Here is a 280,817-nt window from a genome sequence, read left to right on the forward strand (position 1 = left end):
GAACATACCATGTCTCCACTGCAAAAGGAGGTTTGGGGATTTTTACTCAGAATTGGGGCAGGAGAAGTCTTGGCATATAGCCCAGTCAGGGTCTTGGTTGAATATTTAACAGCCCTTTTCTCATTTCTCCCTTGGCGATTTCTCACTTGACCAACCCTCCTTCTCTATGGCAGGGTCCTTCCCTCCTTAGAGTTGTCCTTATCCAGCTATCACTGAAACCTCATGATTTCCTAATTGCTTCTCTGCAGTGATTGCTGCTGTTTCTGCCTTATTAGCCCACTAGGCCCTGCCCCGAGGCTTGCTTTCCATATCTAGACTGGCCCATCAAAAGTGTTTGCTAGATAGACAAAGTTCTCCTCTAAAAGAAATTGTGTATTCAGCTCTACAAACGGAATTATTCAGGTTTGTGCACCCCCACCCCAGATGTCCCTGTCCCAGTCATGAGAACTTAGGAGTATTAGGACACAAAACAAAAAGGAGTTGAGGGTAGCGGATGGAATTACAGTTGCCAGTCAGGTAACCTTAAAATAAGATTATCCTGGATTGTCTGATTGGGCCCAGTTTAATCATAACAGGTCCTTAACTATAGAAGAGGGAGGCAGAAATGTGGAAGAGACTTGTAAGAACAACTCAACAAGTGGTGCCTGGGTGGCTCAGTGGGTTTAGCCTCTTACTTTGGCTCAGATCATGATCTCAGGGTCCTGGGATTGAGTCCCGTGTCAGGCTCTCGGTAGGGAGCCTGCTTCCTCCTCCCTCTCTCTCTCTCACTCTCGCTCTCTGCCTGCCTCTCTGCCTACTTGTGATCTCTCTGTGTCAAATAAATAAATAAAATATTAAAAAAAAACAAGCTGTTGCTGGTTTTAAGATAGAGGAAGGGGCCACATGCCCTCTAGAAGCTAGAAAAGTCAAGAAAACATTCTTCCGCAGAGCCTCCAGAAGGAACAAAGCCCTGCCCACACCTTCGCTTTGAGGGAAAGTCCCCTAAGACCTGTTGGAGTCAGAACAAATAGATCTGCAAGGTGAAAGAATTGTATTGTTGTAAGCCACTAAGTTTGTGGTAATTTGTTAAAGCAGCAATAGAAAAGTTGTATAGGTCTCACGCAGAACTTTTCATTTTTTTTTACCTTATTTCCTAAAATTCTTTGAATTTTTATTGTTCTGTTGTCCTTTGTAATAACAGTAGACTTCATCCCCTGTAGGCTGTGATTTTCAGAGACTGGCTAATTGATTCAATAATGGGCTGAGGAAAACCACGAAAGATCATAGAAAATCTGAGCCTTTGCCTGGGCCTGGGCCTGGGCCTGGGCCTGGTGACAGATGGTTCTGAAGCGCCTTTGGAGTAATGAATATTCAACCTAATACGAAAGTCCAAATTCATGTCAATTTAAGAACATTACGTTACTCAGGCTTGGGAATGAACACTGTCCGGTAAGAACAACCTCAGAGTAGAAAAAAGGACTTAAAGCAGATTATTTGTGAATTTGCCAATTGTGTTTCATTTAAACGGTATCGTATAGTTAACAGTGATATATGAAATAATTTTAACGGAAACAGTTTTGTGAAATAAAAGTCATTTGGTAATATTTGAGCAAAACCACCATGTTTTCTGAATTTCTGTATGTTTTGTCCAGTAAAGGGGAGCAAAAGGGTTATTCTTCAGTATCCACTGTTCTTTAATGTTGGCTCTTTTCTCAGGCTGGGGCCCAGGGGGTGGGGTAATTCACAGTTCAGATGGCCAAGAAATCCGTAGCATATTCTTTGGTCCTAAACTGTTCAGTAAAAATAGGAGTTTAATATAAATTTATTTTTTAAATTATTTTAGCCACTTTTACAGAGATTGTGTGAACTATGATCCTATATTTCACAGGGTAGAGAGGATATGTAATTTATGTCCATTTTATACCTTTCAAATCCACAACTTGGATTAAATGGGTGCATTTTCCTGAGCGCAGGCTTCCAGGCTGTGAATCACCACCAATCAATATTAATGCTTTTACTGATTGAAAATAAAATGTCAGTGGAAGCTCATCAGCAGTAATACAAGAATCAGATTCCAGATTCCAAAAATCTGGTGGTAGAAAAAAAAAAATAGAATCACTTGCAGTTTAGAATTATGGCTGCAGAGCGAACAGAACAGTTTAGACAAGTTCTCTTCTGGATGAAGAGAGAAGTAATTAAACGAACAGTCATGAACATAAACATTCCTTTGGGAGGTTTATTCAGTTGTAGAATACTTTCCACTGAAGCCAACAGAGGGAATTGCAGATTTGACCTCACTTTCTCTAATCCCACAATTGTGTTTTTTAAAATTTATTTTTAATAGTATTTGGCATACACATTATTAGTTTTATGTGTACAACATAGTCATTTGATGTTTTATATGCATTAAAAAATGCCTACCACAGAAAGTATAATTACCATCTTTCACTGTACAGTTATTAAAATATTACTGATTGTATTTCCTCTGCTTACTTATATCCCTGTGATTTACTTACTTTATAACTGGAAGTTTGTATCTCTTAATCCCCTTTGCCTATTTCCCTCTTCTTCCCACCTCCCTGCCCTCTGGCAACCACCAGTATCTTCTCTGATTTTTGAGTCTGTTTCTGTTTTTGTTTGTTCATTTGTTTCTTTACAATCAAATTATATGAAATTAAATGGTATTTGTCTTTTTCCAACTTATTTCACTTACCATAAGCTTGTAGTGTATCCATGTAGTTGGAAAAGGCAAGATTTTTTCTTTTTTATGGCTGAGTAATATTCCTGTGTGTGCGTGTGTGTGCGTGTGTGCGTGTGCGTGTGTGCGCCCATGCCATATTATCAATGGACATGTAGAATGTATCTGTATCTTGGCTATCATTGTAAATAATGCTGGGATAAACATAACGTTGTATATATATTTTTTGAATCCGTGTTTTTGGTTTATTTTGGGTAAACACCCAGAAGTGGATCGTATGGTATTTCTATTTTTAATTTCTCGAGGAACCTCTGTACTGTTTTCTACAGTGGCTGCACCAGTTTACATTCCCACCAACAATGCATGGAGCTCCCCTTTTCTCCACACCCTCCACAACACTTGTTATTTCTGGTCTTCTTGATTATAGTCAATCTGGCAGGTGTGAGGTGATGTCTCACTGTAATTATCATTTGCATCTCCCTGGTGATGAGTGATGTCGAGCATCTTCATCTTTTGGGCATCGATATGTCTTCTTTGGAAAAAATGCCTGCTCAGGCCCTCTGCCCATTTTCAGTTGAATTATTTGAGGGGTTTTGGTGTTTAGTTGTATGAGGTTTTTTTTTTTTTTTTTTTTTTTAATATGTTGTGGGTATTAACTCCTTATCAAATATTTACACATACCTTCTCCCATTTTAGTAGTTTGCCTTTTTGTTTCATTGATAATTTCCTTTGCTGTGCAAAAGCTTTTTAATAGTCCAGTTATTTAGTTTTGCTCATGTTGCCCTTGCCTGAGGAGACAGATCCAGAAAACTATATTAAGGCCATTGTCTAAGTGTTTACTGCCTAGGTTTTCTTCCAGGAGATTTTTATGGTTTCAGGTCTTACATTTAAGCCTTGAATCCATTTTGAATTTTTTTTTTTTTTTTTTAAGATTTATTTTACTTTTGGGATGCCTGGGTGGCTCAGTCGGTTAAGCCACTGCCTTCGGCTCAGGTCATGATTCCAGTGTGCTGGGATCGAGTCCTGCATTGGGCTCCTTGCTCAGCGGGGAGCTTGCTTCTCTCTCTGCCTCTGCCTGCCACTCTGCCTGCTTGTGTGCTCACTCTCTGACAAATAAATAAATAAATAAATAAAATCTTTAAAGATTTATTTTATTGGAGAGAGAGAGGGCATGAGAGCGGAGAGGTCAGAGGGAGAAGCAGACTCCCCACTGAGCAGGGAACCCAGTGTGGGACTTGATCCAGGGACTCCAGGATCATGACCTGAGCTGAAGGCAGTTGCTTAACCAACTGAGCCACCCAGGTGCCCTAAATATATTTTTGTATGTGATGTAAGAAAGTGGTACAGTTTCATTCTTTTGATGTACCTGTCCATTTTCCCTAGCACCATTTATTGAGGAGACTGTCTTTCTCCCCATTGTTAGATCCTTGGATCTGTTGTCATAGGGTAATTGACCATTTAAGTGTGGGTTTATTTCTGGGCTCTCTGTTCTCTTCTGTTGATCTATGTGTCTTTGTGCCAGTACTGTTCTGTTTTGATTACTATTGCTTTGTAGTGTAGTTTGAAATCTGGAATTGTGCAACCTCCAGCTTTGTTTTTCCTGTCCCAGGATTGCTTTGGTATTCAGGGCCTTTCGTGGTTCCATACAAATTTTAGGATTGTTTGTCCAGTTTTGTGGAAAATGTCATAGGTATTTTGATGGGGATTGCACGGAACCTGTAGATTGTTTCTGGTAGTATGGATATTTTAACAGTACTCTTCCAATCCATGAGCATGGTATATCTTTCCATTTATTTATGTGACCTTCAGTTTCTTTCATCAGTGTCTTACAATTTTCAGTATAGTTCTTTCACCGCCTTGGTTAAATTTATTCTTAGGTATCTGTGTATTCCACTGTAGTTAACATGCAGTGTAATATTAGTTCAGGTGCATAATACAGTGATTAAGTAATTCTTTACATTACTGACTGCTCATCATAATAAGCAGTCTTCATCTATTTTTACCCACCCCTTACCCACCCTAGCCACCTGCCCTCTGGTAACCATCAGTTCTCTTAGTTAAGACTCTGTTTTTTGGTTTGTCTTTTTTCTTTGTTCATTTGTTTTTAAATTCCACATCATATGGTATTTGTCTTTCTCTGACTTTTTTCACTTACACTCTCTAGATCCGTGTTGCAAATGGCAAGATTTTCTTTTTATGGCTGAGTAATATTCAAGTGTGTACGTGTCACATATTCTTTATCCATTCATCTATTGATGGACAGTTGGGCTGCTTATATTCAAAGTAATTATTGATATGTATGTATTGCCATTTTGTTGCTTGTTTTATGGTTGTTAAGTAGTTCTGTTCCTTTTCCTCTCTTTTCTCACTGTTTGCTGGCTTTCTTTAGTGGTGTACTTGAACTCCTTTCTCTTTCTTTTTGCATATCTATTACTGATTTGATTTGTGGTTACCATTAGGTTTGTAAATAACATGTATACATCAGTCTATATTAAGTTGATGGTCTCTTAAATCTGAATCTGTTCTTTACTCCTCCCCCTCCATTTAAAGTATATGGTGTCATCCTTTCCATCCTTTTATTTTTTGAAACCCTTGACTGATTTTTATAGATATACTTAATTTTCCTACTTTTGTGCTTTCTGCTTTTCTTCCTCCTCTTTATAGTCTTTCCTTTCTACTCAGAGAGTCCCCTTTAACATTCTTGTACAGCTGGTTTAGTGGTCATGAATTTAATTTTTATTTGTCTGGGAAACACTTTCTCTCTTACTCTGAATGATACCCTTGCTGGATAGAGTATTCTTGGTGGCAGGTTTTTTTCCTTTCAGCACTTTGAATATATCGTGCCACTCCCTTCTGGCCTGCAAACATTTCTGCAGAAAAATCACCTGATTGCCTTACAGGGTTTCACTAGTATGTAACTAACTGTTTTCCCCTGTAGCTTTTAAAATTCTCTATTACTGCTGTTTGCCATTTTAATTACTAAGAATGTGTCTTGGTGTGGACCTCCTTGGGTTGATTTTGATGGGGGCTCTCTGTGCCTCAGATCTGGATTTCTGTTTCCTTAGCCAGATTTGGGGACTTCTATTATTTTTCAAACTTTCTGCCCCCTTTTCTCTTTCTTCTCCTTCTGGGATCCCTATAATGCAAGTTGTTGTTATGCTGATAGTATTGCTGAGTTCCCTAAGTCTGTTTTCATTGTTTTTTTCTCTTTCCTGTTTAGTTTGATTGCTTTCTATTACTCTGTCCTCTAGTCATTGATCATTCTTCTGCTTCCTCTAGTCTACTATTTATTCCATCTAGTATAGTATGAATTTCATTTATTGAGTTATCTCTGATTGGTTCTTATGTTTTCTCTTTGTTAAAGGGTCTGAGGTCCTCCACTCTTTTCTGCAGTCTAGTGGGTATCTTTATGACTATTATTTTAAATTTTTTATCAGGCATATATATTATGTCTCTATTTTGTTTAGCTCTCTTGTTTCGATTTTGTCTTGTTCTTTCATTTGTGATGTTCCTTTATCTCCTCATTTTGTCTGTGTGTGTCTGTTTCTATATGTTAGGAAGTTCAGCTGCCTTCCCCTATTCGTGAAAGTGGTGGCTTACGAAGAGGTCCTGTAGTGCCATGCAATATCCTGTTTGCCAGAACCTGGTGTTTCAGGGGTGTTTACTGTGTGTCTTGTGAGTGCCCTGTTACTGTGGCTGAACTGCTTTTGCCTTAAGCTGTCTGCAGTGGCCCTTTGCCTGTTGTGGGCACGGTTTGGTCCCTGTGTTAGTGGGTCAATCTGTGGCCACCTCGGGCTTGAGTTTAGTCACACCAAGTGTTTGCCCCAGATGCAGTAGCACTCAACTACCAGGCACTTTCCTTGTGTTGACGCCTGAGCTTTTGGGCTCTGGCCAAGGATGCATTGGAGGGAGCAAGTCCATAGAATCCGGGGGCGCCTAGTTATAGCAGGGTTTGTGCTGTAGGCTGCTATTGGAGGGGACCTGCAGCCACCTACAGCTCCTGCCAACACTGCTGGGTTGGATTGGGCAGATCCACAGAAGTGCGAGTTGGGGTGCGCAGTGCCATCAAGCTAGCTGGAAAGTGTGCTCTGCTGGTTCCTGTAGGTGTCTGTCTTGGCACAGGGGAGGGAAATGGCACTCACCAGCTCCTTTGTCCTTGGAGAAGTGTCCCAAGGAGCCTTGCTCCTGCAGAACATGCTCTAATATTAGTACACCAATCTCACCCTTGTATACCCCAGGCTTTTTCAAACTGCTGCTTCTATGTTTTAGCTCCATGGGGCTGTTTCTTGTACAGTCTGCTTAAGGATAGAATCAAGTTTCCTATTGTCCTGGCTCTCCCAGAGCTGAGCCCTCTGATTTTTAAAGTTCCAGATGTCAAGCTGCATTGATTGTAAGAACTAGTGAAATTATGCCCCTCTGCTTTTCAAAGCTAAATGTTATGGGGATTCATCTTTCCTGGGTGGGCTCCTCATGCCTGGGGTGCCTGGGGTGAGGGTCTGTTTCTTTACCCTGTCCATGCCAGTGGCAGCCCTCCCTCACGTGGATAGTCCTGTAATCATTTTACCTCCCAGCTGGGTCTCAACTTTTCCTACCCTCTTCAGTGTGGCCTCTTCTCTACGTTTAGCTGTGGAGAGTCTGCTTTGTCCTGTTTTACCCTTTTTAATGTGGTTGTAAACAGTGTTTTTAAAAGTTCTTCCTCCTGCTAGTTTATTATTGGTGTATAAAAATGAAGCAGATGTATTAATTTTGTATCCTACAACTTCTACTGAATTCATTTATTATGGTGAGTTTTGGGATTTGGGGGGTTTTTGTTTTTGGTCTTTAGGGTTTTCTATATAGCAAGATTTCTGCAGGTCTGCTGTGGGAGGGGACCTGTAACCATCTAAAACTGCCAAGCAGACTTGCACAAATCATGTCATCTGCAAATAGTGACTGTTTTACTACTTTACCAGTTTGGATGCCTTTTCTTTTTCTTACATGATTGTTATGGCTCAGACCCCTGTGCTATGTGAAGAAACATGGGAGAGCAAACATTCTTGTCCCATGTCTGATCTTAGAGGAAAAGCCTTCAGCTTTTTGATATTGGGTATGATGTTAGCTGTGGGTTTGGGCTTTTATTATGATGAAGTATGTTTCCTCCATGCCCCCTGAGAGTTGAGAGTTGTTACCACAAATAGGTGAATTTTGTCAGAATTTTTTTTTTTTTGATCTCCTGAGATGATCATGATTTTTAATCCTTCATTTTGTTAATGTAGTGTATCACATTGGTTGATTTGCAGATACTGAACTATCCTTGCATCCCTGGAATAATTCCCATTTGATTTTGGTGAGTAATCCTTTAAATGTTTTATCTGGCTTGCTAATATTTTGTTGAGGATTTTTGCACTGGTGTTCATCAGGGATATCATTGGCTTATAATTAGCATTTTCCCCCCTGTAGTGTGTATCTTTATCCGGTTTTGGTTTCAGAGTAATGCTGGCCTCATAGAATTTAGAAGCATTCTTTCCTCTTCAGTTTTTTGCAGTAATGGAAAAGGATAGGTGTTTAACTCTTTAACTCTTTAAATGTTTGGCTTTACCTGTGAAGCTATCAGGCCCTGGACTTTTGTTTGTTGGGAGGTTTTGGGTTACTCATTCAATCTCATTACTAGTAACCATTCTGTCCAGATTTTCTGTCCTTGATTCAGTTTTGTAAGATTATATGTGCCTAGCAATTTGTCCATTTCTTCTAGATTGTCCAGTTTGTTGGCATATAGTTTTTTTGTAGTAGTCTCTTATAATTCTTTGTACTTCTGTAGTGTCAGTTGTAATTTCTCCTTCGTGTCTGATTTTATCTATTTGAGTCCTCTTTTTTCTTTAGTGCAGCTAAAGGTTTATCAATTTTTTTCAAGAACCACTTCTTGGATTCATTGGTCTTTTGTTGTTGTTGGTTTCGTGTTTTTTGTTTTTGGCCTCTATTTCATTTATTTCCACTCTGATCTTCATTATTTCATTCCTTCTGCTAACTTTGGGCTTGTTTGTTCTTTTTCTAGTTCCTTTAGTTGTAAGGTTAGATTGTGTTATTTTTCTTGTTTCTTGAGGTACACCTGTATCGCTATAAATTTCCATCTTAGAATTGCTTTTTCTGTGTCCCAAAGATTTTGAAACATTGTATTGCCATTATTCTTTGTCTCGGTGTTTTTTAAATTTCCTTTTTGGTTTCTTCATTTACCCATTGGTTGTTTAGTACCATGTTGTTCAGCGTCTATGTGTTTGTGGTTTTTCTAATTTTTTCTTTTGATTGCTAGATCTTATGGCCTGAAGTGAGTCTCTTGTAGGCATCATATGGATGTCTTTTTATTTCTTTATCATTCTTTCAGTAACCCTATGTCTTTGGATTGGAGCATTTAGTCCATTTACATTTAAAATAAGTATTGATAGGAATATACATTTGCCCTTGAATAAGGTGGTGGTTAGGGACACTGACTGACCTCCCTGCAGTTGAAAATCCATATGTAACTTTTGAGAGCCCCAAAACTTAACTATTAAGTCAGGAGCCTTGCTTGGTAGCATGAACAGTTGACTGACACATAGTTTGTATGTTAGATGTACTATATACTATATGCTTAAAGTAAGAAAATCATAAGGAATAGAAAAGACACTTACAGTATTGTATTTATTTAAAAAAAAACATGTATAGTTCAGACCTTTGCTGTTCAAGGGTTAGCTATATTTGCATTTTAATTGTTTTCTGGTTGTTTTGTTCTTTTCTGTTCTCTTACTCTCTTTCATTAGTGACTTTTAGTCTTATGCTTGGGTTCTTTGATATTTTGTGTCTATTAAAGGTTTTTGGTTACCATGAGGTTCATTTATAACAATGTATAGCAATCTATTTTAATTTATTTAACAACATGGTACTAAACAACCAATGGGTAAATGAAGAAACCAAAAAGTAAATTTAAAAAATGTAAAATTTAAAAAATACCGAGACAAAGAATAATGGCAATACAATGTTTCAAAATCTTTGGGACACAGAAAAAGCAATTCTAAGATGGAAATTTATAGCGATACAGGTGTACCTCAAGAAACAAGTTTGAACATATTCTAAAAGCACTGCATTTTTACTGCCCTCCCCTTCCACATTTTATGTATTTGGTGTCATACTTTACATCTTTTTATCTTGTGTATCCATTAACTAATTATGGTAGATAAAATTGATACTTTTGTCTTTCATACTATTATAAATGATTGATTTACTAACTTGTTTATCAGTGAAGTTTTTTCTTCCATTAATTTTCATCTAGGTATGTCCTTTTACACTTAAAGGAGTCCTTTTATCATTTCTTGTAAGGCTGGTTTAGTGGTGGTGAACTTTAACTTTTATTTGGGACACTTTATTTCTCTAGCAATTCTGAATGATACTCTTGACAGGTATTCTTGGCTGTAGGGTTTTTGTTGTGTCGTCGTCCCTCCCCCCCCCGGCCCCTCCTGCCCAGCACTTGGAATAGATGACACTATGCCTTTCTGGCCCACATAGTTTTTGCTGAAAAATCAGTTGATAGCCTTGTGGGTATGTTATTAGTTGCTTTCTCCTACTGCTTTTAAGGTTTTCATTAATTTTTGACATTCTAACTACAGTTGACCCCTGAACAATGCAGGGTTTAGAGGCACCGATCCCCCTGTACAGTTGAAAATCAACATAACTTTTGACTCTCCCCAGATTTACTAATAGCCTGCTGTTGACCAGAAATCTTAAATAGCTGTTGGGCACATATTTTTTGTTATATGTATTATATACTTTAGTCTTAAAGTTGGAGAAAATAAGAAATCAGAAGAGAAACTATAGTACTGTACTGTATAAAAGAAATATTCACATGTAAATGTTTTTGTGTTGTTCAAGGGCCAACTTTATCGTGTGTCTTGGTGTGGACCTCTTTGGATTCATCTTGTTTGGGACTCTGTGCTTCCTGGTACTATCATGTCTACTTCCTTTTCTAGATTGTAGAATTTATCAGCTATTATTCAATTAAGTTTTCTGGTTTTTTTCTCTCTCCTCTGCTTGATTTCTAAAACCCTGTGTTCCAGATTGTGGATTCATTTTTCTGCACCCTCTAATTTGATGTTGATACACTAGATGGTATTTTTCATTTGTTACTGTATTTGGCTCTGACTGGTTCTTTTTTATATTTTCTATCTGTTAAAGTTCTCATTGAATTCAAGCTAGCATCTTTATGACTGTTACTTTGAATTCTTTATCAGGTAGATTGCTTATCTCTGGCTCATTTTTGAGATTTTGTTTTGGTTCTTTTATTTGGAACGTATTCCATTTTGTCTACTCTGTATTTAGTAGGTCAGCTACATCTGGTCTTGAAGGTAGTGGCCTTCTATAGAAGGCATCCTGTGGGACCAAAAGCTCTGTCTCCTTCGGCCACCAGAACCAGATGCTCCAGGCATGTCCCTGTGTGGGCTGTGTGAGCAGCAGTGAGATTTGGCCACAACCACTATGAGCATTGTGGTAAGCATAAGTTGTGCCTTTTGAGAAGGTGGGTCCAAAGAGGAATGCCTAGTCAGTGCCAGTGGTTCTAGCAAGGTAGATAGGAAGTGTCAGAATTGGTACCTGCCAGCATTGGACGAGGTGGGCTAAACGAGGGCAAGGCAGTGGTACCTGCTAACTTTTCCCTTCCCAGAGAAAATTCCTACAGACTTTCCCATCCCAGCACATGCCTTAAAAGTAGTAAATGTCCTTCATGTATAACCCAGCACTTTCCAAACTGCTGCCTTGGTGCTGGGTCTCAGAGTGATTAAGAGTACACCCTCAGGGGCTACTGGGTGGCTCAGTGGGTTAGAGCCTCTGCCTTCAGCTCTGGTCATGATCTCAGGGTCCTGGGATCAAGCCCCACATCAGGCTCTCTGCTCAGCAGGGAGCCTGCTTCCCACTCTCCCACTACCCCTGCTTGTGTTCCCTCTCTTGGTGTGTCTCTCTCTGTCAAACAAATGAATAAAATCTTTAAAAAAAAAAAAAAAAAGTACACCCTCAGTTTTCTATAGCCTTTGGCTCTCCCCAAGTTAAGCCCTCCAGATTTCCAGAGTTCAACATGGGAGCTCATCTTCCTGGTGCGACATAACCGACTCAGGGGCTTGACCCTCGCCACTTATGGGTGATAGCCCTCCCACTTTATGGCTCACTGTGCCAGAAATGGGGTTCTTGACCTCATCTCTGCCCGTCCTACCCCTCACTGCAGCTTTTTGTCCCCAACTGTGTAAGAGCCATTGCACTGTCTTCAGATCGTTCTGAGTGAGTTGCATGTTGTGTAGCTGCATCATTGGCATGTCCGTGGGAAAGGTGAGTTCAGCACCTCCTTACTCTGCCATCTTCCCAGGGGTTCCAGAGGGTGCAGTGGGGCTGCCTGCCAGTGGTGCTTGTGTTTGCCCCGGAGCTGTGGCTGGGCACCACATATGCCTGAGCCGCTGCCCCTGGTCTTGTGTGTTGCCGAGGGCTAGGTGTACACCAGTAGATTCCAAGTCCTATCAAGAACTGCTTCTGATAGGAAAGTTGATGGCACCATCTACCTTTTGTTAGTCTTCTATGGGGGTTTAGACAACATTCAATTCCAGACTTGAGGCCTTCAAATTAGGTAACAGTGGCTCTTTAAAAGTAGACACATTTCAAGGTTCTTTTTCTAGTTTAAAAAAAACAAAACAACATACACACATGACAGACATTACTTGCATTCTTTCGTTTCTTGATAAAGGCCGATCTCAAGGCCATTGTGCAAAGACACTGCTACTTTTGTGAACAAGATTGGATTTTAATGCTCTGACTTCACTGTCAAAATGATCTGAGTAGAGGTCAAAGCTTAAACCAATTCGTATATGTAAAAATAAAACAAAAAAAAAAGTAAAGCAGGTCTTTCTGGACTTAGCTTCACAGCCCCAGTCAGGTCCTTGTTTGCAGAGGGAGCCTGAGGGCCAGTTCAGTCAGATGACCCATATCTGGTTGTTTGCTTCGCTTCTTGATGTATTCCAGAGTTTTCACCTAGGAGGAAAAAGAATGATCAGCATCCTTTCTGGTTCACCAGTGAGCCAACAAATCAACCATATTGTGAGCTCAAGCTTTCTTACAGGTAAAGTCTTAAAGGATAAAGGAGGAGAAGAAAGCAACAAAGTCTTTAAAGTATGGGGTGCCTGAGGGGCTTAGTCAAGGGTCTGCCTTCAGCTCAAGTCATGATCTCAGGGTCCTGGGATTGAGCCCCCTCAGGTGGGAGCTTGCTTCTCCCTCTCCCTTTGCCACTCCCCCAGCTTGTGCTGGTTTGCTCTAATTTTTTTTTTAAAGATTTTACTTATTTATTTGACAGAGAGCACAAGTAGGCAGAGCAGCAGACAAAGGAAGAAAGAGAAGCAGGCTCCCTGCTAAGCAGAGAGCCCAGTGTAGGGCTCCATCCCAGGACTCTAAGATCATGACCTGAGCCGAAGGCAAACACTTAACTGACTGAGCCACCCATGGGACTGAGTGCCCCATTAATAAGTAAAATTCTTTTTAAAAAAATGAAAGAAAGCAAAGTCTCTAAGTACAACTTACTAGATTATAATTTGCTTATAAAGTCAGATTGTGGTGTGACCAGGAATAGTGGATATTTTTATACCAGTGGGCATAAAAAGAAGGGAGACTAGGATTTGTTGAGGCCAGTTGTGCTCTAGCCAGTGGGTTTATGTTGTTCACCAGGACCCCCATGCCTTCCCAGTGCCTCACCATGGTCCTGGTATCTGCACAGCCGTGCCTCTGTGCCAGGTGCCACAGGTTGACAGAGAGCTGATTGAGTCTGTTGTTGCGCAGGTCCCCATGGGCCAAGATGCTATTAAAGAAGGAAAGGCCCAGCGAGCTTTGGCGCTTCAGAGCCTGAAATAGAAAAGAGAGATTACCCTCCGGCAGTGGGGCTCAGGCTGGGTGCAGCATTGATGCCGGCTCTACCATGGATCGTCTGGAGGGCAAGCTGCTTAACCTCCCAAGTCCCACCTTCATCTGTAGGAGAGTAAGGCAATGCCAGCTCCTAGGGTAGGTGAGGAATGAGATGAAGCATTAAAGGCCCTTCATTCTGTGCCTCCTACATGGGTATTACTTATGAAATGGAAGCAGAAGCAAGTGATAGGCCTTCTTTCAAGTACAAACGAGAACTGAAAGGCTACAATCAAATGTCCTTCAGATGTATCCTCTAGCTACCCAGAGTTATGGTCACTATCCAGGGCAGAAATAAAGACCAATGACAGCTCCCCCTAAATGGCCCAGGCCCAGCTTTCATAAGAACTATTCTATAATAATGAAATCTTGCCACTGATTAGAGGTACCCAAACAAGGAAAGCCTAACCAGAAAAGACCAAACCTGAATTCAGCAACAGGCCTTGGAGAAAGGAAGCAAGGTCTGAGAAGTAAACAGGCACGTGGGAAGGGCCAAGTGAACAGGTGGGCCTAACCAGCAAGCCAGATTCTGTCGCATGTCCATGAGGACCCTGGACAGCTGACCTGCGTGCCTGCTAGATGCCCTTGGCTCACAACGCAGAACATCGGTGAGTCCAGCAAAGCAGATGAGAGAGGAGCCCTTAAAATGGGCCAGGTATTCTGCTCTGTGCTTTACACAGCTCATCTAATTTAATCTACACAGCAAATCTTCGTGGGAAGCACATCTCTTACCAGCTAGGCGCATGTAGCCACTGCATCCCAAGGATCCCAACCCCTCCTTATTCAAGCATTACACTGGGTGCTGAGGTGAGGGGACTACGAGATGTAACCTGTTACGGACCGTAGAGAATCCTGGATTATCTGGGTGGGCCCAGTTCTAATCCTGTGAGCCCTAAAAGGCAGAGAAATTTCTGAAAGACCTATAGCAGAAGAGGAGGCAGAAGGGGTGAGATCAGAGAGATTTGAAGCATGAGGATATGAACCACCATTGGTGGCTTTCAAATGGAGGAAGGGGCCCAAAAGCCAGGAACCGCAGCCAACTTCTCGAAGCTGAGAACAACCTCTAGCCAACAGCAGGGAAATGGGACCTTAGTCCTACAACTGCATACAACTCAAATTTGCCAACACCCCAAAGAAGCCAGTCAACGCCTTGATTTTGACCTTGTGAAACTTTGCCAGTGCCAACCCCCCAAACTGCTATAATAAATCAATGTTTTAAGCTGTTGAGTTTGTGGCTTTTTTTTTTTTTTTTTTTCCTTCTTAAGGCTGCAAGAGGAATTCCCATTTTGCAGATACACTCAAAGCTCAGAAAGCTTTGGGGGACTTGCTCACGGACCACAACTAGTAAGTATAAAGCACAGTTAAGTACAAAGCAGGGATTTGAACTCCAGTCATCCTACTCCAAAGCCTGCACCCACACCCCCCCATGTCCCACTCCAGCTTCATAAATATTCCCACAGACCCAGTGTTAGCATCACATTAGGAATCCACATTCTGAAGAGACAAAGCGTTGCTTTTTCAACTACTTAAGGTAGATAAAACCAACCTTCTAACCATCAATCTGTCCATCCATCATTCCACAAACCGTCACGGAAGCCAGACTCTGCTAACTGCTGAACCAACTTAATCCCTGCTGCCATCCTTAGCCAAGTGAGAATTTAAAGTCTCTTTGTGGAGGAAAAAAACCTGTCGAGGCGCAGCTTTAAGCACAGTTGGGCAAGGGGCTGAGTGGCAATAAGAGACCTCCACTGGAGGACCAGGTGAGCCTTGGCCTAGTGACAGTCCCAGAAGAAGCAGAACTGACTGAAAATGACCATCAAGGAGTGGGGTCATGCTGTGCACTGCCCAAGCCTGCGGGCCACTGGAGAAAAGCAGCATGTTCCAGGCACAGACTCACTAAGTGGCTGCGGACTGCCTGCTTGGGGTCCTTGGTCTGATCAGACAATGCAATTCTACCCAACCAGGAACTGGGCCGAGACCAGCATTCTGTGGGTTCCAGTCCAGCCTGCTGCCTACCTTTTAAGCCGGCCGCCATCTGATGGCTAGGACAACAGGAGGTTACGTTTTCTGCTTCTATCTACAGGACAAAACTAAAACAAATTCTATTTCAAATGCAACTAAAAGAGTCTCCCCCTGAGAGAGGTCCTTTAACTACATTTCATTGAAGTAGGAGAGATTTTTTAAAAGACAAGGGAGACAATATCTAACAACTAGCTATTTCTCTATTCTGTATCTTCTCAGTACGCATTTTACCCCCAAAACCACAATCCACATGTGTTTCAAATGCACAGCCCATTAAAAGTGAAACCATTAGCGACAGATCTGAGGGATGAGAAGTCATGCAAGCTGACATGCAAAGACCCCCAAACCATGAACACATGAAAACTAAATCAGGGCCTTGAGCCCCCTCCTCCTCTTCTCCAGAGGTTTTAAATAAAAATGAGCTTTTCATTCTTTTCCTATGAGAATTGTCATTTCCAGGAAGCTCCATGGGTCTGGCGTAATTCCCAGCTTCACCCCACCTAAACAAACAACTTCATCAAGCTCACGAGTAAACTGGCAAGCCCCTTCTTATAGATTTGGAGAAAATTTTGGAAGCAGGGTTGCTTCCAGCACTAAGAAATGACCTACTCCAGACGGGCATCAGCACTCGGGGGTTTTCAACAGCACGAAGCTTTGCTCTCCACCTGGTAGAGAAATCTGACCCCTGCCTCCCAGGTCCCAGACTTGATCCTGTCTGCAGGGCCCCTGCCGTGACCTGCTTGCCTATGCTGACTTTCACACCGCACTGTTAAAATGAAGGATGGTATGTTCCGTTTTAGCTCGGTCCACCCATATTTTTCTAATAAATGTGCATATATGGAAGGACATTTTCACTGAATGTCCCCGGTATTTATGGGAGTTGAAATGTTCTCTGGAAGAATTCCAACTTTGCTGGGTTATTTTTCAGAATCCTGTTTCAGAGTCATTATTACAATCAATACCCCCTCCTCCAAGAGAAAGAGAGACATAAATGTTAAATACATCCCAGCACTGCCCCCCCCAAATGCAAAAATACGTTCCAAGACCCCCAGTAAACACCTGAAACCACAGACAGTTCTGAACCTTATATGGTACTGTTTTTTCCTATATACATACCTCTGACAGTTTATAGATTAGGCACAGTAAGAAATTAACAAAAGGGAATTACATACTGTAATCAAAGTTATGGTAATGTGGTTTCTCAAAATACTGTACTGTACTCATTCTTATAATAACTGCTCCATGAGATAAGGTGAATGACACAGGCACCTGTGACGTCGTGTTAGGCTGCTCTTGACCTGATTAGACGTCAGGAGGGGGGAGAATCTGCTTTTGGACAGCAGTTGGCCCCAGTAACTGAAACTGCATGGCAGCAGGGTAAGGGGAGACTGTGTCCCAGTAGTGGGACAAAACTATATATAGTTCTCAGCTTGATTTTTATTGTGAGCTTGGGGGTTGTTCTAGGTCATGGTCCTTTATGCTGTAGGTGGCCACCTCTGATTAAACCTAGCCTTCTGCATCAGGTCAGGGTGAAGAAATGTATTTTCAAGCCATGTGCCAAATTTTTCTTGGGTGTTACCTGTTAAACAGTACCGCTCTACGAGGTCCCTGGGCTAGAAATTGGTGCCAGAACCATGGTTTTAAAAAATCAGGAAAAGGTGCCTAAGAAGAACTTTTCAGGGCAGAGGAGCTGAAGGTAAAGGACCCCATTTCTACCTGAGGGGCAGAAAGAGCTCACCCCTGAAAACTACCAATACTCAGAGACCCCCCCCCCAAAAAAAAAGCTGGGTTTTTAGCCCTAAGAGTTTGCTCATGTTTGAAAAAGGCCCTTTAGTTGGGGGAGAATTGCCTCTTCTGATAGTTACTGGTTTGATAAACCAGTTTCCCCGGAGAAATTGGGGTTCTGATTCTGCCCCTTCCCCTGACAGCCAAATGTCCTCCATGTGTTAATTTCCCCGGAGTTCTGCAGCCCTGCATCCAGAAAGGTCCCTAGACTGGTGGGACACACCAACACACACTCCCCTCAGAGAGTGCACTATGACGCACATGGGACCTTTGCTAACCATAAGGCTGGCCCTGAACTTGGCAGGGGCCACTGGAGGATGGAGTCTAGAAAAAATACAACTCGCTCCAGCACCTGCTTGACTATCCTAGGGATAATGGGAATCCAGAGCACACATGTACGTCATACATTTGTATGCCCACAGCTATACAATATTCTTGTGGTTTTCTGCTGGGGAAAGACTAAGGACAGTGGTGGCATTTCATATAGCCCCAGAAATGAGTATGAATTAAACTTAAAATCCAGTGTGATCTTATTTTGTCTTCAAAGGGTTTGATGGAGGGGGATATAAGAGCAAAAACCTAGGAAGAACCTTGGGAAGGGGAAGGCTGGAAAGCTACTGGGAAATAGGCAGTCCAAAATCTGCCTCAGGTTGGGGAAAGGGAATTGAGGAGCAGGACAGCAGGAGAGAACGGGGCCTGCCAGGGTGAAATCTGGACTGAGCTATCAGTTGTCTCTTGCCAAGTGGGAATAATCAAAGTGCTCGGAGCTTCAAGCAGACGGCCTGGAGTAGTGAAGACCAAGACCCAGGGGAGCACACGGAGGCAGAAACAAATTTAAGCATCAGGTGACCCACAGAAAGAATGCAGAGAAAGAAGTCAGGCACCCGCTTTGACTCCTAAGGCACTGCCAACCTCCACCCCCTTCCCACAGGCCCCGACTCCACAACAGCAATCAGCCTGAACACACTTTCAGAGAAGAGCCTAGGTCTGAACAACTAAGTGTCTTGGCCAAGCCTGAGACCGGGCCTCTGGGATCCATCTGTCACCCACATGTTTGTGTTGCAGCTGCAAAAAAAGGAAGCCACGGTTGGCATAAGCGGGGAAGAGAACCAGGTAGGTATACAGACTGCACTACATGGAAATGAAAATCAGCTATCATCTAACTACATGGAGAATATGGAAAAACTCCTCTGAAAACATACAAGATGCAACATCTGGCATATCCGTATAATTCATGGCTAACACGGGTTCTAGAAGACTGCCTCAGCCATATTTCACAGCTACCACTGTAGGACAGTGTAAAGGGACAGCTGTTCCCACCTCACTGGTCTGTTGGGAGACTTAAGTGAAATGATAAATGCAGAGTCCTCAACTCTACACTCACATAACGAAGGCTGGAGAAACAACCTCCACTGTGGTGGGATAGGAACCATACGCCACTTCTCACAAGGTAAGCAGAAAGGCCTTGGTTGAGGAGGGCAAAGCAGTGGTTCCAAGTTCAGCCTGCGGGATCGGGGTGGCTACCCCGTTCTATCACCAGAGGAAACCCAGGGCTGTGGAGGAGCCTCTCGGAGCCTCAGTTTCCTTTTCTGTCCAATAAGAATAGACACAGTACTTGCACGTCAGACTGGTCGCTGAAGTGTGCAAAGCACAGGCCATTTATTCGGCATGTACTGATGAAGCCCTTGCTGTACGCCAGCCTCTGCTCAAGGTGGGGGGATGCTGGGGTGAGGGTACATGGGCCCCAGAGACAGGGAGGCCCCTGAGACTCATGTTGCAAGATCCTAGCCCCCCACGGAACTTACATTCTGCTGGGAGAGGCAAGCAACGGAACTACACAGAGCATTTCAGAGCGTGACCACACAGTACAGGGAAAGCCGTGGACGGAGCGCTCAGCGATCGGTCCGCACAGAAACACGACGCGCACGTGAACCAGTTTCCTGTCCAGAACGGACCTACGTCCAACCCCCCCCTGGAAACGCATGCGATCAGAGCGAGCGGCAGTAGAGGGCAGGCCAAGGGCACCTACCTCATCTTTGGCCAAGGTTTTCAGATGCTCCAGGATCTGAGCCATCACCGTCTCACACAGCTTGTTGTTTTCGGCCAGAAACTTGGAGTCTCCCCCATACAGGCTGTCGTTGGAGTCAACTGATGAACAGACCAGAGCAGTGAGCAAAATACGGTCTAGCCATACAGAGGAATATCATGCAATCATAAAAAGGAATTCCGTGGGGCACCTGGATGGCTCTGTTGGTTAAGTAATTGACTGCCTTTGGCTTGGGTTGTGTTCCCAGGGTCCTGGGATCGGGCCCCACTGCTGTCTCCTTGCTCAGTGGGGAGCCTGCTTCTCCCTTTCCATCTGCCTGCTACTCTGCCTGCTTGTGCTCTCTCTCAAATAAATAAACATTATTTAAAAAAAAAAAAAGGAATGAAATTCTGATATGTGTTAAAACGTGAATGAATCTTGAAAGCTTTATGTAGGTGAAATATGCCGGGCACAAAAGGACAAATACTGCATGATTCCTTTTCTACAGGGCCCTAGAAGAGGCAGATTTGTAGGAGGCAGAGTGGAGTCACCGCAGGCTGGGGGAAGGGGGAGGGAATGGGAAGTTACTGTCTACTGGGTACAGTTTGTTGGGATGAGGAAAAAAATTTTGGAAATGGGTAGTTGTGATGGCTGCCCAACACTGTGAATATACTTGAAGCTGAATGAACTTTTTAAAAATAGTTAAAATGGTAAACTTTATTACTATGTGTATGTTACAAATCTTTAAAAAATGTAAAAAAAAAAAAAAAAAGCCTTAGTACAAAAAGTCTGTATTTTGACTTGGGGAAAGAACTCTAAGCTATTTATTTTAAGAAAATAATCCAACAGGAACGCCTGGCGGGTGGCTCGGTAAAGTGTCCAACTCTTAGTTTTGGCTCAGATTGTGATCTGAGGGTTGTGAGATCGAGCCCTGCACCGGGCTCTGTGCTCAGCAGGGAGTCTAATTGAGGATTTCTCTCCCTTTGCCCCTCCCCTCACATGCGCGGTCTCTCTCAATTAAGTCTTTAAAAAATCAAAATCAGAAAAATAAATGCTCTGTTACAGTATTAAATACTTAAGAGAATAATAAAAGTATATGATCTATAGTTCTTAATTCCCACATATATACAATACCATTGTCATAACATACTATTAATAATTAATTTTTAAAAAGTGACATAAGTATCCACAGTAGAGCCCAGACACGTGTACATATCTCTATTCCCTACTTTACAGCTGCTTAAGAACCAATTTTTTTTAATTAAAAAAATTAAATTTCATGATTTCCTGTCATCAGCCCCGAACCTTCCAGAGAATGGGACTGGTCTAAGCACACAGCAGTTAACTAATTGATAAAGTAATTTCAGATATGCCTTCTGTACATTTCTAGTTGCTATTTCAAGAACAACAACTATTCTTGCTTTTTATTTTGAAGGCTGCCGGAAGGTCGGGAAAGCAGTACACCGAACACGTAGCTGTGCGCTCCACGACACACGTACAGACACACAGACACGCGGTGTTCTCTGGAGAAGCGGCTGTAAGCGGACTGCAGACGCGTTGCCGACAGATAAGAACCGCTCCCCAGCAGTCTCCTTGCTCCCAGTGTCTCTGTCCAAAGGTGATCTCCAACCCAATTCTGAACCGCCCATGCACGGAACCGTGTCTCACCATTCAGAGGATGGCAGCTGTTCTCTTAGAAGAACGTAAGAGACTGTGATTCTGGTGAAGCCCGGGGTTTGGCCGTTCACCATCACCTGAGTCTGCAGGGCGCAGAGCTGCGGTGGTGGAGGAATTTCTCACGTCCACCGCTGACGGCCGGGCTAGGTCCTGGCCTGAATTCTCAGGCTGACTCCGGGTTGGAATCTACTGTTTCTGATGAGCTCAGCACCGGAGAAGAGGGAAGGAAGGTCTAAGACCGCCCGAGGCCGACACACCCCAGGGCTTCCTCCCCAGAGGGGCCGGGGTGTGTTCAGGGCAGGCTGCTCACTTCCTCACGCACACGTGCGTGCACAATTGTGCACACACACACTGCACCTCCTGCATGAGGGCCTGCTCTGCACCAGCTTCCAGAGTAGGAGCTGGGGACCCAGTAGGGGGGCAAGGCTGATTCGGTCCCCACCTCACAGAGCTCACGGACCACGAGGACAGGCACACTGGCAAAGAGGCAGTCATAACAGGACGTACCGAGTGTCAGAAGGGGGCGGTACAAGGGGTTATGGGACCCTAAAATCTAGGCCTGGGATGGAACTCAGGAATTAGCAAGATCAGGCTAAGCTCTACAGGTTAAATTCACTAGACGAAATGGAAAAGGGAAATGGTGCAGATGAGTTTTCCATGCTAACACTTGGTGGTGATGGAGGGAGGAAAGGGGAACCTTGAGAATTTGAATCTCGGAAGGTGGTCAGACCAGTGTGTACTGTGGCCCCAAGAGACCAGGTGCAGCTCTTACGAGGGCGATAAATGACATCCCTGGTAAGTGGCCACTATGAATAGAGCCCAGAGTCCCTGCATCTGTCTGGCCCTGGGACCATGACCCTCAGTGTCTCAAGGGCCTGGCAGGTGGTGTGGAGCAGCCAAGGGGCTACAGTGGATTCACGGGGGCATCCCGTGATCCAACCAGATCGACGCTGTGTGCATGTGAAGTAAACATTCGGCACGCAGGCTTCCTTCCCTTCCACATCAAACACGCCCATACTCCTGCAGGCTTGCGAGGGAAGCACTGGGGTCTTGCTCTAGGTGGTTTCACAATGCCGTCTTATTGATCAAGAAACAAAGTAGCAAAGGCATCCTTTGTATGTGCAAAAAAGTTGTGACCCTAGTTCTTCGAAGTTCTAACCTGTGTCAACATTAAGAGGCTACCTAGAATAAGAAAGGGATGGGGAAGCAAAGGCTCTTTTGGGCCCCCTGGGCCTCTCTCCTACTAAGACAACTGTCAGGTCACAATTACGCAGAGTAAACACAGCTGGGCCAAGAAAAAAGGGGAAAAAAACCCAACCATCCCTCCGTTTTCTTCTCTAAAAGCTAGAAATCTAAAAGCTAGGCTCCTATCAAACCTAGCCACGCTCCCTTCGCTAGCACTCTCGCCCCCAGTCTGGCTGTACAGTTGAGAGGGTTAAACAGATCTGCTCCAGAAGAAGAGGGAAGAGAAGGCAGGAGACAGGAGAGGGCTTGCTTGCCCGTTTAAGTGAGCCTGAAGTTTCCAGACGCACTTCCCCATCAGTGCCTGGTCCTCAAAAGTCGCTCTACAGTTGCAAGTCCTCCATGGGCACTTGGCAAAAAAAGAGGAAATAAAAATGCCAACAAATAAAGGAAAAGGTGCTAAATCTCATTAGCCATCAAAGAAATGCAAATTACACTCATCCGAAGAGCCAAAATGAAAAAAGACTGACTGCACAAGAGGGAACCAAGGGGGACCCTCACTCATGCCTGGTGAGGATGTCATTTGGTACAACCATTTCGGAAGACCGTGAGACGCTACCTGCCAAAGCTGAACACAAGCAAGTCCTAAGAACAGCAGATCCCCCTGCAGGCACAGAGCCAGCAGAAACGTAACCTGTCCAAGAATATTCACAGCTAGAACCAGAACTGATGGAAACATGCAAATGTTCATCAGGGAATGGATGAATTCTGGTGCGGTCACGTGATGGAATATGATACAGCAATGCAAAAGGAAGAACTTCAGCTACACGTGACACAGACAAAGCTCACAGAAGAGTGGGAAGGAGCCAGACCCAAAGAATGCATGCTCAACCATTTCATTTACCTAAGTGCAAGGCTAGAAGTCGGGAAAGTGGTGAACCGTGAGGGAGCTCACTGGAAGGGGGCACGATCTGGGTGGGCGTTACTGGATGTTCTAATTCAATTAAACATTGTTATTTTTTAATCGAGGAGGCAGCAGGAGGCATGCCCCACAGTTCTGGTTGTTAAGTTCCACTTCCGTCACTAACTGGCCGCAGGACCTTGAGTAAACTCAGCAGGGTCTGAGTCTCCCCTTATTGGAATGGAAAGTGGGGGCACAGATGCCTGTCTTACATTCTGCGATGCTGTGAGCACAGAAGGTGGCTCTGTGGAGTCTGGTGCAGTCCCCAGCATGCAGCAGGAGCTCAAGTCGTGGGAGCTGTCATCCCCCACGTCGACCAGCCTCCCTAAGTTACATCTTAACTATTAGCCCCCTAGTCCCAGCTAGAGGAAGCCTTTGAGAGTCGTAGGGGAAGGCCCTCCCATGAATTTGCTGCCTGAAATTTCCAAGTGTAGAGAGACAGTTGCTTAAACCCCCAAGTATGTCATGACTGGGCAAAGCACTTTTAACAATAGGACCATTTTTCTGGGAAACCAGTCACTGGAACTGAGGGTCTGATAAGCAGGTAGATGCTTGGGCTCCACAGGCAGACGTCTGGAACTGGGACTGTCCTGTGTGTCCAGGATGAGAAGCCCGCTTCAAACTCCTAACAGCAACTTAAAAATGGCTGGTAGCATGTGGGGGAGCAAGGCCACCTCCCTCCTTCTGAGCATCTGAACTAGGGGTTCACGGAGTCTCAGCATCACTTGGGGACTGAGTGAAGTCCCACCTGAGGCTGAGGTCAGGGCCAGGCCGGCGAGGAAGCTCAGGCATGTGATATTTAACCACATTTCAAGGTGATTTATAGTGGACCAGAGAGAGCACAGATCCAAAAGAGTGCTTCTCTGAACTTGACTGGCTGTCGAAATGATTCTGGATGTTTCTTCTACACAAAATTCTCAGGCCTCTTGTTGGGGATCCTAATTAAGAAGGGGTGGGATGGGGCTCAAGAATCTGCTCAGGGAATTCTTATTTCGGCACATGTAGGAAGAAGGTCCCAGGCTAGAAGTTCCTGGTGGGTAAAAAACTAGGTGATGAAGTGAAAGAAAACAAAACAAAACAAACTTCACTGGACTTTCGTGAACGTCAAGCTCGGGGCAGTCTGGGAGGAGGGCACCTCGTACCTTTGTCTATATGGTAGAGGTAGGTCTCCTGGCTCATGGCGGAGAGGAGGTGCAGGACGCAGGTGTAGATGCGGATTTTATCGTCACTGCTGTCCTCCCAGGTGTAGTCCTGGATCACGTTGAGAAGCTCTCGAACAAGAAACAGGACCCCATGTTCGGGATGATCCTAGTGGAAAGCCAAATAAAGGATAAATACTCCTAGATATGAATCAGGAGGGGAGAAAACCCCCAAAACCATGAAGACCGAAGCCCGGGTCCCTCCCGTCCGCAGCTGTGGAGGAATTACAGTGGCAGCCACCTCGCAGAGGCGAGCCGCTCACGGGCCTGGCTCACGCGAACACCGAGAAAACGGACAGACCGTTGTTAACGCCACCAATCAGCGCGGTTTGCGGAGACGAGCCTTGAGAGCCTCCCTGAGTGCAAGGAAGGAGGAGGCAAAGTCACCTGTCAGCTTAATGGCCTGTTTCCAAAATTACAGTCTTGTTCTCCCATGTGCGTAGCAGTACAAAGGCCTGCTCCTCCGACTACAAAAGCAAGATTGCGGGTCTCGCAGCAGATGGAACAGTGGAAGCCACCTACTTTGGGTTAAGTTCCCCACCCCCCAAATGATCACTGTCACCACCAAAGGCACCAGCTTTAAATATAGCATTGCTCTTTAGGGCGTTCAGTGACATGAACAGCTAAATCGTGGACGCTCTCTTGGGAGAGGAAAAACCCAAGAGACGCTCGGAGTTGAGAGAATGGTGTTTCTAAGATGCTGAAATGAACCGAAAGAGGGTCGTGGATGCCACAAAGCTGGCAGCTGGCTTCCCTTCCGACAGGCTACCTATGATTCTAGGTTTCTCCCCCTTCATACACCCCCAGACCTCCACGGCCAGGGGTGAGGGCCCAGGCCCTGCCACCATCGCCACACTGACCTGGTAGCCACACATTATGGCTCCTGGAACCAGTGGGACACCCTCCCAGTCCTGCCAAGCCACTGCCAAACCATGGCCCAGTGAGCGTGAGGGGATAAACACCCCAAACTTGTTCCACTCCTGCCTTCCAGTCTGCAGTCGGTCCCTGCCATTGGCTGAACCGGTTGGAGAGTGGAAGGAAGCAAGCCCAGGGGACGCGGTCCCCAGGGGTCAGTCTCCCACACGGATCTCGACAGAAGCGCAGGGGACGCTACGGCAGCTCATGCGCCAAGGTTTGGACTCCTGGCCCTGCTGTTCCTTCGGACTGAAATCCACCTGCAAGGCCTGGCCCAACCCGTTCCTCCGAGAGATCCATCTTACCTGCAGGCTCCAGAGCCCTCGCCCAGGCTCTGTCACAAATCATCGTTACATTTCTAAGAGCAATTTTGAAGGGACTTCTTTATGCCTTCGGGGAACGGCCTGATTGGTTTCTGTCTCTCTCCCTTTCGTCCCAGCCTATAACCCCCCGGGAGGACCGGTACTTTCATGGGTCGGAGCTGCCAGCTCACAGCCAGGGCTGCCCGAACGGCGCTGAATGCATTTTGGCCGGTGCACCCTCTCCGCGCCAGGCGCTTACGTGGCGACAGAGACGAATAACGATCGCGAACTTTCATGGTCACTATGGTAGCTTTTCTGCATTCCAGAAAGACACTATGAGGACCAGCTCCCGATTTCACAGAGGGCAGGTGAGCCACGGAGAGGTTAGCCCGCCCCGTGTCACACCGCTGGTCCACTGAGGAACCAGGGCTCGAGCTCTGCAGTCTGGCTCCTGGGCATCAACCCCGCACCGAGAACGTTCACACTGCCCCTCTCGGACCGGACGGAGCCGGCCCGCTGTGGGGAAGCCACACGCGTGAGCAACCATTCTGAATTCGGTGCGGAGTATGAGAAACACTGGAACCGAGATGGGTGGGAAATCACCACCTCCGAATCCCACGGCGGTAGATACAGCAGCAACACTTCCAACAGTGACAAGGACAGTGGCGGGGTGAGAGAGACTGGGTACAGCTGTTAACATCTACAGGAACTGCTGCTTGGATATCCCCAAGAGAGAGGATGCATCATGCCCTGAAGTCCGAAGGCCCCAGGCTAGAGTGATGGAGACCCCCGGGCCGGGGTCTGCCTTCCATTTATAGTCAGTCGCTCTCAGCCGGCAGCTCACTACCGCCGTTCTTTGCTAACAGCTGTTTCTAACTGGGCTATTTTCTCCTGCTATGTGGATGTTCAAAAATATTTTTTATTTAAGGATCTGCCTTGGAAAGAAACAATAATCTGAACATTGCTGTAAGCATTTCAACACGCCTGTCGTAACTGTAGTTACACCTTCCCTGGGGTGGGGAAGAAGGGGTCGCCGAGACATAAAGGTTTGTAGTAAGCTATTTCCATGAGCTTTTCGCTCGTAACTGAGGACAAGGCATTACTTCCAACCTTCTGTACCAGGAAAAATTTTCCCTTAAGATATCCATGCTTCAGTGGTTGTAACATTTTTTTTTTTTAATTGTACTTTGATGCTTCAGTGCCAACAACTGAAGCAGGGCAAACATAGGTCTAAAATAAATACATACATACATACATACATACATACATACATAAATAAAATAAAAGGGGTGCCTGGGTGGCTCAGTTAAGCGGCCCGCTCTTGATTTCAGCTCAGGTCATGATCTTGGGGTCCTGGGATGGAGCCCTGTGTCCGGCCCTGCACTCGGCAGGAAGTCTGATTCAGGATTTTCTCTTCCTCTGCCCCTCCCCCACCCCCTAAAATAAATAAATCTTTTTTAAAAAATTAGAAGAACAAAAGGTCCTGGATTCAACTGGCAATGTGAGCAGGGGAAGGGCCCCCCAGGGGGGGGCCCTGCCTAGGCTGCCTCCCTGACAGAGCAAACCCGCACTTATGAGGCAGCTCCCAAGGGACACCTGGGAGGGACTCAACCCTCTCTCTCAGCTGGACAGACAGGGGACCCGGCTTCCACTGTTCGCAATATCCCTTTGGGTCCCTGGTTCTGGTCTGCAGATCATCTGTCCCCTGCCCAGATATCACTCCATTAAATGTCATTCCTTAATGGGGTGCCTGGGTGGCTCAGTGGGTTTACCCTCTGCCTTCGGCTCGGGTCCTGATCTCAGGGTCTTGGGATTGAGCCGTGCATCGGAGCCGTGCATCGGGCTCTCTGCTCAGCAGGGAGCCTGCTTCCTCCTCTCTCCTCTCTCTCTGCCTGCCTCTCTGCCTACTTGTGATCTCTGTCTGTCAAATAAATAAATAAAATCTTTTAAAAAACTGTCATTCCTTGGCAGAGGAAGGCATACCCTAGAATTTTCTAGGGTAATTTTGACTAATTTTCCAGGAGTGCTAAGATGAGAGGCAGCAAAGACACACTGAGCACAGACATCCTGGCTTTAACTTTAGTCTTGGCCGATGACTAGCTGGTGACCCTGGGTAAGTCACTTGCCCTCTCTCTGCCAGGGTCTGCTTCTGTGAAATGAGGATAGTAACAGGCTCGTTCGGAGTATTTGTGAACTGCTGGCTGGCTCACTGTCAGGGGTATGTTAAGTGTTGATGATAAACAGTAAAAGCCCTTTAGAAAAGGAGCCAGAACATGGGATGGGATGGGATGGGGCGTGGCACTGGGAGGAGGAGCAGGACAGGAAAGGGGGGTGGGGATGAAGCAGGAGGGCAGGGGACAGAGGAGCATGGGTCGGGAGGCTGTCAGGAACCAGCTGTCTGTGGAATTACACGACTCCGGCAGGAGCCAACCCTGTCATGTGTCACCAGCTCACACCCCTGGTGTGCCCTCAGCACTGCCATACACACGAGTCACCGAGGCTCTCTTCTGGTCCCTCCAATGCAGGGTGCCTTCCCACTCAAAGCCCTTTACCCATGCTACCCCTCTGCCCAGAATGCCTTCTCCTGACCCCCACGGCCCTCCATGACCAGTCTTCCTGAGGCTCTCAACTCTAGCGAGACTTTCTTGGGACACTTCCCTGACTCACTTCCCTTCCAACCTGGGCTCTCAGAAGTCCTGTATTTCTCTGCGGGACTTTATACTATTGGAGTTCCAAGTGTTTGTTTGCTTAGCGTCTGTCTTCCTGAGTGGAGGACGCACTTCTCTGGTTCACTCCTGAATTCCCAGATCAGCAAGTCTTTATGGAACGATGGGACAAACGCAGCTCAGCACTGGGACACCATGTCATGCTTATGGTGGGACACTTCACAACGATGAGGACTAGAAAAAGACACTACCCTGCTGTGTCCCAGATGATCCGTGCCAGGACACGGATGCCAGTAACATATCCACTGCCTGTGTCAACTGAATCAAAATTAGGCCTGTGAGCTGTTATGCTGAACCTGTTCAATGAAGTCCATGGGTCCTACCAAATGTAAGAGAAATGCATCAGCTCAGTTACACAGACGATTCTGCAGCCCAGCAAGAGGCTGACCATGGCAAACACCAAAGCAGACCGCCTCCGAACGCTCCCAAACTGGCACTGTTGGCTGGAGAGAGGGCTGGCCTGGGGAAATGTTTACTTCTGCATTGACAAGTACCAATAAAGGGGGCCAGGTAACTTATTTAGTCTGTTTAGTCTAAACTGACTTCAATTTTCTTTTTTCTAAACAAATAAAATGAATCAAGGCCTTTTAAAAGGCTCATACACTGTTGGTAGGGCTGTCGACTGATGCAGCCACTGGGGAAAATAATATGGAGGTTCCTCAGAAAATGAAAAATAGAGCTGCCCTCGGATCCAGCAATGTCACCTCCGGGTATTTATTCCAGAGAGATGAAATCAGGATCTCAAAGAGACACCAGCATTCTCATGCTCACTGCAGCACTCTTCCTAGTAGCCAAGATGTGGAAAGAACCTAAATGCCCATCGATGGATAGATGAAGAAAATGTGATATGCACATCAAGACAGCATGGTACCAGCACAAAAACAGACACACAGATCAATGGGACAGAACAGAGAGCCCAGAAATAGACACTCAACTCTATGGTCAACTAATCTTCGACAAAGCAGGAAAGAATGTCCAATGGAAAAAAGACAGTCTCTTCAATAAATGGTGTTGGGAAAATTGGACAGCCACATGCAGAAGAATGAAACTGGACCATTTCCTTGCACCATACAGAAAAATAGACTCAAAATGGATGAAAGACCTCAATGTGAGATAGGAATCCATCAAAATCCTTGAGGAGAACACAGGCAACAGGTTCTTCGACATCAGATGCAGCAACTTCTTCCTAGAAACATCGCCAAAGGCAAGGGAAGCAAGGGCAAAAATGAACTATTGGGACCTCATCAAGATCAAAAGCTTTTGCACAGCGAAGGAAATAGTCAACAAAACCAGAAGACAACTCACAGAATGGGAGAAGATTTCACAAATAACATATCAGATAAAGGGCTAGTGTCCAAAATCTATAAAGAACTTATCAAACTCAACACCCCAAGAACAAATAACCCAATCAAGAAATGGGCAGAAGACATGAACAGACATTTCTGCAAAGAAGACATCCAGATGGCCAACAGACACATGAAAAAGTGCTCCACATCACTAGGCATCAGGGAAATACAAATCAAAACCACAGTGAGATACCACCTCACACCAGTCAGAATGGCTACAATTAACCAGTCAGGAAACAACAGATGCTGGCAAGGATGCGGAGAAAGGGGAACCCTCCTACACTGTTGCTGGGAATGCAAGTTGGTGCAGCCACTCTGGAAAACAGCATGGAGGTTACTCAAAAAGTTGAAAATAGAGCTACCCTAGGACCCAGGAATCGCACTACTGGGTATTTACCCTAAAGATACAAATGTGGGGATCCGAAGGGGCACGTGCACCCGAATGTTTATAGCAGCAGTGTCTACAATAGCGAAACTATGGAAAGAACCTAGATGTCCATCAACAGATAAATGGATAAAGAAGATGTGGTATCTATATACAATGGAAGACTATGCAGCCATCAAAAGAAACAAAATCTTGGGGCACCTGGGTGGCTCAGCGGCTTGAGGCCTCTGCCTTCGGCTCGGGTCATGGTCCCAGGGTCCTGGGATCAAGCCCCACATCGGGCTCTCTGCTCAGCAGGGAGCCTGCTTCTCTCCCTCTCACTCTCTGCCTACTTGTGATCTCTGTCAAATAAATGAATAAAATCTTTAAAAAAAATTTTTTTTTTAATTTTAAAAAAAGAAACAAAATCTTGCCATTTGCAATGGCATGGATGGAACTAGAGCGTATCATGCTGAGCAAAATAAGTCAATCAGAGAAAGACAATTATCATATGATCTCCCTGATATGAGGAATGTGAGAGGCAGGGCAGGGGGTTGGGGGGTAGGGAAGGAAAAAATGAAACAAGATGGGATCGGGAGGGAGACAAACCATAAGAGACTCTTAATCTCACGAAACAAACGAAGAGTTGCTAGGGGGCAGGGAGAGGGTGGTTGGGTTCTAGACACGGGGGAGGGTGTGTGCTATGGTGAGTGCTGTGAAGTGTGTAAGCCTGATGATTCACAGACCTGTACACCTGGGGCAAATAATACATTATATGTTAATAAAAATAATTAAAAAAAAAGAAAATGTGATATATGAGGGATTGATGTTCAGCCTTTAAAAAGAAGGAAATGTTGTAAAATTATGCCAAGATGGATGAACCTCAGAGGCTCTCAGGCCAAGTGAAATGAGCCAACCACAGAAAGACAAATACTCATGATTCTGCTTATATAAGGCCACCCACAACAGTGATAGGACCAAAGGGTGGGATGGTAGCTGCTGGAGGTCTGGGGAGGAGGAAAGGGGGAGTTACTCATCAATGGGCTTCATGGTTCAATTAAGCAGGACGAATGTTCTAGAGATCTCTGTACAATACTAAGCCTGTAGTCAGTAAGACGGTATCATACACTTAAATATGTGCTCAGAGGGTAGGTGGATCTCAGTTTAAATGTCTTTACAACAATAAAATTAAATGCAAAAAACTAAACACTGAAAGCTGCGACATGAAAGGATATGCTGTGAACCAGGTCTAAGTGGGATACAGGGGTTGTCTCCACGCTAAACTGCCTCACAACACATGTGCCTCAGGGGCGGCCCATCCTCGGGCCCGGGAGCCCACGCAGCACTCAACCTCAGCTTTTCAGCCTGAACATCGGGCCCCTCCAAGCCCGCCCGCAGTTAGCTGTGTCCCAGGGGAGGGATGGACAGCTGCTAAGCCTCAACCTCGAGCAGATCAAGTGCACTGTAAATGTTTCAGGCTCAAGAGGGTGCAGGACGGGCTCGGCAGTGGCACAGACCTGGGTTCAAATCCCAACTCTGCTGCTCACCAGCTGTGCGGCCTCGGGCAAGCTGCACGGGCTCCCCAGCTCTGGGGTGCCCTACATGGGAAAGGCACAGGGAGTCCCCCCTTGCAGATATTACACTGGGTGAGCAGGCACACTGGGGCTAGTCTTCATCTCATTATCTTTACTAAACCCCAGCAAAAGCCTGCCCGCTGATACCGGGAACAAGAAAATCCGCTGAGACCCGGGGTGCATTTCCACGAATGCCTACAGGGCCAGGGAAGCAACAGAAATGGGTTCAGTGGATCCAGAGGTACCCATGGGAACTGCAGGGAGGGCACATGCCTCCCGCCCTGTCCCCCAAAATGGAGAGGCTTCTCCCAAGCTGAGTGGGAGGTCGGAGAATGTGGGCCCCCCATTGCAGGATCTGATTTTTCAAGAGGAGCCGAAAATCTGGGGTTTTCTGTGATCTACCAATTTTTAAATGTGGGTAATTCACTCCAAATGTTTTCCATCATTATGTGGCCGAAAAAGCCTGTCTGTGGGCTGGCTTCCATCCGCTGGTCATCAGTGCGTGACCCCAGGGACAGAGCTTCTGGGTCCCAAAGTGCTTTCAGATCAGTTGTTTCATTCAACCTCCCAGCAGCCCTGCCAGGTGGGCATCCCGAGGACATTTCAGACAGGTGATGAGTGAGGCTCTGACGAGTCAGACAACTTTCCCAGAGCCACTCAGAGCTGCTGAGTCACTGGGTCAAACTGTCCTCAAGTTTCCGACTCCAAGCACAGGCTTTTGTCCAGGCTCCAGTGATTTTGAAGAAAACGCCACGTGCAGATGGAAAATGCAGCCCAATTAACCGGTGAACGGTGACATCCATCAGCTGAACTCGGACCGTTGTCGGTCCCCTCACTTGACACCTGGACTATCCAAAAATGAGAACGTGATTCCACAGAGGACTAAGAAAGTGATCTGGAAACAGTGGAGTCAAGCATCGAGCTCTGCCTCCTGACCATACCATGCTTTCTCTGGAGCACTTGGGACCTCGGCTGGGACACTTGGAAACGGAGCCATCTTTTTGTCTCCTCAGCTCCTCCGAGAGACCATTCGAACGCCGGACAGTTCAGCCCCTCAAAATGCACATAGCAGTGGTGGTGAGCATATTCACAGAGACGTGCAACTGTCACCATGATCAATTTTAGAACATTTGCGTCACCCCAAAAAGGTAGCCTGTACTCCTGAGAGCAGAGTTACTTCCTGTCAAAGTGGTCCTAGGACCGTCCAGCCCTGACTTACTCAGGGGCTTTCAGAAATGCTGACTCAGGCTGTGAAGTGTGTAAACCTAGCGATTCACAGGCCTGTACCGCTGGGGCTAATAATACATTATGTGTTAATAAAAAAACAAAAAATTATATTTAAAAAAATCCTGACTCTGGGGCCAATCCCAACCTCTTGAGTGAGCCTTTCTGGAATGGGGCTCCCAAGAATCTCTATTTTAACAAGGATTCCGGATTCCTACATACATGTGGCTCTACCAGGAGCCAATCTGTTTCGTGCCTGGCCCTGTCGCAGCCTGGTGAAGGCCATGGGCTCCTCAGAATACAGGTTTTTAATGCAGAAAATAAAACATGTAAGACTACAAAGGAAACCAATTATGCTAAAATATACTTGTCAAAATATTCTTTCAATGTATTTGTCATATCGTGTTCTATTACTTCTTGGTAAATACATTTAATTAGCCATCGTCTGAAATGGGCCACACCTGAAATGTGATATGAACATGTGGCTGATTCCTCTGGTGACAAAGTCCCAGCTATGTCACTACTACTGTGGCTTGCTGCCTCCATAACTCACAGCGGAGCAAATGGCTAAGTTTATTCACGGAGATTTGTAAAAATGAGGACTTTTTTCTTCTCATCTAAATTCATGGTCGCCCCTGCCAGACCCTCAGGGAGTTCACAGACCCCGAGTAAGAACCCCTGCCAGAGTGCGGGTCCTGGCGCTGCGTCTGGAGAGGGGCCTTGACTCCTGCCAGCCCAAGACTCACTGCTTGCCAGTACGTCCCACGAGAAACCCCAGCACGCTTCCAACAACGTCCCCTTGGACCTCGGTGACCTTGTTTTGGTTTCTAGTACTTGCCATCAAAAGAGTGTCACCATCACCTTTTACGGGGCTGAGTGTGTGCCCGCTGTTCTCATCACGTAGGCAGACTTACTCCCTTAATCCTCCCAACAACCTGGAGATAGAGACACTATCACTATTCCCATTTCCTAGATGAGAAGACCGCAGCCCCGTCATGTGACACAATCACCAGAGCCTGCAGAGCTGGAAGGTGGGGGAGCCGAGATTCTAACCTCGGCATCTCAGTCCCCAGACCTGAGCCCTTAACCAGGAAGTGGCGCCCCGAGACCGCCTGGAGAACCACAACTAATATACCCAGGACACAAAATGAACGGAAAATACACCAAGTAATTGGGGGGCACCTGGCTGGCTTGGTCAACAGAGCAAGTGGGATCTCGGGATCATGAGTTCAAGCCCTGTTTTGGGGGAAGAGGTAGAAAGCCGATCAAAGAAGGACATCACCTATAGCTCTTCTGGCGAAACGTACCGGAACTATTAGTAACGTAGAAAAGAAATTGCAGAGGAATTCCAGAAGGAATGATTCCGACGGTCGCATCTTCCCATCAATGTTAATCATCTTTGGAACTTCTGGAATGAGGCTTATGGCGGCTTTGAAAAAGGCATCAGCTGCAAGACAGAAGAGAAGTCCATGTATGAGAACTCTGAAAAATTCAGGTTCTGTATTTTTTCTTCTCCTGGCCTGCAGGCCCATCCTGAGAGTTCTGTGGAAGTCAGGCCACGCTGAGGGCCCCACACAGCGGGCAGGTCCTACAAGAGGGTTTCTGCAACCTTAACTGACTTGTCGAACATTCAGCTGAGAGGGCACTGCTGTCCCCTTCCATGTCCCCCTCTCTCCTTCCTTCCCTCACTGAGCAGCTCAGCTCAAAGAACCACAAACGGGCTTTAATAACGAAGTGAAATAAGCAAGTGACAAATTTTTACAGAAGCCAAGAAGTCACAGCTGCAGGGACTGAGGGCTCAATCTGGACTGGTTCCCAGAACCCTCCTGTGCCCCGCGTGCGAAAGTACAGCCACGGGGCCCAATTCCCAGATGGGAAGCGAGGTGTGGAAGGACAAGTGCCCGGTCCTATATCAGTGTCCTGGGTACACCGAGGTTCCCATCCTGGAGGCAGAGCGGGGTGCCGACTCCGGTTTGTGTCTATGCTAGCACGCCCTGGATTTGTTAAAGAAATAACTGAGACATCTGAAGGAATCCACACACGCACACACACACACACAGGCACGCGCAATCAGCTTTAGAGATTTCTGACAAGGTAAATCATTCCAGAGGATCACTTGGGAGATGAAGTTATTTTATTTTTTTTTTAAAGATTTTATTTATCCATTTGACAGGCAGAGATCACAAGTAGGCAGAGAGGCAGGCAGAGAGAGAGGGGGAAGCAGGCTCCCTGCTGAGCAGAGCCCGATGCGGGGCTCGATCCCAGGACCCTGGGATCATGACCCAAGCTGAAGGCAGAGGCTTTAACCCACTGAGCCACCCAGGCGCCCCACGGAGATGAAGATATTTTTAAAAATATTTAGCATACCGTAAAACAAGACCTCAAAGGATGAGAGAAAGCAAGGCAAGGAGAGAGGAAGAGGAGAGGGGGGTGGAAAGAGGAGGAGCCGGGAGGAAGGCAGGAACAGGAGGGCAGAAAGAGGAAGGACTGGATGGGGAGAGGAGGAAGGACTGGAGGTGGGGGCTGAGGGAGGCAGAAAGAGTTCTTTCTAGAACTGCCAAAGCATTCACCATGAGAAAAAGCCTCAAGGACAAAACAGACCGAACACCGACCTGACAAGAGAAATCTTAAACTACCCAACAAGATCAAACGTTTGCATGGTCCAAATAAATACACTTCTACGGCGAAACGACTTCCAGCGATGCGGAGAGGACACGGCGCTGGCACACAGCATCCTGAACTCCCACCGGAACCCCACCCAGCACCCCAGAGCGGCACATGCGGCAACAAACGCCTCCCTCCTGGCACCAAGACCTGTGCTTAATGAGAAGAGTCTGCGTCTATAGCTAGGGGCGGGGGGCGGGGGTCACCTTCTCTTCCTTCTTCAAAGCAAAAAAAAAAAATAAAAGACAACAACAAAAGCCATGTTAAGCAAAGGCAGCTCTCTCAGAGCTTTCCAGAAACTTCCTTCCCAAGCTGTCTCTCCCAAATGGAACTCACACCCCTACCACATTCACCAAGCGGTGAACAGGCACCGTGAGCACAGAGAAAAGGGGGGACAGTCAACGTCAGTGTGCGAGGGACGTGATTATGGTACTTAACACCTACTTACTCAGAGCCTGTTGTGTCCTTTGGTCTTGGTGGCGGGGAGACACGAAGCAGCCAACATCGATCTTGCTGGACAGAAAGAGATTAGATAAAGGACCTCTGGGATAAGACACCTGACACCGACTCCGGCAGACAGACGCAGAGGCTGCAGGGTCTCCTGTCGAAGGCTACGGGCAGGAGTAAAAGGCAGCACTTGAGGGAACAATGGAGACTCCTAGGCCCTGTCATCAAGTAGTCTGTATTCTTAGTCCTCAACCGTCCTAGGGGGAAGGCGCAATGATTTCCATGTCCACATCCCACATGAGGAAACAGGCTCAGAAAGTGAGTGGCCAGGTTCAAGTAGCCCAGGGTTGGTCAAGTCCACCATCCACACTAAGCAATACAATCAAATCGGCATATATATATATATAGCCTGCAAATCATCGATCTGATGGGGGGTTTATATCTAGAAAACATGAAGACATTCTCCAGCAACAGCAGAAGAGGTAACCTGATTAACAATGGGCAAAGGACCCGAACAGACATTTCTCCAAAGACCTCAAGTAGGTCAACAAGCAGGTGAACGGATGCCCAACATCAATGATTGTTAGAAACATGCGAATCAAAACCACAGTGAGATTTCATCCCTGGGAGACAACATCAGGACGGGCACCGTGGAAACTCAGGGACTAACGAGCGCTGGCGGAGATGTGGAGAAACTGGAACGCTGGCGCCCCCCTGGTGGGAGTGTGAAACGGCGCAGCCGCTGTAGGAAATGGTTCGGAGGCTCCTTAGTAAGTGGAACACAGACTTAGCACCTGCCCCCACAGTTCCACGTCCAAGGGGTACCTTCCAAAGAAACAAAAGCAGGGACTCAAACAGGCATGTGTACAAGAGCGCTCACGGAAGCACTAGTCACAAGAGCCAAAGGGCGGCAACAACCCTAATGTCCACCAGTGGATGGACAGAGAAGCAAGCAACGGAACAGCGTTCAGCCTGAAAAGGAAGGAAATTCTAACACGGGCTCCAACATTCACGCACCTGAAAACATCATGCTGAATGAAATAGGTCAGACAAGGGGACACACACATAGGACTGCGCTTTTGGGAGGCAGAGTCGAAATCGTAGAGCAGAAAGCAGAACGGGGAGAGGGAAATAGTCACTGTTTCATGGATGTGCTTTTCATTCGGTTTGGGATGATGAAAACATTCTGGAAATGGATAGGGGTGAGGGCTGCCCAGCATTGTCAATGTACCTAAAGCCAGTGAACTGCACGTTGAAAACTGCTTACCGTGATACACTTCACGACACTGAGATGTAACCTCACGACACGAAAAAGAAACAGAGCTGAATCCACCACAGATGCCATCCCCTTTAAGCTCAGGCAGGCCTGGACCCCACCGGGTCTGGCTGTCTTCCTTGTGCGGGAAAAGCTCTCTGTCCCCATGGCTCTATAGGAATTGCTTTCTGGTGAAAACATTAAGTCCATAATGAACGAGGTAAGAGCCTCTCTCAGCGGAAACGAAAATTCTGCTCAGAACAACTTGAAAGGCCGTTTATTTATTCTATTTATGTGTTTGTTACCAAGTGGCCCCGAGAAAAGTGCCTATTATTATGCCTCATTAAAGGGAGAGCAGCTTTGTGCCCGGCGCTCTGTTCCTCACGAATGCCCCCACTCGGTTCCCATTGCAAAGGAGAGGGCTAAAATAAACAGTTATTTAGGGGCTGGGGCAGGCAATGTTCCAGACTATTCCAAAGCAGATTTTTGTTTCTATCCTCAGAAGACTTACTCCACATATAAAATCTTATCTAGGAGACTTCTCAATTCTGACTTAGTAATTAGGGCTCCAATCCTACTGTATATGAAAACAGTTTTTCCTCCCAGAGTTCAGAATAACCTCATCAATACTGTAGAACACTTTTGTGGCTATTAAAAGCCCTGGAAGACAATCCAAGATAAAATGGGCTAGATATGCTTTTCTTCTTTTTTTTTTTTTAAAGATTTATCTATTTATTTTAGAGAGAGAGTACACGCAAGCAGGGGGGAGGGGCAGCGGGGGGGTGGTGCAGAAGGAAGGAAAGAAGGAGGGGGAGAGAGAGAGAGAGAGCATGCACGTGCATTCAGCAGACCCCCAGCTAAGTGCAGAGCCAGACACAGGGCTTGATCTCAGGACCTAAGCCAAAATCCAGAGTAGGATGCTTAACTGACTGAGCCACCCAGGCGCCCTAGTTTTGTTTTCAAGACCTACACAAAAAGGAGAAATCAGATTCCCATCCACAAAGACTTATTCATTCCTGTTTCACTGGGGAAAGGAAAAAGCAGGTACATGGACCAGCTTCTCTACGCTGTATCTTTTTCTACCTGAATCTTCTGAGGTTTCATGAACAACAACCAGGCTTCTTTTCCACAATCCACTTACCAAAAAAAAAAAAGAAAAGATGCCACCGAGACCTGGCTGGCCCCACCTGAGCACTGGTTCTGTTGGAGACCCCTCTTGGGGTGCTGACCCCTCTGCAGAACGGCGTTCTGCTGTTTGCTGCGCAGGGATCGATGTGTCCTCCAGCGCCGTGGGCTACTGGCTGAGGGCAGACCCAGCCACCATCCGGGCTCACAGGAAGAGGGACTGCGCTCCTCTCAGAGCCAGTTTCCCAAAACTCCTTTGTTATAAGAATCATCAGACGCCTTGCAAAAAATACAGGTTCCCAGGCTCACTATCGCCAATGGGATGGTTTCACGGTACAGTCACTTTGCAGGATGCGGCAGCTCCTCCCACTATGCGTGGCTGCTACCTACACGCATGTACAGGCTCTGGTAGGACGAACCTCGAAACTGGGATGCGAAGTGAAAGGGGTCGATCATAAAAAGACCTGTATTGTACGACTGCATTTTTATGAAATAGTAAGCAGAGGCAAATCCAGAAACACAAAGTAGACTGGAACCTGCCTGGACTTGGAAGAGGGGGAACATGGAGTGACTACTTAAGGGACCTAGGGTTTCCTTTTGGGGTGGTGAAAATGTTCTGGAATTAGTGGCAACTGCTGCACAACTCTGGGAATGCCCTAAAGCTGGATGAATTGTACACTTAGTAGAAGGATGGATTTTATAATACATGAATCAATCAGTTCTCACTAAGCGGTCATTTATATGAATTTATATGAATCCCCAGGTGCCACCTTGCATGTATTAAACTACGCCATCCAAGATAGAAATTTGGAAATCAGGGGGCACCTGGGGTGGCTCATTGGGTTAAAGCCTCTGCTTTTGGCTCAGGTCACGATCCCAGGGTCCTGGAATCGAGCCCCGCATCAGGCTCTCTGCTCTGCAGGGAGCCTGCCTCCCCCGCCCCTCTCCGACTGCCTCTCTGCCTACTGTGATCTCTGTATGTCAAATAAATAAATAAAAATCTTAAAAAAAAAAAAAAAAAAGAAGGGAGGAAACAGATTACTGGTGACTTTTATTTTGAGGCTTTTTACATTAAGTTGTACCTTCCTTTGTGGGAATTTTTTCAAATGAGCACAAGGTAACATTTTTTTTAAATAAAAATCATTAAGAAATAAAAATAACGTCCAGGTCGTCTGTTTTTCAATGATTAACAGGATAGCACCCCAGTCACCCTCCGTTCGAGAGGACATAAACTCAGACTGGAACTGTCACGTCTGAGACTAAGGTCATCCTTGTATCCCTGGTGTTGTCAGCGTAAAACTGGACTCAGTACATGAATCGTAAGAGACAGTCAAGAAGCGATAACCCACCTTCAGAGGTCGTGTTTGGTTTTTTCAAGAACCCATTAGCTCAGGGCTAACGGAAATCTTTACTATTCTTCGGAGTCATAAACTCCCAGGGTTAAACGAGAGCTCAGAAACAATTTGCTGCACTCCCAAAGAGACCTCAGAGAAATCACATGCCTTCCTGGACAACGGAGACGGAGAGCTCCGAGGCCAGGGAACTCTAGGAAAGGCATCATCATAATGTCTTAGGACAAGACGTCACAAGGGGGTGAACGAGTCCCCTCTCATCCCTTGAATCTACTGGATTAAACTGAGATTCTCGCTCTACTCTCCCGAGTTCTATCAGCCCTACTGCTGCAATGTGGGACATGGCCCACGACACCTCAAACTTTGTATTTTGGATTTAATGTTAATGTCACCCCTAAATTCATCTGCTGAAATCCTACCTGCTCCTCAAAATGGTATTAGAAGATGGGGACTTTGTAGTGATGAGATCATGGGGGTGGAGCCCTCATGAACGGGATTAGTGCCCTTTTAAGAAAGACCCCTTCCACATGCAAGCACACAGTGAGAAGATGGAGGTCTATGAACCAACAAGTCCTCACCAGACACTGAATCTGCTCTGGCTTCATCTTGGAATTCCAGCCTCCTGAACTGTGAGCAACAGATGTCCATCACTGAAGCTACGCTGTCTACGGGGTTTCCGTTACGGTGGGCTGAACCCAGTCTGTCATCAGGATCCACCATCACCAAGGGGGGTGGGGGGAGTGCCTTCCGGTAAAGCCTCGTGGTCCAAATGGCTGAGTTCCTATCCACAGAGATTTAACACTGTTTCTTACTAAACTGTGTTTCTGAAATGGACTGTTATTACAGCAGTTAAATTGGAGGATTTAAGGGGCCGTTATTTTTCTAATATATACACAGGGTAAGATTTAAAAAAATAAGAGTGCCTAGAAACAAGTACATACTTCATCCACGAAGGCTTACTGGTTATCAGTGACGGCTGAATCTAACCCTGGTCCCGTCCTCTGGTTTATGCAGAATGCCCCCTTCAATTCACGGAGTATCAACGCATTGTGAGAAGTCCACTGTGGTCCCAGAAATGACTTCTCAGTTCCCATGAGCCGTCCACGTACCTGACTCCTATCTTTGGGGTAATGCACGGTCGACACACTTTTCTCAAATCCCTGCGGTGGCTCACAGGAGACTGTGAAGGTGTCTCTGTGGAGATTAGGTCCGGATTTCCCTGAGCAGAAAGGAGAAGTCTCTCTCTCATCTTACTCCTGGTTCTGTTTTCTACATAAGCTTATCGGACGTTCAGTCTCTAATAATTGGCCTCCGGCAACCACAGGCACCCAGGGCCAGAAATCACACTTTGTATCATGGTTGACAGGAGCTAATGTAACCTCGGGGAAGCCCGTGGCTAGAAAGAGCACGGGAAGTCCCATGGGGCCACTTATGAGCTGGACCCTCCTGGGCCAGCCCTGTGGCACTCTGGAACCTTAGCCTCATCCTCTGTAAAACGAACACAAATCACCTAGCAAAAACCATGTGCTGAGTGGGACTAGACGGCTTTGCCAAGGGTTCGGGTTTCTCGTCAGGCCCCAAACTATCCTCCTAACTTCATCTCCTGTTCGTTCCATTGAAGAGTCTAGGCTCTTCAATGACACCTTTTATGAAGTTTTTTCTTTTCTTTCTTTCTTTTCTTTTTTTTTTTTTTTTCCTCTTCCAAGCCAAGTGTCCTCTCTCTCTCTCTAAAATTCTCTTGCACGTTTTAGGAACATCTTGCACGACATCTATCAGGAGCTGCCTTGTATGTGTAAACTGACGTGCCCTCCCATACGAGCATGCTGTCTCTTTAAGTGCCTTCCTGTTCCGTCGCAAGGCTGGGCACGGTGGCTTGTGCATTAAAAAATGGCCAAGAAATGCTGGCAGGAGGAGGCAAATCGGAGACATTTACTAATATAAAGAGCTGAGCGCACTTAAGGGGAGAGTCTCCCCTGCCCCTTTTCTGTGGGTTCTGTCCATCCCAGGCCCTAATACTCCCTAAGGGAGATGGACCATGCATGTTGGGACCACACATGTGGGTGACAAGCTTCATACCCCCTGCCCACCGGTGAACTCTGCTTTGTCTCTGATCACCAGAGAGGCCGCAAGGTCTAAGAAAACAGTCACACCGGATGTATCCTTCCGAGGACGGTCTGCCAATGGAACTGGTAAATACAACCTTGAGCATGGACCCCAGAGACTTGGTAAGTGGACGGAGGCCATTTTTCTTCATCGCAAGCCACTTGTTACTCTCCAGGAGGAGGATAAAATATTCCTTCCTCCTCCACACTACTGTCCCAGCCTCCTCTGCTAGCAGTGATGGTCCGTGGTGGCCGGTGGCTGTCACCACACTCGGCAGGCCACGGCCTCCCCTCTCTTCTGTGCTGCTTCAAGGTCCTCAAGGATCGAACCAGCACAACAGCTTCTTTCAACAGGTCTATGCATGTCAGCCTCTGTTCGAATCTCACCTGCTTTCTTTTATCTAAAACTATGAAAATAAAGTATTTATTTTTACTTTTCTTAAAGATGTTATCCATTTGAGAGAGAGAGAGACAGCAAGAGAGAGAACACAACAAAGGGGAGAGGGAGAGGGAGAAGCAGGCTTCCTGCCAAGAAGGAAGCCCGACGGGGGGGCTTGATCCCAGGACCCCGGGATCATGACCTAAGCTGAAGGCAGACGCTTAACCGACTTAGCCACCCAGGTGCCCCAAGTATTTAAAACCTACTACAGGACTTGCTTCCGAACAGCAGGTTTCCTTAGGAATTATGTCCATAAAATGAGAGCCTTCGTACCATTTTATATATATGTATGGATACTATTAAGAATTATCAACCATTATTATCGTGTGATTACCATTCATTCATTCAATATTTCCTGAGCATCTACACAGTAGGCATCGTGCCAGGGTCACAATGTCGGACAAGATAGGTAAGACTTCATGGAGCAGATAGTCTTGCAGTAGAGGAAAGCAGACGATCATTCACATATTTACTTGTTAAGTAACAACAGGGGTTAAATCTAATGAGGACAAAGTGCCAGGTGTCAGGATAACACATCTTATAAAATAACCCGACTTAACTCAGTTTGGGGGTTGACAGGCCGAGGATGGTGTCCTTTAAAAAGGGGCTTATGAGCTAAGCTCTGAAGGATGAAACTGCAAAAAACAAATAAAAGAAAGGAAAATTCAAAGGGAGGGGAGAGAGAATTCTGGAAAGCACTATTATTAATGAAAAGACTAAAACTACTCTGCTTGAATTGTGTTCTCTCTCATTCTGTCTTTGGAGGAACCACAGTTCTCATTTGTTTGTTTGCTTTCCAGGATAAGTCGGCAGGGTTCATCTTTAAAAGAACAATCAGCTTTCCTGTGATTTCTCAAGGTTTTGCAGATGAGAAGTTTGCTCTCAGAATCCCGAAACCACAGAGCTGTCATTGTATGCAGGGTGCCACGGCGTACTTCTGTCTTCTGAGAGACAATTAGATGAGGTCGATATTTACTGAGCAGCTACTGTGTGCCAGGTGAGCCAAGCTCTCGAAGTACATCCTCCCGTGCAATCTGTGACAGACAGTTGCCACGGCTGAGATCTCTACTTGACAGATGAGGAAACTGAGGCACACAAGGGTCAACTTGTCTGAGCTTGTAAGTTGCAGAGTCAGGACTGGGGGACCTGAAAGTCACCATCAGTGAGGGACGCATCCCAACATCCTGCCGTTGGCCAAACACACCATGGGCTTTCACACCTCCTGTGCCTTTACTCAAGCTCTTTACCCCACTTGGAATGCCAGTGGGTCCTGCTCCCCTCCCCGCTCCTCCTGATTAAGGTGCGCTCCCCTTCGACGACCAGCTCCAACAACACCTCCGCTATAAAACACCCTCCTTTCTCAGATTAGAAATCAGAAAGATAAAGGAACAAAGCCAAAAATAAAGGGCCAAAGAATCTGTTCTTGCTCTGACCTGGTAATAATCTTCTAGAAAGAACCACTCGCAAACAAGAGCAAGAACTTATCCAGTGACCCGGCTGAAAGAAAAGGTCCACGGGCATCTCTAGGTGAGAAGCACGAGTCTTCTGTTTCTCCCTACTACTGGGGGCACTAGCTGGCTTTGGAACAACCCTGGCCCACCGGCAATCCACTCCACGGGCTACACCGGTATGACCAAAGGACCAGAACTGGGCCTCCCTTATAAAAGCCTTCGTCAGCATCCTACACGGGGCTCACTGAGAGTTCAGCGGGAGTTTAACGTGAGGCTGGACCCAGTCCCCGCAAAGCCACGGCCCGATACAGAAGATACAACTGAGGCTGAATCGGGGAGACCAGAAAATGATTTGTGGGGGGGAGAGAGGACTGGTTTATTACTATTTTTTAAGATTTTATTTATCTGATAGAGTGAGAGAGAGAACACGATGGGGAGCAGCAGAGGGAGAGGGAGAAGCAGGCTCCCCACTGAGCACGAGAGCCCGATGCAGGGGCTCGATCCCAGGACGCTGGGATCATGACCTGAGCAGAAGCCAGATGCATAACTGACTAAGCCACCCAGGCGCCAGGAGAGGACTGTTTTATAACCAGGGGTGTATGGGGGGAAGAGAACAAAAGTGGCCCATTTCCACAAGCTTCATTTAATTTCTATGCAGCCTTCCCCCGCTCACTAATTGAATGTATAATTTATTTTGGCTAGCAACTGCTGCGTGTGGCTTTCAGACCAACACTAATAGGCTTCTAAGGTTCAGTGCCATAGCATTTAGAGAGTGGAATAAAAGTCAGCAGATAAATTATTAAACGGGAAGTGGACGCCACATTCCTGCCCCTCCTGCAGGGGCCTGAAGTATGGGGCGAGGCAGACAGGGAGTCCCGGGCACAGACACCGAGAGCACTAACCCCCCACACAGAGTGTACCAGGCCGTTCGGACACTGCTTATCTCCCGGTGTGGACCGAGGCCATCACGGGGCAGCACCACAGGGCAAAAGTCACCCAGGGCTCTTGTCAAATATTCTTTGAGCAGCAGATCTTTGATGACAGGGGAGCCTTTATTTAGCTTAAGAAATTAAAAAAAAAATGTTTAATTTAAATATTAAAAAAAATTTTAACCCCATCTCGGGTCCAGTCATAATAAGCTTGCCTGGGATCTACAGTATTTTAGAACATGGTCCTGAGTTTCTAAGTTGGAAGAAGAAAGATCAAGGCTTCTAGAGCCTCTGTTCACAGTCTATAGCTCTGATAGCAGCAGCTCATAAGCCGTTCCAAATGGTTCAAGTTATGCAGAGCTCCAGAGATCCCCCGTGAAGGCTACCATTCCTGAACTTTTTAAAAGGGATCCAGTTTATAGTAAGATTTTAAGTTTCTTACATCAATCTAAGCTAATCATCTGATCTAGTCTTCATTTTGCATAGCATCAGGGTTTTGGGGGTGGCTGTTTATTTTTGTCTCACCTTGTTTCTTGCTAACCCATCATGCTTACCAAAGCAGGCACCAGGAGAAAGTTCCACGTTCACCAACACACACCAAGGGCAGGTGGGGAGAGTAGATAAGCAACGCTCACGGTAAGAAAACACACAGACCCAAAGCACGATGGCGATCACGAAGAGAATGGTGCCGAGCAGGACAGACTGGGAAGGCCATCCTTCCCAGAGTGGAGCTTTTAGCAAGAGTGGGCAGCAAAAGCCACCCTAACCAGGGGAGGCTTCTCATCGCCTGCTTGAGAATTAAAAAAACCAAACCAAACCAAACCCAAGTATCGGGGGAAAGATTATTTTAGAAAGAGGGAATGGCAGGTACAAAGACTCTGAGTTAGAATGCAGCTTTGCATGTTCAGAGAACAGAAGAAAGCCACTGTGGCTTAAGGAGGTGCCAGATGAGGACAAGGGGCAGGCAGGCCCCAGATGGTCTGAAGACTCCCAGGGAAGGTGTTTGGTGTCATTCCAGATGTGGCAGGAAGCCACTGGAGTTCCCAGGAGTCAAAAGCAAAGCTTCACCCCTCAGAAGGGGCATGGGTAGCAATCACGTGTGAAGGCCTCGGTGCCCAGAGCCACCCCAGGTGAATGAAGATAAAACATTCTAGAGCTGCCGTGGAAAGTCGGCTCTCCAACCAACCCGGAGAATCCACCCAGAGCAACGGCAGCAAGTGGGGGATGGCCAACCCTGGCGTTATCAACTGGGAGCTCACAGAGGAGATGGGAGCGGAGGGCAGAGCATCACTGAAAACACTGGCCCCCTTTGTACGCGGCGGCCACACAAACCTCCCAGGCAGTCACTCAAGCTTCCCCAATGCTGGCCCTACAGATGCTCTACCACAGCAGCGAGCAGCACGGCCTGGAGTCAGAGCAGGCGCGGACTGCCCTCTCCTGAGCCCTTCCCTGCCTCGGCTCTGCCCCTGGCAAAGGTGGCACCGACCACAGGACCGCAGCCCATGGCTGTTGGGAGGACGAAATTAGACAGTATGTGAAGGGCTCGAGACACACACACACGCTCTAGCAGTGGCATCTGGATCTCTGGCAGGCCATGGTATGGCTCTGTGCGTGTGTCCTTGATGCACACCGTCCCAGGAGGTGACAAGCACATCCTGTAGCAAATACCTGATTGAGGGCTTTCTCTCAGCTCAAGTGTGGAATAGGCGAGGGAGCCAGGGAGGTGATGATCTAGAAACAGCCCTCATGCAACAACAGATGAGCAGATCAAGAATCCACATCCCCTGCCCCTCAGGTGGGGCAGCGCCAAGGCCATCCGACACCCACTCCCCGTGGTCCCCGGTGAGAACAGACCTCAGCTGCCCACAGTGGTTATCTGCCCAACAGTGTATCTTTTGTTGGCTTCCTTCCCTTCCCCGTCTCAGCCCCCCATCACCTGACTGACACTCTTGGGGACTGCTGCTCAAGTAAACCGTCTGGCTCCTGAACCTTGTACAGAAATGGGTCTGGGGCAGAATTTTTTTTTTTTTTGAAATAAACACTGTATCCTTTAATGATAAAAACAGAACTCCTCGTTGGTAACAAGCCAGAAGAAAATCAACATCACACAGCAAAGGTTGGAGCAGAATTTTTATCACTAACAGCAAGCCAGACAGAGTACTCTTTCTGTACTTATTAGCTTCCAGTTGTAGGTCTCTGGGGTTTCAAACAAACAAACAGCAACAAAAAATAAACAGCCATGTCCTGGGGTAAAGCAGTCCTAACTTGTAAAATTCTCTAGGCACACTTCTCCTGGGGTGTCGAGCTGCCCACCAGGCCTATGTGAGACAGGGTTCAGAAGGGCCTTGCAGGAAGGTAGCTTCACACTGTCATCTGTCTGACGCTATAAATGTGGGCACGGCCAGTGCGCTTCCTGCTACAAAAACAGATTTAGAATTCGTTTCTCCATTAGTTCTTTCTTTCCTTTCTTCTTGGAGGAAGCTCTCTCTATACACACACACACACACACACACACAGCTGAGTCGGCTTTCCTAAACAGCCAGGGAACACACAAGAGGAGAGAACGATGGGCTTACCTTGGGAGAGGCACTGGTTGGCCAGGGCAACCTGACCGGAATGCAGGTAGAGATTGAGGCGCGTGAAGATGCCCACCAGCGAGGGAATGGTGATGAAGCAGTAGGCAACACAGGCCTAGAAGGACGGGAAGAAACATGGCAGGTGACGTAAGCAACACCCCCACTGCAGCCTGGTCCTCCTGCTTCCATCCATCACATATTTTCAATTAAAAAACACTGACAAGGGGTGCCTGGGTGGCTCAGTGGGTTAAGCCTCTGCCTTCAGCTCAGGTCATGATCTCAGGGTCCTGGGATCGAGCCCCATGTTGGGCTCTCTGCTTGGCGGGGAGCCTGCTTCCCCCTCTCTCTCTGCCTGCCTCTCTGCCTACTTGTGATCTCTGTCAAATAAATAAATAAAATCTTAAAAAATAATAATAAAATAGGGGCGCCTGGGTGGCTCAGTGGGTTAAAGCCTTTGCCTTCGGCTCAGGTCATGATCCCAGGGTCCTGGGATCGGGCCCTGCATCGGGCTCTCTGCTTGGCAGGGAGCCTGCTTCCTCCTCTCTCTCTGCCTGCCTCTCTGCCTACTTGTGATCTCTGTCTGTCAAATAAATAAATAACATCTTAAAAAAATAAATAAAATAAAATAAAAAATAAAAAACACTGACAATAACGAAATCTCCTCCTTCTGAGCCCCAATTTTCTCTTCTCGCCTCTGCAGCATACTCCAGATGCCTCTTTGGGAGGAGGGGGGGCCAAGCAAATAAGGAGCATAAGGGGATAAGGAAAATAAACCCTCATCTGTCATAGCAGGAAGTAAAGAGGTTGACACCTACTAGTGACTAAGCAGCAGACTTTTAAACCAATTACTTAAAAATATGGCAGTAATTGGAAGAAATTGCTCGAAAAGGTTTTGAGGTGGTTGGCTCTTGAGAAAAGAGGTATAAAGTTAGGGCAGGGATAGTATGCTTATTTTTCACTGTCCTCTTTTTGGTCCAATTCCATTTTTTTTTTTTTTAAAAACACAGATATGGATTGCTTTGATAAAAAGACTTTCCAGATATAGACACGAGCCAGAAGTAATTCAGCTGGCAAAAAATGCGATCCACCTCTCAACGCGGCCCACCCCACCCCTGCCCTTAACACGTGTCCAAATGAAGACTTCTCTGATCATTTGTCTTGAAAAATTCCAAGAAAAGTAGTTTATCCATAGATACTTGAGAAGGAAAAATTAACCTGGAAAATCGATACTTAACCACCCCTTAGGACACACTTGTTTTTTTCTGGGAAGAGCAACTTAGAAACTTGCAAATGAAACAACTGGAGGTTCAAAGTCAGGGAGTCTTATATCTAGAACATACCCGGACAAAGGCAGCCGTCTTTCTGGAATGATTTCCTTTCATTACTTTCCTCGTTTCCATTGCCAACCGGTTTACACTCTGGATTTATTAATTAAAAAAAAAAAAAAAAAAGGAAGACTTATGAGATGATGACTGACTCCGATTAACATCTTCCTAGAGATCCGGATGTTAACTGCATACAAGTCAACAAGAATGAGCTACGTGGGGCCCAGACGGGTTAGCTCTGAACCCCGACATGCCAGAGGGGTCATCCCGCCTGCCTCAGTCTCAGCCTTGAGCAAACATCTCCAACAGGGTAAGAACAAAAGGCCCTCACTGAGTTAGTCATGCCTATCAACTGGCATTGTAAATGACCATTTTCTGGTTTAATGAATAGCCAGGGTTCACTTCATTTCCAGAAATCCCACACACTAAGCTTGATATCTTAGCGATCCTGAGAGAAACCTTCAAACCCAAGAGGCAGCACGCAATTCAGCGATGCAATGCAGACGTGAACTGTAAGGCCAGAAACAGCCGCTTCCACATCACGCTCACGGCCTACGGGTGTGTTCTAAGAGCTGTGCGTTGCTCAGCTTCCTTCACCGCCACAACCCTACAGTGAGCTTCCCCGACCCCGATGTACAGAAGAGGTCTCTACCGTTAGGCCTTAAATTCAGGAACGCCACATAACCGGCTAAGCAGCAAACAAATCTATAAAAAGGCTGCTCTCCTTGAATTTACACGAAGCGATTAAAGCCTTGGGGAATCTTTCCACAAGCGTGGTAAGTTTGGACCCATGGTTCCCAGACTGTGTACCATGGCATCCTTGAGGGCTGGAGCAAACTCGCAGGGGCACCCACAATTTTTTAGGGAAACGGAGCAATGTCCCATTGTCGAGCGCTGTGGAAAGCACCGGCCTTAGGAAGCTCATGGATTCAACACCGGACCGTGCCCTGTCCCTCACGCCGATGTCCTAGCTTGGGTGAAAATGGGTTCTCAACAGCTACTCTGATGACAAGTACTGTGCAAAAACCAGTGTGGGGAAAGAAAAATCAACATGGAACAGAGAACGAGGGTAGCGATGCCAATCCGAGGGCAAGGTCTGAGAAGTGGTGCAGTGCCCAACGAGTTACTAGTCACTGGGATTATTTAAGAATAAAGATATAGGGACGCCTGGGTGGCTCAGTGGGACGCCTGGGTGGCTCAGTTGGTTGGACGACTGCCTTCGGCTCAGGTCATGATCCCGGAGTCCTGGGATCGAGTCCCACATCGGGCTCCCAGCTCCATGGGGAGTCCGCTTCTCCCTCTGACCTTCTCCTCGCTCATGCTCTCTCTCACTGCCTCTCTCTCAAATAAATAAATAAATAAAAAATATTAAAAAAAAAAAAAAATAAAAAATAAAAAAAATAAAAAAAGAATAAAGATATATATTTTTTTCTTTCAATTCACATATATTGCTATTTCTAAAAGCTACCCAGTTGTTAGGGCATAAACACTTAAGTTCTTTGAGTCTAACTTCTTAATCAACAGAACTGCTATTTCTTTCTTTGCCGTGGGGACACCACACAGAGCTACCAAGAACCAGCCAGCCTGGGACTCCGGTTAAACTCTTAGAACCATACGTTAATATTTCCGTAACTCATCAGTGCAACCCACTTTGCTGCTGGCATATGGGACTGAGAATATGCTCATTTCAGAGAAAAAGAAGTTAAAAAAAAAAAAAAGCATGTAAAGACTTAAGCAAAAATTGCAGATTTGATTAATCTTTGAGAAACCGGCTTTTGTGCCCTGAAGAACAGAAGTGTTCCGGGGCCACAAGACTCCTGGATTAAACTCCATGCTTGGCAGATAGTTAATACTTATTGAGAAAACAAATGAATAAATGAAAATCCTTACGTGAATCAACTGCACAAGAACAGGTTCCAGGTTGCAAAACATTGACCGAGCCTCAACGTAAAAACTGAGCTGCTGTTCAAAATCACGGCCAAAGGAAACCTAGAAGCAAGGGAAAAGGTGCTGAGAATGTTACCCCCAGGCACCTGGGAGCACACACCATTGAGAAGAGTTTCCCTGAGCTTCGACAGGTAGGGAAAGTCTGTGATGACAAGTCACCAAAAATATGAAGGGGTGGAAATGTCCTGGGTATACAAGGGCGCGGGTGCGCGCGCGCACACACACACACACACGAATTTACACTTGCCTCTGCAGCGTACTCCAGATGGCTCTTTGGGAGGAGGGGTACAGGCAAATAAGGAGCATAAGGGGGTAAGAAAAATAAACTCTCATCTGTCGTAGCAGGAAGTAAATAGGTTAACACCTATTAGACTTTACGTGACTCTGCCCAGCATATAACTGGAATATTACTATTACCACCTCCTCTTCATGACATGAGCACTGGAGTAGAACATAAAAAGACCAAAGGGTAGTACAGAACAGTATCTCAGAATGTAAATCGGATTTCCCAGGCTAGAAGGAAACGCCTGGAAAGGAAATAATGGAATTTTGTTTGTCAGCTGTGGCCTTTTCACAGAACATAAATTTGGTTATTGGGAGCCATTGGTCAGAGGGATTTCCCTAATAAGAGCCACACCTTTTTGCTTACTGATGGGGAGTCCAAACTCGGCAACTTATGGGTGGCCGGGGAAGCCAGAAGTGGAAATTTCTCCATCAATAAAAAATTTATTTCTTCAAATTTATGAACAGTGGTTAGGAGGACAAACTTGACTGTTACAGCAATCATTTTTGCCCAGAGGAGGTTTAACATTGCTATTTCCATTAAAGCTATCAGGTTTCCCAACCTATTTCCACATATTCTTTTCCATTCTAACCGGGTGGCTCTCAGACAAACCCATAAAGGGATAAAATACCACCTGGTCATCGTATAAATGAAGGACAAGGAGAGTCCCGTGGTAAAAGGTGCATTTCCCAACACAGCAGTTGAAAAGTTAATTCTGATTCTGCATGAAAATGGATTATTTTACCTACAGACGAAGCTGACCCCTCCTGTTGAACAAGTCAGATTTTCAGGTCCTTTTCAAAGTAATCTAGTTATTTATCTCTTGGTCAGCTTTGTCTTGACATTTATATTAAAATAAGGCACCCGCAGAGGTTGCTACTTAAGCTTTGTGCACAAAGAAGGAAAACAACGGTGGTTCTGGCTAGGAGGGACTGGGGTAAGTTGTTCCCAAAGAAGGCTGTAAGAACCCCTCCCACTCTGCCTGGCCTCTTGCAGCCTCCCTGTGGACCCGCACACCCCCCCCATCTTGGGGGTGGAGTCTACTTTCCCATCTCTCCAAGGGGACAGCCCTGGTGACTGCTTTGACCAACAGAATGCAGCAGGATGAGACAGCAGTCACTGAGTGATCGCAGGACTTTGGTCTTAAAAGGCCCCACAGCTTCTGTCCATGCCTGCACCATACAGAACAGCTTGGCTGAGAAGGCTAGATGGTGGCAGAATGGCAGAAAGAGGCCACGCCGGTGAGAAATGAGGCCCCAAAAGCCAGCACCAAGAGCCTAAACATGGGAGCGAGGCTGTCCTGGATCCTCCGTGGCCCCGATCCTGGTACACGGAGCAACCTGGCTCCAGTCAACCCCTAGGATTGTTAAGAATTAATAAAACAGGGGCACCTGGGTGGCTCAGGTCATGATCTCAGGGTCCTGGGATCGAGCCCCACGTCAGGCTCTCTACTCAGCAGGGAGCCTGCTTCCCCCTCTCTCTCTGCCTGCCTCTCTGCCTATCTGTGATCTCTGTCAAATAAAAAAATAAAATCTTAAAAAAAAATTAATAAGACACGGTAACTGAAAGCTGCAAAGTCTTGTGAGTTGTTACGCACAATTTTGCCCCTCCCCCCAGCATCCGTCCGCCATCACTCAATGAGCCGCACATCACATCGGGTGCCTTTGGGAGCCCCTACTCCCGACTCCCAGGATCCATGCAATTCACGGTTGCACAGGCGTGCGAAGGTCTCCCAGGCCTGGCCAGTGTGTTCCTTCCCCCTCACTGCACCAACTCATGCAGGGAGAAGCCGGTGACCTTTAGTCTAGTTAGTCTAGAGACTCAATCCCAGGACTTCCCCTGGAGCCCTTTCTGCTGGGCCGCAGCACTGGCAGGCTTGGGGACCCGGGGCTCTGCAGGGGAGTGAGCCTGCCAGGGAGGACACTACGGGAGGGAGCAGAACCTGGAGCCGCAGACCTACAGAGGGCAGGTCCTGATGACACCACGGAGACCCCTACGGCCAGCTGCTCCTTCAGAGAGCTCCATTCCTGGACTTGGCATCCCCCATCCAAACCTCTCCCTCCCCCTTTTTTTATTCCTTAGGCCAGTTTGGTCTTGGCTCTCTCTGCCCCCAGGGGAGTGCTGGCTAATGTAAGATGTTTTCTAATTTCATCTTATCATAATAAAAATGAAAAGCACCAGGGAACATAATGTTAACTGCTTTCACCGGAGTTAAGGACAAACAATTACATCACATTTCCAAGTGCCCTGAACCTTCTTCCCCAATACTTACCATTTTTATAAATCCATTAATCAAATATGCCAGCATTCTTTTCTCATCCTCCAGAGTGAGTGCACTAAAATCAATAATGGTACATAATTAACACTGAGGTAACAAACGAAAGTTTCTAAGGAATATATAAGAAGTAAGCGATTTAACAGGTAAGAAAATTTTGCATTTTCTAGATTTTGAAAACCCCCAACAGGCTGCATGTGTTTCTTTTGATGAAAATATATCATCTAAATGAACATAACTTAAATGTGTTTCTCATCTCTCTCAAAGATGACGTTTTCATAACATATTTATTAATAGCAAAGGAGAAGGAAACTTTCCCTTGGAATTTGGACAGCAAAGTCCAACTGCAAATTTTGCATTCCGGAGAAGTTGTGTTCAACATTTTGGAATAAAAAATTTCAAATAAGCAGTTAAGTCGAATGAATTCCACAACAAACATCCATATATCTACCACCAGGATCCCACCATTATCATTTTACTGTATTTGCTTTATCACGAAACTATCCACTTCCCTCTCCATCCATCAAATCCAGCTCATTCTGGGGAAGCATCTTCAAGTAAAATTACAGATTGCGATTGCCTCTATCTAACGGCAGTATTAATACAAATATATTTAAGACAGTGTCACGTCCTTAAGCTTCAACTACACATGTGAAAGCCTAGTAACAGTTCCCCAAAATTATTTTTTTAAAAAAACTTAAGAGCTTAGAGAAAACAGGAGCCAAGTCTTTTGTGTGTTGGTTTGTCCTGGGGGAGAGTAAGTACTGGCAAAAACTGCACTCCATCCGCTAACAAAGCAATGTCCGTTTCGTTCTTTGAGACTCCATTGCCCAGCCCCCTCTGCAGCTGGGTATAACCAGAGGACAGTTCTAGCCAAGGGGATGTGAGCACAAGCGAGGGTGAGCCATCCAAATTTCTCCCAGAAAGAAAACTGCTGTCCTCCAATGCCCGCAGGCTGTACATGGACATGGTCATGGTAAGCCAGCTTCAGCCCCAGGAAAGAACGGCAGAGGGATGGCCAAGCAACAAGGTAGAAGGAGCCTGGGGCGCCTGCGTGGCTCAGTGGGTTAAAGCCTCTGCCTTCCGCTCAGGTCATGATCTCAGGGTCCTGGGATCGAGCCCCGCATGGGACTCTCTGCACAGCAGGGAGCCTGCTTCCTCCTCTCTCGCTCTGCCTGCCTTTCTGCCTACCTGTGATCTCTGTCAAATAAATAACATAAATAAATAAAAATCTTAAAAAAAAAAAAAAGACAGAAGGAGCCTGGATAGCACTCTACGGTACAGTGACCCTACCCCAACATTCTGATCTCACACCTTTAGCAAGACAGAAATAAACCTTCTATTTTGCTAAAGCTAAAAACCCGGTATCCTAGTAAGATGGGTGCTTTTCTGATGTGTTTTGTGCCTTTATTTCTATTTCTGTCCAAATAAAAAGCCTATCGGTTCCATGTATTATGAAAAGTCTTGATATTTTGATTTTGATAACTATTCATGAGGTTGACAATGCAAGATCATGAAGATAAGGATTCCAAAGTTCAGAAGAAAAAAAAAAAAAGTAAAATTCATCTTGCTGACGATTAAGTTCCAAAAACGTTTTCTCCATTCTTGTAACATTTTCCAGTGACTCAATCTGCTGTACTTAAAAATTCTTTGGGGACTAAAATTTCAGCTACAAATACGCAGGACTGCTTCAAACACAATCACATGGAAGCACGTAAGAGAAAAAAAAACTAGAAAGAAAAGGAGTGACAGTTTGGCCTCTGACCCAAGAGGTAAGGCCAACGCGTAGGACTGAGTCTCAAGTCTACTGAACACCTCCAGCCCTTCATGTAAGGGACAGAAGTCATTTCATCTGAATTTCAAATAACTGGCTAATAATGAGAAAAAATGTACAGCTATGTTACTGAATGAGTGAACTCATTATTATCCTATCTGGTGCTCTCAAATCTCCAGGAGACGTGGAGTTTGAGTTCACTTGGATGAAACCAGCGTTTTCCTGTCAACAGAAATCCCTTTGTAAAAACATCTGCCATCTTGGGGAGCCTTGCTGGCACACTCCGTTGACTGTCTCTTGGTTTAGGCAGAGGCCATGACCTCAGGGTTGTGGGACTGAGCCCCACCTCAGGGTCCATGCTCAGCAGGGAATCTGCCCTGGATTCTCTCCCTCTGCCCCTCCCCCAACTAGTTCTTGCTCTCTCTCCCTCTCAAATCAATCTTCAAGAACAACAACAACAAACCTGCCATTTCATTTTCTCAGGAAGGTTCATCTCAGCCTCTCTCTTCTCCTGTACTGGAATGCCCTCATTAGCAAGAATTTTAATAGACCCCATAAAATGATATTACCCATAGTGGCAGCTTAATGCAGTAATTCCCCAATGTACTATTATGTGATATTAAGACCCAATCCCTGTTATGTCTCAGCCTCGAGCGTGGCTTACTTCACAGAATCATGCATGGTCTTGCAGACGTGCAAAAGGGCATTCAGAATGACAGGGTCCTTTGTGGGTTCTTGCTGATGCCTATAAGACATTTAAAGATGACAGTAAAAGTTATGTCCACTCACAGCAATGAAGGCATGAGCTGAGTTTCTCCTTTGTTGCGTATATTTGAGATAAAGCAAATTACTCAGTTGGCATTGGCAATGGTTGGTTTTAATTCTTCTTCCAGTAACAATAACAAGCTTGCTTTTCTGCACATATTATAACTTCTCCTAAAATTACCGTAAATCCTACAAAATCACGGGAAAGCTGCTGCATTTCTTAAGCCAAGCAATGGGCAAATCTGATTTTTTTTTTTAAACTACATTTCTTCCTAAAGCTGTCTACAATCTATTACTGTGTTAAGTGCCAGACAAAACTGTAATTTGGCTTTTCAAATAATATAGAAGGACGAGGTCTTATAACAAATCTTTACCCAAGTAAAGGAGGTATATTTGTTCTAAGCATATGGAATTAACCTTTTAGGAAAACAACCCAAGGAAAGCTTAAAACATACATTATTCAAGCAACATCTAACTCAGTTTTCCCAACTGGGGTTATTTAAGTTCCATCTTAACACACCTTATTTTACCCTATCTATATATTTAATATTTTAAGCAACTTTAACTTTTTAAATTTAACTGTCTTAGAAAAAATACATGAAAACAATTAAACTAGCTATATAATATATATTATCAAATATACTTAAATACACAACTTTTAAAATCAAAATCAAAATCTCTCCTCCCCGTGCCACCTAGAATTATTTCCTGTAACACCAACAGTAGGCTGTTTGGGGAAACACAGATGTAGTCAAAAGGAAAGCAACGAAATTTAAAAACCGCTCACAAATCTAAGCACGGAAGACGGAAAGCTTTCTAGCTCTGCGACCTTGACAAGTATGACTTTATTTTTATCTTTTAGAATGTTACTCCCTAAGTAGTTCATTAACAGACGGCTCCTTCCAAAAACACATCGGAATACAATGTAGGTGACAGCCAGGTTCCGGCTACTCCTTATGACTTTGTCTGCTTAGGCACTGATTACAAACTTTTATCACGACTGCTCCTTTTAATGTGGTTTTCCTCTCCATGTTATTTCAGAGGTTAAATGCATACAGATCATTAGGCCTCCAAGGACACAGAGTGACTCCTACCCACACGCATCACAGGGGCACCGGCAATCCAAACTTCTGGTTATGCCGTGTTATACTTACTTGATAAAAACTTCCATGATGCATTTGCAAACCTCCACCCGCACACTCTCTTTTTGGAACATGTCCAGAAACGGCAAAAATTTTTCCTAAAAACAAACAAATAAATAAAAGCACTCTCCATGCCATTGACACAAGTTGCTGGAAGGGATTTGGGGGTCCCTTTTCTCTTGAAGCTCAGAGCAGAGAAAGAGTTGTTCATCTCTCTAAGGCGGGTCAGATGAGGACCCACGTGAAAGCAGGTTTGTGAAAGCTAGGAGGGTTAAAACCACTCACATGCGCCAGGGGTCAGGGCTGGGGCCAGTGAACATTTGGGGAACAATCTGGGCAAGCTGCAGATGATCATGTGCTTCTCCAGATAACAACACACAAGGTGGGCTTCTGACTTTTTTAGAATTGTATTGACCAGAGAAAGAAGAGCCAGTCGTTCAGAGTGGCCCCCATATCCTGGCTCTACATTTAGTAACTGCGCCACCTGACTCAAAGTTACTCCATACTTCCTCCAGCACCAGTCTTCCCATCTGTAAAGTGGGAATCATAACTGCTCCTAAGTCCTAGAGGTCTTGTGAAAACGGTATGAGGCAACGCATGCAAAGATCTTAGCAGGTGCTTGGAGTACGGCAAAGCTCCAAAAAATATTTTTAACATAAACAATAAACAAACACAGTTCATAAATGGAAACCAGAAGACACAGGGGCAGCAGGGAAGAGAATCCCCTAGATTTGTACTTGCCCAGGGGCATCATGGGATATTTTTAAATATGAGGGACGCATAAAAAAATGTCAACTGTCAGAGACTGAGACAATGATGAGTTCAACCTATTTCAGAGTCTCAACGAGGCTGCATGTGTGATAAAAAGCAAGTGTCATATGAAAATCAGTGTGGAAGAGGAAACGAGGAAGAAGATGTCCAGTCTGACTCTGAGGTTTGAGAAGCTGTATGGTGTTCAAGAGGGGCACACATTCCATGAGTGAGGCACGAAAGAAATGAAGATAATCTTTTTCTCTCACAGTCTGAGTACTCATTTTTCAAGCACTCACTAAATTGTTATGCCATAAATACTGAAGTTGTTTATACCAACTGCTTCCTAAAGGGAAATGTTAAGTATTTCTTTTGGCCTGGGGCATCATGAAAACAGGACTGAGACACTAAGTGAACCTCTCACTCAGACACAAATTTCCAAAGGTAATTAAGGAACGCTACTTACCACTGAGAAAAGAACGGAGAAATCATGGAAGTGGGCAATCACCTTCTTAATTATTGACTGAAGCTGCAAAACCAAAGAGAAAACACATCTTATTTAATAAAACTTGGATATATTTTTTCAAGATTTTATTTCTAGGTATTCTCTACACCCAATGTGGGGCTTGAACTCACAACGCCAAGATCAAGAGTCACACGTCTCCCCGACTGAGCCAGCTAGGCACTCCAAAAGTTGGATATTTCTAAAAGGCGACGATTTTCTTTCATATTTTGAAATTACAATTACAATAAAGGAGAGCAGGATGTCTCAGGAACGGGAGATTACTGGGGGTAGGTTAGGCCCTGTCTCAGTCTTGAGTTTGCCCATCTTACTCTGCAGTTTTTGGGAAGCCACTTCTCACCCTCATCTTCCTCTTCCATAAAATGGAGAGTAAAGCAGTATCTTGTTCACTGTGAGGGTTAAATGGGATAGTTCATGTGATGTGCTTAGAGCAGTACAGTGTCTTTACTTGGAAAGCTGTCTATTAAAATCAGCTACGAATATTTGGGGCGGGGGAGGGGTAATAATTCATCAAAGGGCCACAGAGCCATCACAACTACTCAACGTAGTTATTGCAGGTCCAAAGCAGCCAGAGGGAGTTATGTGAACAAATGGGCATGGCTGGTTCCAATAAACCTTTATTCACAATAACAGATGGTGAGCTACATTACATATGGTCTATGGGGCATACTTTGCAGACCCCTTGTTCTAGCCCATGATGGCCCTGTGTTTCTTGATGACTTCCGTGGAGAGGCAATGAATGGAGTTTACTGGCAGAGTCAAATGTCACATCATTACCCGAGGATGGTGGCGCAGTCTCTAAGCTTGGCCCCAGAGACCCAGGCGCTGATGTCCACCACCCCTCACCCTGAGATGCACAAGGCCCTGTTGACTGAGAAAACCACAGAGGTGCTTCTTCTACGGAAAATATAAACCCCTGCCCCTGGTTACTGTTAAGAAGAGAAAATTTACTGACAGGTACTTTTGTTTATATTAAAAATGCTGCTGTTAAAATCATTTAACAAGGAAAATGCTCATGGTCTAAAAATAAAGTATTAAGCGGTAGGAGCCCCACTTCATAATTAAGTAGCTTACTAGGTCGGTCAAGCAAAAGACTAATAAAGATGGCAAAACTGTGCCACACAGGCTGCGAGGCAGAGCAGTGTGAGGTACTGGTGAGAACCATTTTGGGAACCCTATCTACTGCAAATAATCCCAGGAAAACATGACATTGTTTTAATATTTAAGTCACACATAATACATCTCTCCCAAATTAGATGTTTTCCCCTTCACTACGAAAATGCTGAAAACCAAGAAAATTCAAAGAGCATGTGACCAACAGCCATTTACTTGCCCCTCAGATTCTACAGTGACTAACATTTTACGACAATGTGCTTTACCTCCTCGCCTATCCACCCAACTCATGGCAAAATTTGTAAACACGCAATCCACACACATTTTAAATTTTCATTTTGAAATCACTTCAAACTTGCAGCACAGTTGAAAGAAGAGTACACACCCGTGTTCTCTTTACCCAAATTCACCGATTTTTAATATGTTGCTAAATCGGCCTTACCGTTCTACGTAAGACATCTACTCTCCCCCCCGCCCCCCGAACCATGACGAGCAGACTGCATGTTTCAGGTCTATCACCCCTCAATACTTCATTTGAGTTTCCTAATCATCATATTCCCTGACACTTCTACGGAGCTGTATCAAATTCATGGAAGTTAACACTGACAGATGCAAACACTTCTCTAACTCAATCATTCATGGTCCCTGCTGTCAACTGTCTCAGTATGTTCTCTATGGAATTATTTTTCCCTCTCTGCAGCATTGGGCCCAGTCCAGGATCACGCATTGCTTTCCATTTTTGTGGCTCTTTAGCCTCTGTTAATACAGAACAGCGCCTTAGCCTGTGTCCTTAATGACAACGGTATTTTGGAAGAATACAGGCGGATTACTTCATAGAATGTTCCTCAACTGGGGCACGACGGCTGTTTCCTCATGACTTAATTCAATCACACTTTCTCAATGTCAAGGCTACAGACAGGATGCTGTTTCTTCCTCAGGGTGCCCCACCTGCCACCACACGTATTCACTTGCTCCTCACGGGTGACAGGACATGTGATCAGAGAGTCAATGCCTGTCTGAGGTCTCCACTGTATGGTCACTATTTTTCCCCTTGCAGCTAAAACTCATTCTAGAAAGACCCAGGGGGATATGAAAATATCGCACTCCTCCTCATACTTGCCCCGCCTAGACTGACTGAGCATCGACTGAGGATTCTTGCCTGAAAATCGAGGTTTCTTATCTTTACTGTCTGTGATGGCTGCAAACAGAGACCTTTGAGCTCTCATTTCTTCCCCGACTCAGTCGGCACCCCGTGCCTGCCTTTCCCCTCATCAATCTATTCCCCCTAAGTTTGGACTCCTGGATTCCTACTTTAGGAATGGATCCATTACTGGCCTTATATCTTCCAGTGCTCAAACTGGGGGCCTGTGAGAGCCCCTTCCAAGCTGCTCCTGTGTCCTCTTCATGCGCCCCACCCCCATCAGTTTTCTCGGAGTACTTCTTCACCCTGTGACACAAGAAAATGCTCCAGTTCCCTGTGTCCCTTCCCTAACCCAGACCTAGAGTAAGCTAACCCCCCACAGACCCCAGGCTGTTTCTTTTTTCTTGATACAGCATGGCTGGTTCCAATAAAATGTTATTCCTGGGGAGCCTAGGTGTGCAGTCAGTTAAGCATCTGACTCTCGGTTTGCTCTGGGTCATCGTGATGTCAGAGTTGTGAGATCGAGCCCAGCATCAGGCTCGACGCTTAGAGTGTGCTTGGGATTCTCTCTCCTTTTCCTTGCTCCTCTCCTCTCCTTGCTCCCTGTCTCTCCCTCTCTCCCTAAAAAAAATTTTTTTTTAATTTTTTTTAAGATTTTATTTATTTATTTGACAGACAGAGATCTCAAGTAGGCAGAGAGGCAGGCAAGAGAAAGGAGGAAGCAGGCTCCCTGCCGAGCAGTGAGTCCCATGCGGGGCTCGATCCCAGGACCCTGGGATCATGACCTGAGCTGAAGGCAGAGGCTTTAACCCACTGAGCCACCCAGGCGCCCCTCCCTAAAAAAATTTTTTTTAAGTAACTTTATTCACAATAACATTCGGTGGGCTACATTACATATGGTCTAGGGGATGTACTTTGCAGACCCCTGTTCTAGCCCATGATGGCCCTGTGTTTCTTGACGACTTCCATGGAGAGGCAATGAACAGAGTTTACTGGCAGAGTCAAACAACACATCATTACCCGAGGATGGTGGCACAGTCTCTAACCTTGGCCCCAGAGACCCAGGCGCTGATGTCCACCACCCCTCTCCCTGAGATGTTCACTGTTGACAGAACCACAGAGGTGCATCTTCTAAGGAAATTATAAACCTCTTGTCCTGGTTACTGTCAAGAAGAGAAAATTTACTGACAGGTACTTTTGTTTATACTGAAAACACTGCTGTTGAGATCATTTTAATGTAATACAAGGGGCTCACAACTCACACGGGAGGTTCTCCAGAATGCAGGCTGACCCCTAGGGTACCTTTTATAAATTGCTTCTAGATATGACAGAATTGTATAATGTAACTATTCCTCTCTCTCTTAGGAATGGACTGCAACAGATTGAAATTATTATGTTACAGTCTTCAATTAAATGGGTCCCTAGGAGTCAAGGTCTTACTAAATATTCCTCAACAAAAATTCTAATGCATCTCAGTCTTCACATGTGCCCAAGATCTTGACGACCCACAAGGGTATGACCCATCTCTCTACATGCTTCATTCACTCAGTGATGCTTACCAAGAGCCTGGTGTACGAGACTATACAATGTTTTCATCACCCCTAGAAAAATGTCAGATACTCAGTGCCTCCTCAATAAATACTTTTTTTTTTTTTTAATTTGACAGAGATCACAAGTAGGCAGAGAGGCAGGCAGAGAGAGAGGAGGAAGCAGGCTCCCTGGTGAGCAGAGAGCCTGATGTGGGGCTCGATCCCAGAACCCTGGGATCATGACCTGAGCCGAAGGCAGAGGCTTTAACCCACTGAGCCACCCAGGTGCCCCCCTCCTCAATAAATTCTGAAGATGAACTATTTTAATTAGCAAATGGGGAAAACACCCTTACCAAAATGTTAGAATTTTAACCTTCTTACAAGAACATGTAATTATAATTCATTTTCTTCTGCTAAGTGAAGCTAGAAATTGATCCCAGGTAGTAAGTGCCAGAACATCATGTTATTAAATAAAAAACAAAATTTCAATTAGGTTGAAAGTTACCTGACAGTAAATGAACCTTGGCCAGACTCCGTCTTGGAGGGGGAAAAACCTGCTATCAAGGACATTACTGAGTCCACTGACAAAGCTGTAATATGGACCGTGGAGGAGACAGTATGAATATATTAATGTTAAACTCTCTGGAGTCGAAAACCGAACTGTGGTTATATGGAGAATGCCCTTGTTCATAGGAAATATTCACTGACTTCTTCAGACGCAAAGTAGCATCACATATGCAACTTATCCTCAAAGAAGCCAGGAAAAAATTCACACATGTATTATGCATGTGTGTGTGTGTGTGTGTGTGTGTACACATGATAATGATAAAGCAAACATGGAAAATGTTCACAGTTGGTGAATCTGACTAAAAAAATAATGGGCGTTCTCTGAGCTATTTTTTCAATTTTCCAATAAGCTTGACTCTATTTTCAAATAAAAAGTTAGTTGAACTGGAAAACATAGGCCCCTTCCTTACTGGTGCCAAGCAGCTGAACAGGGGCAGCCCATATCACACCTCACGCAATCCTCACAGCCACTCTGAGTGTAGGACTACTAGCCCATTTTACAGGCGAGAAAACTGAGGCACAATAATGTTCAATAACAGAGTAAAGGGCAGATGGTGATGATACGGCAGAGCCAAGATCTGAATCCAGGATCATCTGACTTTACAGCCCGACCCATGCAACATGACTGTGTGATTCAAAAGAATAAAATTCCTAACAGTGTGGAAATGACAAAGGCACAGCTGTTACCTGAGGGTAGGAGTCTTCAAATGCACGATCTGGAGTCATGTGCTTGATGACATCAGCCAGAACGGTATTCACCTCTCGTTTCTGAGGGGAGCGGAGAAAAAGCCTGTGTTAGACACTGAAAGGCAGTCACTGGCCACTTCTCTGGGGCAAGGACTAACATCTTCAGAACATATCCCATACTCTCCAGGGAATAGTTTCCAATCTTCTGCTGGAAATAATATTAAGAGAGAAATCCCACCCCCTTATCATCGCCCTGAAGGTAACTACTTCTGGACCAGGTCAGGCCTAAAACATTGTCCTCGAAGTTTCTGGGATGATACATTGTCCTAGTCACCATCCCTGAGTGCTGGTAAGATCGGCCGTGCCGCTGTCTCTCTGCCCGTCCCAGGCCGCTCCCTGGCGCTGGCAGAGGGCACAGCAAGGCATGGCGGGAAGTGCACAGACTCAGCCTGGACAAGCTGGACGCCCACCAGCTTTTGTCATCTCTATCGGGGTCGACCAACCATGGCCCAAATCCAGCCCCATGCCCGTTTTTACATGGCCCGATGCCAAAAATGCTTTTTATGTTCAAACCAAAAGAATGATGCGTCATGACAAAAGTTACAGGAGATTCAAATTTCAGTGTGCATCAACTTTACTGGAACACACAGCTGTACCCACTCACAGATTGTCTGTGGCTGCTTGTTCGCTACAATGACAGCTGGATACTTGGGACAGAGATCCTGCGGTCCACAATGCATCAAACGCTTCCTATCCGGCTCTCCACAGAAAAGGTCTGCTGACCCCCAGTCCTTTTCACAGGAGTAGGGAAGCCTCCTGGCAAGGTCTGAGGCTGCACAGCTCACAGAAAAGGCGTCTGGTATTTGTTATTTAACATATTTGTATCACAAATATTTGTTATCTCAATAGTTGCCATTATGTTTACTCTCCTGCCTAATCCTTACTGAACTCCCCGGCATGGACATGTTTATCCCCATTTTACCAATAAGAAAGTGGAGGCTCAGAAACATTTAGTGACTTAGCTAGAGTCACACAGCTAGAAGGGGAAAAAAAAAAATCTGACAATGGCCCTAAAAGGAACCAGAGTTCCTTGGAGAAATACCTGAGGCTGAATCTGGGATTAGAAATATGCCGGGGAGCCTGCAACATCTTGTAAGAGAAGGCAAGGAAGGCATCAAAGACTGTGGAGAACACGTGAGAAGGACTCAGGAGCCAACCTGAAAAGGCATCCACTGGACAGAGAAGGGACAAGTGAGCATCAGTAAGAATAATGTAATTTAAGTGTATTTGAATCCAACTGCTCCTCAAGATACCAACAACTACAACTCACTAGTCACCTTGGGGATTGCTAAGGAATCAGATCCTTACTCTAAAACCAGTAAAGGAAAAGAAACAACCCAGCGGCAATCCTGCCTTTTCTGTGCAAACTGCACCTCAGGGTAACCAAACACCGACATGGGAAGTTCCTCTTGCTACAAGTATCCCAGCTCATGAACAAAGACTTGACTGTAATTCCAAAAATCACCACTTTGTAGCCCCTAAGAAATGGTGAGTGAGATGCAACGAGCTTCAGTGGCCGCCCATGTATTAGAGGGACAGCCAGATACCACGAGCTTCCCAGGAGAACCCCCAAATGCCACCCACAGTGCCGAAAAGTCTTATCGGAAGCTGATGACGACTCTAGAACCAACTGCTGATTGGTGGGATATACTGAGAGCAGAAGGACACCGTCACCGGATACAACTAGCTGGTCCAGACCGGGAAACTCTACAGGACGAAGGTCCGAATTTCATAAACAAATATTATCGCAGATGGGGGGGTGTGGGGAGGGAAGGAAAGGAGGAGGGAAAAGAGAAGAAGACTAAGAAGTCTACTCCAATGTATAGACTTTATTTTAATCCTGATTGAATGATCAACTCTAAAAAAAACTGCAAGACAACTGGGGACATCTGAACATTGACTGATTTTTTTTTTTTAAGATTTTATTTATTTATTTGACAGAGATCACAAGTAGGCAAAGAGGCAGGCAGAGAGAGAGGGGGAAGTAGGCTCCCCACTGAGCAGAGATGCGGGGCTCGATCCCAGGACCCTGGGATTATGACCTGAGCCAAAGGCAGAGGCTTTAAGCCACTGAGCCACCCAGGCGCCCCATGATTCTTAATATTAAAAGCAGTATTATCTTTTTATCATTAGGCTAAGATATTGGGATTTGGTCTCAGAAAAGGGAATCTTATATTTTACATGTATGTGCTGGCAGGTGAAGACACGGTGTTCGAGATTTGCTTCAGAATCCAGGGATGGGAGAAGCAGTAAACATGTAAATGACACAAGATCTGTCATGAGGCAGTCATTTCTGGGTGATGGGTCCAAGGGACAGCATATGTTTGAAGTTTCCAAAGTAAAGCATAAAACCAAAGTTGGACCAAAGAAACAAAATCAACAGAGCAGCATTTACATAATGCTGAAAACCAGGCCAAAACCAATTTACCGAGTTAGAGGCCAGGACAGTGGCTGCCTTCGACTTCCAACGGACTGTGACTGGGAGCAGAGCTCAGGGGGCTCAGCTGAGGTATTTCCTACGTCTTGGTCTGGACCATGACCACACGGGTGTACTTCCTCAAGATTCACGAGGTAGCAAACTTACGACATATGCATTTTTCTGCATAGAAGCTATACTTCGGTGTTTTAAAAGCCGATGACCTTTATCATTCTGGCAAGAGGATCTGAACCTGGTTCTGCCTGCTTCTAAGGTTGCTGTTACTTGACAAGCCCAGTATTTCCCAAACCGAGGTTCCAGTCTGGGCACAGGGGAAGAAGTCGCTTTGCTTAGAAAAAAATGACACACTCGTCAAATACGTGGAAATGCCACTGACTAGACCCCACGAAGAGTCACGATGCATTTTAGCAGGGAAGCATCCAAGGTTTCCTACGGTGAAAAAAACTTCTCCACTTGGTATAACGGAGCATTTCCCCAATTTACACGCAAGCACCGTGCAGACAGTAACATTCCAGCACACTGTCACATAAAGGACACGATTCTTATAAGTTAAGGACAATTACTACCGTAAAATGCCTCAATGCCTCAGCGAGCCTTGCTCATTATAGTAAACATGAATAAAAACCTAACTCTTCCAAAAATAACAGCACAGGCCACACGTACCGTGAAATGCTTGCACGTGTACTCTACCCACACTTCGGCACAGTTAACGTAGTCCTGCGGAGAAAAAGCAAACACGTCTTTGTGATAAGAACGCCCCCCGCTGACCTTATGGTGAAAACTCAGCACGCACAAACCCCTTCAAGCACTCTGGCAGTTCAAAGAGAAAAGTGATAGGGATTTCAAGACTGGTTGGTTCATCTCTAGAAAAGTCTAGCCTGCGGGTGTATTTTATCCTAAGAAGCGAGTTCTAGAAATACAGAAGTTGCATGAAACTAACTAACATTCTGGAAGGGCTACTTGGGTGAAGAGAGAAAACTGGGAAGTGGGTGCCTGGGTGGCTCAGTGGGTTAAAGCCTCTGCCTTCAGCTCAGGTCATGATCTCAGGGTCCTGGGATCGAGCCAGGCATCGGGCTCTCTGCTCAGCAGGGAGCCTGCTTCCTCCTCCCTCTCTGCCTACTGTGATCTCTGTTTGTCAAATAAATAAACAAAACCTTAAAAAAAAAAAAGAAAGAAAGAAAGAAAGAAAAAGAAAACTGGGAAGAACTCAAAGGCAGTGGAGATAAAAGTCACGAGTCTGGGCCGCACCTCAGCCGAGTTATTGATGGTGGATCCTGGCTGAAGACCAGAATTAAATGTGATTTTTGCATGTTCTGAGAAAAAAAAGCAACAACTAGGCTTCCTACCATTAAAAAAGAAGCCATTTTTCTGATAGAGGGGTGATGTGTATGTTGTCCTAAGGGTAAGAAAGCACTGAAGATTTCAGGTAAGAAATTAAGTGTTCGATTCAAGTAGCGGGGAAGATCCACGGAGAGGCTGTGGAATGGTCATGAAAATGGCAGGGAACAGTCGGGTACAGCGCCTGTTCCAGAAAACACTGAGGTTGGGGGGGGTAGCGCTCGAGGAAAAAGACCGTCTGTGAGTGTGTCTCTTCTATTCCTACACTTTAAGGAAAAGAAAGAAATGGGGAGGGAAGTAAAGAGTTACCTCGTTCACACAGGAAAAGCCAGGAACATCTGAAGGTCTGACAGAAAAGCTGAGAAAGCCATGTGAAGTCAAAGACTGAAGATAACCATGAACGTGACCTTTTGATGCAAAGTTGCTTGGAAGCAATCACACCCGGGCCCCACACGCCCGGAGGCTTTGGACTTAACACATGCTTTAAATATGTTGTTTGGTTAGCTGACTAGAGTTGGGTTAAACAGAGTTTAGTTTATAAACTGAAGTTTAGTGAGGGTTTTGCTAAACTTAACCTAGGTATGTGATTTGGTAAGTTTCTGAGTTTTCTAAATTAGGCCAGTATTCTCTCTCTCTTTTTTTTTTTTAAGATTTTATTTATTTATTTGACAGACAGAGATCACAAGTAGACAGAGAGGCAAGCAGAGAGAGAGAGAGGAAGAAGCAGGCTCCCCGGTGAGCAGAGAGCCCGATACAGGGCTCGATCCGAGGACCCTGAGATCATGACCTGGGCCGAAGGCAGAGGCTTAACCCACTGAGCCACCCAGGTACCCCAAGAAGAATTATTTCTTAAAAAAAAAAAAAAAAAAACAACAACCCAGATATACGATTAGTCAAAAGACAATTTTTTAAAAGGAAAGAACATACTGCAGAACTTGGACAAAAGGCAGTCATTTGACCTAAAGTCTGAATGGTCACCCACCTGTGGATTCTTCAACTTAGTGACGACTTTCCAAGCTTCGTTGAGAATCTGGAGTCGATCGCCCTCAGGAGGGTCAGCCAAGGCCAAGTTTAACCCCAATGAATGAAAAAGGAGATGCTAAGAAAAAGAACAAACCATTACAATACTGGGGACTTTAAATCGGTACTCTGAAACTTAAGAGGAAAAGGCTGTAATGTTGAGTTCGTCTCAGGGATAATCTTAAATTCTACCTCAGGCCTACATGCAAGTCAGACCAAGCTGCTCAGAGCAAAGCCAGCTCTGCGTACTGCTCTGACTCGTGGGCCCTAACATTCCGCTGAACAAAGCTTTTCATAAATGTTGAGTGAAGATACATTTTTAAAGATGGCGGACTGAGCCTTTCCTAAACACTTCACAGGGAACGAATTCAACAGATTCAGGACTCACTGGTGGTAATGACGTGTGTCTAAAAATCCCAAACACGAACTCATCCTCCATCGAGTTCTTCAGAGGCCAGCCTTGGCCTGTTTTCCTGCTGACCTGAGCGGCCCCACCTCCCCCACAGGACTGTCTCCCTCGAGAGCTATCAGGTAAACTGGGCATTTGGTCAAGAGCTTACCTTGGGGAAACCCGACTCATCGCACTCTTTAATCATGCCAATGAAATCCATGGACCTCGTGGCGATGAACTCGGCCCGGAAAGCGGACATCACAGAATTCAACAGCAAGGCGCTATAAGACACACGTGCCCCCCGTCAGCAGAGCTGCCCCTTAATGAAAGTCACTTTAATTTTAAGTCCATATGTTGCGGAAGGAGGAATTGAAAACTCTTTAATGGTATGGAGTGAAAAGGCAACCTCTAGGGACCAACACGAGGTTTTAGGCACGTATGGAACTCAATGAATGTTGAATTGACTGGATGAATGGGTAGCTGACTGGCTGGCCGGCCGGACTGATGGACAGCAGGCAATCAAATCCATTTAAACAGAGTAAACTGAGCCTCTGACAGGCTGGTGCACTAATAAAACTAAACATTAAGTCACAATATTGATCCAAGCTGCAAATACATAAAATATCTATCTCCATCTCTTACAAAAAGCACTGTTCTAGGACCCAGGGACACAGTGACTTAGGGACATCTACCACAGAAGGGAGAGCAGAGACAAAACCTCATCTGCCCGAAAGACAGGAAGACGGAGTTTATTCTGATCACTTATCACAGCCCCATGGGGAAAGGACTATTATTAAACCCATTTTATGGATGAGGAGACTGAGGCACAGAGAGGTCAAGAAGGTGACCCCAGTTCACAAGGGTAAGAAAGAGTAGAGCCAGGCATCAGAAGCCAGAAGGTCAGACTCTAGTTCCCAACCTCCATGTCACCCTGCCACTATGCTTGTCCTCTTACCCATATGAGCATGCCAAGCTCAAAAAAAAAAAGAAAAGAAAAGAAAAAAAAATCAACCAGCTCCACTTCCAAACCCATGCTTTATGAATTTTAAAATACTGGGGCACCTGGGTGGCTCAGTCTGTTGGGTGTTTGACTCTTGATCTGGGCTCAGGTCTTGATCCCAGGGTTGTGAGTTCAAGTGCCACACTCATCTCCACGCTTTAAAAAAAAAATTTTTTTAAATAAATAAAAAATAAAAATAAAATTTAAATAAAATACTTACTTGTTTCCTAGTTTCTTGCATCTCTCCATCATCTCCGTTAGCAGAGCCTAATTAAAAATAATTATAAATGAAAATCATCAGGTTGGAGGATCTAAAACAACATTTCTCACAAAGGGATCTCCAAAGTAATGCTTGAAAGTAAATGGAGCCTCAAGTCCATTTCTGTAACTCTCAGTGCCTGGCAAAGATGGGGAGTCAGGAGCAGGGATGGGGGTTGGAATTCACCTTCATGGCTTTCAGTATAACAGAGAAGAGCTGAGCCCCAGCATCAGGCATATGTGGATTCAAATCCTGTCTCACGAACTACGAGAACTTGGGCTGGTCACCTGACTTGATGAAGCCTGGGTGTCCTTACCCTCTGGCAGAGGATGCAAGTGGTACCATCCCACGTGCAGTGTTCCTACAGATGAGGGACCTGCTGAGCTTGAGGCACCAGTGAGAATGGGAGTCACTTTACTCCCTGCCTCTCCCATGACACCCCCACGCTCCTCCCATTTCACTGAAAATTTGCTAGAGCCTACCATACAGGGTGAGACGCACTTTGCATTATGATCTCGCCTGTCACCAACCATGAGGCAGGCTCTCTCCCCTCCCACCGCACAGGTGAGAAAATGAGTCACAGAACAGTGATGTGTTTGGACCAAGGTGACACAGCAAGTTACCACGGGCCAGACATGACCCAGGCAGTCTGGCATCAAAGGCTCCACCCGTCATCACATTTCCTTCCAGTTTTGAAGCCTATGTTTTCCCCCAAAGGAAATAAATACTTCACTCATTGGAATACCGTTAATGGCTTTAGAGCTATCTTAAGACAATTACGTATTTCTAAAAGAGCTCCTGTTGTTATTATTATTATTATTTTTTTTTTTTACAAAAATCAATGGAAGAGGGATCCTTTAGGTCAGTGGTTTGGGGAAGGTTTTGAAGGGCACAGACAAGGTCAAGCCTGGGACTGCAGAGCTAACAGCAGCCTGGACACTGAGGGCTCACTGGGCACCAGGCTAAGCACGAATCTTGCCTTGTTGTTAGCTCTTCACAGCAGCCGTGGAGGCCCCCCTGTTATCCTCAATTCACAGAAGAGAAAGTCAAAGCTCAGATAGATTAAAGTACTTCCTAGTAAGTGACAGAAATGAGATTTGTAGGAGTCTGCCCCCCCCACTGTCTTCAGTGCAACTGTACCCCTCCCAGCTGTGTCCCCTTGTGTCCTAGGTGTTGCCTGAATAATTAAGGCGAAAGCTGATTGTGGAGAGATTGCCTGTACCCCAGAACCCCGGCTTTATTCAGATTTCTGTCTCTGCCCCACAAACAGCAGGTTGGGGCCTGTTACGGACTAAATCAGATCCCCTTCAAATTCGTATGTGGAAGCCCCGATGCTCAATGTGACTACGTTTGGAGACAGGTTTTTAGTGACATAATTAATGAGAAATGAGGCCCTAAGAGAGGGGTGCCTGAGTGGCTCAGTCAGTTAAGCGTCTGCCTTCAGCTCAGGTCATGATCCTGGGGTCCTGGGACTGAGGCCCATATCAGGCTCCCTGCCTCTGCCCCCACCCCCAGCCCATCCTCACTCTCTCTTGTGCTCCCAGGCTCTCTCTCAAATAAATAAATAAAATCTTAAAAAAAAAAAAAAAAAAAGGAAAGAAAGAAAGAAAAGAAGAGGAAGAAGGACCAAGAATGCACATGCACAGAGAGACCCTGTGGGGGACAGTGAGAAGACAGTGATCTGCAAGCCTCACCAGAAACCAACCCTGCCAGCACCTTGATCTTGGACTTGTAGCCTCTAGGTTTTGCTGTTCAAGCCCTCCAGTCTGTTCAGTGGCAACCTGGTATGATCTGAAGGACCCCCTAACTCCCAAGGTGATGATAATATTAGGTCATGAGGGTAGAGCTCTTGTGAGTAGGATTAATACCCTTAATAAAAGGGGCCCAAGTGCAGCACCTGGGTGGCTCAGTGGGTTAAGCCTCTGCCTTCGGCTCAGGTCATGATCTCAGGGTCCTGGGATCCAGCCCCGCATCAGGCTCTCTGCTCAGCAGGGAGCCTGCTTCCCCCTCCCTCTCTGCCTGCCTCTCTGTCTACTTGTGATCTCTCTGTGTCAAACAAATAAACAAAATATTTTTTTAAAGGGGGTGTGTGTAAGAAAGCTCCCTTGTGCCATGCGAAGACACAGCAAAGACAGCCATCAATGGACAGGAAGTAAGCCTTCACCAGGCACCAAAACTGCTAGTATCTTCATCTTGTACTTCCCAGATCCAGAACTGTGAGAAATCAAAACCTGGTATTGACAAGCCACCTAGTTTGTAGTATTTTAACAGCCAGGAGGACTAAGACATGGCCTGAACAAATTAATACAGGTCCAAATTGATCACGGTGACCTCATTCCCTTTACAAGTGGGGGATTTAGACAACGGGCACATGACCCATTTCTAGCTGCTGGAATGGGAGTTCTGAGGAAAGGCTTCCTTGTTTTTAAACAAGAACCCAAGGAACTGTAGATTCCTTATCTTTCTGCCTCCAGATGTTGCTGTGTCTGGATGTGATGCCTGGCACGGCTGCAGGCACTTTGCTACGTGAGGATGATAGAGGAGAGATGGGACAGAACCTGCCTGGCCCACAGCCTGCACTTGTTGTGTGAGAAAAGACACTGAATTATTTTGGGGGCCGGTTAGGTGTTTTTTTCCTTGTAGTCAGAAGCATCCCAGCTGAAAATAAAATTGTCAGTGTCACAAATGGCTTCCCTAATTCACTCACGGGGTATTAATACTTGAAAAGTCATTCCTGACACACCTGGGTGGCTCAGTTAGTTAAGCAACCGCCTTTGGCTCAAGTCATGATCCTGGGGTCCCAGAATCGAGTCCCGCATCAGACCCCCCTGCTCAGTGGCAAGTTTGCTTCTCCCCCTGATCCTCCCCACTCTCATGTTCTTGCTCTCTCTCTCTCTCAAATAAATAAATAAAATCTTAAAAAAAAAAAAAAAAAGAAAAGACATTCCTGAAGACCAATAGCAAAGTGGTTTCTGGAAAAGACTGAGAAGGAGGTGTGCTGTAGGATTATCACACAGACACTGCCCAACACGTACAAATAATCACTTGTTCGATACCTACTTACAGAGCAACTTTAAGGTACTAACCACTATCCTAGGCACTGAGGACAGGGCGGCGAGAAAATGAAACAGAAAACCATGCCCTTTCGTAGCTTATTCTCTCTCTTACATACGTGCATGCGCCCGCACACGCTCACGCACACACAAACGAGGGCTCTTGTCCTACCGCTCCGGAAAAAAAGTTGGTAAGTGCCGACATATGGACAAAACATTCTGGCCATTACGACAAATGCTTAAACAGTTCTTTCAGAAGGAGATGAAGGCATTAAGACCGTATCCAAACATGTAACTTTAAAACAAAACAAAACCAAAAAAAGCCTCTACCATCAGACAGGAGTGCAGGAAATAGCCCTAAGTGATCAAGGAGCCAAATGATAGGACCCTAGACACATCTGTTAGAGGTTATAGCTTTTTTTTTTTTTTCTTCTGAGAAGCGACAGGATCGATTATCTTTGGCAAGAACAAGATGAACATCCGTTCAAACAGACTGAGATGGGAACGAGCCTGTTGGCTGGGATGAACCAGAAGAATATGTAGGTCAGCATATTAGCCCATATACACGAATCAGAACTGGGAGGTGCAGGAATCTCAGACGGCCCCCACGTTACAGTTATTTATATATTTTTTATAAAAAATATAAAAATTGGGTCGCCTAGGTGGCTTAGTCAGGTAAGTGTCCAACTCTTGGTTTTGGCTCAGGTCATGACCTCAGGGTCCTGGGATGGAGGCCCGTGTCGGGCTCCGTGCTCACTACGGAGTCAGCTTGAGGTTCTCTCTCTCTCTCTCCAACTGACCCTCCCTCCCCTCTCTAAGAAACAAATCTTTAAAAATATATAAAATAGAAATAAATGGATAAATAAAAACTAGAGAAATAAGAAATGCTCACTATGGAAAAAAAACGCTCAAACACTATCGCCAGGCGGTTAAGTAAATCGCGAATGCCTTCCCTCCCAACATCTGCTTTCTAGTGATCACCAGTGTCAACATCTGGGTGTTTATCTTTCCAGACCTTTGTTTACACCCCGTGAATATATCGCTTTTCTTTTTTTTAAGATTTTTTATTTATTTATTTGACAGACAGAGATCACAAGTAGGCAGAGAGGCAGGCAGAGAGAGAGGAGGAAGCAGGTTCCCTGCTGAGCAGTGAGCCCGACTCGGGGCTCGATCCCAGGACCCCAGGATCATGACCCGAGCCGAAGGCAGAGGCTTTAACCCACTGAGCCACCCAGACGCCCCTATATCGCTTTTCTTATAAAAGCCCAAGCTTGGGTTTTTCTGTCTTACAAAAATGAACAGTCATATACATATTGGGCCACAACTTGCCTTTTTAATTCAAGAATCTAGCATGGGCTTTGTTCTTTCCATGTAACTACACAAACGCATCTGCCTCATTCTTCTTTTTTTTTTAAAGATTTTATTTATTTATTTGACAGAGAGAGAAACATCGAAGGAGGGAACACGAGCAGGGGGAGTGGGAGAGGGAGAAGCAGGCTTCCCGCTGTCCCAGGATGCTGGGATAATGATCTGAGCCGAAGGCAGACACTTTAACGACTGAGCCACCTGGCACTCCTTCCTCATTCTTTCTAACGGCTGAGGAATTCCTACGTGCAATAACGGTAGTGTTCAGATTGCTCCTGACAGACTTTAAAATTTTTTTTTATTTTGAACCAGTTACAGACTCATAAAAGATGGTAAAAATCATACCAGGAGGTCCTAGGGACCCATCACCCAGCTCTCCCCAGCGGTGACATCTTATTTAACTAGAGGGCATTATCAAAGCCAGGAAAGTGACATGGGTATAATACAATTAACTGGATATTTCACCAGGTTTTCCATTCACTCTGTTGCGAGGGAAGGGTAGGTCTTTGTGACAGTGCACTAACATACACGGATTTCTATAACCACCACCATATTTAACTACTGGATTTTTAAGGTTATCCCCAGATGAGGGTTATTTATGTACTTCAAAAATATAGGAAAAGTTGGGGCACCTGGGTGGCTCAGTGGGTTAAACCACTGAGGCCATCAGGCCTCCTGCTCAGCGGGGAGCCTGCTTCCTCCTCTCTCTCTGCCTGCCTCTCTGCCTACTTGTGACCTCTGTCTGTCAAATAAATGAATAAAATCTTTACAAAAAAAAAAAGTATAGGAAAAGCTAAAGAAGTTGGGCTGACCCCATACTTCCACTTTCCAAACTAAGAAGGACTCGTATGCAGCTCAGAGCGCTCCCAGATTTGTCTTCCTGCTTTTACTACAGTACCCTTCCAATCAGTGTTTTCAGGTACTGCTTCACTAAAAAAAAAAAAAAAAAAAAGAATTAAATGATATATGTATCTTATTTTCCTTCCTCTTTTTCTAAATGAAGCAAACATGTAAAGGGTAGGCAAAATCATATGCCCCTTCCCTCCCATCCAGACTGGATATGTTCAAGTCTCAAAGAAAATATTTCGGTGTTAATAAAAATAAATCCTATACTCTAAGCATTACAAGGAAAAATGTTGGGGTGCCTGGGTGGCTCAGTTGGTTAAGCAACTGCCTTCGGCTCAGGTCATGATCCCAGGGTCCTGGGATCGAGCCCCGCATCGGGCTCCCTGCTCAGTGGGGAGCCTGCTTCTCCCTCTCCCTCTGCTGCTCTGCCTGCTTATGTCTCTCACTCTATCAAATAAATAAATAAAATCTTAAAAAAAGGAGAAATGTTTTAAGTTTTTCGTATTATTTCTCTTTCGCTGGGAACTTTTTAAATGGCTTTTTTTTTTTTTTAAAGATTTTGTTTATTTATTTGAGAGGCAGAGATCACAAGTAGGCAGAGAGACAGGCAGAGAGAGAGGGGGAAGCAGGCTCCCTGCTGAGCAGAGAGGCCAATGTGGGGCTCGATCCCAGGACCCTGGGATCATGACCTGAGCCGAAGGCAGAGGCTTAACCCACTGAGCCACCCAGGCGCCCCTCGCAGGGAACTTTTTTTCCTAATGCAAATGAACGAAAATGATACACCTATATGCATCAGAGGGAGTCAGCAATGGCCAAGGCTAGTCTTAAATTGGCATTACCAGACTACTCACGTTTTAGAACATTTCAAGTGCAACTTATAGTTTGCCCATGAGATAACAGTCCCATGAGTCAATTCGTTAGGGCCCTTAAATCCCTCCTTAAGTGTAGCCATTAACAAGAGTTATCTGGGAAGAAAGAGTTTAGGGGTGGAGAGAACACATCTGCTGGGTTCAGAGTTAATGTCTACGAGGTTACATGGCTATGACTCTTTCCAGTTGTGTGAACTTAGCAAGTGGTGAGCCTCAGGTGCCTCATCTGTAAAATGGGAATAACCACAGTCCCCAGCCTAGGGAAGCGGAGGACGAAGTAAGGTGGCCCAAACAAAGGAACTCACACAGGGCCTGGAACCCAGCGAGCCTCAGCAAAAGGTGATTGTGTGAAGGGCTCTAAAACTTAGCATCTCTGACTCACCTCCCTCCTCCATTCCTCACACCCAACAAACCTGACTCTGAACACTTCCCGACATGATTGAGGGTCAGAGAACTTCCTTAACAAGAGGTGCTCAATATAACGCTAAGTGAGGGAAAAGTACCATATAATTACGCACACAAAAATCCTCATCTATAAAACAAAAGTACAGAGTGAGAGAGCCAGAGTGGATAGAGAAATAATACGGAAACATATTAAAGTGTTAACATGGCAGGATTTTAGGTGGTTGTTTTTCTCTTTTTCACTTTTCTATCTTTTCTAAATATGAATACAAATTCTTTATTTATTTGGGGGGGTCAGAGGGGGATATGGAGTGAGGGAGGGAGCAAGAGAGTGAGCATGTGAGTGGGGCAAGGGGCAGAAGAAGAGGCAGAGAGAGAATCCCAAGCAGATTCCCCACTGAGCATGGCACCCAATGTGGGGCTTGATCCCAGGACCCAGAGATCATGACCTGAGACAAAGTCAAGAGTCAACCGACTGAGCCACTCAGGTGCCCCGAATATATATTTTTATTAATAAATGTTTTCTGATTAGGAAATTCTCTCCTATCCATTCTGTCTCATTTTTTTTCCCCCATAGCTACCAACCCTTCTCCTTCTGATCTGTCTGGTGGGCTTCTGCTAGTTTGATCTTGAAGCATCGCTTTTGTTTCAAATCATTCTCCTGATCAAAAATCTCCAAGAGCTGCCCGATCTCCACCATGTTATGTTCAATGACCTCTGGAAGCTGGTCCACACCCAGCCAGCCTTATTTGTCACTCTCTTCAGTAAGGCTTTGGTCTCCTCATTATGCCTCTCACCTGCCTCAGTCGCTTCCCTCCGTCCCTCTCCCTCATCTCACCCCCTGCTTGCTTCCTGACTGTCAAGTTGGCCCAGACCCACATCTACTTCAGTGAGTCCCTGTAAAGACCAAACATAAGGATGGCAGCCACCCCCGACGGTCACTCCACGACAGCCTTCTAGAAGGTTCTATTAGCCCCATTTTATAGTGGTAAAAGACGTCAAGTAGCCCAAGGCAACACAGCCATAGTCTGAACCCCTGAACCCTGGTCTACCCGACTGCCCGCTCCCACCACTCCTGGTGCATCTGCTTCTTTGCTCAGCCGACATTTACAACCTGTACCTCCTGCTTAGGAAAGGACCTCGAGGGATTCCCTATCAGACGGCACTTGCCACTCACGTCCTGGACCAGGCCTTTTTCCTTCTACACCTCCCACGCCACCCCCAACAAATGAAAAGCTGCTGAAAATGCTGAGAAGGATTTGTTTTCATTGCCTAAAACCAGATCTTGTGAAATGATTACTTTTTTATCTCTGCAGAATGTGCCTGGATTTAAGGGCATAAATCTGTTTTTTTACCTATTGTTATTTTATTTTTGTCGTATATGGGCGGAAAAAAATCCGATCTTCAAACAACAACAAAAAAGCCTTTCTGAATAATAGCTCCTTTTTTTTTTTTTTTTTTTTTGGAATTTGGGATTTCAATTTCAATCTGAAATTTCATATGACAGATCTTAGTAGCTGAAGGCTTTTCTCCTTTCCCCCATCTTGCCTGCCTGTCCTATACCTTACCGCCAGCCACGGCCAAACAGACCATCCCCTGCTTTGGAGGCGTGGCCTAACTCCCCAGGTGACACATTCCAGCCACTCCAAGAGTTTTTAGGCATCAGACACGGGCATCTTCAACACCACCTTCCACCAGGACATTGATTCGTCTGCATTTTGAAAATGATTAACATTTTTTAAATGAGATGCTCCAAGGTCCTTATTTAAGTGCCCGAAGAGTCAGAGTTTATTATTATTCAGGTGACCTAATTTTTTTAATCACTTCTTCTGGCGTGGTAATGATTTCCTAGAGTTTTACTCCCTGGGAAAGCTCTATTCCCAGCTTCTGCCATCCTTTGAGATTCCTGGTGCTTAAAATAAAAGGAAGAATGCCTTATGATGGGTACCTTTTGTTTTAATTCGATTTGGCCTTTTGTTAAAATAAGGGGAAAAGAACTTAAGTGTTCCCATTTTCAAACATGTCAACCCTGCTCTTATGTTTCAGTCATTCGGCTGAACAGATAGGGGGCTCTGTACACTCCGGTTCATGCTCCCTCTCCCCAGAGCCTGGGCCACCTGGGCCGCCTGGGCCACCTGGGCCACCGTGTGGTTGCTAAGACTCCTGCCGACACCACAGCTTAAAAACAATCTTCCACTCACACCGACTTGATTTAAAATCAACTTAATGGTTGGGGGGGGGGGGGGGGGAAAGGTCACCTGAAATCCAAGATGCCCCTAATTTTTCCCTTCATACTTTAGGATTTGGGGAAACGAAAGTGTAGAGAATCCATTACATTTGGCCGAAAAGTTAGAAAGCAACAGTAGGCCAAGAAAAGTAAGTTAAGATGAGGCAAAATCTCACCTTCCAGTGATATTCTGACACCCCTCCTCCCCAGTTCTCACACACAGATACAAACATCATGTTTGCGATCCCGCCAACGCAACAAACACCCCCGTGCTACGTGTGGGGCACTCGACCAAACAACGCAAACGAATCATCCTATGCAATCTGTCCGAAAAACCAAAAAAGAGAATTAATGCTCCCGTTTCACAGATGAAGAAAACAGGCTCAGAGTGGTTAGGGACCTGCCTGTGCTTCTGTCCCGACAGCTGTAAGCAATGGATCTGGGATTTGAACCCAGGCCCTCCGACTCCAGGGCCCAAACCTGAACACTAGGCCATGCCACTGCTGAGGACACACACAGCAAGGCGTGTAACCTCCCTTTGTGACTCACCATTTATTGCGAGCACCCTTATGTCCGTATGAACAGATCTTCCTCGTGGTCCTCCATCACTGGAAGTGGGCCCCGTGACAGGCCACTGAATCTATATGGATTCCGACCCGATCCCCATGTGATGCTGGTTTCTGATGCTGGACCAGCCCAATCCCACTTATCGGTCTATGTGTGTGCATGCGTGCATCCTTCTGCACCTGTCCAAGCACATCTACGTAATATTCTTAAAAGTGGGGGTGCTGAGTCAAAGTCATGTCCTTTTTCCTCTTTCTTTAGGGTGTGATTAAGTTTGCAGCTTCTGGAAAAAGGCAGGTATACCTGAATTTCGCTCTGCACTGTGCCACCTTGTTTTGGAGCAAGATCCCTTTCCCTCCTCCCCGAAGGATAAATCCTGAAGCATCTGTTGAAGAAGCTTCATCTGTCACGGTGGGTATTATGCTAGGTGGAACTGGTGTTCTACGTCTCAGTCTTGGGTAAGGAAAAGGTATTTCCGCTTTGATTCCGATTGTACTTTAATTTCTAACAATGTTTCAATTAGACCAAAAAAAAAAAAGAGAGAGAGAGAGAAAGAGAGAGAGAGAGCATCTGGGTGGTTCAGTCAGTTAAGTGTCTGCCTTCAGCTCAGGTCATGCTTTCAGGGTCCTGGGACTGAGCCCTGTGTTGGTGGGGGGGGGGGGGGTCCCTGCTCAGCAGGGAGCCTGCTTCTCCCTCTCCCTCCCCCTGCTCGTGTTCTCTTTCTCTCAAATAAAAAATCTTAAAAAAAGAACAGGAAAAAAATCTTATCAACGCAATCACACATCTGAGTGTCACTTTCCTTCTGCACAACAGGGAAACTATGACCTGCTCTACCGACTTCCCAGATTATCACCAACACGAGAGGAGGGCAGGAAGGTGAGTAAAAAGGTGATGAAACCCACCGGCCCTGGAGCCACACTGCACAGTGTGCACCCTGTCACCCCCACCTTCGAGCTCTGTGACCCATCAGAGGTGTCTCTCTGGCCTCGCAGAGCCCCCCTCCCGGAGCTGTTACCCAGACAGTCATGGAAAGGCGCTGTGCACGGCGCCAGCCACGGCGGTGAGACTACGGAACAGCTGGCTGGCCTCGGTGTGGCTGTCGCTGTGACGGAAAGACACCATTAACATGACCAGGCACACTGGCGGACAGGTCATTGTGACACAATATGGAAGAGAGGGGAGCCCTGGCATCTCTCCTCTGCGTGAACTTCACGCTGACCGCACGTGGCCGTTACCTCGGGGGCGTGGTAGGAGATGCACTGGAAGATCCAGTCCATGGCCGGCGAGTACAGGGGCAGGTAGGACGGCAGCTCCACGCCCTGAAGCACCAGCTGGTTCTGGACCGTATCCCCATGAATCTGTAGGAGACCAAAGAAACACCCAGAAAAAGAAAGGAACAATAATAAACGAAAAGCACGTAACTCCCAGATGATGCGAACTTGTAAGCTATCAGATGGCCCCCAGAGAAACTGCCTGGTTTCTTAGGTTTTTGTTTTGTTTTGTTTTTAAACTAGGAAAAAAACCAGAGATCGTTTCCCATGTCACCGAGCTGAGCTGTTTTGGGAATGTGCGCTGTGCAGAGAAATAATCTGATAAAAATGGAGCCAGCAGATGAGAGGAAAAGGGGCTGATCCGCTGGAGACGTTTCCTGTTAACACATGCATATTAATTCTCTCTGCTTGTTCAGTACAATCAACACATTTTAATTGTCTGTAACAGACTCCAGTGTCATTTTCAAGGGCTTATGCATTTAAAGAGCTTGAAGGCGATCTCAACTCGGAAATCCAACTGGGTTCTGTGAACTCGTGATCACGAAACCGTTCTATCCATTAGCCGTTCTGCCAGTGTTCTCTCACCTGTTTGAATGTGAGGAGGAAGTCAAAAAAGTTCTTATTCAGGCTTTCTTTGAGATGTGGAGCCACTTCCATTCCCACCTGGAGCCAAACAAAAGAAACTACTTTGACTATGGGAAAACGGTAGGATGCCATGGTTACAAATGAAAAACACACGTAAGCATAGAGAAGTCCAGAAAGTTTTTATTCTTTTTCCTTATCTGTTTCCTTATTCAAGAAGCGTGGATGCTTTTATAAGAAAAACCACAGAAGCTATTTTTAATGGGGAAAAAAAAAGGCAACATTTGCAGTAATCACCTTTGCAATTTCCCAAAGGTAGTGCATGTATTTCTGAACAGATGACCAAGAGAACAAATCAATAGGCACAAAGGAGGAACGTACTCTCAAGACTGTTTATACAGTATTCTCTTGTCCTCAAAAAAAAAAAAAAAAAAAGATAAACAGACACGTGGCTGCACTTTTATTAGATGAAGCAAAAAAAGACTCTGGTACAGAAGAGAGTCAGCTTGGACTTCACCAGTGCATTGTCAAAATATACAGTCTCCTCTTCGCTGGGCAGTCATGGAAGCAGACAAGTTTTTAATGTATTTTAAGCAATTTTATATAAGATGAGCATGAAGCATAAGAATGCTATAACCCGCTTGCTCAGGCATTCACTGTTTAAAAAACAGACCGTAGGGGCACCTGGGAGGCTCAGAGGGTTAAGCCTCTGCCTTTGGCTCAGGTTATGATCTCAGGGTCAGGGGATCGAGGCCCGCATCGGGCTCTCTGCTCAGCGGGGAGTCTGCTTCCCGTACCCTCTCTGCCTGCCTCTCTGCCCAGTTGTGATCTCTGTCTGTCAAATAAATAAAATCTTTACAAAAATAAAAAATAAACAACAGACTGTAACATTCCAGCTGAAAAATTGTGCTAATCATAGAGCAGGCAGCCAGACCCCTGGGGGTGGATGGAAAAATGAAGGTATGAGCTATGGAGGGGAATTCATGGGTTTCATGTGTTCAAAACAAACCAAAAGCATCATGTTCCTTAAACTGAGCCCCTCAGACACACCTCAATTTCAAATTGCTGCTTTAGCACAAAAGCAACTTTCTAGGAGAAGGGGCTTCTCTGGGACCTGGTTTCTTCAAATAGGGACAGATTCTTCAAACACTGGAATCTGTCCCTGTTTGAAGAAACCTCGACCCCTACATGGACCTTGAACCCTACTCAAGGTCATGAAGATTAACAATAATGACGTGTTTTTTTTTTTTTTCTTTTTACAGACGGTTTTTTTTTTTTTTTTTTTTTTTTACAGACTGTGAAGAATTCCTTTGAGAAGAATTATGCGAGATCCATTGGGGAGCTCAATTCCAAGGACAGTTCCATGGCTATTGAGGATACTTTCAAGGACAAGCAGTAGATTAAAAAAAAAAAAAAATACAACAAATGTCAGAACACAGCTCTACTGTGTTCTATTGTCTTTCCTTCCACTTAATCATATCGTACAAAAGGCAATAATTATCTGTTAGGCGACAGCCAAGGCAGGCCCAGTGGACAAGCAGCGGTGATATGCTGAAGAGGCCGTGACTTACAAATGGAGTTAATCATACTTTCCTTGAATAAACAGCTTCGAGCTCCCCCCACGCCCTGCCCACTCACCGCTTTTCTGTGTTTTGTTTACTTCTCTCCATCAAGACAAATGAGCAGCTTAGAAATCTGCTTGGGTCTAAAAGATTTCTACCCAGAGTAGCAAGGGTAGTGGCTCATGATTTCCATCTGCTGTTTCCGCCTGCCTGGCAGGCATTTCCTATTTCTGGTATCAGCAAGTTGGATTTGTCTTTGGGGAAGCAAACCTCCCTCTCAGAACGTGAGATCTGGGTAGGTGCTGGCTGTACCCCCACCCTGAGGCCCAAGGCTGAGCACGTGGCCCAGGCCGGCTCAGGAGGCCTATCACATCCCCTGGCCACAGTCTGCGGATGGACAGGGGACCCAAGACGGTCTGGCTAGAGCTCTGAGACTCTGACCGGCCTATCTAAGGTTCTCTTTCCACTGGGGTTCAGTTAGGAGGATGGGGGCCCGGAGCTGCTGAATAAAGTGAAGTCAACCCGGAAGAAAGCAGAGCTGAGTGACGAGGGAGAGGACAATGCTTGACAACAGTCTGAAGACCCAGGATCTAGCCATGCCTGTGCTACCCTTGGACTCTTCAGACACACGAGCCAATAAACCCTCCTTTTTGCTTAAAATAGTATGAGCTGGGTTTTTGCCGCTTGCAGCTGAAAGGATTCACAGACTGCCTCTTCTTCTGTGTCAGAAGACTTGGTGGCTGCCCAACCTGGGGAACCGATGTAAAGCCTAGGCTGTCAAAAATGATTTCCAGAGACGGTGCATTTTATCAACAGCCCTCCTGGCATGGAGTCATTGTCATTAAAGTTTAAAGTTGCCATGTGCCATTTTATATGCCAGAAACATCTTTTCCCTAACCTGTGCCACTTACTTCCAACTTTACAACTGAACATGGTTTGCAGGGAATGCTTATTTCCACATTTTTTATTTCTCTTTAGTAACCAGAATCATCCTCATCAATAAACACTGTGACTCTAAGTCTTTACGACTCTAGTATCCAACTGGGAAGTTTGAATAATGTGCTGTGTCTGATGAGGGGAAAGACAGTGGAACACAAATACGCAAAATGACAAAATCCTTGCGTCTCCCCCCTCCCCCCGCAGGACCCAACGGTGTTCTGCACACAGTAGGACCACAGCAAACACGGACTCGGAAAGAGTATTCAAGCTTCAATATATTCCAAACCTGAAGCTCTAGGAAACATACCTGGTATTCCTGTATGAAAACCCCACCCCAAGTTTCAAGCAGATGGCAGGGCATACACACCCTGGCCTCTGTCACCATCGGGGAGCAAGCTGCCCTCGAGTGAAAAGCTTTTTCTTTCCTTCCGGGCATCAGGAACATAAGGAGCTATAAAAAGTGTCCTTCACAAGGATGTTTGCTATTCACTCTGCAGTGACTGGTTTCTTTGTGACACTTGAGACCACAGGGCTGGTGTCACTTGCTAGATGTCACGTAAAAGTCAATCAAAGGCTACCGGTTCTCCCCTTCTCATTTACAAATATGATCACCGGCAAGGGCTGGCGGCGGGGGAGGCGGGGGGGGGGGCTGCAGCTTTGTCCTCAAGGAAGTCTGCCGTTCATCCGGACCCCACAAAACAGGGGCATTAAGCCCTCCTTCGACGTGAAGAATGCTGACGGGACTAGCAAGGAGGGCTCCAGAGCAAGCGGATGGTGGCAGAGCCCCCATGGGAGTTGCAGAAGAATTAACCAGAAACTCTCCATGGGTTGCATTTTTCACAAATGAAGAAGTCTGATGTAGAAGCTTTAAGATGGAAAAAGGCAAAGTGATTTACAACTGGGACCCCCTCCCCGTGAGGGCAGGTGGAGAGAGAAGCAGGGAGCCCTCTGTGGCTGGGCTGCATGGACCCCAATGCCTGTCACCAAAGCGGCCCCTGGCCCTGCCCCACAGCCCCCCACCAACTCGCACCCTGCGCCAACTAGAGAAATTAACAAAACAAGCCGATCCAAGACAAAGGGAAAGCCGCTTTCGAGGCAATGAAAAGCAGCCTATCAGCCAACAGGCCTTGGGAGCCTTCCTCCCAGCAAGAAGTACAGAAACAATTAATTCTGAAAACCAGTTCATTTGTAAGGAGATGACCTTAGACGCCCCCTATTTAGAGTGCCGGTAAGTGGGTCTACTTTAAAATTAATTTTTAAAAGAAATCCTACAGCTCTCCTTTCCGTGGAAGAGCAGTGTTCTAAAATTAGCAGCTAATGAAGTCCTTCTCGGAGTGACTGGTGAGCTGCTGGGGAAGGGGACCGACGCGGCCTACCCGGCACAGATAGGCCCTGGCGTACACGGACACCAGCGGGTCTCCGATCCCGCGAATCATGCACGTCAGCCGGGGCAGACACTCCGAAATCCCCCTGTGAGGAACAAAAAGAGGGCAGCGTTACACCCCATGGGAGAGCTCTCTGTTCTTTCATTTTTAACATAGAGACACCCTTCCTCAATGCCGGTTGGGGCGGGGGGGCAAAGAGAACCAAATTTCAGAGACAAACCAAGGCCAACGTTTGCGTTCTTCTAAGGCAAATGTAACGACGATCTTTCTCTCCAGACACCATTCATTCATTGAGTGCCTTCTGTGATCTCTACCATTTCCTCAGGGCTGGAATCTCATCTTTTCTTTTTTGCCCATCTGAGGTGACATTTATTTTGTTAATGTAACAGTTTCTCCCCTCCATTATTTTCCACCCGCTGATCACTCCTTGATCTTCTCGATGTTCTCACCGTGTCTATATTCCTTTGGCACTGCCTGTCCTCTGCCCCACTCCCTCCTAGCACCCAACTCCTGCCACCTCAGGCTGGCATCAGCCTTCCCCATCAATGTCAATCAGGACTGATTTGCTTCTGCAACACAGGACCTCCCTCTGCCTCGGGCATTGCCTTTCCAAATACTGAGGCAAAATAATTTCTTTAGCACCAATGTTATCCCTAAAAACTACCCCAGGCACCCTTAGATCCAAATCAAATATATTTGGTACACATTCTAAACCCAATAAAACTACTTCACTATGAAGCAGGAGAGGCTGGTCCCTGGTTTTAGGGAGCTTATCATCTATGGGCCATTCGATATGACCTGGCGTTCCGTCGGCTCTGCAGAGAACAGATCTGGTTTCTCCCAGTCCTGGAAGCTACCCCAAGGCCCAAGGTAACCCAGAGCAACATGGGGCTCTGGGGCAAAGGCTTTTGCGGCTGACAGCATCTTTATCACCATCTTCAGCAGCATTAGCAAATACAGAGGGTGGGCCCACTGTGCACCAGGCCCTGCTCTTGCCAAATCCCCACCGACCTCTTTTTATGGACCCATTCACAGAGGAGGAGACGGAGGGTCAGAGATGCTTAGTAACTTGCCAAGACGACAGAGTAAGTATTCTTCCATGAACCATTCAACCACCTTCTCCTGGCTTGAGTTTTCTTCTCCATCAAATAGGAAGGAGAATAGTATCTCTACCTTATCAAGTGTCCATTTAGATCAGAGGAGAAAATGCACAGAAGGGACTTGGCCCCAGGTCTGCTACATGCTAAGTACCTAGTGAGTGACAGTCGCTATTACACTGTCACTAGTGTGTGTGGGAGATTCCCTGGAAATGTTACGGTTCTAGACACTGAAGGGGAGCCTTACGTCTTGGAGAGGAACTTGTTACACTTCAGGATGGATGCTTCCACGTAACTACAAAAACATCCTGTTAAGGAAGACGTTTTCCAGACGGCCTGTTCCCTGTGGCAAAAAGGCTAGACCACTCATGAGCAGGACTTAGCATGACTTCAGGATGGTGGGCCCACGACGGCTCTCAGCAGCCCAGAGAACTGCGTTAGTGAACGGCTTGTGGTTTCCATAGCTGGTTCTCAAGGCTTCATACTTACTGAAAATACATTTTGGGGGGAAAAATTACATGCTGATTCACGGTTGCATGCTACAGTTTAAACTGCATCTTGAGCATCTCCCCTCGAGGCTTTATGGGGAAAGAACAACTTTAGATAACCAAGATTCATTTGTGTGTAAGTCAAACTCTCTGTTCTCCAGAACTGGCATCTGCAGAGAAGCCTGACCCTGTTCCTTTCAAGTTTCGGGAACCAGAGAAAACACATAAAGATGAAGCATTTTAATTGAGAGAATTAATGTGGGAATGTTCCTCTGGGAAACAAAAGTCTGGTACATGGCATCATATTCAAAGCAAAAAAACAGAACACTATTTGGGGAGAGTGCAGTCCAAAGGCTCCGACAGCGTGGCTGGCCCTGGATTCTCAGGCTAGCAACCGTAACGGGACCAAATTTTTAACAGGAATTTCAGGGCGTCCCATCACATGGCTCCTATTAATGGTGCAACTCCTTCAGCCTATCTTTAAAATCATCAAAGACAAAAAAAAGGATACAATCTTGGAATGAGTTCCCTGATGGAAGCAATCTTGAAAAACCAATTTAAGCATGTTTCTTTGGCTGTGTCATTGACATTCTCTGGAGAGAAGTGATCTGAAACGCAAAAACAGTATCCATCAGGGTCTGGTACAGCTGCTCCGGGCCCTGAGACAGGAGATCACTTCAGTGGACAAGAAGGGGTGGCCTCCCCAGTTCTTTTAGATCTTTCCTCCCAAATATTATTAGGAAACAGGTAATTCACCTCATGTCCACAACATCCCTCCACAGTACCTACTTTTTTTCTTTTTAAGATTTTACTTATTTATTAAAGAAAGAGAGAGCACGGGTGGGGGATGGGGGTATACAGGGAAGGGCAGAGGGAAACGGAGAGGGAGAAGCAGACTCCCAGCTGAGTGGGCAGACCAGCGCAGGACTCCATCCCAGGACCCTGAGATCAGGACCTGAGCTTTATTTTACTGTGACAGATGCAGAGACCAAGACACAGAGATGGCTAGGGCACACAGCAAGCAAAAGTCAGAGCTGCGATTCAACCCAGGCAGTCCAGCGCCACAGCCTCTCACACAACCCCAAGATTCTTGGTACACCCACCAGAACTAAACCATACAGTTGGGAATTCCAGATGCTTCGGAAACCTGCAAGTGTCACCTGACATGTGATCTGAGCTTGTGCTCTAAATATCACCTGGGCCAGGTAAATCAAAGCCCTGCGGTGGAAAACTCTCAGTCAGGCCACCAGCTCGATACTCCTTCCAACATGTGAGTCATCTTGTGGCAAAACTGCCAGCTTCCCCCATTATCTGTTCTCTTCCTCTTCATTAACGGACCTGTCCCTTTTCTGTGGGGCATGCGGCCATCCCCACAGCGAGGTATGGCACAGTTTACTTAAAATTTAAAAAAAAAAAAAAAATCAATCAAAGGGGGAGACGTTAATCACTTTAGGAGACAACCAACGAATTCTAGCTTGCTGCCCTCCTCACTGCCCTCATCACTGTTGTGCACAGTCATCTTTCGTCCCTAATTCTGCTTTCTGCAACTTGGTGGCACATGATTAAAGTGATCGAAATTCCGATGGAATCAGCAAAAAGATAAACCTCCAGGTACCTCCTAGCAGAGAACAGTCACTAATCACAACTGCAGATAATTTGGAAGTGCAATCTCAAGGATTTATTTTTGGATGTTACAGAAGGCGTCATTCATTCAAGAACTACTCACTTGCCAGTTCCAAAGGGAAGGGGAATTACCATTTCCCCTTTCCTGCCCTAAACCCGCCCACTTAAAAGTAACTGCTTTTTCTTTTCTTTCTTTTTTTTTTTTTTTTTCCAAGTTTCAAGAGATCCAGACAGGAAAAGATAAGGGTTATTCTTAAATTCATTTGTCAATCCTGCTTTGTGGAAAAAGGATGGGTGGGATTAATTTCCCTTCATATGACGGGATCATGGGACCTGAAACCTAAAAGCAAAAATAAGTCTCTAAGATCACCTAATAAAACCTCTTGCTTTGGGGCGCCTGGGTGGCTCCGTGGGTTAAGCCTCTGCCTTCGGCTCAGGTCATAATCTCAGGGTTCTGGGATGGAGCCCCACATCGGGCTCTCTGCTCAGCGGGGAGCCTGCTTGCCCCCCAACCCCCACCTGCCTCTCTGCCTACTTGTGACCTCTGTCTGCCAAATAAATAAATAAAATCTTTAAAAAACAAATAAACAAACAAAAAAACCCTTCACTTTACAGATGAGGGAATGGAGACTCAGAAGAGAGCTGGCATCACTGTAAGCTATAACCCACCAGCCCCGACAGGAGCCTTGTCCGCTGAAACCCGCAGCTGGACGCGAGAGACCCTGGGGACACAGAAAAGCAAGCTGTCCTGGGTGTCCACATCGCCTGCAGGCTATACAACAATGTGCACATGGCTTTCCCTCCAGCTCAGGAGATCATTAAAGAGAAAACGATGTTAGGCAGACTTTAAAATCTTGTAGCAAAGTGGGGTGCCCGGCTGGCTCGTCACTAGATCACCCAACTCTTCACCTTGGGGTCGTGAGCTGAAGCCCCCACGTTGGGCATAGAGCTCACTCAAAAAATAGAAATTAGTTAAAATCCTGTAGCAAAATAAATCTTACATTCCTGTGCTTCATTTGCTCAACACAAATGTTTAAAGAACCGACTAAAAGTAGTATTCTAGGCTCTCAAGAGATAACAATACACAAGACAGCCCCTGTGCTCACGAAGCTTATATTCCAGGGAGGGAGCAACATAATGAACCTTGGAAAGTATAAGCAAGCAAGCAAACAAATGAGGTAGTATCCAGTAACAGCCCATACTATGAAAGACATACCACTAAGTATTAGACTTGACAGTGACTTTGGGGGGTGCAGTTGCATTAGACAGGGTGGTCCCAGTAGGCTCTGGTGGTCCCAGTAGGTGGCATTTGAGCTAAGCCCTGAATTACAACACGGAGACAGCCATGTTTACATGTGGAGGAAATGTGTTCCAGGAAACATCAAGTGCAAAGGTCCTGAGGTAGGCAGGACCTCTGGATGGGGTCAAAGAAGAAAAAAAGCAAGCCAATAGGGCAAGCAGGAAGGAGAGAAGCAGGTACCATGCACCAAGTCATACAGGGCTGCAGCCTTGGTAAGGAGTTGGAGAGTTTTTCTAGGCACAACAGAAACAAAGGGCTCTGGGCAGAGGAATGGCCTCACAGGACATGACTTATACTCTAGCCCATGGGCTGCCTACATGGAGAATGAATTCAGAAGGTGGAAATTAATTCAGAGACGTCAATGTACCAAAAAGCAAAGATTCTTCCTCCTAATCCCACTTATTTTTCTTTTATGGTGCTTCTTTTTTCAACCCTGAACTTCTGTGGATATTTTAGGAAGGAGGAGACCAGCGAGTCTAGTTCTCTTTCCTCTGCCAAGTCTCCACCCTAGGAGCGAGAGGTCTCTTTACATAACAGTGCATGTAGGGAAGTCCTCTCAGTCTTGCCTCAGAGGCCAGGTCAGTTAAGGACACTGCTTCTCTGGGTGCAGCCTCCATCAGCCACGGGGAGAAACCGAAGACCAGAATGCCCACAGGTGACAACAGCCACGACACGACAAACCCAAGTTCTCTCTCCTAAGATGGAAATGAAATTACTTTATTGCTTAGAGTGGATCGTCTCTGCACACATATGCTGGATTAAGAGATGGTAGGGGAAAAACTACCACATATAGTAGTACGTCCTGTTCACAACCCCAAAGGGCACCCATATCCTTCTAAACTCATCAAATAGGTCTGTACGCTTCAGTTCAAATTCCTGAAGGTGAAGGGCTCAAAAATTAAATTCAGCAGTCAGAACTTGATTCAACTGGAAAGAATGAGCACACATGCCACCAGATTCCCCTCCGTACATAATCTCTTCCGGCAGAATTCCACACAGTGGATTTCGAAAGCTTTCTTCATAATTATTATTAAGAGACATCCCCCCAAATCTCTGACATTTCTGAGAGAAATTTGCCCTTTCCCCCCTCAGGTTCTTGGAACCAGAAAACACTACGTGCAGACGTAGACTTTCACTGAAAGAAAAAAAAAATAGGAAACTATTTTCAAGAAAAACAAAAGCCCGATTTGCATCGCTCAAGGTAAAAAAAAAAAAAAAAAGGTATTGGGGAAGGAAGAGTTTCTGTGAGAAAAGTGCTAATTAATAAATTTAGACAAGGACTGGAAATGAATATGAAAATAGTCTTTTATCTTGAACTTTCATAGTTTAAGTAGGAGGCTGTTAGTAATTTTTCCTTAGTTGGCTCTAAAATATTGTTTGTATATTTAGTGAAAATTAGGAGGAAGGACATTTATTGCAGGAGATGTAAACTCGAAGGCCCCTCGGGATTAGACAAGTAACAAATATTCTTATGTGGTTTGGTACACAACAATAGGAAGTAGAAGATTGTGTATTAAAAAGCATTTTTTAAAATGCTGTTGGAGGGGCACCTGGGTGGCTCAGTTGGTTGGGCAATTGACTCCTGATTTCAGCTCAGGTCATGGTCTCAGGGTCATGAGATCAGCCCCATGTCAGGCTCCAAGCTCAGTAGGGAGTCTGCTTGAGATTTTCTCTCTCTCTCTCCCCGCTTCTTCCTCTTCCTGTGCCCTACTCTCTTAAATAAATAAATATTTTGGGGGTGGGAAATGCTGTTGGAGGGGCACCTGGCTGGCTCACTCAGTGGAGCATGTGACTCTTGATCTTATTAGGGTTAGGAGTTCTAGACCCATATTGGATGTAGAGATGACTTAAAAATAAAATCTTTAAAAAACAATACTGCCTGGGTGGCTCAGTCAGTTAAGCATCTGCCTTCAGCTCGGGTCATGATCCCAGGGTCCTGGGATCGAGTCCCACACTGGGCTCCTTGCTCAGTGGGGAGACTGTTTCTCCCTCTGCCCCTCCCCCTGCTTGTGCTCTCCCTCATACTCTCCCTCTCTGACAAATGGATAAATAAAATCTTACAAAAAATAAAAATAAATAAAAGATAAAAATAAAAACCAATACTGTTGTAGCCACAAAAAAAACATCTATTTGGGTTTACTTCTGCTTATAGGCGAGCATATGCTTACTTTATGGCACACAAGTTGGCAAGCTTAAATTAAACAGGTGCACCTAGGGGTGCCTGGATGGCTCAGTCGGTTAAGCCGCTGCCTTTGGCTCCAGTCATGATCCCAGGACCCTGGGTTCAGGTCCCGCATCAGGCTCCTTGCTCAGCAGGGAGCCTCCTTCTCTCTCTGCCTCTGCCTGCCACTCTGCCTGCTTGTGTGCTTGCTCTCGCTCTCGCTCTCTCTCTCTCTCTGACAAGTAAATAAAATCTTTTTTTAAAAATTGTTAATAAATAAATAAATACATAAATAGGTGCATCTAGATTTCCCAAATCCTTGAAGTTAACAGAGAAGGCCTCTGCACTCAAGGTGGCCCCTGCCTCCCTCTCCAGGCTCACTGCCTCCCAATCTTGAGATGCCTTAGAACGTGGGAGGAGCTGTTAGTAACATCACAGATGTGATGTGGTGGAGGAGAGTCTCTAGAGCAGCACCAACCAACAGAGATATCGCGTGAGCCATGTTCAAAGAGATAAAACAAGTGAAATCTTCATAAAATGCTTCATTTAACCCAACTCATCCAAAATGTCATTTCAACACGCAATCGATTTTAAAAATCGGTGAGATACTTCATGGTCTTTTGTTTTAAGTCTCTGAAATCCAGAGTGTTTTTATACACACATCACACCCTCCGTCTGGACTGGCCAGATCCCACGTGCCCCATGTGACCAGACCGCCAGTTGGACGGCACAGAGTTCCCCTAAGAGCATGGCTCCCATGAGCTGGTGACAGGGCCGTGGGCATGTCCTTGGCTCTTCCATGGGTTTGCTCATCTGACGCCAGATGACTCTTTCAGCCCCAAAGGTCTCTGGGGTCCTGTCTCTTTTTGAGAAATAGTTGTGTTAAATCATCTTAAAAATAACAGATATAGAGATGGACAAAAGAGTTAATGAGTAAGTGAACAGGTTAATTATGGGTTACGGTGCAAATGCCATCATCTGGCAGGAGCAGGAGCAGTGGGGGTAAGCTCATTGTTGTAACTTGTATGGATGAAAATGTTTCCTTACAGCAGCTCTGGGTACTTGAAAGGAGGGACGAGAGGTAAGAGAAGCTACTGCTGAGAGTCCCATATAGCCAGAGACATCGTCATCATTTATGTGACAACAGGGATTCATAATCAAGCTGTCCCATTATAACCCCCTGAGATTTTAAAATGGATTGGCAATAAATTTAATGCTCACATCACTTAAGCACAGACTGTAAATGCAAAGTATCTGTTATTGATTTCTTTGCCATCATTCTTTAGTGTATATAAAGTTGGTTTCTGCAATTTGCTTCTCAGGAGAGATATGCAGGGGAAAAATATCAAGCAGTGGAGGAATTTAAGTTGGTATAAAAGATCAGCTGAGGGACGCCTGGGTGGCTCAGTCCATTAAGCCGCTGCCTTCGGCTCAGGTCATGATCCCAGAGTCCTGGGATCAAGTCCCGCATCGGGCTCCTTGCTTGGCAGGGAGCCTGCTTCTCTCTCCGCCTCTGCCTGCCACACTACCCACTTGTGCGTGTGAGCTCTCTCTGACAAATAAATAAAATCTTAAAAAAAAAAAATCAGCTGAATCTAGTTGTACCTTTTCATTTTCATGGATTCAAATTACTTGCCCAAATTCTTAGCCTGGCCATTTGAAAACCTGCTCATGGTTTTTTGTTTTTTTTTTTTTTTTTAAGAAAACTGAGATGACCAGAAATCTGTCAAGTTGTTTCTTCTACTTTTAACACACCAAAAGCAAAATAAATCTTCTACTGAGTCTCCGTAAATCCTGACTTGATAGAAACGTTCTAATCACAACTCCAGGGCAGAACAAAATCCGTAGAACAGCTCTGACATTACCTGGTAAGACGCTGTGGTTATCCACACACATGGAGAAGATGCGCTCATACACCAGCTTTCCTGGGGAGAAAAGGACAGATGGTGTTAGCATCCCACTCCTCAGGAGCGAACACTAAATAAACGTTTGTTCATTAGGGACAGAGGGGGGCTGGTCCCAGAGCACTTTAACTTGTTATCATTTGCTGCCACCTAGTGGTATAAATTGTAAGCCGCATTTCTTTTGTTTCTGTTTTTAATAAAATGAGGGGACTTAAACACTTTCCATGAGGCAGGGAAGTCATCCTTCTCCCCTTAGAGAGGGACACTTAAGGCCAACAGGACTCCAGACACTTCCATTCACTAAATACCAAACAGTCCACGTTCTACTTCTAAGCCAGAGGCTGTAGGTAGGCAGCTTGGGGGTGAACCCAGCCACGGATCCATTTTGTTTGGCCCACAAAGTGCTTTAACACTTTTTTTTTTTTTTTAATTAGTTGTCAACAGGTAAAAAACTTTCATTCATGTGAAAAACCTGATTTCTTGCTTCTTCATAAATGATGTGCCAAAAATGGCCCATCTCCCTACAGGATAAAAATGAGCTATGACAGGGGCACACAGGTGGCTCAGTTGGTTAAGCGGCTGCTTTCGGCTCAGGTCATGATCCCAGGATCCTGGGATCGAGTCCAGCATCAGGCTCCTTACTCAGCGTGAAGCCTGCTTCTCCCTCTCCCTGCTGTTCCCCCTGCACGTGCTTGCTCTCAAATAAATAGATAAAATCTTTTTAAAAAAAAAAGTCTCTTTAAGGGAAAAAAAAAAAAATGAGCTACAACAAATTAGTAGCTGACCCCTCAAATGGCATCTGTACCACCCAGGTTGTCGTTTATGTGATCTGCCTGGTGCCCAGAAGCATTGAAATTTGGGATTCAACTAGCAAGGGCGGCTGAAGGGTAGTTGAAACTACAAGGGTAGAAATGTGTGTCTGTTTTGTCCACGGATATATTCCCAGTACTAAGACCAGGGCCTGGCACGTCGTGGACGCTGAGTACTTGCTAGATGCATAAATAAACATATTTTAGGTGATGCGGGTCATAGGTCACTGCTGTAACTACTCAAATCTGCTGTTGTAGCTGGAAAGCAATCATAGGCCATGTATAAACAAATGGATGTGGCTGGTTATGTTCCAGTAACAATAATAAAACTTTATTTACAAAAACAAGTGGGCAGGGCAGACTTGGCCCACAAGCCACCCCTTAGTCTAGCCCTAAAAGCTTTATTTTGTCTATTATTTTAGAAAATACTGTCAACATCGAAGGGATAAGAATTATAGTTCTATTCCCTTCCTGGAGCCTTTCAAATCACCTTTAGTATCCAAAGTATTTCCCTGAGCTCTTGTGTTGTTGGTCCATTGCCCCCTCTCCCCGTAATGCCATCATTCAAGGAAGCTAAGAATCACACAGCCTGTCCTCACACGGGAAAAGAAAAAGGAAGTTCTAAGAATGTGAAGTCAAATGAGTTCACCAAGAAACAACACAAGGCTAGGACAAAGGGCAGGAAGCCACCCAAGCGAAGAGGAGCCATCTCGAGGCCTCTCCCAGCATGCACTACTCACGTTACAGTCACATAAAGACGCTTGTTGGAAAGGCACATTCCTGGGGCCCACCTCAGAGCTAGCGAAAACCAGTATTTTGGAGGGTGGGGACTAGGAATACAAATTTTGGATAACCTCGCCAGGGAACTCCTGTATACACTCAAGCTGAGAACCATGGGTTCAGACAAGCACCACGGGTCTCTGAGCTAAAACTTGCCTTGGGTGTGGGAATCTCTAGAAAGTGACAAGCCTCCCAATTCCCTGTAACCCAGCGGTCCCCAACCTCAGCGAAACACTCGAAGCACCCGGGGCTCCTGAAAATAGGCTGGTGCCTGTGTCTGTCCCCAGAAGTTCTGATAGAAAATATCTGGGGGTGGGGGATGCCTGGGTGGCTCCGTGGGTTGAGCCTCTGCCTTCGGCTCAGGTCATGATCTCAGGGTCCTGGGATCAAGCCCCCATCGGGCTCCCTGCTCAGCCGGAAGCCTGCATCCCCCCCTCTCTCTGCCTGCCTCTCTGCCCACTGTGATCTCTGTTTGTCAAATAAATAAATAAAATCTTAAAAAAAAAAAAAGAAAAAGAAAAAGAAAATATCAAAATATCTGGGGTGCAGCTTGACCATTGGGAGGGTTTTTAAAGCCCCCCCCCAAGTGTGCAGCCAAGGATGAAAAGCCCTGCTCTATACCAACAGTTCAACTGATGAGCTCCCAGGAGGCTTCAGGAAATAAACCCCAGTTCTCAAAGCCACCCGCCTTCTTAGGCCTGGCAGGAAGTGCTTTCCTTACCTGGGGCCACGAGCACCCACGGCAACCACACCTGGAGCCATGATGGGCCTCCTCCAGGAGGACCACAGAACACAGCATCGGGACTACACAGAATCTTACCTCAGGCCATCACGCAGCAAGCCACGCTGGTCACCTCTCACCTCCTACGCTCTGTGGACCGGACTCAAGAGCACAAAACGCCTTTACTTCCTCCCCCAAAAGCCTGCCATCCCTTGAAAACCACAATGTTTATAGTGTACCTTCCTATGCGAAGGGGCCTTTAACTACAAAATCATTTTTGGCCAAACGAGTTTGGCGAAAATTTTTTTCCCTTGTTAGGTTAGCGGACAACAGTCTTGAGAGATAATACCTGACCCTACATTCATTTCCTGTCCTGACTCACCGTCTTATAAATCAAGAACACTAAAATAGATGAATAATTTTCTGAGTCCTTACTCTGTGCCCAGCACTGTTCAAAGTTGCTTACACTGATCCTGCCAGCCAACTCCCGAAGAGGAAAACTGTTACCTGCCTCTGACGCATTCTCTTAATTCCCTCCAGAAGCCCCCAGAGGCAGGATCTATTATGCCCATTTTACAGGGGAAGAAACTGAGGCTCAAGTGCTCGCAACTCTGGAACAGGACACGCAGGCATGGGACCTGGGCAGAGACACTCCAGAGCACCGTCTGGACGTGGAGGAAGGAGAAGGGTGTGGAAAGCCGGTACCTCACCGGAATGTTTGGTTTTAAAAAAGAAAACCAATCCCCTGATTCAAAATCCAAAAAAGGTACTAAGGGAAGTTTCTCTCTGGCCCATCCCCGCCCACTCCACGCCCCGCAGTGGCCTCGGAGGACTCCCACTTCTTTGGAATTTCTTGGATATCCTCCTAAGTGTTTCTTCAGGCAAATAAAAGTGAATGTGAACAAGGGTTCTAATTTCTCCTCCTCTCTTACACAAAACAGAACAAACCCTACAGCTCTTCTACATCTTGACTTTCTCACGCGACGACGTATATACCCTAGAGATAACGCGGAGCACACCCGCACCCTCCCTGTGCTCCGGGGTACGGACGGATCCCCATTTGTTTAACTGGTCCCCTAGTGATGGCCTCCTGGGTTGCTTCCAGGGTTCTGGTATCACAAATAGGATGAATTCCCGGAGGTGAAGTTGCCGGGGTCAAACGTACACGCATTTGTGATTTCTTCATGGAGAGCAGCATTTCCCCCGTGAGCCAAATACAAACAAACAAAGCAGGTCTTTGACCGCAGAGAAAACCCTGAATCCCAGGCTCTGCCACTCACTCCCCTGGGCCAGCTTCTTCATTTCTCTGTGCCTCGGGCCCCTCACCCGTGAAATGAGGTCATCTGAGACCCCACCTCACAGGTTGTGATGAAGACCTGTACTATCTCTAACGCACCCAGAACAGAGTCAGGTCCAAGGACGTTATTTGCTGAGGGTTAATCCCTGCTTTGATCAACTCTCAGCCCAGCTGATTTCTGGGGAGAAGGCGAGAACAGGCATCTGCGCTGGATCCCAGCCTGCCAAGGGATGGGACTGGGATGCTGCCAACAGCGGCTGGCAGAAGGGCCGCCCCAAATTCTCACAAGGTTAACGTCCGGATCCGGGCAGGCTTCTTGTAGGGTAGAACCGGGTCCACTGGCGTTCCCTGCGCTAGTCTCACTCAGGATGCGGACTCGTGCAGAAGAAACGTGCAGGAGGCAGGCGAGGGAAACCAGAAGGCCGGCGTGTTAACCCACCATGAGAAACACTACTGTCAGGAGAATCGGACAGGACCACCGACTGATGTCCTTGCTGCTGAAGGCAAGCTGCTACAACGACAAGTCAAGGCCCAAAGGGCGTATGACTGGGTATCTATTCTGAGAGCCTAACTCACCCAGCCACCCTGCAAATCCATTTATTTTCTCCATCTCTGCCATCTCCCTGGCCTCCCACTGGAAGCACTACCTACGATGGCCTCCTGACCAGGCTCCCTGCCCCACCTCCGCCCTACAGCCTCAACAAGCAGCCTGTCCGACTCACATCCCATCACATCCCTACTCGCCTTAACATTCCCAGGGGTTCTTTATGTGCTCAGGGTTCAAAGCCCAAGTCCTTCCAATGGCCCACAAGGCCTGCCAGGACCTCCAGCCTCCTTAGCTCCTGCACACCCCACTCCAGCCACACCCCAACCCTGGACTCTTCAAACCTGCTAGGCACGCTCCCACCCCCGGGGGCTTTGCACCCATTGCGCTCGGCCTCCCGTGGCTGCACCCTCCCTTCCCCCCGAGAGCACGTGGCTCATCTCTCCTCTCCTACTTGCTCAAATAGCGACGTCTCAACAGGGGCTCCCGAAACCATCCTATCTCCAACTACAGCCTTCCCACCCCCACCTTCCCTCAATTCCCCTGACCCTCCTGTTTTGTTTTTTTTCCCCCTCCAGAGCGCTGATCATCCCTGAATATACAAATGGGTTTACTCATTTGTTTTGCAAATCCCCTCTTACCAGAACATAAGCCCTGCACAGGGGAGGACTTTTGTCTCCTCTTGCTGATACAGCCTTGGTACTCAGCACAGCGCCTGGGCCACCTGACCCTGACTGGCCTTCGCTCAGCCACGCCATCTGTTCTTGGGGTCCAGTTGGCTCCCACCCACCTTTTTTCTGGCAACAGCATCACTTTTCTCCTTTGGGGTGACCCAGGTCTGGATTATCTGCACACCCATTCCCCAGAGAGCAAGAAGGACTCGAAACTGACCTGTGATCCAACCAAGCCAAGGAGATGGAACTCTGGGTTGAACACCTGGAAGAAAGCTGCTCTTCCCTTGTCCTGGGACTACTAACAGGAGAACAGATCCAAGCAGAGGACGCCTTTGAGAGTTTGAGAATGAAGCGAACCCAAGGGCACGTACTAGAAGATGCTAACATGCTGAGTTCCTGAATCCAGAAACTACCCCTGACTTTTCAACCTAAGCCAATAAATACCCCCTTTCCCCAAGACTAGTAGGAGTTAGACTTCTTTATATCATTTGTTCTAGCTAGTATACGTAGTCACTGGTCTCCTGTGAAGTAAGTGGGGGGTCTCTGCTTGACACTTTGTTTTCTGCCACATTAGATCTTTCTACGGCTCCAGGAGAGATTGGGGTGGGAGTTCACTGGTCCCTCTTTGGCAAGAAAGCAAATGTCTCTGTTCTAATCTGCTAGGTGTTTGGACCTCAGAAGGCGATTCTGTCTGCTAGCTCTTGGGGAGAACCCTGCCCCCGAACATCATCATATACAATTCAGAGGGCTGCCTGGCTTAATGCTCTGGCCACAGATGATCAACAAGGAGCACAAAGTCCTCCTGTGTCTCCAAAGGGACCTCAGGTTCTTCTCATCAGTCTAGATCATTCTTCCTGAGGATGGGGAACATGCGACAAGGGGCGGCCATGATGGGACTGGAAACCTCACGAGAGCTGCTGTAGTCAGTCCAGGCAGGAGAGGACTGTGACTTGGACTAAGGTGTTCAGTGAAGACAGATAAAAACGGACAAAGGGGAGGGAGACCCAGGAGACTGAAGAACCTGGCAATGGACTGGACGTGGGGTGCAGGGAAGTAGACCCTCAGATCGCCAACTTGGGCTTAGGGCACACCTGGTGCTGCCATTCCCGGGGACAGAAACCCACTGGGGGTGCCTGGAAGAGAAGCCAAGTTCGGTTCTGACAAAGTGAGTTCCAGGCACGATGACAGGTCAAGGGATGGGAGCTGATTTAGACCGGAAGTGTGCTCCCCACGCTCCCCCACACCTCACTCGCTGACTTCACTGGCCTCTCAGAAAGTCAGAGAACATGTCATTTAAGATTCTCTCAAAAACAGCCTCCTTCTCAATGAGCGGGAACAGGGCGGGGCGGTGGTTCGGTCTCCCTCATGTTTCACCCAACTACTTACACCCACAGAAATTACAGCAATGCTACCACCCAGCTTCTGGCAAAACAAACCAGCCAACAAACAAAAAAACCTCCTTCCTAGACTGGAAGATGAACAGAACTAGTACTTACCAAATGTATCAAGTATGTCGGTGATAAGGACAAATTTGCTTGGGTAGAACTGAATAACGCTCGTATCCGAAAGAAGCTTTGAACACTGAAAAAAGAGAAGAGAAAAGGAAATTCACTCTGTCGTGTCTGACTTGGCTGCAATGCTCCAGGCCTGGAAAATTAATTTCTATAAACGTGCGCAGGTGTCTGCCATGTGCCAAGCCTCATGCCAGACACTAGAGACCTAATCAGAAGCAAAACCACTGTCCCCTTAACAGGGGACCAGACTACTGACCAGAGGGGGGCCAGACTACTGACTACAGAGCCTCTTATGAAAGACTCCACCACCTCCCTCTCAGAAAGCCACAGGACTGAGGAACCTTATCCAGAAGGATCTTTGCTTATACACCGAATGACGGTCGGCAAAGTCACCAGGGGAGGTCAAGGACACCTCACCCACCAGTGTTCTCAGATGACCCCGACTTTGTTCCAAGTGCTTTTCAGCAAGGCTTCCTCTGGTTTATCTCAGGATGATCTTGGCTGTTCAACATTCTTTTCTATGAAATGACCCATACAGGGGTACCTGGGATGGCTCAGTGGGTTAAAGCCTCTGCCTCCGGCTCAGGTCATGATCCTGGGGTCCTGGGATTGAGCCCCGCATCGGGCCCTCTGCTCAGCAGGGAGCCTGCTTCCCCTCTCTCTCTGCCTGCCTCTCTGCCTACTTGTGATCTCTGTCTGTCAAATAAATAAAATCTTAAAAAAAGAAAAAGAAAAAGAAAAAGAAAGAAAGAAAGAAAGAAAGAAAGAAAGAAAGAACGAACGAACCCATACATACATCTCCAGGGTTTCTTAAGAGAGCATCTATTTTTTTTAATTAAAGTGTAGTGGACACACAATGTTAGTTTCAGGTGTACAACAGGGCATTAGACAACTCTACATTATGCTAAGCCCACCATCTGTCACCGTAAAACAACATCACAATAGCACTAACTATATTGCCTTTGCTGTATGTTTTATCCCCACAGCATCTACTATTTATCCTCAATTCCAAATTTCCCTCTAAAATGAAACATGACAAGCTTCAAAGAGCTGTTTCTAACTACGATACGCAACACTGGGAACATCCTGGCTTCACAGAGAATCGCTCAATCCTTACGCTTGTATCACTCACGCCAAGGGGCTAGCGACATGTTCTGATTTTTCAGATTTTTTTTTAAGATTTTATTTATTTATTCAACAGAGAGAGAGAGAGATCACAAGTAGGCAGAGAGGCAGGCAGAGAGAGAAAGGAAGGGAAGCAGGATCCCTGCTGAGCAGAGAGCCCGACACGGGGCTCGATCCTAGGATCCTGAGATCATGACCCGAGCTGAAGGCAGAGGCTTTAACCCACTGAGCCACCCAGGCGCCCCTAAGTTAGCTGTTATAACCAAAAACAAAAATCCTGTTTCTTCTTTGGAGAACAAAAACTTAATGCCCTGAAGTCTTTATGAACACAAAAGTCAGCACAAGGAACCATATTTTATCATTTCAGTGTTTGACCTTTAGATACAAACATGTCACTTAAAAACAAAAGATACCTGAACATTTAGAAAAGACTCCGGTATATGCGTTTCCAGCATGCGGAGAATGGAAATAACGCCCATCACCTCAAGAGGGAGGCTGATAAGGGTTTTCAGTTTGCAGTTGTGACCCAATTTCTAAATTGTTAAATTCACAGAGTTTCTCCTTAGTATTTCAGCCTAAAGCCAAACAACTTTTGTGATTTGTGAAACATCCTCTTACAACCCAAATGTTGTGGGGGAGAGGGGGGGCAGCAGGGGAGGACATAAGCTGTTAAAACAATGGTGTCGACACCAAATGTGGCATTTGGACGCTCGTAGAAATCCATTTCCGAACACCTTGCTTTGTGTTCTTCATATGTCCTTTATGTGAGCTCCAACTTAAACAACTGCCCCATGAGATTGCAGGGCTTGGAAAAAGCAAACAACTCTGAATCCTAGAGACTGTTTACAAGACACAGCCCTCGGTTCCTAGGGATGTGACGTCTCTTGAGTTCCTACCCCGAGTCCCTCAGAGAGGGGTTACTGCCTGGTGGTGAGGTGAGAAGACAGAATTCAAACAGAAGGTTTCAAATGAAACACAGCTGGGGCTTCCCAACATCTGTGTGCTGATTTTTCTCCCAAGCTGGTATCACAGAACATACATGTTACACAAGAGAATAGGAAGCAGAATTTTTTAAGTCCACGGTTAAGGTCCTAATCATGCCCTAAATTGAAGTTCCCCTTTAAACCACTATTTTGAAGATGCAAGTTTTTTTTTTTTTTTTTTTAATTTATTTGACAGAGAGAGAGAGAGAAAGAGAGAGGGAGAGAGAGGAAGAGTACAAGCAGGGGGAGGGGCAGCAGAAGGAGAGGGAGAAGTAGACTCCCCGCTAAGCAGGGAGCCCAATGAGGGACTCGATCCCGGGACGCCGGGTTCATGACCTGAGTGGAAGGCAGTCACTTAATCAACTGAGCCACCCAGACACCCTGAAGATGCAAAAAGCTTTGGTGTAGTTTCCTAAATGAAAATCAGGCTTCTTAGGGTGCATGTTAAAATTATAGAGTCTCGGGGCACCTGGGTGGCTCCGTCGGTCAAGTGTCTGACTCTGGATCTCAGGGCTGTGAGTTAGAGCCCTGTGCTCGGCTCCACAATGTCAAGTCCACATTTAAAAAAAAAAAAAAAAAAAGATTCCCTGGCTCCGTGCCAAACCTACTGGTCAAAACCTCCAGCTGAGACACCAGGCAATCGGTATTTCTGATAAAGGCTGCAGGTGACAGCTGCACGGGAACCCAGGACACACTGGCTACAACATTCTCTGAATGGACTGAGCATCCCTCAGCCCATGTGTTCTTAGCTCTGAAAGCATCTGGGGAAGTTTTAAAGATAACAGCACCTAGGTCCCACTCCCAGAGACTCTGATCAAGCTTGCCTGGGGTGCAGCTCAGATACAAGACATGTTTAAAGCTCCCAGGGGATTCTGATGTCCGGCCGGGGCGGAGAAGCACGGTGGCAGACACTTCCTGAACGTGCTCTGCCTGAAACACTTGCCATGGAAATGGTTTGCACGGCTGGAAAAATACTAAAAGGGCGTTTTCCATTTGTTTCCAATCAGCAACATTCTGCGAGGACACAAGTCAGTTCCGTGAATTCAATATATTAATATATGTGTATATGTATATTGAGGGGAATAATATATATTAAGTAGCCAAAACAAAAGGATAAAGTAAAACATAACTTACAGCCACGAACTAAGAAATGAAGATGGATGGACAGAAGCAAGCAAGCGGACTAATCAGAAGACAGTTACTACTGAGACTACGTGGGGGAAAAAAATCCTAAAAATAAGTAAGAAAAATACAAACAACATTAATGGAAAAAACGAGCAAGAAGAATCAACAAAAGCCACTTTACAAGAGAAGGAAACCCCAACCGCCAATAAACACGTGAAAAGAGGCTCCATCTTATTACAATCAGGGAATTGCGAATTAAAACCACAACACGATAGGATGTTATTACCTCCTCAATGGGAAAAATGAAAACAGAAAGTCTGCTCATACTAAACATCGCGAGGACGCTGGGCAGCGGACTCACATGGCCCCACTGCTACTGGGAGCGCACAGGCACAGCTGCACGGGGAAGCGATCCAGCATCGCTCGATCAAGCTCAAGAGACACAGACCCGGCCCCCAAGCAATTCCACTCGCAGCTATGGGCCCTCCTCTCCAGAGGGGACAGCAGACACGTCCAAGAGTGACCACGGTAACATCGTTCGTAATGATGAAGAAGAAGAAAAGGAAAAACCAGATGTCCATGGACAGAAAGAATGGTATTTTAGGCATCAGTAGACTTACTACTGTTAAGATGGCAAATCTCTCTAACTGACCTACAAAGCCAACACAATTCCCATCAGAATCTACCCCTTAGTGGGTAGAAACTGACAGGCTGATCCTAAAAAAATCACATAGAAATGCAAAGGACCCAGGATAGCCAAAATAATTTTTGGGGGGAGGGGAAGAATCAAGTTAAAAGACTAATAATTTTAGTATTAGTTTCAAAATTTACCACAGGGGCACCTGTGTGGTGCAGTCCGTTAAGGGTCCAACTCTTGGTTTTGGTGCAGGTCCTGATCTCAGCGTGATGAGACTGAGTCTTGTATTAGGCTCTGTGCTCAGCATGGAGTCTTGTTATGATTCTCTCCCTCTCCCTCTGCCCCTCCCCACTGTACTGGCATGTATGTGCCCTCTCTCTCAAATAAATCTTAAAAAAAAAAAACTTATCATAAAGCTATGGTAACCAAGACAGCATGATACTACATGAGGACAGACTTACACAGATATATGGAATTAATTTAAGAGTCCAGAAGTAGGGGTGCCTGGGTGGTTCAGTAGGTTAAGCCTCTGCCTCTGGCTCAGGTCATGATCTCAGAGTCCTGGGATCAAGCCCCACATTGGGCTCTCTGCTCAGTGGGGAGCCTGCTTTCCCCCCTCTCTCTCTCTGCCTGCCTCTCTGCCTACTGGTGATCTCTCTGTCAAATAAATAAGTAAAATCTTTAAAAAAAAATAATCCAGAAATAAACCCCTACATTTATGGTCAGATAACTTTTAACAAAGGTGCCAAAATAATTCAATAAGGAAAAGACAGTCTTTTAACAAATACTGCTGAAACAACCAGATATCCATATGTGAAACAAATAAATCTAGACCCTTATACTAGACATAAAATCACACTGAAATGAACCATAAACCTAGATGTAGGAGCTAAAATGATAAAACTTCTAGAAGAGGGGTGCCTGGCTGGCTCAGTTGGTAGAAGTTGTGACTCTCAATCTTGGGGTTGGGAGTTTGAGCCCCATGCTAGGTGTAGAGATTACTTAGAAATAAAATCTTTAAAAAAAAAAAAAAAAAACTCTAGAAGAAAACAAAGAAAAAACTCTCAGGACCTTGGGTTATGCAAAGAGTGATCAGCTACAACTCCAAAAGCATAAGCCAAAAGAGAGACAACTGATAAATCAGATTTCGCTAAAACTAAAAACTCGTCCACTTCAAAAGACACTATTATGAAAACGAAGACAAGCCACAGACTAGGAGACAATCCTTGTAGATCAGCTACTTGATAAGGAACTTTTATTGAGGATAAACAATTGTTACAACTCCACAAGAACACAATGTGGTTTTAAAAATGGGCAAGTCGTATTAAATCTTTCATTTAACTAAGATATAAAAATGGCCAATGAGCATATGAAAAGCAGCTTAACCTCATCGATCCCCATGGAATGCAAATTAAAACCACCAGTGAGAGACCACTTCAAACCCACTAGGGTGACTGTCATCGAAGTGACAGACGGTAACGCGAGTGTTGGCAAACATATAGAGGAACTAGAACCCTCATGCCCGGCTGGTGGGGATGCAAACACAGAATGGTTTGGCCACTTCTCAGAAAGTTACACATTCCCTTATCACAGGACTCGCGACTTTACTCCTAGGAATCTACCCAAGAGAAATGAAAGCATGTGTCCACACAAAGACTCGTACATAAATGTCCACGGTGGCATCATTCGAAACAGCCAGAGTGGAAATGACTTCGGTGGCCAGCAACTTGTTAATGCGTAAGTAAAATGTGGTTCTTTATAAAACAGAATACTACTCAGCAGTAAAAAGGTACAAAGTATTGATACTATAGCATGGCCAGACCTCACACACATGACGCCAAGTTAAAGAATCCAGAGGCAAAAGATTACATACTGAATGATCCCAGGAAATTCCAGGGAAGGTGAATTTGTGGTCAGAAAGCAGATCGGTGGTTTTCTGGGGCTGGAAGTGTCAGGGTCTGACTGGAAACAGAATTGAGGGAAGTTGGGGGAGGGGGTAAGGACATGCCTTAAAACTGAAATGTATAATAATTAAGTAACTTCCTAAAAATCACTGGGGCGCCTGGGTGGCTCAGTGGGTTGAGCCGCTGCCTTCGGCTCAGGTCATGATCTCAGGGTCCTGGGATCGAGCCCCGCATCGGGCTCTCTGCTCAGCAGGGAGTCTGCTTCCCTTCCTCTCTCTCTGCCTGCCTCTCTGCCTGTTTGTGATTTCTGTCTGTCAAATAAATAAATAAAATCTTTAAAAAAAAAAAAAAAATCACTGAAATACATTTCAATAAAACCACCACACAACAGAATACCTTACTACACAGCAAATAAAGTGAACTGTGCTCACGTCTCTGTACGCTGCTCCCCCACCCTGGATTCTCTTTTTTGGCTAAAGAAGCAGCCTTTCAAGTATTGGAAGTAAAATAGTTACTATTAACCAGATATGGAGTTAATGAAACACTTCCATGGTTCTCTTCTCTGAGAAGACATGGATTAAATCTTCTCCAGATGTTAAAAACTCTTGGACATCAAGTTCTCTACACCCCAGCCCTTTATGGGGAGATGTTGCCAATAAAAATACTTTGAAGAAGTGCTTGTTAGTTTAATATTTTCTTACTTGAGCCACTCAGCAAGCAACCCCCATCACGTGTACCAAGGATGAGAGGACTCTTCTTTGGGAGTATTTACTTTATAAACTAACAACAGTGATCGAAGTGAAATGAGCTCAGGTTTGCCTTTATCATTAAACACCAAAAAAAAAAAAAAAAAAAATCCACCTGCTCTCCAAAGTGTCATCTTAAAAGACTTCAACCACCCAGTGTCAAGACTTCCAGGCTCTATCCCTCTCTCCAAATCAACAGGTGAGAAAACAAATGTCACGTTGCCATGACGCTGAACAAGGACAGGACTGTCCTTTTGAACTGAAATGGCTATTCAGAAACTGAACTCTGCTCTGAAAATTGTAATGCACACATAAGTCCTTTTACCATGTACTTCTGAGCATCCTTTGCTAAGAGACGATGACCTGAAGGGTCAAGAAACTGAATAAGCTCTTTTCCTTACAGAACTTGATCTTGTTATCCAAGAACTGTCATGGATCAACAAATTTGTCAAAAAAAAAAAAAAAAAAAAAAAAAAAAAAAGGATTCAACAAATGTACCTCTCCTAACACCATCAATATGTTTTATCACGTAATTATGCAGGATATGAGCCAAAAATGCACATACCAGGGACACACAACCATGAGTCCCAAAAATACAAAGGAAATCTGATCAAAGAAACCCATGACAGTTGGTCAATCTTTGGTTTGTACAAATCACAAATGCGTCAGCAGATGTATCAAGGCCAAGAAACTGCACAATCCAGGGGGAAATAATTAATTCTGTAATTCAAGCTGAAGGTCTTGGAATTGTGCAGTACACAACCTGTGCAGCTGTACATGGTGGCCCTGGAAATGGTCAGCTCATAAAAACATAAAAACATCATCATGGCCTTTCAAAGGAAGTATGTGAAAATGGAACAGATGAAAAAAAGTAGGGTAAGACCCTGAAGGCAGGCCTGTGAAAAACCTCAATTATCTATAAAGGAGTTTTACACAGGAAATTCTGGGGAAAGAAAAAAAAAAGTCACTAGACCTGACCTGGATGACTATTTTTAGAGCCTTCACTTTCTGGTCCGAGGCCCAGGCGTCCTTCAGCGACTGGTTGAGCTCCTCAATGCGGTTCACATAATCCTGTTGAGTCAAATTCAACAGTTCCTTTTGGGATCCCTGTGGGCAGAAAGTAGGAAGGTGTCAGCACAAAAAGAAAAACATCACTTGACCACCACTCTGCGAACAATAGTGAGTACTGGCTGAGCTTTGGTCTCTAAGTTTTTCTCATACGCCCAACCAGGACTGATAGTTTCGTCTTGTGACTGAAGAGTTTGAGTTTTCTGCAAAGAGGCAGAGGGCAGTCACTCAGACTGACCTTGGAGCAAGTCAGACCTAAGTCAACCCTCAGCTCAGTGACTCAGGTAATCATTGGGAACCACTGTGTGCCTGGCGTGGGCCACTGGAGACCTGAGACACAAAGATGAGCAAAAAGACATTACTTCTGCACTAACGGAGTTTCATGTATAGATGAGACAGATATTAATATAAACGGAGATAAATGCTCCAGAGGAAACAATTTTATGAAAACCTACACCATACGTCACTTAATCGAAGGTGCCCATCGTAGGAAGCACAATTCTTTTTTCTTTTTTTTTTTTTTTTAAGATTTTACTTATTTATTTCACAGACAGAGATCACAAGTAGGCAGAGAAGCAGGCAGAGAGAGAGAAGGAAGCAGGTTTCCTGCTGAGGAGAGAGCCTGATGTGGGGCTCGATCCCAGGACCCTGAGACCATGACCTGAGCCAAAGGCAGAGGTTTTAACCCACTGAGCCACCCAGGTGCCCCAAGAGGAAGCACAATTCTTTGTGTACCACTAAGGAAAAAAAAACATGCCAATCACAGACATGCGCTAATTGAGAGACACAGCCCAATTTCAGGGATATTCAAATGTGGGGAAAAGGTTTATCTCAGAATGGAAGAAATACAGTAACAAAGAAATGGACTCTAGACTGGTAGTCGAGAATGGTTTCCTGGGGGCGCGTGGGTGGCTCCCTCTTAGTCAGTTAAGCATTTGCCTTCTGCTCAGGTCATGATCTCAGAGTCCTGAGATCAACTGAGTCCTGCATCAGGCTCCCTGCTCAGTGGGGAGCTTGCTTCTCCCTCTCCCTCTGCAGCTCTCCCTGCTTTTGCTCTCATTCTCTCGGTAAAATTTAAAAAAAGCTTAAAAAAAAAAAAAACAGTTTCTGGGAGGAAGGGATGCTGGAGACAAACACGCAAGGGTGTACAAGCCTTACTGGACAATGGGGAAAGTGGGGGTGGAGGCTGTTAACCAGACCAGAGGAAGTGCCTTCAGGACAGAGAGCAGAAGACAACAAAAAGCTGTGGCAGAAGGAAAGCAAGCTCATCTAATAGAATAAACAATGAATGTAAAGATTTAGCACAGCCTCTGGCACGTGGCCCTGCTTACTAACCCTGGGCCATTGTTAAGGTGTTCTTTATTTACAAAGCTCCCAGCACTGAGGGAACTATTAACCCACACGAGACCACGAACCAAAAATCTTTTTTCTATCAATGTTCCCTGGAATCCAAAGGGAAGACCTCTTCATTAAAGAAATACAAGCAGAAGGTTCAGGAAATTTGGACTGATTCCAACGGGCCCCCTGAACTGCAAGATAGGGCCCTCCTTGTCCCTGTGCAGAAGGAAGAGCCACATGACTAATTTGCGCCAGTGGGCAGTGCGCACAGTGGCACGTGTCCTTCCAGGCTGAGGTGGTGAGAAGTAATCTTTTCAGCCCGGCAGTGACGACCCCGGAAGCCATCTGTGGAGACAGCAGCATCTCAAGACGGTGGTGCATTTGTCACCTCACAGGCGGAGTCATGTGAGGAAGAAATAACCCCGTGTTATGGTATCAGAGGCTCACCTGTTAGCACCGTATAATCCAGCCTTGCCCTGATTCATAAGCGATGCTCGCCTAGAAGCCAGGGGGCAGCCATCTGCGGCTGTGAGCGGAGGGCAGCAAGAAAATCGAGGGGAGGGGGGGCGGGGAGGGAGAGACTGACACTATGTATGAGTCAGTGACAGGAGGCTACAGAGAACCGAGAGAGGCAGAGGACAGCTGGCTAGGTATCTGGGTGATTCTTTAACTCCTGGTTCCAGACCACCATGCCCTCCAGCTCAGGTAGTGGCCCCGCACCCTTCAACAGACTCCTCATTTGCAGCTGAAGCCAGCTCAAGTGACACCGGACTGAAGAGCTTCGATGCAAACACTCAGCGAGTCCCCTCCTGCCAGCCCAGGTTGGCTGAGGATATGCGGACCGAGGCTCCCGGGCCCCCGGGTTCAAAACTGGGCAATGAGAGAGTGGACTAAGAGACTTTTCCAAGCACCCGAGGGCTCCGCGCTCAGAGCTGAACCGAGGGGCAAGCAGCAGCACAGAGCGACGGCCCCTGCCATCACACGGCCCTCTGTGGGTTCCACTGGGTCCACACAGCTATATTTCTTCATGCCCATGTTTTGTTCGGGATGCAGGTAAAGGGAAGGGGACTGCCCAAGGGCACCGCGCCTCAGGCCTCCGGACTCAGGTTCAGCCCGTGCTGACAGCAACGGGCAGGGGTACCCAGCATGCGCTGTGTGTTGGTCCAACCACCTTGTACACGTTAACTTATTTCATTCCTGAACAACCCTAAAAGGCAGGTACTAGGCAGCGTCCCCCATTTTAGAGCTAAGCAAACCGAGGCACAGAGCGGTTAAGCCCCTCGCCCCAAATCCTGAACTGCCCAATGGTAGAGCCGAGATTCAAACTCAGGCAGTCTGGCTCCAGAGTTTCTTACTCAGGATGCTAGGCAACCTCTCTAAAGGACATCCCAGGGGACACAAACTCCCCCACCTCCAGGGGCCAGGCTTGTGGTGCTCGTGAGTGAACCGGGACAGAAAGAACTGCAGAAACCTGGACGGCGCACGCCCTGGTTAAATACAGGAATGTGAACCCTCAGGTATCAGGTGGAATTAAAAAAAAAAAAATTAGATTTGTATGTGAAATTCATCAACTTTTAAGAGTTGGACAATGAGTCGTGTTCTCCAAAAGCATGTTTTCTGACAGGTTCGTGGGAGGCACAGCAAGCCGGAGGCACAGCCCCGTGCAACCCCTGCACAAGGTATGATCTTTACACCGCGCGAGGCACTTCCCGGGGAGGTGGCTGCAGCTGACTTTTCCAGGCAGACCCTGTCCCCGCACGACCCAGATCTACACGGGCAGCACAGTGAGAAGACGCCTTCGGAAAACCAGCCCAAGGCAGCTCCTGCGTGCTCAGCCCCCTGCACGGCTGCTGGCCGCTTTCCCTGGGTCGGCTGTTGGCTTGGTGGGGACGAGCACAATGCGCAGCGTGGGAACGCATCACAGAGCGGCCCCTGAAATGCATCGCACTTGGCAGGAGAAACGGAAACGCTGACCCTGCCCGCGCTCAGCCGACGACTCGCCCACTCACCTCCTCAAAGTCATCCAGCTCCTCCAGCCTCGTCCGAACCTTCTCCGACATCGCAGACGTGGCAGTCCCGGCTTTGCCTGAACAGAATGGATTCCCGTCACACAGGTGGCTTTCTCTGTCCCCAACACCCCAAAGGAAGGCACCTCTGACTCTCCGCTTCAACGTGAATAAGGGGGCCAAGGGACCAACTTCATTACACACAACTCCGAGATCTGGAAAACCGTGTCCTTATGGAACCAAAGTGCCACTGGAAACATTTTTGCCTAGAAGCTGCCCCCAGAGTTCAGCAGGCCAGCCTCAAAATGGGCCCACACTCCATTCGGTCTTTATAAACTTCTCCCCAAATCATTTGTTTTCTAAAGAAAGGCAGACCTCAGAAGGACGCCAAAACTCCATCACACAATTGTCTCCCACCAACAAAAGGCCCCCTCAGGCTCGGACTCGGTGCGAGACTGTCACGTTCTGACACTAAAGCCACCACCTCACCATCTGCCCAGCACCAGGGCTTCCAAGGCTGCCTCCTCCCATCACCTTTCAGCCGATTCCCACCATCCCATTCGCGGGTGGCCAGACAGAGGCAAAGGGATGTCCTCCAGGCCGCGAGCCAGCCACAAGGTGAGGCTGTCTGTCCAGTTGGCTCTTCTGTCTAGCAGACCTCATCTCAGAAACCTTTCCCCATCTGAAAGGGGCTTCTGTTCTAGATATGAGGTCCCCCTGCTCCCACCCCCCAAACCCACTCTCAGGAAGGGAAGTTCATTCTTTGAAGGCACTGGTTTCTTCAATCTGGTATTAACTCAAAGATTTGTCTGGGAACAGGCCGAGAGCACAGTGCATTACTTAATTACTAACAAACGACTACTTAAGTTTCCAAATAATGTTTTTTTTTTTTAAAACCTCATTTCTACTGTTCCTTTCAATTTGAAATATTATATAGAAAGGGCACACACACGCACATTTTAACAGGTAATTATAAAACCCTGTGTCCACCACCCAGCCCGGATATGGTCTTGCTTCCTGGTCACCGTTATCTTTACTTGATGAAATTCACCCACGTCGTTACACAGAGCTGTTGCCCTGCTGTTTATTATTTTACACTGTGTGAATACACCACAGTAGGCACAGCAGGGCCTGAGACTCTGCATTTCTGATGACTCCCAAATGATGTCATTGCTACTGGCCCCTGGACCACAGTTTAAGAAAAACACAGAATTTGGGGTAGCTCAGTTGTTAAGTGTCTGCCTTCAGCTCAGGGCATGATCCCAGGGTCCTGGGAGTGAGCCCCGCATTGGGGTCCCTGCCTGGGGGGAGGCCTGCTTCTCCCTCTCTCACTGCCCCTGCTTGTGTTCCTTCTCTCACTGTGTCTCTGTCAAATAAATAAAATCTTAAAAAAAAAAAAAAAAAAAAAAGAAAAGAAAAAAAAAGAAAAACATGGAATTTGGGTAGAGTTGGAAAACATTTTCTGTAAAGGGCCAGATGTATTTTAGGTTTTGTTGAGTCATAGTCTGTCCCAGGTACTCATCTCTGCCACGACAGCACAAAAGCAGCTACAGGCAATATGGGAACAACCAGGCATGGCTGGGTTCCAATAAAACTTTATTTACAAGCTTAAACAGGGGGCCAGATCTGGCCTACAGGACATAGTTTGCTGATTTCTGATCTAGAGCACATCCTAATAGAACTGCTGAGTTACAAGGTTGGCCCAACTTCAATTTTAATAGACACCACAAGAGTGCTTTACACTCCCACTGGCAGCATGAGAGCCCTCCTGCTATCCATTCTCACCAGCGAGTGACCTCGTCAGTCCTTCTGATGTTTGCAAACTGGAAGATATCCAACAGTAGAACTTACTTTTTCACGGTTTGGGGTCAAAGTTACAGCCCTAACAAAGGCGCCCCCGCTCTCCTCATGACAGAAGTGTTGCTCCCACTTGCAGCGGACGAGAGAGGGTTGCAGCTGCCATACCAGTGATCTGCAGAGAAACCACAGCTGTGCTCATCTGCACCCCGGGGGTTCATGAGCTGTGTCAGCGCCTCAGAATCACTTGGGAGCTCCAAAAAAAGCACTTTGCAGGGGTGTCCTGCTGGCACAATCGGTTAAGCATCCAATTCTTGGTTTTGGCTCAGGTTGTGATCGCAGGATCATGAGAATGAGCCCCTCGTTGGGCTCCACACTCAGCACGGAGTCCACTTAGGACTCTCTCTCCCTCTCCCCCTCCCCACCCCGTGCTCACGCTCTCTCAAATAAACAAACTTATTAAAAAAAAAAAAAAAGGCAATAACTGGGTCCCACTCCTCAAGATAAATTCAGCAAGTGAAGTGTGGCCCGCAGTGCATTTTGTTTTTTTATTTTTTAAAGATTTTACTTATTTATTTGACAGACAGAGATCACAAGTAGGCAGAGAGGCAGGCAAAGAGAGAGGGAGGAAGCAGGCTCCCTGCTGAGCAGAGAGCCTGATGGATGCGGGGCTCGATCCAGGACCCTGAGACCATGGCCTGAGCCGAAGGCAGAGGCTTTAACCCACTGAGCCACCCAGGGGCACCCCCCACAGTGTGTTTTTGTTTTAAAGTCGCTCAGGTGAGCCTGCTGCAAAGCTAGTTTGAGGTGCACTAGTCCAGAGAATCTGACTAGTCCAGAGAATCTGACCCCGTGTGTCTTGGCAGAGGAAGAGGAGGACTACAGTGTTTAGGGACCAGCGGCCACTAAGACTGTGACTCCTGTCCCCAGCGCACATGGGGGGCGGGGTGGGGGGTCAAGACCTAAGGAAAAGTAACGGGATCTCCAGAAAGGAGAATTTTACAATTCCCCAGCGGGTGAGGAGGCACCAAGAGAAGACTGCCGCTGCTCTGTAACATCAGACCGGGAGCTCCTGTTTTACTCCTAGAAACTCCTTTGGTCTCTCTCCCCCCACCCCCATTCATCTCCTAAGTCTGTATTCCAATTCTACGAAGTCTGTGCATGACGGAGGAAAGAACAGCCTTACTGGAATTCAACACCAGACAGGACACCACAGACTGTTTTCCTCTGTGAAATTATACAAAAGCTTATGGGAGAATTCCCCGTCGAGCCAGTAACAGCAACAAAAACTCACCTTTTTCAGATCCCATAAACAGATTCTGCAGAGGCAAAAATAATTTGTGAGTATTTTAAGTTGACTAGTTTCTTCAACAACAACAACAACAAAAAACCTGGAAGGTACTTAATCACTCAAGGAGCACAAAGATAACACAACTCCGCGTTTTCTGACAAAGGCTACTTACCCACATGAAGAACAGAACTCTTTAATCAAAGGAGGAAAATGCAGCTCACTAGAAACGACGGCAGATTCAAATTTCCACACAATTCAGGACACTCAAAGCGAGCCAACAAGTGGCACAATTTTGGGGGCACTGGTGTCAGTGGTGGCATTTGGCTTACTGTCGATGAGGGTTTCATGGCCTTGGCGCCACTGACATCCTGGACTGGAAAAGCCGGGTCGGGGTGGGGGGTGGTAGGCACTGCAGGACATCTAGCAGCATCCCTGGTCTCCACCCACTAGACGCCAATCACACCCTCACAGCTGTGACAACCAGAAATGCCTCCAGACATTGCTATGTGTCCCCTGGAGGATAAAATTACTCCTGCTTAGAAAATCACCGCTCTCAAGTAACTCAATGCTTTCAGAGAATCAGAACAAAATGCCTAGTCCAACGATTCTGCCTGCAGCCCCTCACCCGATATGAGCCCTGAGAGGAAGCCGGGAGGAGAGGAACTGGGGCAGAGCTTTCCCACCATCCACCGCTCCCTTCCTACTCATAGCCCCGATTTCTGACGGGCACACTGGCCCCCACTTCCCAGTGTCCTTCTACCTGTGTCTGGCCTGTGATGACCTTCAAGACAAATTCAACAGGGGCGCCTGGGTAGCTCAGTGGGTTAAGTGTTTGCCTTCGGATCAGGTCATGATCTCAGGGTCCTGGGATCAAGCCCCGCATCGGGAATCTCTGCTCAGCAGGGAGCCTGCTTCCCCCTCCCCCTCTGCCTGCCTCTCTGCCTACTTGTGATCTCTCTCTCTCTCTGTCAAATAAATAAATAAAATCTTTAAAAAAAAAAAAAAAGACAAACTCAATAGGGTATGTCGATGCAGGACTCGGGGAGGGATCCTCAAATGAGCGAGGGTCCATCCTACTTTCCCTCTGCCTTCTTCCAACAACTTGGTCATGAGGGGACATTGGACAGGGCAGGACAGAAAGAGCTGCCGTTCCAGCCCTAGACCACCTACCTCCCGGCTGCTTTTCAGGGTCAAGAGAGAAACGTCAGTCCTCCCTACGACACCAATGAGGGTTTTGGTTTAAGTTCCTGAACCTCATTCTCCTCAGTAATACCAGTAACCCAGCCATGGCCCTGCTGTCCCTGGCCAGTCTCGGGTCTCAACTCAGTGTCAATCACTCTGCCTTGTGGTTGTGGTTCTTCTACCCAGAGAAACCGAACTTCCAGTTCTGGAAGAAAACCAGAGCCACGGCAAAAAGTACACCTTCTTAGGGGTGGGGAGGGGGCTCCTCACCGCCCGAGACCTCCCCAGACACAGGGCTCCGCAGTTCCAGTTCTTCCCCTGAACTGTGCCAGAGCCCAGATTCTTGACACATTTTTTGAGACATCAATCAGCACAGTTTTCTCCCAACTAACACGGACACGATGAGGGGAAAGTACGGAGCCCAGGAGTTGGGGCAACGTTAACTGTGATGTTGTGATCTGTAAGAAATCCTGTTCCTGGCACAGAAGCTCCTACCACCCTTGGAAACCAAGGGATGAGAGCGGTAAAAGGGTCTTCCGTTCATTGACTTTTGGACGCACCTTACGGATGGAAACTGGTTTCCACGGGAAGCAAACAGGTGATCAAAGGATTAGAATTTTCAGTCCTACCCCCGACCTCCAGGGAGGGAAGAGGGACTGCAGGTCGAATCCATCACAAATGGTAAAAGACTTAATCCATCCGTATCTATGCAATGAACTCTCCATAAAAACCCCAAAGGACTGGGCTCATAGAGTTTCCAGGTTGGCGGACAGAATGCACCCACCTGCCACTAGGCAGGACACCAAACTTCATGGGGACAGAAGGTCCTTTGTAGGGAACCTTGCCCTAGGTCTCTCTTCCAATGGACGCTGATTTACCACCTTCAATAGCCTTGCAATCTAGTAAGTCACCCCGTTTCCTGAGATCTGTGAGCCACCTAGCAAACGAGCCGAACCCGAGGAGGGGGTGGTGGGATTGGACACACTGCCAGATGGCCGGAAGCACAGCGGACAACCCGGTCTCGTGACCCGCGGCTGAAGTGGGAGAGGGCGTCAAGGGACCAGACCCCTAACCCGTGGGAAGCGACGCCATCTCCGGGTATCTCTGTGTCAGAACACAGCGGAGCTGTAGGACACGGGGCTGGAGTCAGAGAATTACCCGGGTGTGAGGGAAAATCCTACACATGCCACCGGGGGCAGAACCACAGGGACAAAACGATTACTGCCAAGTCCGCAGCGGGCCCCGGCTGAGAGCGCACTGGTACTCACGATGGAGAGCTTTTCCGTGGTGGTGTAGCGGGCGAGGATTTCTCCCCGTTTGCTGGCCCAGGGCTCGAAGTCGGATCCTACGATGGCGTTCTCGTCTCTGTCTCGTCTCTTTCTAGAGCTGTCCTGAGGAAAGGCAAGACAAGCCGTCAGCCACAGTACCGTTTTAGTCTTTATTTTTTTTTTAGGTTTTATTCATTATTTGACAGACAGAGATCACAAGTAGGCAGAGAGGCAGGCAGAGAGAGAGAGAGAGGGGAGGGGAGCAGGCTCCCTGCTGAGCAGGGAGCCCGATGTGGGGCTCGATCCCAGGACGCTGGGATCATGACCTGAGCTGAAGGCAGAGGCTTTAACCCACTGAGCCACCCAGGCGCCCTCCATTTCAGTCTTTAAAAACAAAGCATAACCCATGCTGGGTGTAGAGATTGCTTAAAAAAAAAGAAAAAAACAAAAACAAAGCGTAAGCCAACACGGTGACTACAGTTGACCATAAGGTATTGCAAAACTGAGATTTGCTAGGAGAGTCCAACGTAAATGCTCTCACCAATTTAAACAAACAAACAAACAAAAAGGTAAATACGTGAGGTGATGCATGGGGGACGTGCTTTCACACTGTATACAAACAGCAAATATTCAGGGCACCTCAGCGGCTCAGACCATCACGCGCCCATCTCTTGGTTTCAGCTCAGGTCATGACCTCGCGGCGGTCGTGGGATCGAGCCCCGAGACAGACTCCATGCTCAGCGGGAGTCTGAGGATTCTCCCTCCCTGTCTCCATTATCCCCTCCCCCCACTCATGCTCTAAAATAAATAAATCTTTTTTTAGGAAAAAAAGACAAGGGACAGCTGGGTAGCTCAGTGGGTGAAGCTTCTGCCTTCGGTTCACGTTGGGGGCAGTCTGCTTCTCCCTCTGCCCCTCACCCTGCTCGTGCTCACTCTCTGTCTCTCTCTCAAATAAATAAATGCAATCTTTAAAAAAAGAAAAAAGAAAGAAACAATCAAGGAACAGCAAATGATCATTTTTCAACCAGTACAACGGCAGAGAATATCCCGGGCGGCAAGGCTGTGGGAAGACAGGCACCGCCGGCGGTGCTAGAACGCTGGACAGTGACTTGGCGGCAGCTGTCAAAACCGTGAACCCACTGCCGTAGCCCAGTACTGAACTTCTAAGAAGTTACCCTGCGGGGGGGTGCCTGACTGGCTCAGTGGGTGGAGTGTGTGACTCTTGATCCCGGGGTTGTGAGTTTGAGCTCCATGTTGGGTGTAGAGATTGCTTAAACATAAAACCTTTAAAAAAAAAAAAAAAAAAAAAGAAGGGGCGCCTGGGTGGCTCAGTGGGTTAAGCCTCTGCCTTCGGCCCAGGGATCAAGTCCCGCATCGGGCTCTCTGCTCAGTGGGGAGCCTGCTTCCCCCTCACTCTCTGCCTACTTGTGATCTCTCTGTCAAATAAAAAAAAAGAAGAAGAAGAAGAAAAAGTAGTAGTAGGTATCCCACAGAAATCCAGGTGCACGAGACATGGGTCTGTTCAAGGCATAGCATGCCACAGCCAACTCAAGCGAACACCAGAACAGTCCATGTGTCCGGCAATAAGTAAGTACTCCTTTTTTAGGATGCAAGGCAGCCATTCAAAATAAGAAGATTGCCCCCTAAGGGGTACCTGGGTGGCTCAGTTGATTAAGCAACTGCCTTCGGCTTAGGTCATGATCCCAGAGTTCCAGGATCGAGTCCCGCATCAGGCTCCCAGCTCCATGGGGAGTCTGCTTCTCCCTCTGACCTTCTCCCCTCTCATGTTCTCTTTCACTCTCTCTCTCTCTAATAAATAAATAAAATCTTTAAAAAAAAAAAAAAGATTGTTCCCTAAGTATGAACACAGAAAGTTCTCCAAGACACCCCGTCAAGTTAAAAAAAGAAAAAAAAAGTGGGCAATGCCAGCCCAGAACGATGGTTCAGAGTGTGGATTCTGAAGTCAGCCTGGCTGGGCTCGAAGTCAGTGCATCCACACTCCTCCTCGCTGGGGGACCCTTTAGAACACCTGTCACATGGCAGTGTGAGCACCAGGGACACACTGAGAAAATGCCTGCCATGTGGTCAGCAAACCTGGTTACTCCTACGGGAATGTGTGTATAAATACTCAGAAACTGTTATTGTAGATAGATCCCTAAGAAAATACAAAGAAGGGGCGCCTGGGTAGCTCAGTAGGTTAAGCGTCTGTCTTCAGCTCAGGTCAGGATCCCAGGGTCCTGGGATGGAGTCCCACATTGGGCTCCCTGCTCGTCGGGAAGCCTGCTTCTCCCTCTGCCTGCTGCTTCCCTGCTTGTGCGCTCCCTCTCTAATAAATAAAATCTTTTTTTTTTTTTTTTTTTTCCCAAAGACTTATTTATTTGACAGAGAGAGAGACAGCAAGAGAGGGAACACAAGCAGGGGAAGTGGGGGAGGGAAAAGCAGGTTTCCCGCTGAGCAGGGAGCCCCATGCAGGGCTCGATCCCAGAACCCTGGGATCACGATCTAAGCTGAAGGCAGATGCTTAATGACTGAGCCACCCAGGTGCCCCATCAAATAAATAAAATCTTAAAAAAAAAAAAAAAGAAAGAAAATACAAAGTGATACAAAGTGACTGAAGAGACACTGAAAACACTGATCACGGATGACCTCACAGGCGGCCAAGAGGACGCGGGCTTCATTGGCAGTGCTTAACTCTCTTACGTGAAAAATCAGCGACTTACCTACATAACTAAGAATAAATAAATAAATAAATAAAGGAATTATAAGGGTGAAATTAAAACCACAGATGAGTTTTGAAGTGCCTCCATAAAGAAAGGAAGAAGCTTCCAGGATCGGTTCCAGCCTCTCCCCAGGCCGAGTGGCCTCCAAGAGCCGGACCCTGTGGGCAGCTCAGTCAGCTAAACTGTTACAAACAAAACGCCCCCCCCCCCCCCCCCCCTGCGGGACCCCTGCAGATTGAAAACAGAAAGATGAGAAGCTGCCGCCCCTGCAGAACCCAGCCCCAGCGGCCGTGTTACCGTGGCTGTGGGGTCCGCCGAGGCTGCGAACATGGAGAGGGGGTCGGTCCCATCCAGCACGCTGCTCAGCGGGTCCACCACGGAGCTGGAGGATGACGAGGACGTGGAAGAAGAGCTGCCTTTCCGGCTCACTTTCTTGGTCTTTGACTCTGTGACCTGTGGGGGGGAACCCGAGAGGTCAAGTGCAAGTTTCCCAAGACTTTTCCCAGAGAAATACTCACATGTGCTTTCACTCATGCCCTTCGTCGAAGGGACCCTTGCTTGGAGCAGGGAGGCTTATCTTTTGTGACAAAGGGACATGACTCAGAACCCTAGCTATGGAGGATGGGAAGGCGCAGAGTAGGGGTGAGGAAGAGACAGGCCATCAGGACCCGGGAGCTGAGCTCTAACTGCACCCCTGTTGAGCCCTCTTACCCAAAGTGTGTCCCTGGACAGGCAGCATCTACATCACCAGGGAGCGGCTCGAAAACATGGACTCTCGGGCTCCCCCAGGACCTACTGCATCAGAAACCTCATCTTCACAAGACTGTCAGATCATCCACGAGGTGACAAGGGTCTAGGAAGGGTCACGAACCGGGGACCGCGAGATCCCAGGGTTGTCACGCTCTGCACGTAGTCTCAGAGGTGGGGCGAGCTGTGTCATCACCACAAAGCAGTGGTGACGATGATGAAAAGGTTCCTTTTTGGAGAAATTCCCAATGCCACCTACTGGTGGTCCTGAGGGGTGGGGGGCAGGTGTTGGGGTATGAAGCCATGTCTTTGTTCCACTCGCCTCCAACTGTCCCCAACTCCAGATGACCGGACCAAAAGTGAATCCTTGAGCCAAGAGAATCCAACCAGTCTCTCTGCTGAAAATAGGACCACATTCCAGAAGGGCTAGTTGCCCTCCACTCCCCTCTTGAAATGAGGAAGCTATGAAAACCCAGGGGTCAGGGGCAGAGGGACAGTAATGGACACTTTGGGACGGTATCCACAAGGAGCAGAGGAAACCTGTCCCGAGAGAGAGAGAGAGGATGAGGATGGGATGTAACAGAATGACAAAGAGGGCTGGATAAAAGACAAGCTGACTGGCCTTTGTCCCTGGTTCTGGGAAAGGGGGCTCTCCTCCTTGGAGTGTCTGTCACTCACAAGCCTCTGGGTCATACCGGAGTTTAGCTAAGGAGATGCCGCAGCATGGGGGCTGCTCACGACGGAGACCCAACCTGTCAGCACAGCCAGGTGCTATCAGCTTGACCTCAGGGGAGGGAGATGGAGAGGGGGTTTGATCACGTGGCCAAGGAATCACTCCTCCACGCCAATGTAATAAAATCCCCAACAGGAAGTGTGGACGCACCAAAGCTCAGGGGAGCTTCCCGGTCGGACACGATGTGTCCACAGGCAGAGGGCACGGAGCTCCCCGTGGAACCTTCCCAGACCTCAACCTAAGTGTCTCTCAGCTGGCTGCTTCTCACTTGTATCCTTTATATAAAACTGTAGGGACAGTAGTTTCTGGAGTTCTGTGAGTCTTTCTAGCCCAGTGTTGAGCCCAAGGGAGATCTCAGGGAACATCTGGATATGCAGCCAGCTGCTCAGAAGCACAGGTGGCCTGGGGTCCCCCATATTTGCAGTGGGTGTCTCAAGCAAGGCCAGGCTTATTGGAGACCTCGGCCTAAACCCATAGGGTCTGACGCCATGACACCAACCTCAGGTGATTTGGTCAAGCACCTGGTGCTGGTGCATATCTGTCACTCCGTCTGCCTAGCATCCGTCCCTCCATCCCCCAGGCTCACAGTCCATGTTCTCTTTGGGAAAGCAGCCCTCCCTGACTCTCAGCCCCTGCAGGGCTGGTGGGGTGGGCACTGCTACCAGCTCCTAGGCCGGGCACTACCCCCAACCCAGTCAGTCACCGGAGTGGGTCCGGGAGGGACACGCAGCCCTGCTGGCAGAGAGTCTCCCAGATTCTGTGTCGCTAAGCCGTGCGATGCCAGCCCAGAGCTCGGTCTCCACATGAGTGAGTTCCTGAGAACAGAACCGACCCACCAGTGGGTCAGTCATGGTCACACAAGCCCAAGGGGCCTGGAGGGGCGCTGGGGGGCAGAAGCCCCATCTAGGATCTAGGGCCTCTGAGCATTGTCAGATCCTCAGCCGTTAGGAAACTTCATGTCCTCGGTAACCACCAGTCTGTGTCTGTCGCCCTTATCCCCAACCACAGTGACACACACACACACACAGCTTCTACTCCTATCAAATAGCGCGATCCCCAAAGACGGGGACCGTCTACACCCCTTGCCTGCTTTTCTTTTTTTTTTTTTAATCACTCACAAGTAGACCAAGATGCTATTCAGGGCAGCATCCTCTACGGGAAAATCAGAGAGATGCTTAATGTTCCACACGGGCAAATTAAGAAGGTCTACATCAGAAACAAAGGCATCCTGTGCTGTGTCAGCCTCGCGAAGACGAGAAAGGGCAGAATGCACACGATGGTGGGTGAGGTCAATGTCACAAAAAAACGGAAATAAAAAACTAGCAGAAATAAATATGCAAAACCAGCTACTGCGGGCAAATGGGAAAGACCCCAGACCGGGCCTGTAATTTTGTGGAGTGAGAGTATCAGGTAGGGAGCCCTTGACAAACTTACAGTTATGGGCTTCAGCGGGTGATAGTCCCCAAACTCCAACGGCACAGCCTCCAGCCGGCATGACGCAAACTCAGCCTTGTAGTTCCTGCTCCTGGAATGCCTGGAAGATAGCAAAACCCACACAAGGATCAGCTGAGGGACACACAGAACACACTCGAGTCGTTTGCTCAGACTTCCTCAAGGATGCAGCAGTTTACAGCAGCATGGTACTTCTACCAAGACCGAGAAACGCCAAATAGAATTCTAACACGTAGTTCAAGGTCTAAGTAGCTGCGAAGGCATCCAGGACCTGTATCCAGACACCAGAACCAAGGGCACTCAGTGACGTCAAGTCAACTCCCCTCCCCGGCCTCACCCCCAAGACCACAGAAGTGGGTGCAGGAAACGGAGAGATTGGGCCCTGGGTTTCCCCGCAAAAGGTTCACAAAAGCTGTATGAAGCCAGAGAAGGAAGCCAAGCAGCAAGCAGACAAAGAGAACATGGTTTTCATCCATCTGAGATCATGAGATGGAAGAGGGCAAAGAGTATCCACACTGATGTACGCGGGGCAGAGAGATGGGAAGGACAGCAAACAGCAGGAAAGGCACTAAGGGGCAGAAGGGAAGGTCTAATACACATACAACTGGAACCCTAAAGGGGAAGAGAGAACGGGCAGAAGCAGTGTTCAAAGGGATGACGCTGAAACGAAAGACATCAAGCTACAGACAAGAAACACCTGTGCCCCAAGCAGGACCCATACAAAAGCACAACTAAAAACAGACTTGGGGCTTTTGTAGTAAAATGGCTAAAAACTAAAGAGAGGATTTCTTAGAAGGGAAAAAAGAGACCCTATTTTCAAAGAATGACTGCTGTCTCAGCAGAGATGACAGCCAGCAGACAAAGGGGTGGTCTCAAGGAAATGACCTGCCAACCAACAATTCTGTATCTACGGAAACTACCCTTCAGTCATAAGGGCTAAAGGGTTTCCAGTCAAAGAAAAATAGAGACCAGAAGATATAGCAAACTATGCTTTAAAAGAAAAAAAAAAGCTACATGTGGAAACAAAGTGATCCCAACCGAAAACAAAACATATGTAATATGTACACACTCATATATATCCATACCTACTTTACAGTAATGAAAGATAAAGGTGTGGGTAAAACTAGATTAGTGACAGCCAAAAACGATAACTTACGGTATTTAAAATACGTGTAAAATTAAAAGGCATGACAACTAGCAGAAAAGAGGGGCTAAGGTCTGAAATCTTTACCCCCAAAGATGATCGTGTTAGAGGAGATGGACCTTCAGGACATGATGAGGTCACAAGGGAGAACTCATGAGGGGGATCAGAGCCCTGAGAACAGGGACCCCAGGGAGCCGCCCATCCTGTGAAGACACACGGTATAGGTGTCAGGATCCCAGACTTTCAGCCCCCAAGAGAAACAAATACTTTTGTTTATAAGTTTACCCTGTGATTTTTTTTTTTTTTTTTTTTTACAGTAGCCCAAATGGACTAAGACAGATAACAGGGACTGAGAAGTGGGGGTATACCGAAAATACCTAAAAATGAGAAAGCAGCTCAGGAACCAGAAGGGGTACAGGCTGGAAGGGTTTTGCAAGACAGACTAGAAAAGCCCCACGGGCGACTGTCACAAGGGCTGGCAGAGAGTCAGGAGAGCTGCAGAGAAAGCCTTGACCCTCCTCCAGAACACGCCACTGATTGCGAACAGAAGCTGCTAGAAGTTTAGACGGTGAACGTCAGTCTAGCAAGGCCTCAGATGGAAACAGGACCAGGTTACTGGACAAGAAAGGTGATTCCTATCATAATGTGGCAGGGAGCTTGGCCAGACTGTGCTCATGTCCTGGTGTTCTGCGGAAAGCAGAACTTGGGAGCCATGAAATGCGGTATGTGGGTGCGGACATTTCCAAGCCCAGTGTTGCGTGGGTAGCTTGGCTGCTCTTGAATAACTTCGGTAAAAATCAAGAAGAGAGAAATGGCTGAAAGCCAGAAGGGCTCATCAAAAGGGAAACAGGTTTTGTTTTGTTCTAAGATTTTATTTAAGAGAGAGGGAGAGAGAGGGAGCACAGTTGTAGGGAGAGGCAGAGGGAGAAACAGACTTCCCTCAGAGCAGGGAGCCTGATGCAGGGCTAGATCCCAGGACCCTGGGACCATGGCCTGAGCCGAAGGCAGACACTTAACAACTGAGCCACCCAGGTGTACCGGGAAACAGGTTTTAAAAACTTGGAAAATACTCAGGGTCTCAAAGAGCATAGAGCCAGTCATGACGTTCCTCAGCCTCCATCCCTCCCACTCTGACCCCCCCCCATTCCCAGCCCCGGGGATTCATTAGTCCTTGCAGGAACCCCAAATCCAGCTGCGCTGTGCAACCTGTCAGCCTTACTGAGCTCCACTAACCCAGAAACCTAACTCAGTACAAGAGAATGGAGATCCCAGGCCATTTCATGACTATCCCTTTCTAAATTAACTGTGGCTCTGAGAGAAGGAACAGAGGAAGGCCGGTCAACACGGGTAGAGCTCTACTTTTTATTTTGATGTTTGGAAAGGAAAAACCCTATCATGATATATTGCCTAATGTCTCTGCGTCACACCAAACACACCCGGTCTTCATCTCCAAAAATATAAAACGCTCTTCCAAACCCCCTGTGACATGCGGCCAGCCAATCCTTGATTTATAAAATAAACAAAGACCTCCAGAATAAATAAACTGGAGTAACACCCATCAGCAGCCATAACGGAATTTAAAAGTCAAATGATGCTTTTCCTCCTTTCAGATCATTCTTAACTTCATCAATGGAATTTTGAAAGGTTTAATAGAATGAGTGGAAATGTAATCAGACCTGAAATTCGGTTACTATTTTTTTCATCCCTGTCATAATCGTCAACAAATCAATCAACAACTGAGAAAAGCACAGTCTCAAAAGAGTAGGGTAACTTGATATGCAGAATAAAGCAATAGTTCTCATTTATTATGTGCTGACTGTATACCGGGATCCAAGCCAAGCCCTTTCCCTGCCCTCTTTCATTTAACCAACCCCCTGATGCAGGCGCTCTTATTTCGCCCGTTTTGGAGACAGAGAAGCTGAGGCTTATAGAGTTGAGGTGACAGCAGAGAGTGCTTAGGGACACAAGCAAACTGAGGCAGCCCGATTCTCAGGTGCAGGAGCTCTGTAGACCACCTGTGGGTCCTCTTGAGAACCTCAAAAAACAATTGTCTGCTTTTGTCTATTTTTTAAAAACTTTTTATTTTTTTACAAGATTTTATTTATCTGACAGACGGAGATCACAAAGAAGCAGAGGCAGGCGGCGGGACGGGCGGCAGGGGGAGGTGCAGCAGGCTCCCTGCCGAGCAGAGAACCCCATGTGGGGCTCCATCCCAGGACCCCGGGATCATGACCTGAGCTGGAGGCAGAGGCTTTAACCCACTGAGCCACCCAGGCGCCCTATTTTTTTTTTTTTTTAAAGGACCAAGCTTTGAAATAAATTTTTTAAGTTTGAGGGGAGGAGGAAAAAATACAGCTTCGGGGGCGGGGGGAGGAAACATTTATCCTTTTAGAAATTCCATGTCAAACAGCGATCTGTTGATTTTTCTATCACTTCCATTGTTTTTCCTCAAATTTGTTCTTGGCTCCTAAATCGTTTCCCCACAACTTGAGATGCTGAAGCCTGGTCTTCCAGGCCTGGTTGTTTGATAAGGCCAACAGCGCCCCCCAGCGGGCATTTCCCCAACATCCCTACTTTGCTTTTTCCACTCGGAACAGAGCAGACGGACCTGATAAAAATCCCCCATGGCCCCAGGTCCCAGCAACGCTAAAGCCTCGCGTGGGTCCTTGGCGGCTGCCAGAGATGCCAACTTTTCCCACCTCTACTCCTGGCTGTGCCGAGCCGCTGGCTACTCAAAGGTGGTCCAAAAAAATCTCAAAGGGGTGTTGAAATTCTTGACTAAAAAGCAGGTGTTTTTAGGGGATTACCACAGGATTAAACAGGGAAGGTGACCCACGGTGTGCTGGACATCACAGATGTTAGCCCCAGACAAAATATATCAGAGATGTTAAAGTGTGGGTGGAAAGAGGCATTCCGGGGAGACCGATGACAATATAGCAGGGTTTGGGGAACCCTGCACCCCAGAACCCACAGCCCAGGGCCTGGATTGGAGGTCCAGCTCCGGGGAATGGTTAAGAGCTCGGCACAGCCACTGGGCTCCAACCCTCAGGCTCCTCACAGGCTGCTCGATTTTAGGCAAACTAACTGCTTCGCCTCTCTGCCTCCACTTCCTCACCTGAAAACTGGGGCTGTTTTGAGGACTAAATGAGATGCTGCACACTAAGCACTTAACACAGAGCCTGGTGCACACAAAAAAGACCCCGTAAATGTCAAATTTAACGAAAGAAACCCCTTTCTTCTCTGCAGACCTTCTCTGTTTCCTCATTCGTGCCACAGAATATCACTGAGCAACTACTATCTGCCAAGCTCCATGCGAGCCACGAAAAGGTTAAAACTTGGTCCCTTTATTTGAAAAAAAATTGATTGAGAGAGAGAGAGAGGGTGCATGCACACCAGGAAGGGGCAGGGACAGAGGTCAACTCTGTGCTGAGTACCCGGCTGGATGTAGGACTCCAGGTCACGACCCTGAGATCATGCACTGAGCCGAAATCAAGAGTTGGGCACTTAATGGACTGAGCCACCCAGGTGCCCCTTGGTTCCTTTTAAAGAGCACCAAGCGTCTAGAATTGGCCAGATCAGGAGCTGTGCAGACCTCAGATGTTAAGAGGTTTATGGCACCTCTGATTGTGATTTAAAGTTGCAGGTAAAAATGTACTGGGATGCACAGTATCTTCCTGGATTTTCTCCTTCGAAAATTCCAGACAAGTTAATTGAGGCCAGGTGTTTCTCATTGGTTCTGGTTTTTAAGCCTTAATGATACCCTAAAATGTGCTTCACATGATGAGATCCAAGGAAAATCAGTGGCACCCAATTCCAATTGAGTGTACCAAGAGCTTGGAAGGAAATCGCTGCATGTTAGCTAGCTGCAGGGAATACGGAAGGCAGCTTTTATCGAGCATAAAATCAGAAGGTTGTTATTTATTTTAAAGGCCAGGCTGTATATTCTTTCATTTGCTCACTCACTCACTCAAGGTAAACCACTTCACATCATTTGGAAAGAAAGATGAGAAGACGATCTCCCTTTCTGAGATGCATGGTAGAACGCACATCCCCAAATAAATAATCGTACTGTGACCGTCACATTTTGCTGACTTCCCGCGGGCACACAGCACCAATCACTCCCAACCACTCCAGTCAGGAGAGCCCTGACAGGTCGGTCAGCCAAAGCACATGCTGGTCCTGCCTGTTAGGAGCTCCTATTCATCCTCCAAAACCCAATTTAAGACTCTGCCCCTGCTAAGCCTTCCCCGAGCCCCCAGGTGGGGTTATGCCTCATCCCAATGCCTGCTTTGGAGAGACCCTTCTGTGTGTCTGCTCCATTCAACTGTCAACTCCTTGAGGCCAAGGCGTATGTGTGAAGGCTTTACATCCGCCGTGCCCAGGCGCAGGGCACTGCACGCAGTGGGACGAACGGAAGCCATTCTACGGATGAGAAAATCAAGAGTGCTCTAGGTGAGCTGAGTAGCAGAGCAAACAGCCAGGTGTCCCGTATCATCCAGACTCAGAGCTGAGTCCACCATTCTCTTTCCAGCATGCAGCGCCCCAGAACCTGGGGAACAGGCAGCCGGGGAACTGGAGTCTTCTTTACCGAATGATTGGAGAGAGGGGCCTGAAAGGTGCAGGGAAGGAGTACCCCGGAGGGAACCAAGATTCCACCCGTCCTGTCTCAGGGACCTCCCCTGGACCGGGGTAGTGGCCGTGGATTCTGCGGTCAAAACCACCGCGGATGCGACGGGAGACTCCACCAGCACCGGCGGAAGAGAGCAATTCTCAGTCACTCGCACGCACACGCTCACACTCGCAGAGACAGACCCAGAGACAGCAAAACAGCCTCTCTCCAAAGACCACCCGCCGCTTCTTCCTTACCAGGGAAAGACGGCCATCTTCCCAGTCACATGAGCACTAGCACCCGGGCAGCCGGCCCTTTTCTCCTTTCCAGACACCGCCTCGCCCCGCCCCGCTCTGGCCGCCATGATTGTAACGGGCAGATGCTCCCCCGCTGAGCCTTGGGAGCGCCATGATTGTGAGGGGCACATGCCCTCCCGCTGAGCTTTGAGAGCTCCATGATTGTGAGGGGCACATGACTTCCGTTGTGCTGTTCACTGGCGCCATGATTATGAGGGGCACAATTCCTTCAAAGCCTAGGCTATACCGTCTGCGAGCGTTATAGTTAAGGAGGTGGACGCCAGTGTTGCAAAATCCAGGCTGTGCTGTCTGCCTTTACATGACTGTAAAGGACAGGGGCTCTCCCTTACACCCCAGGCTGCCACGTCCACCGGCATTATTGTTATTGGGATGGGCACCAGCATCGAAGACCCGAGGTTGGGCCGCTCGTGGGCGCAGTGATTGTAAGGGGCAGGCACACTTCCGGCGAATGGTCCGTGACTGCGAGAGGCAAATACACTACCGAAGCTCGCGTCAGATGCCATGATGGTGAGGGGTGGGCCTTCTTCCCCGGAAGGCCCGTCATTCCACAACGGTGGCGGGCCAGGCACACTTGGCGGAGCGCAGGCCTAGATGCCATGATAGTAGGGAGCCGACTCATATCCACCGCGGTATCCGGGACGCCATGATTGTGAAGGGCAATCGAAGCCTCCCCGCCCCCCCCACCCCGAGGCGTGCCGCAGCGTGGACATGCGCCAGGTGTGGGAAGGGACAGCCAGCTGCCTAGCCCACCAGCGCCCTCTGGGGGCGGAGAAGGAGGAGGACACGGACGCAGCGAAGATCTTAACCGTGGGTGGGGATGAGGAGAGGGTCTCTGGGGTTCGCGCGGATTTACAGCGAATTCGCTGTTGGCCTGGGATAGGAGCCGTTCTTACCCCGCCGCTGCTTTCCCCTGCTGTCCCCCCTCCCGGGAGTAATATCCCGGGTCTCTAAGGGCTGCGGTGGATCCGAGATGACCGCCTTCCGCTGAGCTAAACCGCATAGGGAAGTTAGGGTTATAGCTTGTCACCTAATTTGGCAAAGCTGTACGTTTCCGTAAAGGTGGATCCGCATTTCGACCACAGAATTTAGGTGTTGCGGTGTTTCCTCAGATTAAAAAAAATCCGATGTTTTCCTAAGAGCTGCCGTGTACTGCCTGCTTACTGTGTCAGGCGCTGTGCAGCCGCTTGACGGTCCCCTCCCAGCAAACCTCTGACATCAGCGCCCCAGTTCGGGAGCCCCTGCAGGTGACCGGCCTGAGGCCCCTGAGTGCCCTGGGCGGCAGCGGCTGCGGGTGACCGATCTGGTGGGGAGACGCGCCGCATCGCCGGGCGGCATCTCGTCCCCCGCTTCGCCCCCTTGGGCTCGCTCGCGTCTTCTGACAGCGCGGGAACCACATTCTCGGGGAAACAGCCGAATACCGCACTCCCGGCCCTCAGACCGCACCGGGGAGTTCCGCGCGCCCGGTTTGGCGCGGTCACCCGGGACGAGACTGACGCCGGCACTCGGGTGTGGGGAGTCGGCCCTACCGCGCCCGGCGCTTACCCGAAGCCGCGCACCCTCAGACCCGCCCGGGGTCGCGTTACACCTTGAGAGCTTTGGTCTGCAGGGCCAGCTGCGGTCGCCTGCGCGTGCTCACGGCGCGCGCTCCCGCGGCCCACATTCCAGTTTGATTTACTGTATTCAGCAAGTCTCCGTTCTGTTGTTGTTTTGGGGGATTTGTTTTGTTTTGTTTTAGATTGGGTTGGGGTTTTTTTGTTTGTTTTTAATTCCACCTAACATACAGTGTGATACTAGTTTCAAGCATACAACACAGTGATTCTTGTTTCTTTTAAATTATTTTTATAACCCATGCGTGTGCCCGCTGTGGTCCCTCAGTGGTAAAGCAATCCACCTCCATTTGCTGATTTTTGTATAACTGCTACTTTTCATTGGGGTTTGGGGGGGGCTTGTTTTCAGCTCCGTGAGTCCGTATGAGTAGAGAGGCCCCCCAGTCATATCCTCGTGTGCACCATTCCCGCAGATGAACCACAGTGGAAGGGAGGCCCCAGGAAAAGTGATGGGCTCTTTCCGATTATACAGCGCGGGCTCTCCTCGGGAAGAGGGGAACGTGAGGCGCGTTCAGGGCGCTCACCTTGGACCATGAGGCCGTGGTAGCAGCAAGACCTGGCCCTTGAAGCGTGCGAATTACAATCCGAAGCTTTGATGGGAGCTTCAACCTCAGCATTCCCTCCCCTTGGCCCCCAGGAGGCTGCCGGCTCCTACTCACCTGAGTGAGCTCCAGCTCCCGTGAACTTTCCCTTCCTGAAAAGTCCGATTGGTGCAAAATCAAATGCTGGACAAAGCACTGGTATAGGTTACACATTAAATAGGAGACACACTTTTCATGGGATTTTTAATTATAAAAAAGATCATTACAGTATTAATGTTTTGCCCAGAGATTTTTCCGTTATCTATCCCTCAGTGGTCCTTTTGTTGGTAAATAAAGATCAAACTAGATGGCTTTTGAGATGAAAAGTTTATTTTTGCCTTTTGCCTAGAAGCAAAACTAGTGAAAATTAAAGTATAAAAATAAATACAATTTACATTAATGAACATTCCACTCAAAGTAAAAATAACAAAAATAATGTATATAAATAAAAAATCCATTAAAAGCACAAAACAATTTCTGGCACTTTTATGAGAAGCTGTGAACATTAAAATAGGTGTAAAACACACATGCTTTTACCTTAAAAAAAAAAACAAAAAACTCCCATTTCTCAACCTTCATCTAAAGCTACTTTTAACTTTCTCCAAAACATACTATTTGTTTTAGCTAATTTGCATTATTGTGCACAAAACTTGTAGCATCTCTTTTCTTTCTGTAAAGACCCACAATGATATGAGTAAGGTGTATCCTGAGTTTTCAGAATGATAAAGCACAATTTATCATATTAAGATATTCTGATACACTTTGCCTACAAATAAAAAAATTGGTAACTCAGACATATTTTACTGTCTTCTGATTTCCTGCCTCACTCATTTAATAAATCATAAATGATACATATCTCATAAAGAAAATCAAGTTTACACCCAGAGTACATTATTACTGCCTATCTACAGCTGGATGTAACAGCTAAATTTTAAATAGGACAGAAAATTGGAGAAAACAATCTTTATCTCCACCTTCTTAAAAGGATATTAAGAATATATATAGTCTGCATTTTCAAAATACCAGTATTATTTAAAATTCAAGTTAGAAAGAGTAAGTGTACACAGTCCCAATTTTATGTGAGAAGCACAAAGCCCTTTTTGGAAATGGCATGCTAAATTAACAGTGACATTCTCTTCCATAAAATCATGTTCCCTTGGTAACATTTTTTGGTTTCTATTTTAAATGAATACATTAGTGATGAAAACCTTATATATCAGTAATGCAGAATTTCAACTCGACAATATTGCTATCCCACTGGAAAGTCTGAACTTACTGTATAGCCCTTTAGTGTCTCCTAAATCAGGCAAGCTAGAAAAAACAGACTATGAAGGAACAAAATACGCAAACCACCAAGAAAACAGAAGTGCATGCAGGGTGACTCAATTTTACAGAATGGACGCATGGATTCACTCCTAAGTGCTACTACCTTCAAGACTGTGCTATCTCCCTAATTTGTTACCCTCCACAGAAAGATTTTATGATTTAGGAGGAGTGTTTCCAAGAGTACTGGGGTAACCTACATTAAACCTAACGTTTCTGCACAAGCCAACTAGTGGTTAAGACAAATGTACACTGGTGACCAAAACAGTGGCCCCCAGCTCCTTCTGTGATAAATTCTGGAGGGACCACAATCAGCAGGCAAGTGTTTTCTCCTATGAGATTATCCTCTAAGTCCAAGAATATGAAGACTGAGAGATTAACCAGTGTTTAAGTTTTATAAAACCAAAGAAAAACATTCTTCTGCAGTAATTCTCCCTTAAACAGAACAGTATCTAATTTATCAAATTTAGCAATCAGTAAGAAGAGGTAAATGAAATTTGTGTTTCCAAATATATTTGTAATTTACCACACCTTTTCAACATTTTATAGAAATAAATCCAAATGTCCTTGAAATTTACAAAAAAACATTCTCAGCAGACATCTGGGTACAGAAAACAAACTTATCTTTGTACAGGTTAAGCAGAGATGGTCGATTGCTAAATACTACTGTGTCTTCACCCAAACCTAATCTTAAGAGGATACTGAGGGTATAGAGAAGGAAACAGCCAGACTGATCAAGTTTGCAGATAACTGCTCAGCCCTTTGATGTCACTTTGCCTGTGTAAAAAGTCCAGGGTTAACTAAAGAGTCCTGCGCAGGAAAAAATCATAAGCGTGTAGCCTCCCCCCACCACCCCTTGTTCATCCTAACGAATGCTGTCTTCTTAAATTGTCGCAACATTTGGCCGCTTTCTTTGGATTTTTCCTGCATATACTCCTAAAAATAGAGCAAAATTAATATTATTTCTCAGTGTCAATTTTTCTCTAATTCCAATTAATGAGTGTTCACTATAACCCAGGCACCGAGCTAAGCGATATACAAGATCATACTTAATCCTTACATAAATAATCCCGAGGTAGAAACTGTTACTACTATCTTAAGGATAATAAAACCAAGACATGGGAGAGTAGGTCACGTGCCTAAGAAGCAGCCAGAAGCAGACTCTGAGAACCCAGTTACGCCTGATTTGTTGTTTTACTTAACAACCATTTCGCATTACTGCTTCTACTTTGCTTTAATTAGTGGCTTCTGAATGTCACTATAAACTCCTGAGTCAAGCACAAGACATCAAATGAGCAAATGTTTTAAAACATGAGATCAGAGATTGCAATTTAGTTTATAAGAACTATAAACAACTTTAACTGCTTTGCAGCAAACTGTAAGCCCTTAGCATCCTACTTCGGTCTACGAGTATGAAAGTCTATCATCACAACAAAAATGAGCTTCCTATAAATTGCTAAATGAAGGGTTCATTCTCCATGCACATCAAAATAAAGCATGAAGTTCAAGTTTGTCTGAAACATAATCCAGGCAATTAAAAATCTAAGCAAGAAAGAATGATCTTTCCAAACTAAATTCAGTTAGAATATTAGTCAGGCATATCTCAAATTTCCAATTTATGTAAAATGATAAAATCTTAGTCTTTTTCATTTGTATAAATAAGGCACTCATGTACAAATAAATCTTTAGAAAAAGCAGGAAATTTTGTACTTGTTTAGATATATAATAATTATATGTGATAAGTTCATTTGTATTAATAATTACAAAGCAGTACAATTAAACCACACTAGTTCTAGATACTGAACTTCAGTACGTTACTAACGGCAATGATCTCCTATTCATCCTCCATACTGTTGAGCGTTACTTGTTCTTTTTCTTACAGATTCATGAGGGACAAACAGTGGAGATGAAATGCATGAGACAAGAACGTGGATAGTCATCACCGTGGCAAGTGGAGAATATCACACAAAACAATACTAATTCCTCAATGAATCACCAACTGGCCAGGATTTATCACAATATATAACTCTAATATGGGAAAAAATTGCCAAGGTCTTAAAATTCCACACAACTTCACAAGATCTGGTGCTTGGTCTGAGTTCTTCCAGAAACCTTTCAAACCAGCTGATTCTGACCACCTCTGGAATAAGCAGGATCTTCAGCTACACAGTCTCCTTTAAAACAACTCCACTGACTGTCGCTCACAGCAACTTCCAAAAGATGACCTTTTATATTATACTCTACATATGCAACATAATGAATTAAATTCACCATATACGTGCAAAAAGTCAGCAATCACTTCAAAGTTATGATCAGTATATCTCATTCCCTCTTCAAACTTATGTGAACAAATAGCAATAACACGAAAAAATTTATGTTGTTCATTCCCTCCGAATTTGGAGGAAATCACTTAGTAATAAAAGCTCTGAAATATGCCTAATCGCATATTAATGGGAAGATTAGAATTGATTAGAGATTTAATCTTCATTTTCTAGCGATTAATTTAGGTTTCTTTTAAATGTTTAGAAAGCAGTGTAGTTAAAGCAAAGCACTTTGAAAGTATTTTTTAATGGATCACATAATTTCTGGTGTGCTTATCAATGTGTCTTAACAAAGATACCCACAAAATATTAAAACAGTAGCTTAACAGCTTTGCATTAGCTTAATACTGAATTTGTCTTCTTGCCACCATAAACAATTTAAAATCCATAAAACAACAAAAACAAAACTTACCCCCTCCCACCTGGCATATTCACATGTGATCTTGTGGCCAGAGGGAGAAATTTTTCATGGCTTTATGTGCAGATACAAATATTCCCGGGTGATACACTTCCCCAAAGCTGAACAAACACGTAGATTTAAGCATCGGTTATTACACTTTACTCACGTATAAAAAAGTTTTCTGAATTAAGCATGTGTAAATTCTATAAATTTTTCAGATTAAAAAAATGTATAGCATTTCATTACAGAAATCGAGATTGGAACCACAGTTTTACTACGATCTCCTGACTGCCACAGTATACTAACACAGACCACCACTCGCAGGAATGATGGTGAATATGCCCAAATTATGGTGGCAAGGAAAGACAAGGTATTGCATTAGGGTGCCCTGCATCACGGGCAGCTCGCGCACGTCCTTCTACTGAACGGGCTTCGGGAACTCATTTGCTACACACCTGAAACAGGCGCTCTGTTAGGCACTCTGCTCTGTGAAGACTTCTGTCTATTTTGCACAACCCCCTTCACTGATGTCTTAGGGGTTCTAATTGAATATAAAAAAATTAATAAGTCACTTGCATTAAGGTCTAAATGTTCAACATTCAAAAAAAGCAACCATAGCGCATCAACCGTTCAAAGTACAAATAAGCTCGAAAAGGACGAAAGTCCCACGCATGCGCACAGCAAGGAAGCGACACTGCTTCAGCAGGGACTAGAAAACTTCGCTGGAGAATCACTTTGGTGATGCTGAGCTTAACTACATGGATGCTTACAACTCTTAATGAGTAAAATGGTATGAAATGAAAAGTAAAAACATGCCAACGTAAGATGATAATTAAAATGTAATACACAACAGTACACCAAAGGGTTATCATTGAACACAAAACTTTAAAAGATCTTCATAATGCTATGAACAAATCACGTTTGTAAAATAGTTACCCTTTAAGTAAACAGCACTAAATTATGTTTCCCGCTCAAAGCTAATTTTGATTTGGATGTTTTTAAATACCCTGCAGTGGCATTCTTACCCTTGTCTACTAAGGAGCCTGTGAACGGGCGCATTCTGTCCTTGGTTTGGCTGAAGGACTCTGTTGACAAAGTAAAAAATTAATTCAAAAGAGAATGACATAAATTAATTCCCTCCCCGCTTTTTCTTTTAATAGATGAAAGATGATTAACCGTGAGATGGAAGTCATCTATGCAGATAGGCTAATATAATAATACCACACAGCAAATCAAGCTGATAGAAGCATATTAATATGGTACTTATATTTTGCTCACTGAGAGCCCAAATCTTAGGTTTTTATCAAGATGTCCAATGTATGTGTTTAACTCTTGTGTTTTTAGGTAATTTATTTATATACTTTACAAAAACCAACTTTTCCTTTCAAACATCCAACTAGCATCACTCTTGTAAAAGTAGAAATAAGATCAGAAATATTAAGCTAGCTTTCTAAGGTTTTTACTTATTTTTTTAAACATTTCACTTACTTATTTGAGATAGAGAGCAAGAGAGACAGAGAGCACAAGTGGCCTGGGGGGGGGGGCAGGCAGAGGGAGAGAGAGAAGCAGGCTCCCCACTGAGCAGTGAGTCCCACATGGGGCTTAATCCCAGGACCCAGGATCATGACCTGAGCCTAAGGTAGAAACTTAACTGACTGAGCCACCCAGAAGCCACTAAGGTTTTTTAGTAAGTAACCTAAGTAAGTCCTGGGCTATGAGCTGACCTTGGGACATAGGGTGCTGAAATTTCTACCTGAGATGGCATATCCTAAAGAAAGGTCCAGAAACACCTGGTCTGACATGTAACCAGGTACATGACCCAGTGTTAACATGGATCTCGGTGCCTCTTCAATCCTCTAGCCAGCAGAGACTGTCCTACTGATCTAAAGTTAGAACTAAATGAACAGAAAGTAAGCTTGGGATTTATAATTTTTTTTAATAAATAAATAGTTTCTCACAGAGACGAAGTGGTTTTTCTCACCTTGTTTCGGAAGGATTTTGCTTAACCAGGAATTTCTTATTTGGCATTCCCATTTCAGCAGCTCTAATAAAACATAAAAATAAGGACACACAAACGTTGTATTTAGAAAAGGAGAGAAACACTTCTGGATGTGATGCAGGATGACAGAAACAAATCATTTACAGGTTGCTGTACTACTCAACTGTACTCAGCGCACTAGAGATTACTTTCCAGAAAAAAGCAGCTTACTAAGACAGTTACCAATCCTGGTTCTTGGCATTAGGTTTTCCTCCCATGAAGTCTTTTGCATATTAGACAAAGAATATATTCAAAAGATGTAAAATTAATACTGAATATAAAATTTAACTATTTTTAAGGCTGAGTGGCTATGATGACACAAGTGAACACTTAGTCTCCTTCAGTAATTGATACATTTAACCTAAAGATGAAATCAGATTTTACCACCTGAATAATAAAACTTCACATAAAAAAAGAGATTTCTATCAACTGAGCTGTAGAAAAGTGAACTTTTATCTAATTTGAATACACAAATAGACCAACAGATGACTAAAATTAATTGCTTTGCTAGTAACTGAATTAAGGTGACATGAAACAAAGAAAACTTACTTCATGTACTTCCTCCTATCGAGAGACTTCTGTGTTGCAGCCGACAGGGCCACTCGTGGACTTTTCATTTTGTCCTTGAAAATACAAACCAAAAAGCTTGAGTGGTACCAGTAATACCACTAAAATAATACAGGGATGATCTCAGACTGCATGGAAAAGCTTTTCTTACTTAGTATTTGAAACTTTAACTTAATCTGTCTTTAGTACTAAAACAGTCCAACTTCTTATATAATTATTTTTCCCAATGAAATAATATAAATTTAGCTTCTTTTTCTTTTGTCGACCCATTTAAAATCACTGATTCAAACCACACACCTCCAACACTCTGACAGATTTCAAAAAACTCTGGTTTCCAAAAAGACAAAATCCACCTGATAACCCAAAGGAAATTCAATCAGGAGCCATGATAGTTTTTTAGAAGTCATCCAAACAACAGTGAATGCTTCAACTCCAAAATCTAATCACAAAACAATACCCAATTCTTTTAAATCTGTCTTTAGAGTTAAGTGTTGCTGGTAATCCTGGGAACGGGTCTATGCTTAAAATTGTAGGGAACATGCTAAAGTCAAAATAGAGAATGAGATTTGGTATCAATTACCCCCAACCCAGAAGAACCTCAATGTGAAATAAGAAGAAATAAATATATTGGTCTCCACCCCTCGTTCCTGCTGATATTTGATCTTTGACCCCTGTTCCTAAGACAGAGCTCCAAAAAGCCGAGGAAGCTGAGATACTGATGGTAGAAGTATCTTCTGCTCTAATATTTGTTATTGACCTCAGTTCCTGACACAGAGCTCATAAATCCCTTGGAATTTTCTGGGTGATAGAAGCATCTTTTGTTCCAATAAGACAACTTTAGAAGGGGCTCCCAGGTATAGGCTAGTCATCAGAAAGACCAAGCAGGAGTAGAAGCTTACCCCCTTGTCCAGAGACAAGAGAGGGGCTAGAGATTGAGTTAATCACTGATCATGCCTACATGATAAATCCTCCACAGCAATACCTAAAGGATGGGGTTCAGAGAGCTTCCATGAACACATCCATGTGCCAGGAAGTATGTGCCATTCCATCCATGGCACACTCCAACTCCACGGAGGGACAGAAGCTCCTGCCCTTCTAGTCCCTGCTCTATGCTTCTCTTCATCTGTATCCTCACTTGTGTCCTTATACAGTAAACCAGCAAATCCCCTAACTGCTGTGACCCATTCAAGAAAATTATCAAACCCAAAGGCAGGGTTATGGGAATCCTGTTTTATAGCTGGTCAGTCAGAAATGCAAGTGACACCTGAGACTTTGGATGGGAGGAAGTCTTAACTTCCTCCTTATCTTGTAGTATCTGACTCTTAACTCCAACTAGATACTACCAGAACTGAAGTGAATTGTAGGACCTTCCCGCTGGTATGGGAGAAGTGATTGGCGTGGGGTAAAACATACATCTGATATCAGAAGTACCAGAAGTTCTATGAGTGTAGAAGAAAGAGTTTTTCTTTTCCACTCTTCATTCATTAAAAAATCATGTAACATACCATTTGCCTGAGCATTTTCTCTTTGCGAACTTCTCGATCATGATGGAGAATAGACATTCTTTCAGCTGCATCCATTACAAAGAATATGTCATGAATACCATACAGGGCAGCTCGCAACTAGGTTCAAAAGAAGAAAACATTGTCCCCATTTAAAAAGAGGAGGTTAGAGTTTAGTAATATTATGTGCACTTACACTTTTAAGGGAAAAGGGTTAAAAAGTTTCTTTTTTTTTTTTTAAGATTTTATTTATTTGACAGAGAGATAAAGAGTGCCCGAGAGCACAATCGGAGAGAATGGCAGAGGGAGAGGGAGAAGCCGGCTCCTCACCGAGCAGGGAGCCTGATGTAGGGCTGGATCCCAGAATCCTGGAACCATGACCCGGCCTAAAGGCAGACGCCCAACTGACCGAGCCACCCAGGTGCCCCAAAAGGGTTAAAGTTTTAATTAAAACCTCTTTTCAGTGGTTAAATGAGGGGAGAGATAGAAATTTCCATTTAAAAGCCTTCAGGACACTTGCATTTACCTGAGCTAACACTCTTTCCTGAAGAGAAGCATCTTGTGCTGAAACAACTCCTCTCTTCAATGGCGCTTCTGACTGAAAACTCCTTATGAATTCCATAGTGTCCTGGAAGATGAAATACTCCTTCAAAAACCCCTTTTCTAGAAAGATTCATGATCACTGGAATTTCCTTCTGATTTTTTTCTCAGCCAATTCAAAATCACTAAGAACATAAAACTATTACTTCCCAGAAGTCAAATAGCACTCCCTTTGAGGTGAGACATATAGAAACTACTTCATTTATGCACTTTAAAAAGTCATTTAAATGAGATTAATCAGATTTTTATAATCGCCGACATTGCAGTGACTAAGAAATGTTTGATCTGCCTAAGTTCTGAACTAATGAGTCACCTCTAGCTAGTGACTAGCCATCGCTGGACTGAGAAACTGAGACAGAAGTGAAACAGGAACAACAGACCAGCTCCTTACTTTTACAGTTTGGCGAAGTTGTTTGATCTTATCTGTCTGCATAAGCCTTCGAGTAAGAAATCCTTTTGCCACTGCAGTTATCTTATTAAATTTTGTTTGTAATTCCGGACTGAAAACCTAGAAGAAATCAGACAGACACCATGAGTTAAGAATCTGAGCCTTATAATCCTTAATCTATTACAATGAGCTGAATTCTACACATGTATGCTCTGTGTGCGGTCATCTCCGAGAAGGGCCAAGCTATTTGATGTAGAGCACAAACATCTGTCCTCATCTGTACAACCTAAGATAACGTAGCTCTTTTTCTTTTAAGATTTTATTTATTTATTTGACAGACAGAGATCACAAGTAGGCAGAGAGGCAGAGAGAGGGAGATGGGGAAGCAGGCTCCTTGCCGAGCAGAGAGCCCAACATGGGGCTTCAATCCCAGGACTCTGGGATCACAACGTGAGCCGAAGACAGAGGCTTTAACCCACTGGGCCACCCAGGCGTCCCGATAATGTACCTCTTTAAAAAAGATAGCTAGATAGACACGCAAATATCATTAAGTTCGCCCACCTGAGACCATTTAGGTTTGGCCCTTCCAAAAGGCCTTGTTACTGAGAGCTTGGTCAAGCCACTAGTTGATGAGCCCCAGAGGTAGAAGGGTGCTTCGTTTGCAGAAGCAAAGCTGTGCTGCAGGGCAGAACTTGTGAAACCTAGAGAAATACATGTACAGTGTTATACTTGACGTCATATAATGCAGAACATCCAAATAAACACTTATGACTCGCTAAGAATAACAACTGCCTCCGAAACTAGTCCATGTGCAGACGTGAAATATTTATGGGCTTTACGCTTCTGCACCAGATGGATCTTTTCAACACAAACAGCATCCCAGGATAATTGTAGATATGGAGATAAGCTCTTGCTGGGTCTGAAGAATTAGATGTAATTCAAGATCACTGGGGAGACGGCAAACTGTGTTTTCAGTTGAAGCACATCTCCTGCTGCATGAATTAACAAAGCTTGGGCTCTGAGTCAAATTTCCTGACAGTTTCCTGGCTGAGGTGGCTTTTCTCAGGAACACCTGCTCACCAGTCTTTGATCTGCTCTCACTTCATTTTTCACTACTTACTGGGCAGCTGGCAAATGGGATTACTTGAAGGATGGAGCTAGAGTTTGAAAGTAAACTATCTTACTATAGGATCATTTTTTCCAAAAGAAGAGAATTTTGGAAATATTTACCAGAGCTATTTGAGTTTGAAGGACGGAGCGAGTCCACCTGAGACAGCATCGTTTCCAGCAAACCAGACTCATTTATTTTTCTCCATTCTAAGTCCGCCGCATTATTGCTGCCCGATTCAGATGCTTCAGCTGCAATCACCTTCTTCTCTTTTAACATTTTCTCCTGTTCTTCTATTTCCTGTAGGTTAGCGGTGTATTATATAACATGTACATCTTCTGTTGAATTATGTACCAAAATACCATCACTTTAGGCTTAGCTAAAAGTAATGGGTAATTATCAGCAAATGATTAATTTCAAGTTTTCCTATCTCCAATGAAATCTTAAAACAAGTATCCTTGTTCTTACAATACATTCTTGCAGAATGCATAGTTCAGCATTAACATATAAAATCTTTGAAAAATACTAAACGTTTTGAATCAAGGATTCAGTAAAGTATCCTTTTGATGAATTATGCATTTATTTTTCGAAAAGGAGTTAAATATTAAACCTCACATTTTGGCAATATCCACGTATCAAAATCAACTCTATAGATTAAGATATACAGGAAAAGAAATTACAAGTATCCTTTAGGTGACCAAAATTCATATTACCCCCAGTGAAATTCCACTTACCAGACCCATATCCCTACGTTTTAATTCCTCACCTTCTGCAACCTTTCCTGTTCCCTTTCCTGCTCAGCTATGAGTAGTGATAACTGCTGGGCATGCTGTTCTTCTAGCCTCTTCCGCATTTCTTCAAAAGCTAACATCTTGCTTTTTAATATCTCCTCGCTTTCTGAAAAGAAACACATCCCCTCAAATTTAGAAAATTTACTAATATCTGACCGAAGATACATTCCTGGGTCCAATGTAACACAAACAAGGTAGAGCCAGTCCCCACTCTGAGGCACATTCTCTTCTGCCACGCCCTTCATTTCCTGCTACCAACAGAGGCCTGCTTGTCGCCACCATCCCCACTCACTCAACAGATCCCACCATGATCTGAACCGATGGAGCCAAGACTATCTGTTCAGTCAAGAATCACCTCACTCAGGGTACCCGAGTGGCTCAGTTGGTTAAGTGACTAACTTCGGCTAGGGTCATGATCCCAGGGTTGTGGAATCGAGCCCCAAATCGGGCTACCAGCTTTGCAGGGGAGCCTGCTTCTCCCTCTCCTTTTGCCTGCCGCAGCCCCTGATTGTACTCTCATTCTGTGTCAAATAAATAAAATCTTAAAAAAAAAAAAGATTCTCCTCACTCAAATCAACTCTCCTTACTCAAATTAACTTCAAGATGTGATTCTCATCTGCATCTCACCTCTCTTCTGACTCTGGCCCTTCTCCAAGATCTCCGGTATTGTAGTTTCTAGTTTTGTTTAGTTTTGGTTTTTGGGGTTTTTTTTAAGATTTTATTTATTTATTTGACAGACAGAGATCACAAGTAGGCAGAGAGGCAGGCAGAGAGACAGGAGGAAGCAGGCTCCCCGCTGAGCAGAGAGCCCGATGCGGGACTCGATCCCAGAACCCTGGGATCATGACCTGAGCCAAAGGCAGAGGCTTTAACCCACTGAGCCACCCAGGCGCCCCTAGTTTTAGTTTTTTAAATAAATGTTCCTTTGATAATGTAAAGCTTCTCAGCTTCAGTTTCCAAATAACACTGGATATTAGAATTTTAGATATTTAAATTGCAAACTAAAAAATTCATTCAACCGTTGTGACTATGCAACTTACTAAACAGAAAGAGGTAAGACACTCTCAGATGTTGAAATTCCAAGTATTACATCGATGCAGTACCTATTCACGGACACATCGCAATTCATCTGAATTCAAAGAATCATTCTTTCCAAATATACAGTCAATGATTTTCACTGAAGATAAGTTTATTATATTATCTATCTGTTGGGGCTCTCTGCTCAGCAGGGAGCCTGCTTTTCCTGCCCCCTCTTTCTGCCTGCCTTTCTGCCTACTTGTGATCTCTGGCAAATAAATAAACAAAATCTTAAAAAAAAATTATATTATCTATCTGCTATGGTATTCCCATCATTTGTTCCTAAATACATTTTATTCAGCTACAACAATTTGCATTTGTGTGCAATTTTCCACAGGCAAAGGGGAACCGAAAAGCGGTAGAAATACAACTTTCAGGGGTTGGCTCAGTGGGTTGGGCCTCTGCCTTCGGCTCAGGTCATGATCTCAGGGTCCTGGTATCTAGCCCCACACCAGGCTCTCTGCTTGGCTGGGAGACTGCTGCCCCCCTTCTCTCTGCCTGCCTCTCTGCCTACTTGTGATCTCTCTCTCTAATAAATAAATAAAATCTTTCAAAAAAAAATACAACTTTCAGCAAAAAAGGACAAAAGGACAAAAAAAAGGACAAAGCTTCTCAGCTCAACCACTCAACCAACAGCGAGAGTCCACTCAGCTTTCAGCTCCATCTTAAGAATGTCATAACCAAGCGCTACCCAGGGGCTCCTCTGAGAGCAAGCTGGCTGCCTCCATGATTGGCCTCACCTCCCTCGCACTGGCCGTGCTCCTCTCAAAAGCTCTGCCAGGTCTGACCCTTAGTTAGCTGTATGGGCCTCTGGTATTCACAGACACGGCCACCAGTCACACTGCCCTATCCATCTGGATAGGTCCCCAGGGACCCACTGATGTTTTTATTAGAGTTCTTATAAAGTTACACAGATTTTCAACGGTCTGTCCCAACCCTATTTTTCCATAAACCCCGTTATTTTTAGTGTGCAATTTTACAGAATGTGAAGGTTTTTTCAGGAAGGTATAGATCACACTGGAGCTGAAATGTTTATGTCCAAGAACTTCATTGACTTGACTCATTTCTTCCATATCCATAATGAAGAATTATGAACCACAACAACAAAGTAAGGAGTTAAGAAGACATATTTTAACAAGTTGCTGTTAATATGACATTAGATACGAAGGAAATTTGAAATAATTTTTATCAATAAAGATGTCATTCTTAAAACACTACTCAGAGCCTTATTTATGATTTTTCTCTAATAAGCTGATGTCAAAGCGTTCACTGAAAGACCAACTACATGAAGATCTGATTACAAATGAAACAACAGACTGATGAAAATATTAGAAACCACTGTCCATGTAAAAGGAAGGTATCATATTAATACACTAGATTAAGACTATGAGCGATGTTTCATCCAAGAACTTTTCCCTCCAGTCACTAACAATTTTCTCTGTGATACAAAGTGAACTGTGAAAGATTCGTATTTGAAACAAGAGAAGGCTTTAAGAAAGCCTATCCAACGGCAATAAACAATAGCTAATTATAGGTTCTCCAATAAGAGAAATGAAATGAAAAACCCTGATAAGCAGATGAGGACAATTATTGTTTTTCAAAATGTCAATTAAAAGTATTCGATAAAGGTGCCATCTGCTTGGCAGGTATCAAACGCTTCAAAGTTTCCTTACCTTTGGAACTACTTTCTAACATTTTATTCTTGTTCATATAGACAGATCCCTTGGGGTATCTTTTTTCTGGCAAATGCTGCCTTTCCTGTTCAGCTATTCCAGTCGCTAAGACATAAGGGCAGTTTTCTTTTTGCAAACTATCAATATCTAAATCAAGTCTCCGTTTAACTTTCTCAAAACTGTTATCCAAAAACGGTTCATTGCCACAGGCCACTGTAGGGGTGTCCATCTGCTGTCTGGCATTCTGGTTTTGCATCAGTAAAGGAGATGGGTTTTTTACATCGTAAGACTTATTCAGTTCCATTTGTAAATTGCAGGTGTTTTTCTCCAGCACATTGGCTGACTTGAGGGCGCTCACGGTTCCAAAGTTTTGACTCACTATACACTGACTGGTGGCACATGGCTCATGCAATCTTGGCATTGTAGGACACATACTGTCCATCTTGGGTGGTCCTCTCCCATCAGACTTTAACTGACCTTCCACGATGGCAAGTCCATGAATGACCTTGTTTTCTAACTGATTTCCTGAAGACTGGCATACCTGATTTGATTTACCTACAACCACTTCCTGTATGGCTTCAGATGTATTTTTGGTGACATAAACCTTGCTTGGACAAACTCCTACTAAATCAACTGATAATTTTGGCACAGTTTCAGGTATATTTGTTTTTTCATCAGTATCTTGAACAACTAAGTCTACTGTCTGCTCTTTTCCTTTAGGACTTAACTCACAGGCATTTATCGGGTTATTTATAAGGATATGACATGCTGATGATGGCCTCGAATGCCTTCGATGCATTTTAGGACTCAGGCTTGGCTCTGGACTAGGTAATTTGGCATATGAACCAGTAAGACTTTTGATAATGTTATTCTCGGGAACAAAAGTGGGAATGACTTTAAAATCAGATTCAGGTTCTAAAACAGTGCGATGGCCAGTTCGTATAGGTATGTCCACTTTAGAAAAGCTACCTAACACGGACTCATTCGTGCTGCTTGCTTGAGTGGAAGCACCTTGGAGAAGAACATTTGATTTATTAAGGCTTGGTTTGTCCGGAATCACTGAAGCACAGGGTCTGCCAGGCCACTGCGCCTTCTCCTTCCCATAGTCGGTCACTTTCACAGCCTCGTTTTCCTTATCTGAGTGACTCTCGTGAACACTCCTCTTCGCACTAGTTCTCAGACTGCGTCTAGATTGTTCTCTTTCTATATATTCCTTTGACTTTTTCATCAGGTTCTGAAGACTCATTATGTAGGGATCTGGAGTAACTTCCTCCAAAAGTGTTGGGTCCAGTTCTTCACTGGATGGGAAGAGACCATCGGACAGAAGAGTTTCCTGAGGGGCTGCTGAGGGGATCTTTGCGGAAGCTTCCTTTTCCACGGGGGTAACAACATCTGAACTATCACAGTGCTTCAGAGAATTAAATTCTGAGTCCCTAGCTGAATCTGTCCCATTAGATTTAAATTGGTCCTCATGATTCAGTGGCAAAATTCCAGTTGTCTTTTCAAACTTTCCTAAAGTAGAGTGTTCAGTAGGGCTTGGCAAGATATTTGGAAATGTGGAAGGGACATTCAAGTTTCTGACTTCTGAATCAGAATAAATTGTTTCAGTCACCCATGGATCAAAGTCACTGGGATTAGGTGCTTTTCTAACCTGGAAAAGGAAATGTAAAAATTATTATTTCCTCACTGCAAATAAAGGCCTTTGATTTCATTATTTTCTAAAATAAAATTGAAATAGAAAATTCAAATATTCTAATATTTGAAAACATAGACAAAAACTAAGATAACCTTTTACCATTGTATCGTGTATCACATGGGGCTCAAATTACTACTAAAAATATCTACTGATAAAAAAAATTAAATAAAATAATTTTAAAAAATTAAAACATCTATTGGCCATCCTGGCCTATTTATTAAAAGAGTATAAGAAAAAAAGGAAATTATCTAATCTGATACAAATATGCACACATGTGAATGGGTACATACACACATCTATATGCACATATCCATGCACAACGTAATCTTGGAATAGATGGATCTTAACTTTCTCCTGTATTCTATGTTATTAAAGTCACCAATTGGGTCCTCCCATGAAAGCTAAGAATACCAATGTATGAGATAAATAGCAAGTAATTAAATTTCTTACTTGAGTGACTCTAAAAGCTAACTTGTCTAGGATATTAAGCAAAAATAATTCAGTAACAAGACTCCTGCCTTCTACATGCTTACACCAGATTTTAACTAAAATCCTTCTATATGATGATGTAAATTTGTATTAAACGATAGCTCAGCCATGTAGCTGAAGTTACTTAGAAATAAGAAGATTTTCACCTTAAAATGTAATTCACCAAAGCAAATTTCTATTTGATTAACTGACATGTTAAACAGCAATCCATTAATGAGTTTTAGAACAAGCAAAATAAATAAAAATTTTATAAATTAAGATGAGAACGACTAACACACAAGAGATACAACAGAAAAAATAAAAATTACATTTTCTATCTAAATAATTCGACTTTGCAAAAGAATAAAAAGTGAACTGGATGGCTTTTAAAGATTATACAAGCATATATTAAACTGACAGAAATTATCATATTATCATATAAATACAGACTCCAGAATCCTCAATATTAAGAGATTTTTTAGGTTGTTATGTATGTGCTTTTTTTTTTCCTAGACCATATGGCACTCCTGTTATACCTTACAAATCCCAAGACATATAATGGTTTCCAGGTAGTATGCAATAAACAGCACAACAAAATATACTTAGTCACAACCTCAGCACCAAAATAAAACAAAAGGGAAACACATTCACCGAATCCATAAACATGTTCATAGGCTTAAGAAAAATAAACTGTTTCCTTAAAATACTTCACATTTCACATTTACATATACAGCAGCTATAGCTATGTTTTTTGTGTACTACTAAAATGAGCCTTTGGTTAGAGAATAGAAATAACAACAAAAATGTATCAAAGAATGATAGGTTTTACAGGTAAAAGAGACTGGAGACATCTCTTTGTACGATATAAAATGTCTCTATCTGCATAATTAATTCATTACTCTCTAGTTTAACAATGTACATGCTCTATTAAGTGTTGGAAGCTTTAAGACTCAACAATCTCATTAGTAGTGTATTTGATATAATCCCTCACTAGACCAACAATGACATGCCATTTTTGTTTCAATAATAGGAAACACCTAGTAAATTAAAAACTTACCCTTATTATTGTGCTACATATTATATTTTTTTAAGTTAAAATGGACAGCCATTGTAATGTGCAAATTAAACTCCACTACCCGCAGACAAATGAAGGTAGCAGTTAGTGGGAAACAGCCTAAGGTTCACTGTACGAGTGTCATCTAGGATGAATTATACAAACTACGAACCCCTAAGATTATGAAAAAATGTTAAGATGTAACCAGCAAAACAGAGCTGTATATGGCAGAAATTATTTGTTCAATGTACTTCATGGGTTTTTTTTAGTATGAAATAATCCAGACCTTAAAACGAATTGTTTACAAATTTAAATTCAGCTAAATAAAAATAATTGTAAAAGGCATGAATGTACGGTTTAAATGGTTTCAGTTTAGATCTAAGATGCATCTAGACAATTCTACTTATGTAATCTAAATTATATTTGTGTACTTAAGAGAATTTCACCTAAAAAAAAAAAATGGGGGGCAGTTATTTACTTTAGAAGAGAATGAGAATAAGGTCATTGACTCAATAGTCTGAATAGTTCCGAGGTAAACTACAATGGTCAATCCCATCATTTTGTCACTGAGAATTCCATGTTTTTAGAGTCATAAGACACAGACAATAAGCAATTATATTCAGGGAAGGGCTCCATTGTCTAAGTACCCTCTGATTCAAGTACTGGGTGCATTACTAACAAGCAAGTGAATGTTCTTCGGAGTAACTGCAATGAAATACCACAAACCACAAAGATTCTGAAACATAACAGTGAAATATATTGGTAACTAACTAGAAAGTACAAACGTATTTCTGAAAAGTTATTATTAATGTGTACCTCATGATTTCTTAATTATAACTTTAAAAAGCCTACATTACACACACCTGAACATTTTCAAGAATCTCTTGGACCCGAGTCAATAGAGCTTTCTTCCTATCAGCATGCTTTCTTGTTTCTATATCAAGTGCTTTCTGCTTTTCTTGTTGCATTTCCTTTCTTTTCTCAATGTTAAGCTGCAAAACATCAGAAATATGTAATTATTTCTCATAAATATAAAACATCTTAAAATCGGGAAGCCTTGAATCAAAATGATTAAAATGTACAACACGTAAAACTACAGGGAAAGAAATCTAACGGTGGGTGGGGGCAATGAGTGGAATGGACATGGGAGATCTTTCTGCGGGTATGAAAATGTTCTGTATGGGTGTGAGTTACCCAAGTGTATGCCATATATCAAAACTCCTGGAACTTTAGAACTTAAGCTCTGTGCGTTCTACTGCATGTAAATTATTCTCAACTGAATAAAAAGTTAAAAGAAAGAAAAAAACCTGTTCACTTTTCAAATGCTCTAAAATGAGAGGTACAGGGTGCCTGGGTGGCTCAGTGGGTTAAAGCCTCTGCCTTAGGCTCAGGTCACGATCCCAGGGTCCTCAGCAGGGAGCCTGCTTCCCTTCCTCTCTCTCTGCCTGCCTCTCTGCCTACTTGTGATCTCTCTCCGTCAAATAAATAAATAAAATCTTTTAAAAAAATAAAATAAAATGAGATGTAAAATAAGCCCTTCTGGCCAACTGCTGAGCTTTTCATTTGGCAGTATCTTACCCCACAAGGTGAGATTCTTCAATTTCTAATCTTCTAATCAGTGTACATTTTATCTCTTTGCTATTTCAAGAAAATGTCTAAAGGCTTAATGACAAAAGAAAGATAATGTTTTATTTGCCTACAAAATCAGAACACATTTGGTCTCGATTCATTGTACCTTCTAGTAAAAATAAAATTCACCTAAAAAATTGAAGTTTCTATGCATTACATCTTTTTAATGAATTTAAATCTTAATTATTAAGTTCTAAGAAGCTTAGTCACTGCATGAAGGAGTCAAGACTTATTTTAGAATAATGCAAATGGAAAACATATCATAAAAAATTATTCCAAAATTAGGCTATTCACCTATCACATACAACATAAAATCATGGATTAAGGTCCATAAGCAATAGATTTTGCTGATAAATACGTAACTGATGGAGTCATAGACCCTAAACAACAAGGCTCAGATATTTTGGTCCATATTAAACTAATCAAGCAATATGTTATCAACTGGCTGATAAAAATGTTTTAAACAAATTGTTTTTAAAGTTTTTATTTATTTATTTGTCAGAGAGAGAGAGAAAGCTCACACACAAGCAGGCGGAGGGGCAGGCAGAGGGAGAAGCAGGCTCTTCATGACTTGAGCCAAAGGCAGACACTTAACCAACTGAGCCACCCAGGCATCCCTGTTATAAAATTATTATTTGCATGGTACCAAAGAATCATTCTACAATTTACTTGCTAATCAAAAAGGGGAAAATGCATACTTTCGAGAGTTATCTAGCAGTCACCACCTATAAAAGCAAGTGTTCAAACTAAACATCGCCAACAGAGGGACAACTAGATTATGTAACTTCTAATTTAATATGGAGCACAGGGCATCAGCTCTAAAGAATTCTTGCCAAAAATGTTTAAACGGACTCTGACCCAACTTTTGTTTTTTTTCCTAATCAAACCTTTAGACTTAATTTCCAGTTTATAGGAACTACAGGGACTAGAGGACAAGTAAAATATCACCATGGAAAAACAATTAGACAAACCCAAAATAAGGCATTCTATTAAGATAACTGGTCTGGTCTCTAAAAATTCACTACCATTACAAAAAAAAAATGGGGGATGCCTGGCTGGCTGAGTCACTCTCAGGGTTGTAAGTTCAAGCCCCATGCTGGGTATAGAAATTGCTTAAGAATAAAATCTTTTAAAAAAAAATTTTTTTTAAGGTAGAGGAGCTGTTTTAGATCAAAATAGATTTTAAAAAACATAACACGCTAATGCTATTTATGAACTCTGACTGGACCCAGACTAGGAAAAAAAAAAGTTATAATTAGACATTTTGCACACAAACACAGAAATCTAAATATGAACCAATATTAGATACTATTAAAATTATTACTAATTTTCTTAAAGTGTGATAATGGTATTGGGGTTTTATGTAGGAGGATATCCTCATTTTTAGAATACATATATTAAAATATTTAAGGGATAAGTGTTATGTATCTGCAATTTTCAAACGGCTCAGCAATAAAACAAAAAGAGTATGTATATATACACACACACACATAAAATCACGAACACAATAAAGCAAAGATGACAAAAATGTTAAAAATTGTGGACTCTAAATGGTATGTATATGGATGGCCGCTGTGCCACCCTTTCTATTTTTATGTTTGAAAATTTCATTACAAAGTGTTGGCAGAAGATACTGATCTTTTAACTCCTGTTATAGAAATTTTTTTAACTCTGTTACTTTCAATTATATTAATTTCCTGATTTGAAATAAAGTCACACACATTTTAAAAACATCCAATCAGGGGGCGCCTGGGTGGCTCAGTGGGTTGGGGCCTCTGTCTTCGGCTCAGGTCATGATCTCAGGGTCCTGGGATCGAGTCCCACATCGGGCTCTCTGCTCAGCGGGGAGCTTGCTTCTCCTTCTCCCTCTGCCCTTCCCCCTGCTTGTGCGCTCGCTCTCTCTCTCTCTCTCTCTCTCTCTGTCAAATAAATAAATAATAAAAAAATCTTAAAAAAAAAAAAAATCCAATCAGTATGAAAGAGTTTATAATGGAAAGAGTGCTTTTCTTCCCATCCTGTATTCCTTTATCCTTTCTCAGAGAAAGAATATTCTTATATAAAAATCCAAATAGTTAACTTATATATATATTATAACCATATATAAGTACCTCCTATGACCCAAATAGTTTTGTAAGCATTGTACATATATTAGAGCATTTAATCTTTAAAATAACCCTGTGAAGTAGATACTATTTTTAATCCTCATTTAACAAATAAAGAAAATGGGCCTGCAAGTTTGCACAGCAGCTAAGATGCAGAATAATGACTTTTTTTTTTTTTTAAAGATTTTATTTATTTGAGGGACGCCTAGGTGGCTCAGTTAGTTAAGCTGTTACCTTCAGTTCAGCTCAGGTCATGATCCCAGGGTCCTGGGATCGAGTCCCACATCGGGCTCCCTGCTGAGCAGGGAGCCCGCTTCTCTCTCTGCCTCTGCCTGCCACTCTGCCTGCTTGTGCTTTCTCTCTCTCTCTCTGACAAATGAATAAAATCTTAAAAAAAAAAAATTAAATTATTATTTATTTGAGAGAGAGATAGCGAGAGAAAGTATGAACAGGGCAGGCAGAGGAAGAAGCAGGCTCCCTGCTGAGCAAGGAGCCCAATGTGGGGCTCAATCCCAGGACCCTGAGATCATGACCTGAGTCAAAGGCAAACCCTTAATTGACTGAGCCACCCAGGCGGCCTAGAATAATGATTTAAACCAAGACCAGAAGGCTCTAGAGCCAGGCTTTTAACCACTATTCTACCCTGCTCCTGAGAGCATAATGTGTGCAGTGATTTACAATAGACTGTGGAGAACCTTCCATGACTGCACATTTAGGTCTACTGTACTCGTTTTAATGGCATGAATAAGATTCTATAAAATGGACCACAGTCTGTTAAACTAGTCTACTACTGTTAGACTTTTAAGTTGGTTGTTAATCTTCTGCTATTTTAAACAATGCTACTCTATAACCTGTACGCACTTCTTCTGGCACAGACAAGTAAAAGTCTAAGATATTCCCCAAAATGGATCTGCTAAGTCAAAGTTACATATACTTTCAGATTCTGATAAACATTACCAAAATGGTCCCCCAAAAATAAAGTCAAGTGCTTTTCTCAGCAAAAATGCAGTATAAGCACCTTTCCTCACAACCTAAGGAACACTAGGATCTTGGCCTATCAAGCAGATAAAAAAAAAAATGCAAACTCATTTGTTTTTCTTTAATTCTAAATAAGAGCCGTATTTTTCAATATTTATAAGCTTTTCTTTTGTTTTTCTGTAAACTATCTTAGTGATTCACTATAGAAAAACGATTTTTTCAAAATCAAAGAATATTTACCAGTGGAGAAAGCACAGCCACTCCATGGAAGCGAATAAGTGAGATGCTTTCAGACTGGACAGGCAGAAAACTCTCTGTGGATAGTGATGCCTCTTGGATTCTGGCAAGACTATTCTCACAGAATTTCTCATACTCCTCCATCTTCCCACTATTACACTGTAAGAGAGAAAAATGTCTTTTTTAATGTGCTGAAAAGAACATATCTTAATTATTTGGCAAATTTTATTTAGCACAGAAATATGTCTAGAATTCACAACTTCTAAAATTTGCCTTCCCAGAGGTTTGTGGTTTTTTTTTTTTATACTGATGAGCAGCTAATTCCCAAGTATAGGTAAGCACCTTAAGATCCTACCCAGTTAAGCCTTGTTTCATATAGTAAATATGTCTGAACACAAGTAAGTATATAAACCAATCTTTAAATATGACTTGTCTAAAAAAGTACTAAGAACTCAACGGTGAAAAATTTTTAATGGAAAAAAAGTTCTGTACCACTTCACAAACTTCAGATTACAAAATAGAATATTGTGTTTTCCTTAGCAGGACTTATCTACATAACAAAAACTAAATCATACAAAGGTAGAAAAGCTTTTGTAGCCAAAAAGGGTATTTTTTGGAGACAAAAAGGCTATTTACATAAAAGAGGATATTTACTTTAAAAATTCTTTGTTATCATGAAGTTCAAAGTCTATTTCACATCTCAAAAATATACTTTGACTTCCTGGTCACTAGGCAAATCAGTCAGAGATGGAAAATCTACTGGTTCTCATATTAATTCTATTTCATTGCTGAAAACTGGAACTACCACCAAACTACTTAAAACCATCAGCCCAGTAATTTCACAATTTCTGGAAAATTGTGATGGTGGCTATAAAAATTCAAGGTAATCAGGAAGGATTAGCTAGCAAGTTTGCTCATTTAGCTAGTGTTAAATATTTAATTGCCTGTTTCCACAGCATTAAGTCTGGCTTTGTTTCCTTTAAACAAACAAGGGAAAGTAAAAAGAGAGACATCATCAGACTCATCAACAGCAAGGTTATAAAGTGTGAAAACAGAAAAACTAATACAATAATGTTCCTGTAAGTGTTCATTTTAAAACAATTAATTAACAAAGAAGGGTGGGGCAGAAAAATTCAACTGATGATGTGAGATATGCAGAGATGAAATAAGATGGAGTATGATACTGTCTTAAGCCTCAAGGCACTTAAAAATTCCATGAAGGTGTCAGGGATAAATTATAACACAATTAGAAATGAAGAAAAAGCTTCTTCTGATTTGATTATGAAAAAAATCAGATATATTTTTACCAACTGGTAGTCTTATCAACAAAACTTCCTACCATCCCATCAATTCTAATTATTTCTGTATTTGACTTATGCAAAGTGTGAGTTTAATTTCAAAGAAATGGATCTCTAGAGTATAAATGAGATTGTTTTGCAAACATATTCACAAAACAAGCCAAAAAAACAAACCACCACACCTTCCTGCATGACAACCATAGCAAGGCCTCATTTTTTAGTCTGGATTTCAAACCCCATTATGCTGTCTTAAGAACCAGAATATGATTCACAGACCTGTACCCCTGGGGGAAAAAATATATTATATGTTTATAAAAAATAAAATTAAAAAAAAAAAAGAACCAGAATATGCTGAAGCTAAAATGTAACAGAAATTCAAATGATCCCATTTCTACTAAAATACTCAAAAATATTTTTTAACACAACCCCTGCAGCCAGCATAACAGGAACGTAAATACAATGAAAGAAATATACTTTCTATGGGTACACAAGCAAAGCATGAAATTCTATTTTAAAGGTCTGGGAAATGTAAGGAATAAATAAAAGACTCTTAGGGAAAGTTTTATTTTTTTCCAACATCATATAGATATGCCTCATTGCTTTGGAAAGTTAAATTCATATCTCTTCAAAAGACCCGTAGGTCATGCATATTGCAGATGTACAGTAATAGACTATCACAGCATAACTATGGTATATGATAGTGCATTAAATACACAAATACAAGTGCTAATATGGCTGATTACAGAAATCACCAAATGATGCTAGAGCATGACTGAACTTTTCCTATCCTTCAGTCTCAACTTGGATAACCCCCTCCTCAAACCATCCCTGACGATCCCATCTACATTCACCCTACATCAGTCACTATCACATCACATTGCCCTGCTGCTTCCCAATTTTCATGGCACTTACCACTATCTGAAATTATCTTGTTTATTTCCTTGGGTTTTGTCTGTCTTCCTCCACCAAAATGTAAGCTCCATAAGCACAGGTACCTTTTCAGTCTTGCTCACCACTGAATCCCCATTACACAGAACAGCGTCAGCACACAGTAGGCACTTGATAAAAGTATTGAATAAATGAATTAGGGTAATTAGCTCAATCAATAAACCAGGAGAAACCAGGAGGAAAAAAGAGAGTAGACTATACAGCAAAGAAGCTAGAAAGGAAGAATGGAATTTAGAGAACGGTCATTTCATGGATGACACTATTCTCTGAAGAAAATGGTACCTCTAAACCGCAAAGGGAATCATTTTTTTAAAATGAGCATCATCAGGCACCTGTGTGGCTCAGCCGGTTAAGCACTGGATTCTTGACTTTTGCTCAGGTCGTGATCTCAGGGTTGTGAGATCCAGCACCTCCCTGGGCTCTGCACTGGGCATGGAACCTGCTTGGGGTTCTCTCTCTCCCTCACCCACTGCTCTTCCCCCTTCCTCTCTCTGTCTCTCTCTCCCCCTATTAAAAAAAAAAAAAAAAAGAGCATCGTATCCTATATGATTAAGCAAGAGGGCACTTTGTTTCTCAAACCACAATTATCTGTCAACAGTTTTTTTTTTTTTTAAAGGAGCCTTGAAAAAATGCCACTCCAACCACAAATCTACTGACCCGGACTTTACCATCAGGCATTACTGGTCCACCTGAACCATAATTTGCCAGCTGCATCAAGTTCAGACATGCCTTGTCTTCTCCATTTATACCATGACCCTTCTCCAAATGAGCCTCTTTGCAAATCCCATAGATTCATCCTTCTGCTAGCTACTCCTCACCAGTGTTCTACCAGAAATGTCACTAAAGGGAATGGTAAAAGTAACATATAACTGATCTTGCCTTGATTTCAAATCCTAGCTGGTTGTTTACCCCTCAGTGCTCCCAAAGACATAATCTCCTTGTATACACAATAAAGGGAACGGTTCCTTATTCAGGCACATACTAGCTGTGTGTTCTTGGCAATTTACTTACCATCTCTATGCCTCAATTTCCTCATACATAACGCAGGGATAATCAGAGTATCTGTCTCAAGAACTCAATGAGCTAATACATGTATGGCAATTAGCATAATGCAGGACATGCAGAAAGCATCAATAAACGGGGACTGCCTTTATTATTAAGAGGATGATGATTATTATGATTTTTATCACAAGATTATGAATTCCTGAAGGGCAGTGACAGTGGTTGGTTCCTGGCAGGATTCAAATGTAATTTTAAAACATGCAAAAGGGGTCCTCTTCCTCGTTTCGTTGTTTCCAGACCCCTCCCCATCAATCTCTAGGCGCATTCCACTTGCCTAAATTGGGGGTAGGGAACTGGGATTAGGACAAGATAGAAGCAGAGTGGGAATCACCTAGCAGCATCAGGGGCAATCAAGAGAATTTGCTTTATTAGCCTCAAGCTTATTCCCCTGAGTCTCCAAAGCAGAATAAACAGCATGGCTAGCTAGGGCCTTCGGTTGTGGTAACCGGCTTTCGGAATGGCCAGAGCACACCCTGAGGATGACTCCCTCGGCAGCATCTTGGGAGAAGAAAAACGGTCCAGTTTTATCAACAGGAGGTGATTCCCCGGCTCTGCCCTGAGGTTATTTGCCAGGGACCCTCTGCCCTGACCCCAGCGCCCCACGCCCACCTCCCCCAGCTCCTCTGCTAAGGTTCCATCCCGAGGGCCCACCAGGCAGCGTCAGCATCCGAGCATCACCTCCGCGCGGAGTGTCGCTGGTCCCCGGGCACCTGTCACCTCATACCCGGCGCCCTTCTCTGGGCTCGAAGACCGGGATCCCAGCACCTGCGTTCAGGTTCCCTACAGAGCTCACACCCTCAGCTCCCAGGGAGCCAATTCCGCCTATCCCCGTGGCCTCGCAGGAGGGGCCCACTGAGGATGTACCTAGCCCCCGCCTTATGCACACACCTGATCTCCCACGGCCCGGTCAGGCTTTTTCTCCTTCGCCACGGGCCTTGTCAGGAAGCAAACAGCTCAATTTGTACTGACAGAGCGCAGCTCGATCCGCCGCCTCCTTCTCCTTCTCCTCCCCGCCATATTACGGGTCTCAGGCGGCAACGCGGGATCCTGGCAACCGCCACCGCCGCCGCCACCTCCCGGACTCCACCTCCTCGGGCGGCACTTCCGGTGGTTGCTTCCGGGGCCGTTGGAACGGTTGGGCCTCCAAAAAACTACAATACCCGAGGTGCATTGCGCGGCCGGGTACGCGTCCTGGCTGGGTACTTGCGCCCTGGCGTTTAATACTTGCGGGAAGCGTGATGCACGCTGGAAAACGTAGTCTTCACTGCAAACTATAGTCTCGAAAATTATATGGGAACGCTGTGCAGGTCTGAACCCCTGAAGTGTTCCTTGAAATTGCTACTTTTTTCTTATCTGTAAAGAGATCACCTCTTTCTTTGTGGTCGTTGGAAAACGTACAACGGTCACCAATTTTTTTTCTCCGTAAATAAAAATTTGCTGAATCCTAGATATCAACTCTAAGCCTCAGGACATCCCTACCTTTTTGCAATCAGTAGGAAAACAAAGTCCAAGAAAGAAAGGTAACAGGTTCAAGATGAAACAAAAAGATCCAGATGTCTTGGGCGCCTGGGTGGCTCAGTGGTTAAAGCCTCTGCCTTCCGCTCGTGTCATGATCCCAGAGTCCTGGGATCGAGCCTCACATCGGGCAGCGGGTTGCCTGCCTCCTCCTCCTCTTTTTCTCGGCCTGCCTCTCTGCCTACTTGTGATCTGTCAAAAAAAAAAAAAAAAAAAAAGCTCCGGATGTCTTACCGAAATTTCCTATCTAAACATTTTACTACTTCTCCAAAACATGTAGTGGCCCCTTCACATTTCCTAACTCGATTTAACCTTCCGCCTTTCTTGCTGATAGTCCTTCCCGTGCCTATTTTTACACATGGGAAATGAGCTTTAACGGTGCCTATCAGGGGCGCCTGGTGGCTCAGTGGGTTAAAGCCTCTGCCCTCGGCTCAGGTCATGATCCCAGAGTCATGGAATCGAGCCCCCCTTCCGGCTCTCTGCTTCCCCGCCCTTCCCCCCCCCCCCGCCCCCGTCTGCCTCTCTGCCTGCTTGTAATCTCTGCCTGTCAAATTAATAAAATCTTAAAATAAATAAAAGTGCCTATCACAAGGGTAGTTATGAAGAACAATTGAGATAAGTTTCTTGAACAGTGCCTAGTACAAAAGCCTCACTATTAGTTCTTAGTAGGAGGAAAAGTAAGGTTAGGAGGAGGAGTGCAAGGGTCACTGGCTTAAAACTGGGATGGCTTGATGTCAGTCTTGACTGTCATTATTTGCTCAATTCACTTCACTGCTCCTGGCCTCAGTTTCCTCATCCATAAAATGAGGGAATTATTAAAATCCCTTCCAGCTTTAAAATTTGATTGTGCCTCTTCTACTGAATTCAGTCTCCTGAGATAATACCCATTGAGACTGTTGTGAGAATAAATGAGATAATGCATGAACATTTGCTAGTACAGATCCTAGAACATGGTAAGCGCTCCAGAGATGTAAGCTGTACTCCCTAAGCACTATTACTTCCTCCCACGAGAATGTAAACCCCAGGAGAGCAGAGACCCGGTTGGTCCTGTGCACTCCTGTATCCTGAGCGCCTGGATTGCTGTTGGCACATGTTGAATTGAATACATAAAGCAATCTAAACGTCCTGCCCGTGCAAGGTTCCCTGGGCAGTTTTCTCAAGGGCAAAATGAGGAGTCACTAAGATCCCTTCCAGCCATACAACCATGCAACCGCTCTTGTATTTCACCTCCTTCTGGAGTCTGAAAGCCTTGGTTGAAGTCCGGACCCCAGAATAATCCAAAGCTATTTTGGAACGTGAGCCTAGGGCCTGAGTCCTCCTCCGTTGCCATGGCAGCGGCTCCGCCCCCCGAGCTCTGCAGATCCCCCGCCCTGATTGGCTGGACGTCCGGCTCTCTCTCCGGATGCGGCTGCCGCCGCCATTGTGCGGCGCTGGTCCCCTAAGAGGGTTCTCTCTGTGGCGAGTGTCTTGGGCTTTCGCCCTCGCTTCTCGCTCTCTTGTCCGGGGAGCCCGGCGGGTCCGGGACTCCCGTCCGTGCCGGTGCGGGCGCCGGCATGTGGCTGTGGGAGGAACAGGGGGGCCTCCTGGGCCCGTTCTCCTTCCTGCTGCTGCTGCTGCTGCTGGTAACGCGTAGTCCCTTCAATGCCTGCCTTTTCACCGGCAGCCTCTACCTCTTGCTGCGCCTCTTCAGCTTTGAGCCTGTGCCCTCCCGCAGGGCCCTGCAGGTGCTCAAGCCCCGGGACCGCGTTTCCGCCATTGCCCACCGCGGCGGCAGTCACGACGCGCCCGAGAACACGCTGGCGGCCATTCGGCAGGTGAGTCCCCTACGCCTCGCGCCCCTCGGTACCCCCTGGGAGGCTGGACTTCTGCTACACCTTCCGAAGGTTCTCCAGTATTCTCATGATAGCCTTCCCAGTTCCCCATTCATCCAGAAGAAATATTTCCAAGTGGCCCTCGATCCCTCTTAAGTCAGAAATCTCCCAACTTACTCAGAGAACGCAGCAAAGACCTACATATTTGCTATATGCCAGGCACTGAGGATACAGTAATAAGACGGAAAGAGTCCCTGCTTTCACAGTGCATGCGTTGGAATGTGGGAAATCGGCCTTAAACAAGTAAACACATAAATGAGATACTTTAAGAGACAAAAAGTGTGATAAAGAAATAGAGTAACAGGGTAAAGAATGACTGGGAGGGCTTATGCTATTTTAGATAGAGTAGTCCGAGAAATCCCCTCGCAAGACATGACTTGAACAGCAACTGGAATTATGAGAGGGAGCCAGCCTTGGATCTGGGAGAAAGGTGTTCCAGGAAAAGAGAACAGCAAGTGCAAAAGTCCAGAGGTGGAAATGATCTTGGAAAGTTCAGGTAACAGAATAGATACTATGTAGTCTGACTTCAAGGAACCAAACAAAGGTTGGCGAATGAGGTAGGAAGTGTGGCCAGCCAGGTTTAAGTACAGTCTCTGTCAGTAGTTGACTTTATTGTAAACGGATCACATTCACAGAAGCTGTCTTTGCTTGTCCTCCAAATTATCCAAGTCATCTCGTTATCACCTTTGGCTCCAAACACACAGTTCGTGCCAGACAACCCTGGCAGCTGGACTCCTGATCAGTTTTTGCCTTTCTTTTTAACAAGACTGTCCTAAGACTCTTGCTCCCTCCAAACTCCTAGCAGTCTCCTGACTTCATAATAATGATAGTTTGCATAGTATGAGAGATTTTCAGTTGTATAGACATTTTTGCATCTGTGGAAATACATCTGACCCTCACATTTCTTTTTTTTTTTTTTTTTTTTTATTTGACAGAGTTCACAGGTAGGCAGAGAGGCAGGCAGAGAGAAAGGAAGGAAAGCAGGCTCCTTGCTGAACAGAGAGCCCGATGCGGGGCTCGATCCCAGGACCCTGGGATCATGACCCGAGCCGAAAGCAGAGGCTTTAACCCACTGAGCCACCCAGGGGCCCCTGACCCTCACATTTCTTTCAGACATTATTTTAACATCAAATGGGTAGGAAACCTGACTCAAATACACAGCAACAACTAGAATTCAGGGTTCCAAGCCCTAGAGTTCTTTGTCGGAGATTAGACTGTGTTCCAGGATATAAAAACCTGGACTCACTGTCTAGCTACAAACAGACAGTATTACATAGTATTACATAATGAGCAAGTTACTTAAGCTGTGTCCCAGTCAGAGTCCCGAGTTGAGAGGGTGTGGAAGGAAGTCACCCTAGGGCACCTGTCTTCACTTCAGCCCCACCCAGACCTCAGGTTTCCTATCTGTAAAATTGGAATGATATTGGTATCTACCTAATAGGTTGTGATTCAATGAGGTAGTCCACAGAAAGTGCTTGACCCATGGTAAGACCTCTACAAATGTAAGCTCTTTAGGCCAATAATCTAAAGATGGCTTCATTTTTTAAAATCATCTCAGGATAAAGGTAAAAAAAAATTTAAGTCTGAAGAAGAGAAGGAGTTAGAAAGGCAGCTGTTAATTTGTAGAGGACAGCTGACTGTTTATAAACCAGGTTAGACCTCTCTTTTCTTTCTTTAAAAAAATTTATTTATTTATTTATTTATTTGAGAGAGAGAGTGAGCGCACACAACCCAGGAGAGGGGTAGAGGGAGAGGGAGCGAGACAAGCAGACTCCCAGCTGAGAGCGGAGCCCAGTGTAGGGCTCTGTCCCAGTACCCCGAGACCATGACTTGAGCTGAAGTCAGACACTTAACTGACTAAACCACCCAGGCACCCCCAAATTAGACTTCTCTTACATGCTTCTTTCCCCTTGCTTCTTTGTGGTGTTTTTGTTTTTGCTTTAAGTTTATTTCTTCTCTTAGTAAATCTCTACACCCATCATGGGACTTGAACTCACAACCCTGAGATCAACAGTCGCATGCTCTACTGACTGGACCAGCCAGGTGCCCCAATATCTTTATATATTTTTTTAAATTTTTTTAAAATTTTATTTATTTGACAGAGACAGCGAGAGAGGGAACACAAGCAGGGGGAGTGGGAGAGGGAGAAGCAGGCTTCCCGCCGAGAAGGGAGCCCAGTGTGGGGCTCCATCCCAGAACCCTGGGATCATGACCTGAGCTGAAGGCAGACGCTTAGCGACTGAGCCACGCAGGCACCCCTATACTTATTTTTAAGTAGAAAGCTAGAAAAGCTGCCCTGTCTCCCTTCCATCACAATAAACCAAGGGGAGGGGTGCCTGGCTGGCTCAGTTGGAAGACATGGAACTATTTTTCTCAGGGTTGTGAGTTGAAGTCCCACGATGTGTGTAGAGATTACCTGAAAGTAAAATCTCAGTAAATAAATGAGTAGAAATATAAAGATATTGGAGAATGTATTTTACATTCTAACTTAAATTCAGATAGGTGAAGTAACGTAGCTATACAGGAGAATTGTTATGAAAAGAAAGATAATTATAGAGAAAAAAGTACATGGTTGTCATTGACTTCCATTTCAACTTACATTTATGTAAGTTGCCTTAAAGTGTAACTCAGTATTAACTGAACACAGACGGCATTCCTGAGTATTTATAAATGATATGGTGGTTTGGCCAGAAACACGATTAACTGACTATGAATCATGTTAAATGAGGAAGTATGTATGTGAAATACACATACACATATAGTGTTTCATATCCTGTTGTGGTGCAAGGGAATTAAAGTTAATTTCCATTCAGATATGTTTAGGTTGTACATGTCGTTAATATATGTATTAATAGTAAACATTGTGCCAAGTTCCTGGCTTAAGAGGAAATGAAATATGATAATTGTGCTTGTTCCAGTATAAGGTCACTCTGGATGAACTTTTTAGCTGTAACAGAATTTAGCTGCTGAACACAGACTGCAGAAGACAAGGTCGCATCCTCCCTCTTGACTTCAAAAGGAATATGTAGTTTATTTCCATCAAAGTATGTTTTGGGGGCGCCTGGGTGGCTCAGTGGGTTAATCCTCTGCCTTCAGCTCAGGTCATGATCCCAGGGTCCTGGAATCAAGCCCCGCATCGGGCTCTCTGCTCGGCGGGAAGCCTGCTTCCTCCTCTCTCTCTGCCTGCCTACTTGTGATCTCTCTGTCAAATAAATAAATAAAATCTTAAAAAAAAAAAAAAAAGTATGTTTTGTTGTCCTCTTCTTGCTCCCTTTGTGTATTTGCAGCTCATAATTTGTATTCTTAAACATTTTACTATGTAAACAATCAGGAAGGACTTTCTGAGAATGGTAGAATTTCTGATGGATTATAAAGTAGATACAGAAGGAAAAACATGAGAGAGGTGAAATGGATGCATTCCAAGAATAGAACATGCCAGTGACAGAGGAATTAAATTATACCCACAGTCCATTCTCCACCCAGGAGCCACAGTGCAGCTTTAAAAGTATAAATCGGGTTATATACTGCCCTTATTTAAAATTCTCCAATGGCTAGGGCACGTGGGTGGCTCAGTGTGTTAAAGCCTCTGCCTCTAGCTCAGGTCATGATCCCAGGGTCCTGGGATCGAGCCCCGCATCAGGCTCTCTGCTCTGCAGGGAGCCTGCTTCCTTCCTCTCTCTCTGCCTGCCTCTCTGCCTATTTGTGATCTCTGTCCAAAAAAAAAAAAAAAAAAAAACTAATAAGTAAATAAATAAAATAAAATTCTCTAGTGGTTCTCTGTTGGAATTAAATAAAATCCAAACACATTCTATCTTATACCCTTCTCAAAGCGTCTGCTCCTGTTCCAACCACCCTGGGTGCTTGTTAGGATGCTTTTGGCTTCATGTAATAGAAACTCAAACTTCTAATATCTCAAATGATATGGGACGCCTAGTAAGTGTCTGCTTTTGGCTCAGGTCATGATCCCAGTGTCCTTGGATTAAGTCCTGCAGCAGGCATCCTGCTCAGTGAGGAGCTTCCTTCTTCTCCTCTTCCTTTGCTACTACTCCTGCTTGTGTGTCTCTCTCTCTAATAAATAAATAAAATCTTAAACACAAACACACACAAATATCTCAAATAGTAAGGGAACTTAATATCTGACATAAAAAGAATGCAAGAATATAGGGGAGAGGTGACTTCCAGGGTGGTTTTTTAGGTTTTTGTTCTGTTTTGTTAGTTTTTAGATTTTATTTATTTGACAGAGAGAGAGAGAGAGAGAGCACAAGCAGGGGAGCAGCAGGCGGAGGGAGAAGCACACTCCGCTGAGCAGGGAGCCCGATGCAGAGCTCTATCCTAGGACCTTGGGATCATGACCTGAGCCGAAGGCAGACACTTACCCAACTGGGTCATCCAGGTGTCCCCAGGATGGTTTGATTTGTAGCTGTTCAGTCTATGATCATGGAGGACTCAGGTTCTGTTGCTCTATCTGTTCTGCCACCTGCATCATATTGACTAGCCCTCGTTGCAGTTTCCCGGTGACCACTGCAGCCCCGGGCGTCACATTCTTACACATCGCCATCCAGTCTCTACCCCTCTTCCATATTCCTTCCCCAGAAGTCTCCATCATAGACATACAGAGGGATTGAAAATCGGTCACTCACTCTGAACACAAGAAAAAGCTGAACAATGTGGCAAGAACAGGTCTCTACCAGCAGAGAAAAAGAAGGGGAATAGATTCGGGTAGACAGTCAACTTTGTTGACACATGGCTCCGTCCTACATTGTAGTCTTTGTTTGATACTTGCTCTTTCTTCTGCTTGGGAAACTATTCCCCTAGGTCTTCATATGGTTAGCTCCCTTTGATCATTAAGGTCTCGGCTCACATGACCTATTCTCAGAGAGGACTTCCTTGATTGCCTTGTCTAGTGACCCCCACTGCCTTTAACCTTCATATTACCCTTTATTTTCTTTTTCAAAACATTGACCACTATCATAATTTACATGTAACATGTTTGTGATCTGTTTCTCCCTACTGAAATACAAGATCCATAATCCTTTTCTTTCTTGTTCACCACTCTCCTCACTCCTTAGAATAGTCCCTGATCTGGTAGGCACTCAGTAAGTATTTGTTGGAAGGATTGTGCAGTACTAATAGCCAGTAAACACACGAGAAAAGATACTCAACATTATCAGTCATTAGGGAAATGGACATCAAACCCACAATGAAATTCCCATTAGGGTGGCAATAAACAAAAGGACAATAACAGGTGCTGATGAGGATGTGGAGAAATTGGAACTTTCCTACACTGCTGGTGAAAAAAACAGCCTGGCAATTCCTTAAAAAGTTAAACACAGAGTTATCATTTGATCTAGCAGTAACACTCCTAGATAGATAGATAGATAGATAAATCGATCGATCGATCTAAAAGAATTGAAAGCATACATCATGCAAAAACTTATACAGAAATGTTCATAGCATATTAATAACCAAAAATGGAAACAACAGAAACATCCAGCAACTGATGAATGGATAAGTAAAATGTGATGTATCCATATGGTGGAATAGTATGCAGCAAGAAAAAGGAAAGCAGTCCTGATACGTGTTGTGATATGAATGAACCTTAGAAACATGCTAAGGGGGCGGGGGGAAGCCTGGCACGGAAGATTGCATATTATATAATTGTATTAAATAAAATATCCAGAATGAGCAAATCCACAGAGATAGCAGTAGATTAGTAGTTGACTGGGGACTCACTGCTAACGGACATAGGATTTCTTTTTGAGGTGTTGAAAATGTTCTAAAATTGATTGTGGTGGTAGTTGCACAGCTCAGTGAATTTAATTTTTAAAAACCACTGAATTGTACACTTTAAAACAGGAATTACATGGCATGTGAATAGTCTCAAAGCTAAAAAGAAGAAGAAAGATGTGATTCTGAACTTCATCAGATTGAAAAAATTCTCTACCAAAAATGCTGTGCCATTCTGTGTTCTAACAGTGGAGTCTATGGTTTTCTTCATCAGTAAACACTAAGTTCTTTCTGTGTGAAGTTATAGTATAAGGTTGGATATTTAAAAGATACTTTTCAGTGAAACATTTAAAAAGCCATATAAATATAATGAATTTGTGAAAGCAAATACTTTTTAAATCAATTTTATCCGAGTATAATTTACATTTATAAAAGGCAGACATTTTCAGTGTTTGATGAGTTTTGATGAATATATATACCTGGGTAACCACCACCTTAATCCATTTCCATCACCCCAGAAAGTTTCATTGTGTTCTTTGGAGTTAACCCCCATCACACCTCTGCCCCAAGGCAAGCATGATACTACACTGTGCTAGTCTATTACTAAACTATTAGTATAGTTTTTAAATAAATTTTTTCATTTTAAATAAAATTTTAATAAAATTGCACTATTTTTATAAACCAGTTTACATGAAATTTGTATGTTTAGAAGAAAAATACTATTATAAGGAATTTCTCTAAATGAAAAGATGAGTGTGAACTGTATACTGATATGTGAATTTAAAACAGATCTTACGGGGCGCCTGGGTGGCTCAGTGGGTTAGAGCCTCTGTCTTCAGCTCAGGTCATGATCTTAGGGTCCTGGGATCGAGCCCCGCATCGGGCTCTCTGCTCAGCAGGGAGCCTGCTTCCTCATCTCTCTCTGCCTGCCTCTCTGCCTACTTGTGATCTCTGTCTGTCAAATAAATAAATAAAATCTTTAAAAAATAAATAAATAAATAAATAAAACAGATCTTGCCTCTGAAAGGAGGACAATAAAAGTATTGGTAAAGACAGTTGAATGCAGTCATTAGAAGATCTGGTCTGAGAAACTCTAATATGGTGGCTCTTTTATAAAGCTTTTGCTTGGGACCTTAATAAACTACTCAGAAAAGACAAATAAAAGAACTCACTAGTTCTAATAATCTTGCTAAAATTCAGTGTCTTACCACTGTTATTTTTTGTGTTGTTACCAAATAGAGATGGCCCTAATGAATACAAATATAATTGAACTAATTATAGTGCTGGACTCAGGGAATAAGAAAAATATTTTTGTTACAGTGAGACAGATGCATTGTGCATACTGAAAATGTGATCTTAAATGACACAACCCATATTAATTTACCAGTGCGTTATCCTGTCTTTAACTTAGAAAAGATACCTTTTAAGCTTATAAAAAGATACACCTTACAACCAGTGTAAACATGTGAGCACTACTGTAATGACTTTTGCACTGAAATGGATTGGTTTTTTTTGTTTTGTTTTGTTTTGTTTTTAATCATAATAGCTTATGCTGAGTGCCAACTTTGAGCCAGGCACCAAGCTTGGTAATTTACATGCATTATTTTGAAATTCTGTGTCTCTTAAGATCATTAGAGACATATCTTTTTTTTTTTTTTTTAATAAAGATTTTCTTTAGAGAATGGGGCATCTGGGCGGCTCAGTCTTTGAGCTTCTGCCTTTGGCTCAAGTCATGATCACAGGGTCCTGAGATCAAACCCCACATCGGGCTCCCTGCTCAGCAGGGAGTCTGCTTCTCCCTCTTCCACTCCCCCTGCTTATATTTCCTCTCTTGATGTCTCTTTGTCAAATAAATAAATAAAATCTTTTTTAAAATGTGTATTTTATTTAGCAGGAGCATGTGTGTGCACGCACAAATAAGGGGGAAGGGCAGAGGGAGAGGGAGAGAGAGAAAATCTCAAGCAGACCCCACTCTGAGGGCAGAGCCTGACACAGAGCTTGGTCCCATGGTCATGACCTGAGCTGGAATCAGGAGTCGGTGAGAGTCGGTCCCTTAACCAGCTGAGCCACCTAGACACCCCAAGAAGTATCATCTTAAAAATGATGAAACTGAGCCTAGAGTTTTAGAGGAAATATTGGTCATCCTATGAAAATCAAACTTTGAAGCTTAGAAGAAAATGGAGTTGTATTGTATCTTTCTAAGGAAAGGATTTAAAAAGAAGGAATAATCTATGCCCATAAAGGACATGATTGATAAATTCGACTGTATTAAAATTGAAAATGCGTTTTAAAGAACGCAGTAAATGACAATGGCTAGCAAGTATTGAATCCCTGCTGTGCACTAGTACAAAACTGTATGTTGTTTCTCAGTACTTGAGTACTTAAGTTTGTACTAAATATATAAAGACTTTCAAGAGAATGACACAGGAATGATGCACACCAACTTTAAGATGGAGAGGAATGGGGAGAAATTTTTATCTGTAGTGTCAATAGTAAACATATAGTGCTTAAGAGTACAGCCTCTAGGGGCTCCTGGGTGGCTCAGAGGTTTAAACCCTCTGACTTCAGCTCAGGTCATGATCCCAGGGTCCTGGGATGGAGCCCCGCATCAGGCTCTCTGCTCAGCAGGGAGCCTGCTTCCCACCCCCGGACCCCCCCTACCCCCGCCTGCGTTTCTGCCTCCTTGTGATCTCTGTCAAATAAATAAATAAAATCTTAAAAAAAAAAAAAGTGCAACCTCAACCACATCATAGTTTGTATAACTAAAAGTAAATTTCTTATTTTCTGTTTCCTCATCTGAAAATGAGAATCTTAATACTCCCCAAGGGTGGTGAGAATCAAATGAGTTAATATATTTAAAGCATTTAGAATAGTGCCTGACTATATAGAAAAGGCTCAATAAATACTAACTACTATTACGTTTTAGGACAGCAAGAGATTGAAGCAACTGTGGCAAAATGTTAACATCTGTTAAGTCTTTCTTACTATATACCACTTTGTGTGTTTGCATAAGTAAAATTTTTTGTAATTTAAAATCTTCATCCTAATGAGCATTTCATGTCTTCATTGTGACAAAGAAGCCAAGAAAGCAAATGCTGGGTAGTATATCTCAGAGGAACATGCTCAAGTTCTCTCTTTGGATAAATTCCAGTATACCTTATCGTGTTTACCAGCTTGTTGGCCAACAGCCAGGGCTGCTTACATAAACAAAATGTAGTTCCCCCTAGAAGCAGGCTTGGTGTTCCTGTTACAGAGGGTGGAGTTAAATCAACAAGAACCTGAGCCCCTCTTGTTTATGCCAGAGTAGTGCGCACGACACACAGCTAATCAGCAAACACAGGGGCGTCATCAGAGGTGCTGTACCAAATAGATTGTAGGGAAACAGTGGAATTTATCGAAATATTTGTCACTGTAAGCCATTAATGGCCCATAGAGTTAAAGCAACCAGAGAAAACTTAAGTTCCAGAAATCTCCCCATTTACTACTGTGAGAATGGGAAGAGTAGGTAATTTTTTTTTTTTTTTTTTAGATATTTTATTTATTAGAGAGTGAGAGAGAGATCATGAGCAGAGGGGAAGAGTAGAGGGAGAAGCAGACTACCCACTGAGCAGGGAGCCCAGTGCAGAAAGGATCCCAGGACTCTGGGGTCATGACCTGAGCTGAAGGCAGATGCTTGACGGACTAAGTCACCCAGGTACCCAAGAGTGGGGAATTTAAAGTGTGTGAGGAATCCCTAAGTGTGCAAGTTGAAGTAGGCTTATCAGGGAAAAGTAGAAACCAGGTGGATTGCTATTTGGTACCAGAAGGAGGAGAAATCGGTAAGAGATGCTATCTACCTAGCTAGCACTATTGGTCATGTTGAACATGTAGATTGTAAAATGGTATCTTTGGCCACTTGCCATTAATATTGTTGATGTTTTTGTTAAGGCAGCTAAGAATGGAGCAACAGGTGTGGAATTGGACATTGAGTTTACTTCTGATGGGATTCCTGTCTTAATGCATGATAACACAGTCGACAGGACAACTGATGGCACTGGTCGACTGTGTGATTTGACATTTGAACAAATTAGGAAGCTTAATCCTGCAGCAAATCACAGGTTAAGGTAAGTGGTTCATTGTCACTTAAACATACCTTTCAGCTTCTGTTGGCGATCACAGAAAGACTCTGGCACCTTCTAAAGACACTGGCACCTTCTGTTCCAGAAGAATTGTTTTGTTGTGTTTTGTTTTGAACTATATACAGGTTTCCCAAGTAATGAGCCGGGTGCCAGCAGCAACAGAAATATGGCATGGATAGTTTTGATCTTTTCCCACTGTGGCCAGATTTGGCCTGGGAATTATTCTCAAGACAATACACTGTCTAGTCACTAACATTAGTAACATTAGACAATTACTTTATACAGTCATAGACATTTTATATATGAGATTTACAGATATATGTATATCTCAGAATTAGTCCTATAAGCTATTCCACAAGAAAAGGATTCTGTGATCAACTAAGATCAAGCACTATACAGTAGATGTTCCCTTTAGGGATAAATAGTCCACATCAGTCAATTATTACCTTTAATTTAATGTTTCTCAAACATGTATGACTACAGACCATGTATGACGACACCATTCCCACCATAAATGGCTATAAAAACATTGGAATGAGTATACTGAGTGATATACTTTGGAATGTGGTTATCTAAATCCCTCTCTTCTTTGTAATACTGAAAATGTGTACTCACTGTTACCCATGTTGTATCAGTTCTCTGAACAATGATCAATATTCTTTGAGTATTAAGTATTCGACCTAGTGATTATGTTATAGTCTTCCCGGAAAGATATTCAGACTGTATTTTCCTAGGATCTGAAAAGCCAACTGAAGGAAGTTGTAATCTAGAAAGAATAATGGTAACACTTGAAAGTTCAGAGGGGAGGCTGCTGGAATTGCTCTTTGCAGTCATCAGATACTTCATTTTTCTGCTATCTGCGAGAGAAAGGCTGGTTTTAATATTACAGTGACAATGAGGCTAAGAGGTCAGCTTCAAAGTCAAAAATTAAAGCAAAAAATACTCAGGGTCATCATCACCCATGAAATACTTTAAGAGGGCATGGTATTGCTTTGTTTTATTTTTTAAAGATTTTATTTATTTGACAGAGAGAGACATAGTGAGAGAGGGAACACAAGCAAGAAAAGTGGGAAAGGCAGGCTTCCTGCTGAGCAGGGAGCCCAGTGCAGGGCTTGATCCCAGGATCCTGGGCCAAAGGCAGATGCTTAATGACCGAGCCACCCAGGCACCTCAAGAAGGCATTATATTATGACTAGATCATCCAGGCAGAAAATCAATAATGAAACTATCTTTGAACAACACATTAGATCAGATGAATCTTACACTCCAGTGTTTTAAAGAAAGGAGTATGTAAAAAATTTTAAACCCATAAAACTCTAGACAGAGAAGGAAATCAAATGAGAAATCTCCTCTGGGCAACTGTTACCCATCACTGTGTTATACTACATCAGTCTACATAGGTTTTTCATTTGTTTTTTGCTACTTCTAATCTGTATTGAAAAATAGACATGAAGAACTAATTAAACACCTCTCTCATGTCAAAAAAGAAAAAATGCAAAATTGGTGTCAGTATACCATCTTAAGTCTTTAACATAGCCAGTCTTTGTCCTCCAGTTGGAACTCATTGCATTTTCTTTGAGTATCAGGTGAAGTCATTGGCTTGTGTTTATGGACCATGTTTTAGGAAAATTAGGTATTTTCTCTAGAATTATCCTCAATGTGGTAAGATGCTTATCCTGAGTTGGGGGGAGGGGCATGGAAACTAAGACTGGCCAAGGGAATAGCAAAGTCATGTCCCATCTCTCACTCCCAAAGAGTAGGAATAGAATAGAATGGCTGGCAGAATTGCCTGTACTATTTAAATTATCTTTTTTTTTTTTAAACCAAGATACTACACTTGAAATTATATTGTTGAATAAGCATAAGTTAAATCATGTAGAATGAAATTTCATTATGTGAGAAAATCTGATTTCTTATATATCTAAGGCACATAACTTTTTCCTTTTCTTTATCAGAAAATTATGTGTAGACATTTATTTCAAACAGTCGCACTTAAATGCACAAAAATACAGTGAACAGATTTATGTATTTCTAGGAATTTCTCCTGCATAAGGTTCTGTTAGGGCAATTACGGTCTTAAATTTCAGTCTCAAGTACTCCAAAAGTGGCATTATACTCTGGCCTTTGGTGAGTAGAGGTCCTATTATATTCTAAATCTACTGATTTCCTAAAAATTAAGTAAGTTTGGTTGTTGTTGCTGTTCTTTGGTCAAGGATATCTGTCGTCTGTTTCGAGGACATAAAGTAAATTATCCCTAGACTCCAGTATGGTTAAAGAAAGGAAGTTAGGGAAAACACTCTTTCCTGTTGGTTGGAAGACATTTGTCAAACATCTATCTCACTAAACTTTTATCTTTTTCTTTTTCCTGCAATATACTATTCCTTTTCCCTCTCTTATAGGAATGATTTCCCTGATGAAAAGATCCCTACCCTGAGAGAAGCCGTTGCAGAGTGCCTAAACCATAACCTCACAATCTTCTTTGATGTCAAGGGCCATGCAAATATGGTACAGTTTATACCACAGACTTCACTTTTTTTTTTTTTAAGATTTTATTTATTTATTTGACATACAGAGATCATAAGTAGGCAGAGAGGCAGGCAGAGAAAGAGAGAGAGAGGAGGAAGCAGGCTCCCTGTGGAGCAGAGAGCCCGATGTGAAACTCGATCCCAGGACCCTGGGATCACGACCTGAGCCGAAGGCAGAGGTTTTAACCTGCTGAGCCACCCAGGTGCCCCCAGACTTCACTTTCTTGAAAAGACATCTTATTTAATTGAGAGTCATTTCGAAAATCAACCATAGATTTTGCTCCTTATCCTTCTTAAATTATTTTTACAAATTACATTTGCTTATTAGAAGTTTACGATGCAAAAATCTGTATCTTTAAGTAAATAGTAAATTATGGAACTCTTAACCTTTGATGGAACTTTTGAACAACTCCTGATATTCTACAACTAATACAAAATTGAGTTGGGTTTTTCTTTCTTGCATAAATGGCATTTACAAAAGACAGTAAATAAACCATAAAGAGGCACTTTGACTAACCTCAGGAAGAATTCAGGAGTTAGACGTATGACCAGTTGCATCCGGCTGATAAGTTAATGGTTTTAGATGGACAACTGTGGACCAAATTTAAAGAGAACTCCTATACATAAAGTTTCTGATGGCTAATAGGACATTTATCTTTTATGTAGAGTTATCCTTCCTGTATGATTTCTATCCCTTATGTATAGTTTTGTTATTCTATGATTTGAGTAGTTAAACTTTTAGGGTAAAATCACTATAATTTTTTCAAATACATAAGACATTCCTAAAGAAAATTTTGCTTAAATTTTAGAACATAGACTTTTATTCATAGAAACATATTACTGCAATGGAAATCAATGGGCAAATATGGTTTAGATTACATGTGTTCACTTAAAACCAGCTTTTCAAGTACAAATACTTTTTTTCTTCATTTGGACAACTTATATTTTCCCCCTTGCAAGGTATAATCAGTAGTGGCCATCTACTGGTGGGGAATTCTGATCTCAATTTTTTTTTTTATTCATCCCAGGATAAAGTTGAAACTAGTTGTTAAAACCTGAAATAAGAGCCTAAGTATATATTCTAGCTTTAGCACAGGGAACTTTCATTTTTGAAGAAAGGAGAATGGTGCTCTGGCTCATTAATTATTCTGGTACATTGTGGTATTCTTTTTTTTTTTTTTTTTTTTTTTAGAGATTTTATTTATTTATTTGAGAGAGAGGGAACACAACCAGGGGGAGCGAGAAAGGGAGATGCAGACTTCCGGCCGAGCAGGGAGCCCAATGTAGGACTTGATCCCAGAACCCTGGGATCATGACCTGAGCCAAGGCAGACGCTTAACAACTGAGCCACCCAGGCACCCTCACTGTGGTATTCTGATATACAGTTGTATACATTTAGGTTTTCCAGTCAGTCCACACCAGAATCACCACGAATACCTATTAAAAATATGAATCCCTGGACCATATCATGTAGAGAAGAAATTCTAAAAATATCTAGGGTAGTTGGTCAAAGGTCCTACATTTCACCCACGGTGTACTTCATGCTTATTGTCTTAGAATAAAGGGGGGAAAAGAAGAAAGACTATTTGAGCTTTCTGGTTGGGTGCTCACAGGTGGTGTGGGCCACATTAGAACATAATGATCTGATTCACCACAATGGTTAGTGTAAAGAACAAAGTGATGCAAATTGGAGTTAGTAGAGCACAGGAGCCAAGGCTTTGGAGTCCAACAGATTGTGATTAAATTCCGTCACTTGCTACAGTGTAACCTTAACCTTGATATACTTCCATTGCCTCACGGGGCAGCCATTGGGGGTGGCAGGGATGGGAATAATTTTAAAAATGACCACAGGCGTTGTTATAAGAATTAAATAAATAATGTGGGTGAGGAGTCAGGTACAAGGCATATGTTAGTTCAGACAGCAAGAATACAACTTTGGCTCTGTAGCTCATACTCTCACATTAGTGAAGGGGGAACAGGACATGAGTAATTTCTGTATTCTTTTTCTTTTTTGGAATGCATTCTGTTGCTTACATTTGGTTATAAGTATGTGTAACTTTTCCAAAATTTAGTGATATTTCAAGAATTGTGATATAGTGACATTACATTCCACCTGATGCCTACTCACCTACCTCTGTTGTTAGCTGCTATTGATTTTCTTTCTTTTTTTTTAAATAAAGATCTTATTTATTTGACACAGAGAGAGAGAGAGAGAGAGATCACAAGTAGGCAGAGCAGCAGGCGGGGGGGTTGGGGAAGCAGACTCCCTGCGGGGCTCCATCCCAGGACCCTGAGATCAGGACCTGAGCAGAAGGCAGAGCTTAACCCACTGAGCCACCCAGGCGCCCCAACTGCTATTGATTTTCAACGGCCAAATCTGTTAATTTACTAGAGGTTACAGAATGTCAGTATTTAGCTCAGTAATTTCTTCTTCATTCATTTAAATGGACTACTACAAAAAGAAACTTCTGTTCACCTTGAAGCTCTTCCCAGTTCCTCCCTTATCCCATTGTTTCTTCCTCTGTGTTGGTGATGAATGCCATTTCCTCTTAGTCCTCGGGACCAAGAACATCTGCCCTTAGTAGTTCCCAGGCTGGTTGGCTCATGCTTCTGCCAGGAAAGGCAGAGGATGATAGGGTTTTGGGTATAAAAGGACTTTTCCTAGTGTCTGAACTGGGTTATAAGAAAAAGGTTTAAAATTTTGCTTCCAGCCTCAACTGGCCTGCTGCCTGCCATACTTTCCAAAAAAGTCTGACAAAAGGGATGAGCCTCTCAACAAAACAGTAAAGCAGCAGTACTCCTACTCCCTACCCCCCGTCTACTGTAGATGTGAATTTAAGAAGGATCCCAATGGATAATGGAATCTACCAGCACTCCTGTCCATGACCCCTTATATTAGTAAACTTCTGATTTATTCAGTAGGGTTGTACTTAGTATGTAATAGTTATTGGCTGGGACTATTACATTTAAATACATGAATCTCTATGCTTTACAGGCTACTGATGCTCTAAAGAAAATTTATAAGGAGTTTCCTCAACTATACAATAATAGTATCGTCTGCTCTTTCTTGCCAGAAGTTATCTATAAGGTAAAATTCAGGATTTGTGTTGTACATAATACTGTGTTAGTTGATGGTGATAACAGAAATGGGCCAAGTAACCATAAGATAGACGGCTGTTAAATGGAACTGAATTTCAGTTAAGAAATTCCTCTTTTGAAGTAAGTCAAGCAGAGAAAGATAATTCTCATATGGTTTCACTCATATGTGGAACATAAGCAGTAGCACAGAGGATCATAGGGGAAGGGAGGGAAATCTGAAGGGGGAGAAATCAGAGAGGGATATGATCCAAAAGAGACTGTGGACCCTGGAAAATAAACAGGGTTGCGGAGGGGAGGGATAACAGGGTGATGGGTACTAAGGAGGGCAGGTGTTGTGATGAACCCTGGGTGTTATACAGAACTAATGAATCGTTGAACACTACATCAAAAACTAATGATGTACTATACAGTGGCTAACTGAACATAGTAATAATAGAAAAAGAAATTCGTCTTTTGACAAGAGAAATTCAGAAAGGAGAATGAACTCATACCCCATTTTAAAATACCATGATTCCTCTTTAAGCTCCTTTTATATTGTTTACAGGCTCATTCAGATTACTTTAGTAAACATTCTCAGAACAAAGAATTATGTAGCTCTTCATCTCACTAAGTAACATAAGTAACCTTTTAAAAAAATAACTCTTGCTGATGGAGAATTTAAAATATGCACAAAAGTTGACGGTAGTAAAATGAGCCCCTGTTTAACTGTGATCTAGCTTGTTTCATCCATACCCCATTCATCTACCCCAGTGTTATTTTGAAGTAAATTCCAGACATCATTTCGTCCATAAAAATTGCATTAAGTATCTTTGAAAAGTGATTCCCTTTTTTTTTTAAACTACAGCCACAACACAGTCATTATCCCATCTAAAACCATTACTAACTCCTTAAGATTATGAAATTTATCTAGTCAGCACTAGATAAATTTTTATTTGTCTCAGAAATGTAAGTGGGTTTTTTTTATAATGTCAATTTGAATCAGGACCCAGATAAAGACTACATACTATAATTTAAAATCTTAGAACCTGTAAGTTCTTTTTCCCCACCTTGTGATGTATTTATTGAAGAAACCAGGTTGTTTTGTAGAGTTTACCCAAGTCCAAATTTTGCTTCCTCTATCATGATACAGTTGAACACATTCTTCTCCTGTATATATTTCCTGTAAATTGGTAGTGAGAGCAAAAGCTTGATTAGTGGAGGTTCAGTTATTCTTGGCAAGATAATCTCATAGGTGAGGGTATTTTTTCATCCGGAGGCACATAACATCTGATTAACTCTTTTGTTGTGTTGTTTGCAGCTGCTATTGATGTCAGTGGCCAGCTCTCAATTTACTAGGGGTTGCAAAATCTTAATATTTTAATGCTATCATTTCTTCATGTATTAGAATACTTCTGTAAAAAGAAACTCATTCAGGGGTGCCTGGCTGGTTGTGAGTTCAAGCCCTACACTGGGTATGGAGCCTACATAAAAATGAAGAAAGAAACTGTCATTCATTTTAGTTATGCATTTGGAAATAAATGCTAATCGTGTCCTTCACTTACCAGTTTCCGAAATAATCTGTTGGTTCTGTAGCATTTTTCAACAGTGACCAACAGAATATGCGTTGAAAATTTTACAGTAAAGGTGGAACCTATCCACATATAAACGGTCATTGAGATGAACAGGGTCATGGGGCTTTCAGACATTTGGATCCGTGTTTCCCAATCTTACTTGACCACAAAGGCCTTCAAAATGTTTGCTACATTGTCCAGAGGAGCACAGAGCGAAACATCCACATCTTCCTATTTCTCATTGACCTTCCCCAACCCCTATCCCTACTTCTCGTCTATCTCTGCTGTCCTCACTTCCTTCTTACACCACTCCCTTACCCCCTGGCCCCGCCCAAGCCTTTCTCAGCCATTTTTCTCTGGAAAGGATCAAAAGCTAACCAGCCCATCTGGAAATGATCATGGTTCCACCCTCACTGAGTTCTAATTACTTATCTCTAGCCAAAGTTTAAATTGATAACCAATTGAGAGTTTGTTCCTATGACATGAAGATTTCACTGTGAGATTATAGTTTACTCATTTTAAAGGTAAGGATTTCATGAAGGAAATGTTCTTATTTATACTGTATGTTAAATGCTTTACATCCATTACATTATTTACTCAAAGGATTTAGGTCTATTTAGTAGACACAGGGGCCAGGGTGCCATTATGGCCAACTTCAGCAAAATGAGTAACATTGGCTAAATCTAAAGAAGAATGAGAGGTATTAGACTTAAGATACGATATGTATTTAATTTCCAAAATTCCTTTTCAGATGAGACAAACAGATCAGAATGTAGTAACGGCTTTAACTCATAGACCTTGGAGCCTTAGCCATACAGGAGATGGGAAACCACGCTATGATGCTCTCTGGAAACAGTCCATGTTTGCGGTAATGGACATTTTGCTTGACTGGAGCATGCACAATATCCTGTGGTACCTGTGTGGAATTTCGGCTTTCCTCATACAAAAGGATTTTGTATCCCCGTAAGTTGGAAGGTTTTTTTTAGTCTTCTCCTGATACATTTCCTGAAATGCTCTTCTTGGAAAGGAAGGATTAACAGTGGACAGCCTGGACTGGATTTCACCCACAAAGCCCACCGGGCCTTTATTAAGGTGGAATGCCATTAGCTTCTTAGGTGGGAAGAGTTCAGGCGTATTGCCCTATTTCCAAAATAAGTGGACCAATTATTCTTAGCGCACTTTAAAGAAAAAATAAACCTAAAAAAGGAAAGAAAAAAGAAACCTGCTAAACTGTGACAGAAGAGAGATTACATATCCTTGTGATTGGCTCCCTTTGAAAACCAACATAGAATCCAGGGCAGAGCCACAGTGAAGACATCCTGTGAGTGCCTACCTGATCCCTCCCACCTTTCTTCCTGCTCTGCTCTGCACTATAGACTTTGCTCCATTGCTTCCAAGAAAACTTTCTATTCCTCACCTGCTAGCCAACTCTAACCTTAATCGTGGCAGTTTAATGGCCATGTATTTTAGCTGATTAGAGTTGTTAGCTTCATATTATTTCAGGCTTGCGTGCATTCAAGTCAGTCAATATTTGGTGTATGCCCACCATATTGCAAAACATTATATTAAGAACTGAAGGGGCGCCTGGGTGGCTCAGTGGGTTAAGCCGCTGCCTTCGGCTCGGGTCATGATCTCAGGGTCCTGGGATCGAGCCCCGCATCTGGCTCTCTGCTCAGCAGGGAGCCTGCTTCCCCCTCTCTCTCTCTGCCTGCCTCTCTGCCTGCTTTGTGATCTCTCTCTGTCAAATAAATAAATAAAATCTTAAAAAAAAAAAAAAAGAAACTGAAGATGCTATGGTAAGGAAAACCATGGTCTGCCCTCATGAAATTTATAGTCAAGTAGAAGGGACAGTTGCTGATCAAAAATCCAATAAATATAAAATTACAACTAAGGTAAATGCTATGTAGAGAGAAGAGTGTACATATACTGTGTAATTTCACCTAATCAGGGGAGTTAGAGAAAACATCCCCTAGGAGGTGACAACTAAGCTAAGATCAGAAGCGTGAGTAGGAATAGGGTGGGAGGGTGGAGTTCCAAGTCAGAGGCGAAACACATACAAAAGTGTTAAGGCAGGGAGGCGTCTCGTCTGGGTGGCTCAGTGGGTTAAAGCCTCTGCCTCGGCTCAGGTCATGATCCCGGGGTCCTGAGACCGAGTCCTGCATCCGGCTCTCTGCTCAGTGAGGAGCCTGCTTCCCTTCCTCTCTCTGCCTCTGCCTGCCTCTCTGCCTACTTGTGATCTCTGTCTGTCCGATAAATAAACAAAATCTTAAAAAAAAAAAAAAGATTTTGTTTATTTATTGGACAGACAGAGATCACAAGTAGGCAGAGAGGCAGGCAGCAAGAGAGGAGGAAGGAGGCTCCCTGCTGAGCAGAGAGCCCGATGCAGGACTCCATCCAAGGACCCCGGGATCATAACCTGAGCCGAAGGCAGAGGCTTTAACCCACTGAGCCACCCAGGCGCCCCAATAAATAAAATCTTTTAAAAAAAAAAGTGTTAAGGCAGGAAGGAACCTAGTTCTTTCAAGGAATTGAAAGAAAATCCATGGTCTTTCACAAAGAAAGGAAAGGGGAAGCACAGTGTAAAATGAGGCCAAGTACAGCCTCTAATAAGACTGTGTCTGTGTGTATGTCTGTGGTGGAGGGTGTCTTTAGCAAGTCACTGAAGTGTTGTAAATTGGAACAACGTGGCGGAGGTTCTGGTGCTGGGTTTTGGTACACTCCCTCTGATTGCACACAGAGGCCCAGTGAAGAGGCTCTTTGGGGGCATTATTAGTACTCAGTGAATACCATACTTAGTGACCATTATGGATTTCTGGGAACAACTGATCCTTATTCTAACAGGATGGGTTTTTCCTCTTTCTCCAGGGACTACTTGAAGAAGTGGTCAGCCAAAGGCATTCAGGTTGTTGCTTGGACTGTTAATACCTTTGATGAAAAAAGTTACTACGAATCCCATCTTGGTTCCAGCTATATCACTGACAGCATGTTGGAAGACTGTGCATCTCAGTTCTAGAATTTTCCCCCAGGGAGGAAACGTGGAGACAGAAACTGCCTGCTGGCCTCATGCAGGGATATCAAAATACCCTTTGTGCTAGCCCCAGCCTGGGGGATCAGGTGGCTCACACAAGCAATAGTCGGTATTTGCATTTTTACCTGAACCAGAGCAAAACCTGGTTTTGCTTTCCTTGCTCCATGGAATGCCTAAGTTCAACACTATTGCTCTTGAATATCTGGGTCTGCAAAAAGGCACAACAGCTCCTGCCCCAGCCTTGCTGAGGCATACACCGAGACCCAGAGAGGATAAGCACAGATTGAGTTGTGCAATATGGGGATGCAGATGCAAATGCATGGGAAATGCATGATCACTCAAAGTTGACATTTTAAAACTTGACACACTTATGTAAGTTACTTATTTAAAATATTTGTATTCAGCTACATTATCAATGTACTATAGACATCAAACTTGTGACCATACTAATAAAATCATTAAAAGGAGCACTAAGGGAAAACTGTGTACCAAGCATCATGTCCTGAGACATAAGGAATTTAGGGAGGCTGCTCCCTGCAATCCAGGGACCAGTGGCAACAGCCCCCTGTGAGCCAAAGGAAATGGTAGGTAAGTCTTGATACCAGTGCAAGGATTGTTTATGGTTTCCTGAAATAACTACAAAGCACTAGGGGGCAGGGTTATGCTCGTTGGGGCAACTCCAGGGCAGATGACAGTGGAACTAGAAGGAACACCCAAGAACACCTAGGCTTATCCTCCTTTTACAAATAAGAAAACCAAAACCTGTGGAAGGAAAAGGTCTTCAGAAATGACACACATGGTGACACAGCACAGCCTGACCTCACAAAACTGAAATCTGCTGTTTGCCAGGAACTTCGGTGTTTTAACATGCATCATCCCGAATCCCAGAAAACCTTGCAGAGGTATTATTCCCTTTTTATGAAGGAGGAAACCAAGGCATTGAAAACTTCAAGTCACTTACCCAAGGTCTCAAGAGTCCTTGGTACAAAGGAGATTCAAATCCAAGCCAGTCTAACTCCAGGGCCCTTGCTCTTAACCATTTGCCCTGTCTGCCTTTATAATGTAGAGCACTTAATTCCGAGCTCTGTGCTCTTTTCCACATAAGCTTCCAGGGGTCTTACTGTGAACTTAAGTAGCAAGATCTAAAATGAAATTGAGTCGGGGCCTCTGGGTGGCTCAGTTGGTTAAGCACCTGACTCTTAATTTCAGCCCAGGTTATAATCTCAGGGTGGGGAGATGGAGCCCCACATCAGGCTTCGTGCTGGTCATGTAGCCTGCTTAAGATTCTCTCTCCCTCTGCCCCACCTGCTCGCACATGCATTCTCTCTCTTAAAGAAAAAAAAAAAAAATGGAATTTGAGTCTTCAGAAAGTTGCGAAGCCATCTGTCTCCTGTGGCTGACCCTGCCTGCCTCCCACCTTTCAGCCCCATCTACACCCTGGCCCACAGGCCCTCAACTTAGGCATGACTTCCCTCCTAAGCCCCAGTGCGTCACCAGCCTCCCACTTGAAGCCACCGGACCACCAGTCCACATGGCTTGATGGCAGACATGCAGGCTGAGTTTCGCTACAGTTGGCATTGGCAAGGGCATGATGGATGGGGCTTGGGACATTTGCCATCAACATTTACAAAGAAGTTTTCTTGAATCTAAAAATTAACAGGACAAAGATTTATTCAATGAACAGAACAAATACCTAAGCTGTGCGTACTTCCATACCACACCACGACTAGAACAGCAAGAGGAGGAGGGGAGCCCAAAGACCAAACGATTCTGCAGACTGAACCCCACGTTGGCAAGTGCACTGCACAGCAGACAAGGGATTCTCACCAGGGCAGTACAGAGTTAACACCCCTTCTGTTGTGGGAAGACCTCCTGAGAGCCAGGAGGTCTGTTACTTGACCTTTGTCCCAAATCCATTTGCCCTTGACCCAGGCCCGGTGAAGGATTGAGTTCCAGTGCTAAGATGTTGGGTCCTTGAAGAATGGAGAATTTGGATGAAGAAAGAAGGTGGTAGTACTTCTATTAGGCACTTGGAAGGCTTAATATAGGGATTAAAAATGGGATTTAAGATCGGGAAAACTAAATCCGATTTTAGGTCAGCAATTTAATAGCTCTATGACCTTGGACAAGTTCCTTACTTGATCTGTAAAATAGGGGCAGTATTTTTTTTTTTTTAAGAGTTTTCTTTATTTTTGAGAGACAGCACGAGGGGAGGGGAGGGACAGGAAAAGCAGACTCCCTGCTGACTCAGGGCTCAATCCAGGAACCTGGGATCGTGACCTGAGCCGAAGGCAGACGCTTAAATTGAGCCACCCAGGCACCCAAAATAGGGGCAGTATTGGTACTGCCCTAGGGATGGCTGATTAAATGACAAAGTGCATGTAAAAGGTATGTAAAATGTTATTAACATTTATGGACTCCCTGACATATACTAGACACTTTCAAATGCTTTCCATGTGTTTGCAACAACACTGTGAGGTTATACCATCACAATCCCACTCTATTTTTTAAAAGAAGACTTATTTGAGAGTGTGGGGGAGGGGGGCATTGCACAAACGGAGAGAGAGAATCTCCAGCCTTCTCTGTGCTGAGCACAGAGCCCGACACAGTGCTCAGTCTCACCATCCTACGATCATGACTTGAGCGGAAACCAAGAGTCCAATGCTTAACAGACTGCACCACCCAGGCACTCCACAATCCCACTTTATAGTGAAGGACACCAAAGCACAGGGAAGTTAAATAACTTGCCTAAAGTCACACACCAGTAAGAGCACAAGGATTTGGTCCAGGTGATGTAATTCCAGAGCTCATACCCTAAACCCCTGCCTATCCTTGTATCCAGCCCATAGCAAGGACTCATTAATGAGAAAAAACTTGATCATTCCCAACACCTATTATGGTGCCTGTCACATGGTAGATGCTCAATAAATGTTTGTTGAAGGACTGAATTATGGGATAGCCAACTGGAAACTTATCAAGAAAACTAGAGGTACAGACCTAGTTCAAGTGGGAGTTACAGATAAATGATTCAGGATTCAGCAGCATCAAGGGGTCATCCCAAGAAACTCAATACAGATAAAAATTGTCCCCTCTGCCATGGGACCATGACCTGAGCCAAAGGCTTTAACCAACTAAGCCACCCAGGCATCCCAAAGAAGACAATCTTTTTTTTTTTTTTTTAAGATTTTATTTATTTGGCAGAGAGAGACACCGCGAGAGAGGGAACACAAGCAGGCGGAGTGGGAGAAGGAGAAGCAGGCTTGCCGTAGAGCAGGGAGCCTGATGTGGGGCTCGATCCCAGAACCCTGGGATCAGAACCTGAGCCAAAGGCAGATGCTTAATACTGAGCCATCCAGGTGCCCCAAGAAGACAGGACAGAGTCTTAAGCAGACTCCGTGCTGAGCACAGAACCCAGCACAGAGCTCAATCTCACCACCTCCAGATCATGACCTGAGCTAAAACCAAGAGGTGAACGAACACCCAACCAACAGAGCCACCCAGGCGCCCCTCCCTAACGCAATATTCTAAGCTCCCTATTTGCATGTTCAGGTGGCTTTTATGGTCAGGCATTTTGGGAAGAAGTACAGCACTCCCCCCTCATCCCTGGGTGGGATGCCTTAAGTCCTGGATGGCACCGAACCTTATACATACTATGAGTTTTCCCAGCACACACACCTATGGTAAAGCTTACCTTAGAAATCAGACCCAGTAAGACAATAACAGTAACAATATACTGTAAAACAAGCCAGGTGAATGTAATCTCTCTCCAAACATTGTCCCGTACTCACCCTTCTTCTCATGATTGAAGGAGATAAAATGCCTGTGTGAGGAGATGAAGCGAGGTGAGGGACGTAAGTGCTGTGACATAGCCTTAGGCTACTACTGACCTCCTGACGACTGGGCAGAAGGAGAATCATCTGCTTCCTGGCTGCAGACCATGGGTCTGTGGAGGCTGAGAAAAATCAAGGCCATCCCACCTCAGGTTTAGCCTTAGCATAGGTACAGACATCTTAGCTCCAGCGGCCATCTCAGACCCCTGTGCCCAAGGGCTGAACTTTCCCCCACCCTGCCTTAGTAAGCCCCACCCTGCTTTGGTTCCAGGAATCCCCACCCTACTTTAGTAACAGGAACCCATAAATACCCCTGCCTTAACTAAGCTTGGGGTCCAAGTCCCTACTCCGCTGTGTCGGGCATACTTGGGCCCAAACTTAAGCTTGTCGAATAAACCCTCGTGTGATTGCATCGGTGTTGGCTCCTTAGTGGTCTCTCCTACGCGAAAACTGGGGCATAACAGGGTCATGGAAACTTGAAAAAGCGAAACCATGCAAAAGGTATTCTAGATCCTGGCTCACTAGTTCTCAGCCCCGGTTTTCCACGGAAACCATTTGGGGACCCTTAAAGAAAAAGTACAGGGTCCTGATTTGATTGGTCTAGACTGGGGCCTGGGCCTGGCTGTTGGTGGTCAGCGGCTCCTGTGATTCTGAGTGCAGCCGGCACTGAGGACCCTGATGCCTAATGGGGCCCTGAGAGGACTGGGAGCATTGACCCCTGTTAGAAAGCTGAACTGTATTGACCCAAAATTCATATGCTGGAAATCTGAACCCAATACCTCAAAATGTAATCATATTTGGATATATGGCCTTTAATTAGGTGACTAAGTTATATTAAAGCCATTAGGGTGGGACCTAATCCAATCTGCCGATTGACCTTATAAGGAGAGGAAATTTGAACACATAAAGGTACATGCAAAAAAAAAACAGCAAAAAGTAAAAGAATTACATGCAGAGGACACAGCGAGAAGGTGGCCACCTGCAAGCCCGGGAGGCATCAGAAGGAAATGAAAACTGAACACTGACAGGACTGAACCTTGGACATCTCCACCTCCAGGAATGTGGAAAAATAAATTTGTTGTTTAAGCCAGCCCTTCTGTGGGATTTGGTTACAGCAGCCCTAGCAAGCCAATATAGTCCCTATCTCAAGCTTAAGGTTGTTCTTCTTTTAAATTTTTTTTAAAGATTTTATTTATTTATTGGAAAGACAGAGATCACAAGCAGGCAGGCAGAGAGAAAGGGAAGCAGGCTCCCCCTGAGCAGAGAACCTGATGCGGGACTCGATCTCAGGACCCTGGGATCATGACCTGAGCCAAAGGCAGAGGCTTAACCCACTGAGCCACCGAGGTGCTCCCTTTTTAAAAAATTTTTTAAAATATTTTATTCATTTATTTGAGAGAGAAAGCATGAGAGGGAGGAAGAGCAGAGGGAGAGGGAGAGGCAGACTCCCTGCTGAGCAGGGAGCCCAACATGGTGCTCAATCCCAGGACCCTGGGATCCGGACCTGAGCTGAAGGCAGAAACTTAACCAACTGAGCCACCCAGGCACCCCTCGAGTCCAAGTTTTAAAAGTATCCTTGCTTCCAAATGTTTGTGATACCTACAGACTAGATCTTTCTCCTTTCCTGATACTTCCAGGAGAAGTAGGAGTTGACACAAGCCATGGAAGCAAACAGAGAAGCATTCCAGATATAATCCCTTAGCATATGGTGAATAGGCAAAAATGCTGCTTTCAGAGGGAGTTCATATTTTAGTGGAGAAGCCAAAGCAGCACAAAGCAGCATTAAGATGACGCAGAGGGCGGAAAAAGTCACTTCAGACATCAATTCAGTGGGCTGCCTTCATTGACCTCACCAACACGTTGTCTCCTGGAGTCCCCTGGGCTTCTCCTTCACAGCACCCATCACAATCACAACTACTTACTATTTATTAGTTAACTAAGTTAATCTGCTAGGGACGCCTGGGTGGCTCAGTTGGTTGAGCGTCTGCCTTCAGCTTAGGTTAAGATCCCAGGGATTCTGTTTCTCTCTTTCCCTCTACCCCCCTCCCAACTCATGTTCTCTCTGCTCTCTCTCTCTCAAGTAAATAAATGATCTTTTTAAAAAATGAAATAAATTAATCTTCTAGGCAATAAGCGCAGGAGGCGCGACAGTGTCTTGAGCTGTTCATCTTGCTCACAACTACTTGGCACGTATTTGTTGAATGAATGAACAAATGAACACAGCTAGCAACCACTAGCAGGTGTACGACCCCCCAAATTAACCAGCTGATGAAAGGAGTTAACGAAGAAGTACGTGAACGAAACGTCAATCCATGACTGAGCATTGACTAGATGCTGTGTTTCAAACGCATGTTAAATGTTTTCAAAATTCAGTGCCAGATACATTTCATGGTGGTGATTACTCAAGAAGGGACTTCTCACCTGAATTATCTGGTGATTTCTACCTTTCTGCTGGATGCTTCAGTTCTAAGTACAGTCACACGCCTTGTGAATCATTTAGCAAATATGCAAAAGAAACTATATGTTGGGGCACCTGGCTGGCTTAGTCAGAAGAGCGTGCCACTCTTGATTTCAGGGTCGTGAGTTCAAGGCCCATGCTGGGTGCAGAGATTACTTCAATAAATAAAAATTTATTATTTATTACTTAAATAAATAAAAATATTAAAAAGAATGCTATATATACATATGTGTGTATATACACACACACGTACATATATATTCATTCCACGCACACATATACATACATATGTTTCACATCACCACTGGTTTCATGTTTGATTCAACGTAAGACTTTGATGCTGACTCATGTGTCAACCTCACAGGGGTAGAGTCCCAATCCACACCCACACCAACCCCAAAGACTCATACTTGATATTCAATAAAGGTTTTAGGTAAGATCTCTTGTTGTATTTCACCTTTGGGTAACATGGGGTGGGATATTTGTAGTTCAAAGTCATGAACAAATGTAGGTTCCCAAATTTAGGATCACATCCCTGATTGAGGATCCCATTTTTATTCAGGCTGGACTATTTGAGCACTGGTTTCCAAACCTTTGCCTGGGCTGGGAGGAGAGATTTCTAAGGACCAATAATTCATATGCACATCTCTTAAGGACTGAATACATAATTCCCAGGTTCTCTCTTCCAGGTCTTTATGAACCAGTTTAAATGTTACAATAGTCTTTATTTTAAAAGTCCAAATATTTTATCTTGGAAAATCAGCAATCCAGGTATTAAAAAAAAAAACAAACCCAGCAGGGAATGGCCAAATTTGCATCAGTATATACAATGTGGCCAGTTTCCCGTCCTGGATAATGGCTTGAATTCCCCTCCTGAAGTTCAGAAAGTCCCGGGTGTCATGGAAGAAGTAGTTCCATCTTTGTCTTTTCATTTGATGGGTGTCTGACTGCCGCAACAAACATCACATCTCTGGATTCTCTTCTTGAACTGATCGCCTTAATCGCAGGTCTATGTACAGAGAAAAGAGGAATGAGCACCGATGCACCACTGCCTCGTGTCTCCAAGGAAAAGACCAAATTCAAGATCCTCCTGCCTTCTTCTGTTAAGTTTCTGCAATTCTCCCCTTGAACTCCCACCATTAGGTGCCATCAGTAAATGCTATCCCAAAAAAGATGGATGGGTTTGTTGTTTCCTCCCTAAAATTCATTCCCCTCTGGCCTCAACTCCTGACTTCCTTTGGGAAGTCAACCCTTCCCCATTCTCAGTCCCTAGGGTCTGTTTGGTTGTACCACCTCTACCTACAGATGTCTGATCTGGCCAATGAATCATCACATTTTCATGGCCACAGCAATTGGCTCATGGATGCACACATCACCCAGTCAGATCCAATGAAATACATTGAGAATTCTGGGTCTCTCCTTCTTTCCCACTAGACTTGAATCTGAGAAGGTATGAGAGGCTGATAAATTGTGAGCAAGAGCCTGTTCGAGAAAAGAGCTAACATGGAAAAAAACGGTATAGAAAGAAACCAGGTTCTGGTGACATATTCTGAGTCTCAGTTTCTGGCCATGCTTCAGGCAAGAATTATTCTTGGATTTTTGCTAAAGCCAGTCTGGGTCAGTTCTTTTAATTGAAAGGCTGATGCATGAGCAGCTCTGACCCTCTCTTATTTGGTTAAATTGGGTCTCCTTCAGGGCCAGTATGGTTACTCACCACGAGCAGCATCTTGTTCCCTGACATGCAAAGGGTCCGGTTGCTGAAAGGGAATAAAACAGGTGGCCTCATCACTGGAAGAGGATGCATACTCGGGTCCTGTTGCATAGCTGATGGGATCTGTGAGCCCCCGCCATTTCAAAATTAAGATGTGGCAGATGGAAACCAGGGCTCAGTCACAGACAAAGCAAACATGTTTTGTTTGGTCTTTTAAGGGAAAGTGATTCCATTAATTTATTCATTCATCTCTTAGATATTTATTGAGCATCTACAATATGCCAGGTAATATATCAGTGCCCGGGGCTGTAAGGGTACAGACAGCATCTCTGCCTGCATAGGATTTAGAGTCAGGCCTCTAGAGGCTGTATCTACATCATGCTAATGGTAATAATTTGCACAGTTAGTAAATAGCATGGCAGTCTCTTCCGACAAGATCCTAGCTTCCAAAAACCAGTGGCATTTGAATTAAAATGGATTTACTGTTTATCCATATCTTCTGGGACACCAAGGAAACTAACAAGGGTTTTGGTTAGAGCAGGATTTCAAATACCTCTTATACCCTCTTGGTAAGCATAAAATTGGTAAAATCTTCTTAAGAGTATGATATGGTAAAATCTATTAACATTATCATGGGCATGCCCTATGGCAAAAATACTCATGTAAAAATAGTTTAAAATGTTTCATTACACACTGTTTTTAGTATTAGAAACAAAAATCCTGGAAACAACCCAAATATCCAAGTACGCACAGACTGAAATGATGTCAGAAATTTAGTATTAAGTGATGAGGGATGGAGTTATGATACCATGTGTACAGTATAACCCCACTTTTCTAATAAATTAATAAATTTGTATATGTAGACACATATACATGTATATTTAGAGATGCCTAGGGAAGAAGATCCGGAAGAGTATACACTGAACCATTATCACTGTGGGATGAGATTTCAAGGTACTTTCCTTCTCAGTGGAAATACTTCTGGATGACTGGATTATACAAGGGATGCACCCAAGCCCCATAAGGGCCTTCATCATGGTAACCCCCGCACCAAGAACAAGGGTCAGCTTGGATAGGGTTGAAAGGACATTATTTGTTAAATAAGAAATACAGAAATGTTTAAACATAGAAAGTGAAGAGCCCTTGTGTTATCCTAGTTTCCTGACGCACATTTTACAAGGAGGCAAGTCTGTGTCATGAGCGAGGACCCCAAGGCGAACTCCCGTCTCACCTCTACATCTCTCCTTTCTGGGATGAATGAGCTGGTGTTTGCTCTCTTCTCCACATCCTGCAGCTTGGTCAACTTTTCTATCAGGAACATTTTATCTTTGCCCTCCTGCCAAGAAGGAAAACAAAAATAAGAACAAAAATATGGAGGGTGGTGTGAGGTTAAGAAGAAAATGATGGAAAGAAGGGTGATTTTTTTTTTTTTTTTAGGCAGGTAGGGTCCCAGACACAGGATAGAGACTGCCACCATGTTCTCTCTCTCTCTCTCTCTCTCTCTCTCTCTTCTTTTTAAGATTCACTTATGTATTTGAAAGGGGGAGGGGGCGGGAGAGGGCAGAGAGAGAGAGTCTTTTTTTTTTTAATATTTCATTTATTTATTTGACAGACAGAGAGAGACAGTGAGAGAAGGAATACAAGCAGGGGGAGTGGGAGAGGGAGAAGCAGGCTTCCCGCTGAGCATGGAGCCTGATGCGGGGCTCGATCCCAAGACCCTGGGATCATGACCTGAGCCGAAGGCAGATGCTTAACATCTGAGCCACCCAGGTACCCCGCCCTTTTTTCTCATTAAACTTTCACCCACGAATTTGAGTATCTAACAAACAGTTATCATTTTCATTTAGCATCCAACAGTTTTTGCTGTGGTATTTGCTTCATAATAATTTTCTTTTTTTTTAAGGTTTTATTTATTTATTTGACACAGAGAGAGAGAGAGTACAAGCAGGGGAAGAGGGAGAAGCAGGCTCTCCGCTGAGCAAGGAGCCCAGTGTAGGGCTCAATCCTAGGACCCCCAGATCAAAACCTGAGATGAAGGCAGATGCCCAACTGACTGAGCCACCCAGGCACCCCTCATAATAATTTTCTATTTCCCTCATTCCTTCTACATTTATTCACTGGAATTCCACAAGGAAGAGCTGTCCTTGGGAATTGGCATTTTAAACAAGTCTGCTAGCTGTCTTGGATATAGCCAACTGGTTTGGAAAGTGCTGGTCTCTAACAGCCATTTCCATACTCTAGTTCCAATTAGAATTGCCTGGAGAGCTTGCAAAAATGAAAACTCCTAGGATTTATCCAAATGATCTTAATTCAGGGAGGCAAAGCTGCATGGTAGTTAAGAGTATAAACTTTGGCCTTTCCCAATTCAAATCCCACCACTTACTAGCCCTGAGACTTTGGGCAGGTCATTTCACTATGTAAGCCTTAGTTTCCTTAATTTTAAAATAGGGATTAAAGATGTATATGCCCCAGAGAGAGTAATAAAAATTAAATCAGATCTTTTGTTCATTATTTAGCCCATGCCACGCATCGTGTAAATGCTCAACAAATGTTATCTGTTGCCATTACTTGTTGGAGGAGCTCAGGGTAATAGGAATTTGCATTTTTAATAAGCATTCAAGAGTTTCAGTGAAGGTGATCATACTTTGAGAAGGATTGTTAACTGAGCCTATTTTCAGCCTCTTAGTCTGGGTTCTTTTGGAGACAATGAGCCTATCTTTGTGGTCCTCCCTCTGGGCCAGACTTTGAAGGATGCAGACCTGTGGAGATGCTTCTGATGCCTCCCTGAAATGATGCCATCTAAATTCCTCCCCAGTTTACTTGGCACTGCCCTTACAACAGAAGGTTTTAAAATCAAATCTCTCCCCAGTTAAAATCTTCTAAAGACCTTCCCAAAATATTCTACATGCTGCATCAGAAAAATACAGGTGATGTTTGTGGGGACAGGCAGGGGAAAGAACATAATTAATCCACGCCCTTTCTTTATACCATATAAAGGACCAATCCAAGTGATCTGAAACCCCAAAGATTCAAGTAGATAGTACCCTAGGGAATCCTGCTTCTTTCCTATGTTCTTAGATGTAAGTGTTCATGTCATAATTATGTTGGCATTTAGAAGAAAAGGGAACCAGCCCAGAGCCATGAGCAACCTTATTCCCAGACTGTGGTCTCTAAATACCATTTCACCAGGACTCAGAAAAAATTATTCATGTTCTGGGACACGTAATGAACAAGAAGAGCCTGGAACATCTTGTCCTTCCACAGAGCAAGTAACCTATCAGAGATTTCTAGGGTCATAATGGGCACCTGGGTGGCTCAGCTGGTAGTGGCTGCCTTTGGCTTGGGTCATGATCCTAAGGTCCTGGGATCGAGCCCTGCGTGGGGCTCCCTGCTTCTTCCTCTCCCTCTGCAGCTATCCATGCTTGTGCTCGCTCTCTCTCTGTCAAGTAAACAAAATGTGTAAAAAAAAAAAAAAAAAAAAAAAAAAAGACTTCTAGAGTCATGTCAAAAGAGCCTAGGAGCTAATTCAAAAGGATTTCCATTAGCAAAGGATGAGACTGTTTAAGCACAAATAAATTATTATAATTGAAAGATGCCCAAGTATGCTTAAATCTATGAATCCATAAGGATAATTTTAAAATCCTCACTGGCCACATTGGGAGGTTGCTAGGTATAGCAGGTCGAACAGTATCTCCCTTCTGAAAAGATAGGTCCAAGTTATCCTGACCCCAGTACCTGTGACTATGGCCTTATTTGGAAATGAAGTCTTTGTAGATGAAATTAAAGAATCTGAGATGAGATCCTTCCAGATGAAGATGAACCCTAAATTCAATGACAAGTCCTTAGAAGAGAAGGAGAAACAGAACACAGGGAAGAGGAACTTGCAAAGATGGAGGCAGAGAGAGCAGTTAGGAAGCCCTGAGCAAATGAACAGCAAGGTGAGCCAGTGGTCCCCAAAAGAAGTTATGAGAACCATGGAACAGATTCTCTCTCACAGCATTGGAAGGTACCAGCAATGCTGACACCTTGATTTTGGACTTCTGGCATCAAGAACTGTGAGAGAATAAACTTGTTATTTTAAGCCACCAAGTTTGTGGTTATTTGCTATGGCAGGTCCAAGAAACTAATACAGGAGGGTACCAACCCATCATTTCAAAAACTGGTAAATAAAAGGGAAAAAATGCATCTATGTTGCCTTTCCTTTATAAATTGCATTACAACATAATCAAATAGTTGGTGAGCAAAAATTCCTTTTTTCATAGAGGAATTCTAGCTTATTAATGCAGAAGAATTTCTAGGAGTAGAGTACCACTATTTTGTCATTTCTAACAAAATCAGTAGGTCTTCTAGGCAATATTAATCAAAGCCTGCAAAATCCATCAGGTGAAAGGCAGATGGGGAGCCTTACAATGGATGGGTCTGGCTAACTAAGCATGGACCCACTGATTGCTTTTAACATCACAAAAATAGACAACTGGACATTTTACATCTCAAGGTGACGTCATAAGCAGCTCCTAGCATCACCTCTGAAGTATTCTGGCTAAAACACTGAATCTGAATTTAATCAGGTTTTCAAATCTCACCAGCAGGGAACAGGAAATATAAAGAAAAAAGAAACATAGTGAACACCACGACAAGATTGCAAATCAGATATATCCAGAATGTAACATCTACCACAAGACAAATGATCTGGTTTCATCAACAATAAATGGCAAGAGAAGAAAGGAGGTGTGAACAATTATAGATAAAAAGAAACAAGGGGTGCCTGGCTGGCTCAGTTGGTTAAGTGACTGCCTTCAGCTCAGGTCATGATCCCAAGATCCTCGGATCAAGCCCCACATCGGGCTCCCTGCTCAGTGGAGAGTCTACTTCTCCCTCTCCCTCTGCTGCTCTGCCTGCTTGTGTTCTCTCGCTCTCTCTGCCAAATAAATAAATAAAAACCTAAAAAAGGAAAGAAAGAAGCAAGAAACATATCAACAAATGTTACCTATGGCACTTTCTCAGATCCTGATTTGAACAACCCTAGTGTAAAAAGACACTTCATAGAGGTGCCTAGACAGCTCAGATGGTTAAGCCTCTGCCTTTGGCTTAGGTCATGGTCTCCGGTTCTGGGATCGAGCCCCAAGTCAGGCTTCCAGCTCAATGGGGAGTCTGCTTCTCCCTCTCTCTCTGCCTCTCCCCCTGTTTGTGCTTTCTGTATCTCTCTCTCTCTCAAGGAATCAATAAAATCTTTTAAAAAAATTAAAAAAGAACACTTCAGAGGACAATCAGGAAATCTGACCATTAATTACAAATGAGATGACAGTAAGGAATTATTACCCTTTCTTTTAGGTATGATGATGGCATTGTGGTTATATTTTTTAAAAGCCTGTATCTTCATCGGGCTCCCTGCTCAGTGGGGAGTGTGTTTTCCCTCTCTTCCAGGCTTCTGCTCTCTCTCACTATCTCTGTCTCTCTCTCGTAGATAAATAAATAAAATCTTAAAAAAAAAAAAGTCTGTTTCTCTTAGGCACATATAAGTTTTTACAGATAAAATGATATAAGTCTAGATTTGCTTTAAAATAATCCAGAGAGGGTGCCTGGGTGGCTCAGTGGGTGAAAGCCTCTGCCTTCGGCTCAGGTCATGATCCCAGGGTCCTGGGATCAAGTTCTGCATCCAGATCTCTGCTCAGTGGGGAGCCTGCTTCCTCCTCTCTCTGCCTGCCTCTCTGCCTACTTGTGATCTCTGTCTCTCAAGTAAATAAATAAAATCTTTAATTAAAAAAAAAATATCCAGAGAGGGCACCTGGGTGGCTCAGTGGGTTAAGCCTCTGCCTTTGGCTCAGGTCATGATCTCAGGGTCCTGGGATCCAGCCCCGCATCAGGCTCTCTGCTTGCTGGGGATCCTGCATCCCCCTCTCTCTCTGCCTGTCTCTCTGCCTACTTATGATCTCTCTCTCCCTCTGTCAAATAAATAAATAAAATCTTTTAAAAAAATAAATTAGGGGCTCCTGGGTGGCTCAGTGGGTTAAGCCACTGCCTTCGGCTCAGGTCATGATCTCAGGGTCCTGGGATCGAGTCCCACATCAGGCTCTCTGCTCAGAGGGGAGCCTGCTTCCCTCTCTCTCTCTCTCTCTCTGCCTGCCTCTCTGCCTACTTGTGATCTCTGTCAAATAAATAAATAAAATCTTTAAGAAAAGATAAATAAATAAAAATAAAAATAAAAATAAATTAACTAAATAAAATAAAATAACCCAGAGATGATGAGCACTGGGTGTTATATGTAACAATAAAATAAAATAATCCAGAGATTTATGTGAGGGATAATAAAATAACAGTATCCAAATGTTGACAGTAGTTGGTACTGAGTGGTGGGCAAATGTGGGTTCAATAAACTATTCTATTCAGGGTATGTCTGGAAATTCCCCTTATAAAATATTAAAAAAAAAAAAAGTGGGAGGAGGATAACAGAGGGACTGAGGGAACTTACATTAATGATCTGTTCATGGAGCAGTCTGATCATTATCTTCCTTCCCTCTGTGATCTGCCAGTAAAGGTAGGTGATTATTCTAGAAGAGAAGAAAAGAAAGAATGACAGATACTTTTACCAATGTTTTGCAGGCCCCAAATTCCAAAAGGATGCAAAGAAATGGAGATATGTACTTGCAAGTGGATTTTGGCCCTACAGTGTTCCTGAAAAGTTGTATCTGGGTGAGTTACAGGTTAAATACATCAGAGCAATGGCTCTAGGGGTGCCTGGGTGGCTCAGTCAGTCAAGCATCTCCTTCGTCTGGGGTCGATCATGATCTCAGAGTCCTGGGATCAAGCCCCAGGTTGGGTTCCCTCTCAGCACAGAGTCTGCTTCCCCTTCTCCCTCTGAGCCTGCCCCCACCCTGCTTGCACTCTCTGTCTCAAGTAAATTTAAAAAAAAAAAAAAAAAAGGCAACAGTTCTCAACCTGGCTGCACACGGAATCATGACAGATGGAAAAAAAATTCATTCCATGGCCTCTTTTCAGATCAACTAACTGAGCTTCTCTGGGCAGAGGGCCAGATGACAGTATTTTTAGAAATTACACATGATTCTCATGTGTAGCCAGTTTGTGAGTCTGGACACTGCTATTCCAACTTCAATGTGACGTAAATTTCCTGGGGAGCTTGTCAAAATGCAGATTCTGGGGTTCTGTAGATCTGGAGTAGGGCCCAAGATTCTGGATCTCTAATAAGCTACCCAGTGAATTGGAAGTAAGATGCAACAAGACCCTAGGAAAGCTCAGCATTTTAAAGAGGTCAGTGACAACCTAGCGTAGGGAAGGGAGGGCACAACCCAGAGCAAAGACACCCTGGTTCTAACCCCTGTGTCACTCACAGGCTGTGCAGCCCAGAACCTATCTCTGCAAGCCAGCCCATCTCTGTCTCATCACTTCTACCTATAAAACTGAGAGGCTGCTCTGTAAGCACCATCCACTGCTTCCACTAGCCTGTGCTTTTGAGTTTCGTCTCTCTCGAGGAGGGGTTGCCATCTCCAACGCCACCACGACTAGGCTTCTAGATAGGGACAGCTATTAGCCAACCAACTGTTCCCACAAGAAGATGACCCCAGCCTTGGCAGATCTGTTTTTTCACGACAAGTCAGAAATCAATTGTTTTTATCTGCAAATGGAAGAACACTATCCTACCTACTAACAACGCCTGACCCATTTCAATGTAATCAGAATCTCAGAATCACACACATAATTTTCCCAAGCAGTCTCAAATCCAAATTTTCATTTTGTGTTCATGTTATTTCTTAAGAGGGGGCATCACAGGCATTGCTTCCTTCATAAAACAGGCAAAAAAAGAAAAAAGAAAAAAAAAAGGAAAACCTAAGACAAGATGATAATAAGTAACTTTTTTAAAAATTCAAGGGCAAATTGAGGAGCATTCAGAACACTGAGCTACACTGTAGCTCTTTGCTCTCCCAGCAAACCTCCCCTCAGACTACCCAGGACAGAGTTAAGGGTATGTTTCCCCCTCCAGATTCCCCAGGTGCTCCACTTACAACACAATGAGGGTGAGGATGAAAAAGAAATGAACACTTCCGATGAGGTTCTGGTAGATCCAAACAACCCACAGGTAGCTGGGCTTTTTACTCAGGGTGTCGATCCAGCCGTAGATGGAGTTAATGAAGAACGGAAGACCTCGGAAGGGGCCACAGTCAGCGGAAGGTTTCAGTCTGGTAAAACAAGGGACAGAAAGACATCTCTAGCACCGGACTTGGGAACAGCTTTTTCTGGAATCAAACGGTCCTTTCTGGGCTCTGCCCCTGGAAGCAGCAATTCTTGCCTGCTGTACACAAACTCTCCTTCCAAACGAAACCCTCTCCCTTGAGGCCTCAGCTAGTATGTTTTATACATGTGACTTGTACTCCAAGGACCTGCTCCCAGACAGGCTTCTCACCAGATCTACTTGTTGCCCATCCAAAGAGCAGACAGTGATATCCTGGCTTAAAGAACTGAACTGGGTGGTCACATTCTTTTTCTGGGGAACTTGAACTAAGAAATATGAAGAGGGGAGGGACCCTGTGATTTGTGGAAGCTGAACCTGAACTGTGAATTGTGAATTGTGAAGCTGGACCTGAATTGTGGCAACAACGGTGGCCACATGTAGTCAGTTGTTATGAACCAACAAAAACTAGAGGGAAACTAGGAACTGGTTAGAGAGAGAGAGAAAAGGGAGATGCAAAGACATCATTAAACTGAGGAGCCTGCCCTGAAGCCACTTGAGTTCCTTATGGTTCCAGTTCTGCTTACATCCTAAAAGTCAGCTCCTCTGTTCTTTCATTCATTCATTCATTCACTCATTCATTCATTCAATAAAAGTTTACTGCACCCGTACCCGGCATAGTGCTAGATACTAACCCTTGGGGATTCCATAGTAAACAAGACAGATGTGGACTGTGCCCTCTTCGGTTTACACTTTAGTAAGAAAGATGGACCACTAGGGATGCCTGGGTGGCTCAGTCAGTTAAGCATCTGCCTTCAGCTCAGGTTATGATCCCAGGTTCCTGGGATGGAGTCCGCATCTGGCTGGCGGCTCAGTGGGGAGTCAGTTTCTCCCTCTCCTTCTGCCCCTCCCCCCATTCATGCACCCTCCCTCTCTCTTTCAAATAAAATCTTTTTTTTTTAAATTTTATTTATTTATTTGACAAACAGAGATCACAGGTAGGCAGAGAGAGAGAGGGAAGAAGCAGGCTCCCCGCTGAGCAGAGAGCCCGACGTGGGGCTCGATCCCAGGACCCTGGGATCATGACCCGAGCCGAAGGCAGAGGCTTTAACCCACTGAGCCACCTAGGCGCCCCAATAAAATCTTTTTTTATTTTTTTTAATTAAAAAATAAACTATGGGAAAAGAAAAAGAAAAATGAACAACTAATGGGTAATGATTAAACAAAGGTTCAAATGAAGGCATTTCTGACCATGAACGATGGAATGAAGAAAGGAAACTGCCCTTAGAGAGAGAAGAAGTGGAACTGACATAGATAAGCAGGGTCAGGAGGGTCACCTCTTGAAGATGACTTCTGAGCCAAGAAACAGAGGGTGGACAGAAGGTCACCAAGCAAGGGGAGTGGGGAGAACACCTCAAACAGAGGACTCCACCCTGTGTCAGGAGAGGCTCACAGGGTCCCAGGCATGGAGCAAGAGCCACGAGGACGAAGGAAAGTGGAGCCAAAGTGGGTTGAGGTCAGAGAGCTAGGAGGGAACCAGCTCAAGCAGGGCATTTCGGTTCACTTGGCTGAAGTCCTGTCCCTGTTCTGGGAAGCAGCTGTACTTTGAGAAGTGAGGAAGCTGTGCCAAGTCACCTGCTGGGTGGTGACCAAACCAAGATCTCCTCCTTCCCTTGGTTGTTGTGTCTGCTGATTTCCAAGGGAACTTGGGCTAAACAATGTAACAAGCTTATTAAGCATGTCTTCTCACTCTGATGTTTTGACATCCAGGGTCTTACTGACCCTGGAGAGACAGCCCTTGGTCCAGAGCCCTTATCCCACCCTCCATCTACTCTATCAGGCTCTCACACGCAGGGTCACGATCCCCATGCCCTGATCACCCCAGGCCCCAGGTACCAGACAACTCCAGTCAGCCCCCATACCTCAAAGCCCACTGAAATTGTTCCAACTAGCCAATCCTAAACCTGCCTACCCTGCTTCGACCTTTCCTTCCCATGGAAACCACCATAAAGGCTCTTACTCACATTTTCTCCTCACTCCCTCTGCAACCTGACCAACCCTGGGGCTTCCACACGTGGCCCTCCGTGGTGTGGTATTCCCATCCCCCACCACCACTTCTACTGCGGTCTGAGAATAACAAATCACCGTTTCAACAGCATTCACCTTCTGATCTGCTGGCCTCACCATACCTTAATCATAATAAAGCCGATATGTTAAAACACTCACCCACCCCATCTCTAAGACCTCACCATAAGGCTCCTATCTCCTACCTCCAGATGGTGATGGCCAGGGTGCACAGGACCCCAGTGAAGGATGGGAAAAAGAGCAAGAAGATGAAGAACGTCATCATCTGTGAGGCTCGCCAGGCTTTGCTTGGAGGCTGGAAATTCATCATCAGGCTGATCTGGAGAGAGAGAAACAGCCAGCTCCCATCTGCGGCCAGAGAAGCAGGCCAGAGGGACCCCACCTGGGCACTGGCTTCCTGATACTCTTTTCAGCACCAACCCCTACCATCCCCAATGCAATTTCAACCACCACAGGGTCACCACATGGGACTGAGAGAGGCTAATTGATTCCAACTTCAGACTGACTCACATTTTTGACGTAAAACATGATGAAAAGAGTAATCATTTGGATAAAGGGCAGCAGAGGGCAGAAGAAGGTTCCAATCCTATGAGGGAAAAAGAGTGTCAGAGGTCAGGGGGAAACACACAGAGTGGGGAGTAGGGGGAGATACAGGGGTTTGAAGGGAAGGGAAAGAGGGGGTTACAGGTTGAACTTGTTTCTCCAAAATGCATATGTTGGAGTCCTAACTCCCAGTCCCTCAGAATGTGTTATATTTGGAAATAGGGTCTTTAAAGAGGTAATTAAGGTAAAATGAGGTCACTAGGGTGGGCCCTAATGCAATCTGCCTAGAGTCCTTAAAAGAAGAGATTAGGACACAGATACACCCAGAGGAACCACGGGACACTGCAAGAAGGTGCCAATTACAGGCCAAGAATGGAGGTCTCAGAAGAAACCAACCCTATGTACACCTTGATCTTGGACCTCCAGCCTCCAGAATCGTGTTGCTTAAGCCACCCCTCCTGTGGTACTTTGTCTATGGCAGTCCTAACAAAAGGGGGAGACTGCTCTGTCACTGCAAACCAGGAACACCCCCACCTTACCCAGGATCCTCACTTGTTCTCTTCCCAGCTTTGGGAAAGAGATTTTGCAGAAAACACCACCCACATACCACCAAATGGCCTTCAGCAAGCCCTAACCTAGGTGTCCCAAATGGGGGACATGTCCCTCTCCCTTCATGGCATTTAAGACAGTCTGAGGTCCTGCAGGGACAGTCATTAAATTGCACTGAATGGGGTGCCTGGGTGGCTCAGTTGGTTGAGCGATTGCCTTTGGCTCAGGTCATTATCCTAGAGTCCCAGGACTGAGTCCCACATCAGGCTCCCCGCTCAGCAGGGAATATGCTTTTCCCTCTGACCTCTCCCCTCTCATGCTCCTTCTCTCTCATTCTCTCTCTCTCTCACATAAATAAATAAAATAAAATAAATTTAAAAAATCTTTAAACTGCACTGAGTTACACATGAGAAGGGCATTCCCCCTCAATTCTCCCTAATGTTCCTAAGTGCCAAGAGAAGAAAATCATGCTCTGTTGGCCCTAACACTTGCCCACATCCCTTTTTTTCCCTGAAAGAAAGGCGGGGGGCAGGAAGATTTAAACTAAGAGCCTTGGCAGATAGCAACACCTAGTTAGAATTTAATGACTGTGTTGGCTTGGTTTTATTTTATTTTTTTTTAAAGTGACTGACACTTTTCTTTAAGTAATCTCTGCACCAGAAATGGGGCTCAAACTCATGACCCTGAGATCAGGAGTCGGATGCTCTACCAACTGAGCCAGACAGGTGCCCTAGCTTGATTTGCTTTTCAAGTTACTTGAAGTTTCTCTCAAATGACACTAGTTTTCCATTTATGGTTGAAAAATAAAGATGTCTTTAACAATGTAAGTAGGGGCACCTGGGTGGCTCAGTAGGTTAAGCATTTGCCTTCAGCTCGGGTCATGATCCCAGAATCCTGGGATCGAGCCCCACACTGGCTCCCTGCTCAGTGGGCAGTCTGCTTCTCTGTCTCCTGCTCCCCCTGCTTGTGCTCCCTCTCTCGCTGTCAAATAAACATACACCAAAAAATAGGCTGGTGTGCAAAAGCCTAAAGTTTGGGAAACACCTCGCCTCACTTCTATCATCATCCCTAACATACACTCCCTTTCTGTTGTCTTCTTTTTTTAGAAAGAAAGAGAGTGAGAAAGGGAGGGGCAGAGAGAGAATGCCAAGCAGGCTCCACATCCAGCATGGAGCAGATAACAGCTCGAACTCACAACCCTGAGATCATGACCTGAGCTGAAACCAAGAGCCGGATGGTCTACAGACTGAGCCACCCAGGCACCTTTCTGTTATCTTCTTTTATTTTAATTATTTAAATTCAGTTAGCCAACATATAGTACATCATTAGTTTTTGATGTAATGTTCAATGATTCGTTAGTTGCGTATAACACCCAGCGCTCATCAGATCACATGCCCTCCTTAATGCCCATCACCCACTTACCCCTTCCCTCCACCCCTCTCCTTTCCACAACCCTCCATTTGTTTTCCAGAGTCTACAGTCTTTCATGGTTTGTCTCCTCTCTGATTTCTTCCCATTCCGTTTTCCCTCCCTTCCCTATAATCCTCCATGCTATTCCTTATATTCCACATATGAGTGAAACCATATGATAATTATCTTTCTCTGACTGACTTATTTTACTAAGTGAAATAGTTTCATCTTTCAAAGCTCATCAGCAAAGGCAATATTCTCCTAAAATGCACAGAGGTTAAATCTATAACTGCCATGGAGAAAGGAAAAGATACATGTGTTTTCAATTGTGCTTATTTACAATTTCTTAACGCAAACCGTAAAGGCCCAGAAGTAATGATGGTCACCTCTGACTAACTTTTCCCCCACCTCATGACTACTGGAACCTTCTTCAAGTGGTCAGTAGTATGAGGGCTTGGTTTCTAGGATTCAAAAACCCAACCAGAGGCGCCTGGGTGGCTCAGTGGGTTAAAGCCTCTGCCTTCAGCTCGGGTCATGATCCCAGGGTCCTTGGATTGAGCCCCACGTCGGGCTCTCTACTCCCCGGAAAGCCTGCTTCCTCCTCTCTCTCTCTCCCTGCCTGCCTCTCTGACTACTTGTGATCTCTGTCTGTCAAATAAATAAATAAAATCTTAAAAAAAAAACCCAACCAAAGTAAGCACTTGATAAATGGAAATATTTTGTTATTATCATATTAGCTGATTTCTGAACATCCTTTATTAAAAAAATCTAAGAGTGACCCTATGTGCCATAAGGCCCAGCAATTCCACTTCTGGGTATATATCCAAAAGAACTGAAAGCAGGGTCTCAAAAAGACATTTGCATACCCATAATCATAGCAGCGTTATTCAGAGCAACCAAGAGGTAGAAGCAATCCAAAAGGCCATCCATGGATGGATGGATAAACGAAATGTGGTGTATCCACACGATGGGATATTATTCAGTCTTACAAAGGAAAGAAGTACTCTGTCAGCTACTCTATGTAGAACCCAAAGAACATTATGCTAAGTGAAACACGGGAGTCACAAAAAGATAAACTCTGCATGATTCCACTGACATAAAGTATCTAGAGCAGTCAGACTCATAGAGACAGAAAATAGAGTGCCGGCTGCAAGGGGCTGGGGAAGGGGGAGCTGAGAGTTTTTGTTTCATGGGTAGGGAGTTTCAGCTTTGCAAAATGAAGAGAGTTCTGGGGATCTGTTGTACAGCTATGCAAATAGACACAGCTCAAATGTACATTTAGAAATGGTTAAGATGCCATCACGTGATGCATTTTCCTAACATGGTTTTTAGAAAGTGCTCATAAGGGTAACAATAGCCAAAATATCCCCACTTACAAAATATTTCTGAGTTGGTCTGAAGATTTTCAAAACTTACCACACCAGAGTTTGTGCATAGATCAGTTCCAGGACATTCCTGGCAATGTCGAACTCTTGTAAGCCAGAACTTGTGATAAATTGCATCCCAATGAGTCTGTGAAAAAAAAAACATCTGAATTTAATACCCAAATCATCAACTCTCTCCTTCAAAAGATTCCCAAAGCAGAGGCTCACCAGTTTGGAATAAAGTCATAAGTACCCTTAAAAATGTTTGAAAGGGGGGCGCCTGGGTGGCTCAGTGGGTTAAAGCCTCTGCCTTCGGCTTAGGTCATGATCCCAGGGTCCTGGGATGGAGCCCCACCATCAGGCTCTCTGCTAGGCAGGGAGCCTGCCTCCCCTCCGCCTCTCTGCCCGCCTCTCTGCCTACTTGTGATTTCTGTCTGTCAAATAAATAAATAAAATCTTAAAAAAAAAATGTTTGAAAGGTTCCAAGTACAAGCATATTTTCAAAGAAATAATTGAAGGACTTGAGGGAAAATGGAATTAATACAATGCATTTGAATACAGATATTGCTGAAGTGGTTTAAAACAATTTTAGAGGGGTGCCTGGGTGACTCAGGTTAAGCATCTGACTCTTTGATTTCAGCTCATGTAATAATCTCAGGGTTAGGGATTCCTGGTGGCTCAGTTGTTAAGTGTCTGCCTTTTGCTGAGGTCATGATCTCGGGATCCTGGGATAAAGCCGTGTATTAGGCTCCCTGTTCCTCTTTTTCCCACTCCCCCTGTTTGCCTTCCCTCTCACTGCGTCTCTGTCAAATAAATAAAATCATAAATATTAAATAAATAAATAAAATTCCCACTGGGAAAAAAAAAAAAAACAGGACAAAACAAAAAAATCTCCTCACCTTTACATCCAGACTCTGGACCCAAGCTATAATAAAAGTGAGGTTGGGCAGACTGAGTGAGGAGACTGGGCATGTAAGCTACCCACTGAGGAAAGACTCTTTACGTCATGCCATCTTATCATGAGGGCAGCTCACAGAAACTTGTACGCGTCTATAAGGAATGAGATGCTCAGCATATTATTAACAAATAAATGAATAAATCAGTGAAAGAGGACTACACATGGGCCAATGAGAACACTGCCTCAATTCTGTATACCTGGTTTCTAAAATAACAATGAGCACATTAATCAAATCCAACTAAATGAGTCATGACATAAGTCTAGATGTACTGTCCGGGAGAGATGCCACAGCAGAGTCTTAAGATTAATTAGAGCAAACACCACAAGGATTTGCAGTGTGACCCTATTTCTGTCTTTGAAGTTATATAGTACGTACACACACACACACACACACACACAGCAGTATGCGCATAGAAAAATCTGGAACGATATACACTAGAATGAAAATTATCTACAGTGGAAAGTTCTCAAATGACTTTCAGTTTCTGTGTTTTGATTCTAGCCTTTATTTTTTTTCCAAGAGAAGGTTGTAAAGGGCTAGCTGAACCAAATGAACCTGAACAACAGGGCTGGCAGGTAAAACTGAAATATCGGTTAATTCAGAAGAAAGCAGTATCCCAAAGAACTAAAGGCAGACTTGTAACAGTACACAATAAAAAGTACACAAGGGACACCTATGTACTAGTATATAAGCATAAAAGATAACCATCCTTCCTGCTCAACGGCAGGAAGTCCAATATCAGGTATTAATTACTCAAGGCTGACGAATATTTACCTCCTCAAGAACTCGCCCAGGAAGGAATCAGCTAAAGAGAACACAAAATCCATCAGAAGGAGTCGGTAGATTTCCTGGCCAATGAGGGTTTCCCAACACTGAAAGGCAAACAAGAGTCAGGAGATGGGAAGGGGCTGTTGCTTCCTGCTCAACTCCCATCTGTTCCTGGCATTCTGCACTCATTAGGACATGACATTCATTAGGACTAGGTCAGTTCGACCGAGACCTTACATACCCAGAAAAGCAGACCCACTCTGGGCACAGATGCAACATTAATTTGTTGAGTTTGTTTTCAAGGATGTTTATTCCCTGTCTGTGCCCCTTCTCCTCCCAGTAATTCTGGTCCCCCACATGTGCCCCAAACTTTCCCTTCTCACTATCTCTCCTCTTAAAAATTTCATCCCTGTCCTATGCTCTCTGGATCCCATTTTTCAGCCAGTGAGAGCAGAAGGCATCAATGGCAATAAGGTCTTCACCCTTTTTATTAACCTTAAGAAAATCCATTAATATCTGCTTGACTAAGAAAGTGGCCTAGGGGTTTAGCAGGCTAGCACAAATTGGAAGGCTGACTTATTCAGTTCATGGATCTGGTGGTCAATTATTTCTGCAGGAAGTCCGTTCTATGAGCTGATGGACTGGGACCTTTTAGATTTGGCCAAACAAGAAGAGGGTGGTTTTCAGTGTACAGCCCAAGCATGGATGGATGGATGGATGGGTAAATGGGCAGATGAATGGAAGGATAATATGATATCTACTCTAAGATCATGAATAGAAATTCTGAGAAACCAGAGAAACTCACTTCCTCCCTGGTGGTCAAAGGGTTAAGAAACCAAACTCAAGGCAGAACAGCGTAGAAATCTCACCTCTTCACCAGCCTGGGCCACAATGTTGAGCCAATAGTAGCAAAGAATTCCAATGATTGATATTTTCAGAAAGATGTTTCTAAATAACAGAAGAGAAAACAACTACCATTACCTTCCATGACAGTCATTAGAACTGTTTGCTGATACTTCCCTTTGGTCCCATGGTAGGACTGAAATTTCGGCTCCCCTCTGGTTTGAGTGGGGCCATAGGGCTAGTTCTGGCAAATGAGTTGTGAGCAGAAGTGATGTGTGTCCCTTTGTGTCACTTCAAGACTGGAGCATTTAAATGCCAGTGAGATTCTAGAGCTCACTGTCTTCCCTCTGGAATGGCCATCAGCAATATTTGAGATGCTTCCTGCTCTCAGTCTGGATCCCTGCATGAATGACATGAACAAAACCCCCTCTCATCTACAAGGGACAATATAGTATGAGCAAGAAATAAATCTTTGTGTTCTAAGCCACTGAGACTGAGTAGAGAGGGTATGTTTGTTACTGCAGCATAACCTAATTCATATCAACTGACCTAATCTTTTTTGGTGCATCTCCAAACTATCTGACTTCACTTCTCACTGATTGTATTAACAGTAAACGTACATACTATTCACTGGGTGCTGACCATAGACAGTACACTGTGTTAAGAAATTTACTGAACCACCTTAATCTTTACAACTTAATACTTACAACTTTATAACTCTTTTTTTTGTTTTTTACAGATTTTATTTATTTATTTGACAGAGAGAGATCACAAGCAGGCAGAGAGGCAGGCAGAGAGAGAGGAGGAAGCAGGCTCCCAGCCGAGCATGGAGCCCGATGCGGGGCTCCATCCCAGGACTCTGAGATCATGACCTGAGCCGAAGGCAGCGGCTTAACCCACTGAGCCACCCAGGCGCCCCACAACTTTATAACTCTTAATCCTTACAATCATATCATCATGCAGATAGTATTTTATGTCTATCTTACTGATGAAGAAACTGAAGCTTTGAGGTGAAACAATTTGTCCAAGGTCACACAGTTTGCAAGGGGTTGAAACTGAGGACCATCTGCTCTAACAGCCTGAGCTCTTAAACCCAGTCATTTTGCCTTAAGTCAACACCTGCTAGTTTTTATAGGGCTTCAGCACTGGTGTGCCAAGAACTGTGTGCCACTAGACCAGTGGTTCTCAAAGTGTGTCCTCCAACCCAGTAGTATCGGCCTTATCTGCAAACTTGCTAGAAAGGCAAATTTTCAGGCCCTACCCCAGAGCTACAGAATCAGAAACTCTGGGGATGGGGCCAAGCAATCCCTTCAGGTAATTCTAGTGTGTGCTGAAGGTTGAGAACCACAGTGTTAGACAGTAAGTTCCATGAAGGAAGGGAACTGGATCTGTCTTTTTCAATGCAAGATCCCTGATTTCTTGCCCACACCTCGCTTGCAGCAGATGCTCCATATATCTGGATTAATGCATTAGTGTACCTTTATTGCAGGGTAGTTCCATATTAAAGTTGAAAACACACTCGTCTAAGCTGAGAAAAGCTCATCTTAGATCGAAAAGAATTGTCTATTTCTGAGCTTTCCCATTCTCTCTTCATGTAGAGAAGATTTTGAATATTTTAAGTATTTTGTGAAGTGGTACAAATGGCTGATGTCTATGAAAAGACAATTAACCTCTTTAGGGATCAGGAAAAACACAAATAGCAAAGTGATTGGTTCAAAATGGCCTGCTGAGGGGCGCCTGGGTGGCTCGGTGGGTTAAAGCCTCTGCCTTCGGATCAGGTCATGATCCCAAGAGTCCTGGGACTCTCTGCCTGCCTCTCTGCCTACCTGTGATCTCCGTCTGTCAAATAAGTAAATATAATCTTTAAAAAACAACAAAAACAAAATAAAACAAAAACAAAATGGCCTGCTGAGCACACAGGTCTACCACCCTCCCTCCAAATTCTCCAAATGAGGTTGGCGAGCTGATCAGGAGTCAGATCTCAGATGCTGTGGAAGGCAAGAGCTCTCGAATTGATCAGTAAAGAAATTCAATTTGCCTTGTACAGACCTATTATTATAAATACCCATAACCAGGAACTGGTCAGGGAACTAGCCAGAAGAAGGAATAAGGACAAAACCTAGGGAATTTTATCCTATGTTTATTGAAACCCCGGGGTCACCTCTAGCACAAAAAGGCACACCCTCCCAGCCAATGATTTGCCAAAAGCACCCCCTCCACCTCCATATGGGTGTGTGAATTACAAAAATGCTCCTTTTCCTCCTAGCCAAGGCAATGGCTACCAAGGCTCACAGCTTGACTAATGGGAACACTGGATAAATTTCAGTCCCCACACAACTCCTCAGCCAGGAACCTTTTTTGCTGTCGACAACATACACATCTGTACATCTCATAACTGAGACCTATGTTAATCCTCAGGCTGATCACAATTGGGGAAAAGATAAGCCCTTACTTTGAGCAAAAGGCAGACGGACTTCACTGTATTTTCTGAGCGCTTTTTGGACTTTCTGGCTACGAAACACTTTATTCTTGGACTTCTTTCCGAAAACAGCACTTTGGTCCTTGAGCCTAACCCTACCTGCCCTCCATGGTACTAGAGGCTGGTGTTGGACAAGGCGGGCACACCTACCGGATCAGGAGGGTATAGACTTCATGCCGTGGCATCTCATAGCGCTCCACCAGCCTGAACAGGGAGTAGAGACGTGGCACAGCCAGATTGATGCAAGACACAAGGAAAGGCAGTAACAGCACTGCCCCGGGGTTCCTGTGGTTCTTCAGGAACTGCAGAGGACAGAGGGAGAGAACTGAGATGCCAAGTGTGCACTGAACTCCTGTCGGCCTCCCACAGAAGGCTGTCCACAATGGGGAAAACCCGGGAGTAGCTTCTCTGGGATTAGCTATCAAGGTACCCGTTCTTGAGCACTTACCCTGAGGCAAGCATCACCCACATGCTGCATGTAATCCTCAGGACAGCCAATCAGGTGGGTATGAACAGACTTATCTGATGGGCAAACTGAGGTCAGAGTGGCAAAAATGCTTGCCTAGGGTCACTCACTACCAAGTGGAAGATTTGAACCAGGTCGATGTGTCTTAGAGGCCTGAATGCAAACGGCCATTCTATGATTTTACAATCCTTGGCAAGAGGTCTGGGGCGACAAGAAGGTGTGCCCTGGCCATTGGAGCAAAACTTTAGATCTGGTGAAGCGACAGCACGTGGGTATCGATCACTGTAGAATTTTTCCTCCCCTCTCCTGTGCGGCCCTGTTCTTTTTCACCAGGCTTCGCTATCATTGGGTGCTGAATTAGGAGAAAGGGGGGGCCTCTGCCAGACCATGCCATACCTTTGTATGAGGTCATGAGAGGCACCCCTTCCTTCATGTGGATGCAACACTCTGGTATTTGGCTCAGGGTGGGGTCTCGGGTGCCCCTCAGCCAGTATCCTTGGAGTAAGGGATTCCTGTGGGTTTTTCTTCTGTCTCCCACTACCCCCTTCCCCACCCCTGCCTCCCTTTACCTCTGGATGGTTTTGAAAGCCCCACCTCCCCTTTTGGCGATATTTTTGTAACCAGGGTAAGATAGATCAAATGTTGCCCCCTCCCCATGCTTATGAGCTTCAAGACCTGGGGCCAGATGCATAGCTTCTCTGAGGCCCTTTTCCCTGTCTGTATAATGAAGAGATTATCATGTAACCCATAGAGTCATTTCAAGAATTAAGTAAGACCAGGGGCACCTGGGTGGCTCACTCAGTGAAGTGTCTGACTCTCAATATTGGTTCAGGTCATGATCCCGGGGTCCTGGGATCAAGCCTTGCATCAGGTTCCATGCTCACTGGGGAGTCTGCTTAAGATTCTCTCCCTCTGCCCTTCCCCCACCACTCTCTCTCTGCCTCTCAAATAAATAAATAAATAAATAAATAGAATTAAATGAGACCAAATAGGGCAAGGTCTGGCCCCTAAATAACACAGGTAGGACATCATTCACGCATTCTCAGGAAACTAGAGTTGCCAAGGAATGTGACCCCTGCCTGGCACAGAGCAGACATTCAAACAACTCCACTTCTGCCTCCTCACCCCATTACCTGCCCTCCTTCACTTCAGGTGGGTGTAGAGAAAAGATTCCAGGTGAAGAAGAAACTCAATAGTCTTCTTTATGCCCACAGCTACCTGGTCACATCCTAAGTAGGGCATTGCTAAGGCCTTAAGCACTGAGACTTAATTTCCCCTCTTTCAGGGCACACCTCAGTACGGTTGATGGCAAACCCTTAGATTTATATAATCCCACATCCATTTTCTCGCTGGTTTCTCCTTTACTTATTCACCCATTCGGCTGAGCGTCTACTATGTACGAGGTATTGGGCCTAGAGCCCCACTACCATCTTTTGAAGACAGATGTATCAACAGGTTTTTTCAATACTACACATGAGAAGGGCACAGGGATAGGAATACCCAACTCAGTCTAATGAGAGTGGTGGTGGTGAGGAAATGACTGTGCTGAGGTCTAGAGGAGGAGGAGTTCTCCAGATAAGGGAATTAGGGGAGATGGGGTGGAGAATGAACTGCATGTGTCCCACCTCGAGATAAGGAAAGGCATGGTGTGTTCAGGGAACTGTGTTCAGTTCAGCACTGAGTGCTGGTGTGTAGGATATGGGTAGTTGTGGGGTGTTGAGACTGGAGTTATGGGCAGGGTCAGATCATATAAGATCTGTCAATCGTGCCATGGAGGATGGATTTTATATTGAGGACAACAGGAAGCCATTAAAGAAAGTGACATAATCAGACCCACCTGTACCACAATTCTAAAAGTCAGCAAACTGGCTACAATGAGCCCCTTTTCCAGGGGATCTGAAAGTCAAAACCTACAGAAAAACAGTACTTTGCCCAGATCTCCCAGCTAATTAGTCTCGAAGTTCATATCATTAGGAAATAAAGAAAAAAGCAAACATCTTTCATCATCCACAGTACTGGACACTAAGTAGACTCTTTACCTAACTCTTCTCTGGTCCTGACCACACACCCACAAAACCATGTACCATCATTCCCGTTTTTGCAAGTGAGGAATACAGGGCTCAGAAAGGTTAACTCATTCACAAAAGTCCATCAGATCACAATACTTCCTGAGTATCTACTCAGTGCCAGGGGCAGTGGGAGGCATTATTTTTATTAGAAACCCCAAATACGGGACGCCTGGGTGGCTTGGTTAAGCCGCGGCCTTCGGCTCAGGCCATGATCCCAGGGTCCTGGGATTGAGTCCCGCATCGGGCTCCTTGCTCAGCAGGGAGCCTGCTTCTCTCGCTGCCTCTGCCTGCCTCTCTGTCACCTTGTGTGCACTCTCTCTCTGGCAAATAAATAAAATCTTTAAAAAAAAAAAAAAGAAAGAAAGAAACCCCAAATACCAGGTCTGTGGTCCAAGTGCCTATCTCTCCACTAGCCTAGAGCTTCTAGCTCTGAGGTGTGCACACATATCACCTGGGGACATGGTAAATATGGGTTCCGAGTCTACGGGCCAAGGAGGGACCCAAGATTCTGCAATTTTTCACAAGCTTCCAGCTGACATCAATGCTGCTGGCCACGGAGTCTGGTGTGAGCAGCAGCTCTCTCCTGCTCTCCCCTCCAGCATCCCATCCCTTCACCTGGTTCTGTGCGCTGGACTTTGGGGCTTCTGCCCCTGTGGTTACCTCTGAGTTGTTCTCAGCCAGGTAGTAAACAGCGACACAGCAGGCAACCGCAACTCCAGTAGACACAAGCCAGGCCGCCAGGTGAGCCGAGAAGCGGATCAGCTGCTGATTGAGCGTTAACTTGACATTCTCCTGACGGATTTCTGACAGGTTTTCCTACAAGCGCAACGAAGTCAAGCGGGCCCACGGACCCTCTCCACTGTTAGCAAAGACTCTCCGCGTCAGTCTTTGGCACTCTGAGACACAAACCCACCCCGGATCCACAGAAGAAAGGGGAAAGTTCATGTTGGACATGGATTATGAGAGACCCATGGGAAAATCTCAAAAGGACCAAGAATCCCCATCAGGGTGTCAAACACCTTTCAGGAACAGAAGGGACCAACAGATTAGGACCGTGCTCTTGAGGAAAGTTCTTTCAAGTTATGAAACTCCTTTTTGAAAAATAAGGCTGGGTATTTATACCAAGGAAGTTAGCATTTTCAAACCTCTTATCAAAGCCCTTGCTTATAAATTCTGCTTGCTCTTTTTTTTTTCCTATTTCACCCATTTCCACCGCCAAGCCGCCCCCCACCCACCCTGGCAACCACCAGTTTGTTCTCTGTATTTAAGAGTCTGGGTTTGGGGGGTACCTGGGTGGATCAGTCATTAAGCGTCTGCCTTCGGCTCAGGTCATGATCCCAGGGTCCTGGGATTGAGCCTTGCATCAGGCTCCCTGCTCAGCAGGGAGCCTGCTTCTCCCTCTCCCACCCCCCTGCTTGTGTTTCCTCTCTCCATCTCTGTCAAATAAATAAATAAATAAATCTTTAAAAAAAAAAAAAAAGAAGTCTGTGTTTGGGTTTTTTGTTTGTTTATGGGTTTTCTCCCCCTCTTTCTTTTTAATAAATGTTTTTCTACAGACCAGAATTTCTCAACCTCAGCATCAGTGAAATTCTCAGCTGTTATTCTATGTTGTGACAACTCTCCTGTATATTGCAGGATGTTTAGCAACATCCTGGCCTCCACCCATAGACACCAGTAGCACCCTCCCCCTCACTGTGACAATCAAAAAAGTCTCCAGATATTGTCACATGTTCCCTGAGGGGCAAAACTGTCCAGAGTTGAAAACCACTGGAAAAAAATGTTAAACTTGGAACTGTGAGGTCAAGAAGCATTTACATTTAACATTTTGGAATAAATCCCTCAGCTGCCCCCTAGGAAGCTCATACCAACTACAGAGCTACTACAGCATGTGAAAAGTTCATTCCCTAAACCATTACCAGCACTGGGCATTATGAATTTTTTTTAAAGATTTTATTTATTTATTTGACAGAGAGAGAGAAGCAAGAGAGGGAATGCAAGCATGGAGAGTGGGAGAGTGAGAAGCAGGCTCCCCGCTGAGCAAGGAGCCCAATGCGAGGCTCAACCCCAGGACCCCGGGATCATGACCTGAGCTGAAGGCAGACAGATGCTCAACCACTGAACCACCGAGGCACCCCAGCATTATGAACATTTTTAGGTGTTTTTGGTTCTGTTTCTTTTTCTTTTCTTTTCTTTCCTTTTTTTGCCACGCTCAGGGACCACCAAAAAAAAAAAAAAATCATTATTACTTTAAGAAAAGTTACAGACATACTGAAGGAAGTTGGCATGGGAAGGTGTTGTGTAAAGCAAGCTTGCCTTACCCTGATTTCAGTGCTAAGATTCTTCTGTTTCAGCTTGACAGCTCTTTCGTGAGTGACGGTGAAGTCCCAGCAGAAAATCAGTTTAGCAATCCCTCTGGAGTAAATGTGGGGGTTGATGAAGTTGTTCCGGAAAGACCTGGCCATGCTGGGGAAGGCAGAAACAAAAATATTCAAAGTTATTGAAGCAGACACTGGGGATGCAGGAATTAAACAAAGGAAAGTCTGATCATTAACAGCAAAAGGCAACATGGAAGAGCTAGCGGCAGGTTCTACTGGGACAATAAGATCACAGACATAATGGTTAAGAGCACTGGCTTTAAGATCTGACAAGTCAGCCAGGCTGACTATCCTGGATGGCAACTTGGGGGATCTTTGTTCTTTCAACTGCTATGAGCCTCAGTTTCCACATCTATATAATGGGAATAATAATAGGACCCATTCACAGAGCTTTGTATGAGTTTCTGCTTGCAGCTGCACCGAAGTGCCCCAAACTTAGTGGCTTAAAACAACACACATGTATTCTCTTATTAGAAATCAAAAGTCAGAAGATGGTTCTAGACTCAAGGTGTCAGCAGAGCTGTGTTCCTTATGGATGCTTTGGGGGAAAATCTGTTCCTCTGATTTTCCAGCTTCTAGAGGCTGCCTGCATTCCTTGGCTTATGGTCCCTCTCAACTTCAAAGCTAAGAGAGCAGTATCTTTCATCCTCTCTGACCTTGACCCTCCTGCCTCCCACTTATAAGACCCTTATGATTAAGTGGCCCATCTTAACATCCTTAATTTAGTCACATCTGCAAAGACCCCTCTGCCAGGTAAGGTAACATATTCACAGCTTCTGGGGATTAGGACCTGACCTCTTTGGGAGGCAGAAGGGCACTGTTCAGCCCACCATGAGCGGCAACGCAGTGTTTAGAACAGTGAGCTCTTTATAAAAGCAGATGCTATTATCACAGTGACAACAGCAGGACTCAGTGACATCAGCCCAGGAAGCACTTAGTACTGAGCCTGACACATAAAAAATGCTGAGTAGGGGTGCCTGGGTGGCTCAGTGGGTTAAAGCCTCTGCCTTCGGCTCGGGTCATGGTTCCAGGGTCCTGGGATCGAGCCCTGCATCAGGCTCTCTGCTCGGCGGGGAGCCTGCTTCCTCCTCCTCTCTCTCTGCCTGCCTCTCTGTCTACTTGTGATCTCTGTCTGTCAAATAAATAAATAAAATATTTTAAAAAAAATGCTGAGTAAAATGACACTGCCTCTCCAAAATTTGCCACTGACTTAGCAGCTTAAGAAACATTTCCTAGTTTGAATAAAATAGAACAAAATGAAATCTCATTTTTTGAGTTAGAGTGCTGGCAGTCAGGTTGTTATGGGTTGAACTGTATAACCTAAAGTTCATATGTTGACGTCCTAACCCCCAGTAACAACGGTATTTGGAAATCAGGTCTTTACAGAGGAAATTTTATTAAAATGAGGTCATCACGGTGGGCCCTCGTCCAATATGATTGGTGTCCTTACAGGAAGAGGAGATTAAGACTTAGACATTCACTGAGGAAAGACTGTGTGAAGTCACAGTGAGAAGGCAGCTGTCCATATGCCAAGGACGGAGGCCTCAGAAGAAACCAACACGCCAACACCTTGACCTTAGACTTCTAGCCTCCAGACCTTGAGAAACACATTTCTGTGTTTAAGCCACCCAGCCTATGCATGATGCTTATGGAAGACAGAGGCTGAACATCTGTACCTCCTCTCTAATAGCTGTCAAAGGGACAATTGTCCCTCCATACCCTTCTTGCCATATAACTAGTTGGGTCACTGCATCCTGATTTTCAGACTGAACAATTTCTTTGAAAGCAAACAAAAACCTCCCTCCTTTACCTAAATTTATAGTCTATGTTTTAAAACAGGAACAATCAGGGGTGCCTGGGTGGCTCAGTCAGTTAAGCCTTTGCCTTTGGCTTAGGTCATGATCTCAGGGTCCTGGGATCAAGCCCTACATCGGGTTCTCTGCTTGGCAGGGAGCCTGCTTCCCCCTCTCTCTCTGCCTGCCTCTCTGCCTACTTGTGCTCTCTCGGTCAAATAAATAAATAAAATCTTTTAAAGCAAATAAAACAAGAATGATCAGACAGCAACAGGAAGTCAAAATTGCAGAGAAACTGTTTCCTGGGTAACCTTTGAGTCTCTTGAATTTTACCTAAATCTAAACCAAGCTTAGAATCAAGAAATGCAGATGCTCTTATACCTGAATAGCAAACTGAAAAAACAGATGATCAAACATGCTCCGATTGTGAAGAGATAGGCCAGCTGCATGTTGTAGGATGCCCCACCGTTCCTGTGCTGGATCGTAGAATTGGTGTAAAAGCCATAGTACATCACTGTGTTTCTAAAATAACCCTGGAAGGGACAATAAACCAGGTCAGGTGGGTCAACCGAAAAAACAATGACTATGGTCAGTCAGCACAGTGCATCTCTCCCATCTGCAAGAAACTTGCATCAGTCAGTTTAGATATTTTGTTTGTAGGGAAAGGGCACCCAAGGCTTCTGAGAATGCAGACATTTCATCACAAGGCTCTTTGAGCTGGAAAGGAATGTCAAACCCTCCTTACAATGGAGGGACCCAGCTGTCACCACTTGAAACAGTGATCAAGCAAAGCATGACGAAAACCAGGAAAGCCAGCCATTAGTGGCCTCTGTCATCTGTTAAGTATTATGGTCAAATATATTCAATAGGAAAGGAATCAAGCCATTAGGTCTAAATTTCAATTTACAGGAAATAAGGGACCAGAAGAACAAAGCAGGGAGTCCATAGGAAACAAGTCTGCATGACAACTGGCCCGGTTTCTGCAACAAGTCAATGTAACCAAGTCCATTTAAACTTGTTCCCTCTCCCTCTGCTCCTACCCCCACTTCTCTCTCTCTCAAGAAAAAAGGGAGCTGTGTCTGGAGAGATCATTCTAGATTAATTGAGAATTCAGAGAAAATGGCAAGTGAACGCAAAGTATAGACCTTAACTAGATCCTGGTCTCAAAGATGTTTTGGACACAGCTGGGAAAAATCTGAATATAGTTTGGATTTTAGATAACAATTTTTAATTTTGCTAGGGGTAAGGACTGCAGAAAGTATCTTTATTTTTCAGAGATGCATGTTGAAGAAAATTGAAGTAAAATGTCTTGATGTCTATAATTTACTGTAAAATACTTCTAAAACCTAGTAAGATAAAACAATATGAAAAAATATTAACAATTTTAAAACCTAGGTAGTGAGTACATGAATGTTTACTTACTACTCTTTATTTTCCTTTAGGTTTGAAATTTTTCATAATAAAATGTTTCATACATACAAATGTAAAAAATATACATTAGGGGCATCTGGGTGACTCAGTCGGTTAAGTGTCTGACTCTGAGCTCAGCAGAGGTCTTGAGTCTCAGGGTTGTGAATTTGCCCCCTGTGTTGGACTCCATGTCCATATATATACATGTGCACATCATAATGAGGAGGAAAATGAAAATGAAATGTATACAATAATTCCACTTTAATGAATTTATTCCAAGGAAAAAAAAATTTTTTTTTAAGATTTTATTTATTTATTTGACAGACAGAGATCACAAGCAGGCAGAGAGAGAGGAGGGAGCAGGCTCCCTGCTGAGCAGAGAGCCCGATGTGGGGCTCGATCCCAGGACTCTGAGATCATGACCTGAGCCAAAGGCAGAGGCTTTAACCCACTGAGCCACCCAGGCGCCCCGCAAGGAAAAATTTTTAACAGAAAAAGAAATTTAAAAGATAAATGGAAGAAATTTTAAAAGTAAACTTACAACAACCTACTTCAAGAGTCAGAAAATTTTTTCTGTAAAGAGCTAGAGAGTAGGGGCACAAATTTGAATTTCACGTATAATTTTCATGTTTCACAAAGTGTTATCCTTGTTTTGATTTTTTTCAACCATTTAAAAATGTAGAAACAGGTGGCAGGCCAGATTGGCCCCCAGCTACAATTTGTTGATCCCTGGTCTACAGAACCAATGGGAGAAATGTCTTCTAGAAGAAGGTAGACTCACAAGGCAGGGGCCACACATCTCTCAGTAGAGAGCTGGGTAAATAAATCATGGCTGCTGTTGAAAACGATACCATTGACCTATATCAATGCTCAAGATACACAGTGAAGCAAAAAATGTTGCAAAGTAAGATCTTAGTATCCTGTTTTTTAAAAAAATTTTTAAAGATTTTGGGGCACCTGGGTGGCTCAGTGGGTTGGAGCCTCTGCCTTCGGCTAAGGGTCGTGGCCTCGGGGTCCTGGGATTGAGCCCCGCGTCGGGCTCTCTGTTCAGCAGGGAGCCTGCTTCCCCGCCACTCTCTCTCTGCCTGCCTCTCTGCCTACTTGTGATCTCTGCCTCTCAAATAAATAAATAAAATCTTTAAAAAAAAAAAGTTTTAATTTATTTATTTGAGGGAGAGAGAGAGCACAAACAGGGGATGGGACAGAGGGAGAAGCAAACTCCCTGCTGAGCAGGGAGCCCGACGCGGGTCTCTATCCCAGGACCCTAAGATCGTGACCTGAGCCAAAGGCAGCTGCTTAACCAACTGAGCCACCCAGGCGCCCCATTTTTTTTTAAATGTTTACCTATCTACCTACATATTGACCTAAGTATCTAACTGCATATGTTTGTATGTACATATCTATGTCTGTATAGAAAGAAAATGGTGGACAAAGATATGCTCTGAGCTGAGGCATTAAACAAGGGAAAAAGGCTAACATGGACTTTCACTTAGTTTGCTCCCTTCTACAGTAGGTATCTTTCAAAAGGAGCACAGTATTTTGTAGAAAGAAAAATAAGAAAGAAAAGGTAACTCTATGAACACCAATAAGAGATGTCCACCATAGAGTGGGTGAAAGAAAGCAAGTCATAGGTGGTATATATGAATAATTCACCTTTTGTTAAAAAACAAAGGGATGCAGATGTGTGTATGTGTGTGTCTGTATGTGGATGTCCATATGTGCACAGAAAGGAAATCATGAACAACACAAACTATTATATGGTTACCTTTAAAGACAGAAAGTTGGGATGCCTGGGTGGCTCAGTCATTAAGTGTCTGATTGACAATGTTGTGATTCCTAGAATAGTGCTTTAGCATTATTAATGAACTGTGAGAGGAAGCTCAAGGCTGTGCTCCTCAACCATAACTTCAGAGAAGTCAGTTGAAGGAAAGGACTGAAGAAAAGGCTGGCCGATGTTTAAGAAAATCACTATAGGGGCACCTGGGTGGCTCAGTGGGTTAAAGCCTCTGCCTTCAGTTCAGGTCATGATCCCAGGGTCCTGGGATCGAGCCCCACATCGGGCTCTCTGCTCCGCAGGGAGCCTGTTTCCTCCCCTCTCTCTCTCTGCCTGCCTCTCTGCCTACTTGTGATCTCTCTCTGTCAAATAAATAAAATCTTTTAAAAATAAATAAATAAAAAAAAAGAAAAAAAAATCACTATAACCATCAGTTACTTGTTTCAGTTGACAACATATAATGGTTTACTGTTGTCATTGTCCATGCCTACAGATAATTTATTTTGTATTTTTTAATAAAAAGACATTTGTAGGGCTCCTGGGTGGCTCAGTGGGTTAAGCCTCTACCTTCGGCTCAGGTCATGGTCCCAGGGTCCTGGGATCGAGCCCCGCATCAGGCTTTCTGCTCGGCAGGGAGCCTGCTTCCTCCTCTCTCTCTGCCTGCCTCTCTGCCTACTTGTGATCTGCCTGTCAAATAAATAAATAAAATCTTTATTTAAAAAAAAGGACATTTGTACATTCCTGATAACTGAGTGCAAGAACCATGTACCAACGTACTGCTTTCAACTTAAATCACTGAGGCATTTTTACTACTATTCTGTTAAAATCAGGATTTTGTGTTTGCCATCACCAGATGAAAAGTTAAGAAGCATCCTTTCTGTGGAGAGTAAGAATAGTTGTGTACAAAGTAGAGAAATATCCAATTATGTGACAACTTTTGTGTAATAAAAATTTGTTTAAAGTTTAAAAAAAAAAAAAAAAGCGTCTGCCTTTGGCTCAGGTCATGATCCTTGGGTCCTAGGATCAAGCCCTGCATTAGATTCCCTTCTCAGCAGGCAGCCTGCTTCTCCCTCTCCCACGCCCCCTGCTTGTGTTCCCTCTCTCCCTGTCTCTCTCTCTCTGTCAAAAAATAAATAAAATCTTAAAAAAAAAAAAAAAAGACAAAGTCTATTGTGTTGTGTATATGTTACTTTAGGGAAAAAAAGATCTTAAAGCCTCACTTTCAGGGTACCTGGGTAGCTCTGTTGGATAAGTGTCTTGTTCCTGATTTCAGCTCAGGTCATGATCTGGGGGTCCTGGGTTTGAGCTCCGTGTTGGGTTTCGAGCTCAGCAGGGAGTCTGTTTGAGATTCTCTTGCTCCTTCTCCCTCTGCTCCTCCCCCCACTTCTCTCTCTCAAATAAATAAATCTTTAAAACAAACAAACAGGGACGCCTGGGTGGCTCAGTGGGTTAAGCCGCTGCCTTCGGCTCAGGTCATGATCCCAGATTCCTGGGATCGAGTCCCGCATCGGGCTCCTTGCTCAGTGGGAAGCCTGCCTCTCTCTCTGCCTCTGCCTGCCTCTCTGCCTACTTGTGTTGCTTTCTCTCGCTCTCTTTCTGACAAATAAATAAATAAAATCTTAAAAAAATAAATAAAAAAAAAATAAAACAAACAAACAGGGATGCCTGGGTGGCTCAGTGGGTTAAAGCCTCTGCCTGTGGGTCAGGTCATGATCCCAGGGTCCTGGGATCGAGCCCTACATCGGGCTCTCTGCTCAGTGGGGAGCCTGCTTCCCCCTCTCTCTGCCTCTCTGCCTACATGTGATCTCTGTCAAATAAATAAATAAAATCTTAAAAAAAATAAAACAAACAAACAAATAAATAACTAAACCCCCACTTTCCCTATCATTTGACTCCCAGGAAAAGTGAGAGGTCTGGAAGGGGGACCAGCAAGATATGCCCAGCGGACTCCCAGTGGGTGAACCCCAGGTGGGCAAAATGAAGGACTTACCGCCCCTGTGAAAAACTCCAGTCCAGTGAACTGGAGGGTGTTCTTCTCGGCCATGGTAAACTGAGGTATTATGATAAAGCTGAAGGTCACAATGAACGAGAAAATGTTGAACTTCAAAAGCCACCTCAGAAAGTTAAAATAGGAAAGGACGCTGGTTCCAAACTTGCCTCCGATGACCTTGAGCGTCTTCTGCCATAGGCTGATGGAATTGAGCAGCTCTGACAGGCTGTTCTTAGATCTCCGGTAAGCCTGGGGTAGGGACACCAAGCAGGAGGCTTGACATTCCCTCAACAAACACCTGAGTAGGTCCCACAAGAGCAAAGATGGCCACTGTGTCTAGAGAATTATAACAAGCCAGGCATGCACTACGCATGCTTACAAAAATGATCTCATTGAATCTGCGGGACCACTCTTCAAGGTGAGTGCTATTATTACCTCCCAGGTTTGCTGTCGAAGGTGACACAGTAGCTCAGCTGTCCAAATAACTCAGCAACCTCTTAGACCTCTGCATCCCCACCTGGTTTCTCTGTACCTAGACCAACCCAATTTCTATGGCTTTCAATGAAAGAGCCCTGAATTTTGGTTTCTCTTCCCCTTGGATCCTTTCCATCCCCACTCTGCCACTTCCCTGTTTTTAACCTCTTGTGATGCCCATTTTATTGACTGTAATAGAGGCTTCTTACCCGTGAAATGGAGTTTAGACACTGGGCACAGCAATTGATCTCAAGCATACGACGGGACTGCTTACTTTTCTCCTTATCAACGATTTTCCTGTGGGGAGCAGCAGAAGAAAGGGAGAGACACCCTTGCTATGATGATTTTGTTTCCAAAATATTTACTGAGTGCCTATGATGTGGTAGGCACAACCCAGGTAGTGAGACAAAAGAGAATGATTTCCCTGGCTCATGGAACAAACATCTCTTCTAGTTGGAAGAGAAAGACAATAAACAATAAATAAAAGGTGTACTATGGAAAAGAAAAAAGAAAATAGAGCAGGTAAGGAAATTGGAAATCCTGGAATATGGACTGTGCTATAATTTGAAATAGCACAATATTCAAGCAAAGTCTTTTAGGCGGGGCAGGGATAATGGCATGGATAAGGAATTGCTGTGTGCATAGGGAACAGCCAACCTGGCACCCCAAGGAGGCTGAGATGGCTAGAATGGAATGAGCATGGGGAAGAAAGAAGGGTTTGAGTGATAACCACTGCAGGGGGAGGGGCCTGATGAATCAGTGGTCCTCAGCCTGGGGAGATTTTGACCCCCACTGGACATTTGGCAAAGTCTGGAGACATTTATGGCTGTCAAACTCTGGGGGAGAGACGTTTGCTACCAACACCTGGTGGGTAGAAGCCAGGGATATGTTCAACCCCCTACAATGAGCTGGACAGAACCCCACAACAGAGAATGATCCAGTCCCCAATGCTGGTCATACTGGGGTTGAAAAATCCTGCTGTAAAGTCTCTGGGCCCCTCATAAGGCCCTTACCCTCTGACAGAGGCAGCCACACAGAGTTTGAAATGGAAGAGTGTTTTCAGAAAGATCAGCCACAGTTGACTTCTTTACCCTTCCATGAATCCATTGCATGTACTTTGCTCTGGTGCTTTTCTGGTTTTCTTTGTCCACCCAAACGCCCACCCCCACATCACTGTCTTCCAAGGCTCGGCTCACATGCCCTCCCGCTTCACCCAAGCAGCCTGCATTACTCTAGCTAGTCCTGTCACCGCAGTCTCCTCTACCTTGATTTGGCCTGACTTCCTTTTTCTCATGTGTAAGTTACTTGTTGACAAATCCATCTCCCCTGTCAGACTTTGTAAGTTATCTTAGCAGCCCCAGAACAATTGCATCATTGAATTATTTATTAGCAATTGTTGCATCCACTCCATTAGTTATTGCCAAGAGTACAAATTGCAAAAGAAAAAGGATGAGGAAGAGTAAATGTGAAGTCTGATGGCTAAAACAGCCCTCATTCTTTCCCTTTTTTTTTTTTTTTAAATTCCTGCCCTTAGAAAGCCTCTCTGGACTTTGTTTTTTCCTTTTGTTCTTTCCAGTAAACTTCTAATTTTAGAGTATTTGAAATTTACAAAAATGTTGCAAAAAAGGTATAGAAAATTCCTATACACTATTCACCATTTTCTCCTATTAACATCTTACATTTCTTTTTTTTTTTTTAAGAGAGGGAGGAGGAGTAGCAGAGGAAGAGGGAGAGAGAACCTTAAGCAGGCTCCATGCTCAGTGCAGAGCCCAATGTGGGGCTCAATCTCACAACCCTGAGACCACGACCTGAGCTGAAATCAAGAGTTGGATGCCCAGGCCACTGAGCCACCCAGGCACCCCAACATCGGACATTTCCATGGTAGTTGTCGAAACTAAAAAGCCAACATTAGCACATATACAAGTACATAAACTCTGTACTATTCTGATTTCACTCGTTCTTCCACCAATGCCATGTTCTATTCCAGGATCTCATCCCACATTCCATTTAGTTATTATGTCTCTTTAGAATCCTCTAGTCTCTGACAATTTTTCTGACTTCCCTTATTTTTGATGGCCTTGACAATTTTGAGGAGTGCTGGTCAGGTATTTTGTAGAATGTCCCTCCACTGGGGTTTACCTGATCTTTTTCTCTGGTGATACTGTGGTTTTGGTCTTCAGGAGTACCACAGAGGGGATGTGCTCTTCTAACCACGGATCTCTGGGGATGCTAACCTGATCACCTGGTCAGGGGAGTGTTGGCCAGACCACATCCTTAGAAAGTTACTCTCCCTCACTTCTCATGCCCCACCTTTGACAGCACATCATTAAGCACAGCCCACGGTCCAGGTGAGAGGAAAGAGGAACGTCTATATAATTTGGAATTCTTCTGAAGGAAGATTGTATCTTCTTTTGCATTCATATATTTCTTATTTTCTTTTTCTTTAAGATTTATTTATTTATTCGAAAGAGAAAGAGAGAGCCCAAGTGGGAAGAGCAGAGGGAGAGGGAGAAAATCTCAAGCAGACTCCTAGCTGATGCCTGATGCTCAATCTCACAATGCCGAGATCACAACCTGGGCCAAAACCAGGAGCTGGACACCCAACTGAATGCATTACCCATAAGCCCTTGTTTTTTATCTTTCTGAGATGGGACAAAAGTAGAAGACTAAAATTCATTTGAAATCTGGGAAAGAAGAAAAGCTTTGGATCCATACTTAAGGTTCCTTTTCTCTTCCATGGTTCTCGGCTGATTCCTGATGGCTTTAATTCTGTCTCTAGATGTCATTGGTATCAGAGATGCAATTAACTTTTGTCCTGTGGAGGAAAATAAATGGAATTTAATTTTGTTTCCTTTCACAGAATATCAACATGGCTCTGGGGCACCTGGGTGGCTGTCATTAAGCGTCTGCCTTGGGCTCAGGTCATGACCCCAGGGTCCTGAAATCGAGCCCAACACTGGACTCCCTGCTTGGTGGGAAGCCTGCTTCTCCTTCTCCCTCTGCTGCTCCCCTGCTGTGTTTCCTTTCTCACTGTGTCTCTCTGTCAAATAAATAAATAAATAAAATCTTTTTAAAAAAATGGCACTGACCTTCAAGCTTTTTTAAAAATAGATTTTATTTATGTGAAAGAAAGAGACCAAGCACACAAGTTAGGGGAAGGCAGAGAAAGAAGCAGACTCCCCACTGAGCCAGGAGCAGGACATGGGGCTTGATCAGGGGACTCCGTGATCATGACCGGGCTGAAGGCAGATGCTTAACTAAATGAGCCAGCCAAGTACCCCTGAGCATGTTTTTATAAGAGCACAGGAGAGAATAATTATATGGACTCAGTGATCCCCAAGCCACAAGTGAAAACAAGACAACGTGGTTTGCTTGGCTTTTTTTTAAGCTGGGCATGGAGCCCAATGCAGGGTTTCAACTCACAACCCCAAGATCAAGACCTGAGCTGAGATCAAGAGTCGGATGCTTAACCGACTAAGCCACTCAGGCACCCCAAGGTAGTGAATTTTTAACCTCAAAGCCAAAGCAAATGATAATGTTTGTACCCAATTCCAACTCGATACGTTTTCTTTTTTCTGACAAGAAGCATTCAGCGAAGGCACAAGCCCCTGCCTGTCTGGTCAAGCTCACTCTCCTCCCCTAATTGAATGTCTAAACCACTTTCTCTTGACCCCCACACTCCAGGCCCAGGCACCTTCTTTATATTTCTTGACTGTTGTCATATGCTCTTCCAACCCCAGGAATGACTTCCCCATCTTCTCCCAATAACTCATCTACACATCTTCACTCAGCATGGCAGATACTGTGGGTCACCTACCCCAGTAACTTCTCCTTTTTAATAGAATCCTGATTTTGTTTAGGAATCTACCCCCTCCTTCTCAAGGCCCTGAGCTTCTGCAGGGGGTGAGCCCCATGAGTCCAAGCTGAACCTTGCAGGTGACTGATTTAAGCATGAGCAGGTGACAAGATATCGGCCAATGTTCTGTGATGGGTGATCTGCTGAGGAGTTTCTTGGAAAAGGTTTCTTCTTTCTCAAAAATGAAAAACTGAAAAGGCCACACAAAAACTCCAAGAAAAAGACAGATCCTTCTTGCTCTGGATGTTGTTGTGGCCACATGTGAAGCCTGGAATGGCAGCCACCATCTTGTAATGATGAGGAAGCTAGTTGGAGGGCTGACGGGGCAACAACAGAGGGATAAGGGTGGCTCCCTGGTTGAGTTATTGAGCTGACCTCTCCATTTTACCTAGTTGAGGTGAAAAGGAAATCCCCAAAAGAGGACCACCAACTCACTCTGCTGAAGACAAGAAATCTGTGTCTCTCCTGAGAGGGAAGGGCAGCTAAACAGAGAGGAAGAAAGGACAAGGAGGAGGAGGAAAAACAGGGAGATGTGGGGAGTCAGTAGCATGAGAGGAGACACCCCAATTTTCTTTTTTTTTTAAGATTTTATTTATTTATTTGACAGACAGAGATCACAAGCAGGCAGAGAGGCAGGCAGAGAGAGAGGAGGAAGCAGGCTCCCCACTGAGCAGAGAGCCCGATGGGAGGCTCGATCCCAGGACCCTGGGACCATTACCCGAGCCGAAGGCAGAGGCTTTAACCCACTGAGCCACCCAGGCGCCCCCCCCCCAATTTTCAATAAATGGCCTAACCCCACAAAATGCTTTAGTGTGAATGGATTTTTTTTTTCCTTCCTAGAAATCACTGAGAGAGGCTGGACTTTATGTCTGGAGTATGATGGGCTAGAACAGAAACAGCAGCCAAGAAACCAGTGTTTGGCCCCAGGAACAGGAAGGCAGGGAGGTAGTTTCAGTTAAGACCTGGTTTCATGGCAGACTTGGCAATAGAGGCCATACTATGTTGCCATCCAGAGTGAGGGTTGGAACTAGACCAAAGCAAGACAGTGGTTGAAATGTCAGGCTTGGGAACCAGGCAGACCTGCATTTGAGCCCTGGTTCTGCCAGGTCATTTAACTTACTCATCAAGCAAAGGGAAGTCACAAATGTGCCTACCTCTCAAAGTGTGGGGAATAAGTCAAACTGAATTCAAAGGATAACAAAGAGGACGTGTTTGCCTGAGTCCTGGGCACAGAGAGTAAACTTGATCCAGGTAAATTCCTTTCTAGGAGTTAGATGCTCCCAAAGTGACCCCTTCCTGAGTCTGTCGCATCCTTAGATCATCTACCAACTTCAACCTACTTGATGTCTTAAAACTAAATAATCCTGTAGACAATTTGGAAGCCTTCCTTGTACTCTTCCTAACTCCTTTCTCCCAGGGTCTCGCTACCTTGGATGTTTTCATGTGAAGTACAAGGCATGTCTATGCCCACACTTCCTGGGCTATGAAGTGTCTGAGAAAATGACTCATTCAAAGATGTTGAAACCCGCAACAACTGCTTGCTCTTTTTGTCATGTGGGCTGCTGAAACTCTGAGAGTCTGTCACATCAGTGTCAGAAATGGATGAGACCATGCCGAAGCTTGAGTTCACCAGCGTCTTTTCTGGAACAACCCCAGATGGAACATTCTCAACCTCGACGATGATTTCGTCCACTTGGTCATCAGACAGCATCTCTTGTCTCCTCCCAGCCTTGTTCTCCACCGGAGTACCCTTCCAAAGACCTCATAGAGCAGTCACACTGGCATTGTTGGGAGCCACCGGGAAAACTGATGACAATCACAGAGGGAGGCCCCGTTCACATTTTTAAAAGACCAGGATGAGATTGCCAAAACCAGCCCTATACAAATCACAACAGAATTCCCCACATCAGACACCAGAGGAGTCTCCTCATGAAGAGAAGTGTTTTTCTGCGGGGACCTCTGTCTTGGTAGCTAGGTAAGAAACTGGAAACAGAATCCTTCATTAAAGACAATAGGGTTCTAGAAACAGAAGGCAGAGATTCTTCTAAATGACTCATAATCAAAGGGCAAGATTTTCCTTTTAATTTGGTGCCTCTGGCCTAAAACTTATATTTATAATTTTACATACGTATATAAACCCAGATAGGTTTATAGTAATATAATTATTATCTCCTGACTGCCTTGGGTAGCCTACCCTGCCACTTGTCTCTACCCTCTTATCCACTCTTCATTTTTCTTATACCCCCAGAAGATTCCTTTCCTGTGTAGGCACTGGCCTCAGCTAAAATTCTCCTAGCTTCCTTTGTGGCTAAAGAAGGACCTGTAACCCCACTCTTCTGGTCAATGAGACACAGAGCTTCCAGGAATGCTTCCAGAATGACAGTCTGCTTGGTTCCCCTTTTTTTTTTTTTTAAAGATTTTATTTATTTATCTGACAGAGAGATCACAAGTAGACAGAGAGGCAGGCAGAGAGAGAGAGAGAGAGAGAAGCAGGCTCCCCGCTGAGCAGAGAGCCCGATGCGGGACTCGATCCCAGGACCCTGAGATCATGACCTGAGCCGAAGGCAGCGGCTTAACCCACTGAGCCACCCAGGCGCCCCCTGGTTCCCCTTTTTGCTGTTCACCATTTCTCCTTCTTCCTCACCAGAGGCTGCCATTTTGAAAACAAGAGGACACACGTTCAGCTGCAAAGGATGGTGGAGAAAGAAGCTAAGAAGGAGCTCAGTCCTGATAGCATCTTGGGCAGAGCTGCCATACAAACACCATCACACTCCTTGTTACATGAGACAAATAAATCCCTTTATTGCAAAGCCATCCTATTTCAGTGCCAGGCACCTGAACACAATTCCACCCCAACAGACCTGATTTAGAAATCACCTCAGCCATGTCATTTATTTAATAGTTGGGTAAACTGAGGTACACAAAAATTATCTGACCTCGATTCTCATCACACTCTCACTAAATGGCAGGATTGGATGAGGGCACTCCTCCTCCCCACCAGTGATAATTAACAGTAACAATATCTGCCATTACTACAGGTCAAGTATTTTAGAGTATATAACTTAATTTTCATAATCACCCTATGCAGTATGTACAACAATAAACCCCATTTTGCAGCGAAGAAAACTGAGGCCCAAAAAGGTTATTTGCCTAAAGTCATAAAACCAAGTAGCAAGTAGCAGAGCTGAGAGTCAAACCCAGGTCTGTCTGGACCCAAAGCAAGGTCTCTTAATCCCTTCACCCCGGCCCCTTCCTGTAACAAGATGTTGATGTATCATTTATTCATTCATAAATAAGTGAATATTTATGAATACCTGCCATGTGCCAGGTGCTTCATAGGTATATAGCATAATCCATGCAAATTCATCCATTTTATCAGGAGGCTGTCCACCAGCTAATTGTATGTGGTTTGAGAATCCAAACCAAAGCAAAGCAAAATGGTGAAGAAAACCAGATTCATCTCTGGCTCCTATATTTCTTTAATCTTCTCTGCCTTCTGGGGCTCTCCTTTTACCAACCTCAGACTGTCTAGATAGAGCAGTCCGATGAAGTAAAAAGCCATTTCCTTTCCTCAATAGTTAAAACCATTTTCGGCTCTAGTGGGAACCAAAGAGAGAATGTGATCATTTATACCTCCCTGGTTTTCCCTCCCACGTAGGAATACCCAACCCTTGTAGAAGATACATCTCTCCTTGAGAAGGCTCTTAAAGAATGATGCTAGGGGCACCTGGGTGGTTGAGTCAGTTAAGCCTCCAACTCTTGATTTCAGCCCAGCTCATGATCTCAGGGTCGGCGGATAAAGGTCCGTGTCGGGCTCTGGGCTCACTGCTGAGTCTGCTTGAGATTCTCTCTCTCTCACACTGCCCCTCCTCCTCCTCCTCCTCTTCTCTCTCTCTCTCAAATAAATAAATAAAACTTAAAAAAAAAAAAGAATGAGGCAAAAGGCTGTCATATCGGCTACAATTGCAGAAGGTGAGACATGGTTTTAGGTCATGAGGCCCCTCGTTCGCACTATTGTATAGAGGATCCCATCAGTTGGTTTAGTTCTTATTGTTCATAGATTTGCCTCCAAGTTTCAGCATTCCCTGGCCTCTCTCCTCTTTTGCTTCCTTTTTATCTCTCCGTCTCTACCTCTGATCAGACCTTCATCACCACACACAGTGATCCTTACAGAGCCTCCTAACTGATTTCACAGCATTCTTTCTCTGGTCCTACCGTTCCTAGATCCCAGCATCATAATAATTCTATGATTATTCAGAAAAATTCTGATTAATGCAGACTCAGAGGCCTTTGTTCCTGTAACTCTTTCACAAATTAATTCAACAAATATCTCTGAACACCTACTATGTCCCAAGCTCTGTACGAGGTCCTGCAAGTAACTCTATCTTCAACTCTTTGCTTCCCCCTGTCCTTCCCACCACACAAGCCAGTACATTTCACCTTGGGCCCACGTGAGCTGGGTTTCTGTCACATGAAACCAGAAGAGTCTGATGAAGACACCTTGATATCCAGGAGAGAAAAAACTCTGCATATCTAAAAGACACCCCTGGTATGGTAAATTAAGCAAGTACTGCTTCAGTTACCACACTGGAGGTCAAAAGGAAATAGTGATGTCTGTATTGTCTTGAACACATTCCTCTCTAGAGCTGATTTTTTTTTAAAAATACCATCTATTTAAGCCTTACCTTGAGGTGACTTGTGCCAGTCGCTTCCAAACAATGGTGGGTTTCCATAAACTGGGTGGGGGCTACTTTCACTCACATAAGCAGGGTTCACTGGAAACGAAGAGGCAGGAGACATCACCAATTAATCCCACCGTACTAGACATTACTGCACACATAATGGTCAGTAAGACCTCACCCTTGACCTCAAGGTCCTAAGAGACTGATGACTGGGTGCCTGGGTGGAAAACAGGACATAAATATGGAAACAATGCAATTAAGTACAAATAGCTTCAATCAATGGTTTTCATTTTAGTATAAGCCATGGTTAAAAATAATTGTTACAAGGGAATACTACTCAGCCTTAAAAAGAATGAAATCTTGCCATTTGCAATGACATGGATGGAGCTAGAGGATATAAAGCTAAGTGAAATAAGTCAGTTAGAGAAAGATAAATACCATGTGATCTCACTCATATATGGAATTTAAGAAACAAAATAAATGAGCAAAGGAAAATAAGAGAGAGAGAGACAAACTAAGAAACAGACCCTTAACAATAGAGAACACACTGATGGTTACCAGAGGGGAGATGGATGGGGGAATGGGTGAAACAGGTGATGGGAATTAAGAGTGTATTTATCACAATGAGCACTGAGTAATGTATGGAATTGCTGAATCACTGTATGGTAACCCTGAAACTAATATAACACTATAATTCCAGAGTATTAACTATACTGGAATTAATATTTAAAACTTGATAAAAATTTAAAAATTATTACACTAAGATCCAGAATATACCTACACATATATAACTGAAAAACAAGTTTCACTAACAATACTTTGCTTGACTACATAAAAGGATCTCTGATATATTCTTATTCTATTCCATTCCTTTTTTTTTTAAGTACACTCCATGCCCAGCAGCACAATGCAGGACTTGAACTCAAAACCCTGAGACCAAGATCTGAGCTAAAATCAAGAATCGGTCGCTTAACCGACTGAACCACCCAGGCGCCCCCATTCCATTCTTTTCGATCTCATTTTTCAGAATTAATTTCACAACTTGTTAACAAGCTACAGCTCAAATTTGGAAAATACTTATCTAGGGGGTTGAGCAGAGAACATTTAGGGCACTGAAACTATTCTGTATGATAGCATAAGGGTGATACATATTATTACACATTTGTTTGAACTCACAGAACTTATAGCACCAAGAGTGAGCTCTGATGTAAACTACAGACTCAAGATGAAATGATGTGTCCATGTAGGTCCATCAATTGTACAACGTGTGTCATTCTGGTGGCAGATGTTGATAATGGGAGAGTCTCTGCTGTGTGAGGAAGGGAGTTGTGTAGGAAATCTCTGTACCTTCCTCTCCCTCAATTTTACTGTGAACCTAAAACCGTTCAAAAAAAAATTAAAACACAAAAAATGAAGCAAAGGAAAAACTTGTCTAGATGATCAGAGAAGTTCCTTCTATATCTAACATGTTATGGTAATGCATGAATAAATTTGAAAAATGGCATGATTTTCCTAGGGACAGAGTCTATTCTTAGCATCTACCCAACAGTGTTATATTTCAGTATATTTTTATTCCACCCACAGTAAACATTAAAAGCTAAACTCAGCAACTGAGAAAATGGAACACAGTTTGATGTGAATCATGCACAAAATTACATTGCAAGAAGTTCTGAACATCTTGCTGGGGATCAGTTCCTAACTTTGTTACTGGCTGATGCCCTCTGGCATGTTACCAGATCTCTCTGAGCTAGGATACTATAGTCTCTAAAACAGGAAAAATGATGAGAACTTCACGTAGCATTGTGGAGGGAATCTCATCAGTTAACACAGGCAAAGTGCTTAAAGTAATCCTGGAACACAGTAACCTATGGATATATACTAACTATTGTGGTAGATCAATTATTATTCAGCATATATCATGCCACCATTTCCTGAAACCTCACCTGAAGTCGGGCTTGGTCATGTGACTTTTATCAATGGAGCATGGCATAAGTGACAATATGCCAGGTCTATGTCAAAACCTTAGACACATGGTGTGTTTTTACTTGTCACTTTGAGTACTTTGGGCTTATACCATGGAACAACAATGCCACCAAGTGGCTCCCTTGTGGTTCAAGAAGGACACTAGGCTCTAGACACTGGACCCATGACCTGGGGTCAAGAACAGCCACATCCAGCCTAGTTCCATCAAACTCCCAAGCAAACCTGCACATGTGTGAGTGAGAAATAAATCCTTCTTTATTGTACAACACTGGGTTCTTGCATCTGTTTGTTATGCAGCATTACTGTGGCAATAGCTAACTGATACATCCTTACCAATGTTGTGGCTATTAATTCATGAAGCACTACTCAAGCACCTGCTGTGGCCAGGTACTGTGACACTAGGAAAATTACCTAGAGCTTTAAAGAATACATGGATGAAGATGGGCTCTTAAGGAGAACATTGTCTATAATGATGGCATAGTACTGGACAAGTGATTGCCAAGGGCTACAACCCCAGTCCTACAAAGGAGTCCAGAAAAGGAAGTCATACTCAACTACTTTTTTTTTTTTTAGCATAAGTAGTCAGGGGCACCCGGGTGGCTCAGTTGGTTAAGCATTTGCCTTTGGCTCAGGTTGTGATCCCAGGGCCCTGGGATGGAGCCCCACTGTCAGGCTCCTTGCTCAGTGGGGAGTCTACTTCTCCCTCTCCTTCTTCCCTCCCCCAACTCATGATCTCTCCTGCACACTCTGCTCTCTCTCTCTCATATAAATAAATTTTAAAATCTTCTAAAAAATAAATAAAGTGTAAGTGGTCAGGAATCTTTTGCCCTGATCCTACCCAGCAATAATACAGGATAAGTAAGAGCCAGGCTTTGGGTCAGAGAGACTGGAGCCTTCAATTTACAACAGTGAGGTGATCTTGGACACTGTGCCTCTGAGCCTCAGTTTTCCCATCTATAAACAGGGAAATTAGTAGCAGCTGTATGAAAGGTGGTTGTTCAGATTTGAACAAGACAATAAAAGTAAAGTGCTTGGCTAATCTCCAGGGGATAGGAAACACTCCGAATCTGCTTGGCATCATTAGCTCCACTTGCACTGGGGTAAGGCTATGTTTCTCCATCTTTTTTTCATTACTGGCCCCCTAAGTCGTCTTTTTAGATATTTCTTCCCCATTACCTTCTCCTATGAAATTTTAATACTACAGATATACTGTGTGTCTGCTTATATATGTGTATTGGTGCTTTACATATTAAAAGAGGAAGACTGGGGCGCCTGGGTGGCTCAGTGGGTTAAGCCTCTGCCTTTGGCTCAAGTCATGATCTCAGGGTCCTGGGATTGAGTCCTGCATCACTCAGCAGGGAGCCTGCAACCCCCTCGCTCTCTGCCTGCCTCTTTGCCTACTTGTGATCTCTCTCTCTCTGTCAAATAAATAAATAAAATCTTTAAAAAAAAAAAAAAAGAGGAAGACTTTTCTGGTCTTTTAAGAAAAAATTTTACCAGGGCACCTGGGTGGCTCAGTTGGTTGAGTGTCCAACTCTTGGTTTGGACTCAAGTCATGATCTCAGGATCTGAGGATCAAGCCTTGTGTCAAGCTCTGTGCTCACGTAGACTCCCTTCTGAGCACACTCAAGTGTGCACTCTCTCTCTCAAATAAATAAATAAATCTTAAAAAAAAAGAGTAAATTTTACACCCTTGTGATTTATATTGCCCCCCATTGAGAATGCATGACGTAAAGTTTTGGAGGAGCCCAAATGAACATTTTCTATGCAAATGTGTACTAGTCAGTGTTTTCCACCAGTGTATGACAATGCATCCCATCCCCTCCTCTCCATCTGCTTCAAACTCCTCCCCATCCACCCTCTCAGGCATAAGGAATCCTCCATTTACTCCAACCAGCACTTGGGTCCCTCATTCCGTTCTTGGTTGAACACTCCTCTTCCCTGGACCCACTAGCTCTATATTTCTATACTATTGATTCTCATATAATGAAATGGCTCCCTTTACTCAAAAGCAAGTCCCTATTCCCTGCTGGAGGATAAGAACTTTAGCATGTCTTTTGCCTCGCAGAGCAGAACTTCTACACACAGCAGATTCTGAGGACAACATGTTTGTTCACATATGAAGAGTCTGCTTGCTATTTTTCTTTTTTCAGTCTTGACATGCTGGTGTCACCCACCCTTATGCTTTAAGTAACATGAGGACAGAGCTCCCTCTTACTCACTTTGCCCCCCAGTAGCTTCTGAATACTCACATGCTGTCTGAACAGCACAGCCTGAATCCAGCCCACAAGTGATTTTGTTTGCCTAGTTCAGTGTTTTAATTTTTTTTCTTTATTTTTGAGCATGTAAAAATCAGGAGGTTTTAGAAAAATCTGAGGATTTGGCCATACTGAGCCCACATTCCCCCATAACCCCAATGGGCCAAATCTGAACATCAGTCACCTCACGTGGGCATAGCGTATGCACACTCATTTTTTCATAATCCCTTGCCAGGCCACTTTGACAAGTGATGATACTGTTGTCTTTCTAGTCCCTCAATGTTCAAACTCTGTACGGTGGACATTTGAATGGGAAGGGATAAACCAATTCTCTTCCTAGAACTTTTAAATAACCGCTCCCCTAAAAGCCCACCGATATGACTTCCTTCCCAGGAGATGATCTTCATCTTAACAAATGCTTACCATAACCATCGCCAGGAGCCCTTGGCACAGAGCTGTCGTATGGATTTGCCATCCCCATGGATTTCATTGCAATGTTTTCAGGGTAATCCTCATTCTCTCTCCCAAGGATGCGCAAGGGGCCATCACCCCTCTGACGAAATGAGGGCCGGATTGAAGATGTTCTGCTGAGCACCCTGAAATCCCAAAATGATGGATTAAGATTCACCCAGGAGCATAGTAAGGACAGTCATCCATTCATCTTTCATCCATCCATGGATCCATTCATTCCTTCCACATACGCTGACTGAATGCCAACTATGTGTTAGGCAAGGTCTAGGGGGTGAGAACACGAAGATAAAAACACCAGGTCTCTACCCTCAAGGAACTCTCATTCCAGTCTGGCAGAGCTTCTGAGACACATTTAAGCAATTATAATAAAGCAGTAACTGGTGAGTACCTAAAGAGAGGCCCAGGGAGTTCAGAAGAAAGAGAAAAGAATTCTGGCAAGCAGTTTGGAGGGAAATCTACATGGAAAAGAAACATCACAGATGGGATTTGAAGGATAACTTCTTATATAAAGATTTAGGAGGAAAGCATTCCAAGGATAAAGAACAGCATAAATGAAGGTGTGAGCCCATAAAAAGAAGTGATGAATATATAAAGGGAATACTTCAAAAATCAATTAACCTGGAGCAATGGTCTCAATTTTAGGTACATGCCAATTCCCAGTCCCTGCCCCCAGACAATGGCATCAGAAGCTCTGAGAGTTGGGTCCAGGCAGCTGTATTATTTTGTAAAGTTTCCCAGGTAATCCGGTGATTCTAAGGCTCAGTCCGGGTCAAGAACCACTGTATTAGAGGTAGGGAGGGGATATGGGTAGTAAGGAGATGGGAGGAAGTCAGTCAGGTAGGTCTTTGGAAGCACTTTACATTAGACCAGTGCATTCTCTTTCTCAAACATTTTCATGGGGCTCCTGGGTGGCTCAGTGGGTTAAGCCTCTGCCTTTGGTTCAGGTCATGATCTCAGGGTCCTGGGATTGAACCCCATATTGGGCTCTCTGCTCAGCAGAGAGTCTGCTTCCCCCTCTCTCTGCCTGCCTCTCTGTCTACTTGTGATCTCTGTCAAATAAATAAATAAAATCTTTTTTAAAAATTTTAAAAAATAACATTTTCATAAGCAAAGCAGTGTGGCCTTTCTTCCAAAGGTTATGGAGAACCATGGAAGATCAGAAACAAAGGAGTGAGAGAATCAAAGATATATCTTGAAATGATGAATCAGGCAGTGGGGGATAAGACCAAGGAGGCCACTTTGATCTGGTTCTGTTAATCCTCCTACTTAGATTCTGAAGACATTTGACCCTACTGCACACCCAAATCTCACATCCTTCCTTATTCCTCAAGATAAATACAAGCCAGTACCTTTTGTTGAATTTATAAATATCACTGGTAGAACAGGTACATGCCAAATGAGATTCATATTGGTTAAATTTTCATAGGGTATAATTTTTTATAGATTAAAAATAACCCAACTAAAGAATCACATCTTATTGGCAACAGGAACATCAAAAACTTAACCCAGAAAAAAATCAGATTTGGTAGAACTATGTCATCCAAACTAACACTGTCAATGTCCAGTACTGTCCTTAGTAAAATCTGTCAATGACCAAAGATTGCTGGAAGACTAAAAAGATTTTTGACAAAATTTAGATCTATAAAATTTGAACTAGGAAACATTGGACTTAGTTTTTTAGAATGAACTTAAAGGAATACCAACAATGTGGGAAACTATGACTCATAAAATTTAATGAATATAACAACAAGGTAGAAGATTATTAAACTAATTCTGCCATAAACATGAAAAGTGATCAATTCAGATGACAACAATTACAGTAAAATTAAAATGAAAGTGGAAAAAATCGGGGCATCTGGGTGGCTCAGTGGGTTAAAGCCTCTGCCTTCGGCTCAGGTCATGATCCCAGTGTCCTGGGATCGAGTCCCGCATCAGGCTCTCTGCTCAGCAGGGAGCCTGCTTCCCTTCCTCTCTCTCTGCCTGCCTCTCTGCCTACTTGTGATCTCTGTCAAATAAATAAGTAAAATCTTTTTTTAAAAAAAAGTGGAAAAAATCAGGACTGTTAAAACACCTTGAATTAAAAAAAAAAAAAATTGAGGCATTAAATTGAGTTCATGGAGTTAGACCTTCAAAGGAGTTTCTTGGTTAAAAATGAATTCCTGTGGATGTAATTCTGGTTATAATTCTGGTTTGGGTTCATAACTATCAAGTCTTAACCCTAACTTTATTGGCAAAGTATCAGGGTCAAAACAGAGGGAATCTAAATGTCTTGTATGGATTATAGGAACAGGCGGAAGACTGCAGAGGTTGCTATCCAAGCAAGAGATGATGAAAGATTCTGTTCAGGTAAGGGCTTGAAAGCTCAGGCTGAAAGTTCATGGCCCAGGTAAGGTCTACAGATAGGTATGAAAGTTTCCTACAACTTCAGGTCACAGAAACCGTCTTACATGTCCCTAACCCCAACAACACCAATCAGGTTCCATTGGCTTGATGATCTAACATTCAGCCCCCACCCCAATGGAGGGAGATGCTTGCACTTACTCTCTGGTTATTTCTGAAGTCTCAGGAGAGCCATAACCACGATCATCCTCAGCAACTGGGTAATCAGGCTTCCCCCAAAAGTCTGGAGTGTTCTGATAGTCCTCAGCATTGGGATAGTCTGGTTCCCCAAAAAAGTTTGAAGGGTTAAGTTGATTCTCGGCTCCTGGATAGTCAGGCTTTCCCAGAGTGTCTATGTATGGATTGATTCTGGAGCCAGCATATTCTGGATTCCTTCTGGAACTGAGATGGTTGGAATTTGCTCTGAAGCCAGAACGGTTAGAGTTTCCCTGAGCTCCAGGGTAGTCTGGTTCTCCGAAAGAGTCAAGATAATCAGGATTTGTTCTGGAGCCTGCATAGTTTCCACTCCTTCTGGAACCTGAAAAGTCAGAATTCTGCTGGGATTCAGAGTAGTCTGGCTCTCTGGATGAGCCTGGATGGTATGGTTTTCTCCAAGATCCAATATAATCTGGCTCTGACAAAGATGTGTGATAATCTGAACTTCTTCTTGAGCCAGCAGAGAATGGATTGCTTCTGGTGCCAGACTGGTCTGGATTACTCTGAGATCCTGGATAATCTGGTTCTGCTAGAGACTCGGGATAGTCTGGACTTGTTCTGTAGTCTGTAGAGTATGGGTTGCTTCTGGTGCTAGGGTAGCCTGAGTTGTTTGGAGAATATGAAGAATCTGGATAATCCTGAGTTTTCAAATGTCCCCATGTACGGTTCTGAGATCGTGAATAGTCCGGGTAATCTGGATCTTCCTCATACCCTTTATTACTGTAGTAGGCAGACATATTGGCACAGATTCCTCACCCTGAAGTGTTAAAATGTTCTTGCATTTGAGTTACTCAGGGATCTTTTTCTTTTTTTTAATCTGAAAAGCAAAAGGAAGTAAAAGTTCAGATTTTTTTTTCTTCCCTGCCAAGATCGCTGGTTATCTTCCACTATCTATTCTCCTTTCTTTCACAGTTGAGTACACAGCTGCCCACAATCAGGACTATGTTTCCTAGTCTCTTATGTACCAAGATGTGACCAGAAGAGTGGACAATGGGACGTGAGCAGAAGCAATAAATATAACTACCAGGTTTGTGCTGTTTATGACAAGGGGCAATTCTCCTTTTCTCAGTCTTCTTATCTACCTCCTGTGGGCTAGAATGTGGAAATGATAGTGTGGCATCTTGGGTCACGGATACAAAAGCGGTACCCACCCTAGGGATCATAGCACAACAGATGGAAGAAGCCTGTTTGCTGATGACATCACAGATCAGTGCCAGCATATCAGCTTGGGCTTTATGTAAAAAAAAAAAAAAAAAAAAAAAAAAAAAGGAAAGAAAAGAAAAAGAAAAAGAAACTTTATCTTACATAAACTACTGTTTTGAGGGGTCTCTGATACATGTAGTCAAACTTAGATCTTAGAATCACTATATTCCTTTGTTTGTAGGGGGAGCAAAACAATAAACCAAAAGACTGGAAGAAACAAGGACTTTTTAAGCACTTTGAATGCACTTGTTGTTGTAGGACTGATTAAAGCATAAATATGAATGCACAAAGGAAGAACAGTTACTGGTAACGGGGTAACTGGTAACTGAGGAATTGGGTAAGAAGACAATTGCTGGGGCACCTGGGTGGCTCAGTGGGTTAGGCCGCTGCCTTCGGCTCAGGTCATGATCTCAGGGTCCTGGGATCGAGCCCCGCATCGGGCTCCTTGCTCAGTGGGGAGCCTGCTTCTCTCTCTGCCTCTGCCTGCCTCTCTGCCTGCTTGTGTTCTCTCTCTCTCTCTCTCTCTCTCTCTCTCTCTGTGTGTGTAATAAATAAATAAATAAAATCTTTAAAAAAAAAAAAAAAGACAATTGCTACCACCCCTTCCAGTTTGTAAATATGATTTTGTGAGTTCTTTGAGCTCTAGTCTATAGACATTGTATACTTCCCAAATCAGAAATAGTTGGATTTAAATTTTGAAGTGCACTAGAATATGTTGCTTTTACTAGTTTATTATTCATTTTCCCTTCTTTTGGCTTCAATGCCTTGATTTTCTTGGGGGCATCTGTCCCCTCATTCCTCACGTCAAGAACAGTCACATGATGCAGGTCTAGTCAATCAGTGTCGACCATGCCCCTGGCCACAGAGTTTGGTTCAGGAGTGGGCACATAACCCAGACTGGTACTCCAGGGCCTTGACTGGATTAACTGGGAAAGAAGCACTTGCTTGTCACTAGGTTGCCATGGTGATGGAAGGTGAGCCTGGAAATGCTGGTATAGTATCCATAGAAACAGAGAAGAAAAAAAGAAGGGGAGAAAATATAAAGGAAAAACCAACAGGATTTGTGGACTGACTGGATATGGGAAGGGTGAAAGGTAAGGAAATCAAAAGACAAAAATATCTCCACAGTTTCAAGCCAGTGTGATTAGTTAGATAAAGTGTTGATGTCACTGAAAGCAGGAAGTAGACCATTTTTAAAATTCAGCCAATGTTGACAAGTTTATCTCTATGCAAACCAAAAGGGTTAGACTCTTTGTTGAGTAATCAGAGCTGAAGAATTAACCTTCTACCATTAACTGTAGTCTTAGAATGTTCCTTTGCCAACTCAATTCCAGATTCCTCAACACAGTGGAAGTCGATTGCTTATTATTTTGTCCCTGCCCAGCATCCATTTCTCTCTTTTTTGATAACACTTTCCCTTGAGTAATACCTCTTCCCCCTCTCAATCCACATGGGTCATATTTGGGCAGACGTATGACTCAAGTAAAATTCTCTTCTTTCTAGCCACAGTGATTGGGTCAGGGTACAGAACCCAGTCAGAACCAGTGAGATTCAATTACAGAGTTTTGTCAGAAATGTTGGGAAGAGAGACGCTCTCTTTTGTGGCTGGACTTTGGGTTAGGAAGTTTTAAGACTGAAGCTGTCAGCGGTCACCAGTGGAAGACTGTCTGAGTGATGTCAATGGGGAAGAGGTAAGAGCCACGAGATAAACCAAAAGATCAAATACTGACGACAGTGTTCAAGGACCTGAATCCAGCCATGCCTAAAGACAGCTGACCCCTGGACACCTGAATCATTACATTCCCTTTTGATGTAAGTTAGTTTTAAGTAGGGTTTCTGTCATTTAATAATGAAAGAGAAGAATTCTGATGGATATATCCAGTTTTGCAAACAGAAACATCTACACACATGCACATGTGCGCACATACACACACACGCACAGAAATATCTACACAAACTGTGAGTGTCACAAAGACTAAATGTTATGTGAAATGCAAATTATTTGCTTATATTTAAGACCACAAATTAACATATATATGATCTAGGATTTCCGTGGCCTACCAAAACCCTAGCTATCACATCTAAAAAGCTAACTGATGCCTTCTAAATTCAAGAAAGTGAAATCTGGTACAACAATACCAACCTAAGAGAAATGAGTATGTCCACCAAGAGGCAAGAACAGCATTCACAGCAGCTTTTTTTCCATAAATGCCAGAAACTGGAAACAACCTAATGTCCTTCAACAGTAGAAGTCAATAAACAGTAGCATATTCATACAATGAAATACTACACAGATGTAACAAAGACTGACCATCTGCTACATGCAATGACATGGATACAGATCATGTCTGTAACAATGACCCCAAGAGCCAGATACAGAAGTGTACAGACCCAATAACATTTACCTGAAGTTCAGAACAGGCAAATGAGCAAATGGTGCTAGAAGTCAGAATAGTGATTACCTTGGGGAAGGGAGGAGATGGGAAATGACATGAGGGGGCGTCTGGGTGCTGGAATGTTCCATATTTTGATCTGGGTGACAGTTACATGGGTATCTGTGTGCGTGTGTGTGTGTGTGGTGTATGTGTGTGAAAATTCATCAAATACACTTGAAAGTTGCATACATCTCTATAAATATATTTGTCTTTAATTTTTAAAAGAAAAATGAAAGGAAAAAAGACCTAAGCTAGAAGCCATAACATAAAACACTCTATTTCCCCCAAGGGGCTATGAAAAAAAAAAAAAAAAAAGAATGGTTCCAGCTCATAAACATTCCCAATATTCTTATATGTATATCACAGAAAATCTGAATTAATGAAAGCAAAGCTAGGTAAAGACAGGACACATTATCTGAATCTAATCATCTGTGTGGTGCTATTAAATGAAGGTGGTTAGGAGCCCAGCCCTTGACATCAGGTGTAATTGGATTTAGTTTCCATCTGCTGGCTGTGGGGACCTGGGCAAGCCACTTAACCTCTCTGAGTCTGTGTCCTGGCCTATCCAATCCTGACAAAAATTTCTCATAAGGCTGTTGTAAAGAATTAATGAGATGAGGCACATAAAACTGTTGGCACCAAGGAAGCATTCACTGAAAAGAAGTTATTATTTACCATTATTTGTATTTATGTGTAATATAAACCCTGGCAAGTTCCAAAAGAGAGGGAAGTTGGGGTGGATAATAAAAGTCATACATTCAACCAGGACATGATTAAAAAATAGACAATGTTTCTGGATACCCGTATGGCTCAGTCAGTTAAGCAGCCATCTTTGGATCGGGTCATGATCCCAGGGTCCTGGGATCAAGTCCCACATTGGGCTCCTTGCTCACTGGGGAGCCTGTTTCTTCCTCTGCCTGCCTCTCTCATTCCCTCCCTCTCTCTCTCTCTGACAAATAAGTAAAATCTTTTAAAAAAATAAAATAAAAAATAGACAATGTTTTATAATGAAGTAGAGGGAGGAACAACTCTGCATAATTCCTAGATCAACATAGTGAGTCTGAGTTTTAATTTTGCTGAGCTTCTTATTAGTCTGGACTGAAAGGGAATCATGAAAGTCTTTCTGATACTCACTACTTCTGGAAAAGAGGAAGTATACCAATTCTTCAAAAGGGCCACACTTCTTCTCAGGATGATTTTCTTAAAAGAATATATCATAAGAATGTTTCCAAAGGGATGGGATAACCACACAATAAAGCCAGGGTTCAGGGTCACCAGCAAAAAGCTCAGAAGCTCTAGCAAATCCAGACTCAGCTACAGGGGTAGAGGGGGGAGGATACACTGGGGCCACCTCCAGGTCACTGTGAGATCAGAAAAGGTAGCAGGATATGGCTATTTCTGGCCAATGGCTTGTGAGCCTAAGTGACAAGGTCACTTCCAAGCCAAAGCATTTAAGAGCCAAGATACAACCTTCTAGCTACATTATTCTTCCTGCGACGGCAGCGAGTGTCATTTCAGATGGGGACCCATTCATGAGCCTGGGTTCCTGCCTGACTATATAAAACACAGTCCACATCTACCAATGCATGATAGCTTCTCATGAGCAAGAAATAAATTTTATGGGGTGCCTGGGTGGCTCAGTGGGTTAAGACTCTGCCTTGGGCTCGGGTCATGATCCCAGGGTCCTGGGATTGAGCCCCACATCAGGCTCTCTGCTCGGCGGGAAGCCTGCTTCTCCCTCTCTCTTTGCCTGTCTCTCTGCCTACTTGTGATCTCTGTCAAATAAATATTTTTTTTAAAAAAGATAAATTTTTTAAAAAAGAAATAAATTTTATGAGTTAAACAATATATTATATACTCATATAAGAGAGAGAGAAAGATTTTATATGCGATCAGCCAACAATTAGTTCCAAGTTTGTTGGTACAGTTCTCTGTTCCACTGATAACATCTGCCAGGAGCTTATATATTCTACTTCTTTATCACAGCCTAGAGAAAAATGGTGCTCTAACCACCACCACCCACACTGGGACAAATTCCTAAACAAACAAAGAGCTAAGCCCACAGAAAAGGATTGGAAAAAAGGAGGGAGGAGGAAATAACCACAAGAAAATAGTCTTGTATTGATTGTCAAATGCAGTAGGAGTGACCTTCCAAGAACCCTACTCATAGCTTCCTATTAACTCTTAGGGAAACAAATATCTTGCCCTTTCAAAAGAATACTTCTGCTTTGTGCCTTGGAAAAGCACAAAGAGGATACTATATCTATCTATATCTATATCATCTATATCTATATCTATATCTATATCTATATCTATATCTATATATTCCCCCCCACCTCCAAACTGTATTGCTCTACTACCTTCCCCATAAGGGCTATTGAGCTATCTATTCTGAGTCCTCCTTTTGACATCCCATTGACATCCATCTCATCCTTGAATCCCACTTAGGGTTTCCCACTTCACAGTTTCAGTGGTTTTCAATCACATTCCCAAGCAATTATATGCCTTCTAAATCTGCTCATTGTAGACTCCCTGTTTGATCTTGCAAGGCTCCTGGTTTGAATGGGTGATCCTAACAATCATGCATTTGTCATTCAGCTAGCGCAGGAGTGTTCAGGGGATTAATCACATCCTACAGTCTTGATGAGGTCTCATTCTGGTTACTTATCTGAATGTCACCTACCTCTTAGCCTTCCCAGACTTAAGACAACATAAGCCAAGGCATGCCACCTATGAGCTCGGTTCTGCATCACCAAAGTGACCTCACAAATCATAAGGACATGGAGGCATTAGGGTTGTCAGGCCAGGTTTTGTGTATGATGACAGAAAACTGGAAACAATCCAGAAACCATGAACAGGGGATGGGCCAAAGCACTGCAGCACATCTGCACAGTGGAATATCATGGAGCTATCAAAAAGAATGCTTGAGATCTTCCCATAGCAGCAGAAGATAGCTGGCTATGCATGGCCCCTCTCTCTAATCTCCTTCGTCCATCTCCTGCCCCAGAGCCAGACTAGAATCGTGACCATGCAGATGTGAACCAAATGCAGTTAATCAATTAACTGAGGCCAGTTATTACCTGAAAGAAAAGGAAAGAGCAGCCAATGGCCTTGAAAAACAGCACCAAATGCAGAACCTCACCTCATACCATCACCACACAAATTATAATTTCAGCTACACATTTTATCTTTTAAAGAGTTGAACTTTGGAGGCACCTGGGTGGCTCAATCGGTTAAGTGTCTGCCTTTGGCTAGAGTCATGATCCTGGGGACCTGGGATTGAGCCCCTCTGTTGGCTTCCTGCTTGGTAGGGAGTCTGCTTCTCCCTCTGCCCCTCCCCCACCTCCAGCTCATGCTTGGGCACACTCTCTCAAATAACTAAAATCCTTAAAAATATATATAAAGAGGTGAAGTCTGTCATGCCAACAAGTGACAGGGTAAACCTCTCAACCTAAGTGAAATCAATGTTGCCTATGCTAGCTACATTCCAATAAACGTAAATGATGTAAGATACAGGCATATTAAGACTGATGGGCACAGTCACTGAAGTAATCCTGTAGAAATTCATAACTAGTTCCAAAGAGCCACCATCTGTTTGGCTTCAGTGTTTTCAGTGTCACTGGAGATGGTCCCAAAGTAGCTGCACTAATTTCCAATAGCCTTTTCACTGGCACACTGTCATTTCAGAAGCACAACCAGGGATACTCCCCCAAACTGCTCTTTCTTCCTTTTCATTGGATTACTCCCAGGCAGTCCTATATGCAGCTTGCAAAAAGTCAGGTACAAGATGCTAATATAGAAAAACAAGAATGGCAGGATTAGCCTCCATTAAACTAGGTTTTCTCAATCTCAGCACTGTTCCCATTTGAGATCAGAGAATTCTTTGTTGTTGGGAAGCTGTGCATGATTGGAGGTCCAGCAGGCCCCTGGCCTCTACCTATGAAGTGCCAGTAGCTCCTCCCTCAAGGTGTGACAACTAGAAATGTCCCAGGCATTGCCCAATGTCTGCTGGGGACAAAATCACTATCCCACCACACCACCCCTGTGTTTCAGAATAGCCGAGTTAAACTGTTATTAATGTAGGAAGATCTAGGGGCTCTTGCGGGGCTCAATAGGTTAAGCATCTATCTTCAGCTCAGGTCATGATCCCAGGGTCCTGGGATGGAGCCCTGCGTCAGGCTCCCTGCTTAGTAGGGCATCTGCTTCTCCCTCTTCCCACCCCCCACTCGTCCTCTCTCTTGTTCTCTCTCTCAAATAAATAAGTAAAATATTTTTTTTTTAAAAGATGCAAAGCAAAAAGGAGACTTTGTCATAAAAGAGATAGAAGAGGACATTTTGGGTGAAAGGGAAAGCTAAATGAAGAAGTGAAGTGGACAAAGTAAGAAAATGTGTACTTCTGAGATGTAATAATTCCTACTATTATTCTGAGCCAGGAAGTGAGCAGAATGATGTACACGCACACTCTTGCTTTGTTTTCACTTGATTCAGCACAGAGACTCTCCATGCTCCCAACTTACAGATGACAAATTGAGGCTCAGAAACACCTGGTAACTTCTGTGTGTTCTCACAGATAGTAAGTGGGGACAAGGATATGAATATAAGTTTCTTAACTACTACACTGAACCATCTCCTACAACATATGAATTTTTCACTTTTTAATTTACTTATTTAATTACATATTTAGAAAAATTAATGAAGATTGCTCAAACAGAAAGGGAAACAGGATCACATTTTCCCCCCTATTAAAGACAGAAAATAAAAACAACACAACTCTGCTTCAGGTGAAAAGAAGCCTTCTTTGCCAACAGGAAAAGAGTAAAAAAAGCTGAATAAAAGGAGGAAAGAACCGGCATAAAGACAGATACATAAGGGCTCTTGTGTGGCTCAGTTGGTTGAGTGTCTGACTCTTGATTTTGTCTCAAGTCATGATCTCAGGGTCGTGGGATCAGGCTCCATATCAGGCTCTGTGCTCAGCATGCAATCTGTTTAAGATTCTCTCTCTCCCTTGCCCTCTGCCCCTTCCCCCTGCTAAATAAATAAATAATTATTTTAAAGACAGAAACATCGACCATTGGAATAGAATGGAAAGCCCAGCAATAAACCCTTGCATGTAAGATCAAATGGTATCTGCCAAGGGTACCAAAATCATTCAATGAGGAAAGGACAGTCTTTTCAATAAATGGTGTTTGAGAAACTGGAGAGTCACATGCAAAAGAATGAAATTGGACTCTTACCTTATACCATACAAAAATTGGCTCAAAATGGATCATGACCTAAAAATAGGACCTAAGACTATACGACTCTTAGAAGAAAACACAGCAGAAAAGCTTCACACCATTGGACTTGGGTATGACATTAAAACCCAGGCAACAAAAATAAAAATAGATCAACTGGCCTACATCAAAATGAAAACCTTCTGTACATGAAAAGACACAATCCAAACAGTCAAAAGGCATCCATGGAATGGGAGAAAATATTTTACAAATCATATATCTGATAAGGGTTAATATCCAGACTATATAAAGAGCTACCACAATTCAACAACAATAAAAAAAAACCAACAAAACAAAGAATCAGATTTTTTAAAAAGACAACGAACTTGAATAGACATTTCTCCAAAAAATATTTACAAATAGCCAAAAAGCACATGAAAAAAATGCTCAACATCATGAGTCATAGGAGAAATGAAAATCAAAACCACAATGAGATGCCACATCTTTTCCATTAGGACGGCCACTATCAGGAAAAACAGAAAACAACAAGTGTTGATGAGGATGTGGAGAAATTGGAATCCCTGGGCTTTGCTAGTGGGAAAGTAAAATGATACAGCCATTATAGAAGACAGATGGCAGTTTCTTAAAAAATTAAAAATACATGGGTACCTGGGTGGCTCTTGGTTTTAGTTCAGGTATCAATGTCGTGAGATCAAGCCCTGCACTGGGCTCTAGGCTTAGCTCTGAGTCTACTTGGAACTCTTTCTCCCTCTCCTTCTGCCCCTTCCCACTACTTGCTTGATCTCTCTCTCTCCCTCTAAAATAAATAAATCTTTTTTAAAAAATTAAACATTAAACATAGAATTACCATCTGATCCAGCAATTTCACTACTCGACATACATCAAGAAGAATTAAAAACAGCATCTCAAAAAATATGTATATACACACACGTTTTCATAGCAGCATTATTCACAAAAGTGAAAATGTGGAAGTAACTTGTGTCCACCAATAGATGAAGGGATAAAAAAAATTTTATCCACTCACTGAAATATTATTCAGCCTTAAAAGCAAGGAAATTCTGATACCTGTTATAACATAGATGGACTCTGAGGACATTATGGTAAGTAAAACAAGCCAGGCACAAAAACACAAACACGTATGACTCTGGTTATATGAGTTACCTAGAGTAGTCAAATTCACAGAAATGGAAATAAGCAGCAGAATAATGGTTGCCAGGGTCTGGGAGGAGAAGGAAATGGGGAATTGTTATTTGTTGTTTGATGGGTACATGGTTTCAGTTTGGCAAGATGAGAAAGTTCTAGAGATGGTTTGCATAACAATGTGAATGTATGTAACAGTACTGAATTGTATACTTAAAAATGATTAAGAAGATAAATTTAATATCATATGTATTTTCTCACAATATAAGAGAAAGGAAGCAAGAATTTTCCGAAATCACAGTCATTTCAAAGCGAAAACCCATTTTCTAAAAAAAGCAAAACACTAAAGCACTGTGTCTGTGGAGGAAATGGAAGAGAAAATGCTAGAATAAGCTGAGCATGTGAAGGCTCTTTTCCTCAGTTCCCAAATAAACTACAGAAGCTTTCAAATAAATCAAAATTAGCTACAATCAAAGCATATTGTTTTTGAACTGTGTCATTTACTTAAAGCCTCAAAATAAACACAGTAAAACTCTCATTGAAATGCTGAGCATAGCATTCATCCTGCCAATGAAAGTAAATTGAAAAACCAATAGCCCTGAACACATTTCCAGCCCCACCTGCACTTGACAAAAACAACTGACAAATGGGACACTTGCAGCCTACCTCCCCTACCAGGATGGCAAAGAACAAAGGAGAAGCAAAACTTGGGGGTACAGATACGAGCCGAAGAGGATTCTCTTATCCAGAGGAATGTGTCTCCTGGGGGCTCTGAAAAAACCAGACCATATGCCAAAGTTAAAAAACAGAGAGAGAGAGAGAGAGAGAGAGAGAGAGACTCAGTAACTCCCCCACCTCCATCCCAACCCTGATCAATGGCTTTCCACAGAATCAAGAATAACATCTAAACTCCTTACTGTGGGGTGCCTGGCTGGCTCAGTTGGAAGAACATGCAACGCTTCATCTCAGGGTCATGAGTTCAAGCCTCACATTGGGAGCAGAGATTTCTTAAATAAATAAAACCTTAACAATAACAACAAAAAGTAATAATAGTAATAGTAATAATAACAAATAGGGGCACCTGGGTGGCTCGTTGGTTTGAGTGTCTAACTCTTGGTTTTGTCTCAGGTCAGGATCTCAGGGTTGGCCAGCAGAGGACTCCACACTGGGTGTGGAACCTGCTTGAGACTCTCTCCCTCTCCTTCTCCCTCTCCTTTCCCTCTGCCACTCCCCCTGCTTTTGAGAGAAAGACAGGAGCAGGAGGAGTGGCAGAGGGAGAGGGAGTAGCAGGTTCCCTGCTGATCAAGGATCCTGATGCAGGACTCAATCCCAGGACCCTGGTGTCACAACCTGAGCCAGAGGCTGATGCTTAACTGACTGAGCCACACAGGCACACCCTCAAAAAACAGTTAAATAAATAAAAATAAATAAAAAATAAACAAACACCTTACTATGGTGTGAAAAGTATCCACGAGCTGGCTCCTCCTACCTCTCCCCTTGTTCTTCATCCTCTAAGTCAGGGGTTAACACACTTTTTCGGTAAAGAATCAGACAGGAAGTATTTTAAGCTTTGTGGAACAATATGAACTCTGTAGCAATGACTCACACAATGGCTAGCACAAAAGCAGTCCTAGGCAATATATAGTCGAAGAGGTCTGTCTGTGTTCCAATTTATGGACACCAAGATTTGAATGCCATATAATTTTTCTATGCCATTAACTATTGTTTTGATTTTTGCCAATAATTTTAAAATATAAAAACCATTCTTAGTTCACAGGCCACATCTGAACCCAGGGACGTAGTTCGCTATGCCCTGCATTAGAGACACTGGCCCGTTTTCCTGGGTCATGGCCTTTGAACATGCTATTCCTTCTGCGTAGAATGCTTGTCCCTTCACTCTTGACCAGGCTAACCCTTCATCCTTAAGGTATCACCTTAAATGCTGTTTTACAGAGCGGTCTCCTTTATTCCTGGACATGCAAATAGTTCCCCTTGAGCCTCTATCATAGCATCCTGTCCTTTTGCCCATGGGACTTAACAGTTTGTAATTATATATTACTTTCTGTGCTTGTATTGTTCAATACTTGTCCTCCAATAGACTGAAAGCTCTGCGATGGCAGGAGTTACACTATTTTGCTCCTCATATGCCCAGCATCTAGCACCATGCCTGGCATGCAAGAGCTCTCAATTAATATTTGTTGCATGAACAAATGAAGGTTGTCCTACAAAGTTCTCATTCATCTCATCCATCACCTGGGGTCCATCATGATGAGGACATCTCAACCAATGAAAGGCAAAACAAACCTACACTGGGATCAACTGGACTACTCTGGGTAAGGGGGCTGGTGGGAGGGTTCACACAGATAGCATTTCTCATGCCTGGGTCCAATTATTGGCACAAACATATCCCATTTATAAACTGAGGGTTTGGGGGGCGCCTGGGTGGCTCAGAGGGTTAAGCCTCTGCCTTCGGCTCGGGTCATGATCTCAGGGTCCTGGGATCGAGCCCCGCCTGGGGCTCTCTACTCAGCAGGGAACCTGCTTCCCCCTCTCTCTCTGCCTGCCTCTCTACCTACTTGGGGTTTGTCTCTCTGTCAAATAAATAACTAAAATATTTAAAAATAAAAAATAAATAAAAAATAAAATAAATCTGTTAGATAAAAAAAAATAGATAAATATTAGTACTCATGGTAAGAAAAGGGACAAAAATCATGAAGGTGGAACACAGAAGACTAAATCCTGGGATACAACAGACATTACACAATAATATAATTGCATCTCATCCCCTTCCCCCAACATATGCACACAAAATACCAGTCTGTAATTCTAAGAATTCCTGAAAGGGAAGAGAAAAGAATTTTTTTTTTTTTGTTTTGTTTTTTGTTTTGTTTTTTTGTTTTTTTGTTTTTTTTTAAGAGAAAAGAATTTTAAAAGAAGAAATGGTCCATTCCCAGGCTTCTCATTTCAAGCAAGTTTTCATAATCGCAGTTCTGGAAGCCTTCATTTCTTTCTCAGGCACCTGACCTTGCAAAGACAATTCCAACACAAGGAGTGAAGGCCACCGCCCATCCCTGAGCAGTTACCAGGGCAGGAAGCTATCCTAAACAAACCCACATTTCAGCAGAAACCTACATTTTGTTTTTGTTCTTTGTTACCATGTTAGCTTAATAATTACTTTGGCTGTCACCACCCACACCACTACAAACAAATGCTTTAGAATCTTTTATCTGCTGTGTGTAATGTTTAGAACAAGGAAATAAAGGCAATTTAAATAGTATCTTACAAAAGTGTGAGGGCAAAACCTTCAATCACCCATTTCATAAAACCCTCCGGTAACTAAGCATTAGTTCATGCCCCACGGGACTTCTCAGAGACTGTATCCACCTTTGACCCAGGTATAGTCATAACCATACATTTGGGGGAAAAAAAAAACAAACAGCAATCCCTATCAAAATCCCACCTATTTTTTTTTTTCAAAGAAATGGAACAAATAATCCTAAAATTTATACGGAACCAGAAAAGACCTCGAATAGCCAAAGGAATATTGAAAAAGAAAGCAAAGTTGGTGGCATCATAATTCCGGACTTCAAGCTCTATTACAAAGCTGTCATCATCAAGACAGTATGGTACCGACAAACCATAAGTGACTCTTAATCTCACAAAACAAACTGAGGGTTGCTGGGGGCAGAGGGGGAGGGAGAGGGAGGTGGGGTTATGGACACTGGGGAGGGTATGTGCTATGTTGAGTGCTGTGAAGTGTGTAAACCTGGCGATTCACAGACCTGTACCCCTGGGGATAAAAATACATGTTTATAAAATAATAATAATTTTTTAAAAAAAGACAGTATGGTACCGGCACAAAAACAGACACATAGATCAATGGAACAGAATAGAGAGCCCAGAAATAGACCCTCAACTCTATGGTCAACTAATCTTCGACAAAGCAGGAAAGTATGTCCAATGGAAAAAAACCAGCCTCTTCAATAAATGGTGCTGGGAAAATTGGACAGCCAGATGCAGAAAAATGAAATTGGACCATTTTCTTACACCACACATGAAAATAGACTCAAAATGGATGAAGGACCTCAATGTGAGAAAGGAATCCATCAAAACCCTTGAGGAAAACACAGGCAGCAACCTCTTCGACCTCAGCCGCAGCAGCTTCTTCCTAGGAACATCGCCAAAGGCAAGGGAAGCAAGGGCAAAAATGAACTATTGGGATTTCATCAAGATCAAAAGCTTTTGCACGGCAAAGGAAACAGTTAACAAAACCAAAAGACAACTGACAGAATGGGAGAAGATATTTGCAAACGACATATCAGATAAAGGGCTAGTGTCCAAAATCTATAAAGAACTTAGCAAACTCAACACCCAAAGAACAAATAATCCAATCAAGAAATGGACAGAGGACATGAACAGACATTTCTGCAAAGAAGACATCCAGATGGCCAACAGACACATGAAAAAATGCTCCACATCACTTGGCATCAGGGAAATACAAATCAAAACCACAGTGAGATACCACCTCACACCAGTCAGAATGGCTAAAATTAACAAGTCAGGAAATGGCAGATGCTGGTGAGGATAAGGAGAAAGGGGAACCCTCCTACACTGTTGGTGGGAATGCAAGCTGGTGCAACCACTCTGGAAAACAGCATGGAGGTTCCTCAAAAAGTTGAAAATAGAGCTACCCTATGACCCAGCAATTGCACTACTGGGTATTTACCCTAAAGATACAAACGTAGTGATCCGAAGGGGCTCGTGCACCCGAATGTTTATAGCAGCAATGTCTACAATAGCGAAACTATGGAAAGAACCTAGATGTCTATCAACAGATGAATGGATAAAGAAGATGTGGTATATATATACAGTGGAATACTATGCAGCTATCAAAAGAAATGAAATCTTGCCATTTGCGATGACGTGAATGGAATTAGAGGGTATCATGCTTAGCAAAATAAGTCAATCGGAGAAAGACAACTATCATATGATCTCCCTGATATGAGGAAGTGGAGATGCAACGTGGGGGGTTGGGAGGTAGGAAAAGAATAAATGAAACAAGATGGGATCGGGAGGGAGACAAACCATAAGTGACTCTTAATCTCACAAAACAAACTGAGGGTTGCTGGGGGGAGGGGGGTTGGGAGAGGGGGGTGGGGTTATGGACATTGGGGAGGGTATGTGCTGTGGTGAGTGCTGTGAAGTGCGTAAACCTGGTGATTCACAGACCTGTACCCCTGGGGATAAAAATACATTATATGTTTATAAAAAAATTTTTAAATTAAATAAAAAAGCAATCAAACAAATAAACAAAAAGCAACTATACGTTTGGATCCTTCAGAAAACAAGGTCTATGTTTGCAAAAGACCAATATCAAAACTATGAATAGGAGGGAAAAATATAAATAGAGCTAAACAGATATATATTCCTGTTCTTTATTTATATTTCCCCTTCATAAAAGAATTTACTTAATTTTTAAGACATTTGCTTAATTTCCAAAGAAAGGTAATTATATTTTATGAATGCAAGTAGAAGGACACTTGGGTGGCTCAATTAGTTATGCGCCAGACTCTTGGTTTCAGCTCAGGTCATAATCTTGGAGTCGTGGGACAGGGGCCCCCCATGTCAGGCTCCACAGTGGGCATAAGTCTTCTCAAGATTCTCTCTTCTTCCTCTGCCTCTTCCCCTTCCCTGCCTCTAAAATAAATTAATATATATATAATTTTTTTAAATTTAATTTTTAACTAAAATATATATATGTGTGTGTGTGTGTATATATATATATATATATATATATATTTTTTTTTTTTTTTTTTTTTTTAGGGGTGCCTGGATGGCTCAGTCCTTAAGCATCTGCCTTTGGCTCAGGTCATGATCCCTGGGTCCTGGGATCGAGCCCCACATCAGGCTTCCTGCTCAGTGGGAAGTCTGCTTCTCCTTTTCCCACTCCCCCTGCTTGTTTTCCCTCTTTCCCTATGTCACTCTCTTTGTCAAATAAATAAATGAAATCTTTTATATATATATATATATATTTTAAAAGAATGTAAGATTTTTAGCTTGCTGAACATGTGAGATAGAGTCAGAGGCTGGAAAATGAACATGAACTTTAAACTCATGAGGGGCATCACCTAGACATGGCAAAAATCCACCCAGAGAATGGTCTAATGTACTGCGGTTACTGTGAAGGTCACAAGTGCTTTCTATAATCAAATTAAGATGACTCTAATATTGTTTTTAAATAATTTGGGATACTTGGGATGATAGAACTGACAAATGTCACCAATTAAACTTCAGAGGAAAATTCAAGTAAAAGCTAGGATGGGATCACTCTTTTATTGATATAGATGCTTTGAAGGCTCTCAAATCTCATTACCCTAGCTAAGATACCTCTTTTTCTACTACAATCCATTCTTGGTGAGAAGTCTCTGGACTTTCCCAGGACTCCCCAGATTCCTTCCAGCAGTCTCACACTTTACTGAAACCAAAACCCCTCTCCATCAAAATGACATTGTAAAAAATATATTAAGTTTTTATTTTATTTAAAAATATTTAAGAATACTTTAATTAATTTAAACATCTTAAAATATTTAAAACTTTAAATATTTTATTTAAAATAATATTTGAGGAACCTCTACACCCAATGTGGGGCTCAAACTCAGGACCCCGAGATCAAGAGTTGCACGCTCTTCCATGCCAGCCAAGTGCCCTGCAAATGACATTTTGTAACAAGACTTTCTTGTATATAAGACTGTCCCCAAAGTAGGTGAGGCCCACAGGCCTTCGATGTAAAGCAGACCGATGCAAGGGAATTGCAGGATGACATCTGCATTCAGGTACCAGTGCTCTTCTCTGAAGTGCAGGGTGTGTGGCTGGCTTTCCTTCTTTCAGAAAGAGATTGGTAGAAGCCATGTGTCTCGGGCATTGATTCTTAATCAGTGCAATTTTGCCTTCAGATACCACATTTCACAACCTCTGGAAGCCTTTCTTGTAGTGACAACTTGGGGTGTGTGATATTGGCATCTAATAGGTGGAGGAAGCCAGGGATATGCTAAACATCTTACAATGTACAGAACAGTCCCCAAAATAAAATTATCTGACCCAAAATGTTGATAGTGGTGAGGCTGAGAAAGCCCATTCTAGAGATCATCTAAGGCAACACTGACAGAACTTTCTACCATGATATAATCATCCTATACAATGCTGTCCAATACAGCAGTCACTAGCCACATGTATATACCGAGTACTTAAAATGTGGCTAGTGCAAGGGAGGAACTGGATTTTAATTTTGTTTAATTTTAGTTAATTTATTTTTTTTAAAATTTTTAAAAAAGATTTTATTTATTCATTTGACAGAGACACAGCGAGAGAGGGAACACAAGCAGGGGAGTGGAAGAGGGAGAAGCAGGCTTCCCACCGAGTGGGAGCCCTATGGGAGGCTTGATCCCAGGAGCCTGGGATCATGACCTGAGGCAAAGGCAGACACTTAACTGACTGAGCCACCCAGGCACCCCAATTAATTTAAAATTTTTAAAAGATTTTATTTATTTACTTGACAGAGAGAGAGAGATCACAAGTAGGCAGAGAGGCAGGCAGAGAGGGGGAAGCAGGCTCCCAGCTGACCAGAGAGCCCGACATGGGGCTCGATCCCAGGACCTTGAGATCGTGACCTAAGCCGAAGGCAGAGGCTTAACCCACTGAGCCACCCAGGCACCCCTAATTTTTTTTTTTTTTACAGATTTTACTTATTTATTTGAGAGAGAGAGAGAGAGCGCGCCCAGACAGAGGGAGAGACCCAGGCAGAGATCAAGAGAGACGCTACGGGCAGAGGGAGAGAGAGAAGCAGGCTCCTCGCCAAGCACGGAGCCCCATGTGAGGCTCAATCCCAGGACTCTGGGATCACGACCTGAGCCCAGGACAAATGCTTAACCAACTGAGCCACCAGAGGCCCCTAATTTTAATTAATTTTTTAAATTTTAATTAATTTTAATGTAAATAGCAGTAAGTGGCCATGAGACTCATATTTGTGCAAGTCTAGGGAAGAATAAAGCCTAAAGGAACTCCAATATTTATTTTTTAAAGATTTTATTTATTTGAGAGAGAGAGTACAGAGCGAGATGGAGGGCTCAAGCAGGGAGGCTGGCAGGAAGGTACAGAGGGAGAGGGGGAAGCAGACTCCCCAGTGAGCAGGGAGCCTGATGCAGTGCTGTATCCCAGGACCCAGGGATCATGATCTGAGCCAAAGGCAGACCGAGTCACCAAGGTACCCCAGAAACTCCAATATTTAAAGCTTTGCTGATCAAGGGTGCCTGGGTGGCTCAGTTGGTTAAGCGTCTGACTCTTGATCTCAGCTCAGGTTATGATCTCAGACTCTCTCTTTCCCTCTCCCTTTGCCCCTCCCTTCCTCTCTTTCTCTCTCAAATAAATAACTCTTAAAAAAAAAAAGAATAAAGCTTCACTGAGGAGTGCACATCAAGCTGAGGGGCCCACAAGACTCACCTGGGAGCTTGCTGGAGACGGGGGCCTGTGGATCATCAGATGACCAACCAGTCCTAGTATACCCAGAACTGACCTGGTTTTAGCACTGGAAGTTCCATGTCCTGGGAACCCGCCAGTCCTGGAAAGACCACTTGAGCTCAGGGCCCATTCCCACAAGTTTTTATTTAGTGGACCTAGGATGAGACCTGGTAATTTGCCTTTTTATCAGGTTTCCAAGAGATTCTTTGGTACCCCAAGGTTTAAGAATCACTACAAAGCAGCTGGTTAAAGCAGGTGGAGGGAGGTGGGAAGGAAAAGTGGTGGGTTGCTTGCACGTTGGCAGTTCAGTGACTTCTTGCATGGCTGGCCTGCTCCAATCTGTCCCAGAAGAACAAGGACCCCTCTCTGGGAGAGCCAGAGACAACACAAGATATGTAATACCTCTTGTCACCATGGAGAGCCGCTAGAAGCAGTGGCCTCCTCTGCAATCCAAGGAAGGACCTCACTTCCGGGAGACCTGTAGGCTGTGGAAACCCCTCCTAATCCCCTTCGCCACCATCCATGTGCTCAGACTCCTGCCAGGAGCAGTGAAAAATGATAAACCTTAATATCCACTGTGGCTAGGATCCCCTACTGCTTTCTCTTCCACTGGGTCTCAGAAAGGCAGGAGAGGAGAGTAAAGCCAGGGTGAGCTCTATCCACACCCAGGGTCTGTGGCAAGCTTCTCTCTTTGAGAAGAAAAAGAACCCCCTTCTGGATCCACCTCTAGGACTAGAAAGTTAGTTCTTTTAAAAAAAATTTTTTTTTTTAATTTATTTATTTGACAGAGAGAGAGAGAGCGCACAAGTAGGCAGAGTGGCAGGCAGAGGGAGAGGGAGAAGCAGACTCTCCACTGAGCAGAGAGCCCGACGCAGGGCTCAATCCCAGGACCCTGAGATCATGACCTGAGCTGAAGGCAGATGCTTAACTGACTGAGCCACCCAGGCGCCCCTAGAAACTTAGTTCTTAACCAGACTAATTCAGATCCTTATACTCGTCCTTATAATGCCTATTTAAACAAACATTTTATATTGGGGCACCTGGGTGGCTCAGTGGGTTAAAGCTTCTGCCTTTGGCTCAGGTCATGATGTCAGGGTCCTGGGATCGAGCCCCGCGTCGGGCTCTCTGCTCGGCAGGAAGCCTGCTTCCTCCTCTCTCTCTGCCTGCCTCTCTGCCTACTTGTGATCTCTGTCTGTCAAATGAATAAATAAAATCTTAAAAACAAACAAACAAATATACAAACATTATATAATACAACCCAAGTATTATGGTTCCAGATTTGGAGGGGAAAAAAAAACCAGAAGCAGAGGGTACCTGGGTTTTCCTTCTTCTAAGATTTTACTTATTTATTTGAGAAAGAGCACAAGCAAGGTAAGGAACAGAGAGAAAGAGGGAGAAGTATTCCCCTGCTGAGCAAAAAGCCTGAAGCTTGAGGCAGGGTTCGATCCCAGAACCCCAGGATCATGACCTGAGTCTAAGGCAGGTGTTTAACCAACCAACCACCCAGACACGCCAGAACAGGCTAAAGGTTACTGATTTGTTTTTCTTCCAATTTGGCTCGGTTCCACAGTGACTGGCAGAGAGGACCCTGTAATTCAGGCATTTCATGAGTCATCCCAGGAATGACAGTTCCATCAGGGCAAATTAAACCGTCTTCCTGGGATTTCCACCTACCTCCTCTCCTGCTAAGGGCTTTCCTCTGATCATAAAATTTATAAGTCAAGTCTCTGCCACAGGAGAAAATTCCACCTCTCCTTTGGAGAGCCACAATTTTTCATTTATTGGGGGTGCTAACAAATGAAAGACTGGGAACAGCAACTCTGGACCTCCAAGTCTCCCTGTGAATTTATAGAAATAGAACTTTCTGCTCTTCTCTTAAATGCTACCCACCCTGATTCAAATGCCATAGAAAACGGAACTTGCTTCTTCTGGCATTTGTAAAAATACAGAAAACTTACCCAGCCCCTTACTTCTTTTCTTATAAGTAAGGAATGTTCTTTCCAGACATGACCCTACCGATGATTAGCATTGCATCAACCTGGGTTTATCTCTGGGAACATTGAACCTGAGGTGGCTGAAAATAGCCTGAGCAGTAATATAATCCAATCTCACGGCACTCCATTCTGGGAACTCCTGGCAAACATAAACCACGGAGTGATTCACTGAACTTCTAGAAAGAAGTATATACCTTCATCCTGACCCTTCCCCCTGGGGAGAGGACCCTGCCTGGCAAAATGTGATTATTAACCCTACTTCCTCAACATCCATATCCACTGAGCTCTTCTTTCCCTCTCCAGGGCAGAAGGGAACTAGTCAGACAACAACGGTATCAATAGGCACAAAGACAGCGCCACTTTATTGAGTACCTTCCTAAGTTCCAGGCACCATGCTGTGCCCCTCACATGCATTAGTAATCATATCCCCAAACAACTTTATGGAGAGGTATTATTAGTATTATTATCCCCACTTTATGACGGTTACATTGGAGCCCAGAGTTAAGTAATTTGTCCAACATCACACAACTAAATAGAAGCCAATGGGATTCTAACCCATGCATCTCTGACTGAACTTGGATCATGGTCATCATCTTCATTGTTATCAGAGGAAGAAGAGAAGGGCAAAGAGGAAGAGGGGGAGTTAGAATGAACATTTCTTGAGTGGCTTACCATGCACCCTACTTTCTTACTAACCCTGCTACATCAAGAGGAGGTGGCAGGCCTTAGCACTCTACCCATTCTACAGACAAGCAAACTGAGCCTTGCAAGGTAACAATAACTCACCCACAGTGGCATAGGAGGACCTGGAGAAGCCCAGATTTTGATTCAGGAAGACAGCTCTGGAGCTTGCTCACCGACACGCTCCCTTGCTTCCCATTTCCCCATAGTCATTCTTGCCTCTAACAGGAAATTGTACATTTATTCTGGACCTGGCACCTGGTGATAAGCAACAGGACAGCCTGTTTCTGCCTTCTCCCAGGGCACATCCCCAAGGGTTCTCTATCATTTCTGGGACCCCCACACCACCTTCAAAACACCGTATCTTGGCTCAGTCAATTAAGCCTCCAACTATTGGTTTCGGCTCAAGTCATGATTTCAGGGTCTCGGGATTGAGCCCTGCATTGGCTTCATGCTCAACGCGGAGTCTGCTTGGGATTCTCTCTCTTTCTCCCCTCACTTGGACACTCTCTCTCTCTTTCAAATTAATAAATAAATAAATAAGCTCTTAAAAAACAAAATACAAAACCCTTTCTTACCTGCCCTCTGTCCCAGCGTTCCTTCTCCACTCTGTAGAGACACAAGTCCTCTTTTTTTTTTTTATACTAACCCATAAAGCCCATCGTCTTGTGCCTGAGACACAGCCCTGCTTGCTCTCTTAGTCACCCTACTGGGACTGGCCATCCAGCTTCTCTCCCCTCATCAGCCAATAAATAACCTGGGTCACACCCACTTAAAATGCAGATCAGTCCTTGATCCCCAACGTCATGATTGTGCCATGGCCTCTGCGTGCTAGGTGTGTAAAGACACCCTGCCTCGGAGCCCAAACTGTGTACTTTCTCCCTGAACCCCAGCACTGCCCTCCCAACAATGTTCTTTTCACATCAGCACACTAAAAAGAGCAAAGTCCTTACTAAAGGTTATTTTATCTCTTCCTTACTACCATAAGGAAGTAATTAGGTTGATTTTTTTTTTTTTAATCCCAGAGAGTAAGGTGGAGTGAAAAGAGCCCATCTTTTCCTGTATTCACCAAAGCATTCTTCCACAACATTATGCTCCACTAGACACCCTCAAGCAGGAACAGCCCCGGGGGCAACATTCAGACTTTATAAGTTAACTCCATGATTATGACCGCTGGGGCCTTCCAGAGATAAAGGACAGGCAGCGTGGAACCAGCCCACATTTCACAGCAAGCTGACTTGGGTCCTTACTTTAGTGCTCTACAACTCTACCCGTCTGAGGCTCTATGATTCTATCCTTTTGAACCTCAATTTTCCCCATCCTCATCTACAAAATGGGGACAATATACTCTACCTCCACTGGGTTTAATAGCTCCCAGAACTGTCATCCCTGGGGCAACTTGTGGAATGCCTGGATTACAAAATCCTGCCCATCAAGCAGTACGGAGCCTAGCCAACTCAGAGTCCAAAGCAAAAGGACAAGCCAGGCAGGGGCGCCTGGGTGGCTCAGTGGGTTGAGCCTCTGCCTTCAGCTCAGGTCATGATCTCAGGGTCCTGGGACCGGGTCCTGCATGGGACTCTCTGCTCACTAGGGAGCCTGCTTCCCCTTCTCTCTCTGCCTGCCTCTCTCCCTGTGATCTCTCTCTGTCAAATAAATTAATAAAATCTTTAAAAAAAGGGGGGGGCGTATAGCTCAGTGGTAGAGCATTTGACTGCAAAAGGACAAATCAATAATTCTCATGTAGGTATAAGTCAGGGTCCCTCAACCTCAGCACTATTGCCATTTTGGGTGAGATACACTGTGTTGTGGGGGCTCTCTTGAGTATTAGAGGATGTTTAGCAGTGTCCCCAGCTTCCCTTCGTTAGGTACCAGTAGGACATTCCCCATCACCAACCCCACAAGCTGTGGGCAACCAAAAATAAGTCCAGGAATGGACAAGTATCCTCTGGGAGGTAAAATCACCCCCAGTTGAGAACCACTGCTGTGAATGATATAGTGTGTCACAAACTTTGGATAATATCTCCCAATTCCCATTGACAAGACAAGGAAATCAGCACCTCAGCAATTTCCTCTAGGAAAATTTTTCTGCCCCTCCATTTCCCCACTTCTAGAAACTATACCGTATTTTTACATATTGAGCCCCTCCTGCAGATCAGGGAACTGAAGCTCAGAAAGCAACCTGTAAAAGTCCCAGAGCTGGGAATTACTCCAAGACAATAATCTGAATCCAGGTCTAGCCAGAATAACTACTATGTAACTGTCCCTGCCACCTGAAACCCTCCTCCCAAAGGCCTCATCAGCTGCAGTGGGTAATGCACTGAAGCAGAGGGCCTTGGGCCTTCTTTATACAACAAAAGCCTCCCAGTAACGGCCTCTTTGATACTAGATGGAGACTAGGATACCAGGTGACACTTCTCCCTCTGCACTGAGTGTAGGGAGTTTCTCAGGAATGTTCCAGATAGCAAACAGGGGCCTAGCTACACAGAAGGCAAGTAAGCTCCTTGGTCTCCTCCTCCCTCCCCTGCCACTTCCACTCTCCCCTCTGCCTCCTGTAAATGAACATGACTGCTATACCATCCACTTTACTCTTGCAGGGAAAGTCACAGCATTCACTGCAGCGAGTGTTTGCTGAGTGTCTGCTAAGTCCCAGGCACTGTTCTGAGTGTTTTAGGTTTATTTGATCCAGAAGAAAACCATGTGGGGTAGTGATCATTATTGTCCCCATTTTCTAGATAAGGAAACTGAGACCCAGAAGAGCAATAACTTGCCATATTCACTCTACGAGGGGATGATGGAACTTGAATGTCAAGAACACGCAGACTTTATGATCAACAGACCCAGGTTCAGATGCTGACTCCTCTACCAGGCACCCAGGTAACATCCAGCAAGTTACCTAACCTCCCTGAACCTCAGTCTCCTCATCAGTAGTATGGAGCTAGCAGGTATTGTTGTAAGAATAACAACTAATATGTGCTTCTCATCCACTCATCAAGTGTTTACCGAGCATCTACTGTATGCCAAGCACTGGGGCTAGATGTGCAAACAAAACAGAAGGATCCTACCCTTGTGGCACTCTAGTAGGATACACTTATGTGTGCTAATTCAGTTAATCCTCACAATAACCCCTCACAATTACATCATTATACGCATTGCACAGATAAGGACAAGGGGTCTCAGAAGCAGCTTTCCCCCACCTCCCTTCAACCTTCTAGGAAATAGTGGGACCTGGATTAGACATTAAGCCCTGTCTCTGGAGCTCCACTTCTTGGATTCAAATTCTGCTGTTTCCATCTAATTGCTGCAGACAAGTTACTTAACCTGTCTGAGCCCAAATCTCTTCATGGGTAAAAGGGAACTGGAAGGCACTATCTCAGGAGACTGTCTCGGGGTAAAAATGGATATCTAACATTCAAGAAGTGCTTCTTGTGTCCCCAGCACACACAAGGCTCACAGAAACACTAGAAAAGGGGTCTTATTTTGAGTCCCTTTTTACGGAGGAGAACACAGAAGCCCAGAGAAGGTGAGTACCTTGCCCAGAGGTGCAGAGTGCCTAACAGTGCAATTCCAAAGCGAGCTCTGAATCATGACCCGGCAGCCCAGCACGGTTCCATGAGTGCCAGATAATTGGGTGCAATTATTTTTTTCCCCTACACAGGGCGGCGGATTGTGCGCACTCTTAAGAGGCTTTCTTAACACAATAGGTCAGCTCGATGCTGAGGTCTGAATCCTCCCATTCTGAGATTCCAGGCCCAGGGTGGTTCTCCCCACCCATTTCTTATACCCCATCCCGGCTCGCTCCCCCCACCACAGGGCCACAACCCAGTCACCCCAAGTTGGGGACAAACCCTGCTGGAATGCCTGGCTCTGCCCACTGATCCCCTCTCTCGGAGCCAAAGCCACTGAATCTTGGTAGATACCTGGGAAGACGGTCCCAGAGCTGGCCCCGAGACCTGGCGAACCTGCCCTACCTCCAGTCGGTTTTCACGTCCCCAGAGCCTGGAGCTCTGGCCGCTGCTGCGTCTGCTTGCCTGCGAGGCACAGCGACAATCCTGGCTGGGGCAGCAGGTAGCTAGGCTGCGTGTCCGGACTTCCTGCCTGGAGGGGAGATCGCTTTCCTGGAATCTAGCCAAGTTCCTGCAAGTGCTGGGTTAGTACACCTGTTGGCATTGGAGACCTCTATTCATGGTCCCAGGTCTGCGTTCATTGTTTCCTTCCATCCAGCAAACCTTCCCAAGCTCCCACTGGCTGCCACATGCCGGCACCCAAAAGTTCCCAAGGGCCACAGGCTAGGGTTGCACTCTCCAAAACATTGGCCACTAGCCACATGCGGTTATGCAGCACTTGAAATTGTGGCACCAATGTACTGAGATGTTTTTAAGACATAGGATTAGGGGCACCTGGGTGGCTCAGTCGTTAAACGTCTGCCTTTGGCTCAGGGTCCTGGAATGGAGCCCTGCTTTGGGCTCTCTGTTCTGCAGGGAGCCTGCTTCTCCCTCTCTCACTCCTTCTTGCTGTGTTCCCTCTCTCGCTGTATTTTAAATACATAAAATTCTTAAAAAAAAAAAAAAAAAGGGGGGGGGGTGCCTGGGTGGCTCAGTGGGTTAAAGCCTCTGCCTTCAGCTCAGGTCATGATCTCAGTGTCCTGGGATCAAGCCCCGCATCGGGGTCTATGTTCAGCGGGGAGCCTGCTTCCCCCTCTCTCTCTGCCTGCCTTTCTGCCTACTTGTGATCTCTGTCTAATAAATAAATAAAATCGTTAAAAAAAAAAAAAGACATAGATTTAAAAAAATCCACAACACATTTTTCAAACTCATTAAGAAGTTTTAAAATGGGGGTACCTGGCTGGCTCAGTCAGTTGAATAACTACCTTCAGCTCTGGTCATGACCTCCGGGTCCTAGATCAAGTTCCCTTCTCAGCGGGGAGCCTGCTTCTCCCTCTGCTGCTCCCTCTGCTTGTGCTCTCTCTAATGAATAAATAAAATATTTTTTTAAAAGAAGAAGTTTTAAAATGATTGCATGTTAAAATGATTAATATTTTGGATACAGATAGTTAAATAAAATATATTATTACAGTTATTTTCTCCTTTTCTAAAATACAGCTACTAGAAACTTTAAAATTATGTGTCTCCTATTATACTTCCATTGGATACTGCTGGTTTGGGGCAGGAACCCATAGGATGTTCCTCCAATATCTCTCCCAGTTCTCTTCTGGAATTTATTCAGCCCCTCCTTATTTCCTCCAGGAAACATTTGGGGAAGACTGGTGGGAACCAGGCACGGTGCTAGTGTTGGTTTGCAAATTCAGGAGCTTCCCATGTGTAATTTGAAATTGGCCCTGTACACAGAGGGCAAAGAAAGAGACCACATCAGACTGATAGGTGGCAGGTTTAATAAGCAAGGAAACATATACAAGGCTTGTCATGGGCAGTTGCAAGACAAGTAGATCCCTATACCTGTCTTCTAGAATCTTAAAAGTTTATAGAGAAGCCTTAATAGGGTTTAGTCATGCATCAAGTCCAGATATTTTCAACACCTTACTCTCTCAAGTTTGCATTCTTGAAAGCAGCTCCAACTGTGGAAACAGTAGGCAGAATGTACATACCAAAGACAGAGGAGAGGGTGAGAAGCCAGCGTTGTGCAGGGCCAGCTCAAGGGCCAACTAATGTCCATGTCCTCTCCATGATATCCTCCAACAGCTAGACTTGGGGGAATGGGATGGTAAGTAAAAAGACACTGCCAGTGACCTCGGAGATAATCAGGTCAGGTCGGGTGGGAGAGGTCTATTAAATAAAATGAACAATGAGTAGAAAAGCCAACCTTAGGAATGGGGGTAAATATTTGCAAACTATATATCTGATAAAGAGTTAATATCCAGAATATATAAAGAATTTCTACAACTCTTGGGATGCCTGGGTGGTTCAGTTTGTTAAGCGGCTGCCTTCAGCTCAGGTTGTGATCCCAGGGTTCTGGGATCAAGTCCTATATCTGACTCCGGGCTCAGCAGAGAGCTTGCTTCTCCCTCCCACTCTGCCTGCTGCTCTCCCTGCTTGTATTCTCCCTCTCTGTTAAATGAATAAATAAAACCTTAAAAAAAATCCTTAAAAAAAAAATTTTCTACAACCCAACAACAAACAACAAAAATAACTAGATTTTAAAATGGCCAAAGGACTTGAATAGACATTTCTCCAAAGAAGACATATGAATGGCCAAAAAGTACATAAAAAGATGCTCAACATCATTAGTCATAAGAGAAATGCAATTCAAAACTACAATGAGCTATCTCGTCATATCTATTAAGATTGCCACTATCATGGGCGCCTGGGTGGCTCAGTGGGTTAAGCCTCTGCCTTCGGCTCAGGTCATGATCCCAGGGTCCTGGGATTGAGCCCCACATCGGGCTCTCTGCTCAGCAGGGGGCCTGCTTCCTCCTCTCTCTGCCTGCCTCTCTGCCTACTTGTGATCTCGGTCTGTCAAATAACTAAATAAAAATCTTAAAAAAAAAAAAAAAAAGATTGCCACTATCAAAACAACAGAAAATAGCCAAGTATTGGACGGGTTGTAGAGAAATTGAAGCCCTTGGGCAATGTTGGTGGGGATGTAAATTGGTGCAGCCATCATGGAAAAACAGTTCCTTAAATAATTAAAAACAGAAGTACCATCTGATCCAGCAAATCCACTTCTGAGTACACATCCAAAAGCATTCAAAGCAGGATCTCAAAGAGATATTGTACATTCGTGTTCATTGCAGCATATCTGCCATAGCCAAGAGGCAGAAGGAACCCAAATATCCATCAACAGAAGACTAGATAAAGAAAATATGAGTTGGGGACGCCTGGGTGGTTCAGTGGGTTAAAGCCTCTGCCTTCGGCTCAGGTCATGATCCCAGGGACTTGGGATCGAGCCCCGCATCGGGCTCTCTGCTCAGCAGGGAGCCTGCTTCCTCCTCTCTCTCTCTGCCTGCCTCTCTGCCTACTTGTGATCTATCAAATAAATAAATAAAATCTTTAAAAAAAAAAAAAAAGAAAGAAAATATGAGTTCAGGGGCACGTGGGTGGCTCAGTGGGTTAAGGCTTCTGCCTTCAGCTCAGGTCATGATCCCAGGGTCCTGGGATCAAGCCCCACATCAGGCTCCCTGCTAGGTGGGGAGCCTGCTTCCCCCTCTCTGCCTACTTGTGATCTCTCTGTCAAATAAATAAATAAATAAAATCTTAAAAAAAAAAAAAAAAGAAGGAAGTTTTGATACATGCTACAACATGGATGAATGAACTTTGAGGACATTATGCTAAGTGAAACCAGCCAGTTAAAAAAGGGCAAATTGCATATCATTCCACTCATATGAAATACCTAAAGTAGTCAAACTCATGAAAACAGAGAGTAGAAAGGGTGTGGGAAGGGCCAGGGGGAATTAGTGTTTTTCTGGTACAGAGTTTCGATTTTGCAAGATGAAAAAGTTCTAAAGATCTGTTGCATGACAGAGTGAACGTACTTAACACAACAGAGCTGTGCTCTTAAAAGGATGACGACGGTCTCTTGCTGATTCCTGTAGCCCGTTTCCTCAACACTCAAGTTACATCCGTACCTTGTTCCCAGCCTGGGTCCTCTCCCTAATCTTTCCTGCTTATTTTTGCCCCAAAGCACTCATGCTCTGACACATTACAGGTGCGAGCGTATCTCCTCTGCCTCCCTCCACCAGAATGGAAGCTTTATGAGGGTAAGGACTTGTGCCTGCTCTGTTGTCTGACTGTTGAATTCCCAGTGCCCAGGACAGAGGGTGTCCCATAGTGGGCACTCGATATTTGGTGAATGAGTACAGTCATGGGACTAAGAGTAAGAAAGGAGAAGGAAGCAGACCAACCCACAAATTCAGTGAGACTCTGCAGCCCCTGATTGTTTCCTCACCACCATCAGCATCCTCAACTTCGTCAGCATACCTCCTCCGCATGTTTACAATTTGCAAAGCACGTTCACACCCGTGTCACATGTGCTACCTATACAACTCCAGGAGAGGGATATTAGAGAAGAGTCACACTCTCTCCAGACCCCGATTTTTCATGGAAAAACAGAAAAAAACTGCTGAGCCTTGCCCACAGCAAATTTACCCAGCAGTGAAAGAGCTGTGATTTAACCACGACTTCTGACTCTGAGTCCAAGAGTCTTGACCTCAAGCAAAAAGGCTGTATGTGCAGTGGTTAGATGTATGAGCTGTGGAGTTCGGACAAACACGACTTTGAAACTTGCCTCTACAGCTTCCTAGCTGTGCTGTGTGATGTTGGGAAAGTTGCTAGCCTTCTCTGTGACTCCCATTCTCTCAATCATCAAGGAAGGATAATGATAGTATCCCCTGCATGGGATTGTTCTGAGGGTTGAATGAGAAAAGATTTGGTATGTCATGATTAGCCAGCTTTATTTTCTTTAAGGATTTATTTATTCATTTATTTATTTAGAGAGAGTACTCACATGAGTAGGGGGAGGGGCAAGAGGGAGAGACAGAATCTCAGCAGACTCCTGGCTCAGTGAGGAGCCATGCAGGTGTAAGAACCTATTTAGCCAGAGCGATTCCATCTGGTTAAACAGTGACTTTGTTGTTTATACAGTAAAACTTAAACTGTCCCTGTCCCCCCCTCTCCCCAGGGGACTGACTTAAAAACAAGTCCCGAAAACCAGTCCCAGGTAACAAAGCCCAAAAACCCAACCCAAGGGTGGGTCAGGCCAGGTGGAGGTATCCAATCAGTGGGGGTGCATACTGTCTCCCTAGCTACCAAGGAGTATGGGCCCTGCCCTTTGGGCGCCTTTTGGGTGCCAATTCTGACCAAGGTGATAGGCTAGTTCAAATATCTACTATAGGGTAAACTGTAATTCAGTTGGTCACTTATGTGTGACCTAGCACGACTGTGCAGCTTTCTGTTACAATCTCATTGACCACCTGTGCGCAGCCAGGCCCAACCACATGGCCTTTGCCCTTAAAAGCTAGTCTGTAAGGCAGAGAGAGGTCGCCTCCTTGCAAGGAGCGGCCCCGGCTGGTCCGTTTGATTCTCGATGCTTGGCGCGAAAATAAAGCTTTGCTTGACCTTCGCTTTCTATCAGTCTCGCTCCTTTGATTATGGACCCAACAGAGGCTGGATCTCACTACCCTAAGATCATGATCTGAGCCAAAATCAAGAGTCAGGAGCTTAACTGACTGAGCCACCCAGGCACCGCATGATTAACCAGTTTAAAAATATACTTTTGGGGGCACCTGGATGGCTCAGTGGGTTAAGCCTCTACCTTTGGCTCAGGTCACGATCTCAGGATCCTAAGATAGACCCCTGTGTCAGGCTCTGCACTGGGTGTGGAACTTGCTTAAGATTCTCTCTCCCTCTGCCCCTCCTCCCTAAAAATAATAATACTTTAAAAAATATGAATATGTTAGTTTGTGTTCATTCAAACACTTTTGCAAGCGGCCCCCAACTCTGCCCAAATTTCTCTAGCTAACTTGATGGGGAGGCAATGGAAAGTATGATGCCATCCATTTTAAAGGTGTTGAAACCAAGGCTCTTGGTCACGAAATGGCTCTGACTTGGTGCTTTTGGGAGGAGAATGGTGGTGAAAATTCCATAGCAACCAGAAGGCAACCTCCCCAGAGGCAGAGCAGAGTTGTTGCCACCCCCTGGAGCACTCATTATACTCATGACACAATTTTATTCTGCCATCTCCTGAGAGGATGGTGTTTACACCCTGCAGGGATATTTGTAATTAATACAAAGGTGCCTCTGGAACCTCTGTTTGCCTGCACAGCCCAAGGGCGGCCATGCACTCACACCTGCTCACTTGCGCCCTCTTGTGGCAAGTTCCGCACTCTGTGCCGTGCCAGCAAACGTCGCTAAACTAGACTGAGTACCTCAGGCTAAGAGCCCGCCTGGCACCTGACATCATGGATGACCACATTTAACATCTCCATGAGGTGGCTCTACAAATATGGAGACTGAAGGAGAGAGAGTAATACAAAGAAAAGAAACTTTGACCAATGTCACTCCACTAATAAGCATCAGAGCCAACATTTGAATCCAGACCTGAAGGACTTTCCCCAACACTGCATTTCTGATTTGAAAGTAGGTTAAGCCTACTGAGCTATTTGGGGATCAAACTTTGTCACGACTCCATTATTCCATCCCATATGAAATCGCAAATTATGAGAACATGCCCCAAGCCCTTCAGAAAAAAAGAAAAAAAGAAAAAGAAAAAAAAAAAGTCAGTTCTTGGGGAATGGGGTGGGACTAAAGACTGTCATCTAAATGCGTTGACATAACATGCATCATTCCCAAGATAAACCAATTTCTAAATCACTCACCCGTATATACAGTAGAATCTCAATTATTGAACACTAGTATAACACACCTATAAATTAGGATAAAGTGCTCAGAAGAATATCAACTGAATAGTGGTTACTCCTAGGGAGGGAAACAGGATAGTGTATGAACAAGGGTGATACTTTTTATTCTTCCTGTTTCTACGTCATTAGGAACAAGCATATGTTATACATATTCCTGTAAAGCTGAACAAGCATATTGTTTGTATAAATTTAAAAACAGGGGCGCCTGGGTGGCTCAGTGGGTTAAAGCCTCTGCCTTCAGCTCAGGTCATGATCCCAGGGTCCTGGGATCGAGCCCCACATCGGGCTCTCTGCTCAGCGGGGAGCCTGCTTCCCCCTCTCTCTCTGCCTGCCTCTCTGCCTACTTGTGATCTCTGTCAAATAAATAAATAAAATCTTAAAAAATAAATAAATAAATAAATAAAATAAATTTAAAAACAATTTTTAAAATTGTTTTAGGGGCACCTGAGTGGCTCAGTTGGTTAAGTGCCCAACTCTTAATTTTGACTCAGGTCATGATCTCAGGGTCGTGAGATCAAGCCCTCCATCGGGCTTCAAAGTGTGCATGAAGCCTTCCTGGGATTCTCTCTCCTTTTCCCCTGATTTTTTCTCTAAGAAAAAGAAAACACACACACACATACAAAAGATACTAAAATTGTTTTAAAAAGCACTATTAAACTGAAAATCCCACAGGTGATTCTGAGGGGCCTCCTAGGTTAAAGATGGAAAGATGGAAAGATAATTAATGCCTTAAAAATTGTGAGAGTGATATGGAGTTGAAGAAAAGGAAACACCTACCCTATGGGCCAATAATACCAAAAGCTAAAATTTATAGGCACTTACTGTATGCAGAGCATTGGTCTGGAGTCCTTTCCATGTATTAATGCATTTCTTTCCCACAACAACCCTGTGAGTTAGGTACTCGTGGTAACCAGGCTACCACCATCACAAGATGGCTGTCAGTGATCTTCATTCCATGGTATTCACACCCCTGTATATTTTCTTCCCACATTCAATAGTACTGATCTGTATAACCAGTAAGATATTGTAGAAATGACAGTAGGTGACCTTCAAGGCTAGGTCCTAAAAGATATTGCCACTTCTGCCTTTCACTCTCTCTCTTGAATCACCAACTCTGGGAGAAGACAGTCGCCATGTTGTGAGGATACTCAAGCTGACCTGGGAGAGGCCCACAAGGATCATGAATGGCATTTACTTTCATGCTTCTTATTCTTCTTTACTCTCCTTTTCCTTTAATTTTAATTTGTCCCATCTTTTTTTTTTTTTTTTTTTTTTTTAAAGACACTGGCATTTTTGAAACGTCCCAGCCAGTTGCCTCCCGGGAATGTCCCATGGTTTGGATTTGCCTCTATTCCCCCTGAATAGATCCAGTTAGCCGAGAGGTTGTATCAGGTGAGGTGATTTATTGACCCACGTCTCCTCTCCAACTGGGAGCTCACGAGTTTCTCTCATGCACAGATAATGTTTGTTTCTTGCTGAAGACCACAAATCACTCTGGTGTTTGACTTTTTTTTTTTTGAAATTGCAAAGATGCGATTGGCCCAAATCTTGACACTGAGAAAGGACCCTAAAGAAGAATCCTAAATGTTAACAAAAGGAATATAATTTACAGATATTAGCAGAGTTAGGGGGTTCCGAGAAAAAGCAAGATGAGACATAGCATTTGTGATGCAGCACTTGGCTTGGAACCCCAGCTATTTTCTGTGATCTACGCCTTACTGATATTACTTGGTCTGGCATACTTCTTGCAAAACTTCCTAGGAGGTGTTAGGAAAAGGAAATGCAAAAACTTCAGTGGTTAAGGATTTTAAGGGAACAAAGGGAATGCAAAACGTAACAGTCTCTACCAGGCCAGGAAGAAAACCTAACCATATGAGGCATAAATCAAAGGCAGAACTCCCAGTGCTGTTTCAGAAGTAGATTGACCTAACACACATTCTCCAGTTTTTCTGCAGGCTTGAAACCCTGTCCCATGGGGTTAATGAGGTTAAAACTGCCACCAGCAGTACCCCCATGGATCCTGCTTTTTCTGGACAGAAACCCTAACCTTATCAGGTAGAGGCAAACAAGGAGAGCTCCAACCAGCCTGGACCAGTTTGAGCTTGACCACTGTCTCACTCCAACCAGACTGGACCAGTTTGAGCTTGACCAGTGTCCCACAGTGACCTCTACCTCATTATAATATTAAAATCTCCACCCCAGGGGTGCCTGGGTAGCTCAGTCAGTTTAGCCTCTGCTTAAGCCTCAGGACATGATCCCAAGGTTTTGGGATCAAGCCTGGAGTTGGGCTCCCTGCTCAGCGGGGAATCTGCTTCTTCTTCTCCCTCTGTCCTCCCTCCGCTTATGCTCACCCGCGTTTTCTATCAATAAATAAAATCTAAAAAAATTTTTAAAATCTCCACCAAAGGAGGAACACAGGCTTTAGGAACACAACATAGGACACGTGTATAGGCATGTTTTCTAAGCACGCCTGCACCAACTTTTGCCCGCCTTTACATGCATGACAAGACTCTCCTTTCTGAATATTTATCCCGACCCTGAATAAAAGAAACCTACTCACCCCCACCTGGGGAATTACTGCTTTGCAAGTTATTCACCATGATGTCCTTATTTTCTACAAATAAAGTTTCCTCTGTGTGACAACTCCACTTGGTGTCGTCTCTACCCATAACTCACCAAGGAACGAACTTCTCACCAGCTAGACCCCAAGACCTGACTTGTAGGGTCCACCTGCCTGTACTCACTAGACATTTTCTTGCATTTTTCCTTAAGGTCTTCATTCGGGTTTGCCTCTTACCTCAGGTGAATGAAACCCAAAACCAACCCTCAGGGGAGGGCAACAGCCCTGAGGAGACCTCCCGCCGCCCAGCCCACCCAAACCCTTTGACCTAAACCCCATACGAGCCTGCACAGACTGACGGGAAACGACCCACCGTTACCTTTACCTGGTTATAATACTAAAATCCCCGCCCCAGGAGGAGCTCAAGCCTCGCTCACATCACGTAGGACGTCTGTATAGTCTTGTTTCCTTAAGGCGCATGCGCAATTTTTTTTAAAGCGCATGCGCAATCTTAAACCCACTTCTACGTCCAAAGACCAAGGCTTTCCCGATCATAAAATATTCATCCTAATCCTAAACCCAAGATACACATTCGCCTGGCCTTGGAGGGTCCCAGCTTTGTGATCTCCTCATCTGCTGCAAATAAAGGTTTCTCTTTGCCACGACTCCCTTGGCGCTGTTTCTGTGACTCCCCAAGGAGCGGACTCGTGGTGGTTTGGTTACAGAGCAACAACGCAAGCAAGTTAAAACGGTCCAAATGTGGTGCTTTCAAATTCCCAAATTCGAGAAAATTAAGAAAATGATTCCATTTGAAATTGCACCCAGAGGAGTAAAATACGGAAAAACAAAGTTGGCCTAGAAAGTAAAATTCCCAAACTCCCCCATCTCAACAAGGCAAACAAACTTAACATCACCAACAGCAGAACAATCTGACAAACTTAACATCGCCGATACGGGGCAATCTGACGTCATGGGCCTCTTGGCGTGTTGGACTGTGAAGTATATACAAAGCAGTAACATTTTTCCTGTACACTTTGGGAACAAACTGGGGGTCACCAGTTTTTGTTTTGTTGTTGTTTTTTTTTTCACATGGCCAACAGTAGACAAAATTACATAAAAAGAAGAAAATAACATTACCATTTACTAACCTAAACATTTAATGAAACAACTTTAGTGTTTTTAACAAACATTTACAAACCACTTACTCTGGACCAGGCACTGTTCTAAGTGCTTTATAGAAATGACCTCCTTAGGTCATTCCAAGAAACAACTGGGACAAGGATTGGGGGAAGTAGGGGAGGGTGGAGGAGAGAGATACTCTCAGGTGTCAACCCTGTACTTGCAACCCTGGGTATTTCCTTAAATATTGCCCCCAGACCTCTTGCCTGCCTTACTCTAGTCCCAGAACTGAGTTGGCAGTAGATACTGCCATTAGAATCACTTGACAGATGAGAAGACAGCACAGAAAGGTTTAGCAACTTGCCTCAGGTCACACAGCTAGGGTGTGGCAGAGGGAGCCGTTGAACCCAAGCTGTCTGGTTCCACAGCCCATGCTCTTAGCTACCTTTCCCTGCTGACAGGACATTTCAACATGAAAAAGGATAACACAGCAGAATAAAACAGTCCTTCCCAAAAAAGAAAGTTTTGCAACTTGACACACAGATGCACAGGTGGACCTAGGGGTTTATAATAAATAAAAATGTAATGTAGCAATTGTCCCGTGCTCCACAGCTTAGTGGTGTGAGCAAAACAAGCTGAGAGGGTGATTTTTTTACTACCCTGTCACTGAAGGGGCCACTGTCAGCTCTAACAGCTGGTTTTTAGGCTTGTGAGCAGCCCCAGGGGAAAATGCTCTATCTTTGTTAGGATTCAGCTTCTGGCCTAAGGGGATTGAAACTGGGTCCTCCCAAGGTGAGGGGGGATGGTCTGTGCTTTGTGGGAAAACGAGGCAGTGGTTTAAGGCTGCAGTCCAAGAAGGGACTGGAGGCAGGAAGGAAGTATGTTCCAGACGGGCCCTTGGTCCATCTCTGAACCCCCTGGGAGGGGACAGGCCAGAGAGGATGTGCATGGAGGCCCGACTGCAAACACTAAGGTCTTTAAAGTAGCCCCTGGGCTCTCTCCAGCAGGGAGGGAACCTTTGCTAAGAGCCCTTTGCTGGCCGCCAAGAGCCTGGAAAACTAGAAGTGGGCTTAGCCTCTCTTGACCTCAGAGGGCTTTGACCTTTTCTGAATTACCTTGCAGTTTGCCCTAAAATTACTTTTCATGTCTGCAACCAAAGAAGTATTGTATTTAAAAATCATGGAGCAGGGCGCCTGGGTGGCTCAGTGGGTTAAGCTGCTGCCTTCGGCTCGGGTCATGATCTCAGGGTCCTGGGATCGAGTTCCACATTGGGCTCTCTGCTCAGCAGGGAGCCTGCTTCCCTCTCTCTCTCTGCCTGCCTCTCTGTCTACTTGTGATCTCTCTGTGTCAAATAAATAAATAAATCTTAAAAAAAAAAAATCATGGAGCAATTTATACCAGAAAGGAAGAGAGAATCCCCTCCCTCACCCATTATTTTTCACATTTCCAGAAAACATTTCATCAGGAGCTGACTAGAGTTTGGAGCCCCCTTTCTAATCCTCAAATGAACTTTAGGAACCCAACTTACGCAAACAGCTGGAGTCACGGAGTTTCTCCTGTGCGCCTGCCCGTCTAAACATGTGGAATCTATCAGTGACCATGGACATACCAGGATCCCTGCCTTTGTGGGACTTTCCTTTTACGGAGGGAGACACACAGTAAATGGAAAAGTCAGTTGTACATTATATTAGAAGGTAATGACTGACGTGGAAAAAAAAAAAAAAAGAAGTCATACAAAGCAGGGATAGACTGTTGCAGACAGCCTCTGCAATGACTGTTGTGGACGGCAGGAGGATGAAGGGTAACAGCAGTGGGATGCCCAGGGAGGTCTGTTTGTACAACAACGACAACAGGACAACGACCAACATGAAGAACATGGTTGAGGCGGCAAAAAATTTACTTTTTGTTTTGTTTTGAGAGAGAGAGAGCATGTGTGGGGGAGCAGGGGGCAAGCAGAAGGAGAGGGAGAACTTTTTTTTTTTTTAAGATTTTATTTATTTATTTGACAGATTGAGAACAAGCAGGGGGAGCAGCAGGCAGAGGGAGAGGAAAAATTAGGCAAGAAGACAGTTGGGAGCTTGGGGGATCCTGGATGGTTCAGTTGGTTAAGCATCTGCCTTCAGCTCACACTGTGATCTCCGGGTCTCCTGCTTTTCTCTCTCTCTCTCTCTCTCTCCCTCTTCCCTGTCCCACTGTTCTCTCTCTCAAATAAATAAATAAAATCTTAAAAAAAAAAAATACAGTGGGAGGGGCGCCTGGGTGGTTCAGTTGTTAGGTGTCTGCCTTCCGCTCAAGTTATGATCCCAGGATCTAGGGATCAAACCCCAAGTGTGGCTATCTGCTCAGCAGGAAGCCTGCTTCTTCCTCTCTTCTCCCTCTCCCCTTGCTTGTGTTCCCTCTCCCTCTCTCTCTGTCAAATAAATAACTAAAATCTTAAAAAAAAAAAAAAAAAAGACAGTGGGAGCTTCCTGGAGAAATGTTACACACTGCCTGTCTCAATTATTTGTCAGTCAGCTGCAGGTTATAAGTAGACATCTAATTTTATCTATATTTCCTTCTGCCTTTGTTTCCCACATCAGTGATGACCCAAGTACCCTGAACAGCTTTGATTTTCTGAAATAGTGAATAACTCTTGACGGAAATAGAGGCTAGATGATATACACTCTCAATGTACACTGTAGATGGGCACCTGGGTGGTTCAGTGGGTTAAAACCTCTGCCTTTGGCTCAGGTCATGATCTCAGAGTCCTGGGATCGAGCCCCGCATCAGGCTCTCTGCTCAGCGGGGAGCCTGCTTCCCTCTCTCTGTCTCTGCCTGCCTCTCTGCCTACTTGTGATCTTTCTTTCTCTGTCAAATAAACAAAATCTTTGAAAAAAAAAATGTACACCATAGCTATGTTCCTGGAAAATTCAATACAGGTTCAAATCAAACAAAAATCCTGGCTGTTTGTCAGACAGAGTCTGGTTCTTGGCTCAGATCATTAGAAAAGGTTTTAACCTGCTTGCATGTCTGCTTAGATCTTGGGTGGTTTGTGTTTCAGGAAACAGGATGTTCATTGTGTGGGATGGGACCCATCAGCTCATTGCTAGGGAGGAACATGGCTTTCACCTTTGAATTAAGTTCCTAGCATTCCCTGTAACTGCTAACCTGCCTCCCCACATTTCCAAAGTGCCCCCTGGGTGGTGGGTATCATCCCAGGTTAAGAACCACTGCGCTAATCCATTTATTTTGCAAATGTGAACTCTAAGGGCTCCGTGGTGAAATGGTTTGTCTGTGACCACACAGTCAAACCAGTACAACTACGTTAGTATTACCGGTTGTAGCAATGATAAAAATTATATGTTCAACAACTTCTTGTTTTTCTGTTAAGAGTTTGACCCAAAAGAGGGGCACCTGGGTGGCTCAGTGGGTTAAGCCTCTGCCTTCGGCTCAGGTCATGATCTCAGGGTCTACCCCCTCCCCCCCCACCTCTCTGCCTACCTCTCTGCCTCCTTGTGATCTTTGTCAAATAAATAAATAAATAAATAAATAATCTTTAAAAAATAAAAATAATCACTTTCATTTCTCAGTTATGAGTGCAATTTTGTAGAGAAGCTGGAAAATACAGAAAAGCGATAAAAAAAAAAAAGACTTCTATGGTCATCCCCTAGAGATAACTACTGCTAACCTCTTGGTGTGATTGATTCCATCTCTTCCTGGGGTTCAGCAACACACTGCCCACTACCCTTCCAGTAAATTCAGTAAATTCCCATTATCCCTTAAGAGAATCTTAGTGCGTGAGAGGAGATGCAACATGGGGGTTAAGGGGATAGGAGAAGAGTAGATGAAACAAGATGAGATTGGGAGGGAGACAAACCATAAGTGACTCTTAATCTCACAAAACAAACTGAGGGTTGCTGGGGGGAGGGGGGATGGGAGGGGGGGTGGGGTTCTGGACATTGGGGAGGGTATGTGCTATGGTGAGTGCTGTGAAGTGTGTAAACCTGGCGATTCACAGACCTGTACCCCTGGGGATAAAAATATATGTTTATAAAAAATAAAATTAAAAAAAAAAAGAATCTTAGTGCGCTATCACTGCTGCCAAGTAAAAGCAAATCAGCCTATACAATGTTTTAAAATGAGTGAAAAAGGGGGCGCCTGGGTGGCTCAGTGACCTGCCTTCGGCTCGGGTCATGATCTCAGAGTCCTGGGATTGAGCCCCACATCGGGCTCTCTGCTCAGCAGGGAGCCTGCTCCCTCCTCTCTCTCTACGTGCCTCTCTGCCTACTTGTAATCTCTGTCTGTCAAATAAATAAATAAAATCTTTTTTTTAAAAATGAGTGAAAAAGAAAAAAAAACCCAACCAAATGAGTAAAAAGGCAAACAAAGCAATGGCAATCTCAAATTACCCATGAGAATTCAAAGCAGCAAAGACATTGGTTAATTCTTTTTGCATAAATGAACTAAAATGATATGCTTTATTTGATGCATCTATCTGATGAAGTTCTAGAACCTAGGTGAGGTTCGGTGGGCTGAGGTCCGGAGCCGATGACCAAGAAAGAATTCTTGAGACATCTTTGGTGCAAAATGGTGGTTTATTAAAGCACGGGGACAGGACCCGTGGGCAGGAAGAGCTGCTGCCCCGGGTTGTGAGGGACTGCAGGTTAGGTACCTTGCGGTTGGGGGGAAGGGGATGGGAAGAGAGGTTTCAATGGAACTTTCATATGCTAAAGAGGGCCTACAAGGTGCCAGGAGACCACTGTTGTCTTTTAGCAAGCCATTAACATCAAGATAGTTGGGAGATTCCTGTCTTGCAGGATTGTGATCTCTGCAAGTTAACTATTTGTTTTTTGCTTCTGGCAGTCAGTGGTGCCTGAGGAATGTTACAGACATTACCAAGAGAAGCCGGTGGAGAGGGGGTGCAAGGTGCCAGCTTTTGCTTTGTCCTCAGCCAGCCTCCTGCTCTCTCATCATATCAATACGTAAAATTCTCTCCTTTTTCCGATTTTGGTAGTTATATGAGTCTTTGCTAATTATATGAGTCTTAGTTATATGAGTCTTTGTCCGATTTTGCTAGTTATATGGGTCTTAACACGGCCAAGCTACTATATAAACATTTACTTACAGAGTTACAATTTACAAAGCATTTCTGTTCTAGGCAACTTGTGGAATGACAACTGGTGGGGGCAGGAGGCTGTTTTGCAAGGCAGTAATGATGAGGGAGCAGAAGGCAAATTGAGGACAGACAAAACACAAGCTGACACACCACAACCCAGGGAGGATATGTGTGACATTCCTAAGGCACTCCCCACTGCCCTAAAACTACGGGAAGGGTCAAATGTTGAACTGATAAAGATCAGATTCCGGCGAGTCTCGAGTCTCCATACATTTACCAAGGTCTTAGTGATTTTTTAAAAAATTTATTTATTTATTTGTTAGAATGAGAGAGAGAGCACAGTCAGGCAGAGTGGCAGGCAGAGGCAGAGGGAGAACCTGGCTCCCAATGGGGCAAGGAGCCCGATGCGGGACTCGAATCCAGGATACTGGGATCGTGACCTGAGCCGAAGGCAGCCATTCAACCGACTGAGCCACCCAGGTGTCCCGTCTTAGTGATTTTTTAACAAGATTTTTTTTATTTATTTGAGAGAGAGAGAGCGAGCGTGTGCATGTGGAGAGCAAATGCTTGTGTGAGCAGGGGAGGGACAAAAGCAGACTCTTCACTGAGCAGGGAGCTCTAAGTGGGGCCCGATCCCAGGACCCCAAGATCATGATCCGAGGCAAAGGCAGCTGTTACCCTAACTGAGCCACCAAGGTGCTCTGTCTCTGTGATTTACAAGAAGAAAGTCTTCTCATCAATAGCCTAACTTCTAGAGAACCTGAGCTAGGCAAAGTATAAGACTCCTCAAGGAAACTCCCAAGGGTCCTATTGTTAGTGCCTTACTAGAAGGAAAAGCAACCTGAACTTGGCAAATACCCGGCCTCCCTTATCCTGTAAATCTTCGTTAGCATATCAAAGTCCTTTTGAAAATCTCCCTTTTTCATTACCTCCCCCAATGCCCACGTATATAATCAGGCATTCCTCACAACCCCTGTGCAGCAGCGCTTTCTGCCCCTAGGTCCTGTTCCCCGGGTTTTTAAAAAACACTTTTTTTTGCACCAAGGAGGTTTCAAAAATCCTTCCTTGGCCTGCTCCAGGCCTCACCAACATTCCCAAACGACATCAGTAGGATGCCCAAGTGTTGTAGGATTTCTCTGCCTTTAGTGCTCACGGTTCTTGGTCACCCCACTTCAAAGAATGAAGACGTAGACCAGAGGAAGAGTGGTGGGCAGAAAAGCAAAGTTTATTCAATAATTGTATAAAGCTTCTGGGAGGGGGCAGGGCAGGCCAGAGGGTGGCCCCTGGAGTTTCTAAGTTTAGGGGATTTTATGAGATCTTTCATAGAACTACCTTAAGCAATCAGGGGGTGCTGAGCCCTGCTAATCAGGGCTTTGGTCATGCATGTCTACCTACTAGATTACTGTCAACATGCTGATGGTCCTTTTTTGTTGACATCTAGGGGCTTATGTCTTAACTGCCCCTTGCCCATGATATTGACAAATGCTTTGGGATTAACTGCCTTATTTTAGGACATCTTACAGAAGTCATTTCCACCAAGGCTGCAAAGCAGAAGGCTGTGCGGTCCTGTCTAACCCGCAAAGCAGTGATGTTTTTATTTTAGCTGTCCTTAATGAGGGAACAGAAAGTTGGCTGAGGACAAAGCAAAAGGCTGACACCCTACAACCTTCCCCCATCCCCATTCCTGGGTGGGACTTATGTGACATTTTTTAGGAATCTCCCAACTATCTTAATGTTAATACCTTGCTAAGAAGGGAAAAACAGACCTTGAGAATGACAAGGCCTCTGTTATCCGATATCTTGTAGGTCTTCTTTAGCATATGAAAGTTCTTTTGAAACCTCTGCTTTTCCTTACCTCCCCCAACCTTAACGTGTGTACATAACAACCCCAGGGGCAGTAGCTCTTCTTGCCCATGGGTCCTGTCCCCGTGCCTTAACAAACCACCACTGTGCATCAAAGATGTCTCAAGAATTCTTTCTTGGTCATTGGCTCCAGACACCACCCCATTCTACAACTATATTCTTTTTTTTTTTTTTTTAGATTTTATTTATTTATTTGACAGAGAGATCACAAGTAGTCAGAGAGGCAGGCGGAGAGAGAGGAGGAAGCAGGCTCCCTGCTGAGCAGAGAGCCTGACGCGGGACTCGATCCCAGGACCCTGAGATCATGACCCGAGCCGAAGGCAGCGGCTTAACCCACTGAGCCACCCAGGCGCCCTACAACTATATTCTAATTCTACAACTATTTCTACAACTCCATCATCTTGACTCCATATTTTGTTGGGGCCCCTGGCCCTGACTACCTCACTGTCCAACTCACTCTTAACACAGAGAACCCTGTTTGTAGGACAACCTACATGAAGAACATGGTTGATGGGGCCAGGAATTTACTCTTGATTTAAGGCATGTATATCAGTTTAAGTGTAAGTATACCAGACTCTCCCCACCCAGGTTTTGGGAATTATGACTCACAGACCTCTACTCAGTCCTTGCAGCGTGTGTGAAAACTTGGAGCTGTGACGTGGCCATCTTTTGCCATGGAAGGGAGCAGCAGACAAACCAGGGGCACGTGTGAGATGCAGGTTTTAAGGATAAAGAAACAGCAAACATGAAACCCACAGGCAAGAACATGCTAGGTGTGTTCAAGGGGCCAGCCACAGTGGTGATGGGAGGAGATGGGGTTGGGGGGAATCCAGCAAAGCCTGATTCACACATGATAGGGAGGCTGAGTGTATATTCTAAGTGGCAAGAGGAAACCGTTGGAGGAAGGGGTGTTTAAGCAGGAAAATACAAGATCAACTTCCTTTTTGGGAAGATGGCTTTGACCGCTGCGTGGACAATGTTTGGACAAGGGAGATAAGAAGTAGTCCTTGCTCTGGGGGAGGCAGTGGTGCTTGAGGTAGGTGATCTGCTGGGGGATGGTGGGAAGGAGGAAACACGAATGATTCCACTCTGCCTCTCAGGGGAAAACATGGCTCTTTTCTCCTTAAAATGGGGTTTAGAGGCTCCCATTACCTTCTTAGGAATGATGAAGGTTAAGGGAGTTAACACAGGATAAACATTTGGTAAAAGTAATTTTTCAGTAAGGGTAGGTGTTATTGTTATTATTCCCCTAGTAATAAAAAAGAGTCCTCATGGAGCCTCACCACATTCTAGTGTGGAAAATAGACAAAACAGGGGCACCTAGGTAGCTCAGAGGGTTAAAGCCTCCGCCTTCCGCTCAGGTCATGATCCCAGGGTCCTGGGATTGAGCCTAGCTTCATTGGCTCTCTGCTCAGCGGGGAGCCTGCTTCCTCCTCTTTCTCTGCCTGCTTGTGATCTCTGCCTGTCAAATAAATAAATAAAATCTTAAAAAAAATAGAGAAAACAAGTAGTAAAAAGGAGATATGGGGCACTGTGGCAAGACATGTGCCTTCCCTGGAAATAAAAGCAATTAAAAGCAATTAAGCAATCAAGGATTTCATTCTTATTCTGTTTTGTCTTACTTAGGGTCCTTCTGTATGAATTTGCTTGTCTAGCTGACAACCTTCTTTCTCTTATTTCTTTCCAACAGGAGATTTTTTTATGATCATTTCCCAAATAAATACCCTATTTTTTTAATAAGATTTCATTTATTTATTTGAAAGAGAGAGAGAGAGAGCGAGAGGGAGCACAAGGGCAAGGCAGAGAAGCAGAAGGAGAGAGAGACAGAGCATCAGACTCCCCACTGAGCAGAAGCCCCTGGAATCATGACCCGAGAAGATGCTTAATGGACTGAACCACCCAGAAGCCCCAGAACTACCCAATTTCTAGTCCTGTAAAATTAGTCCTTTCCTGGGAGGAAGGAGTCTCCTTCAGGAGCCTGGATTCATTCCCTTGCCTTGGAGAGAATCTAAGGCCCCACGTAGCCCAGGGTGCAAACCCAAACCAGGGCCAGGTGCCAGGTGAGACCAGCAGGAAGGAGATTCACACCTGGAGTTCTTCTCTAAGACATCTTCTCTAAGGTCACTCCACCCTCCTTTAGGCCATTGGGTTCCAGCCATCCCCTTCCGGATCTGTAGGCTGGGACTGGGGACTAGGAGGTGGCCTCTGTTGAGCAAGGGGATGAGGGGATGAGGGGATGAGGGAGGCACTGCCTAACAGAAATAGCCATCATTTGTCAACATTCCACAAACTTTAGAGGTAATTTTTTTTTTTAAGATTTTTTTTCAAGATTTTATTTATTTATTTGAAAGACAGAGATCGCAAGTAGGCAGAGAGCAGGCAGAGAGAGAGGAGGAAGCAGGCTTCCCGCCTGAGCAGAGAGCCTGATGTGGGGCTGGATCCCAGGACCCTGGGACCATGACCTGAGTGAAGGCAGAGGCTTTAACCCATTGAGCCACCCAGGCGCCCCAGAGGTAATTTTTTTAAATACAATCACGTACATTCAGGTAATACATCTGCATAGTACAAAAAAAAAAAAAAAAGGATAATTACTAAATACCCCCCACTCTTACTTAGAGATATCGTATGCATTTACAGACAACTTTCTAACCCAAATGGTAGCTTACTTAATACACTTCGGCATCTTGCTTTTGTCACTTAATTATATAACTCTCTATGCATAATTTCCTATATGTCTGTATATAGAGCTATGTAATAGTTGGACATAGGTGTCAAAATTTCTTTAACCAGCCTCCTACATACAGAGATGTAGACTATTTCCAGTCTTTTGCTGTTATAAACAGCATTATAAAGAACATCCTATACAAATGTCATTGCTTGTGGTGCAGAATTTTAAGTTTTTATGGAGTTTGATTTATCATGTTTCTTTGGCTTCTTGGTTTGGGTCATATTCAGTAAGGCTTTTCTCTTGGTAATACTTTTTTTTTTTTTTAAGGTTTATTTATTTATTTGTCAGAGAGAGCGAGCCTGTACAAGCAGGGGGAGTGGCAGGCAGAGGGAGAAGCAGGCTCCCTACTCAGCAAGGATCCCCGTGCAGGACTCGATCCCAGGACTCCAGGATCATGACCTGAGCTGAAGGCAGATGCTTAACCGACTAAGCCACCCAGGATTCCTGTCAAAAAACTTCCTTTTCCTTTTTTTAGTACTTCTATGGTTTTACTTTTTCATTTATAGCTCTCATAAATAAATAAAATCTTTAAGAAAATTATTTATATTTTTGTTTGGATTTTCTTTTGTGTAGGTATGATAATGGCATCCAGATTAGGATCTCCTCCCCAGTCTCCCCAGCAAATACTCTGCCAGGCATTTCAGGTGAGTATTCTCACTATAACCCAGGACCTAGTAATATATATCCTCATTTTACAGGTGAAAAAAACAAAGTCTCAGAGAGGTAGAGGCCCGGGGCCCAGCTCACTCAGGGAATAATGGGAAACTAGGTTCCAAAGGGAAACCCAGTGACCCCACCCTTAACTATAATAAAAATAGCCTTTATTTTGAGCCAAGCAATTACTGTAAAATAAATAAATAAAGTTTCTATTTTGGAACAGCTTTAGAGTTACAGAAAATAGCCCAGGGAGTACAGAGAATTTCCATAGAGAGAATAGGACATAGGTTCCATATACCCAGACTCGGTTTTTCTGATTACCACTATCTTACCTCCTTTTGACATTTTTCACAATAGATGAACCAATATTCACACGTTCTTATTATCTAAAGTCCAACCTTTATTCAGGTTTGCTTAAAAGGTTTGCTCCTTTTTTTGGTTCCACATCCCTACCCTTCCCTATCCCCATTACACTTACAGGGTTCATCTCTCCTAAGGCTCCTCTTAGCTGTTCAGTTTCTCAGACTCTCCCTGTTTTTTGACAAACTTGACAATTTGGGGGAGTAGTAACCAGGGATCCTGTTAGATTGTCTCACGTGTGGGGTTTGTCCGATGTTTTCTTATGACTGGACTAGGGTGACAGGTTTTAGTGTGATTCTCATCCCATCATTCTGAGAGCGCATACCATCAACGTGACATCATCACTGTGGGTGTTGACCTTGACTGTCTGTCTGAGAAAGTGTTTGCCAAGTATTATCCAGGTAAAGTTACCTGCGCTCGCACCCATACTGCCCTGTTTGGGAGGAAATCACAGTGTGCAGCCCCCATTTAGAGTACAGAGTGAGGCTCTACCTCCTTGAAATATCAACATTAATTATCCGAAATCCTGCACAGGAAATTTACCTATACTTCATTTATTTATTTAATTTGGCAATGACCTATTTACAAATGCACATAGAATTACATGTACTTAACTATTTTACATTTATTTATACTCAGCGATTACTTTTAATTTTGTTTGACACTGGCCATGGGTAGACGTCTAGCGATGAAGCATGGATCTGGCGGGAAATTTATAACCCAAATCCATTAGATCGTGAGACCCTCCCTTGCACCCCACTGAGCCTCTCAGGTCCCCAACCGCATTCACAAACATGTACAAATACTCTTCCCCGCCGCCCCGCTTTACGGACCTACAAGTTGACTTACTAGATACACTT

The 280,817-nt window shown here is 44.3% G+C and overlaps 4 protein-coding genes across 16 annotated transcripts; 1 reads left to right on the forward strand and 3 right to left on the reverse strand.

Moving 5' to 3' along the window:
* Positions 1-12,482: 12,482 nt before the first annotated feature.
* VPS35L (VPS35 endosomal protein sorting factor like) lies at positions 12,483-127,794 on the reverse strand. 2 transcript variants are annotated; one of them, XM_032836186.1, is made up of 31 exons: positions 127,688-127,794; positions 121,660-121,759; positions 119,043-119,198; positions 116,026-116,148; positions 113,579-113,603; positions 110,491-110,567; positions 107,054-107,182; positions 99,538-99,622; positions 93,178-93,237; positions 86,740-86,836; positions 85,988-86,035; positions 84,635-84,728; positions 80,761-80,838; positions 80,140-80,262; positions 69,540-69,586; positions 68,489-68,600; positions 67,891-68,007; positions 66,234-66,287; positions 63,074-63,154; positions 57,980-58,042; positions 56,776-56,861; positions 55,521-55,601; positions 53,080-53,143; positions 50,468-50,566; positions 48,593-48,670; positions 47,253-47,367; positions 34,220-34,359; positions 24,405-24,570; positions 19,446-19,564; positions 13,406-13,552; positions 12,483-12,691 (listed from the first exon to the last, which is right to left on the reverse strand). In XM_032836186.1, exons 1-31 carry the CDS (start codon positions 127,792-127,794, stop codon positions 12,593-12,595), a joined length of 2,970 nt encoding a protein of 989 aa, XP_032692077.1. In that variant the 3' UTR covers positions 12,483-12,592. The 2 variants fall into 2 exon arrangements, with proteins under 2 accessions (XP_032692077.1, XP_032692078.1); XM_032836187.1 differs by lacking the exons at positions 121,660-121,759; positions 127,688-127,794 and adding an exon at positions 119,457-119,485.
* A 2,536-nt stretch (positions 127,795-130,330) lies between these two features.
* CCP110 (centriolar coiled-coil protein 110) lies at positions 130,331-156,302 on the reverse strand. 7 transcript variants are annotated; one of them, XM_032836180.1, is made up of 16 exons: positions 156,084-156,302; positions 154,098-154,243; positions 151,891-152,046; positions 147,805-147,933; positions 143,724-145,374; positions 140,949-141,079; positions 140,305-140,482; positions 139,636-139,775; positions 139,078-139,194; positions 138,613-138,714; positions 138,090-138,206; positions 136,567-136,640; positions 135,961-136,023; positions 135,005-135,064; positions 134,435-134,520; positions 130,331-132,194 (listed from the first exon to the last, which is right to left on the reverse strand). In XM_032836180.1, the coding sequence occupies exons 3-16, from the start codon at positions 152,029-152,031 to the stop codon at positions 132,142-132,144; spliced, it is 3,042 nt and encodes a 1,013-aa protein (XP_032692071.1). In that variant the 5' UTR covers positions 152,032-152,046; positions 154,098-154,243; positions 156,084-156,302; the 3' UTR covers positions 130,331-132,141. The 7 variants fall into 7 exon arrangements, with proteins under 7 accessions (XP_032692071.1, XP_032692069.1, XP_032692070.1 ...); XM_032836178.1 differs by having other exon boundaries at positions 135,005-135,067; XM_032836182.1 differs by lacking the exon at positions 134,435-134,520 and adding an exon at positions 133,992-134,098 and having other exon boundaries at positions 132,113-132,194.
* Positions 156,303-158,263: 1,961 nt separating this feature from the next.
* GDE1 (glycerophosphodiester phosphodiesterase 1) lies at positions 158,264-179,109 on the forward strand. Of its 3 annotated transcripts, none has more exons than XM_032836188.1 (6): positions 158,264-158,524; positions 168,236-168,411; positions 170,826-170,931; positions 173,947-174,039; positions 176,352-176,563; positions 178,466-179,109. In XM_032836188.1, the coding sequence occupies exons 1-6, from the start codon at positions 158,264-158,266 to the stop codon at positions 178,611-178,613; spliced, it is 996 nt and encodes a 331-aa protein (XP_032692079.1). In that variant the 3' UTR covers positions 178,614-179,109. The 3 variants fall into 3 exon arrangements, with proteins under 3 accessions (XP_032692079.1, XP_032692080.1, XP_032692081.1); XM_032836190.1 differs by having other exon boundaries at positions 158,415-158,524; positions 168,240-168,411; positions 178,466-178,613; XM_032836189.1 differs by lacking the exon at positions 173,947-174,039 and having other exon boundaries at positions 178,466-178,613.
* Positions 179,110-185,728: 6,619 nt separating this feature from the next.
* TMC5 (transmembrane channel like 5) lies at positions 185,729-259,243 on the reverse strand. Of its 4 annotated transcripts, none has more exons than XM_032836191.1 (21): positions 259,175-259,243; positions 233,952-234,822; positions 231,363-231,535; positions 226,702-226,791; positions 220,876-220,975; positions 218,370-218,457; positions 217,687-217,935; positions 212,894-213,045; positions 210,663-210,807; positions 209,005-209,160; positions 205,960-206,111; positions 203,357-203,435; positions 202,494-202,591; positions 200,813-200,908; positions 197,405-197,480; positions 197,080-197,213; positions 194,646-194,819; positions 193,097-193,175; positions 187,859-187,963; positions 186,631-186,673; positions 185,729-185,925 (listed from the first exon to the last, which is right to left on the reverse strand). In XM_032836191.1, the coding sequence occupies exons 2-21, from the start codon at positions 234,740-234,742 to the stop codon at positions 185,879-185,881; spliced, it is 3,027 nt and encodes a 1,008-aa protein (XP_032692082.1). In that variant the 5' UTR covers positions 234,743-234,822; positions 259,175-259,243; the 3' UTR covers positions 185,729-185,878. The 4 variants fall into 4 exon arrangements, with proteins under 4 accessions (XP_032692082.1, XP_032692083.1, XP_032692084.1 ...); XM_032836192.1 differs by lacking the exon at positions 259,175-259,243 and adding an exon at positions 255,312-255,331; XM_032836193.1 differs by lacking the exon at positions 209,005-209,160.
* Between the last annotated feature and the right edge of the window lie 21,574 nt (positions 259,244-280,817).

This window comes from Lontra canadensis, unplaced genomic scaffold (genome assembly GCF_010015895.1).
Source record: "Lontra canadensis isolate GAN:19392208 unplaced genomic scaffold, GSC_riverotter_1.0 scaffold91, whole genome shotgun sequence".
NCBI lineage: Eukaryota > Metazoa > Chordata > Mammalia > Carnivora > Mustelidae > Lontra > Lontra canadensis.

Bases quoted from the DNA above. Each gene is read 5' to 3' on its own strand.
- VPS35L (XM_032836186.1), bottom strand. From the start codon at position 127,794: ATGGCGGCCAGAGCGGGGCGGGGCGAGGCGGTGTCTGGAAAGGAGAAA. The intron at 110,568-113,578 runs GTGAGTTTTTGT...CATTCTGTTCAG, and splicing joins GTTTATGGGATCTGAAAAAG to GCAAAGCCGGGACTGCCACG. The intron at 13,553-19,445 runs GTAGGTGCCCTT...TTTCTATTTCAG, and splicing joins AAACCTTGGCCAAAGATGAG to GCTCTGAAGCGCCAAAGCTC.
- CCP110 (XM_032836179.1), bottom strand. From the start codon at position 152,031: ATGGAGGAGTATGAGAAATTCTGTGAGAATAGTCTTGCCAGAATCCAA. The intron at 136,641-138,089 runs GTATGTTACATG...TGTATTTTCAAG, and splicing joins AGAAAATGCTCAGGCAAATG to GACAAAATGAAAAGTCCACG. The intron at 134,521-135,004 runs GTAAGAATGCCA...ATATTCAATTAG, and splicing joins AGGCTCCTTAGTAGACAAGG to AACCCCTAAGACATCAGTGA.
- GDE1 (XM_032836188.1), top strand. From the start codon at position 158,264: ATGTGGCTGTGGGAGGAACAGGGGGGCCTCCTGGGCCCGTTCTCCTTC. The intron at 158,525-168,235 runs GTGAGTCCCCTA...GTTTTTGTTAAG, and splicing joins CGCTGGCGGCCATTCGGCAG to GCAGCTAAGAATGGAGCAAC. The intron at 168,412-170,825 runs GTAAGTGGTTCA...CCTCTCTTATAG, and splicing joins GCAGCAAATCACAGGTTAAG to GAATGATTTCCCTGATGAAA.
- TMC5 (XM_032836191.1), bottom strand. From the start codon at position 234,742: ATGTCTGCCTACTACAGTAATAAAGGGTATGAGGAAGATCCAGATTAC. The intron at 226,792-231,362 runs GTAAGCATTTGT...CTTCGTTTCCAG, and splicing joins GGCTCCTGGCGATGGTTATG to TGAACCCTGCTTATGTGAGT. The intron at 206,112-209,004 runs GTAACCACAGGG...TGTCCTCTGCAG, and splicing joins TGGCTGAGAACAACTCAGAG to TTCCTGAAGAACCACAGGAA.